This window comes from Brienomyrus brachyistius, chromosome 21 (assembly GCF_023856365.1).
Source record: "Brienomyrus brachyistius isolate T26 chromosome 21, BBRACH_0.4, whole genome shotgun sequence".
NCBI classification, from domain to species: domain Eukaryota; kingdom Metazoa; phylum Chordata; class Actinopteri; order Osteoglossiformes; family Mormyridae; genus Brienomyrus; species Brienomyrus brachyistius.
In genome coordinates this window covers 8776246-9000585 of record NC_064553.1, presented here as the reverse complement: position 1 = coordinate 9000585, position 224340 = coordinate 8776246, and the positions used below count along the sequence as shown (strand labels likewise).

At 46.8% G+C, this 224340-nt stretch overlaps 3 protein-coding genes across 21 annotated transcripts; all 3 read right to left on the bottom strand.

Moving 5' to 3' along the window:
• Nucleotides 1–25134: 25134 nt before the first annotated feature.
• LOC125716488 (GRAM domain-containing protein 2B-like) lies at nt 25135–42236 on the bottom strand. 4 transcript variants are annotated; one of them, XM_048988815.1, is made up of 13 exons: nt 41967–42236; nt 31487–31624; nt 30983–31043; nt 30722–30794; nt 30386–30489; nt 30159–30257; nt 29893–29964; nt 29199–29267; nt 28998–29088; nt 27959–28024; nt 27002–27101; nt 26431–26538; nt 25135–25487 (listed from the first exon to the last, which is right to left on the bottom strand). In XM_048988815.1, exons 1-13 carry the CDS (start codon nt 42221–42223, stop codon nt 25472–25474), a joined length of 1254 nt encoding a protein of 417 aa, XP_048844772.1. In that variant the 5' UTR covers nt 42224–42236; the 3' UTR covers nt 25135–25471. The 4 variants fall into 4 exon arrangements, with proteins under 4 accessions (XP_048844772.1, XP_048844774.1, XP_048844773.1 ...); XM_048988817.1 differs by lacking the exon at nt 41967–42236 and adding an exon at nt 39578–39672; XM_048988816.1 differs by lacking the exon at nt 41967–42236 and adding an exon at nt 35814–36246.
• Nucleotides 42237–47165: 4929 nt separating this feature from the next.
• Nucleotides 47166–66915, bottom strand: LOC125716398 (thromboxane A2 receptor-like). Of its 4 annotated transcripts, none has more exons than XM_048988650.1 (4): nt 66347–66915; nt 65669–66005; nt 53720–54211; nt 47166–48758 (listed from the first exon to the last, which is right to left on the bottom strand). In XM_048988650.1, exons 2-4 carry the CDS (start codon nt 65969–65971, stop codon nt 48447–48449), a joined length of 1107 nt encoding a protein of 368 aa, XP_048844607.1. In that variant the 5' UTR covers nt 65972–66005; nt 66347–66915; the 3' UTR covers nt 47166–48446. The 4 variants fall into 4 exon arrangements, 3 of the variants coding, with proteins under 3 accessions (XP_048844607.1, XP_048844606.1, XP_048844605.1); XR_007384325.1 differs by lacking the exons at nt 47166–48758; nt 53720–54211 and adding exons at nt 60959–61956; nt 63626–64228 and having other exon boundaries at nt 65177–66005; nt 66347–66904; XM_048988649.1 differs by lacking the exons at nt 65669–66005; nt 66347–66915 and adding an exon at nt 56793–57775 and having other exon boundaries at nt 53720–54583.
• A 10243-nt stretch (nt 66916–77158) lies between these two features.
• LOC125716397 (receptor-type tyrosine-protein phosphatase S-like) lies at nt 77159–212220 on the bottom strand. 13 transcript variants are annotated; one of them, XM_048988644.1, is made up of 36 exons: nt 211924–212220; nt 189401–189475; nt 156081–156246; nt 150761–150906; nt 149636–149777; nt 139794–139982; nt 128757–128867; nt 119670–119939; nt 118050–118631; nt 117747–117883; nt 117363–117507; nt 110643–110951; nt 108381–108586; nt 107113–107139; nt 106047–106164; nt 103083–103676; nt 102095–102189; nt 101591–101862; nt 101245–101332; nt 100561–100782; nt 100284–100441; nt 99685–99699; nt 99276–99391; nt 95781–95828; nt 92131–92228; nt 91009–91132; nt 89346–89521; nt 87985–88104; nt 85651–85805; nt 83821–84106; nt 81641–81819; nt 81179–81305; nt 80790–80915; nt 79135–79289; nt 77734–77869; nt 77159–77300 (listed from the first exon to the last, which is right to left on the bottom strand). In XM_048988644.1, exons 3-36 carry the CDS (start codon nt 156154–156156, stop codon nt 77232–77234), a joined length of 5817 nt encoding a protein of 1938 aa, XP_048844601.1. In that variant the 5' UTR covers nt 156157–156246; nt 189401–189475; nt 211924–212220; the 3' UTR covers nt 77159–77231. The 13 variants fall into 13 exon arrangements, with proteins under 13 accessions (XP_048844601.1, XP_048844590.1, XP_048844596.1 ...); XM_048988633.1 differs by lacking the exon at nt 95781–95828 and having other exon boundaries at nt 211924–212219; XM_048988639.1 differs by lacking the exon at nt 95781–95828 and having other exon boundaries at nt 99685–99696; nt 211924–212219.
• Between the last annotated feature and the right edge of the window lie 12120 nt (nt 212221–224340).

Sequence of the window (224340 nt, the reverse complement as noted above, 5' to 3'; positions counted from 1 at the left end):
CACCCAGCGTCTGGGGAATCGCCACCAGGCTGGCCAGGGAGTGCTGCAGACCCCCGCTAACGGAGATCCTGAACCCGGCTCCGTGCCCCACAGCCCCACTGAGCTGGGCCTGCAGAGCTCCGCCTCCTTGCACCGCTCTGCATGCCGCTGACAGACTATACAGGGGGTTGTTCCACAAAGCCGGATTTCTGATTTAGCTGGGTTAACGTAAGCTTGAGGTCAGGTTCGTCCAATATGAGTTTAGGTTTACGAGCATACCTACTGACAATCATGACATCTAGCATAAGTTAACCTAGCTAACTAATAAATCCTGCTTTGTGTAACACCCCCAGGCCAGGATGTGGCCAACTGGAGCAGAGCAAGAGAGAAATAAGCCAATGAACTATGAACAGCATTAGCCTGAGTTCCCACCCTGGGTGCTACCCAGGACAGATGAAGTCACTGACCTGTCCTCAGAGACATTGGCTAACAGCTGCAGCTGGAGGTCCTGAAGGATGGGCAGCAGCTTCTGGTGCAGGACAGCTTGGCCTCCCAGGAACCTGGTGTCTCCTTCCAGGGTGTGGAGCAGATCGGCTTCCAGCTTGACTCTCTCCTCCTCATCCGTCTTCACGTACACGGAGCTGGTCATGTGACCTTCTGCCGACCGCTCCGCCCTGGCGTGGGCCTGGGTGCAGATCGACGGTGAAGTCAACGAGGTGCGAAGAAGGTGCTTCTCCGCAGCTCAGGTGGGCAAGCGTCAGGGAGGCACCCTTTGCTCAGAGCACTGTTAATAAGATCAGCTAATGACTGCATCAACAGGACACTGTGGAAGAGAAGGCGGCGTTCACCTGAACTTTCCGCGGAATCCTGGATGTATATGGGAGACTGAGTGATGAATACAGTCCTAATTCACTGGATGATCCATTCAGCTGCACAGAAAGCTGTAGAGTAATAACAGGCTGATACTAAAGTCTTCTGTTCCCCACCCCATGGGCTGTGAAAGAGTTTAACTTTCAGTGATGCGCTAAGCAGTGCCTGACTTACCTGGCATTCTTCCAGGGGGCTGATTATGGTCCTTCCTGTTGCCAGGTAATCAAATGTGTCATCATCGGCAGGCTTCCAGTACAGACCTCCCTCCAGACTAATAGATGGAGGGATCCGTAGCTAAAACAGACAATCAACATCCATTGCAGAAGTGCTTTGCTTATCATTTTGTGCCTTTTAAGTGACAGCTGCTATTAACATAACTTGAATGGGTTTGGCTGTACCTGGAACGCGTGAGTGAGGTTGACCTGAAGGCCATAGCCTTGCTGTAGTGAGTCTGACACATTCCAGATGCGTCCTAGAACAAGCAGCCGCTCCTTCTTATTAACCCGCATTGTTCCATGCACTTCCTGCTGAGTCTGTAATGAGAATAGACTGTTTAGACACGACATTGAATAACAACGCACTGTGTGGCGCCGTGCCTGTGATCTGAAACATATGCCATTCTAGACCCTAATTATGGGGGGGGGGGGGGGGTTCAGCCACCGTATTTATTTTCTCAGCCGCCCCCCCCGGAAAATTATTATTCTAAATCAATTTAGTAATTTTGCGTCACATTTTTTTGGTAGCTAAACCCCCTAAGAGTATAAAATCCTAATATCACCCCTGATCAGAAGGTCATCAGTTCAAATCTCAGGGTCGGCAGAATGATGTCATTATTGGGCCCCTGAGCAAGGCTCTTAGCTGTTAGTTGCTTCAGCAACGGTTTGACCCTTTTCTCTTAAATGTGCATAATTTGGTTAAAAGCATCTGTTAAGTAACTATAAATGCAGTCAGCAACAAGAGGTAAATAGATCGTAGAGTTGGATTGTTGGATGTTGATGAAGGTGATCCTGGGATTTGTGTCTGTATAATCATGAGCTCTCTAATCCCATAACATCAAAGCGTCATCAACGCAGACTTTCACAACGCTTGTGACCCCACTAGATGGTGCTCTTGGGTTACAGCAACCGGTTCCTAAGTTTCATTTAGCCATCGCTACTTAATGATGCAGAGAATCGCCGCACAACGTTTTATGGGGTCCAGGTACGCGGCACATTTCCTGACCAAGCAAACGTGTGTGTCAGAGGCAGGCTGAGGTTTGGCTCTCACCTCATTGCGGTGCAGAGCCACGCACAGCTCGGAGTCGTGGGGGATGACCTCAGAGCTGAAGGGGTGAGAGAGGGCGGAGCACACCTGGACCAGACACACGTACCCAGACACACAAGAACACACACTCAGTTAAAACATGGAACAGATCACCAGTCCACGTCCAGTTCTAAACTCCCCTGTTGTAACTTTGAGAGTAAGAATGCTTGGACGTCTTGCTGTGACTGAATGAAAGCGTCTTCACATAAGAACACTTGCGATTGCAGGGCTGCGAAGCCCCGTGTAGCCAGAACCTGCCCCCCCCCCCCCCGGCGCGTGACTCACAAACGGTCTGGTAGCCTGGTAGCCCAGGGTGAGGACGTGGACGCACTCTTTACTCCGTCCGAGGACGGCTCGGGACTCCAGGACGTAACGGGCCCGTTGTAGGTCCACGGTGAAGACCTCCTGCAGGAGCAGACTCGGCGGGAGGTGCAGGAAAGGCTGCCTGAGTGGGGGGGGTGGGGGGGGAGGAGAGAGGAGGTGTCAGGAATAGGGGTGACGCCTGGAGCTCAGGTGATGGTGGCTCTGGAGCTTCTGACAATGCCGACGTCACCTGACGCATTATCAATGTCAGAATCCCAGCTGGAATAAAAATGAGAATCGGCCAGTGATGGAAAGACAGTAATAATCACATAAGGCCGTTCCAGAAATATACAGCTTTTATTGAACTGAGCAATAAAAAAGCTATTGCAGAGCGACAAACTCACATTGCTGTATTGCCCCCCTCCAACCTGCTGATGGGCTCAGTATCAGTGCAGATCTATATTGATCTATATTGATACGCTATTCAGAAAGTCACATCCTTTTTTTGCTGCAATAATAGTAAACACTTTATACCGTACCATATATACCGTACCATATATACCATACCATATATACCGTACCATATATACCGTACCATATATACTACTGTACACATGTGCATTTTTCTTACTATTCATCACACATGTATACACTGTCCAGCTATTTCTAGCACTTTTGTGCTATTTTACACTTTCAGATTAGATGTCAAATTACCTTTTTTGTTGTCTTTCAGTACTTTAATGCCAATAAAGTTAAATCTAATCTAATCTAATGATCTGGGTTTTCGGGGGGGTTGAGGGGTGACAAAGCTTAACCAGACCTGAGTCGCAGAGTTCCTTGTTTCTGAAACAACTCCCTGCTCCGCTTCAGTTCCTCCACACCCCCCTCCAACTCAAACTCCACTGGTGCACCTTGGGGCTCGATCAGAACCATCTTTATCGCCACCAGCCTCTTCCTCAGCCTCTGTAGCAGGGATAGAAGAAGATAAGCCCATTTTGTAGCTCATATGCTTTGTTTATTACTGTTTATGTTAGTGCTGTCACAGTAGAAAATTCACATAAAAATCCACTTGGGGATATTCCTAGTTATTCCTTCCTTGGGTAAATATTCATCATTATAAAATAACGCAAACCTAGGAGAACAGGGTGTACAAATCCATAATTAAGAATGTCCCAAGTCCAAGCAATAGTTCCAGCATTCTGAGCTGTGTTTACCTTATCCAGGGTGTTAAGGCTGGCAGAGAAGCTGACATTGTGTCTGCCGTAGCTGGAGGCTAGCTGGAGTGCCTTTCTCTGCTTAGTACCCTCCAGGGAGAGATCCCCCCTCAGCACTGGGGTCCAAGCTGAGCTCAGGGTGCCAGAGGCCTTCAGGCCCTGCTTTCCCAAGAGGCCCCAACCGCTTGCCTGAAACACACCAGCAAAGGGAAGCCATGCTGAAGGCTAAATCACAATGCTAGCCTGTTTCCTGCACCCCAATCAACAGCCCTGGTGCCTCAGCGACTGATCCTTGACTCTGTTCACTTTGGCGCTGGGCATTTGCTCGGAACGTACCTTGAGGTAGGTATCCGTGGGCGTGTGGAGATGCAGCCGGCCCTCCCGCTCCCGGCCTTTCTCCCGGTAGAAGCCCTCCAACACCAGGCTCCGTAGCGTCACCCACTTCCGCGCCGTGACTTCGGTGCTGAACTGCAGAGCACGGCGCTGAGGCTGGTTCAGCTTGTGCGCCATGTAGACGTACAGCCAGGGCGTGTCCATGTTGAAAGTGCCTATTGGTCAAACGAGAAGTCACATGACAAGTCACATGACCTCATTAGAGGCAGCAAAGACTATTATATACTCTGCCCAGAGTTTTTAAAGAAAAGACTGTTGTTCAAGTCTGCCATATCCTGTCTGGAGTTTCAAAATGGCAGGAGGCAAAATTTAATTTGTCTAGGTTGTCTTGCAGTTTGCGGGGTAAACACATTTTATGTATTTCAAAACACGTGACCACTGAGAAGGTTGATATATTGTTGGAAACATTATTTTATACAGCTGTGCATAAGAAACCTTGTTTGAAAGCAGAAAGCAATCATTAAAAAATATTTAATGGGAAAGAAAACAATCAAGCAGACTTTGCAATGCCAATTTATAGAAATATGTCTAATTATAGAAGTACAGTTAAGGTCCGGAACTTGCAGGGCCTTGCATCAGTACAGTATCTGAGGGCTCATCTCATTACCTTCCCATTTCCACAAACGGTTCCTGGAGTGGTCCCGCCAGTGGAGGCCGGCCACCAGGGGGAGCTGGTCGTTGTAGTTGACTTTCAGGTGGGTGCTGCTCTCTACTCCGTTCTGCCGTAGGTGCGAATGCAACAGCTGTGTCCTGTACTGTATGTGCTTCTCCAGAACCTGCAGGCTGAACTGGAAGTCGGGGGGGGGGGGGGGGGGGGTCCACACCCGTTATGTGTACAAAAAACCACGATTGTGCATTCACATTACTATCAACAGACAAGGAACGTGAGTTTAAGCCTTGATCAGGCCAACATCCTTGCTAACAATTTTTTTTACTTATTCTAGGAACACTTACCGCATGTTATGATTAAGGTACGGAAATGTTAGTGTCTAGTTTGTTGATGTTTCCAGAACATTATCACACTACTACAAGTACAACCAATAACACAAACACTCATACGGGATGATAGAACAGCGACAAATACCATCGCTTTACACCTCAAAGGTCATGGGCTCAAGGCTGGATGGCACATTGGCAATGTACACATATAACACTTTTGTACATTTTTCATCATTAATTGCATTAAATTAATCATACCATGCTGACACTGACAGTACCTTTGTCAAAATGTAAATAACATTCCATTAATGTTACATTAAGGACATTCTCTACTGACTTCAAGAAGATATAATATAACATTGGCTAAAGTTCTGGGAATGTTCCCAGTGGTGCCACCAGTGTAGATTCTGGGAAAGGCTGTACCTCCAGTAGGTAACTGGTGAGTGTGTGCCGGGACTCGTTCTTAAAGGACTGGTTAAGGAGGATACGGCGTTTGTTGTTGATCTCGTCCCAGTGCTTGCCATAGCTAAGGTCCAGTGATGACCGGATCTGACCAGAGGCCTCCTCATGCTTCAGCAGGACCTGTGGGAGAGCAGCAGAAGGGGAAGGAATCCATCACAGGGCTCCTCAAGGCGTTTCTTAGTTCCTGTTTTCCAACATTTATCGGGTTCATTGCGCTCCACGATCTGATGAGGCTGACCGTGAAATCCTTAATCTACTGCGGCGGAATCTTAATTAAACCAGTAGTATTGGAGAGAAATTATTTCAATGAGACTTCAATCCACTGTAAGGTAAAGTTGGTAGAACCATCTGAGTGTGTACAACATAGCATAGCCGTGCACGTGCATTACTGTCTGCAGGATAACCTGCAGATTGATGGTTTTGCAGACTGACGCTGCCAGACAAACAATGCTAATTTTCCTAAAACTGGTGACTGGTTCATATTAATTGGGATCAAAACAAAACTTTGGAATGGGCTCCCCAAGTCCATTGTCTTTCTAAGGTATATCCTAAGAATCAGCTCCTGTAAATATGTATTTCTACCAAAAACAAAATGGAAGCTATCCTGAGTGTCCATGACAAAACCCGAATGCCTCTGGGAAAGCAGCCGGGATGTGAATGTCTTGCGAACCGGAGCCGTTTTGAAGCTGTCACCTTGTGGTTGAAAAATGTAGAGTGAGAGCAGTGAAACTCATGCTCCGCCATTAGATGGTAGGCCTGCTTCACCTCCCCCTTGTTCCTCACGGTCTGGGCCATGTGACACTCTTTTTGTAGGCTTCGTGCATCTCCTGCTGAAGGGTTTGGACACCATTGCACTGGCTTCCATTGCATCTCATTATAAATCTTACAGTCATGTGACCCATCGGCCAACACAAAAAGCTCTGTATAAGCAATTGGACGCAGCTTCAATATGGAGCTCTGCCCAAGAGCTTATATAACTGCCATTCATTCACCCATTCTTACCTCTTAGACCATATCTGAGCTTCAAAGCAGAGCTCCATAGTGAGGCGCTGTTCTGTATTAGCAGAAATATTTGGGTCCCCACCAAGCCAGGCAGGAAGAGTTCCGCATCCACAGAGTACTGCTTCTGCCCCAGATCCATCTTCCACTCTACTAGCGCTGTCAACAAAATCAGATTACATAGTGCCAAAACCAACATGCCGCAGGGCTGCATTGCTAAGGGAAACTATCTCAACTTTGGCCTGTTTGATACCAGAGAGCGAAGCCGTTTCCCGGAACACATTCTTCAGCATGGCTGCCAGGGTTATCTTCCTACCCAACCCACGGGTGAGGTTAGCAGAGAGGATGATGGGATGCCCGTCGGCCATCACTTTGGCTTCCAGGTGGGATAGCAGTCTCAGCTCTGTGGGTAGGGCCTGTACTTCTGTCAAGCCCTGCAACAAAAAGTTGCACTATGGGTAATGCAGGCATGATGGTGAGTGATCTGAACTAGAAACTTTAACAAACACCTACAAAAGTGACAAAAGCATTTTTATTCTAGCATCAATAAATTCCTCTTTTCCTTCATTGCATTTTCTGTGTTATAGATGCAAAGTGCTTCTCGCCAATGTTTACCTTGATATAGTAATGGTGAACATCGTCGACCAAAAGTTCCACTTTCACAACACGCATACTTTTCACTCGGTCAATTTTCCCTGCAGAAACATTGCAAGAGACAGGTGTTGATGCACAATCAGTCAGTCAAAAGGTACACGAGGAAGGGGCGGTCGGCGTGGCTGACCTTGAATGTGGATGGTCTTCAGGGGGTGGCTGACTTTCAGGGCCAGCTGCCGGTTAATGGAGCTGAAGGTGAGGTCCAGGGACAGGTCTCTTGGGACAGTAGACTGTGGAGTTCCCAAGAAAACATGCAGAGAAGCCTCCTTGGGAAACCAGGCACCCCTCTATGAGAAAACACAGGTTGCTTGACCATTGTACTTCTACGCAATACTCAAGTGTAGGTATATGGAGTCAACAAAACCATAATGATATTATAGAACAGAGAGACTATATTAATACTTGTTGGGAAATTGTCTTTGGCTCATCTTGTGCTCCATACAGGTGAGAAGAAGCTTGGAGGGGGGGGAGGGGGGTCACAGTGAGGGGTCAGAAATTTTGTGGTACTATGGGAGCTGGGGGGTCAAGGGCTTTGGCCTTAGACCATTTGAGTGAGGCTGGGCTTGAGCTGGTGACTTTTCCATCACATGCACAAAGCCTACTGAGCACCCGCCCCCCCCCCCCCCCCCCACAAAAAAAAATACCACATAATTATATCAATCATGTCACTGTTATACCAGATCTTTCCGCGCTTTCCCATGCTGTACATTAAGAACAGGAACGATCCAGTGCACCTGCTGCAGCAGAGAGTAAGCAGCCTCCAACAGGTACTGGTGCAGACCTTTGTCCCGCTTCACAAGCCTGAGGGACAGCTGAACCGGACCAGCAGGGGGCAGCACTAGCCCACTTGGGGATGAGGGGTAGGAGACCTGGGAGCAAAGCTGCCATCCCAGTAGCTTCCACCCTGGCAGGAGAAACCAGTCAAATTAACAAATAAAATCAAAAACTATTAAACTATTAAAACAGCCCCCTTTCCAGGATTACACTTTTATGATAAAAAAAAAAAAAACGTATTACTTGCCAACAGAGTTTTTTAGAGTGATAGTATTCTACTGAACCAGAATCAGATTCTATTCACTGATGTATTATGTAAGTTGCTGTGGTTAGGGGTGTTTGCAAAACGCTGTATATATAAATGTAAATGTTTTTGGAGTGTGGGGGGAAACCAGTGGTACCCAGAGGAAACCCCACGACCCTGCACAGGACAAGTGGGTGCAGAAAATGGATGGATGGATGGATGGATCTATTTATGTATTTATCCATTATATTGACATATTTAATGGCACATTTGTAGAAGATTGTGCTTGATCACGTGAAATTAAGAAGTAGGATAATTAACAGGACCCACATCTTCTACATGTGTACTCACAGTCTTGTGGGGTGCAGGAACTCTTCTCTGTGTGGTCACGGGACCCTTTTACCTCCTCCCTGCTCTCACCACTTATACTGTATGTCCTGGAGCTGTGTAAAGAGCCAAAGGCATCTTTGACGGAGTAAAAACAGACATAAAAAGACCTTTCAAACGTTAAATGAGTTGGGAAGAGTAGGGAGGTAGCAAAAATGTGGACTGTTTGGCAGGGATCTGGGAAGGAGCAAAACATGGACCAACTGTGGGTCCCTGAGGACCTTATTGGGAATCTCTGGCATAGAGGCGTGTAGATAATGGGATAGTTTTTGAATATTCGGTAGCTTGTGAATATTGGGCAGACTGGGTAGGTTTTATGTTGTTGCCACATAAATACAGCTCCACTCACCTGAAGTGGATGATGTCCATCACCTCTTCAGGCGTGTTAAGTGACACCTTTAGGTCTTGGCCTCTTTGGAGCTGAACACCACCATCCAAGCTGGTGGAGGTCCGGAGGCCCATGGACCATTCCACCCCTGCCCGGCCACAAACGCCCTCCAGCCCCATCCGGGCTGAAATCCCTACATAGGCACTGAGAGAAATGGGGAGAGATGAGTTAAGCTCAGACCCTTAGAACAGATCAAAAGCACTTGGTGATAACCATGTAGGACACACCTTGGCTTGATGTAGCCAGCGATGGAGAAGTGGGACCAGCTTTTAAGACTGGCACTCCCCTTGAGCCGGAGGCTAAGTGATGCGGACATGTTGAGTGCCACCTTGATGGGCCACCCGGAGAGTGAGGGCAAAACCAGTTCCGCTGTGGCCAAAACAACCTTGCGGTGATACTGCAGCTCCTGGCCCTACGTGGAGCATCAGCGAGAGAGGTGTGTCATATTTTATGCAGAGAGAGAGAATGGAGTGGTATAGTTTTGAATTTATGCAGTTAGATAATTTTATTCAAGAAATTCATTCAGATGTTTTGCCCAAGGGCAACAATAGCCAATGAAGCAGGAAGGGTTACTACATTTTGAAGCCAGAGAGCTGGTTCAGTTGAGGAGTACCATTAGTGATAATGGCTCCAACCCACTTGGGGGCACATTCATAGACCATTCAGACCTATGAACGATTCGGTACCTCCAACCTTAGCACCCAGTGAAGACTCCACAACAACACGGGGAGAACATGCAAACTGCACGCACATGGAGCCATGATGGTGTCTCAGAGGTGTGAGGCGACAGTGCTAAGTAACTTAACTCAACACAAGAATACTGAAACACATGCCAGTGTCTTATAGATCTTATTATTATTAATTGTGCATATCAACTAACAGGTTCATCCCATTTACATTCTACTTCCAGCTCAGTGATGCCAATGAACCTCCTACCTTCATCAGCCTGACAGCCACTTCTGCGAGGTTGAGGGACATTTGCTTCACCTGAGCGTGGATGTCGTCACAGGTGACGAAAGCCAGCTCATTTCCGAACACCTTGGCACTCAACCCGCAGCGCAACTCACCCTTGCTCGACTGACGTCCTGTGAACTGAAACATACAAGGATCTTATACATCCTCCCATTAATAACTCTGCATACATTGTACACTACAGTTCCACTGTTGTAACAAAATACATTAAGATGCAGTTTTTATTACTGATAACTTGTACATCAATAAATACCAACCATACATTTGTTATCATTATTAAAATGTCATATACTTAAGTGCATTATTACTTGCCCCAATCTTTAGGAACCTGCAGCAGTCCACATTTTTGCTCCCTCCCAGCTCCCAATACACAGTGTCCTTGATTGCTGAATACTTGGTATATGTGTACTGGGAGCTAGGAGGGAGCAAAAATGTGGACTGTCTACGGGTTCCCAAGAACCCAGTTGAGAAACACTGCGTTGGTGTATAGTTTATACACAGAATACCTGCACTGAGTATTTCTACTTGAAGTGGATTCCAACGTATACACTGGATGATTAAATAAGTACATGTTACTGGATTCTTCTGTCCAAGTATATGATTTTCATTGTCGATTGGAGCCTAAGCCTTCATGAACTCACCATTACTTTAGCCTGTCTAAGGCGACTTGAACCAGCACTCTCACAGCGTCCATCTTCCCCCTCCTCCTTGGGTCGGCCAGCATCCTCCGCCAGCCCGCTGCTCCTCTTTTTCCTCATTGAGGCTTCCGTTGAGGTTTGAGGGCCAGAGTCTCCATCCGATGGGGGTGATTTGTGGCCAAACAACTCTTTAAGAATTGGTTCCATGTTTTCTACACGAACGTCAATCTGAAAATGGAGAACACTAACCATCAAGACTTCCAAAAAGTCGATGACCATCCTGAACCAGAAAACTAATCACATTTCCAAATGCAACTGAACATCGAGTTTTCCATGTTGATCAATAGCAAATTTCTTTTATTTTTTCATTGGACAGTTACCTCCAACAGGTTTAAGGCTCTCCCCAGGATGTGTATGGTCAGGTTGGCCATAGCAGAGCGAGGAATGAAGGAACTGGGTGAGAACACCAGTGCCCCCTCGACATTGCTAGCCCCAAACCCTGGGACACAGGAAAAGTTACATCAGTCTCCACATGTCAGGCTGCACCTATCAGGTTTAGCTTGCTATCAACGACCATTTTGCTGAAGCACAGATTCATTAGAGTAGTGTTTCTGCCTGCAAAATAGGCTGATGTGTAAAGTCCTACAACTAAGTTAATCCAGAAATGAGGATGACCTGATAGTCTTGCCTAAACTATAAAGCTTCTAGAATACATGGAGAGACTACAAGCCTTTATTGTGCACATGTATTTACAAGAATTAGACTACACATCTCCGATGTCATGGCTGTGCATGCTCTATGGTGCAATGCGTTGCATGTGTATGTCAATTATTTTCACCTGTGTCCATGGTGGCATCCATGTAGGAGGAGTATTTCCAAGACTCCCCTTCAAATTCCTTACTGATGATATCATCAGGCAATGCTTCCATGAGGTCCTGCTTCAGAGGGTCGTCCGTTTTCTGTATCTGAGTCAGGTGGCTCCACACATAGGAACCCACTGGGAAAAACATTTAGCCCTTATTGATAGTTGCGTAATTATTTGCGGTGATGTTTCCTAAAAAGGACTCATGTTGGGGTTGTGTAGTGGAGGTTCCTTCCAGTGTTAGTGGTCCCCTACAGTTGGCACAAACCTTGGCTAGACCTCTCATCCCTTAGTGTTGCTCTCACTTTGCGAAGCACATCCCTCTCTGGACACCTCATCAGCTGCTGGTACGCTGCGATCCGGACCTCCACGTCTTCCTGGGGCGAGCGATATAGCTGCAGGAGTGCCTGCCTCTGAATGGAGAGGAGCCGTCAATGGCCACGTAGACCAAAGCTTCAGCTCTTAATTAACATCGGCTCTGACTGGTGGATATCTGAGAGCATTTAAACTGACCTCGGCACTGCAGGGGATGCGGCGATAGGCCTGGATGGCAGCGAGTCGCAGTTCTATGGGGACGGACTGGTTTTGGGCACATGCAGCCAGCTCAGGGACAAGGGTGGCAGCAGCTAAGCCTGCATTTCCCACTGCTTTTAGCACGCGGAGCTTCTGCTCATGTAGGAGATATCATGGAGGAGACACAATCGAAATGCTCATTATCATCAACTTTACGGATATCATCACTGTTACTACCATCACTTTTACCTTCACCATCATCATGGTCATTAATCTGACCATTAATGTGATCGTCATCACACCACGAAATATAACTCTATGGATATTATCACCATAACCACCTCCATCATCATCATCATCATACCATTATCATCAGCTCTATGGATATCATGACGATAATTATCTCCACCTCCATGAACATTATCATCATCATCACCAGTTTAACCATCAACATGGTCATCATCACACCACTATCACCATCATTACTGAAATTAAATGTAGGGAATGAACTGTATGTCACGCTTCCCAAGGTACCCCTGCGAGCTGTGGCTGTCCTTCCTCCCTGGGGTGGTCCTCCAGCATCTCTTTCAGGATCTCCATCAGCTGCTGGACCTGAGGCATCTGGCTACAGGGCGACGCCACCCTCTGGCACAGCGTATTGACCAGCGCAGAAACAGCGAGCAGTGCCCCTGAACGGGTCTCCGGGGACTGCAGCAGGGCCTGGGGGCAGAGCACAGTGGCAGGCACAGCACAATGGCAGGCACAGCACGATACCAGGCACAGCACAATGGCAGGCACAGCACAATGCCAGGCACAGCACGATATCAGGCACAGCACAATGTCAGGCACAGCACAATGGCAGGCACAGCACAATGCCAGGCACAGCACGATACCAGGCACAGCACAATGGCAGGCACAGCACGATACCAGGCACAGCACAATGTCAGGCACAGCACAATGGCAGGCACAGCACAATGCCAGGCACAGCACGATACCAGGCACAGCACAATGCCAGGCACAGCACGATATCAGGCACAGCACAATGCCAGGCACAGCACGATACCAGGCACAGCACAATGGCAGGCACAGCACGATACCAGGCACAGCACAATGCCAGGCACAGCACAATGCCAGGCACAGCACAATACTAGGTACAGCCCCCGCCTGCCCACTTAGATTTGGTTAAGCTGTTAGCATGCGTGGGATTAGCTAACCTAGCTAAATTCGGCAGGGACACTTCAAAGAATAGTTTGTTGACAGAAACTTCATAGCGGATGTACTGATAAGGCTCTCAATATATTCACAGCTACGACAAACATTCATTTCAGCTTTTTATACTGCTGACAAACTTCTATACTTTTACATTGTAAAAAAAAACAGTTTCCTGGAAAGTTAAATACTTAATTTTATTTTCAGATTTCTAGCGGCTGTACTCACGCTGGTTGCGGTAAGCATGTTGGGGGTGGGGCAGGGGATGAGGGCAAAAGAGGACAGGAAAGTGGACACCCGCTCGGGCTCCAGCTCGCCTCCCTGAAGGAGCTCTGTCATTAGGGAGACGCACGCCTCCGAGCCACAGGCCGGCAAGGAGTCCGCCAGGGGCTGCCTGAGGTCAAGAGGTCAAGTGATGGCGTGTTGGTGGGCAGACAGGAAGAGGGCAAAACTGCTGGTACAACAACAATCCGAGAACAAATGACTAAAACTCCAAGCTCAGTGACAGATAGCTTAAAGGGAGTTAGTGATAAAGAACCTTTCAGAAATGTTAGTGCAGATCCATTACCATAACCACTTATCCAGAACAGGGTCACATTCAGTACCAGGCAAGACAGGAGAAACCTTTAAGTTATGTAGTATGTAGTATTATCTTGTGAACAAAGAAAGAGATGGAGTGCTGTGACAGATGACCTGGCCCCCGCATACCCCGCCCCCCCCCCGACCTAAACCCTACAGAGCTGGTTTTGGGAGAAGCTGATCGAAGTGTAAGAGCAAGGACAGCCAATGTGTTCCCATATCCTGTGGAAGGTGCAATACAGGTGGCTACATCTGGAAGCTGGTTGGGAGAATTCCAAGAGTCCGTAATGCTGTCATTGAAGCGACAGGGTGCTATTTTGAAGAGTCCAAAATTCGAGATAATTCTGAGATGTTGAACGCCTCTGTTGGTCGTTGCAATATTTGATATCTATTACGTCATTGTATCAAGGGCTATTACAATAAGGTCAATAATGTAGCTAAAATAGAGACACATGCATTTCAAGCAGGTGTGTCCAGACTTTCTCCCCGCGACCCAGGAGGATAAGCGGTTTGGAAAATGGATGGATGGATGGATGGATGTCCAGACTTTTGTTTGACACTATAGCAGTAATGTACCGAAATCCTGCAGCTAGGAATCGCAGGAAGCACAAGGCAGAGAGCATGCTGCATTGGGCCCTCAGGGTGCACATGCACAAAATCACATTGTGTAGGTAAAGCATAAACGCCATCATGATAAGAGGAATCTCCGAAGGGTCACTTCAGATGGACAGTGACAGAGCCAGGGACAGGAATCAGGCCCTCAGGACTGGGGTCAAACAGTCACACTGCCACCCACTGTGACACCCATTAGCACAGATGCATGACCTAATTATACAAATTACAAATTGACAACCATTTAAACTGACCTTTGACCCCGGAAGTGCACTTTTAGCTCTATTTCTGCTCTGGAGGGTCATTTCTGGTTGGATATGAAAGCACCAGGGAACAGGGACATCCTGTTTATGCCCCCTCTGCTAGAGCGAGGCCTGTGCTTTGCCCAGTGCTGGGGGATGGGAGAGGGGTGGGCTGCATCAACCCCATAACAGACCCTCTCTGTCCTCCTGTCGCATGCAGAGAGGGGGCGGCTGCTGCATGCACACACGCTAACACTGAGCGTTTTCCTGCACTCGCTGGCCACAGCCATGAATTTCCCTTTAAGGCTGCGCTTAGGAGTGGGGCCCTCAAGCACCCTCAAGCATTAGGACCATGGCTATTTATTCACTAAATTGCAGTCATACGTTACGCTGATGTACGGCTTGTTTTTCCCTAATGCGCCGTTTTGCTATTGTCCACTGTTATTAAGAAACACACCCGTGGGCACATAATCGATCATAATCATTATTAAAATTAAAAAAATATCTTTTTATGGCATTTACCACTTTGTTAAGGATTAATATGGATTACAAGTTCTTTATTAGGTTTGTATTAAGATGAGTAATTCATCTATATTAACATAGTCTACTATTATTATTACTATCATCAATAGTGAATCCTTAAGCGATGTAATGCTTTTCTTGTGTGAGCTCGATGTGAGTATCCTAAGGTAGAATACCCCCCCCCCACCACCAAAAAAGAACGGGTATTTCTACAGATGGGTGGGAGTGCCTTGCCCAGTACGACTGACCAGTCATCGCGACACTTGAAGGACGCCTCTTGCCAGAGGTCCTGCAGTTGCTGGTGGGAGAGGAGTCTCAACTGGAACACCAGATGTAGGAACTGGTTCACCTGCTGGAAGGGGTGTGGTTGGTGTGGCGGTAAGGCGTGTCAGCAAAGACCAACATTATGCAAGCATCAGCAAGACCCCCAAGTAGCATACCTATATAGATTTAAGAGTAATAATAATTACTATTAAAGAAGTAATGAAGCTTCTGGGCTGGATTAGTACAATACGTTTGAGTCCTCAAAATGAGCTCACCTTGGCAACAATCCCTACTATACTGTCAGATGTCAAAGTCTCCACCACCTCTGGTCTTTGAATGAGGTTCTCAAGAACTTTAATGCATAACTAAAGCAGCCAATCTGGACTAATACTCTTTAAGCAGGCTCCAGGTGGTGTGTTTGCTCAGGAGGAAGAGGCCCTCGGCCAGCCAAGCCTACACACACAAGAGCTGGTCTCAACTACGGCACCCCCCACAGCTATAATGTCAACACGGCGCGGGCCCTGACAGGCCCTGAGCTACTCGTGGGGAAGGCCACACTCGAGGAATGGGCTGAGCTTCTCCTCTGCTTCCAGGCGAGGCCTGCGAGATCTAAGGGAGGCCGTGCGAGTTGAAGGTTACACTGACTAAACATTCGCTTTGTGTGCATAGGGCTTATATTTCACACACAAACACACTTTTCTCTTCAGTCCAGATCAAAGGCAGAAGATTTGAGAACAAACTTGAGTTTGTCCATATTTAATATGTGTACTTGTCTAATTGGAAAGCATCTAATATCATATGAGTTAAACAGGTGGGTGACGTCTTTCCTGCAAAATTACGATATTTGGTGGTTATTTAATCTATTTGAAAACTGACTAGCCATTATACATTTTGTTTCTGTGAGTCAAAGTTACTATTTACCTGCTGCTGGTCCAGTTTGGTAGTGCAGAGCCTCCTCACTGTGTCTGCAATGTCTTGCAGTTCGGGAGGCTTGGCTTGCCCTGGTCCACTTGTCTCCTCTTCGAACCATAGGTCACTGGTATATACCTGTGTGTCTAGGTGGGTGAGGGTAGGAGTAGATGGTAAGGGGTCTATGGTTACAGTCCTCAATCCCCATGGAAACGGGACACAAATGGGTATGTGATTAAAGACCTCAGTCCCCATGGAAACCTCAATTCCCATGGAAATGGGACATAAACGGATATGGGGTTAAAGACCTCAATCACCATTTGCTTCAACCCCCATGGAAATGGGACGCAAGCACTCCCAGTGGAAGAAGTCTTCACCTGGACTCATCGATGCCACCTCCTGGACTCTCAGCAGGCTGAGGGTGGCCGTGGACTGTACCAACGCGGCAGCTGGGCGCCCGGCCAGCGGGGTCAAACGCATGGTCTCCGTGCAATTAACCTCCTCCATTGCTGCGTTGCCATGGCGCTGCACACACTGCACCTTGGAGTCCATGGCCTGCTCCTGCCATGGGACGTGCACGGCATCGTTCAGGAGACATCTAGCCCAGCGTCAACAACCAAGCGTTGAGTGACTCTACACCACTTCCTGCTTTCTCATAGCATTTTTAAGGCCATTCAGCATACAGTGATTACATAACTAAGCAGCACATTGTTAAACTACGCATTATAATCAGGTAGCCTATAATAACAATAAGTAAGACAATACATACCACACAATAAAGGAAACAGCCCATAATAAGCAGGAACTATCTGCTTCTATTATTTAGTCAGTCTAACAGCCAACTACAAACAGATACAGCACATCCAATACCACACTACTACACACTATAGTGAAAACAAATCACTACACAAACTTTTATTCTACTTTAGGTGACACAAATCCCCAGAACCCAAACGGGCCACCTAGAGGCAGTACTGACCCTGTCCAGAGACAGGGGGACAGAGTGGGGCCAGAACCCGGCCAGTCTGTGGCGGAGGCAGCGCTGAAGGTCTCGCGTCTTCACCAGCGCGGGGCCCCTCCTCTCGTATCGGCTGCCGCAGGTGCCGTAAACGTCCGTCTGACCAACGAGCAAAGCAGGCGAGCACAACATCAGCTATTTATTCGACATCATGAGTTTATAGAAACATCAGCGGGAGGTGAAGGAAACAAACACAGCGGTAATTAATACCTTTTTGTCTAACAACGGAGAATAAAGAAAAACTGTATTAAATTCATTTTTACATATAAAAACCGTCCAACTACAAGTACCACAAAATCCTTCAGAAGGAAACAACAATCATAGATTTACATAATAAAAGTATATATATGCAGTAAAAATCTGACTAAAATAAACAAGATAATAACATGAACCATGAAGGAAGAGTCATGGTTAAAATGGTTAAAAATTACAATAAGGCTACCCATATAAAGGGTTTATGAATGGTTTATAACCTGGTTATTAATTAGGTTGTAACACTGTAAATTATTAATAGACAATTGTGTTTAGACAAAAATGTTTTTAAACACAATTTTCTTTTTGTAAATGGTAGTAATTCATTATTTTGTGGCAAAAGGGAGCCTTATTGTAAAGTGGTACCAAATGACTATAGAAATGGCAAACTATAGGGGGGTGTATCGGCTTTTAAAGCTCTTGACCTTACCTCCGTGACGGTTTCCTGGGGTTCTCCAGTATGGGAGGTCTGGAGCATGCTCAGTATGGCCCTCTTGATGTTAAGCGCCCAGGTCGCCTCCCCCTCCCGGGGGCAGACGTGAGCGATCTTCCCGTCCTGGAGGGAGAACATCAGGGGGCTCCTCTCCAGCGCCTCCCTGGGAACACAAACAACAGATGGGCCTTGGCCTCTGGGCGGGCCGGCGCGGCCCACTGCCCCATCCAGGGTGTCCCAAATGTCAGCCATGTCACTTGTATAATTATTTTTCAGGAGGCCTTTTTCTGTGTTTTACTCTCATCACAGCGTGGTACAAGGTTCAGGATAGATCACATGTTCTTTCATCCATCTTTTTCATTCTGTTTTGGTTTTTCGAAACAGTGCATTACAGCTGCCTTATAAAAAGGGTCAATTTGACATGACTTCTGGTGCATTTTGTAATTGCTGCTTTGGCCATTTACCTCTCTGACAGCGTTAACCCCCCCCACCCCCCGCCCCCCGTGACAATACGTCCTTCCCAATGAAGGCGAAACTGAGGCATTCTGACAAAAGACATAATATGGGCCTCTTCACTACACCACTGGATAAACAATTCTGCATTAACTTTACCTCAAATTTTTCATGCGCTGTGCTGAGTTGTCCCTCTGCAGAGAAACCTTCTTCATCTGTGAGTTCCTCAGCTACAGATAAAGCAGAAGCAGAAATAAGTCCCTAGCTTGAAATTTAAGGTGCGATCACCAGCTTTCAACACTGCGATCAGACGCCTTTCTGGTAGGCAGAGAATGTGACAGTAAATCCTAACGACACTGAGCGCTTAATGTTATAGCCACAAACTTCTGTGGAAACAAACTGCTAACATTGCTTTTTTTTGTGAGGAGGGGATCACAGACTGTGTCTGTGATCAGATGGTTGCTGGTTCAAATCCTGTCCTGCGCAGATGCCTTCATTTGGGCCTTGATCAAAGCCCTTAAACTCCAGGGGAACGAGACCCTGCACTGTAACCCTAAACTTCGCTCTCAATTGTATACATGTATGTGTGTGAAAGCATGATGGGTTTTGTCAAAAGAAGCATTCTAATCCACCTGTACTTGTGCTAAGGGACAATATAGCCGAATCGGAATTCTTGTATTTGGATGCAGAGAAGGAAGAATGTAAAGTCAGGACGGGTCTGACCTTCATGACAAACAGGCACTGGGGAAGCACGTCGATATCGAGGAGGCAGTCGAGGGCCAGCCCACTGCCTTCCGAGGCCGAGCTCTGCAGAGAGCTGGTCGTCACGGCGCTGTACCGGTAGGTGTACCTCATGCCTCGCTGGTAGCGCAGCTCAGAAGACACTGTAAGCAGGAACACACTGTGCAGTCAGGTGCTGTATTTTAAAATCACGTTGGAGTTTAGCATCACTGTCGTGTCATGCACAGAATGGGCATTTGATAGACATGGAGTGGATCTGTACACTGGGTCTGATATACTGGATCCTTGCTGGAACTGACAGTGCCAATCATGAAAGACCTTACATTAACATTACTTCAGAGTAGGGAAAAAAATAATACTTAATAAAAAAAATATTAAAAGTCTAGAAGGCCAAATAATAATATTATGATTTGGACCGATATAGTACAGTATATATGTAGAATGTAATGCATATTCATATATGTGCGTTATATATCTGTGCATAGATGTGTGCATAATTTTTAATATGTATTTGGTAAAGCTTCACATTACCTGCACTTTCAAAATGCCTTCATAGAACATTCAGTGCACCTTAATAACGCATTCATAAGCAACATGGAAGTCAACCTTAACAACCTAGCATACATAACATATCCTTAACATGTTAACGGCTTTCATATGTATTAACAACAACCATTATACTAATAGAATGTTTGTTGTTATCATTAAGTGTTTGTTCTTAATGTAATTTAAAGCTGTTATAGTATGTTATAATGTACAGGTACACTTACATGCTACTTATGAATTATGAAGGTGCAATGAATGTTCTATGAATGAGTAATATTCTACAGTTTATAGTAAATTAAATTTAGAAAAATAGCCTCCGGTAGAAACTTGATTTCCCCAGTACAGGTAAGACTGCTAAGCAAAATGAAGACTGACATGACCATTTAAACTATGGCATTAATTTCTGTTTAACTTTAATTATGCTCACACAGTATAGTCACGATACAACAGTCACGCACAGTCCCACCAAAAGCCCCATGCACTGCAGTTACTAATAAGTCAGCTTATCATTTATGTGCGATGAGTCTTATAATTTAAACATTTCTAGATGCTATGAATGAATAACGGACAGCTATAGGGGCAAACTGGGCAGGTCATATATCTCATTTCCACCCTAAATTGCAGGGCATACATTTAAATCATGCAGACAAATTTTGTACTCGGTAATCCTGCAGAGGCAAATATCCTCATACATTTTTGAAAGAATACGTGTATAACATGTACATGTGTAACAAGGAGCACGGAATTTAAACTGAATAAAACAAAATATAAGCAGAAGAGGAGTCTCCTCTCACCAGAGCAGCCGGCGTTACAGGACCGGCCGGCATCCCCAGGACTGCAGGCACCTGACAAAACACAACATCACAGCGGGGCAGCCGATGCGGACAGCAATAACAAACCATCGGAACCTTAATGAGAGTCAGCGACTCGCCTTCTGTCTATTTCTCTCTCTGTGTTTGCATAATGTGGGGAATTAATACCTATGGATCTTTATTAGGGACAGCAAAATTATTATTATTATTGTTCTGTAATTTACATTTTGTGACCTGGAACAGGACATATGGTTACAGAAGATAAATGGATGGACAGATTATTATTATTAATTTTGGATTTGTTAGTCTTTGTAGATGTTATATATTTTCATTGCTTGCTTTGGGTAATATATCTAAAAATATAAATATTCACAATCACTTTCCTAGGAAAATACCTAAGCAGCAAATGGTAAATGGTAATCTGACATACTGTAGAATTGCTCCACTGTACTTGCACTGGTTTGTAAGCAATGTGGTGCCAAACGTGCCTGTTTAGTCAGGTTTTTTTTAAGCAAGACACATAAGTGATCTGCAGAGACACAGCAAACACAAGTTACTCACAAGTTACTCACAAGTCACTGACAGTTACTCACCACTGAGAATATGGCTCAAGAAAGAGAGAATCAGAAGTCCCATCGGTGACATGGCTATGGGAGTGTGGAAACAGCTGTACCCTTGGTCCGCAACTCCACATGAAAGGAGCTCGGGAAACGAGCACCAACAGAAGGAGTGACTTGTGAATGGACCTGCCTGTCTGCCACGCTGACCTGAATCCAGCATGCTGCATGGGCCTCACCGGCCAATCAGGGGGCTCAGGAGCCCCTGGGGCAGTGGGTCACCTGACCACACAGTGAAGCTTCATCTGTGCCAATCAGGAGGCCCCTTAACCAGCCTGAAACTGATTCTCAGTGTACTTTAAAGTCTAAAGTTTAAAGGGGATCTGGTTGATTCTTTCATGTGATGAAGAGACCCCAAATGTACAAATCCCATAGCTTTGTATACAGATCATAAGGGAAATGTTTAATTTGAAGCATTTAATTAATTCTTAATGTTATAATCATCATGTCAGGACAGATAATGGCAATGCTGACTGTCCCAACCCAGAATAAAATAAAACTGAGGTCACGCTCTTTATAATAATTTGCTTTTGGTTGCAGGTTATGTGTTGAAATGGGCGATTCAGATGAAGTGCAGCCTCACACACAGAGAGTTGCCGAATTTGTCAGCCGACTGGAGTGAGATTTTCTATTTGAGACCAGACTGCACACGCATTTGCATGTATGTAATAGTTTTATTACCTTATAAATAACTTATAGTGTTTGCAAACTACTCTTGTATGAATATTTTTTATGTAGCTAATTTTTAAGTTAATAATGGAAAAATGTAGATTTGCTGTAAGATTTCTTGAGAGAGAGTCTGAAAGCGTGAGTGAAATTCCAGATGCATGAAAGTTGGCAGCCCAGCAGACAGCAGTCAGTACCCGCCGTTACTCTCATTTGGGTGCCATGCTTATCTGATATGGCTTTTGGTCAAATGCACTTGGATGAATGAGCGAAATTTTCTGCTTCTGCCTCATAAACAAGCATCATACTGACTTGAAATGAGAGAAGTGATTCGAGGCAGTGCTGCCACACTCTGTTGGCAAATTTACTGGCAGGGAAAAATAATCTTCAGCCAACTCTTGCTGCACAACAAAAGATACATCGCATAAAATTGTCACATAAAATTCAGCATGACATTTAGGCAGAAATGAATTTTTATTGTTCCGTGTGTTTGTGTATATATGTATATAGCTTAAATGTATTACGTATAAAACGTAAATACTCCACTTGCTTTTAGCGATGAAATAACCTCATACCCCTTACATGTAAATGAAGCAGTACCACTTTATCAGTAACCAGTAATGGTTACCTGAAATCTGCTGATGAAGTTATGATCAGTAGCAGCTGGGCCAAATATGAATGCTGTTAGCAAAAGCAAATATTTATGTGAACGTTACCTTATAAAGTGAAGAATCAGAGTGGTACGGTGATTATGAGCTGTAGAAAAAGGTCTATATGCGTCATGCACTAACTACCTGCCAGAAAGTCAGGATTAACAGAGGGAAAATGCATGATTTTAACCACTCTTGATGGTGACTTAAGGACTCTATTAGTTTGTGTTACAGATTAATCAAAGGTAAAATTAGCCTGAATCAATAAAGATGTATTAATATCGGTCACTTGGTGGGGGTGGGGTGGGGGTGGAGTATGTTCTGTTTTGTTCCATTTTGTTCTTTGTTAAAAAAAAATCTCTAATAAAAAATTTGGTCACAAAAAAAAAATATCGGTTACTTGGGGGGATAACAAGATCTTTGTGGATGGCGCATTGGTGTTACAGGAAAGGATGCTGGACGCTTCAAAGACAAGATGGTGGTTCTTTATGTTGTATTTACATACATTGGACTCAACTGACATATATATTCTGCATATATATATATATATATATATATATATATATATATATGAAACCCACTTCACTCATGGAGAACATATCAACTCCATACACAAGTTGCGGAGATAGGATTCAAACCCCCAAAGCTGAAATTGTGAGGAGACAGTGCTACACACTGAATTACCCTGCCAGTACATCTCATCACTTTCTTCATATATACACACTTATATATATATATATATATATATATATATATATATATATATATATATATATATATATATATATATATATATATATACACACACACACATATACACTGTTGTGTAGAGTGGGACAAAGGACTTCAGGGCAGGTGTGGTCGCAAAACAACAACGGGTTTTATTAAACTCACAAAACATAACCCATAAATAAACCAGACTGCAAAGGATCAAAACGAGAGGAATGGAGGAAGGCAGGGCACAGGCAACATGAGGGTACGACGTCAGTGGCTGGACTAGCGAGGACGAGACGAACAGGTACTTAAATACACAGATTAACATGGGGCAACAAGCATCAGGTGTAGCCCATTAGGGCCACGTGAGGGAGGAGACAGGATGGTCAGACAGATGTGGCGGGCAGCACGTGATCATTACTTTCTACTAGCCAGGAATATCAATTAAGAAGATTTGACCAAGAGACTAGATTCAATTGCTCTCTCCTCAGTTTGAAATCTGACTGGTATAAAATGCACCTTTGGTCACAAAGAAAATAAATTAAAAAATTCTTCATATTTTATTTTTTTCGCCTGACTACAGACAACTACAGAGAGTTGGCTTCCAGGACCAGGAAAAGCAACTGAATAGATATTTATTCAAGCACAGTTACAGGAAACATTTCTGGTCACAGAAAAAAAACCATAAGGGAAAAAGTGCATGTAACTTAAACAAAAAAAATGTATTTGAGTGCCGAGTGCAAAGGGACTCAGAGTAAGTCTGCACAGGGGTGCAAGGACCAAAATTGCGGGCACCTCTCTGGAGTCATGGGCCCCAGTCACAAAACTGCCACCCAGCTACACCCACATAAGCAAAGCCAGTGGGAAAGGGATGACATCAATAACTACCACTCAGTATAACACAGGAGTGAGAATCAAAGGAATGGACGCAAAAAGGTTCAAACGAGGAAAACGCAGAATGTTGGCATGGAGTAATGAACATTCATAACTTCACCTGACCACATCGGTGTGAAAAAGGTTGCAGCAGCCTCTTCTTCTAAAAGATCTCTTATAGTTGCACCTGACTGAAAGAAATTCTTGCATTTACCTTATTTTGCCAACAACTGTAGACATCTTCAAGACGCCACTAAATCAAAAGAAATTTCTAATAATAACAGTCAGATGGCGCTGTCGGCTGCATTAATCCTCAACTTTCATGGTCCTCGAATATATATTGCATTACGTTCAAGAACACCCAGCTGTACGATCATATAAATCTGCATGCGTTCACATATTAATATAATGTAATGTTGAATCAGATAATACTATTCCTATATTGTTATTAATAATGTTATAGCTATCATTGTTTTAGTAAATCACATTCTTTTGGATCAATTTGAAAAGAGTATCTGCAGTGGAACCTAGCAGTTAAATTTGAAGGAAATAAACCTCGGGAGACTTTTGGTTTTACATTCTAATTGTTAATATATTAGTTAAAAAAATAATAGCAACTGCCAAATTAAACGTGGGATTAGTGCAGTTCTTGTAGTACTGTAATAATCGTCTGAAGCAAAATGTGCTCCATTTCTCCGGCTTGAAAAGGTGGAGATTCCTGTCGAAACCACGCTTTACGCGTGTTACAGAAAAACGGTAAACACAAAGCAAAGACCTGTTTAACGACGTTTTGCATACGTGTTCGGCCTTATCTGTACATTACCGAGTCCAGAACATTCTGAAATATCTGCGTGTATTTTATCTTTTCGGGGAATGGCATGTGACCAGCCTCGTCTCTCCGTGTTTTCGTCCCCCCTCCCCGGGTAAAGTCTCCAGGGCGTGCCTCCACCTGCTCGGTCACGCCACGTAACACGAGACGGCAGCGGCGCGAGCGTGATGGCGTGAGACACCGCACACGTTAGCCATTAATCACCCTGGAGAGACGCTCGGGGAGAAGGGCTGCTTACCTGTCTTTTGGCTTTCTCTAAAGAAATGGAGAACTTAACAGAAAAGGACCACAACGCTCGGGTTGGTTTAAAAATATATGTATATTTGAGGAACCCGTTTTGGCAACAGAATACCCACAGGTACTGAGGCTGGTGCTGACGTCAGGTTCGCCAAAAGGGGGCAGACAGACCAGCTGTCTGCCAGTGCTGGCCTCTGTCACCCCCACCTCAGCCCAGGTAGGGTGGGGGTCAGTTCCTGCTGAAGTGCTTTCAAATACCATTGAAATTACTAAGCTGGTGAACAGGTCCTGCAGATGTGGACCTGAGCCCAGTGATCGTCCACAAGGGGAAAAAAAAAGCCTTTGTGAAGACACGTTTGGTCTTCCCTGGGATGTTCTCTGGAGTCTGTAGCCCAAACCCTTACGTGTCCTTGTACCTGGAAATAAGGAAGAGGTGGCCAGGTTACAGGGGATGCCCCACACATACTGTAATTCGCAGAAATACAATAGGATTGAATGTAGGAAAAATGCTAAATATGAATTTTACTGATGGCGATAAAGATACCAGAGAAGGGTTCGTGTCGGTTCACGTTACACACATGACAGATGAAATTAACACCGCTGCCGCATGCAAATATGCGCCGTGTTGAATAACCCCCCAGGGCGTAGTGCGTCACCACATCCTCTAACTGTTTTCTTGTCGGTGGCATTTTAAAACTTGTTCAGGTGACGGGACCATTATGTGTACGTTTGGGGAAAGGAGGCGTAAGGAGCAGGAGGAGGTCACGTGACGATAGGCAGCCGTTAAGGAGCACGCCCTAGTGCATGCTTTTCGCTAAATGATTTTCAACAATCGGTGGGAGGAATGAACTGCTCGCTACGGAAGAGTGGTGTGTTGACATTCAAGCATTTCTTGGGGGTAGAGGCAGTGTTGTATTATATACAAGCTAGTTTCCAAAAAAGTTATGACGTTGCGTAAAATGTAAACAAAAATGGAATGCAATGATTTGCAAATCATGTAAACCCATGTTTAATTGAAAATATAAGAAAGACTACATATCGAATGTTGAAACTGGGAAGTGTTATTTTACGACAAATATATGTTCAGTTTGAGTATTGTTTTTGTTAACATTCTATGCAGAATCCCTGCAGAATCGGAGTTGTACATTGGACTCAACTGACTTGTATCTGCAGAGTGATTTTAATAATGCATCTTACCATGCATGCAACTTCTAACCACGTCCACAGGTCAAGCATTGAACTTATTGTTACTGAAGTTACTGAGCTAGCCCAATCTAGCTGACCAAAGTGTATAATTTGACAAAAACCAAAGCAAAGTCTGATTCCCGTAAGGTTTCAACTGGTTTCAGGGGCACTTACTCCTCTGACAGGGAGAAATGGGGCAAGGCCCCCATGGAGGTGAGCTGCTCCTCCAGGGCCACGATGCGCAGCCCGATGTACCCCGAAGACAGCAGGAGTAGCACCACCCTGTGGGCGTGAACAGAAGTGCTCCAGTCAGGCCACACACCCTGCATGTTCGGTTTTCAGGTAACCAAACCCATCGGAAAACCACAAACAATCCTCCCTGCCACAATCCAACTCCTCCCGCTTCAGCACAATCCGGAAAATCAACATACTTATATGGACCATCTAGAAAGAAATCATCTCTTGAACTGTTTCCAAGAACATACAAAAAAGTATGTACAATATCATTCAACACATCTGTCTTTAGGGTTTAACCCTAGGTTTTTTTAATTTCATGTACGTTGAATTGAGTTTATTAAATTTATAATAACTGTATAACAGGATCACGTGTGGTAATATCTGGTAATACCTGCATATAACTGATAACCGTTTTTGGGCAGCATCATTAAAAGTCATGAGTGTTGCATTTTTCTTTGTGGGACCTTGCTGTTGGGGTTGACCAATTAAAGTTGATAATGACACTCACAGAATGAGGTAGATGAAGAGGAGGAGGTTGAAGTTATTGGACTCTCTCCGAACTAGGGCAGATTTTACCCTCTCAGTCATGGTCCAAACCCAGGAAGTACCTATCCAGGAAGGAATGTTAGAATCTATTAGTACCTTATTACACTGGTTTCTCTAAGTAACCTCACAAGACAGGTATTTACTTGGTGGTTTTGTAAAACAATTGTAGCCGTCATTCTTAACAAACAATTTGCAGTTCTGAACCAAAGCAGCTACCCAAGTTTCAGTTTGCTTCCTGCATTGCCAATCATATAGCCTTCGCGAAGTATTTTGTTTTCATAAACAGCTGCTTTGGTGTAGACAATAGGTTTACTCAGAAATGATTTGCAAGAGCTTTATTTACGCAACTGACAAAACTGGACTAAAAGTCAGTGTTTTATAATTTGGTGTCACAGATTCGCACCATCCCTCATGACTCAGACATTAATATTAAATGTGAAATCTGATACTTAGTTTTGTTTATATTCTGTGTGTATCTGGTGTTTCCATCTCTATAGTATAGCAAAGTATAGCGACACATTTGCTATAGCAACATCACTACAGGCACATTGCATTGGGCATTGGACTTCAGGGTGCATATTTCCTGTGTTGTTAGTGTACTATATTCTTTGCCTGAATGTTAGAGTAGTATAAGTTGTGTGCATGTGAGTGTTGTATGTCGTTTTTCTTCTACTCCTGAAAGCCTGAGCTTGAAGGTGCATTTGAAGACACCTTCACTGCTCTTGTCTCTTTTCAAAGCTTCTGCATGTTGTCACCATTTTTACAGAAAATATTCCAGAACTTAGCCTTTCTTACCAAATTATGCCCTGTTTTTTTGGGGTTCAGCTGGAGAGGATAGACTAATTTCACAGAATAACCATGGGAAATTCCTACAAGCAGAGCAGAACAGTGTCTACATGCATGTATGCATGCTATGTACCTCGGCTGTCATCTGAAGAGCTGACTTCCTGCTCCCGGCTGCTTTCGCTCCCATCTGACCCTGTGTCTGAGGATGCAACCAAAACCATTACATCACAACAGTGTCGTGTGATTGGCTCCACAGAACGCCTAACAGTGGAGACCAAGAAGGGAACATGGTCACTTATATATTTGCATGCAGACCCACAGATTAACTACACAACAAATGCAAAGTTGTGCTTTTTTAAAGAAATCTAACATCTCTCACCATAGATTCTAGGGTACTGTTTAAACATAAATAAAAATATAATTGTTCTCAAATTCATCCAGCAAGCACTGAAAATGTATATTATACATGAAACATAATTGTACATAGGAGCACTTTCTTTTTATTCGTTTTATTATTTTTTTGACATTATTTTTAGTTTTGAAATTTATGCTAAAATAATGGTAAATGCTATTCATCCAATTTTGCAAATGTGGGATTCCTTGAAAGTAGATCAAAATTACATTAAAAAAACCATCAAATCTAAATTTTAATCAATCAAATTTTAATCATTATTATTATCATTGCAGTTCCCCACAACCCTGTACTGTATAAGCTGTTAGGAAATGGATTGATGGATACTCTTGCTTCAAGGCGTGAGAAGAACACCATTGCAAAGTATGTGTACACGCGTGTTCCATGTGTGTTGGAATAACTGAACTATAAGGGCCTGTGATTGTCTGTATGTATGATTGTCTGTATGTATGATTGTCTGTATGTATCGTCTCTACTTGTGTGTGTTTACATGTTGACTAGCAACTATCACATCCCTGAACTTCACCCAGGGATACCAAATTTGATCAGCTGGCTGGAGTCTGAGGCAAGTCTGCACACACATGTATATGTATGTAACATTTTTATTACCTTGTAAATAGTCCGGAGGGTGGGCAAATGGCAATACTTTTGCAATGGTATAATATAGATTTGGTGCACGATTTTGTGCGTGAGAGTCTGAAAATGTGAGTGTCATGTCAGGTGTGTGTGAGCTGGCATCTCTGCTTTACCACTGACTCACCTCTGTCTAATCTGGTCAAGCCCTGTTGGAAACCAGAGTTTCCCTCCTCCACAGGGAAAACATTGTCTTCTACTCCAGATAGAATGAGGGGCTGTGGAACATGTAGTGGGAGCCCATTAGTAGGTGAAATATCATTCATCTTCAATTGCTACTAAAGTGCTATAAAAAAAAAAAAACACTGATGGACACGGGCTGGCTTACCTCGTCCCGGATGCTGTCAATGCTGTTCTCTGCAGACGACACCTGTGGGCTGTTGTTGTTACTCCCAGTCTACAGACCAAAAGAGACAAGGATGCTAGTGACCCATGATCAGAACAACCCAATGCTAAGTCACAGAGACTGGTATGCTAATGACCCGTGACAGTAACAGCCTGTTGCTAGGTCACAGAGACTGAGATAATAATGACCCGTGACAGTAATAGCCTGTTGCTAACTCATAAAGACCAAAGACTGGATGCTAGTAACCTGTGATTAGTAGCCTGTTGCTAACTCGAGGTGAGCAGAGTGGAATACTTGTAACCTGTCATTATTAGCCCGTTGCTAAGTCACAGAGAACAAAGAGTGGGATTCTAGAATCGGCAGGGTGGCAAACTTTGGTCAGCTTGCTGGAGTGCATTTACATTTATATGTATATAAGAGTTTTATTACCTTGTAAATAGTCTGTAGTGTTTGTAAACTACCCCGACGCTTTCAGTGTAGCTAATTTTAGGTTCATAATGGAATAACATTTGCTCTAAGATTTCTCTCATGAGCATGAGAGTCTAAAAGTGCGAATGTTTTGTCAGACGCATGAGAGCTGGCAACCCTGAACCTGTAATTATTAGCCTGTTGTGAGAGTAGAGCCCGAGATGCTAGTGATTTTGGTGGGTTCATGCTCTGGCAAAGCGGTACACACCTCCAAATGAGGACACACAGAGCAGACCAGCTTGTAGCAGGATTCCCGGTTCCGCAGAGACACAAACAAATACTGAAAATTATACAGAAAACAGGATTCAGTCAGCTATCAGTCTGTAGCATATCTCTAACATGAGTTCTGTAACTGTTACTCTGTAACTGTTGCTTATGTTAGCACTCAATCTATTGTGAGTCATCAGAACGGCCACAAAGATGGTCATTTCTGCTGTATCGTTCAGAGGGATTTGCTGTCGTATAAACAGAGACCTTCTCGCCATCCATGGTTCGAATGGACAAAGCGTTCGGCAACAGCAGAGCCGTGTTCTGCTTCTTCACGCTCCCCACTGCAGCCACCGGGACCACCACCTTCGATTAATTAACGTGAAAGACAATTCAGGAATTTAGGTGACTGGCTGTCAAGGCTGGATATCTGGATCGTGCTCTGTCCATGATCAGTTGACTGGATTACAACCAGTCAGAGTTCAAGGCTCTACCTTGGTGTCCTTGAGCAGCACTGATGAGTGGAAACACACATGGTTCTCAGACACATAGAGCTTGCCGTGGTAGAGCACCTCCTTCTGTAGGGCACAGGTGAAGGCTGAACAGAATAAAAAGGGGGTGGAGTCACTTGAGGTTCCCTTGACATTTAATTGAACCTTGATAACAAGGTGTCAGTTCACAACAACCTGCCAGCATTTTGTTTGCCATCAGAAAGCACATCGCAACCGCTGCCCTTTGCACCTGACTATCACAGTCTAGGTTTAAGCTGTTCTATTTTAAGCCTTTGCGCAGTGGATGGAAAAACAGTTGCTAGTCGGTGGTCAGCTCACCATGAATCAGGTTTTCATTTTCGGGGATGTCTCGAAACAGCTTGTGGAATGTTTTGCTGTGCTTTGTGATACTCTGTGAACAGAAAACGAAACACCAAGATATGGAATGAAGTTTGCACCAGAACAGGATTTTCAGAGGTTTTTAGAGGTACCACCTTCCCTTGAGAAACAGCAGTGATAAGCAGGTGGTAACATGTCAAAATTGTGACAATATTGTTCTTTACGAAGAACCGGCTGTTAACCACTGTTAACCCGACGTACATTGCGAGTGGAAGAATCCTCTGGCTTCTCATTGTGTGAGTTTGACTCCACTGTCTGGGACCTGTAGTAAGACAACACAGGTGTACACCGTAAAGAATACACATCATTTGGACCATTTTTTATTCAATATAAAAGAAAATAGAAGGAAAAGGAATAGACGTAGAGGGGGAAATTTCAGGTCCAGAGAACAAAAATCCAGTCCAAGATTTTGTTTCAACCTAGCAATTGAGTTCTGTGTGATTGTGACTCTTTCTACCTCTATACCCTATGTATAACTGTTTGGTTGAAACAAAATCTTGATTTTTATTTTCTGAACCTGAAATTTGCAACTCCGAATAAACAAGACATCAGGCGTCTGCAGTTCATTGGCTTCATCATAAGTGAGCCAGAAGCACCAACATGAAGGAAGAATGATAGTATCCCCCAGAAAAGCATAGGCAAGGCAAGATATAGACAAAGTCTGTGAAGGTGACCCATGAGTGGAGCCCCTGAAAGATCACTGACCTGCTGGGAAAAAACTTGGAAGAATTCTTGCTAAGGTCCTGAACACCCAGCTGGGATTCTTCTATGCTATATGTCTTCCTGGGCTCAAACAGCTTCTTACTTTTGCTCTTCTTCAGCTTCCCACCATCCACAGTGGAGCTGTAAAGATATAAACACATGTTCATCTTGTCATCGTACACAGGATGACCGGTTAATCCATGTCAGGGAGGACACTTTGAGCTAGGACAGGATTTCTAAACTAGCTTTTCAAAAAAAAAGCACCTGCATTTCACTTAAGGACTGAATTCTTGCTGTTGCTGATTGGTTAGTCTCCTGTGTTCATGCATGTATTACTTGATGAGTCTTTCGAACAAGGAAACAAATCAGTCAAAGCACAAGAAAAACTGAAATATTTATCCAAGCACAGTAGGCTTTCAGTTTTAAACAGAGCTGGAAGTTCAGCCAGAAGGTATAAATCCAGACCAAAGATTTTGTTTCAGCTAACCAGTTGAGTTACTCTGTGAATGTGACTCTTTATACTCCACTGGTTGGTTGAAACAAAAAACTTGGTGTAGATTTGTACATTCTGGACCTGAACTTTCCACCACTATTAAAGTAGTTTGTAAACCCTGAAGCAACAAGTGACCTCCTGGACATGGATTATCTGGTGATCCTAATCGTACACCTTGTCATGACTTCTGTGCCCTTTGCAACGCATCAGGTACTGTATTTTTGGTACAGTACTTTCAATGCCAGACCAGGTGTACTTTTTTGGTACTTCAATACTTTGGCTTGGGACATGCAAAACTTTCATTGATGATTCAATGAAATATTATTACGATTATGCAAGTATCCTGCCTCAGAAACACAATACAACCTCTGCATTGGGAAAAAAAGTTACATATGCAAAAAACAATAAGAAACAAAGTTAAAAAAAAAATTAAATGCGATTTGGTCTGAAGAAAAGATGTAAGATCAAGATGGCATGACAAGAAATTTAAGAAGTAATATATTGAATATCCTAGGACAGCATGGTATTGGAAAATTTCCAAATATCGATTGTGATTTTGTTGTAATAAGTATTGTTGTTTTTTTTTTTTAAGCAAAAAGGAGTTTAACATAAATTTCTCACAAACTCATCTAGTGGTGATTTAAACAGCAAGGATGAAAGTCATATTGTGATTGTCTCAGAGAACGCATGCAGCGATCACGCAAATGCAGCAGAGATGAACTTTCAACTAGATTTTTTTTAAACGTACTGGATAATCTACAAAAGGAATAATCCTTAAAATTGTAAAACTAGCTAAATTTCTCCCTTATGACGGAGCAAAAATGTTTTAGCGAAACTTTAACACCATGCGCTATAATGCTCCTACAGTCTCAAGGTACGAAGAAACCTGATCTCAGTTGACTTGTAGCTCAAGAATTATACGCGCACAACACGCGATGTTTTGACATTGCACATCGTCCAGCCATATAATACACTACAGCAATTGTTTTAATTCAATACCTCGCCTTGCATTGTGACGTTATTCAGCGCTGGTACCAGTTCTTATGGGGTGGAAAACCAATACTTTGAAGTACTAAAAGTATGGGACTTGGTGTGATGCAAAAGAGATCTGGGCCCCTGTACAGGTGATAGGGGCTTTAGAGCAGCACCGTACATCAGCCATCTCATGCTAAATGAACCAATAAGACTGCTGGCTTATCAGTAAGTGCAGCCAATCAAAGTGAAAGACCGGCTGACCCCTTCATCCTTCTTCATTGTCCGTTATTATTGATGCCGCTGCAACCCGTGATCTTCGATTGCACATCATCTCGCCATCCTCTTGAGGACCAGGCGAGTCCTCAAGTAGGTACTGAGGTCAGAGTGGCACTTCAGCATGGACAACCTACCACTTCGAGCTGATGTTTCCCCTCATATGTTTTCATATTAGCACTGTGCCCAGAATCAGGACTCTTGAGACATTAGGTTAAGGCCGTAAGCGGTTTTCTAACGTCATCACATTCAGATCATAGTAGATGCATGCTTCTTAGGGCTGTGTAATGAATGAGAGGGGTATAGAAGGCAGCTAGGTTTACACAAGAACTGAACAAGCGATCAGCCAGAAACCAAAAAGAGATCATTAGAAGAGGCTGTAATGTGAGTGTATCGTAAAGCTGCCCCCTTTCCGACAACAGGAAAGAACACATTAGAGAATTCTTTAAATAGCTAAAACGCCACATTTATCTTTAGTCCTTGTTTACAAGGGAATATTTATAGACTCTTATCATCCCAAATAGTCATATTATCGTTAGTAATTATATATTAAAATTGTGTTGTTGGTGAAGCCACATAATCACTTCAAAATCGAACAGACAGCTTTAAATTTTTCTTTTACACTTTTTCTAAACTGAAATAAAAAATACTAATCAGACCATGCCAAAATAAATGTTTTCGCATATATTTCTCTCACCAGAAAGAAAAACCATCACATGTGTTCGCACACGCATGTTAGGAATTTGGCTGGCGCACCTCGTAGGCCCACCTCCACCTCGCTCACCTGAAGACACGCTGTCCTTTACCCGACCAAAAACTTCCTACGGCAGCAGACATCCTCATTTCACATCGGACCAGAGAAACCCGTGTATTTTCCTCTTCAGCTACACGCCTTCAACTTCATGTTCAGAAGCGGCCACACTGGGGACTACCGTTTGGTCCTGACCCGAGTCAAGTAAGAATCAAGATCCTGCAGGACTGCCAGGGTGGATCAGAACCAAGAAGCTTGACCAGATGACAAAGTCTTTCTGGACTCCCCCCCCCCCCAAAAAAAAAACAAAACAAAAATCAGTTTCCAGGTATCGGTCTCTGCAGGGAGTGAGCGTGAGGTGAGATGGAACAGGCTTTCACATCACCTACCGCTGTGACATCACACCACCCTCCCAGCAGGAGTGGTTGGCTCTGCACCTTTTGTATTCATTGTGAAACTTTCGAGTGTTGACATGCACAACAGGCTCCTCCCTGCTTTCCACTGTGAGCCAAACAGTGAGAGTCATTTCTGACACACTGCAAGGACGCCTGTGACCACTCAGCAACGCTGCAGTGGGTGATGGTAAGTGTAGTCCGATGTCACCAGTTTCTGCTTCCGTTTGCTGAGCGCTGAAATACATTTCCCATCATGCCTCTTGATTTCCAGCTTCTCCAGGGCCCATTCACTTTGAAGGGAGAGGTGATGGGGGGGAAGTTACCTGAGCTCAGCATAGCTAAACTAAAGGATCCTGACTGACTGGATCTACCAGCCTGCTTCTGGCTGGTGGGCGGAGCTGAAGCGCCTCACATGTAAACGGTTGACAGAACAGAAACAAAAATTGATGCTGCATGGGGCCATGTACCGTCATATGCTACTTCCTAGTCACTTAAAAACTGAAGGCACCTGATTGATTTAATCTTTTCCTGTAAAGTGGCAGCAAACAAAGCATACTTAGCGTGCAAGCAATCTGCTTTTGTTCTTTATTCTGGACTTAGTAACAAAAATACGTCTAATCCCTTCATACATCTAAAAAATGTTATGTAAGCCTACCAGGTGTGAGACTACGATTAAATATTTTGAAACTCCCCTTTGCCCTAAAAATGAAAGGAATTATTTTCCAGGAGAGGAAAAGAGGGAGGGAAAATGTGACCACAGTTCCAAATGGTGGATCCCCGAATGCTTTGAAAGTGTGATCTCAACCTGCTGGTGACACTTTCTATGGAACATATGCAAACTAACCTGCTCTCTTTCCTACTAAAGCAAATCAGTGATTCGGACTGGGTGAGAAAGGGTAGCAAGAGGCATGACCTTTCCTCTCTACGAATAACCTCTCTTTTAACTGAAGAGCAAATCTCCAAAACAAACACGGTTCACAGGATACATTTTCAAGAAGATTTCTGTGGATGTAGTGAGCTTTGGAAACTTAACAGAAGTTCTTCTTTGCATTACATGAGAACTGGGTGAATTTTGATTCCCAGTATACCGTAGTAACATGATGAGGAAGTTTGACTAGGTCATTGGTGGTCTCATCTCAAAAACAACAAAAAAAAATGGAGTGAGTGAGTTTTGGCAATTTGCTATTGGCGTGTCAGTCTGTCATTGCTGAACGGTGACAAATTGGATTGAATTTAATTCTAAGCAGTAAAAACCGGTCAAATATATCATGATATATAACAAACGAAGCACATTTTATCGCACTGATATTGTTGTTTTATTAAAATCGTTAAAAATGCAAAAGACGCTAATTTAGATAATGTGACTAAACTGGAGAGGTGACCCCGGATTTGTCCGGGTTGTCAGTTGGTCATGGCTTGGTGAAGCCGTTCGGAGCTACTTACAAATTACTGTCCAAGGAGAATTTCCTGCAGATGACCCTCTGCTGACTCATGGCGCTGTTCCGTAACCGAGCGAAGTTTCCCTCTCCTCTCAATTCCTGTGTGTCTGTGCACTTCATTCCTTAAGAACTTTGAGGTTGTTGGCTGGGGGTAACAGAGGTGGAGACCCGCCCACAGTCACACCCGGTCACCAAGATGGCGCCAGTGTCCAGCCGAATATGGCGCAAAGGCTCGATCCGCTTACACAGCTCTTCAGTCCACACAAACGTGCGTAGAATGTTCCATCAGTTGTCCATCAGCTTGTCACGTCGAGTTCCACCCTGGACCTCCACCCTGTGTTAGCAGGCTCCCAGCCCAGTGATGGAACTCCTTGGTGCGCTAACTCCGGATAAATGCTTTATCAGACGTGTGCGCATTGCAAGATCTTCATCTGAAGAATGATATGGCGTTCAAAGTGCTCACTCATCTCGTGTCGTGTGATGTGCCTGGCAGTAAGCCCAAAGAACACAGTACTAAGGAGAACATGACAGGCTATGGTGAACATGGGAAGTGCCATATGGTAACGTTGAAGGGCATTATTAGGGGTATGACTGGTAACCGGAGCAGGTGATTGGCTGCTGCTGCAACCTTCCTGTTGCATGTAACAATTGATCTTTCATTTGAAAGGGAAAAGAAAAATAAATGAAGAAAAAGAGAACATTCAACACGAAAAAATTGCAATGACTGAGGCATTAGGTGTTGTCACGCAGTATATATGTGTAGACTGTGAGGGCACATAGAGAATTTTACCAAATAAGAGAGGGCATGTTTTTGTGTATGTTGGGGTAGGTATTGGTGTAATGGAAAAGAAAACGATATAGCGAATGTATGTAGATGTGTTATCTGCGATATGCTTGCATTCGAAACTTTAACCTTGACCGACTCCCCCAGACACATCAAGGCACACATCTCGAGTATGCTGGCTTGGCATCACTTTCTCTTGAGGTGAACATTTCTCTGAAGAAACACTGGTCCGTATTCCTGCCCCATTCCCTGTCTGCTTAACGAAAAGCTGCCCACCACCCTTCAGTGGTCCGGTTTGTTCTTCTGAACGTCTTGCTCCTACAGTTAGCTTGTGGTTGACTGTCACCTGAAACCACAGCATACCAGCCCAGTCAACGCAAGAAAACACCTTCCCTGCCATAATTAACACCTTTAATGTTTCATCTGGGCTCATAATTCCAGGAACCTGCAGATGGGTGTTCTGGTTAATTTTAGCGTTAGGTTCTTCAGTGAGGACCCCTCATGTTGTTCACTGTCATTTTCCAATGAAAAAAAAAAACATCTGATATGTCATTGCAGACAGCTGAAGTGGGTTCAGTATGGCACCAGGTCGTTATCAGGTCACACCCCAAATTTCTTGAAAGATGGAAAGCGACGTGTATCGTGGCTGAAAACTGGTCTCTCCATGTCTCCTAGCAGGTCTATCGGGTTCATTTCTGCCCCGTCGCCTCTCTTCATGGCTGATTTGGAACATTGGCCCTGCCTCTCCGAGTTCGGCCATCTTGGTTCTCATGCTTTTTTCGCATATAAGCCACACGGGACTGGATGTCCTGCAGAAATGCTGTCTGCCTCTGGAAGAGCTCCCGAAAGGGGGTGGGGAAGGGGGGGGGTGGGTTGGGTGATAACGATAAAAGTTGTTGACATGGCAGGGTGGGGGTTCCTGGATCCCAGAAACATCATCTGCTCCGGCCCCTTTAGTATCATAAATAAACTGAGAAATTTGCTTAAGTTATCACAGTGCCCACTTTTGTTGGGAGTGCAAAACCACCACTGTTGACCCCAGTGAAACCACTAATGTGAGATACTGGTCCAGCTTATTTTTCTCCAGTTCTTGAATGTACGGTCATTCCGAGTGGATGTTAACACTTGGGTGAATTATGACAAACATTGTGAACAAAATGCTATTTTTAAGAACGGACGTGGTATTTAAAAACATAACCTGCACAGTTTCCCCCCCCCCCACGGACACAGATGAGCTTGGCAATTCCTCATTTTCCGGACTCCCCCACTGTGGAGGGTTTTTAGACCAGCACGTGTCACCCACCCACTTCTAGTCACTCTGCGTTCTGAGTGATGTGACACACTTAAACGATGGTGTTAGTCTGACGTTCGCTCGTGATGAAACACTCAGCACGTGCCCCACAGCTCACACAGGGGTGATGCGTGGTTAGTGTTAGAGATTTGCCAGTTCAAATCTAGCAGTTATTAAATTGATTTCACCAGTAGGCCCTGAAGTAAAGCCCTTAATGCCCGATTGCTCCAGTGTCTAACCCTGCCTTTTCAAATGAGTGTCACTTTGGATAAACAACCAAATAAATAATGCAAAATTAACAACCAGCTGATGTAATAAAGGATCTGCTTCATTTTTAATAGTAGGATCCCAGGACTTAAAGTCATTCAAAGGCAAGCTGTGCTATAACCATGAAGCCCAGAAGGTTACAGGATCACGTTACAGTGCCAGTGGGCTGCTGGTTCGAATTCCGCCTCCACTATTCCTGCACCGTTTGTTCATGGCATCACGGGAAAACCGAGTGTGTGTCATGAAATCAGGTGGATATTTTTTTTCAGGGGAAAAATGATGATAATAGTAGTGTACTTAATAAAGATACGACTGCTGACAGCGTTTAGAGAGAGAGAGCGGGAAGATACGACACCTCACAGAGTGAGCAAAAGTGGTGAGCAGGACACTCAAATCGCAGCCGCTTCTCAGAGACAGGAGCCGCCCACTACAGTTGCTGCTCTTTCAGATGGACACCAGCCCCACCTCATACCTGAGGGCACAAGGTGTGTGCTGCCTCGCTCACCGCAGTTGTGTGACCTGATTATCAGTGTTTCCATATGTATTCTCACAAACTATATCTTCGAGTCCCATGCAGTACGACCCATGTCACTGACAGGCACACCTTACAACAGAGTGTATGTAGGTGCACTCCTGTAAATTGCTTGTAGTTAATACAATGTATGTGGGACAGGACTATCGCATGTGCCTGGTTGTCATTCCCCCCGCGAACCACTTACAGTCATCCTTACTTCTCTGAAGGCTGATTCTAAGTGAAAATTCACACACTGTAATAGTCAGTTATATGCGTGACAGTAACCCGATCGTCTATTGAACGATCTGTGACGGCGACTGTGAAAATGCCAGCAAGGTACGGTGTCACAGTAATGGACGACAAAGGGATCACCCAACCGAATTCATATCCATTAAACCTCGAGTAATAAAACTCTCCGTACCTCATGGATTTCACTTGAGTTCATTTTCCAAATTAAGAGGATGACTCCATTCCAGGTACTTAAAAATCACCTGTGACTTCATACCCGGCAATGACTAACAGGACAATTCACTGCACCTGTTTCACAGGATCCATTTGAGCCACTTCTGCTTTCAGCGCGACACACTCCTTCCTGCTGGGAAGGACTGCAGTTACCCCTGCATGACCTGCTCTGCCCTTTACTCTGCTCTGCACTTATGGGTCATTTCTTGCACGGTCACTATTTTCATCAATCTGACTAATAGTCTCCTTTTTAGAAAAAGGAAGCAAAAGCTGAATCTTTCCACATTTAGACCACAGGTGCTCGTACTGGTTTCACAGAGACAGCATGTCTTGAAGCAGAGAGGGAACATTCACTATCGCAGAAGATTCCCCTGTTCATGAATCTCTAGCATCACGCTCCTAAATAGTAACCGTGGAGATGCAGCGATGGCAAAGCCACCTCGATCCTACCTCGGGCAGTCCAGCGTAAGAGGCAGCTCCAGCGCATCCGCGGAGGCCTGCCGATGCCACGTGGCCCGAACCCTCTGCATGATCGCCGAGGATGGAACATGCGGCCCCTCCTGGTCCTCGCCGGTCAGGGGAGGGGAGGAAGGAGGAGGTTGGGGGGCGTGTTAAGTCAGTCTACGAGGACAGCTCTCCCAACTGGCACGGCATACAGGCGGGGCCTTGTAAGACTACAGTCGTGCTCCGTGCCCACGCGATCAGCCCCGTCAAACCATGTTACCGTGGAAACAGCACCGCATACTGCATTGAGTGGGAGAAGGGAAGGATTAAAATGCGACCCCCCTTGTTAAAACGTGCAGAAGGATAGGATTGGGGCAATGTCTCTGAACCCGTAATTCGGAAGATCATCAGTTTGTGCCTCAGCCTCGGTGGAATGGTGACATGTCTGAGCCCTTGAGCAAGACCCTTAACACCCCGCGCCAGGGGCACTGCATGCTGGCTGACCCTGTGCAGTGACCCCAAGAATTTCAGTGTACTTGTGCAAATGGCAAATGAAGGACTCATCATGATTTTTATCAGCAGCAGTCATCTTTCCCAGTTGGCGGGCAAGATTTCGGAAAGAACTATCACGTCAAAGACCAAAGACTGCTCTTCAGGCCTTGTGGTTAATCGACTGTAATATAATGTTCCTCAGTCCGGTCTGCGGTGACCCCAAGATCCACGTTTTTGCTCCCACCCGGCTCCCGTCGGGGGGAAGTAAGAAATGGGGCAAAGAGTAGGTCAGAGCTCAGAGGAAGATTTACTATACAACCATCACAAAGTCAATTCCAATTTAATAAACATAATACATGTCAACGTAATCGTTCATACAATCAAATATATGATAGAGGCCTTTTAACTCCCACTATCCGTGAATCTTCATTTCATAAATTGAAATCAATGTGGTAATACTGCTTTGACCTGGACAAGCATAATGGGAAGCGGTTGGACGGACGGATGCGATGCAGTAGAGCGTTGCCATTTCTCGCATTTCATGTAACAGCTGTGACTACCACCTAGAGGCCAAAAGAAGAACTACAGCCAAAGAAGAGCCTCACGTCTTCCTGGAGAATTATTTAATACTGAATTTTACAGCGTTGTACCCTGCACCAGGACCGACAATATTAAACCATTTAAATACTATACTTCTAATCAATGGGAACATACAGACCAACTAACCCTACTGAGTCAATACCAATTTAATAAGACTCTTACGTACGCCATATGTAGTACTTTTCTTTGAGATGTTCTAGAAATCAATGGCAGAAACGCTTTGCCATTTCATCCAGGCTTGCTGAACTCCCCTGCTGTATAAGCAACTTTGGAAGATGGGTTGGTGGATGGGTGTGGGAGAAAGGTGTGGATTGTAATATGGACGGCAATCGTTACCACCATCCAGAGGATGGAGCAAGCCAGCCCCCAATACCAAATGCCCCCGCCACTCTGAACCGATAACGCTGTTTACGCCAAACTACTCAGCTCATTAGGAACTGTTTCCATAACCCAGCACTTACAGCATATGAGGACTTCAGCAATTACAGTAGCAGTTTCCATCAAGAGTCAAAATGGATGAAATCCACTCATACGTCCAGTTTGGCTTAGAGGCCACTGCCGAAGGACCTGCAGCCCCTGTCTAAATTGCCAGTTGTTCTGAATAGGTTAAATATGAAGCCATCCTTTCTTCACTTAGCTGATACGAATGCGTCTCTGATAAACACTCCAAAGATGCAGACATATCCGCAATGACTTATGATTGTTTTTGAGGAGTTCAACATAAAATGATGTAGGCTCCTCAATAAAATCCAGCTCAACAATGTTACTTATGCAGGAATTTTTTATATTAGTGGATTCAGACTCTAAATGCCATTCGCATTTTGTTCCTTTGTGGATACAGATAGTTACAGTAGTTTAATAAAAAAAAAAAACATAGACGCTTACACATAACATCTACAGTCAGTTGTATCACTACTGAATTGAAAGCGTTTTCTTGAAATTAGCACATAAAGACTTTGGTTGGCTTTCAAACCAAATTATCCCACCAACCACATTTCTGGCATAATAATCCAATGACAAGGATGCAGCACCCCCCCCACCCCCACCCCCCCCACCCCCCCCCCCCCCCGAGATGACTAACTGTACAGGCATTCGCACTTCGACAGGCCTTCACGGAAAGGACATCATTTGCAAGCACAGGCAGACAATATGACATCTACATATACTATGCAATTGTCCACTACATTTCTGTATTGTTCCCTCTGACCCATATTTCACCAGCTTGTGTTTATTAGCTGCAACAGCATTTTAGTTTGCGAGTGAATGTCAGGAACTTTGTGTTTGATGGAGAGTCTATCAGTACCTGTCCTTCCCGAAGATCTTTATGGTTCTGGCTGCTCTGTCGTCTATTTTCCGCAGGATGGTCCTCACTCGCATGCTGCTGTTTGCCAGCATCCTCGCTGGAGTTCCTTTTCCCCCACCTCTGCCACACACAACCTCGCCATTCAGGCGCTGCATCGCGTGTCTCTCAGCTGGTGCATGACGTTCCCCGTCTCTGTATATTAAATGAGCCTGAGGTCGCTGACCAGTGGCAGGTGCCGTATAGCTGGACCCAGACATTAACTTGCGTCAACTGGCACCGTGCTCTTTTCCGGAGTTATAGCCTCTTTTACGTCACAAGTCAACCACATTGGTCGCTTTCGGGGCAGTTACAAAACCTTGGTTTTGACAGCTGGATCTTCTGAAGAAACCATTTTAGGGGTCGGAGGTTTGAAAGATATCCTCAAGCTTTGCTGTTTCAAACTACTGTGCATCTCTTCTGAACATCACCGAAACAGCTGCATTTACCATCAATGCTGCCCTCCAAAGGTCATTCTAAAAGGCTGACAAAATAATAACCAATAACTGGTACATAAATCCATCGGAGGAGCAGGTTGTATTTCCGAGCTATCAGCCAAAGGAGAGATCGTTTAAATACAAGAGTCTGATTATTTGTGGATGAATGAACCCAAACTAAATTTTGGAGTAGGACTTGTCTCCACCAAACCCCCGCCGCCCCACCCAGTTCGCATATAAGAAATACTGAAATTTTATATTTTAATTGTTTCTTTATTTTGACTGGGTTCAGTGCGATATGGTGTACTGGAGACCTTCTGTAACTTTCCTTTAGGCTTGTCCTGTATCCCACTGCATGGCCAAATGAAAGATTCATCCAACAGACAGACAGGCCATCCCAGGCCACAGGTGCCCAGGAAGGCCGACGAATGGCAAAGCAGTTGGGATTAATGGTGAATATTTAGAAATTTTAACACTTGAGCATCCATGTAGGCAAGACAGCTGAGCACAGTATGCAGGTCAACGTTCTCCCACGATCCCTTATGCTTATCCGACACACGTGCTTTTTTCTGCATGTCTGCCACCAGATGTTAGCAGCATGGAAGAGCTCTGTAACAGGACAGACTGTACGTCAGTTAGGACAGAACATGCTAAAATTACAGATATTTATTTCACTGTACATAATTAAGGTTATTAGGTACCTGAAAATATGTTTCCCAAAATATGTGATTAGAATGTATAATCAATATTAAATAATTCACAATATAATTAATCTTTAAGGAGTTTACTTTTCATTTTGGTCGTTCGGCTGTTTCAAGAATAAAGGACTGACATTTTGTTTGTTTTAAATAAATTATCACTGTTCAATTGCTATTTTTAAGTTTAGCTGTCTGGGTGCCTGCATTCTCTCTCTGTGTCCTTTCTGCTTGCTTGCATCTGCTCACGATTGCATGACCGTGTGTGTCTGTGGTTTAACTGACAAAATGGAGAAATGAGGAGTTTCTAGTTTCCTGTTGCAAACCTGGAAGCACGCCGTGTCTCTTGACTGTGGCTTCAACCGCCATTCGCAACGCAATCCCTCGGATATTTCTGCTTCTGGTGTAACGTGTGTTTAGCGCACAGCACAAGGTTCGGCGCAGACGCTCCCCAGGTTACAATGGCCCGTGCTACGATATTTCGGCTTTACGATGGGTAAATGTTTTTCACTTTCAGTACATTATTCAATATAGTAAGCTTGAGAACTTTCTGAAGAAGAGAAGAGGGAATATAGGGAGAGGATTCAATGTGGCCTGGATAGTAGGAGCATGAAGGCGATATGGATTCTGGTGAGAAGGTTCAAATGGTGGCGGCAGGGGGCTTGGTCCTGGTGAAGTCAGGAACCGGCAGAGGACACATCAATGTGACACCCAACTAACGATTTTAGGTTAGCAGAACGTTTTCAGGTCGTTAAGCGTCCTGGTTCCTAAAACGTTCAAAATGTCGATTTTTCTGGAAGTTCTAGGAATGTTGTTGGATTATGTGTCTGCAAAGTGTCTACAAGACTTGTACAATGTTTATGCAAGGTTCCTACGTTCCAAGACCCATGAACTAAATCTGTAGTCACTTACAGGATGGTATGAGGCTTTGTAGGTTAGGAACTGTACTTGCGATCAGAAAGTTGCTGGTTCAAATCCCAGAGCTGTCAGACTTTAATGATTGGGCCCTTGACCAAGGTCTTTAACCTCGAATCACTCCAGGGACTGTTGGACTGTGGATGAATGCAGATGAAGGTCACCACGTTTGCCTGGGTAACAATTACCATGCAGAACCACAGAACTCGTTCGGTTCAGTTAATGTTCATGTTAAGATTTCTTTACAAAACTGTAGAAAATCACTGCCATCTAGTGGACATTTTTCAGACAACACGTTTCATGGTCAAGTCCACGCTATTCAAAAGGAGCTCATGCTAAGAAATAAGCTAGCAGATAAAAACATTCTGACTGGTCTGCGTGCATAACACAAAAAAACAGCCAGTGCTTTTGTTCGTATGAATACATGTTCCTACCGGGAGGAAATTTAATGTAAATAATGGAATGCAAGGAAGGAAGGAATTTAAATAATTCCCCCAGGAGTAACCCTTACCCAATTACGGGAACTGCGGAGCATTTTCTAACACCTGACCTTGTAAATGGCCCTTAAGGTATTTTCCATTATCAAGATGAGCAATTACAGTTGTCTTTTTTTTAAAATAAAGTCATGCACAGGAAGCGTGCCTCGCTTCCTAAAACGCTTCCTGTTTTCTCAAAATATTGCGCCAGTCAACTAGGAATACTTCTGTACGAGGCTAGGAAAAGACACTAGCAATGGTCTAATTTAGTAGCAATGATAATAATACACAGACTAAGTCAGTCATCCATCCTCCGAGCAGGTCCCCTGGGCGGAGATAACTGGGGTTTTGTGGCATACAGCTGGGTGACACTGTCTGGCTGCACTTCTGCCTAAATGTACACAGGGTCACTGAATTTAGTGCAAAAGAGGAAATGGATAATAATAAGGATAATGACAAGAAGAAAGGGAAGAAGAAGAAGACAGAGATGGCTCCCAGAAATCTCTGTAGTTTCAGCACTACTAACACCCAAGAACAGTCACATGGGGCAGAAACCCAAGTCATGTGGGCCCCTAAACGACATCACCAAATAGTACATTCCACAGAGCATGTCTATTGAGACCACCCTGCCCCCCCCCCCCCCCAGGTCTAAATCCAGAGCATTCTATTCCAGTCCAGATAAGGAGAAGTATTGAGCAACCAGACGGTCCCATGAGGCACTTCCCCCCCGACCCCCGACACACACAGAACAGGCCTCCCAAGCAACATAACACCGAATCAGACCCCCTAATTTGTCAGTTTTGTTTTAGGTTATGACTTCCTCTCCAAATGGCCACCATCCCTTTCCGTTTTGACCAGTAGAGCTGGTTTACCGGCACAGCCTACTCCCCGGTGGAACTGATGGACGTGAACGATGGCAGATCAGGCCAAGATGGCCGACCGAGCCAAAACGGCGGCATTCCGCGTCCGACCTCGCCAGGTCACTCCTGCCCCCGTGGGCCCCCGCTGGTTCCCATTCATTGTACCTCCATACTGACGGTGCCAATTTTACAAAAGCGCTTTTCTCTACAGTACAGTACTGCCAGTCCTGGGAGTTGAACTTGATAGAGCGCTAACATGGTTATGAAGCACAGGGTCTGAGTTATGCAGATTAGCATTCTGTTTTGGATGCGAAAAAAAAACAAAGTGACCTTCCCACGGGTTAGTAGAGTCACATGCCATATAAGGAGAAGCACTGAGCTGATGTTAAGGCCCTAGACCTCGATCCCTCGCCCCAAAATCCACTGAAGTTGTATCATGTTCTATGGGTGGTAACACAGAGCACCAGGCCATCACTTTACACATTTATCTTTTACGCAACGCATTCAGTGAAACGGAACCACCCACGAGTATTCCATTTAATTAATCATTTCTACAAAATGTAACACACTGGACTGCTTTGTGACATCACAATGATTTGTCACAGACGGCGTGGCAAAACATATTTTCGCCAAACTGAAAGCATGGAGGAGGCATAGACCAAACTATCAAAGATTAAAGGAGAGGCTGGCTGCCAGACATATCTTGCAACCTCTCATTTATCTTTGGATACAGATCTCTCGTTTTTTTTCCCCCTGTGGTTAGTAACCGTGGCAGTCCGTATATTTTTAGAAGAAAAAGTGCCACGTTTCGAACAGCGATAAAGGGAGTAGTTTACACACAGCTGTCACCTGAGGTATACAGTAAAGTTTGTGTTATTTGGACACATGAGAGAACTAATTTAATACTGGGAGTGTTAATATAACCCTACAACAGATAAATAAATACAGGACTCTATAAACACCCTCAGTGTTAAATTAATAGTTCCAGTTGTGCAGTATCATTGCAGTACTGGTGATTTTTATCAGGAGAGAAGCTAGGGTATGGTGACCTGGGGGATTGGTGCTATTAGCATTGTTTAGCTGCATAAAAAATATTATTCACATCGTTATTACTTGTTTATTTTGTGTACTTATTGCTGCAGCACACTGTCTAGTCCTGTATTGCACCCAGGGGCACTGTAAAAGGGGGATATTTAGGATGATTCCAAAGTTCTGAACATAATTGTGTTGGTGTAGGTTGGAGGCCTAAAATGTCTAGCAGCACCCCACCCCACCCTGACAACGATATTGGAAGAATTTTTCTGTATTTTCCGAAGAAATTGCAGGAACTTTGCTACCCGTTCCAGAGCCGGCAACTTTGGTCAGCTGGCTGGTGTGAGATTGTCAACTGGATTCACAGTCTGCACACTTATTTGCATGTATGTTTGCGGTTTTATTACCTTGGAAATAGTCTGTATGGTTTGCAGTCGACTCCAGTGCTTTTTATGTAGCCAATTTTAGGTTTATAATGGAACTCATCACGCCGGATGAGTGACGGCTGGCACTGCCGCCATTCCAGTGCGCATGGCAGTGAAACCGTCTGCTCACGAGCTACCTGCTGGCTTTTGAAATGCTCAGTGTTAGTGTGATTATGTGGCTACTTACAAACTCCTACAAATGTTTACACTCTATTCACTTACAGTGCAGCCTTTCTCTGGTTTTGTCGCAGCAATAATGCACAGAAATGCTTTAAAAACAAAGGAGTGTGTCGTTCAAACCCTGCAAATAAACAGACTGAGCATTAATGTGAGATCAGACATTTATCTCCTAAACACCATCACCCCTCCCACTTAAATACCCCCCGTTGCATAACCCTTCCACCACCGGGTTTCTCCCATATGGTTTTTTTAGCGTTAGACTGGTCATTATACAGATACATTTAAAAACAATAACAAATACTCATGACTATGAATAAAATAATAAAACTATAAATAAATGGAATCTCTCGGGTCCTTCAGTTTTGACCACTCTCACCATTAATCACTTGGTCCAAATACCCATAGAGTCTAGCTGATCACTGTTTGTTCTAAAGCTATACATGGAATGACCACATACAGTAACTCTGGTTCTGCAGATACTTCAACCTGGAAGCACTGAGGAGCGACACTATCGCCAGAAGGGATACAGCCTGAGGATGGCTTGCTCACAGTCAACAGAGCATTAAGAGATAAAGTCCAGAATGGGGAGCATATCTCAGCAGCCTTCCGAGAAAAATTAGTAAAATTCCGGGCAACTGGTCCAAATATGGAACATCTAAGATTCAGATTTAAAGCTCCTGTGGTGGGAGACGGCCGGGACCTGAGCGTTTCCTGGAATCCACAAAGATATGTGACGCCCAGCATCTGCTTCTCATCTGCTGCTCAGCCGTGGCCCAGAATTCAGCCCCAGCTGTGCAGCCTCTGCAGGCCCCGCCCCTCACGCACTCCCCAGACCAATCAGAAGAAGCCTTTCTCAGGAAGGCTTGACTACCTGTGGCCATCACATGCCCCGGTGCAATCCAGTATGGTGCTACACCCAGGCAGGGGCCACTGTCAGCTGTGTGCACTCACCCTCTGTATGAATGTATCTGAATAAGAGGGGGCAAAGTTACTTGTGTATTTGCTGAAAAACTGCTCTAAAATCTTTTTGTTTTAAAACACATGGCAGCGCCAGTCAAACTTCTGGACACCCCTGCTGACAATGCATTCGTCTCTGATTAAGCTATGTTAGTCACCTTTTCGTAAAAGGCCTCGAGGCAGTGAAATAATACATATCAAATATGGCCACAACCAAGAAAAGTCTTCAACATCTCAACATTTTCTCAGATTTTGGACTCTTCAAAATAGCCCCCTTTTGCTTTGATGACAGCTTTGCAGACTCTTGACATTCTTTCAACCAGCTTCCGGATGTAGCCACCTGGGATGCTTCTCCAACAGTCCTGGAGGACTTTCCACAAGTTCTTGCCACAAGTTTGGGTACCTTGCTCTTATTCATTGAACCAATTTCAATTTTTGCTAATAATGTTTTTTGGGCTCACAATAAATCATTTGGGGTCCATGGATGCATGTGGCAGTGAGTCTAAGAGAAGGGACGTTTTAGCTAAGTTGTCTGGATTGGATGTCCCAGTGCCGTCCACGGCATTGGCATGGAGAGGGCGGGAGAGGGTGACAAAGCTGGGGTACATGTCAAACTGGAGCCCTCCGGAACAGCAGTGGACCTTCTTCAGCACAGCCTGCCGGACCAGGATGTAGACCCAGGGGTCCAGGATCTGGTTGCAGGTGGCAAAGCGGATCCAGAGCAGCAGGTGTTTATCCTGGACGGGCCCACCGGACAGGGCTGTGTGTGTAGTGAACACCTGAGGGGAGTGGGGGGGGGGTCAACCACCAGCAAACAAAGGTGCAAATATACAAACACACACATGCATGCGCACATGTTGAAACATGGACATACACGCACACAGACAAACCCATGGTGTAATGGTTAGCACTGTGGTTACCAATCGCAACTGGTTCTGGACCAAATCCACCTGCATCTCCTTAAATCTGGGCACCAGTATACCCACACACATGCGACCAAGATGAGTCTGAACCGGATCCGGGCCAAATGTGCAGAAATCTCCGCAGATCTGTAAACCGGATCTGGCCCGGTATCTTTTTGCAAAATGGACCAATACTGGCCTGAAACCGCTTTCTAGATTTGAAACAGAAAAGATTTACATTGAATATTTACCGAATCTGGCCCCTATTTGCACCAGAGTCAACAATTAAATTCAGATGCAGTTCAAAAGGGGGCAGTGAGTGGCTCTGTGGGTTTGTGTCTTTGTGCTTATAAACAGAAGCCCCCCCCCCCCACCAACAGAACAAGCTACGGAGAGCAAGATGTGGTGTGAAGAAAAGCATCATTGTACCAGTACTTTGGCAAATAAAGCATATTTTTTTGTTAAGTGTGGCTCAGACTAATTTTTTCCAGACTGACTGCTGACCAGCTCTGCTCCAGAACCCTCCCTGACCCTAAGTGGCCAGTGATTGGCTCAGCGGGCTCAGCTGATGGAGAGCTAGATGGGGTAGTTGAAGAGATGTGTAGCTGTGCTTGTGGGCATAAAAGCATTTATTAAGGTGCGTGCTACAGCATCATAAGCTAGGATTCTGGGGCAGAATGTAAGTTATTTGAACAGCTGGACTGGATTGCTTCGTTTCACCTGCCACATCTTGCTTCCCATAGCTTAGAGATCAGACAACAGGCAGCACCCCCAGAGCTGGGAGTTAAAGGCCTAACACAAGAGCCCGCAGACATGCAGCCATTCTGTCAAGACCAGGACTCAAACCAACAACCTTCTGCTCACCATTCCCGTATGTTAAGGTAAGATCCTGGAGCAGAACTGGTCGGCAGTCAGTCTGGGGCCACATTAAACAAACATGCTTTATTTGCACAAGTACAGATGCACCGGAATTCTTCTCTTCACTAAACCCATGTTTCTCTCTGTAGCCTGGAGGCCGCAGTGCAGGCTCAGCTAACATGCAGTGCTTTCTGTTGAGGCCAGGACTTGAACCAGTAGTCTTCTGCTCATAGGCACAAAAACTTCGCCCACTGCACCTCTCATTGCCGCCATTTAAGCCAGATCTGATTTTAACTTTAGACTCTAGTGCAGATCCAGCACAGATTCAGCATAAATCTGGCACATACGTATACGGCCCTTATCTGTTTCAAATCCAGGCAGCAGATTCAGACCAGCTTTGGCCTGTTGTGCAAGAAGTCACTGGACCACATTTGTTTTATGGATCTGTGGCAATTTCTGAACATTTGGTTTGGATCCGGATCAGACTCATCTTGCTACGAGGAAAAGTCCCTTAAGCCCCAGTTGCTCTTTCGTGAAAATATATGTTGCTCTGAATATTTAGCTCTTGCTAAATTTATGAAGTATAGAAATGGAATGTACAAATATAAAAGCACATGGTCCCGGTCTCTTCACACATGCAGGCAAAGAAACACTTGCAGAAACTTATGTGGCAAATGCACTGTTTTTGATTACACCTTTGTGGGGACTTTTTATGCTGACACGATATCGTGCAGCAAGAAGCCAAAGACACCTGAAATAAATGACCATGTAATGGACATCAGACACTCCGATTAGCCACAAGTGCTTCTCTGAGCTATGACTTCCTGTTACTGACTAAGCCGCATAGAATCTGAAGGTTCAGTTGCCGCCAGATTTATTTTATTTATTTAGCGGAAGCTTTTATCTGAAGTGACACACAATTGAGATAGCAGAGTCGGCCACTTCTTGGAGCAGATGAGGGTTAAGGGCCTCCCTCAATGGCCCAACAGTAAAATCACTCTGCCGACCGCAGACTCTGAACCACTGACCTACCAATTACTGGCAGAAAGTCAAATCTCAAAATATAGCATGCAAAAAAAAGAAAAACCCTTAAACTTTCCATGTACTGTAACTCCTGATTTTTTAGGTTCTTGGGTATGAACCATAAAGCACCATATAGAAACACCAGTTAGCTGAACTGCCTATTATTGAACTGGAGGAGTAAAGTGGAGTAACAGCAAGAACGTGCAACCTCTGCACACAGGATTCGAACCTCCGCACACACAGTAAGCAGGAGTGGGATTCAAACCTCTCCACACACATAGAGAAGGGGTGGGATTAGAACCTCTCCACACACATAGAGAAGGGGTGGGATTAGAACCTCCACACACACACAGAGCAAGGGTGGGATTCGAATCTCCACATACACAGAGCAGGGGTGGGATTCAAACCTCCGCACACACAGAGAGCAGGGGTGGGATTCGAACCTCCGCATGCACAGAGAGCAAGGACGGGATTTGAATCTCCGCACGCACAGAAAGCAAGGCCAGGATTCGAATCTCGACATGCACAAAGCGGGGGTGGGATTCGAACCACCGCACACACAGAGAGCAGGGGTGGGATTCGAACCTCAGCACACACAGAGAGCAGGGGCGGGATTTGAACCTCCGCACACACAGAGAGCAGGAGTGGGATTCGAACGTCCGCACACACAGAGAGCAGGAGTGGGATTCGAACGTCCGCACGCACATAGAGCAGGGGCGGGATTTGAACCTCCACATGCACAGAGCAGTGTTGGGATCCGAACCTCCACACACACAGAAAGCAGGGGCGGGATTTTAACCTCTAACTTTACATTCCATTCATTGCATATAACAAGAATCTGGTGTTTAAAACAAATTCCAGTACTGACAGAATTATTGTAACAGCACAGTTTAGTTCTAAGAGGTCTGTTTAAAATTGGCTTAAGAACTGCGAACAGCCAGTCCATTGAAGATCTCCATTCCTGTTTTGTGTATCTGCCTGTAGCTGTGAGACCATCAGTCTTCTTGTTTGATTTCCACTGACTCCAGGTAGGAGGCCAGCAGAGCCTAAACATCTGGATTATCTATGAGAAGATGACAGCTCTTTGACACCAAGGTCGGCCGGCACAAGTCCTACCCTCCTCCCCCAAATACTGTAAACAAACTCGGACACTATGTTACAGCTCTCCGTCAGAAAGCGTGTGAAGGTGGAAGCCCAGTGCAATAACCCAAGAACTGTTTACCCAAAGCAAGGCCATGTTTCTCCTGTGGATGTATAATAGATGAGCAATGACAGAATTGTGTCATGACATGGAGCTAAGGTTAAATTGCCCGTAGGTGTGAATGGTGTTTGTCCTCTGCGATGGGTTGATGCCCCATCCTGGGTTATTCTCTGCCTTGTGCCAGTAGCTTCCAGCATAGGCTACAGACCCCCATGATACTTTATAGGACAAGCAGGTATGGAAAATGGATGCAAAACTTTATATAGTGAGCATATGTGAAGACTGCATGCCTCAGTTACTCAAACAAAACCAGTTACTAGGGGAATGTTTTATTCTGGCCAAAACCGGCCGCAAAATAGTTGTGTTGTTTGGTAAATATTTTATTAACAACAACATATGAGCCATAACGTTCTGTGGAAAAAATACAACCTTGACTCTAACTGCTAATTGTCCCCTTTAGCGGAAGCAACCATACAGTAAGCAGGCGTCTCTTATAACTGTGTACCAGTGTCTGACATGAGCTGGGAGAAAGCTTCTTCCCACTGCTTCATGCAGAATTCTTTCGGCTGAGTGCTGTTTGGGGGATTCGTGCATGCACATCCCATTTCGAATCCCCCATGCCATCTCAAAGACATCCATATCTGGGCTTTGACTTAAGAACCCTGCATTCTGTTATTTTCTTTGGTGAATTTACTGGAATGTTTTGGGTCATTTTCAAGTCGTAAGGTCCACTATTGGTTGAGCTTCAATCTTCTGACAGATTGTGTCACAGTTTCTCCAGGGGCCCCTTGGCACATGAAGAGTTGATAGTGGATTCTGTGATGGTCGTCTGCTCAGGCTCAGGTGCAGCAGAGCAGCCCCAAATCATAACATTACCACCACCATGTTTTTCAGTTGGTATCAGGATCTTCTGGTCAAATGATGTGCTTGGAAATGTAGCCAAATATCTCTATCTTTGCCTCTTCAGTCTAAAGCACATTGTTCCAGAAGTCCAGGTCTTGTCATGTTCATGTGCAAACTTCAGTCTTGCCATAATGTCCTTAACAAGCCACACCTGCCACGTAGCTATAATACAGGGGTAGGGAACCTAATCCATGAAGAGGCGGTGCGGGTTTTTCAATCAGCCAATAATAACGCAGCGGTCCCAGGGACCCACTGTTATTGGCTGATTGAGAGATCATCCCGAAAACCCTCCCCCACACCGGCCCCTCATGGATTAGGTTCCCCAGCCCTGCTCTAATGGTGGCCACCTGCACCAGAGAATTTCCCCCACATGGGACCAATAAGGTGTCATTATTATAAACTCACACACTTACAGATCTGTCGTTTACTTTTTCCCTTTTGCTTTAGCATAGGTGTCATGATGTCAGATGTAGGTAAATCATACATAATTCCTTGAATCAAAATCATATGCTGTCTTTCTTTCTGTCCTCTATGCAGCTGGTTACTAATAGTGTGAATTTCCAGTTCCGAAACCAAATTTGCAGTTATCGTCGTTTCGTTTAATCTGCCAAGTATCTGACCAAGTCATGAATGCCTATGAATCCAATAAGCCATGTTGACTCTGGGTAAATATGAATTAGAAGGAGCCTGTAACATTGTATAATAGAATAATCTCATAAATAATAGAAGTTAAGTTCTGTGATAGAAGTGGTTGATATTATTTCCATAATGTTAGTTATTGTGGTTTCTAGTCTCTGTGGATTATTCCAATCTCTAATGATTTCTTAAGAAATAATGTCTTTTATGTACTCACCAGTAGGGGGCACCAGGAGACGGTTGCAATGATCATGATCCAGATAAGCTGAATCATCATCTCCACCTCATGGTTTCGCCAGCGACGATTGGCATCCCGTCCACAGCAGTTGTGCAACAGCGTCGTGACACTGACCGTGTTCAGGATGAAGGATGTGGTCAGAGATAAGAGTCCCACCAGGGAGAAACCCAAGGAGAACATCAGGTCTGGGGTTTGGGAGCTCATGTTGAAGAAACACCAGGATCCTGGGCTTTGCAGGTGGTAACTGCCCAGTCCGATCACGGGCAGCAGGCTGACGGCGCCAGCAAACATCCACACCAGCAGCACGGTGAGCAGAACCCGGCCTTTGGACATGTGGGTGGAGCGGGAGAAGGGCTTCCGGATGCCCATGAAGCGCTCCACCGCCATGGCCGCCCCCAGGAGCAGCGGGCACAGGCCGTAGAAGACCATGGACATGCCCATGAAATTGCAGAGGTGGCAGTGCGGGTCCACCTCACTCCAGTTGAAGTGCTTGGTGTGGTAGGAGATAACGATGGAACCGGTCACCAGTAGACCTGAGAAGTCTGTCACCACCAGGCAAGAGAGGAAGATGAGAAAGGAAGAGCGGGATCGACTGTGGGTCCTTCGGTACGCCCCGATCAGGACGATTAGGGCGATGAGGTTGGAGCTGAGGCCCACAGCAGTGAAGGTGGCAGAGAAGTAAGGTGAGGCGATAGGATGGTTGTATTGGATAGGTGGTTTATTTATAGAGAAGCAAATAGGAGTCGACTCATTGCCATAAGAAGTCAACTCAACCATGATGTCAGCTGATGGGCTTTTATAGTTCTCCAGATGATAAGAGCAGGATGTAGGACATGTATCACCCTATAAAAGACAAATATCGAAAGCTCTGTAGTTCTGCAGCCATACTACTAGACTTTCCTCAATGACGGCATGCAGCTACCTCAATTGTAAATGAGAAGATATTCCTGAGGAGGGTCAAAACATAAAAACACCCGGAAGTGTAGAAGCCTGCCCCCACTTTAAGAAACATACGACTTTCCTGGGGGGCACCATGTGGCTCAGTGGGCCTTTAACCAGAAGGTCATGGGTTTACGCCTAACCGCAGCACATTTGCAGGTCCTTGAGCGAGGCCCTTAACCCCCAGCTCCCTGGGCGCTGCTACGGGCTGCCCTTCATGACCAGCTTGCTCTCATCTACAGTGAGCAAGTTGGGGGGAGGCGCAAAGAGAACTTCCCCACAAAAAGAAATAAAGTATCTATTATTATTATTTTTGTGGGTAGCGAGATCTGCCTTCAGTTGCAAATGCAGCAGCTAATTTTTAAGTCATCGGATGGTTACATGTCAGTACTCCGCTGACAGAGCTGTCAGCCGCTGCCCCATGTCAGTAAATAACGCTAAGGTTTCTTTAGCACAGTTCCATAAAGCCAAAAGAATTCAGCACGCTACTCTGCAAAAGTCTTACGCAGTCAAAGGAAATGTTTAAGGCAATTTATCTAGATGGTGAATGTAGATTTGCTCAGGGAAAAAAAGCACAATTTGACATTACGACATCTGCAAATTAACAGTAACACAATAAAAAGTAAAAAAAAACAAAAAAAACAAGAATTTCTGCTGCTCTCCAAAAACTTACTGACATCTTGTTGGATTAGATAAGTGAACATTGCTTTGGTTCCCAAACCAAACCCTGTATTTGTTAAGTTCCTCAACCAGCTCAATTAAATAATGAATTTATTAACTTATTTTTAAACACCTCAATGAAGTATCAATTACCCAAATGAATTATATTTATGCCGGAGTCAAAAAACATGCTTGGGTGTATCGGACGGTCGCTGCAAATACTGGGGCGACTTCAGAAGAGGCTTTGAAATGGCTGAGCAGATACACTCAGCTTAGACACAATATCATAGTTTCACACCAACATGAAGACCATTTAACATCATTTTCATTGACTGCACTGTACTGTATGTTTGAAAACTGAACCATAAACCAAAAAAGTCCAGGGTTTCTTTTTGTAGTTGTTATTAAAACACTTTGTATAAAGTCATTTAATAATGAAAGTTTGTTAAATGATGTAGCATCTGGATAGATGGTTTCTGTGTTTATTTAGCGACATTTTTAAACAGTTTATATTTGCTTATGATGTTATTTCAATGTTGCGTAACCATTATTGTGTCCACATGTATGTTGCAATGAGATACCACTGTTAGCCTCCTAAAAGGTTGGGAGAAATACATCAGTGGCATTAAAAAATGTCTTGTCTGATAGATAATGATGCTTAACTCATGCGCTATTATTTGTAAACAATAACAATCTCTCCAGTATCGCCGCACAGCAGATTCCCACTGTGAAAGATACGTATTTTCAGAGTAAAATGGTGACACATGAACATTTGATTTCAAAATCTCATCCTCTAGGAGAAACAAGCAAAACAAAGTTCATATGCCAGAAAAAAATTAATTAAATGGGGGAAAAAGTCATTTACCACCCAGAGAAAAAATAAACGGGAAGCCGTAGAGGCAGGGAAGAAAAATCTTTAGGATTTTCGCTAATTTTGTGGTCTGTCATCAAAATAAACAAGCTTCCTCCTAAACGTCTTGTGAAAATCCACTCTTACTGTATGTTCCTCAGATTTCCACACACAGCTCATCTCCTAATGAATCTGTGCCCCAACACTGCATGGTATCTTTTGCATAAGTCACATCTGTATGTTTACCTAGCCGAGAGTTTAAAGGGGAAGCTACTAAGAGGACCAGAACTTAATTACATTCTCCGAGATGCTATCGAGCCACAAGGGCTAAGAAAAGCAGCCTTTGAAGTATCGCTTTAGGAACAGCATGAACATGACGACTCAACTTCCATGGTGCTCAGCAGCACCTTCAGAACTTCACCTCAAAGTGAAACAGAGATTATACCACTTTGCAGCTTTCAGCAGTAATCTTATATTGAAAATGTTTTGTTTGTGTATTGATCTGGTGGCATTTGAAAGAAAACCATTTTAATAAAAAAAATCAGATTTAGAAGAAATGGAGAGTATGATGGCAGCAGAAGAGTAAACAGAGGAGAAGATTACCTTAGATTGCTCCCGTCTTAGGTTGGAGAGTACGCTTTAGCCTTGGCAGCGTCTTCTAAAATGGCTTCAGCCAAAATTTCACCCCCCCTCCTGTTTAGCGACAGAAACCAGCTGTATCTCCAGTGGCACAGCAACACAAGCGGAAAACAAATTACCGCTCCAGAATCCAATCCGTTTATTCACCATGTCCAAAGGGGCGGAGGAACACAACATGTATTGTGGGCTTGTGCACGGCGCTAAACACGGAAGGTGACCAGCTGGTCCTGCAGACTTGACTCAACTGTGACTAATCATCTTCTTGCTGCATGCGTGCTTTATTTTGAGGTATCATTTCGTGATACCCTGTTCTGTCCTGACTTGCTTGTGCCTTCGATTTCTGCACGTTAAATTTACGCCAGAAATGCTGAAATTGAATGCACATGCTGAATTGGTTCAAACTGTTTCCAGGCTTATGGAAACTGTTGCATCTCGGCCATCCAATATCCAATGAGCTGGGAGGAGACCATCCCGTCAGACGGTTTTAAATGGGCTGAAAAGTGTGACCTCAGAGTTTTTGGGTTTAATTAATGATATGTGTCAGCATTCTGACTGAGTCTACAGGTCTGAATCGATAACATTAACATTAGTGTTAGCATTAACAGATCACAGGTTTGTACCCATTGAGTCTATGACTGATAACCCAACACACTTTGCTATTTTATCTACTTTGTCTCGCTCCAAGCTGTTCCTAGTAATCTGCCACGTTCATAGTTGGCTTTTGATCTCCACAGCTATTGTGCAACAGGATGGCTTACTCTACAATCACTTTGGAGTCATAAATGAACTATGTTGGGAGTGTCAGCTCCTGACGAATGTCAAGCGTTGGAGTTGAAGTAAGTCACCTCGATAGAAAGCAGACATTGATTAGTACCACATCACAGCCAGATCTCGGAGCCATTTCTCATAATACCCCATCGCTTCAAATCGCCTTCTTGGCACAAACCAATAAATATTGATATGAAATAAACAGATCTAAAGAGAGGTGGTAGAGTGTTTTGTCAGCTTTCATCGATTCTGGACTGACATCAGATGTCTCAAGTCAAGCTCAGTATCTGGGAGGCAGAGTCTGAATTCTCTAGTTACGCATCAAATTGACTTCCAACTTTGAGTCTCGGGCCAAGTCTGAAGTTGGAGGACCGGCGCTTCAGGGACTCTCAAGGCCAAAAGAACCCCGAGGAGGCCAATGGAAGCTGAAAGACATTTTTTTTTTTACAGCTGTAGTTATTTATCATTGTCCTCAGTATGTTACTGAGTGAGAATGTATAACTCAACTCTAAGGAAATTAATTCAGTAAATAGTCATAATATTGTATCCTGAGGTTATAAAATACTATATATATGCATAAATATATTGTCATAAGTGCAAACAAAAAATTGTGTTGTGTTTAACGTGTAAGATAAATGTTTTTGTACAGAAAAGACAGTCCAATTTAATTCACCAAAAAATAAGTCTTCCAAAAAAGGCATTAGACTCAATAAAAAGACAATCTGAACTGGCCCAACCAATTAAATAAACTTTTACAAATTCCCCAACAACCCAAAACTATTGGGTCCTGACATACCCAGATTTGGCTGAACTATTAAAAGACTCATCTGGGATATAAACTTCATAAAGACAGGCTTTTATTTTATTTTTCCTTATGCGAAGTCAACGCATAACCTTATGTTACTCTACCGCATTTATGTCCAATAAGGAAGTAACAACAGACGACATGTAGATCTTTACCAATACTCATTTAACTACTTATATAAACTTTACAGACTACTCATATATTCATGCAGCGTGTTTTGATTAATGTGTTATTAGCTCAGTTTTACAGAACTATTCTATTGTATAAGTAAGGTTAATTTAATTCAATGAATTTCTAGATAGGCGAGTGACTGAAATTTAAAAGGTGTTTAATTCCTTTGGTTAAATTTAGGGGAATGATTAGTATTTTTGCAGCCCCCCGCAAAAAAAATAAATAAATGCAGCCAGTGTGTGATGCCCGGCCCGTCCGCTCCTCGTGTGTGCCACGCCCCCTTACTACCCACGTGTTCTTCCCTGATTGTTTCCACCTGTGTCTGATTACTTTGATTAGTCTTGTCCTGTTTTAAGTCCTGGTCTTGCCTGTTACCCTGGTCCGTCATTGCGTGACTAGTGTGCGTAGTGTGGATCGTCTGTGGCTTCCATGTTTCCCATGTTCCAGTGCCAGAATAAACCCCCGTTTTCCCCGATCCTGCCTCGTCTGCCTGGTCTCTGGCCAACTACCCGCACGTTCGCCTGTCCGTCCCTCCCCGAACGTGACAGAATGACGGACCAAAAGAAGAAGAGGAAGCGAGGGAGGAAGAGGACTCCCAATGAGTCCATCAGTCTGGGTGCCTGCTCTCTCTCAAGCCCTTGGCTCCCTAGCGAAGAGAGGGAACCCGTCCTAAGCCCGGAGTCAGAACCACTCCGTTTTGGAGCCCGTTTCCTGACCCGGCTCTGGGATCGTAGCGACGACGAGGAGGAAGAGCTCGTCCTAATCCCGGGCGTTGCACCGTTCCCCGGGGACCAGCGGCCACCCCTCGAAAGGCACCAGTACCGCCCCGAAAGACTGGATAATTGGGGAGGTGTCCGCGCAGGTAGAGACGCGATCCCGCGTGTGCCCCGCTTCCCAAAGGGGGCCGTGTCCGTCTCTCCCTCGTCAGACTTGCCAGTCCCGCCGTTAGAGGCAAAAGCCCCTGCGGCGCCCCCCTCGCCTCTGTTAGAGGAAAGAGAGCGGCTGGCTCACAAGTTCTTCGCCCTCCAGGGGTTATACTGGAGGGTGTCGGACAGCTTCCCGACTCCAAGAGACACAGAGGTAGAGCAACACCTGGCCCAGCTCCAGAAGGACTTCGAGGCGTTTAACCCCGCCTCTGAGCCGGCGGCCCTCGAAGCCCTCGGGGAGGGCTTACAGAGGCCTCTCCAGCTCCGGACACCGGAGGACCCCGTACCGGACCATCCGCCTCTACCCCTGGAGCTTGAACCGGAGCAGCCACCTCTGCACGCGGGTCCTGCACCGGCGCACCCGCCTTTGCCGACGGATCCCGTGCCAGGACCATCGCCGCCGCCTGCACTGTTCGCAACGCCCACACCCTTGCAATCTGCGCAGCCGGAGCAGCCCCCACAACTGCCCGTGAGAACTGCGCAGCTTCCTCTGCTAGCGACACCTGCACCGGCGCAGCCGCCAGCTCCCGTGGCTCCCGTGTTGGAGCAGTCGCCAGTGTCCGCGGTTCCCACGCCGGGGCAGCCGCCTCCACTGCCTGCGTGACCACCTGGAACCACCCGCCTGTACTTGAGACTCCCGCTGTCGAGTCATCCTGCCTGCCTGCAACCTCCGTGCAGGCGTCCTGTCTGCCTGCAGTTCCATCACCCACGTCTGGGGCGCCCTCGCTATCTGCAGCCCCTGTGCCTACGCCCGAGTCCTCTGTCCTGCCTGCAGCTCCCGCGCCCACGCTTGGGGCGCACTTCCTGCCTGCAGCGCCCTCGCCCGAGGTGCCCCCTGTCACTCCCCTTGTGACTCTGATCCCTGGCCCCGTTCCTGATCCCACTCCCTTTGTGACTCCAGTCCCTGACCCCACTCCAGTCCCTTCTGCCTTAGTCCCCGAGGAGGTCCCAGAGGACTCCATCTTGGCTCCTCCATCTCTGGAGGTGGAGGAGCTTGAATGGGACCCCTTGGGGACCCTACTTGTGACTCCTTCGCCCTCACCCCGGCGACATCGACTCCGACCAGGGGTCGGTATGTCTGTGTCCCGCAAGGGGAAGGGGCACAGACGTAGGACTGGGGTCCTTCCCGCCCGACCCCCTGGCTTGTCCTCGCTCACCGGCGCTGTAGCTAGGTCGGCGCCTGCGGGTCCTGGTCTGCCTGGTCAGCGATCACCTGCGGGTCCCCCATCGTGACCTCGTCGCCCTGCCTCGCTCCCTGCGCCGGTTCCTCGGTGGTCGCCTGCGGGTTCCCTGAGGGCGGCTCCTCAGTCGCCTCCGGATCCTCCCGCTCCGGTGCGGCGGACGACGTCGCCGCCTGCAGCGGCTCCCCCCCTCTCCTTGCCTTCGCCAGGGTCCCTTCCCGCTCCCTCGTCCCCTTCCCTGGTCCTCCCTCCGGCTCCCTTCTCAGCCCCTACGTCTGTTCCTCGCCCTGTCTCCTCGGCCACTCCGAGGTCCCCTCCGGCTCCGGCCTCCCGGCCGCCTGCAGCCCCTCCGGCTGCCTCCCGTCACCCGCAAGGGTTCACTCGGCCGACCCTTTATTCCCCCTCCTTCTCGCCCTGTACTCCTGCCTTTGTCCCTGCCTTCTCTCCTCCTGTCTTTATTCTGCCTGCTTTTGCTCCTCGCCCCGTTGTTCCGCCCTTTCCGGCTCCTGGTTTCCCGATGTTCCCTCCTTGCACTCCCGTTCCTAGTGTCCCGCATGTCCCTCCTGTTTCTCCCTTCCTGGTTTGTCTCTCCGCTTTCCCGGTCCTGTGTCAAGTCCTGTCGTACGTCCTGTCTCTCGCCGTGTTCTGTTCTTCTGTCCTGTTCCCAGTCCTGCGTTAATCCCTGTGTTTTATTGTCCGGGTCCAGTTTTTCCTCTCGTCCCGTCCTGCGCCCCTCCGAGGCACGCCCGGTGAAGCGTGCCTTTAGAGGGGGGTTCTGTGGTGCCCGGCCCGTCCGTTCCTCATGTGTGCCACGCCCCCTGACTACCCGATCCTGCCTCGTCTGCCTGGTCTCTGGCCAACTACCCGCATGTTCTCCTGTCCGTCCCTCCCCGAACGTGACACAGTGTGTGGCTGCTGAGAATGCACAGTTAGCTTTGATGGGAACGGCAATCCCAAAAGCATCATTATGACCTTCTGGCCTTTTGATGATGTGGGTGTGGTCTCTGCCCATGGTTTGGGAGATCAAAGCTTAAGCCATGGCCACCCGCAGCGAAGACACGATTGGATAAGAGCTTACATTAGGGAGTCACTATACCATGATGTAATCATATAAGGCCTGGCACATGCCAGACTCGTGGGGGGCACTCACACCAAAGGTGGCAACCACGGCACCACACAGATCTCACAATTCTTCCGATCATCTTCCGACTCCTTATCCTGTACGAGGCGGCGACAAGCCCACAAGTCATCCCAGGAAGCTCAGGGTTGGGGGAACCCTAGACAGGGTGCCAGGGATTAGTTTACTCAGTAGCTTGAAGGTAAGCATTAATCAGAGGCGATTTTATACACAGGCTCACCCAGGCTGAAGCACAGGGGCTTTTTATTGTCACCAATATCCCGAATGGCAGCTACATCATCATGGAAAATAGTAGTGGGACCCCTGACCATGTTAAAGTGGCTCTGGCATTAATGTATTAATTCTCACAACACGTGCCTGCTTGCCACTTTTAATCCTGTCTCTGTCTTTGCTCAACATCACAAGCAGCCACTTTAGCATGCGATGCCAATCGACAAACCATAATTCCCCCAACAGTGCTTAAATGCACTTCACTAAAAATCCATTATTAAAATGCAATTTCAAATTAGTCATTTTTGTATACACTTGATTGAATGTAATTCATACATTTTACGAATAATTATGATTATTAGTGTGACACACAGTCATTTACAATTTGTATAAAAACCATTAACAACCAGGTATAGATTTATCACAGAAAAGCACATTGTATGCAAATGAGGGATTCTGTTGTTTATGCAGCTGGTTCATGGAATTTATATAATATACAATTTAGTGACTTATTAAGCTGCAAAGCTGCTAGACTGGTACAGACATATGTTTAGCTATTTTATGTGAGTTGCCATCAAAAAAGCAAGTTTTCAAATTATAGTGAATTATAAGCGAGTTATTATTGGTTGAACCAAAGAACTATTTCCTGAATTAATTCAGTACATATGGTTCAAAAAAAAATTTAAGTCAATAAAATTCAAATAACCTGTCTGCTATGTCTTTAGTAATAAAGGATGCACGTTCAGATTTGCAGACACATACTCCTGCAAGTCGACAAAGTCCAGTAAAATCAGACTTTTAGATCATAATGTATATTTATTTAAACTGTAATGGTCAAACTACAGACATCTCTGGTTTCATGGCTACAGGGTTTCTACAGCGCTTGATACAATGTAATACTTCTGCATGTAGCATTTTGCCCCTTAAAGTAATATCTACATTTTTGTGTGTGTGTGTTTTTAAGAAGAATCAGAAACCCTGTTGTGCATTTCCTATGATATACCAGAGAATACGGTAGGTGACACCACATTCTATAGGATTCTTGCCTATACATATTTAATTAAAATAGCTTCTACTCGTACCCACACATTTTGCGCTGCTGCAGCCTGTACTGCACTACTTTCTTTTTAAATTGTCTTATATCTCACAGCTTTGCAAATACGACTGCCGTGTTTTACAGGTCTGACTCTTCATGGCTGCGTAATGGTGACACAGGCACTGCTAAAATGCTCAGAGTGAGTTATAACTCTCATTGTCACATGCTGGCGCAGTAGGAGACCCATACTGTATAAGCCCAGTCAGGGACCAGATGTCCGGTCCCCTTGTTTCTGCAAACGGCTGCATGTAGCTGGAATAATTTCTGTAAGATAAACTGCACTTTGGTTTTCCCCCTCAGTGGTGCTCAGGGCTTCTCGTGCCTGTTTTGTCTTTGGTTGAAGGTCAAAGTTCAGATGCAGAAGTTATACATTAAATAATGCAAAGGCAATATTTACAAAACGTGGCGAAATTCATTTACTGTTATACGATGGATGTGGGGGGACAATGAACGTTTGATTAACTAGTGAGAAAAGAAAAGGTAAGAGTTAGGCATAATTTACTTGGATGCTTGTACGGGAACTCCACAGTCCAGCTCACAGCAAGCGTTCTTCCTCTTTGGTACAGGATCCATCCATCTGTCCCCCATTACTCAGCTCCTTGACCAGACACTGGATATCTTCTGTGTAGACCCCAGTGACACTCTTCAGGATGGCCTCCAGGTGCTACAAGGTCCATCCAAACCACAGCTCTCCAGCTAGTTTTCAGATAACTCTGAGAACTGATGAGTCACACCTGATCTCATCTCCTTTTGTAGGTTGTAGCTTATGGGTTAAATTAATTTTGGACCTGGTGCTTAATGTGACTGGTCCATCTGCAGAAGAACGTACTGAGCCTGCAGGAGAGGTGGCTCCTGAGCAGGACGGCGGTGTCTTTCTCTGAGGGACGACTATCAGACGGAAAGAGTTTGACCCGTTCCGAAACACAGAGCTTGCCACAGAGGGGCGCCTCTTTGCATTAGAACTTACTCTCCATTTTAAGGCCAACTGACACAGAATGTAGATCCAGGGATCAAAGATCTGGTTGAGGCAGGCCAGGCGCAAGCAGAAAAGCATCAGGTTCTGGTCCCTGGCTTCCCCAAACACCGTGCTTTGCAGGATGAGTATCTGCACAGGGAAGGGAGATGTTTATCAGACAGATTGACTCCCTCGTTCTTCCCTTGGAGGACCAGTTATGGTAAATCATAAAACCAAATACCTGCTTTCAAACCTTTTGAGATGCAACCGAAATACGAAACATAAATTTCTGGCCTGTTCATAGATTGATGTTCATAGATTCATTTTCCTGTGTGCACAGGAGTATAGTTACAAAATCTGGGCCCCCAGACCAAATGTCCCCCGACCCCTTGGGCTACTGATACCACATAGATTCACAACTCTTAACAAAAAACATTTTGTTGATAAGGTCCTTTTCAAATGCACCACAGGCTAAAGGTATTTAGCTGAGAACCATTTTACATTTACAATGCAGTCGTATAATAATTACTTATACTTGCAATAGTGTTACATTTCTGTGAATTACATCATATTCATTATAACAGTTTAATTGACTGACAGTATATACGCGTGTACAGGTAGCTGTGGCTGTTGCAAATTTTAAATAAATGTAGGTATCTTTGTCTCAGAAAAGACTGGTTAACGCCTGGTCGTTTGTACAGATATTTAATAAAAAAAGACTTTTTGTTTTTTGAGACTTTTCACCAATAATGATTTGGGAAGTCTTTGCAATAGACTATCAACTTAATACATGGGTTCCCAAAGTGGGGGTCACCTCAGGACCCTCAAAATAACATATCTTTATCAATATATCAACATAACATATCAACATAACATATCAAATATCTTTTTTTTGCGGGGGCGGGGGTGTTGGTAGATGTAACTAATCTGAGGGCGGGGGGGGGGGGGCTTAGCAAATTTATTGTAAACGACTGGTTACGATGGAGTTTTATTCACGTTTTTTCACTTACATTGACAAACTCACAATTCTTACCCCCCTCCCATACCTCCACTTTGGAAACCCCTGAAGTAATTGTCATTGAAGTGTATCACACTCACCAGAAAGGGGCACCAACAGACAGAGGTGATGACCATAATCCAGATGAGCTGCATCATCATCTCTACCTCATGGTTCCGCTGCCGTCGAGAAGTGTTCCGTCCACAGCAGATGCGTAGCAGCGTCATCACACTGACCGTGTTCAGGATGAAGGATGTAGCCAGAGATAAGAGTCCCACCAGGGAGTAACACAAGGAGAACATCAGGTCTGTGGTTTGGGAGCTCATGTTGAAGAAACACCAGGATCCTGGGCTTTGCAGGTGGTAACTGCCCAGCCCAATCATGGGCAGCAGGCTGACGGCGCCAGCAAACATCCACACCAGCAGCACGGTGAGCAGAACCCGGCCTTTGGACATGCGGGTGGAGCGGGAGAAGGGCCTCCGGATGCCCATGAAGCGCTCCACCGCCATGGCCGCCCCCAGGAGCAGCGGGCACAGGCCGTAGAAGACCATGGACATGCCCATGAAGTTGCAGAGGTGGCAGTGCGGGTCCACCTCACTCCAGTTGAAGCGCTTGGTGTGGTAGGAGATAACGACGGGACCGGTCACCAGTAGACCCATGAAGTCTGTCACCACCAGGCAAGACAGGAAGATGAGAAAGGAAGAGCGGGATCGACTGTGGGTCCTCCGGTATGCCCTGATCAGGACGATTAGGGCGATGAGGTTGGAGCTGAGGCCCACAGCAGTGAATGTGGCAGCAAAGTAAGGTGAGGCGATAGGGTGGTTATAATGGAGAGATCTGTTTACGGAAAAGCACATTGGAGGGGTCTCATTGCCGTAAAGGGAGGATCCGGCCATGATGCCAGAAGATGGATCCCTCTGGACGATGACTCTAGAGATATATATACTGGTCACCATTTCATAGTAACTGTGCAGAAACACTTTCTTCCTTACGGATGAGCAAAATACCGCATATGGAAAGATTTCACATCATACCTAAAATCAGCTGCGAAAGTCCTGTTTTTTCCTGACGTTCTTGATTAAGATTAGTTAACATAAACATAATTACTGAGGAAGAAACTCCAGCTGTTATCATCGCAAACCAAGTACAGTTTTAAAACAATTAAATTAAACAGAAGTCCAGCTAAATGGCGATAGCAGGAAGCTACAGATTGAACCTAAACACATTCGTTAGCTTGCCGGGCACGTTAGAAGCAACTTTTTGGTACTTACTGTCCTCTTTCACAAGGTTCTTGTGTTTTCCAAATGTCGATAGATGACAAATCGGATAAAAGGAGGACCGTTGTGATGGGTTAATTGTCTATTTCTCTCCCTCCCAGCCAATGAACGCCCAGCAGCATAACCCAACAGCAGCGGAGACAGGGTCTGCAGTGATCTCTGCCTTTCCCCTGAAGCAACCAGTGAACGTCTCTGGCTGTCTGAGAGAAGCACCGCCTGTAGGAAGAGACCTTAAAAAAAAGTGATCCGTCTCCTGGCGTAGGTTTGGAATGCCGTAATATCCAGAAAATAAACAGGAAGTTGGATTAAACTACAAAGAGTACTTTCATTTTTTTTTTAAGCTAATGACCTCCTTTACAAAGAGATAATAAAAGATTGGCTTCGGAGGCAATACATATGCCATCTAAAAGACAATAATTGGTCCTCAATGAGTGTGCCGTCCCGCGCTGTCCCTGAGAGGCATAGAATGTATTTTCCAACGGCACATGCATTTTATCGTGTTCCAATCACTCGATTCTTTAACTCAGATAAATAAGGGAGACGTCGAGAATAAAGCCAAAGCAGATGTTGACGCCACATTGTTATTGCGTGGGCTGAGCCGGTAGAGCACATGCTAAAGTGGAGCTCAGTAACCGTGGTTACACTGTTCACGTGAGTCTTAACTGAGAATGAACATATATGTCCACTCTTGCCAGGTTGCTGGTCATCATGAAGTATTGCTTCACACAAATATACACAGAGCGTGACTTTGTTCTGTGGATCAATAAAATATGAGGCCTTCCAGCATGATATCCAGCCAGAGATGAAACAAATACATAAATACATAATAAAGGCTGGCTTTTCTGTTGCAGTTCCAAGGGTTTATTCTCCAAAATTGTGTGAATATTTAGAAAAAAAGGGTCTGTTCATCTATTTTCTGAGCACAACTCTTCTTTTGGGTGTTATTTTAGATGCAGACCTATTTGCCATTGTCTCCACACACAAACCCCAAATGAAAAAGGAATGGAGCGATGGTATGTTGGGACTAAACTGGGATTTAGGCCAACTGGTCAGCCAACACACAGGAAGTTCATCAACAGATTGTTTTGGGGGGGAAAAAACGCATGTGCTATTAGCAAATGAGCTGCTGCCTTGATAACATTGAAAGATTAAAATTAGCCTCAGTACCCCAGCCGATGGCTTTGCTAAGCAAATGAAGCCTTAGTAGAATTTTCAGCCTTGAAATTTTAAGTTGGGTTCATAGCCAAATATGGGAACTACTCCCGTAGGATCAAAACCTTGCAGCTTTTTTCCATGACAAGGATTATTCTGAAAACTTTGAGAATAAATGTTAAAGGAGTACATTCTTGCTTAGGTAGGACATCTAACAGACGTCTGAGGGCCCTTAACCCCAAATGCTCCGAGGATAGAAGCTCACCCTGGTCTCAGACCCCAATTTTTCCTTAAAAAGGTTTTTGCCAAACAAATGAAGAAAAATAGTTATTAAAGTGTAAAATAGGAAGATGGGTGAGCCATTCTGTGTATATATATATATATAATATTTCAGGACCATATTCATCACCCTTCCTCCAAATAAGCCACAATAACCGCACCAGATAGGTGTCACTAGCGATGATCAAATGAAGCTTCATGAACCACTTACTGTATTTTCTCTCCCCACTCTATGGTGCCATCTGTTCAAAAAAAGAGCTCAAAGCATGCCTCAAAGCAAGCCAAGAGCACCATCTAGTGGGGTCAAAAAACACAGCAGATGGTTCATGAAGCATCATTTGGCCACCACTAGGTGTCACCAGGGGGCACCCAGGGTCGACACAAACTTGACTCTTATGTACAACAGAAGAACTGAAGGTTTCAGACTTGCAAGACACTCAACCATCATCTTGTCAAGAGCACGCTAAATAAAGATCCCTCAAAAAGCATTATTAAGCTGTAGTAAACAAAAATTCCTTAAAACACATTTTTACAAGCAAATTGTTGCAAGGCGGCTTGGTGTACGTTTACATTTCCTAGCTGATATGAAAAATTTGCTCTCCTTCTCATGAGAGGCAATTGAATAAAAAACTTGGAAAATGACGCTAAATGTACAAGCCACACAACATGATACACTTTTAAGAACCATATGAAAGCCTTTGGGCAGAGCATTGAGGGAAATGAGATAATCCTGCCTTCTGGTCCTTCGTATAATATTGGTAACAAAAGCTCAACAGGGGCCTGTATCTTGAAACAAGATTTGATGTTTAGCCAGATAATTTGTTGGATTTAAGGTAGCCCAGCAAGAAATCCTCATAAGGATGTTTTACTTGTGGAAATTTCACTTACACAGAAATGTACTCAAGGCCGAAAAAGTGATTTGTTCAGTGAGGTAACCAATCAGACTGTAGAGGAGGTGGGTCCATGCAACTGGAGCAAGGGAGACCAACCAATCAGATGTCTTGGTCCCACCTCCTCTAGTTGCTTAGATCCACCTCCTCATACAGTCCCATGAGCTTCATGACACCCCCAAACTACAACTCAAAAATTGCATTTATTTAGCAGAGTGAACCGTTTTTATAAGGGGAGCTACTTCTACAAAGACCCGGGAGTGGTAGGATCTCCGGAATATTTTGCCAATTGATGGAAATTGGACGTTAAACTAGAGCTAGAACTATCAACTAGAACAGTTTTTGTGATCAACCTGTCAGTGATGACAGCCACGGGATTCAAACCCAAAGCCAAAGAACACACACACAGTCCCACTGCTCCAACATCCTTGCTGTTAGGGTCTTTAAGGTGCTCAGCAAAAAACCCAGCTGACGTCAGCAACAGCCATCACCAAGCCTTGGTGTCCATAAAAGGAAAGCGAGCATTTCCTCAGTCTTCACAAAACACCCTCTTCTTGGCAACATGTCTTCCATGTTATTTTTACTGCCTAATCCAGTCTTTTGAGCAAAGTGTGCAAGCAGTTTATATACCTGAGACAGACGACTGCTTCGAGAATGCAGACAGCTATTCGGCAAAGATAAACAGAGCAAAGAGAAATGCATTTTTGACATACAGGGTCAAAGATTGTATCTTTTTTTATTACAAGAGTCTAAAATAGAGAGAGATGCTGTTTGACGGCTGGACCCTGACACAGTCTGGTTCGCATCCAGGCAATCGGTCAATGCCAGCTCCCACTACCCGCCAAGAGAAACAAGGCGTTAACGCTGGTCATAGTATGTGGGATTGGCAGATGACACGATCAGAGATTTCAACATGTTGGACCTCTTACAGGAAACAATGAGGAAAACCAACTACAAACAAAATGTGTAACCAAAAACGTCCAGGCAAATGGCAATGTTGCACGCAAATAATCAGGCTTACAGGAAAATCTGCAACCGCAAACATATGAGCGGATGGAATTATAAGACTAAATAAAAACCATCAATAATTCAGGAATTGGGAAACCTGCCGTCGGCTGAGATCCCCCTTTCAACTGCAAAGATTTTGTATTTATAATAATATTAGTGTATTATTAAGATATGGCTGAACAGTGACCTCTACTGTGCGCACTGACATCTTGCAGGCAGAACGGGGCGCTTTCCTCTAAACACTGCATGCTTCTAGATGAAGACACAGGCATGCGGAAGTGAAAGAAAATACAATTTTATGTGCTACACAGGGGTTCGGGTGTTGTGGGCAAGGAGACCCTTACGGTCACCATTCAGTCTCAGCTTGAAATGTTCTGGTGAAACTCAGGGTGCCGTAATTGTTATGAACAAATTCATATAAATTGTAAGTTTACCCGGCAAGCGTGCCATATAAATCTTGCAACATTCCAAAGACTGGCATATGCACAAATTATGTGTAAAACAGTGCAAACGAGGCCACTTTTGCACGATAGCCAATACTGTGCACTCTCGGGTGAAATATTGATCACTAAACGTTGTGTATGATGACTGGAGACATGCTGAAATTTCCTAAACTAGTGTTTTCTTTTTTACATTATCACTGCTGCGTACCCCTCTTATCATTCAACGATATAAGAGGAGAGGCTTGTCTAATAATGTATATTTATCTATTTGTACAAAATGGATCGTAAATATCCTGGAAATCGCATCGTCAGTTCTTGGGTGTTTATGGCGCTAGTGTAGTTTACGCCATCTGAGTCATAAAATACTGTAATTTCTTTGTGATCACAGGCGCTAAAAGAAATATCGCAGATACTGTTGATCAATATTTCTGTTACTGATGGTTGTTTTAATGTAGGTTGCTGCTGTAACATAAATTATCGCTTGCATTTGTCTAATTTGCATTACTAAAACCTGAACGCTCACATATTTATTTAGGCGAGTCTCTGGTACGATTCCCTTTAATACCAAACCTTAGGATTAGCTTAAAGAAAGAAAAAAAACCTTTTTGCGCAGAAGAGTATTTAGACATGAAAAGAAATGACGACACATCATTATTCCCACTTTTACACTTTAAGACAAAATTGCGGACTATTGTCAATCACCACAAGGTGGCAGAATAGTAATAAGACAACGTACAATCAATGGCTCTAGTGTTGTACTGTAATCAGATAAACAGGATCCCAAAAGTGAATATATGCTTTATAAATTATATATTAAATAACACATTAAGAGTGTGTGGAAGTCTTTAATGATATCTTAAATTCTGCTTCCAGTCACATTTCAGTTGAGTAACTTGCTACTTCTCCTTTGGATTCAACACGAATGTTTCTTTTGTATAGCATTACAACAGAAAAAGGATTATTAATTAATGTTATTTGAAGTTACACATATCTTAGTTTTCCCTCCTTGAATTTCAGAACATGATTCTTGACTTCTTGAACTTGGAATGGTAAACATGTACAGGTCTTCAAAAGTCAGAGTGTGTCGATGGCAGCTAAAGAACAAAGAGAAACTTCAGTCGGAAGAAATCCTCTTGAACTCACTGAAAATTTCCTCGGGTAAAAAGGTCACATGGTGGTAGAAAGGCAGCATTGCTTCCCCGGAAGGCATGCCCGATAATATCATTATGGGATGGCTCTTTGATGCATCATCGCCCCTTCAAGCCAATAGCTGCCCTGTCCTCCATGCTGAGACTTAGCCTAAGCGATAAGCACTCCGGTCAATACTAAAAGAAAAAAAAGTGATTTTTAAAAGCAGCGAACAGGCTCTATTTAATCGCCATATCTACAGTGAACAGGCACTATCCTCATCCTCTTGCTCTCCAGAGATAGAGAAAGTGGTCCCGTTCTCTTAGTAATGGACATATTCGATCTCCGTCTAAATATGATCAATTTGCAATAAAAACCTTTCGGCAAGAGAGTTTTTGGAGAGGACGGCACATTCGTGTTAGCGGTTTAGTATCTATTCCGTGATGCCATCTTCCACATCAAAAAGTCTAAAACCAAGTGAGAAAATCTGTTCTCGGAAACGGGCAGAAATGCCGCCCAAACGGCGGAGCGCGTCTCTTTAACAAGTAGAATCGGATTTACATTCCAAAACAAAAATAGACTTCAAACTTGGACAGCAAACCCACGGACGATATTTCTACCCTACAGGCTATAGATTTAGCTGAGAAGCCTGCCAGTCTGTTTTTAAAACATGCAACAACAACAAAAAAAAATCCCTAATTTTCAGGGACATGACTTTGGGTATTGCAAAGGAAATGCATATTTATGAAAGGAAGTATTACGCAAAAAATGTACAACCAGTTCTCTTAAATTACATCCAATAAAATAATCATTCGTTCATGTAACAGACACAGGTATTTTCTTATTCTTATACCAATAATACATCCTTAAACAATGGCCACTATTTCCCCCTTAATAATGTCCTGGCATTTTTACAGTGTGGATTTCAACAGGCTGGACATTTTGCTCTCAGTGACTGTTCTCCATTTAGGTGCAATTATTCCTAAGTTCCATGGATATTTTCTTATTTCTTGGCTTTCCATCTCAACTACCTGGAGAGAAGTTACACCATAGTGCAGACCATCAGATATCACTGGATGGTATTCAGTCACTAGTTCTGCCTGTGCAATACCACCACCTACTGATGAAAGTAGATGCTGCATTTATCATCCCTGACAAGTGAACAAACAAGAGGCTATGATGGTATGCAGCTTAAATTCTCGCCAGCAAATTGTCCATGCTTCACTGCACCTTCTGTTCAAACTGTATATACCAGATGTCACAAAAAGTTGTGTACAGATATTTCTAATTGCGTAGTTAGCAGAACTTGAATTTGTTAGTGTGTAATCGACATGGTTTGTAGAGACACGACAGGGTAGTTGTTAGTTTGCGATCTGTTCACAGCAGATAAAATTGCCTGAGGTTTATAATTAGCTTATTGCCTAAAATGTACCCGTGTTTGCGGGAATCCTGTATACACAGATATAAACAAATGTTACATTAAATCAACCACGAGAATCTTTTACACTGTTGTTTACACAGAGTCAGCAAAAGAAGGCAAATGAGAGACATTGCTCAAGTTTTCAGACAACCTTTTCTTTAATATACAAAGTCAACATATCTACAGAGAGGTTTGTGACCAGCTATTTGCTGCAGTTAGACCTCACATGTGGAACCTGTGTCTCTTGGCCTGCTCATGGGGTCAAATTTCGACATCGTATCTTGTTTTTTCCTGTTATGGTAATTGCTGTTGATATATTACACCCCTCCAGCCCACCCCCCCCCCCCAAAAAAAAGCTTAATTCAATGGACCACACTGCTACTTGTACAGGCAAAATATACTCATAGTGCAACAAGTCCCCTCTCTCCCTCCCCACTCCCAGGATTCTTTCGTATACCAAACCCAGTAGTCTGCAAACCACACCCAGCTACAAGGCAGTGAGAATTTACAACCTTTCACTGGCCCTCTGGGTCGCTGTTTTTCAAAAGGGTTTATTTTATGATGTTTTTCTTCCATTTTTTTACTCGCCGTCTCATATTGATCTGTCCCCTTTAAGAAATAAAAGAAAATTGTGTTTTTATGTATGTATTTTATTGAGACTATGTATTGATGCCATATAACAGAGTTGGCTACAGCGGGGCACTGCTGTTGGACAGAGGACCTGTCGAGGAGCCTTTTCTATGCTCGAAGTCACTCACTGGGATTCGCAGAAGCAGCTCTTCGGCCGCAGCGAGCTGCAGGCGGGGTGATCTGTTGTGTTTACCTTGGGAAATGTGTTATTTGTTGAGAGTGAGAGAGTTGAGAGGGTTGAGAGGGGTCCAGGTCCCTCTCTGTGCTTCTGGGGCCTGGAAACAGCCAGACTGGATAAGAGAGCAGTCCGGAAGTGACCACATTTTTTAAAATTTACTTGCGTGAGGTTGCTCGACTTGGTTTGAGCTTGTTTCTCAACCCGGTCCTCGGGGCCCCCCAGCCGGTCCATATTTTGAACTCTACTGGGCCTTTAATGGATGCTTGCTTGGGGGTACAACCTGGTTATGGGGCTGTGGTTTGTAGGGGAGTGACTGGGTGCAAGGTGTCTGCTTCCCATTCCGGCATGGGCCAGATATAAAAATGAGTCATGAAACCATCTCAGCATTTATGTTGCCGTGACGTGATAAGAAATGGGAGGAGGTCCAGAGAGAACTTCCAGAGGTTTCCTCGGGCACACAGCCAGGCCGCGGCAGGACAGCAGGTGCGTCTGATCAGTAACTATGGTAGCGCAAACAAACAGCCCAGGGGCGGATTACACCAAAAGTGCGGCCGGGGGATAAGTGGCCTGCGGGGAACGTCAGACGGCAAACAGAGATGCCAACGTTTCGTAAAACATACGGGTGAAACCATACAGAAAGCAGGCACGAATCGTTCATTTACAGACGTTTGAATCTGGGCCGGTTATTTGGCTTCTTGATACATTAGTTCTGCTAAAACTAAAAGTAGAAATAAGGACAGTATAAAAACCACTTGAATGAGAAATAGAAAAAAACTGCCGTGTACATATTCACCATGTACAGCAGAATTAGTCAAGTACAGCAAGAATTTACTGGTTATACTCTAGTGTCTTATATTCAAAGTTTAGTAGATCAGTCCATCTACCGCTTTAAAAAAAACGCTCCCACTACCATGAATATAAATAATTACAACTTCACCTCCAGCTGGCACTGCTCTACCAGGCGGTAGATACCTCAGTGTCGCTGGCGGCTTCTCGCCAGATCAACCTCCCTTCAATGTTTCCAAGGAAACACAATATTTTCCAAGGATATGAAAACAATAAACAAAACAAACAAATAAAAAAACAAACCCATCGTATCGTCTGTACATGAGCCGCTCGCGGTCTAAGAAGTATCAAAAACAAAAGAAGGAAAGGCAAAATGTGCAGTAACATTCGGGTTGATATATATCGTCTATGATCTACGTTTATTTATATATGTTATGGGTGTGGGAGTGTGTATATATGCATATCTGCGTGCACAGATATCATATACACACAGAGAGAAATATATGCACGCAAATGTACATTACACATCTCTAAAGTGAAAAAATAGAATGCCTTCTAACATAATATGATCAAATAAGCATTTATTTATTTTTCCCACTAACGTAAAAAAATGCAACATTCCTGTTAAGAAAAAAAGTAAAATAAAAGTTTGCAAGGTAAAACGACAATAATAAAAAATAATACATAATCAACGTTTCATAATGTTAACAATAAGGCTTTTTTTTGTTTTTTTTTCTTTTGGAAATAAGAAATTGACCCCTCTTGGCTCCCCCCGCGACTGCTACTGAGTACACCTATCAATTGGGAAGAGGGGAGAAGGTCAGGGGGTGAAGGTCAGAGGTCGTGGGTGCTGTGGGGTTCACGTTATCATACTGGTATACATCACAGAGTGGATAGTAACTTTTCTGACACCAGGTAAAGAAGCGTTTTTTTTTTTTTCTTTGTCAATTTTCTCGTCTTTTCCTGGGGCACGTAAATCAGCGGTCCTGGCGAGACCGCAAACGCCACTGTCTCCCAGAAGACCTGAACTCCACAGAGAGCAGTCTGGCCCGAAGCTGGAAACACAGAAACGAAGAAGAAAGCGAATACAGGCTGTCTGACCGGTGTGGGGGCACTCTCCTCGCTCCTCCGGCTCCGCTGCTCCCCCCGTCATGTCATAAATGTCTCACTGCTGGGACAGAAGTGTCTGAGGATCTGAGGACGGGTGCTTGTTACTTTCCAGTCACGCTGACAGTGAGGACGTAAGCCAACAGCGCCCCCCGGAGGAGAGCCCTCTTCCATAGCACCCTAAAAGCCAGTCCTCTGGCTAACCCTCCCCTCCCCCCACCCACCCACCCGACGTTTCATACTGCAGTGGCCCAGTTTGACACAGGCTTGGTGTGAAGATCTCCCAGTTCATATGGAAGATATGAGAGGAGGCTACCAGGATTTTTTATATATTTTTTTTGGGTTGGGAGGGGGGGGGGCATGGACCACCGGATACCAGCCTTCACATTTCACATGGCGCTAATGCTGTGCCCCACTACAGTATAAAGAAAAATATGAGCAGCATGTTTGGTTGAGACAGAAACTAGCGAAATAATACAGGTCTACCACTACTAATATCACCATGACATCTTTGCGAAAGAACGTTGGCCACCGGAACACAGTATGGGGCACCGGGGGGTGCAGACATCCTCGGGATGGTCGCCCGTCCAGAGGACAAGTCCCAGTCCTTCTCTCTTTGTCACTTTTGTCCAACTAGGGGACAAGCAGTTCTCACTTATGCTCCACTGCACACAGCACGACACACCAGCAGCACGACGTGTAAAAAATACTAATTATATCGTAAAACGTAAAAAAAAAAAATAAAAAAAAAAAAAAAAAAAAAAACATGATTGCGATTTCTCCGACCTTTTCTTTTCTCCCTCCAACCATGGAATGGTGTCACGGCCCTTTCGGAAAGACCGCGTACGGTGTACCTTCTCGGAATGAGACAGTGCAGGTTGCTCAGTTGAGTTTGTTGACAGCCCCGAAACGTCTCAGCTCCATCTGTGCCCTTGAAACGGACACCTAACTGGTTCAATTGGCATGGAATATCTAATAAAAATAATTCGGATTTCATACTTCAGTCCTTCTCTCAGACAGGAGACAATTTCCCCTGCGGATCCTGACCTACGGTACAGTCGCTGATCTTGGCACTGAAGATAGGCCCGCTGATTCAGAAATCGGAAGGTCCTTGATAATTACTTGATGAGCATCTTAGATTTGCTAGGCAGAACTTTAAACCACAATCACATATTCCTCCGGAACTTTCTCAACTAGATCCACCTTCTCCGAGACCTTTGGGACACAGCTGTTACCTTCGAGGCCAGAATCTTGAGTAACCGTGGAGTATAACTTGTAATCCCTTATCTTAAATGTATACATATAAAAATCAGAAAATTCTTCATATTGACTAATTGAAATTCCCGATAGATTTTAGTTCCTTTAGAAATCTCGACTCTGATTTTGGATGAATTACAAATGATTTCATTCACCTTTTAAGAAAGCACTATTGTCTTTCTCTTTACTGTTGGTTTGTAGTCGGCTTTTAAGCTGAATCATTCTTGCAGCGTCACAAGACATTTCAAGTCGTCCAGATCGGATCACTTGAGGTAAAGTTGGGAGTCGGACGCTTAAATCTCTCCCACCTCCCCCATTGAGCCTCGGCCGGGTTCTTCTTTCAGGTACGTTTCTGAGAAGGTGAAAAGGTTTGTACTTCCTTTCAAAAAGCCTACCTCCCTGCCTGCCATCGCTCCCGTTCGACTCCAAATAGTACGCGTTCTTGTCTGCTTTTTTGTTGTTTCGTTTTTAATCAGAACAGTTAAAGTTTGGGTTTGTTTTCTGTTGTCATCAAAAATTTCAAGCAAGTTTCTATGGCTCAGAAGACTGTAGAGGGGGACGGTGGAATTAGTGATGACTTTTTTTTCTTTTTTTTTTTCTTTTACGTTGCATAGTGATCAAAGCTTCCTAGGTACTCCAGAGCTGCCTGGTAGCAAAACTGGTATTCATCCTGTTTAGGGGAGATTAAGAAACACACAGAATGCACAGTGTCAGCACTAGTCCATATCACATCACAGTGAAGACTCGGCTCTAAAACGCTTTCTTTAGCAGATGACAGCAGAACTATTCATTAAAAGAATGAGGCCAAAACGTTTTCATTCAAAATCTAGCTGGCGTACGGAAGCTAGATAATTTTTGCTTCCTGTACACTAGTGGCTAAAATTGTGGAAACACTTCCAGGTTTTAGAAATTGCAGAACTTTATTCAACTGTTGCTCCAGTTGCTTATTTAATCATCCAGTGTACGATATTTGTAAGACTCTTTGATTGCTTCTAAACATTACTGCCAATATTCGTGTCGTTAACCTTAAAGCGCCATGCTACACACGCCAGCCGTTTCCGTAATTCGGACCAGTAGCGCACAGAAGGACCTTGGAGCCCCACCTCTGTCTGGACCATAGCTGGCCGCTGTGTCCGCAGCATCTTCACCGTCTGGAATATGTCCACCACACCTTCGTAGCGCATCCTCTCCAGCACGATGCTGAGCGTGATGAAGACGCCGGTCCGGCCAACACCCGCACTGCGAAAACACACGGAAGGTTCCGGGTGAAACATGGGTGTCTGGCACAGCCCCGATAGCACTAGGGGTGGTCGGAGGGGCCATAAGGGCCAACCTTATCATTAACCAATCATTTGTTTTGAATCGGTAAATGACAGAAGGGGAGACACTCTGGAGCCAATCAGCTTTCAGCTGGGACCAGTGCCGCTGATACACCCTAACTGTACTAGCAGCCAACTGTACTAGGGCGGATACAGTGAAGTCACGGTTTGGTATCAGTGGGCAACTTCTACTGCGATTACAGTGATCAGGTCGGCTCACCAAACTGCTGGCCCACATACGAAGACAAACGGCCACACACATCCCCCTACACATACTCAGACGGACATGTGCATAAAATTCTGCCTGTGTAAACATTCGGCACTATGAGGAAACAGCTGCATATTTCATGCTCGCAAATCTCTGCACCCAGACAGTATCTGGAATAGGAGGCATGACACGGGTCCTGGGGGGGGGGGGGGATATATCACGTCTGCCAGAGTGTGAAATCACCTCAACCTCGCTTTAGGTTTCTGAGGTTAAGGGGAGAAGTTCTGTCTTTTTTAAAGAAGTGATCCATTCCGGGAGAAAAATAAGTCAGAAAAATACATGGTACTTCTATCGAGTTTTCTGGTGCTAAAAGAAAGCCAGAAGGACCCAGGAAAGGTGGGGGGGTGGGGGGGGGGCACCCGCCGCCACAGCATGGCTAAAGGCAGGTCACATGACCTCCAGAAAGTGACCGACTCAATGATTTTTATACAACGAGCAGGCGTGCCTGGAGTCAATCTCCCCCCCCCCCAATAAAAGAAAATCTCTACACACCATCCTAAACAAATTCAAAAGCTAATCAGCAAGCAGATATGAGAGAGATTAAAGTGTGTCTTGGCTTTAATATGATGCTTTCACAGTTGGAAGAGCAGCAGCATTTCAATTATGATATGAATTACATGACTGTAGGCTGGGTTCAGGAGTGATTGTACAATTTCTAAGGAAGGGGGGGTGCCATCAGTGGGGCCATAATTCCTACTGAGGGGCCAACATTATCATTAGCCAATGACATGCTTTAAATCGATGAATGACAGGCGGAGAGGGCTCTCTGAGGGCCAATCAGCTTTCAGTAGGGCCCAGTGCAATTGTGGCCCCGCCCTCATATATACCCTGGGCTTGGTTTAACATTGTGCATTGTGACAATATACGTGGTGAGTGGCCCCTGGTGGCCTGTGTCCCTCCCAGACAGAGACCCTCACCTGCAGTGGACGCTAATGGGGCCATCCTGCCCGAACTGCTCCTTGGTTTTGTGCACCTGGCCGATGAAGTCAATGAAGCCCTCCCCGGATTTGGGCACGCCCTGCTCCGGCCAATCAGTGAACTGGAACTGCCGCACCGTCCTGGACTGGCCGTCCTGGAGAGCAAGGAGCGGGAGAAAGAAGCACAGGGAAATTAGGGAAAGTTTCATTTCAGAGTCAAAAGTTCTTGCCGAGAGCCAGTGAGCTGACCCTTCCTGACCCTTCCTGACCCTTCCTGACCCTTCCCCTTGACCGTCCGCTCCGTTCTCATCCTCGTTTGCATAGCTGAGCAAGCAGGAGTGACAAATCCACCTCCCATCTCTCCCTGTCCTTCCCGCCCACTTAAACCTGTTGTTTCAAATAACTCTCTGCTACGGGAAATCAATAGGGCGCCTTGCGTGACAGGCATCTTCATTTACGGGGCCGACTTAAACGAAATAATCAGGAGTAGGTCGATGTCTCCCTCCCCTCCCCATCCGACCGCACAGCCCAAAGCTGGCCGGTCTCGCCTGGAGTCGGCGCCCGGCCTCAGCTTTCGTGTGTGAGAGGGCTCCCCCTGCTGGTTGTGTCTAGCAGTGTCGCAATTGCTCTTGCCGAACCGGGGAAGGCAAAGTCCCATTGGCAGAGGGGATTTTGGGGCCACCTCATTTTCCTCCTGACAAGCAATTAAAAAAAAAAAATGAGACGGGAAAAATCCGGCAAACAAACCGGGGGAAGGAGAGGGATGGGAGGCGAAGGGCAGCTGCCAACGCTGGGCGCCGTAATTGAATTTGTGAGTGATCCTGCTGGAGGGAGAATTCCATCGGGGGGGGAGGGGAGCACGGCGGCTCTCGATCATGACGCGGCCCTCAGGCGCATCTCAATCCTCATCCCCCCTTATCTCTGCCGCCCCCGGGCACCTCCCCCTGTCCCTCCCCGGCCATTATCCGCGAGACGATGCTGTTCCCAGCACAGACGGTTAATCTCGATTAGTGCTGCCTCGCTAAAGCACTCGACCCTTCTTGTCCCCCCACCTGGAGCATAACAACACCCCCCCCCTCCCCCCCCCCACTCCACTATGGATACAAGCTAAATAACTGACATATCATAGCCTGCTGTGACGTGCCTGAATTTTCCCAGGTAACAACCTTTACAATTATTGCAGTATTTCTCTCTTGAATGACCCCAGTTTGCAGCTGCTCCCTCTACAGGTGATACTGAGAACAGCGGTGCCACCAGCAAGAAACACGCCCTCCGCTCCTCTCACAATATTTTGAGCTCCTTCCCATTTCCTCTGCATTAATGACCCCATATGGGGGGGGGCAGGGTACTGGGATGTGGATATTTCCTACCATACATCATGGTAATTAAACACTGCATTTAGCATTAAAACACCACTAGCTTCCAGCAGAATACATACTCCCATCTGTACTTTAAGTACTACATTAATTACCTCTGTCTATCACGTAATACAACACTGCAGAATTAAATTACATTTCATTCTACACCAATATAAATCATACATGTCCAAATTAAACACTGGTGCACAGTGTATCACACGCTGCCTCTGCGTTAACTGCAGCCCCACGGCCTTAATCGGGGCGGCGAAACATCACGGGAAATGCAGGGAGACTCACCCTAGCGTCGGTGACCTTGAACTCCCGTAGGATGTACTGGGGCATGTTGTACTCGGCCATGGGATCCACCACAAAGTACTGGTACCTGGCAGAACGCTCCGCGGGCCAATACTGGTGGCACTTCTCCTGGAGGGGGGACAGACCCACACACAGAAGAAATACGTAAGATACAGGAAATGTGGCTAAATTATTAACGCGTAATATATGACCATTTATGTGTGTGATACATGACCACTTACAGACTGAATACATTAGCCATGATGCATTAGCATTGCAACATGTAGAATTAGCAGTTATGCATGTAACACATTAGCGCGTTTGACATGCAATATATTAGCACTAAGACATGCGGCATTAGCGGGGGTGCAGGTAGCGCATTATGCACTCACGCGGCCCATCTCTCGCAGCTTGGTCAGCATCACCACGATGGTGGAGTTGTTCTCCCACAGCATCCTCCAGAAGTCCTCGGTGGTCTCTGCCAGGGGGCCCTGTGTGGCGATGTAGGCCTTCTGCTGCCTGAGGGAGGGGCCCACACACACGCGCACATGAAAAACCAGGCAGGGTGGGGTCCAAACCAAGCAGATGGGTCAGATCAGTAGGACTTGGAAAAATTAAGTTATACAAACAGCAGGAATGAACATGAAGGGGATAATGGAATTCTTAACCTAACCTAAGAAGGAAACAGCCCTTATAACAATGAGTAAGTACTTAATCTGAAACGCGCCAGTATATCGATGTTCCCAGCTGTGTAAATGGGTGGCATTAGCTTTCAGGGGAGGGGCTGTTTCTGATTTAAGTCATGATCCCTTACTTCTATGGATAAACGCCCCCCAGCCCCCCAGAAAGCGCACCTGTATCCGTCTATGAAGCTGCCGTTGATGTAGTCGGAGCCCTCCAGACCGCGGATGGGCTGCAGGCACACGCGCGTCGTCTCGTAGGGCATGATGTTCACCAGCCGGTTCTTGAACTTGTTGCAGGGGAGGTTGGCGCTAACGAATCTGGATGTGTGGGCTTTGGAGTTGGCCAGGCGCTGCAGGACAACGGGGGGGGGGGGGGGGGGTACAAGGATGGACGTGAGAAATTCAGCAGCATCTCAGCTTGGCAAGAAGTCTGACCCCTTTATGTCACCAGTGCAGGCGATTGCTTGGGCTGTGTGTGTGTGTGACATGGGAGGGGGAGGGGCTGAATGACATGGGAGGGGCTGAATGACATGGGAGGGGCTGAATGACATGGGAGGGGGAGGGGCTGAATGACATGGGAGGGGCTGAATGACATGGGAGGGGCTGAATGACATGGGAGGGGCTGAATGACATGGGAGGGGGAGGGGCTGAATGACATGGGAGGGGCTGAATGACATGGGAGGGGCTGAATGACATGGGAGGGGGAGGGGCTGAATGACATGGGAGGGGCTGAATGACATGGGAGGGGCTGAATGACATGGGAGGGGGAGGGGCTGAATGACATGGGAGGGGCTGAATGACATGGGAGGGGGAGGGGCTGAATGACATGGGAGGGGCTGAATGACATGGGAGGGGCTGAATGACATGGGAGGGGCTGAATGACATGGGAGGGGGAGGGGCTGAATGACATGGGAGGGGCTGAATGACATGGGAGGGGCTGAATGACATGGGAGGGGCTGAATGACATGGGAGGGGGAGGGGCTGAATGACATGGGAGGGGCTGAATGACATGGGAGGGGGAGGGGCTGAATGACATGGGAGGGGGAGGGGCTGAATGACACACCTGGCAAAATAAATGCATTTATATACTAATGCCACGTTACCGAAACCCTTGAGAGCAGTGGATGGATTTCCAAGTGCTCTCTATATATACATTTTCATCATTATAACTTAAATAATGCTGAAAAACAATTAAAGCAAGCAATGCCCCTTCAGGAAGATGATCCACATTTTTCCATGTCATTTTCCTACATTTTCTACATAAAAGAAACATTTCGGATGCTTTTCGAGGCGGAATGAAACGGACAGTGTGGGTGTTCTTCTTGGGAAGACGACAGCTCATATTTCACAGCACCTTTCGCATGCTCTGCCTGAGCAAATCGCCTCAACCTTAATTCTCTATAGCGTCGGGCCCCCGGTTCCTGCGTAACCCTCGCTGCATTGGCCCATCCTCAGATTATCTCAGGAAGAGGGTGAGGGGCTTCCTTCCCAGGCTGGTGGATAGAAGATATCCCAGTCCCATCCTCATCCCCCAATAGTGTTCACGCACGCAGATGCACGTGCATACAACAACAACCCCCCCACATTGTGCTTGACGTGCTGAAGGTGGGGGCACTGGAATAAGGGAGGAGCCTAGAAAGAAATGGAGGGCGGGGGTGGATAAGAAGCCACATGCTGGAGAGGGCCTCTCAGTACACACTGAGGAGAGAGGGGATCAGCAGTGTGTGTGTGTGTGTGTGTGTGTGTGTGTGGGTCCAGTCCTACTGGAGCCATCATTATAGGCAATATGAGATTCTCCACATCAGTATCTGTTCAGGGAAAAATGCAATAAAAGATCCCTTCTGTTCCCTCACCAGACCACAAAACGCTGCGACATTTAACCCGAACACAATACATACATCGGGAGGCTGACTGATTATCACTTCCCGTTTCGGTTTAATTACTTTAATTTAATTACTAAGGAGTTTAGTTCCCAAACCATGGGCAACAATGCACCCCAACGCTAAGCTTGCTAACAGGTGGAAAGTTCAGGTCCAGAAAGTGCAAATGCAAAGATTTTGTTTCAACTTACTTAGTTCAATACTCCTTGACTGTGACTCTTTATACTCAACTGGTCTAAAAAAAGTGTTGGTCTGGATTCGTACTTTCCGAACCTGAACTTTCCACCTCTGCTTGCTAGTGTTGCCAGGGGCCAGAAGACTAGCTGATTAGCTTAAAAGACCAATGTGGTGTGAAAATCACTATATAAAAATAAACCGAGTATGACAACTATACAGACTAGCTGAAGGTACTTAATTATAAGTGCGATCACCATGGAGACAGGACGTGGAGGATTACCCAGCAGGCCTTACCTTGAACTCCAGCTCCATCCCGGTGACGTGCTCTCCGCTCTCCACCTGCGCCAGCTTCTGGATGTAGGAGTAGAGGCTGCGGGCGGGCACCTCGGTGTTGCCGCAGGCGACCGCCTCCAGCAGCGCGTCGTGGATGAAGCTGTACTGGTCCTCTGTCTGCACCATGTAGTTACGCTGCGAGCGCATCAGCGTCACGTGCCCGTACACGTCCACCGTCTTCTCGTGCTTGATGCGCTCCAGCATGGCGTCGATGACGATGAAGCAGCCTGTGCGACCCACGCCGGCGCTGGGGGGGGGGGGTGACGCAGCCAGGAGTTAGACAGACCCGGGGGGGGGGGGGTCATGGCTAGGTAACCATGGTAACCTTTCATCCATGTACCACACTCACTACACCAACCATCAGGGGATCTTTAATGAAATGATGTGTAGCATTACGGCCACGTTCAGAAATGCTGCTCCTGGATTTGAAGTAGTTTGAGGATTAATTCCAGATTTTCTTATGCTGAAGGAAAATTCATATGGCACTAACACTAGCCAATGACACATTTTCAATTGGTGAGTGACAGGGGAGTGAGAACTCCAGGGGCCAATCAGCTTTTACAAGGGGCCAGTGCCCACGTGGCCCCGCCCCTGTATATACCCCTGAGTGGTTTGATGTGATGTGGTTCGCTGTAAGTGGTTTGACGGGAAAGCATTTAAAGGTTAGGGTCAGAACTGAGAAAGCTGATATTGTACTGTGCTAGCACCCTATGACACCAACCAGGATAAATGAGTGGATAAAAATCTTTAGTACTGCTCCCAGATTAACAAAGACATGTTTTGATTAGTTTTTTTTACTTTCTATGTGTGATTTGGGCCCTAAATTCATTCAAATTCCAGTTAATGAAATGAGTTCCATCAGCTACATTGTTTTCAGTTTAAGATCAAATTGAAATGTTGAATTGTTTAAAGTTTAAACAATTAGTTTAACAGTATCTGACGATTAGCATTAGTGTAATGTCGGATAAGCACAAGTGTGAGATTGCCGGTGTCTGGGTTTGTTGGGCTCCTTTTGTTTGCTCCTGCACTTGTTTCCGGATTCCTCACAAACAAAAGTCATACACACACATTTCAAATTTTTATAAAGCAAGGGGAGCAGAGCTTGGCCCTCAGCCACAACATTCGCAGCATGCCAATTGATGCAAGAGGCCTCGAGGTCTGTGGGAGACCGAAGAGAAGAGGGCTTGCACTTCAACTCCTCTTGCCCATTTTGAGAGCCACTGGTGCACACATGTGACCGAATTATCCGACACTAAGTACACTAAGTGTGGAAGGTCAGTTCCTGGAGGACCACGGAGTATTGCTGTATGTGGTTCCTAGAAAAAAAACATCCATCCTTGACACAATTTTGTTTTACTCTCTATGAGGTAGAGGCTCATGGGAATTTTACTTACACAAAAAAAGTTCTGAGGGCAGAACGAAAAATGATTGCGTCAGAGAGATAACCAATCAGATTGCAGAGGAGGTGGGTCCAAGCAACTAGAAGAGGCAGGACCAAGACATCTGATTGGTTTGTCCCACCTCCTCTAGTTGCTTTCACCCACCTCCTCTACAATCTGATTGGTTATCTCTCTGAACCAATCATTTTTCGTTCTGCACCAGAACATTTTTGTGTACATAAAACTCCCATAAGCGAGGTAGATGTTTAGAAGGTTTGTAATCAAGTAATTTGTACATGGCTGATTAATCTCTAATGAGGATTGGTTACTAATGAGGTTATCTGCTGTGACCCAGAGCCCGAGTACTTCAGAGGTGTAAATTGGTGAAGGCCAGGTCGTTGCGGTGCCTGACCTGCAGTGGGCGATTATGGGTCCGGCGTCTGGCGGGTTGCAGGTCTTCACCCTCCGCAAGAAGGCCAGAAATGGGGTGGGGTACTCAGGCACTCCGTGGTCAGGCCACGCCGTGAACTGGAATTGCCGCACTTCCCGCTTCTCACTCGAGCCATTCTGGGGGTGGGACAAGATAGACAGATCGCCTCATTGGTCAGCTGGCCTGTCATTAACTATTCATCATTTACAAACTGCAATATACCACCAATGCACCGATACTTTCCAAAACCATGGGTCAATATGTTATACCAATTTCAATATTACATACAGTGTATCAATATTGCTCTAATTACTAGAATTACATTGGCAATTTGTTTGACCTGTCCAAACTGCAGATCTGTTTACTAAAGACTAGCGTAACCTGGCCGCGGCTGATTATTCCCAAGCTTATCTGATACAAACCAGGAAGAAATTAATCAAACAAAATGCCAGCTATTTCTACCAAAGTTAATTTGATCATACAACACCGCATTAATGAATTTGATCCAACATAAATCAGAACTAGGAAATTAGTCATTATCATGAAAGAAAGGAAAAAAATGGCATCGATAGTGGCTGCTGGAGGCCAGCTCCTCCGGAAAACAGCAAACTGATCGATAGTGAAAGCAACGAACAATGGGGGGAAAATGGTTAGCATAACCAAACAGAGAAACACGTGGATAAGCTTTTTCTATAGACTAGCATTTATGACTTTATAATGTGAAAAGAGGTGTAATATCCTGCTATTATTATATATAAATTGTATATGGAGAAGGGTATGAAGGCATCACTGGGATTACTCTTCAGTGCTGGGAGCGCATTTAAAAATAGGCACCAAGGGAGCTATGTGAGAAGTGTTACCAACACCTGGTGTTAAGGAGCAGAACGGGAAAAGGCTTGGAGGCTGACAAGGGAACTTTAACAACAAACACATACAGTTCCTGCTTTCTGGATGCTAACTGCTGTCGCCACTGGGAACTCAGCCGCGTCCCCAGTCACACATGCAGGGGGAGCAGAGCACACGAGTTGGAACCCTGGAGCCAGCAGACGATGTGCTCTCTACTGCCCCCAAGTGGCCGGATGGGATATTTTGCCGGCCATAGGCCTTCAGAATAAATTAATAAATAAACCCTGTAATTAAAATCAGACTGGCCTCGTTTCCTTAATTATTTTGGACGCTTGCCGCCTGTCATCTGTGTGCATTGGATTTTCATTTCATTAGCGGGCTGGCTGATTTACTTGAGCACTTTGTTCGTACTACCTGATGCCAGTGCTGGGAGGAGGGGTGGTGAAACAATTTGTGGGATCCTAACTGATTTATGCTGCAGCCCGCGCCCACTGCGACTGGTCCTGGGGAAGCGGCTGTTTATTGCATACAGACCAGAGAAACTCGACTCCGTAGTCCAGCAGAGCCCCGCGGCTGAGAGCGGCCGCCAGTTGAGAGAGTGCGAGCGGCAATCAGAGCCGGAGCGTGAAGGAGCGAGGGAAGAAGCGAGAAAAACGAGGGGGAAAGAGCATGAAGGGAGGAGAGCAAGAGAAGAAGAGAGATGTGCAAAGTCAGGTAGAAAGTAAAGGCTGAGGCGAAAGCTGTCAGTGTGAGTGTCACAGAGAGCCAGTAGGACATTAGCATGGGGCTAGTCACCACTCGCCCTTGCTGATGGACGAGACACTAATGTTCTCTCCTCGAATGCTTCGCTCGGGGCACTAGCAGACCCTGCCACAGTTTCTCTTTACCGCTAGTCTGCTAGATGTGATGTTCTTACTCAAGTTATGCATGAAGCCTTGTCTTCCGCTTACTTAGCTAAGCGATTCTAGTTGAAAGTGAAATATTAAAAGATGATGGGCTGAGTATGACGGTATGATGGAGGGGGATTAAGGAACAAGGCCCATATAAGGAAAGAATGGTGCTTTCGTAAATGGCTAAGCGGGGGCCACATGTTACCAGTTGGGGTTGGGGTCCGTTTCATATAATTTTAGCTCTGGATTATTAACCTTTGCTGTGCAACCACTAGAGGGAGCCCTTCTTCAACATATGCGGTACCAATATGAACGAGTTGGGATGTCTCAACGAAGGTCAGTTGAGACAGTAAGAATGTTACACACAAGGTTGGACACCAAATGTCACCAGCCAAGGACACCCCATACTTCGCCTCTAATGGCTTCTGTGGAGTGTTCCTAGATTGCCCCTTTTACAAGGTATCGATGTTCATAAATCCAGTTACGCTGCCTATAAATTCTTGGTTCTTTCCTTCATGGTCCTGGCCCTCCGAGATCTCTCAGCACTCCAGAGTTCTCCCTGCACCTCGGCATCGCCTACCTTGTGTAGAGAGAAGGTGCGCAGGCAGAAAGTGGCCAGTTCAATGGTGTCCAACAGCGTCACCTGGATCATCCCGTAGGTCTCGGTGCCACGACCGGGCCAGTACTGGTCACACTTGACCTGCGGGTGGATTGAGAGGTTGAGATCAAGGTAACCCCCCCCCACCTCAAGGGAACACCACACTCTACATGCAGACCTGAGCAGGACCACAGTAAATGTCAGGAAACTACACAGAGCCCCACTGCAGAGATCAATCAATCGACCAGTTTTAACTTTAAATGCCCTTATTGCGCCCCTCCCCCCCCCCCCCTTATGGGTGTGGCTGTGGAGGAGTGCAGCTACTGAGGTCCTTCTCGACTTGCCAGCTGTCATCTCCAGGTGGCGCTGATGCGGCGTGATACATGCCGCTGGAGAACCACAGGTCTGCCGCACCCCCTCCTCACTCTGCCTTCATCGTGACCAGCCAATCAGAATGAAGCTGACAGGGGCTTAATGCACCGCCAGGGCTGGATTACGCCACCGGGAACCGTGGCACAAGTGCGGGGAAGCAGGAGAGGAGGCACAGGAAGTGTCCCAGCACCTGAGAGGGCCTCCCCGGCAGGGCTGACTCACGGCAGCATCTCGCTGGCGCGTCTGTCTCCTGTCACAAACTGTCGGCTAAATATACTCCTCACCGCAGGCCGCCGGATTTGCAGTCAGTCCCGCTACCTCCCTCTCCTCCCTCGGCACCCCTCCCCTACCCTCGCACGGCGCATTCAAGCTCTGCGCGCCTCCGTTTGTTCTTTCTTCCACATGAGAGCGGTGGTTCTCAAAAATTCCGCTACGGGCTACGTCTGCTACATTGGCTGCCCTTCCAGCGCCAAAGTAAAGGTTCGGCGAATGCGGATAAACACGGACTCGCGAGGGGGGGGGGACCGGTCACACGCGCAAGATCATAGCCAGGCTGTCGATTTTTCCCCAATCCGACTAGGACGGATGAGGAGGTGCGGCTGCGATGGTCCCTCCGCCATCTGTCACCGTGGCTATATTAGAACCACACTGCATTGTGGGAGGCTGCCGGGAGATCACAGTAACTCCAAGATCAATATACTGAGACTCCCAACTCCTTTGAAGCCCAATAGTATCTTGCTGCAGCATGGAAGACCTCATAAATTTGTGAAGATCTCACACAAGCTGAAAAACACACTATGCACTGCAGAAGCAGGTTCATTAAAATTATAACGAGAAAAAATATATTTACATTTGGTTCAGTTGCTAAACGTGGATGCTTTGCTTCACAGTTACTGTAGAAAACGTGCGTGCACTATATTTGACTGCAAGTGAGGGCAGAGCCCAATGGCCATGAGCTTAGGGCCCCTTACCCTCGACTTCTCCTCCAACCGCGTCATCATGACCACGGTGGCCGCCCGCTGTTCCCACACCATCCTCCAGAAGTCACCAAAGGTCTCGGGCAGCGGGCCCTGCGTGGCGATGTAGGCATTCTGCTTGCGGTAGCCGTCAATGTAGTTGGCATTGATGTAGTCGCTTCCCATGATGCCTGAGGTGGGAACAGAGAGGGTGCATTCTGTGGTGGCCGTTACACTGCCCCTGCTACGGTACCGTCTGCCAGGACCCGATCGCTACTGCGAGACAAAATGCCGAACGCGACCAAAAACATATAAACTCTTCATGTGGTAAATTCTCCTCTTCAAGAACAGTCCTATGACATCAGCTAAGCTTCCTGCATGCTCGCGTCTTCTTAATTCACGGCAAGTCTATATAACGCCCAGTCTGCAATGACGCTTTTTTGCAAATTCACAAATATGCCGTTCATTAGCATTAGTTACCATGAAATCTAGAAACATGAAATTAAGAGCCAAAGGCGGCTGAATGGCATTTCAGGGCAGAGTCTGCTATTATACTCTTGTGAAAAGTACTCAATCTCATGAGCTCATTGACTCCAAGCGCTGACAAACAGTATTATCTAGGGCAGCGTGTAAGAATTTGTTGTCTGTTAACGCCGGTTTAGACTCCGCGGTCGCTGGGAGTAACAATTATGTCTGACACTGAGCACACAGAGACTTTAAGTATGACAGAGTTAGACGAGAGTTGATATTGTTTTTGAAAATGTTAACTCCTCTACCGAAGACACTGAAATTCCATCTTAAACTGTGTGGATATGCCTGCCCATAGTACTCTGGGGAAACGGAGGGCAAAAAAATGCAAACAGCGCCTCCATTTTTGCCGTGAAACAGCGTATTTGGGATCGGCACTTCCACTGTAAGCTGGTGAAAATAAATCACAAGGATGTGAATTTCCCGTCACGTTCACCAGATTTCTATAAAACCTAGTATTCAGGACGTACACAGGCTAATATTAAATCACTGATTGGGAGAGGGCGAATATATGATGTTTTTAGGTGTGGGGGGCATAAGAGGGGGTCAAGCTTATCTTTAACCAATTGTATGTTTTGAAATGGTGAATGACAGGGGAGCCGACACTCCTGGGCCAATCAGTTTTTCAGTGCAACTATAACCCCACCCCCTGTATATACCCCTGATTGGAGGAATACCAGCAGAACAGGAGGAAAAATCATAATTTTTCCTTAACATAAGAGGTGTTATATGACTTAGACACTCAGGAAGTATGACTGCTGTGCCACCGATATAGCTGAACCTAACACTGCCTGCTGTGAAACCATCCCCGTTTCAAATGACAGTTTCAGGCTGAATAGTTTATGATATTCTAGCCACATTAGTGTCTTTGAAGTGGCCCTCGTTCTGCCTTTCTGCAGAGAGCCGTGTCACCGTGAATTAATATGGGCAACAAAGTTATTCGATTGTCCTACTTCTATTACATGCCACGTCATTAAAGCGGTTCACATATCTCTGCGTTGCCGTTCGGAAACATCCGGAGACAAACCTTAGCATCAGTCACCTTCGCTAATCATTTCATTCATAATTAATATTTCCACACCTATAGGAGAATTTGCAGAGAAAGATCTAGAAAACCCATAGCAAGCCGGAGTGGGGTGGGGGGGCTCACCTTCGATGGGCAGAAGGACGACGCGGGAGTGGTCGTAGGCGATTACGTTGGCGTAGCGATTCTTGGGCTTGTTCACCTCCAGGTTGGAGTGTTCCCAGGTGAACTGTTGCCCAGGATCGATGGACTGCGGGGACAGGACACACGGGTGGTGAGCACGTTGGTGCGCATCCATGTGGGGAAGAGAGAGCAACAGCACAGCGGGGGCGGACTCGCGAGGGTGTAATTAAAAGCCCGTCGGTTCCTATTTAAAGAATTCCCCGGCACTCGCCGGCTGGCTTATTGCGATCATTGATGCGGGTAGCGAATAACGTCGATAAAAACATGAGTACAGGTGGCAGCTCTTCCCCGGAGGGGGGGTTGGGGAGGCAAATATAGCTGATTGCACATACGCTCGCATGACAAATGCGAGTGCTTTCGGAATATGAGAACGGCAGATAAAGCCGCAATCTCTTTTCCTGAGGAAACGTGGCTTCGCATTACTGTCGTGCCCCCCGAGGGTCATGGACGCCAGGGACGCATCTGCCGTGTGCATGGCACAAAGGACCATGCCGAAAGGTGAAACCGAACGCGGGCGGGGGAATTAAAAAGAAGCGGTTAAGCTGCCAGCTATTAGCTAGACGCAGAAGACATAATATTTATCCACCCTATGGCCCGCTTACCCTGTGCACCTCTTAACTGGCCAGACACTTTAACCTGCTTTCAAAGCACCTGCAGACACCCGTACGAAGATACGCGTATGGTCAGGGATCACGAGTCCCACGCTGTCTCCCCTGTTGATCTGTATACGAGTAGCTTTTCGGTCTCCTCACCTCGACAAAGTTCTTCTGAAGGTACGGTTAGACTACATTATAACGCGAGGGACTCTGGGAACAGAACACCACCCTCCCCCACTGAACTACTTCTGACAGAAACAGCTGTATATTTGCGTGAGATAATCTGCCATATAATTAAAATAAATTAAAAAACAGAGAAACAAGTTGTCCAACTCCTGTCTTACGAAGCACCACTTCTGGCTTTCATTTTTGCGTTCTCCATCAAAGCATGGGTGGAGAGGAACAGGCCTCAGGGAGCTTCTCCACTCCCGGAGGGCCGGGGTGCCCCCTGGCTCCCTCCCAGGCTCACCTCGTATTCCTGCGACAGCTTCAGGTTGTCATTGGCCTTCAGCATCTCCGTGTGCTCCCCTAGGTCGGCGATGGGGATGGGGGGGTGGCTCATCATGCCTGCTCGCCGGGCAGGTGGATGTGGCAGAAACGAACGAAAAAAAGCGATAGTTAGGGGAAGCTGGCAAGAAGCAAAAGAGAGAGAGAGAGAGAGAGAGAGAGAGAGAGAGAGACAGAATGCTTTTAAAAGACAGACGTGAGAAGTGAAAACACAAACAGGGAAGAGTGAGGAAAGTTTAGCAGCTGGGGTTGTGTCCATCAAACAGGGTACGTGGGTGGTGACAGAAAATGACAGTTCACAAGGCTGTGGGGAGCGAAGCCGGATTCAGCGACCAGGCCAAGGCTCAAAATCCCCCCTCTATAACCCTCCTACACCCACACACAGCTGACTGCCTGAGGGACATAGCCTACAGGCGCCAAAAAAATAAAATAAATAATACAAACAGACACTAAGGTGTGATGCAAAAGCCCCAGCACAATTACCGTCAAATTGTTTAGGGAGCAGCAGCACTTCGTCGCTTTCCAGAAACACAACAGGCCCCAAGAACCTGTCATTGCATTTTTTTTTTGCTGGCAAGCTGTGATACAAACTCTGAAAGTATTTCCCTCTTTGAAAACAGAAATCATAACTCTTTTAAAAAATAAACATGTTCAATCATTTTAACACCAACCTGACAAAAAAAATATACTAAAAGCAAATCTTGAAAAATGATTCTTTCAGAAATTAGAATTAAACTTCTTTCAACACGAAATAAGTCTAACAGCTACCAATATATATAAAAAAAACCCTTGACTTTCCGGAACGATTCAGTATAACATCGTCTTTTAGTAGCTGGAAAATGATAAAGCTGGAGCCTCTCGGAAGTAAACCACCACCCATAAAGAGACAGCCTTCTCTACACAACCTACGCTTCGCTCCTTGAGACTGTTTCAACGGAATTACCTACAGGAATTCTCCCACTGCACAAAAGGAACCCAAGTCCTGTCATTTTAATCTGCCTAAGCGGCATTCTACTTCGCCCTGGCATTATAATAATCAATACTCACTCTCGTGAGTGAAAATCAGCACTTCCCAGCAAGGGTGCCATTATGAAAGATTCTGAACGAGGCCCGAAATTACAAAGCATCCCAGCCTCATTACGTCTGATTTCTCCAGCCGCGGCGTGGGCTACGCAATTGTGAGGGGTGGGACCCAAAATCACTAGGTGGAAGGGAGGGGTGGGAGAGCAGAGATGGAGAGCCCTGGCTTGGGGGGCAGGTCAGTAAAGGGGTTTGGGGGGGGGGGGGGGGGGGGAATTACCACCACCGCTACAGTTTCACGTCAGTTCATGGGACACGGGAAACTAAACACCATTTCACCGACCGACTTGGACACCCCGTCCACAGTGAATGACTGTACTGACAGCACGCCGTGGCGGGGGGTCCCAGCGGTCCACGTCAAACCCCCACCATGAAGAGGAAGGAGCACAACATCTGGTAATACCTGGCCAAAATCCTACTGCTAAATCCCACTCGTCTCTTATGGAGGCGACCATTGCTTTCAATCAACATTTTCCATGTGAATCAAGGAAAGCTTAACGAAAAGTACCAGCAAAATCATAAAGATTCATCATATATATATATATATATATATATATATATATATATATATATATATACACACACACACACACACACACACACACACACACACAGAGCATATTTCAGCATAAAGTATATAGATCTGAAATAAAAGGCAAACAACACCGTATTTAACCGTTTTCAAAATACACCGAGCAACAGCGCTTTGCCAGAGCTGTAGATGTGAACCTGGCCTAGACTGGCCGTCTCCTGTGTTCTGTCAAGCGGGATTAACATTAAAAAACGATTTAAAAAGTACACGTTAGCAGCCAGATATAAAAGCGACAAAGTATACCAAAAAAAAAAGCAAATATAGACAAAAAACACACGACACCTTCTAAATAACTGCCTTTCCCAGGGTCCAGGAATACAGAGCGGTTGGCTGATGAAGCAAAACACTGCAGTAGCTGAGATATTTTAACCTGTAACTGATAATCTTTGCAAATAAAAAAAGCCATTTTTGAGTATTTTCCAAGTTCCAAAAAAAAAGAAAAAAAAGAAATATATATTACCACTTGCAAAGACACTTTGGGAATCTGGGAATAATACAATTAAAAGAAATATTTTCATTCCTTCTTAAAGCTACAGTCATTGTTATCCGCCCACCTTCCATATGATAATCCAAGTTCCAACTACTGGACAAGGGCGCAGGGGGCAGCCTGGACGAGAGGCTACTCCATGCTATGGCACACGCACAGTCACACACAATACAGGCGTTTCAGAGTCACTAACTGGCGTGACTTTGCCTGTGTGACATGCGAACTGCACACAGCTGCCCCCTGGAGGTGTGAAGCAGCAGTGCTGCCGACAATGATAATTCTGAAAACACATTATAATTTGAGGAAAGTGCTGTATATTATCTATTGAATATCATCTATTGCAATATAATATCACTGGAAGGTCTGTTCCTGTAATCCAGTAACATTCACATCAGCCAATCTCTGAACTCGGAAAAGGCAGTTGGGCCAGGAGGCGGCGAGCCATTGAACAGGCTCCCTCATCTCCCTCTACATGACCAGCGGTAATTCACACCCACGGCGTGAAATTCAAGACATAAGAGGAGTCAGCGTCCTCTCCTTGGGATGACCTGGGGACGCCGCTGCAGACGGCCCCATCCTGGGGTGTGTCCCCTCCCTCGGGTCCCTCGGAATGCCACCATCACAGGGCCACTGGCCAGAGCGCTGATCCGTTGTTCATTCTTTCACCTCCAAGGCCACCCGGCACCCTGATGTCCGACACGTCACCCGTTTAGCTCGTCCCTTTCGTCTCCCCACAGCCCAGTCTGGTTACCCCTGAGCGCCGCATCGCCTGACCGATTTTATGAATCATTATTACAGAGCCACCGTGGGTCTCCATACAGAGTTCGCGTGCAATCTCGGGGGTTGGTTTTGCCAGCTTCCCGTTTAATTCTCGCCACTCGTGTCGAAGAGCAACAGGAAACCGAAACCGAACAGGAATCAAAGAACTCTCATAATCAAAGCAGGGTCACCTAGGAAACTCTGACCTCTCCCAATGGCCCTGCGACTTTCTGTGTCTCTTGCACATTTATTCACAGAACTGCTCTTTCGCAGTCCTGAGATGACAGAAGCAGTCTATTTTTAATTGGTTTTGCTCATCAACTCTGCATTCAGATAAAAAAATACTTCATCAATTTGTGTTGCGCAGGAGACGGGACGAAGCAGGGGGCGGGGGGGGCGGGGTGTGTCTTGGGTTCATGGGGGGTGCGTTTGGGGAGGGGCATTCCCCAGGACGTCAGTGACCACACAGGCTACACGGTGCAATTAGGGGCAGCTAGAAGCTGGTGAAAGCACAAATACCAAACAAAAAAGCTTTACTTAAAATGAAATTAGTATTGCTCTGACAATACATTAAATAATTCAATGTATCAGAGGGTTATTCAGAACAGAGAGATGCTCAGCCCTAATGCAGAGGAATATATATATAAATATATATATATAAAAAATGCAGGCAGTTAAGCACAAAGGGACTAACTTTCATAGTCAAAACCGCCTTCGTTAAATGGGCTGCTGAGACCAAAATCTGTAAAACAATAATAAAAAAAAAACAGCTGACTTAAAAAGGGAAAAAAAGTGTTTATAAGCACACAGGTAACATACCCAAAAATAGACATAAGAATTAAAGAAAAGCTAGTAAAAAAAAATAGCCCGAGTACCTGACATATATTCTGATTTTCAAAGCGTCAGACCTCTGATAGCAGGGAGCATTAAGTGATTCACAGCTTAAGTTACTCTGGCCCTCCGCTGGGGAATGAATAGAAGTGGGGGCGCTTACGTACAGGCTCGGGCCGTCCCACCTGGCGGACGACACCCCCATGCCAGCATCGTCAACCAGGAGCATCCATCGTTTGCACATAATTGAAACCTCTTCCCTCAAATGTGGGGCCTGACAGAGGTAATTGGACATGAGGGTCAGAAATCGATTGAGGCCGTCCGGAGGAAAAGGAGGAGGGCGACGATTCACCTTTAATAAATCTAGAAAAATGGACGCAGTGATTCGCTGCTGTCCATCACCGGGGGCCACAACGAAAAGGCTCTCCTGCATTATGTACAGCAATCCCGTCTCTGTACTGATGGTCCTGCTTTTCCCTGTAGTGGAAGGTTCCAGAAAGTCCCCTCATCAGGCTATGGACTGTGGTTCTTTTAGACTGCATATGAGATTCTCTAGGGTAGGGTTTCCCAATCTGGTCCTCAGAGATCCACAGTCGGTCTATTTTTTTGCTTCCTTCCCAGCTCCCTGTCAGACAGTCCACATTTCTGCTCCCCCCCCCCCCCCAAGCTCAAAACACTGCTCTAGGGAAAGGACACCGTAATCTCCAATTGATTCAGCAGAGCCTGCTGCTTCACACGCCCCCTGAGACCTGGGTGTCAGGATGTCATACAGCACAGGGGACTCGCTGCCTGGGAGTTTAAAGTACAGCCTGTGACTGCCTGGTTCGTGTAGCTACGTTTATTATTGTACAAATGCAATTTATACGCAAACACAAGAATACTGATTTTCTAAATCCAGCACCTTGAAGAAGGACAAAAAAACCTATTAAAATATCTGAACTAGGAGTTACACCAAAACAATGAAAAAAAACAAAAGCCAAAAACATAAAGAGCACTGGCCGGAAGGCTGTATTTTTGTTTCAGAATAAATAACATAAACTTTGCAATATCAGAGATTTTATTATGCATTTTTTTAATGGAGCTGCAGAAAATGGTGGTCGATAAAGAGAAGAGCAGTAATGAAGGATATGCTCATCCTCGTCCTTCCCTAAACAGTCTCTGCTCTTAGCTTGAGAAGAAGCTTCTTCCTGTTCTGTCTGACGGAAGTGGCATTGGGGAGGCTCCCCGCAGTCATTAACCGGCACTTGGCTAATTCGCTCCATTTCTGTAATTGCTCGTTCCATTGGAGACATGAAGGTCTGGGCGGCCCCCCAACACGGTCACGCCTGCCTGATGGCACGAGGCAGGAAACGGGCTTGATTTCACGACAGAAGGACATGCTCCCGTGTTTGTCAATGCAGAGCATCCTCCCTTTCCTCACGGTTTTCCTGTTACCTGTGTTGTCTTCTGTTTCAAACCTCCTCGGGTGGATGGATGTGTGTCGGGGCGGGGGGTGCTCGGTCGTGTGGGACCGTCTGCACGGGCTCTGCTTCCTGCATCCCTAGCAGCGACATCTCATCCTGCCACGAACTACACAAATCACACTTAACCGTCTGTCGCCCAGGACGACCACATCCTCATCGCGGTTACCCGGAGACTGGCCCGCGAGCGGCAAATGAGCATCTCATTCCCGGGCCGTGTAGTCTGGGCTGTCATAGCCTGAAATCCTCGTAAATAGGAAATTACGTTAAAACGGCCCATTCTTAATTAAAAAGGACGGGCGGATCAAATCCCAACAAGCCGACAGTGTAAACGGAGAAGCGCGGAATGCCTCCCTGTTTCACTCTGACAATAACTAATTAAGGACAGGGAGGCGCAGAAATCCTCATTCTAAGAGAGGCATTCGACACGGATGGGGCAAAGAGGCGGAGCTGGCACGGGCGGCACTAGCGATCGGGAAGGCTGGTAAACTCAGAAATGAGAGGTTCCGTGACGATTCCGGCCTCCGTGGAAGACTGACAGCCAGGACCGGGGCTGAGGGACACAGCCATCACGACCCAGGAGCCTCTGAACGATGGAATCGGAGGGGGAAGCAAAAACAACACGAGGAGGACAAAAGACCCAGGAAGCCCGGGAGAGAAGAGACGTCGCTCAGCCTTACTTCATTAGCCAGCTAGACTGAAGTTGAACCTGCGGCATGACAGAAACAATAGTCAAGGCGTGAGCCAGATCCCTCATGGGGGCCGGGGAAGGAAGGGGCGCTGGGAGGGTGAGGAGCTGGAGGCGGGCCAGCGGACACAGCGACAGCGCTGGGATTTTTAATGCGCATTTACAGCACGTGCTGTAATTGGACGGCTGCTCCTCCAAGTGCACGGAAACATGGTGGCCTGAAGTAATGACTGCCATTAGCTAATGGAGATGTTACAAACGCTCAGTGCCCTGTTTAATTGCACCGAAATGTCCCTTTGAATCAAATTCTCCAAGTGAACAGATAATGGCATTGCGTGATTCAATGGGGTTATAGGAAATAAATGTTTTTTTTTTTTTTTTTTTTTTAAAAAAAAAAAAAGGGGGGGGGGGGAGTTGCAGGTAATTAATATGCAGGATGAGCGTGGGGTCTGAGCGCGGTTCCTCTCGGCTGCTGGAGAAGGATCCATGGGACAAGGAGAGGCAAAGAAGATGAAAGTGTCATGCTCGTTTTCTCGCAAACAAGACCTTGCTGCTGACAGCGTGGTCACATGATCTCACAGGCGATTTGCTAGATCGCTGCTCGTCTCCTGGGGCTGGCCGAGCTCTGATGCCCCCCACCCCCCCACCCCCACCCCTACCCGCACTGTCAAGGGAAAGGAGAGCCTTTGATGGGATGGGGCAGTGGGGCGCCATGGAGACCGATCGGCAAGACTAGGGAGCGTAACGTGGCCGGAACCATTGGGGCCAGACGAACGGGCGCCGGGGACGGATGGGTGTGACGAAAGGATGTCAGCCAGGGTGGACAAATAAGGGGGGGAGGGGCATGAAGACAGAATTACAGGCTTGATTGGGGGTGGCCTGTCAGGGCTGCGAGACCGAGGACCACAGTGAGCGCTCAGCGGCCAGCATGGAAGCAGGCACTCTCTGGGAATACGCACAAAAGGCGAAGGGTGACATCTGCACTGATTTATGAAAATGGTTTGCTAATGAAATGCTGGTAAATGGTGGAAAACCCATGATGGGCAGATAATTGCATCCCGCACGTGGGTCTCGCTCACAGTCATGGAAGCGTCGTCCGGCTGTTCACCCGAGGCAACACAGGACTCCCCATCACTCAACGACAGAGCAGAAGAGTGCCCCCCCCCAGCACGAGGGCGAGTGGCAAACGGCAAGCAGAGGCGACACGTACCTGGGGTTTGGAAGTTGATGCGCCTCATCTCCACGGGGTCAGTAGGATGGTGTGCCACGATTTCGGCGTTGTTCAGCAGACATTTGGTCCGTGGTTCTGAGTCCTTCCGTTTGCTGCTTGGTGGCCAGGAAAAAAAAAACATTAAGTGTTAACCTTTAAATGTCACAAACATGACAACGGAGAAGGTTCCGGTGATGGGAATCAAACACGGCGGGCTCTCGAAAACACGCACAAAGCGCGAGAGAAGGCGAGGCTACACAGGGCCAGGCGTTCACACCGCTCTGACATTTCTCAATGAGCTTTCTTCAAAAACAGAAAGCAAGAAAAAAATAAAAAATAAAACATTCCCCTGACCGCCGGATTCCGCTGTCTCACGTGGGCAAACGTGATAAAATATATTGAGCCTTACCTGTCAGGTTTGCTGCTTCCAAAGAAAGCAGTGGAATAAATACAGAAATGGAGGAAAAAGGACAAAGAGGGAAACGGAAATCAATACGGAGCGTTTAAATTCAAAAGGGAAGCAGATAAACAATGTGGATAGATGATATGGTGGTGGTTGTGGGGGGGGCGCTTTTGTGTTGGTCCATAGGGACATCGAATGATCTAGGCAGAGCTAGACTGGCAGCAGGGGAGCAGAAGCAAGGGCAGGTCAAGGAAACCTGATCTGCTATGGAGATGCCTGGCGTCAGAGATGTGAGGGGGGGGAGGTTCCTCCTCCCAGCTGCCCGATGCAAGCGGTCTGCTTACGCCAAGGTCACATGGTCAAGGGGACAGCAAGAGGCTAGGGAGTGGCTACCCAAACGGTACACATTATCCCGTCAATGGTAACCCGTCACGTGGCGTTTACACCCACAGCTCCTCACTCGAAATGCATGTCACGCTGTACCTATTAATACGCCGCACCCCTGATTAACTCATTGGACACTAGATTCATAAACTGCCTATCAACAGTTCAATGCAGAACATTAGGATCCCCCCCCCCCCCCCAGGAATAAATTATGCACTCACTTCTTATATAGCAGGATGGCGATGACGATGCAGATGATGAAGACTACGGCCAGCACAGGTCCCACCACCCAAATAAGGCCGTCTCCGCCCTCGATGGGCTGTGGGTCTATGTCCGGTGCGACTGCTGATTCCGTGAAGGGGCTGGCCACGAACATCTTCTGCAAGGCCAAACAAATGCTCCCGGTGAGCCGGAGCGAACATTGGGACGAAAGGAGAGTATGGCGTGCGCATCGTCAGCGGGAGCCAACAGCGGGCAGCTGACTGCCGAATCACTAACCCCAGATGTCGCGTTTAGCTCCGCCAGCAGGAAGAAGACGTACTCCTGCCCGGGCTCCAGGGGCCGGTTCTCATAGCCACTGTACTCCATCTGGTCGCCCAAGGTGAAGAAGGAGGGCAGGCTGGCAGGCCTGAAGCAGGCGGCGATGTATGGTTTGTTGGGGTCCGCGTGCCGACGCTGCCGCGTGACCCGCGTGCTGCGTTTCTGACCATCCCTGAACAGCTGGGGGGATGAGATGGAAGCAGAATGAAAATGTGGTTTTTACTTTGACTGCCTATCACAAGCCTCGCCTACCCTGTCAAAAGTTTGGCCCTCCTCAGGAAAAACGGAATGGTACAACTTAATATATCTGGCCGATTTTCTGGCATCCCCTCCGAGCCCCTGCTTGGCAAATACACTGCTGATCCTTCCAGATAATCCTGTGGCCCAACAATTCAAAACTGGAGCCAGGCCTCGTGTATAGCCATCTATAGCCAGGCTTTCTCTTCCAGAGTGAGAAAATGGAGAATATCCATGGAAGACAAATACCCACCTACTGTATAATGACAATGAAAGTAAAACCTCATTGCATAAGTGTCCAGAGCTTAACACAGAAACGGCCCTTTCTAAAAGCCCACCACTCCGCTCTAGAAGAAGCTGCGAGTTGCTCTAAAGAGCGAGGATGACACATCTCCAGATGCATACCTCGTCTAGGTCCATCTCTTCAGGGCTCTTCATGTGTGGAGTATGCCCCCTAAACTTCTTCAGAGGCACCACCACCACGTAGATGTACCTGTAAGCACAGCACATGGTCTCGAAGGAGCCTCCATGCCATTCCCTCATTTCATGAAGACTAATACCCCTGTTTGACTGTCTTGGCCAATATTGACCGATCACAATTTTCCTGGCTTGCCTTGGGCAAACACGTGACGGTTACGACCATCGATTAGAAACCAGTGAAGAGGACCGTTGGCCTGTAAAGCCACTGTGATGAAGGTGGAGGTCTGAGCACGTGTTGATGTGGGCGCATTGGATGGAGGCCTTCGCTCACCTGATCGAGTCACGTATCTCGAGTGGGGGAAAGATAATGGTGAGGCTGGCATCGGTGTCGCGGTTGTGGTCGAGCTCTGGCTTGCGGACCGATATGGAGGGGGCAGTCTTGGCATGGATGCGGTGTCGCAGGCCGCCCATGTTGCCCTCCGGGCTGGTGATCTTGAAGTCGTAGGTCGTGTTGGGCCGCAGGCCGGTGATCTGCGCCTTCCTCAGCCGGGCGTCCACTTCCAGCTTCCTTGTCTTGGCGTCAGCGTCCATCTTGTATTCCACCTAGAAAGGATGGTACAAACGAGCCAGACACAGGCAACTAAGCAAGCTGCAAAGAAGATGGAAGATGGCTCCTTCATGCTGAGAAGCTTGCCAGGTGAGAAGAAAACATGAAGCAGGAAAACAAAAACAAGATAATTCTTTGTGGTGTCTTTAAATCTTAGTATCAAACCCCCTAACATACGAACATGATGCACTGAGGTACACAGAGTCCTTCCTGCACCTTGGCACTCACCGTGAAGCGGTACAAGCTGCGTGTCTCCGGAAATTCCCAGGTCAGCAGCACCGTTGTCTTAGTCACCATCTTCACCGAGAAATTTTTTGGGACGCCTGTCAGGAGAAAAGAAGGTAGAGAAAAAAAGAAAGCAGCTCGATAAATCCCGCCGGGAAAGAGAGGCAGCTGGGAAAGAGGAGAGAGGGGCTGTTAGCGTCGAGTGGCGGGGGGGGGCCCGATCCCTGGGGGTCCCTCTGCAGTGAGCTGGGAGTGGTGGTTGCTGTGAGGGGGGCAACTGCAGCCAGTTAAGACACAGAGGACGTCACCGCCGGACATGGACTGATGGAGCACACAGCTGCCCACCACCCCACCCTTTCTGGCAGTGCCCACCTTCTCTGTCATTCTGTCTTACTGCATTGTTCTTGTCTGAATCCAAACTGGACACACAGGTTTCACCAGAGCTTAGGTAGGGGTGCACTAGCCTGAGCTTGGATGGGCACTACCATCAGGGATGGCGCAGGGGGCGTGCACAGACAGGGAACGAGCATGCCTATAGTCGTCAGGAGTGCTTGTCGGGGAATGCCATGCCGTCATGAGGTAGGTAGTGGGGGTGAGCAGGGGTGGGACATATTTAAATTAAATCCAAAATAAAATAAATAAAATCAACTGAACTGAGAAGTAGGTTGTGACAAATCCAGAGCGCCTACCTTGGCATTCGGGGGTGTATGAGGCTGCATTAAGTGAGTGTGCTGCCGGGGACTGGACCACGTGTGTCTGACACCTGAACACTTACCTCCCGACGTGACCAAGGGCCGCCCGTGTTAACGAGCTTTTACTGACTGAGGTCTGACTGACTGTTACCTTTAGGTTAGTGCAGTTAGTGTCTCCAGCATACAGTGCTGCTGCTGTTTGTTGTTGCATTTTTCGTGGAGGTTTTGGTGGCGGTTTAGTTCGGTTTGGTTTCATATTTTTTTTTCTCCCCCTAGGGAAAGAAACAAGGAATCCCTACCTGTCTCGAAGGCCACCGTACGATACTGGACCGTGGGGCTGTAGGGCCCTGGACCTACACTGGTGTGCGCACGGATTTTCACGTCGTACGCTGTGTTGGGCTGGAGGCCACTGAGCGTGTAGCTAGACTCGCTGGCTGGGAGAGTCAGTTCACGGGGGACACTGGAGGTGCCCGCCTCCTTGAAGGCCGCGGTGTACTCAGTGATCACGCCGTTGCGCTCCGCCAGCACTGGGGGAAGCCAGAAGAACTGCACCGAGCAGCAGGTGACGTTGGAGCCCTCTGAGATCTGGGGGTAGCCTTTGGGAACCTCCTCCGGGACGGTCAGTTCCCTCAAGGCCTCCTCGCCAAAGCCGGAACGACCCTTAGCGGACAGCCGGAAGACGTAAGTGGCACCCCGGTGCACGTTATCCATGATGTACTCCTGCTCCTGAGACGTGAACTCCAGTGTAGCCAGAGGGCTCACATCCTTGCGTCCAAACTGTAGCCGGTAGCCCTGTACCTCTGAGCCGGGGGTGCCCACTTTTGGTGGCTGCCATCGCACCACCGCCATATTCCCCATCCCTTGACTGACTGACAGGGAGGGTTGGCCGGGGACTGCATCCATGGAGGGGGGGCGGGAAAAAGACAAGAAAGAACAGAAGAAAAACCAGTTACGAAGGGATTTTTTTTTTTACTGCACACAGGTCAGTTTTTAGCAGCTGTCGGACACCATGTGGCTAGATGGGGGCCTTTTGCTTGACAGCTCGGGCTGTTCCAGGACCTCCGCCGATACTCCATTGCAGTGTGTGAACCTTGCCATAGCAAGACATCTCTAAGACATGGTCAGTGTTCAGAGGGGTGCTGCACTTCACACCTGCGCTGCACGTTTGATGGATGGAGCCCCAGAAACGGCGCCTGCCCGTAGCTCACTCTCACCCCCCTTGAAGCCATGGCGCCCATTCCGCCGCACATCCAAGCCCAGCTTCCTCGGTTACTCGTTTGATCCCCTCCGTCCAAACAAGCTGTAGTCAGTTGCATAGACTGGCCCCAGCAGTGATGGCACAAAAGTTGGTGAGGCGTGTGGACTGTTTGGAGGACAGCAGCTCCTGTTATCCTTAGCGTCGATAACAGGACTTCGAACATCTGCACACAGTCTACACCCCTCTACTAAAAAGATTTGAGCGGCGGCAACAAAGCCTAGAAGAGGTAAAGACAAAAAAGGGAGGCTGCCTAATATGCGCCGACGATGCTTTGTGGTACTGCTTAAAAAAATATTACCACCAGGGAGAGCGCGGACAGCAGAGGACAGCGCTTACCTTGCCTGAAGGCAAAAAGACCGATCAAGGTGACAGGGAGAAGAATCCGCCATCTCCCAAAACACGCTAACAGAACAACCTTTCCCAGTTATTCCCACACCAGTTGTCTCTACCACTAATTACAGGGCCAGAGGCATGTTAAGCACCAGATGTGGAATAAAGGACTGGTGCTGAATGCACGGTTACAGGCTGAGGGATGGTCTGGGACTCTTGGCCGGACGTCGGCCATTTTCCCAGTTGCTTGATAATTATCTTCATGCATCCGCCCAGTCCGGTGCAGCAAAGGTGATAACACCATAGTGTCACAAATAACCTAGCACTTACGCAGCACTACATCCACCCACATGGATCACGTTCTTATATATAAACAGGAGCAGGGTGGCTCTCTGCTCTTTATAACCACTCCCAAAAATGCTCCACAGCACTTTCTACTGGACTAATATACAGCCGATCAAGAGAAGGCACTGGCTGACATTGGAGGACAAATTTAATTGAAATGGCTCCCCACACACCTAATTTAGCTGCATGGAAAAAAAATCCCTGGTTTCAAAAACTTTCCAGTACACTCATATGGAATGGACTAATCTGAACCAATTGAGGGAGTTGAAGGCAAATTTGCAGAACAACTGGGTAAGGAAGGAACTGTCAGTTTTTTACATCATCATTTTTTTAACTCTTTTTTTTTTGTGCTCTGTTGCTGTGTATTGCACAGTGACCCTTCCAGTAGGCGTGTGAGACAATATTGAACCTAGTGGGCTTCTTCATAAAAGATGTATGAAACATCCCCGCATACATTGCATACATTCTTATTTCCTGAGCTCAAGTTATATCAGAGCAATTTACTAGGAAGAGGGCTGTAGCAGAGATGCTTCCTATCACGCTCATCACTCACTGTTCCTGCTCCAGTGAGTGTGATAGTCAGCCTCTTCTCCGCTGAAGCCCTGACACCTGTGATAGGCACACCTGTCACACTGCAGCCTTGTTACAGGCACTTTGAAATCCGGAGTGGCACAGAAACCGAACGGCCTCGCATTATATTCGCTGGACCCGTTCTCAGATTAGGAGGCAGAAGTCCTGAGCTTTCCAAGAACTCAAAGGCGGATTACAAGAGCCCCATCAAAACAGCTCGAGGCCTGCAATTTATTCGGGACAGATAAAGCTCTTGTGCGGCTGCTATGGGCCATCCGCTTTGAGCTTACTTCACCAGCCCTGCTTCTAAGGTGGTGCGCGGTGGCTTGTGAAGTCGCCCCGCATGTCTCAGTGTCCTGTACTTGGTGTGCCTTTGCGCTAATCAGCGACACCTCATCCCACTGCGAGTGATTTATGGGTGCGGGCTTGTGGTAACGCTTGATTACATAGGCATGGAGGTGCCACGGACTTATTTAAAGCTATGCTCTGCAATTTGCAGAAATGACAGAGCCTGTGTATAGTTCTACCAGTATTTGTCATACACGTCTGCATTACTATTTGCTTAGAGACTTATTTCACAATCCAAAAAGAAAAAACTTTTGTTTTTAAAAATGGTCTTCACATGTTATATAAATAAGCACTAAATAATGTGTTATGTAACAATACACTACTGCTTTAACACACCTGACATAGATATCCACGGAGATAACCTCACTAAAGCTTAGTAATAATGATAACACCAGTGGCTTTTGGTACAAACCTGCTCCTTTGGTCACCACGACTTTGGGCTTGCTGCGTGCGCCATCCCCTTTGGTGGTGTAGGCTGCCACGGTGATGGAGTAGGAGGTGTTGGGTTGCAGACCCCCAATGATCATCTCCTAGGCAGCACAAAGAAAGAAGCTGTAACATTAAGGTTTAAATACATCACACATCCCAGCATCCTATCAGACCTACCACCAAGCCTTTCATTTACCCCCCGTATTACACCATGGTTATACTGACAGTTCTCTGATGAGTTTATACAGACCATAAACAGTAGTTTAAGCTTATTATGAAAGGTTTCAATCAAAGATGAATCACTAATTGCATATGTACATCTGCACATATATTGGATGTCAAGAGTATCAGAAGTTACAGCATTTCAGAGCAGTTTGGATCGAGCATGTTTCACTGGTGTGGCACTGCCCAGTGATAGGAGAAACAGCATGCCAGTAAGCTTCACGGCATGCCGAGTGTGAGCCCGTGAGGACACGTGGGTTCAGCGTGACAGCTCCGCTGGGTGGTGTCTCCTAGCATAACCCGAATGCTGCCCCCCCCCTGAGCATGCATGTAACCGTGGAGAGCCAAGGAGGTCTCCCAGCATGCCGTGGGGGAGGCGGTCACAGTGCAATTCACATGCTCCCCCCTTCAGACCTCCCGAAGTGGAATGAGCCATCCTGTCACACTGTGAGGGACACGGCAAGCATACACACAAACACACCATACACACGGCACCACAACACATAACACACGGCAGTTGCTAGGCACACGGACCAGGTACTACATCCCCTACCGGTGCATGTCTTTCTCTCCTTTAAGTACCCAGTAGTGCACAAGTCAGGGTAGCCTATTTCCACTATGGGGGTTCCCTTTAGCAAAACTCACTAACTGAACATACCCATGTTGAATACACAGTGTGCAGCTTGGCCATGACCTAGTTCAATAAAATACAGAAGAATACCTCCACACCCAGAACAAGCGGGACTATAATGACTCGGGTGAAATTAACTGGGCTGATGCAATATCTGGTCCACATGCCAGCTGCTCTGAGCACGCTCCATACTCACATATTCAGCCGTTTCGTCCGTCTCCCACTTAACCCCCGCAACGAAGCATAGGGGAGCGATGGAAAAAGAAAGGGAAGAGCACAGCATGAGAGGAACTGCTGGGTGGAGGGGGTGGCAGGGGCACTATGAAAGTCAGAGACTGGGGGGAAGAGGAGGAGGAAACAGGAGCAGGTCAACTGATTCTGACAGAACAGGAAAAGGACACGGCGGTCACTAGGGACTCGTTTGCAGACAGAAAAAGTTTTCCATTGGTTAATCAAACATTCGAGCAGGCGGCAGAAATTGGAACGGAACAGGTGTCGCATCTCGGGAGACTCCCCTTAATTCTGTCTTGTTTGTTTTTCTCTCTCAGCTTAGTCATAAACCAAGAAACGCCAGAGCAAAACTTTGCTCGATAAAAAGGGCTTCGCAGAGTGCTGGTGTGTCTTAGCATGAGGAACTGGAAAAAGGGGAGTGCATGAAGGAATCGTGTCTGAGAAAAGGCACTGTTTGTATCCCAGGAAGTTCCACTCTTTCCCTTTTTGTTTTGACTTTCGTTTGTTCAAGTTCGTTCAATGGAGGTAGCACGCAGTGGTGCAATTACAGCCTTGAGAGAAAACTTTATGTTAACAGCGCTTCTCCTTTGGTTCTGTTGATATAAGCTTTGCTAACAGAACGCTGGAATCTTAATGCATCCATTATTCATTTTGGCAGGAAGTTTGGTGAATCGCTTCATGAAATTAGCCCTCCTTGTGACTCTACATTCTGTGCACTTATCCATTGTGCCGCTCATAGTTCATTACATGAAAATGATCTTTTACAAGGTCATCAGAGACAAGAATTTACACACTGGAATTTCAAGCTTTCAAGTGGTGTCATGGTTTTGATGTCACATACTGTTGGTTGAAGTTGGAGATCCTCCTAATCAAAAGCTAACAGGAATGGGGTGAATCCCAACATGAATACTTAACTGTACTTGTGTTCTAGGGTACCCATTTTATGTCATCTTCCAATACTGAAGACCAGTTTCAATATTAAGAACACAAGAGGACGGTAAAAATTCCCGGATGTTGGTCTTGCTCCATCCAAGATATCAAGGATAAATTGGTTGCAACCTCATCGAACGAGACCAATCCCATGATTCATTGCGCCCCAAGTTTGCTCATGGAAGGCAAGCTAGTAAGACCGGTCTTGCCAAGACTACAAGTACGATCTTTGCGTTCTTGGTATTGAGAGTCATTTATGGATTCAGGTGGGGCAGAATCAACCTTTGACCCGGAAGAGCTCACCTGGGCGTCAGCCAGCATGACGTCCTTGATGCGCGGGAGGCTACGCGGCAGGCTGCGCGAGTCGTCATTTTCCACACGGACATAGTGCACCTGGTAGCCCCGGATCTGGCCGTGTTGCCGTCCTGGCAGTAGGGAGCGCCACATCACCTTCACTGCTGTGGAGTTGAGCACTTCCACCTCAACACGGCGTGGGGGCGCCCCGGGAACTGCAGACACGGGAGGGGGCTGTTATTCATTTACATAATGCAGACACTGAGGACAGGCATGTATCTGAACATGAACACGACACATGAAAACCAGACGTAGCCTTACTTCAGACCTTACTCTTAGCTCTTGGAGCTAACCAACCCAGCATCAACTTCTGGTGCCAAAATAGTTTGGATAAACACAGAATTCCTCACTTACAAGACATTTTCCAAGGAAAAAAAGTGTGGAGGAACTCGAAATATTTAGTTAAAAGACCTTCCCTAACCCAAACACAAGGCCCGACCCAGGTGCTACAAGAACATCAGCTCTCTTTGCATGCAGTTTTTTCTATAGTTTTTCCTAACAGAACAGCATCCTGATACTCATATTTAGACCCTGTACCGATGAACCAGTTCCCAAAAATTTGGATGATCTCTTTTACCTCCCTAACAGGTCTGATTCTAGGCCCATAATTCATACAGAGGAGCCAACTTCACCGTTAACCAATAGGTACTTTCACGAAAACGTTTCGGAACCTGGTCTCTGGTTACGAGCCTCAACTTTGAAGCTCTATTACTGCTTCCACACCATACAGCAGAACTGAGACCTTTATGTTAGATCAGCATGGGAGACACAATAAGCTGGTATGTTAAACTTCACACGTAATTTGAAACTACGCTGCCACCCCCAAAAACAATAGAGAATGAACGAGTTGTTTTGTTAAGCGATTTGTTAGTTATTAGGGGGGAGCGGGCAGAATCAAAATGGGACACAGCCTTTAATTTACATTTTATTCATACAACCCGCAACATATATTTCATTAGTAAATCTGGCTGGCAGATCGATCTTTGGGTTTCACAGAATTAAAAAACGGTATAACGTATTCCACTAATAAGCGCTGCCAAGTTTCACCAGTACCAGCGATATTAAACAAAAGTAAATTAGCTATCGATTGAATTTTCTGATGCCTCCTGAGAACTATAATTGAGTTCCTACAGTGGAAACGCAATGATAGTTTCTGGTTTGGTTCCTGAAAAAAGTTCCTCTGGTGTAAAATATCCATCCATCCATTTTCCAAACCGCTTATCCTACTGGCTCGCGGGGGGTCCAGAGCCTATCCCGGAAGCAATGGGCACGAGGCAAGGAACAACCCAGGATGGGGGGCCAGCCCATCACAGGGCACACTCACACACCATTCACTCACACATGCACACCTACGGGCAATCATGCAACTCCAATTAGCCTCAGCATATTTTTGGACTGTGGGGGGAAACCGGAGTACCCGGAGGAAACCCCACGACGACATGGGGAGAACATGCAAACTCCACACACGTGACCCAGGCGGAGACTCGAACCCGGGTCCCAGAGGTGTGAGGCAACAGTGCTAACCACTGCACCACCATGCCGCCCCGGTGTAAAATATAAATATAAGAATATATATGAAAGGCTGTGCTGCATTTTGATCACAATCGATCCCCCCAGTAACTAACAAAAGGAGTTATTGATTTGTTGTTTTGGTGTAGTTTCGTATGAAATTGTATGTTCAGTTTAACAGTTTTTGTGTCTCCCATGGTTACTTAGCATAATGTTTCCACTTCCTGTTTTGCAGTGTGAAAGCGACAAGAGCGGCCAGGACCTACAAAAGTTCTAGGTCAAGACAGCCCAGGGACTTGTAAACTGGGACCATGTTCTGGAACTTCGGTGTGAAAGTGCCTATTAACCAATGACATGTTTTGAATTAGTAAGTGACAGGGGAGGCGGTACTCTGGGGACCAATCAGCTTTTTACCTGGTAAAAGTGTCACTGTGGCCCAGACCCTATATACACCCCTGCTCCCTAATTGCCACTACTGTATGTAATGTATCATTGGTTGTTATTGACTGAAATATGCAGATTATTATTTATTATTTTTATGTATTATTATTATTTATTATTTTTATATAATTTATAGAAAATGATATATTAAAAAACCATGCACGTTTCCCAGGTACAGAGACGTCTTTGACACTTGTTTGGTGTTAATACCACCCAGTGATTCGCCTTCTCAAATGGGAGGAGCCACAGGGTGGGACATACCATCCTCATCGGTGCGACACAGCAGGGGTGGGCTCTCCGGTCCAGGTCCCTTGTTGGTGAATGCGGCCACAGTGACTTCGTACTGGGTCCACTTCTCCAAGCCCTGTAGCAGGAGTTGTCCCTCGGCGGGGGGCACTGGGGGCTCCTCGGTGGGCTCGCCGCCAGCTTCGGCCCCCGCCACCCGGTGGCGGACTGTGTACCCGGCCAGGGCGCCATTCTGGCTCTCCTTGGGGGGAGGCCGCCAACTTACCAGCAAAGTGGTGGAGCTGGAACTGCTGCACTTAATGTCTTGGGGGGGGGCGGAGGGCTCTGGTCAGATTTGGGGGGGGGGGGGGGCGGGGAGGAAGGGAAAGGAGGGGGGAAGGGTGAAAACAAAAAACAAAAAGATGGGAGAGATAAAGAAAATGATAAACGCAAACAAAACAAAAAACGAAAAAAAAAACGAAAAGACAAAAAAAACAAAGCTGGACTTAAAGAACAAATGCATGAGGAACTCGGAAAATAATTGAAAAACAAACAATAGTGATATAGCACTCATAATAATGATAATGAAAAGGCTGCCTCGAGTTTTTCGCTCCTTACCCAGGTGCACGTCACCACGCCGTATTAACATTACTGGGAGACAAAACAGCAAAGGTGGCTATTGACCCAGAATGGACAACCTAATTAAAGCCAAGCAGGCTGTGAAATCAATATTAAGCGCTTGGCTCTCACCTGTCTGGTCTTGCCCACCAAGGCCTGATAATTGATTTATGGAAAAGCACCCAGAAATGGATTCAGTCATCCACCTCTGGCTAGGGTGGAGATCCATCTCAGCCAGCATCGCTAGCTTTCCCCAGTCCTTTCATTACGAGGCAAAGCACGGTGGGCCCACTTATTTGTAATTGTTTAAAAGTCATTGGGCATGGTTTGCTGAGTTTTTACTGGAGAGTGCTTTTCCAAAAAACACATTACCAGCTAAGCGCCCGTGAAGCCTGGAGTCCGAACGGGTTCTTGTACAGCCTAGGTTTTAACCATGGGGCTGCCCGTGGATGGAGTTGACTTTGCGATTTAGTCAGATTCTTAAATTCAAAAGATATGCTTATTTGCCTGTGAAACTGCTAATTTACCGATCCTAGCTATCTACAAAGGAAAAGTAACTTTCGTATGACTTTTTTTTCCCCCCATATGAGCCTCATATCTAAGCAAAAAATTGTTTGTTCTATGCGCCATTTGCAAATATTAACCATTGCTGACTGCCACTTATTTTCAATTCATTATTATGACGTTTAATCTTTGATGCGAATACGAGAATGCAAAATAAATCAAATGAGTACTGGAGGCATTCCGTCGGGAAACATCAGACTGCAGCTTCAAATAAACTGAAAAAAATTAAGTATTGAAAACTGTATCTTCAAAACAAATGATTAAATACACATAACTTAAAACATGGGCTGGTTAAAGAAAATTTGTTTGCTGGCCCAAAAAAAATAATAATAAAAATCAGAGAAAGATCAGATACCATGAGAAATCATAAAACATGGGAATAACTTCTGCAATAAACGATAAATAAAATGCAATAAGAAAGCAACCGAGCAAACAACACCGTCATCGTCTGCGTCGATACGTACCTGTCCACCTTCTTATACATATACATAAGACTTTCTTACCAACAGCAGCCAAGATCACAGGGAGAACACACTCCCTGAGTCAGGGGGGCAAAACCCTCGCCCCCACCTCAATTAAACTGTCAACCATGCCATGTCTGGACCTTGAATGGGACGGGCCATGCCAGATTAAAGAACAGATGAGTATGTTTTTGCGTCTTGCTTTTGTAGGGGGGGTGGCGTGGGAGAGGGTTGGCCCACTGCTTCTGTTCAGGACTAAGAGCCACACTGGTCATTTGGGCCCAGGGTGTCCACCCCCACGGAGGGTAGACGCTCGGATCGCGCTGGGAGACAGACCCCCCCCCACCCTGTCTGGGACCATCAAAAGGCTGCCAAGAATCCCATTCAGCTGCTCATTCTGTTACATTTTTAAGCACGACTGCCGGTGATATTATCTTTCCCTGTCTGCCTTTCATTTGGGGCATTTCAGTGTTTCACTGAAAGAGTTTATTCTCTTGTTTCGTTCTCCAGCGAACACAGAGCTCCAGGACGGAGCAGGTGTGTTTTTTTTTTGTGACCACTGCCGCCTGCTTTTTGGGCCCGGACGGCTGCTTCGTGTCTGTGTGATTCTGTGTGTCTGCATGTCGGAGCAAGAAGCACTGGGCCACCAGCAGCAGACAGCCCTGGAGTCCAGTCTTGACCATCTACGGTCAGCCGTCTCCAGTTAAGGCCCCTCCTCACACGTCTCGCCATACCCTGATAAGACGAAGGAGCTGTCTGCGGGCGTTTTGAGAAAACGTAAAACTATAGGGTGTCATCGCTGGAATTACAAGGAGGGCTCCTTAAAGTATAGTCTTTTCTTCTAATGACTACTTCTGGCTGGCGCTCATCAAATATAATCACTCCAACTAAGAGTCGGCTCCACAATGGGGTCCTACCCAGCACCGACACGCAGAAACTCCGTCTGCGTCTTACTTACGAAGGCCGCGTCGGCTGGCGATTTGCATTTAGCTGGCGCTAGCCAATTACATCCAAAATGCCTCCGAATGTAAATAAATGAAAATAAGAGGGCACCATGTAAGGAGTATGATTGGACCTCTGCTCCTTTAAATTGAGGGCTTTGGCTCCTTGTGCCCAAGACGCAGATTCTGTGTACTTCTACCGCCGAGGGAACCTTGGTGACGGAGGAAACCCCGACCGGCTCATCGGCAAAGCGTGAAATGAATTTAGTGCCACGGAATGGGATTCTTATCTGCGACTTCCACCCACATACCTCCCCTCCCCACCCCCTTCATCTCCAGGCCTCCTGATCCGTCCAAGCATCTCCCCTCCCCCTGCTGTTTAGGGGGTCTCTGGTGCGCGTGGACGCCCTGGGCCGCCTGGGGAACCCACAAACAAACGCTGCTGCTCGCCTCAGACGGGTGGCACGCGTCTGCCGGCATGCTGCTGTCATGTGGGGCCACTGCCGTTAAAGGACTGAATCCGGGCAGTGACTGGTCATAACCTATGAGGTCATGTACAGGGGGTGTGCAGCACAAAAGGTGATCCACCAATCAAAATGGACACTGGGGATGCGGAACCAATCAAACACTGTGTCTACTCCAGTAATTCCCCTCATGGATTTTCTACGGCCCCCATGACAGCAGTCCCACCCAGGCTCAGTCTCGTCATCTTGGCTTTCTATACAAGCTCATCATCAACATATCTTGGGCCAATAAACAGATGAAACATCACAGCTCCAAAATTCACAACAGGAGTAAAAGTCCAGAGTGCTGAGTAGGACAATCAGGGCTAAAATCCATTTCACTCCCACTCCTAATGGCCGTTATCTTTTTTAAACCTCCATTTCAGTTCAAATACATCGGAGTGAGCAGGAAACAGATACTCTCTCGCTGGCACTTAACGCGTCCTTGTTAACAGCATCCTGAGCTCAGCGAGGGATCCGTCACACGGGCCGTGGTCGTATCTGCATGAGGCACGGGACGACAGCCGCCTCGCCACGTTGAAAGACAAAGCTAACTAACTTCTGTCATGTTCTAGGCCTGCATTTCATATCTGCCAGTCGGGCTTTAATTACCGCCGAACCGGCACCGTTCTCCCTTGCAGCCAGTGCAGTCTTCACGGGATGGAAATACACTCGCGTCACGTGACGCGCTCAGACCGCAGCGACTCGCTGCTAGCCTCTTGTCGGCTCTGCGGGGCAACTGCTGTTCACGCACAGCAGAATCCCCACTCCACCCCCCAAAAAAAAGCTGCTCTATTCCAAAACAAGGATGTCTCAGTCAGCGTGAGCAAGCGCATTTCTTGCCATTCAAAATATCTCAGACATGATAGCAGTAAATTATACGGGAAATCAGAGACCGCAATCGGGTCGAGATCAGCCTCAGCAGACTGGACTTTCTGCACACAGATTGTAAGCACTTACCTCCCAGGCATCCACACTAATTTTTTTACATTTTTTTGCAGTGTATTTTGACTTTCCAAGAGCGGGTGACTTTCCCGACCTCGTTAACGGAGGTAAACTCCTGACATATGAACTCCCCACAAGCTGGAGGAGGGACTCTGAAACTACCTCATGCAATGGGCCGTGCCTCCATGAACGGCTGGCTTCGGAGGGGTTGCTCGCTCTTTGCAAGAGAGGACTATAACTGGTCTCCATTGATACTTACTTTTACCTTTAGTTTAATGGATTTTTTTTTTCCTGCAATGTTTTTGCTGAGTTCAGAGATGCTGCTGACTGTCACGTCAGAACCGGCGGAGCCCAGAAAACATCGGAGTCTGTGTCCTTGTGAGATCTAAGCAGTGTGTGACTCATAAACCAAAGGAAGGAAGGAAAAATCAATAAAAAAATATATATTTAAATATAGATAAAATAAGAAATTAACTGAAAGCAACTGTGACGGCAAGCCATTCCGGGGAAAGTGGTTGTTTTTGTTGCGGTTTAGGGGGTGAAAGAGTGAAAGAGTGAGGTCAAACAAAGAAGGACTTTGGGTTGAGTCAACCCCATTCCTTGTCCGAATGGTCTGCAGCTACCGCAACAAGGGGGAGACACAGGGACGCGAGTATGGGAGGACACGGACACACAGGCAGCGGACACACATGGAGACAGCACGCATGGGAAGTAGCAGGCTGGCTGGTGACGGGCCACAGAGCTCCACAGGCCCGCAGCCGATTGGTGGGTCATGCAGCCGAGGTGATCTCATTGGCTCTCTGTGTGCGCCTGATTGCAAGTAGGATGATCATGAACCAGAGTGCAAACAAAAAAAAATGTGATAAAAGTGAGTTCCTGCGCTGCCTTCCGGAATAGTGTCCAGTCGCGTTGGCAGGATCAGGAACATGTTAGAGCACCAACTCCCCCAGCCCCAAACCCCTCTAACTGCCATGAATTTCCTTTTGACATCTGATTCAGATTTAACAGGGGTTTCTTCCTCCACTGAGAAACCCCTCCCGCCTAACTGCCAAAAAAATAACTGACAGACATCAAGCCTCTGTAACTGGCTGGCCAACCAATTGCTGCCGTGACTGATGGTCATATTTCAGTAGGCCATCATCTGCACCCAATTTACTTCATTAGTCTCCTGATTAGACGTGTTGATGATGACTGGCCCTCACAATGATGATCATCTTTTTTTTGTTGTCTGCCAGACATGTCAATCAAGTGGCGTCAAATTCTCTCTCTGTAATTTGTGTCTCGATCGACGGGAGTCTTTTTTTTTTTTTTTTTAAATGTGAAAATATTTCAATCTCAATAACATTTGATATTTTATGCTAATATGTTGAAAAACAAAACAAACAAAAAAATCAGGCCCAGATTTCAGGGACATCGTTACAGTCCCAGAGGAGGTTAGGACTGGCTCTGATGGTTTTGTTCTGACCTACCAGTAAAATTGTTTCTAAATCTCCTTCTAATGCCTACTTCTGGCTAGCTCTCATCAAGTATAATCACACCAACGAGGAGACTATTCAGAAGGTCTGTCTTCGTTTGACATTTTTTGTGGACAAGTCTAAACCAGGGGTGTCAAACTCCAGTCCTGGGGGGGCGGAGTCCTGTGTAGCTTAGTTCTCTCCCTGTTCCACCACAAATGGTTCAGCTCAAGAGCTGTGCGGTAATTAACACAAGGAGTTGAATCAGGTGTGTTAAATGAGGGGAAACCCAAAAATGTGCAGGACTCCGGCCCCCCAGGACTGGAGTTTGACACCTGTGGCCTAACCCGTTCAGGGCTTTTCAGCTCAGCTCCTGGCCATAAATTGCCCTGTCCCCCCCGCCCCAACTTTTCACCTGTCGCCATAACCCCCCCCCACCACCACCTGCCACCAGGATGAGGAAACTCATGGCAGTCGCTGGAGTTTATGACATTTCATTATGTCTTTACAATAAGGCAGAAAATGGTCTTGCTGTTAAAAAGACACCAACATAAAAACAGACCCAAACCAAAAGCCGGTGTTTGGATGCAACCTTGACATAATCTTAAAAATACTGTTACATTACCCACTCAAGACACAAAAAGGTCGACAGGAATAAGCTTATGGAAGAATCACCAGGGTTATAAGACACCTTAAACCTCTCTATTCACAAAGAAACGTGGAGCTATAATCCATTAAACTAAACAATACACTCGGCTTACTCTAATTCATCATCTGAACCTCCGTCTTGCAAAAAACGACATCATCAGTTGAGTCAGTATGCAGGCTATAGCTGCTTCGCCATCGTGTCTGACATGCATCGGTAATAGCTGTTAACGTGAAAATTATGTTATTAAGTATGAAATCAAGGAAACATGAAATGCAATCTTTCTTCAGGAGCAGAGGTGTTGGAAAGACAATTAACATACTTAAAAAGGCCCGCGTGCATGATCGATCTGCTTTACTCTTCCTATACGGGTGTCACGGACAATTTGAGTAACTGCACAAAACCTTGATCGTAGAATTCAATCAGGTAGCTGGTCAAGAACGAAGCCACTTACTGGAGACAGAGCAGCATTGGGACGTTTCATTTTCATGTTGAGTAGGATGTTTACTCTAAGCAAATTACAGGCACCACCGTATAATACGAAAGCCAGCCCCTTTACTCTTGATCACCCCGCTCACGCCATTACCCAGCTAAAGAAGCAGAGAAATACAGAAAAGTACATACTGGCTTGAGACGTCTTCTGGACAATTTCGTTGGTGAAGGCGCCGATGCCTTTGCTGGAGACGGCGGCGAGGGAGAAGGAGTACTCCGTGTTTGCACGTAGACCCTCCACTACATACGAGGAGGTGGGAGCAAATTGCTTTTTCATCTGCAATGCAAGGCGACGTCACTGGACAGGGTTCCTAATTACTGCTAACCACCCAAATCTAATACGGGCACCTGCATGGTACAGCAAGGTCCAGGGACTAGTACAGAATAAGAGGTAACATCTGCGTTTAGACATCACAAGGACATCAGGGCAAAATATGCAGCAATGCAATAGTCAAAAGTCAACAGTCACTTAGGAGTGCAATTACAACAAGGAGGACTGGTAATGCGGCAGGGTACCTGGGTGCCAGACTTGCCCTCTTTGTAAACCAGCTCATGGCTGATGATGCCCTCCTTATCGTAGGCAGGCTCCCAGGTCAGCTCGACGCTCGTCTCCGTCACCTTGCCCACTTGAAACTTGGTGGGCTGACCGGGAACTGTAGTGGGCCACAAGAGCAGCAACTGGATTGTCGCTTGGACTTCGATAATTAATACGTAAAGCGGAAAAGCTGACAGGCTTGGCAGATTAGCAGGGCTTCTAAAGAGGCAGACTGACGGAGAAGGCGAAGCATTGGATCGTCACGGGTTCAGGTGGACTCTTACCTCCCTGCAGCACCTTGACGTGTATGGGCTCAGAGAAAGGACCGTCGCCCACGGAGGTAAAGGCCAGGACGCGGATGGTGTATGTTTCGGATGGGGTGAGGCTCTGCACAGTCGTCATAAAGCTCTGCTGCACGTTGTGGATATGCCACTGGCTCATAGGTAGAGATGGGTCCATAGTATAGTAGACCCGGTACCCCTTGATTTGTCCGTTGGGCTCCTCTGGGTCGTCCCAGCGCACCATCATAGTATTCTGGGAAATGATACGGGCATGCACGTTCCGGGGTGGGCTAGCGGGGGCTTGTTCTCCTGTCCGAGCCTCCACTGGATTGCTGGGTGGGCCCTGTCCAATGGCGTTGAAGGCCGACACCCGGATCTCGTACTCAGTGTTGGGGTACAGTCCCCCGATGCTGTAGCGAGTGGTGGTGATGCCATCCTTAGTCTCGAATTTGCTGTCGGGGGCCTTGGCGCGGTACTGGATGATGTAGTAAGAGACGGGATCGGGGTTCCCCGAGTCCCAGGTGATGGTGATGCTGGTTGCTGTGGTTTCTGTGACCACTGGGGTGCCTGGGGGCTTTGGCAGTGCTGTCGTCGAGGAGAGAGGAAAGTAGTAAACGGGAAGTAAACAGCATTCAAGACTTTCCACAATTCCTCGGAATGGACACACGTGGCAATATCCCACGTGTGTGTGGAGCTCGCATGTTTTTCCAATGTTTCTGGAAGTTTCTTTTAAGTATAATGGGTATATGTACATATCCAACCATTCCGCATTTAGCGACTCCCCCAGTTGGCCACCATTTGCAAGTACGACGGTAATAAAAAATGTATTTTCTGATCGATGCCTGTATTTACGACCAAATTTTGCTGAATTAGAGATCTTTTTAATAAAATGTACAGTTAAAATGTTGTAAGACGTTGTTAAAATGTGAATCCTTCATGAAGGATTAAAGAAACTGAATGTGGAATGCTGAAGCAAAGTTAGGGTCACGCCTAGACTACTGTGATTTTCACTTACTGACCATTTCACTTAACAACCTGGGTAATACTAAGGCATCCATAACCACAACCCATAACAGTCTGCCAGCCTCAGTAAACAAAAAGGCTCTTTATCACCATTTTCTAAACAAACGGTACTGTACTATACGTTTTGCATGTTAAATTGCCTTGATATTTCTTATCTAGATCTTTTTATATAACATACACACCATCTAAGCTATGCCCCTGTATGTACGAAGTTATGGCACGGAAAAGTTTAGAAGTCATCGCGTGAAACGCGAGATTCCACCGTCATTCCATGCAGATATAACATGCATTTGCATGTTACACTAACAAATATCATGTATGACTAATATTGATATTTAATGATGGGTTTTTTTTGCAGTCTGAATCATTTTCAGTATTGTTTTTCGCTTACAAGCTATGTGCGAGTTTCTGCAATCCTTCAGTAAGCTCCAAAAATATTCCCATTTAATTGTTCACAGCCGACTCACGAATAACCAAAACTGCGAATGTAAAGGGATATATATATATAGACACACACACACCACTGAGATGTGCTAAAAGACTACATCAGCCTTCACAAACTCGCCAGGGACTTGTCCCCGTTATCCCCGGTGTCCTTACACTTGACAATGATCTGGGCCACAGCCTCGATGATGCCCAAACTGCTCATGGCCACGCAGGTGTAGTTGGCCGACTCGCGCACGCTGTTGAGCTCCAGCACGTTGCGGCCCACAGGCATCTCGTCCTCCGGGGTGAGATCCTCATCGTTGAGCATCCACTTCACGTAGGGCATCGGGGAGCCCACCGCCACGCAGGTGATGTTGACGCTGCCGCCCGGCATGATCTCATGATTAGTGGGCAGGATTGAGAAACGAGGGGGCACACGCCGGACTGCAGAGGGCGACAGAGAGCAGAACAGAGAGAGGTAACAAAACAAGCGGATAAAAATGCGACCTTTGTTAAATGTTGAATCACCCAACAGCATCTGGTAAATGATAGCAATATAAAGCAAGTATGTGTAGTATAAATTAAATCATGGTACAGGGCTGAACTAAAAGAGCTGCTTCACCAATAATAGAGATAAACAATGAAGCAACACTTCATAGCAACAAGGTTCCATTGACCAGTATTGGACTCATCACATCACAACTGAGAACACAAAAATCTATTAGCAGTTTCTCATCTTTTAAAATGTAACTGTTCACTCCTGTATATGACTTAACCTCATCCCAACCCTCATTAGACTATATATCATAAACAGAACACTAGAGACAGACACCTAAAAAACAGACCCACCCAAAAACTGACCCTACATCGAAACCAATAGAGGGGCTAAATAAAGAGAAAGCAGAGGAATGCAAACAAAAACAAAACCTTGTAACAAACCTTTTGTCAAAAAATATCCTTTTGTGAGCTATATGTAAGTATATAACCTTCAGAGGTGGAAGCTTTGCTGTTTGACTATGGCCACACTGGACTGTCAACCTACGGCTAAAGATGAGAAACTTTAATCGGATTTTTGTGGTTCAGGGTAGATCGAGTGGACGAAGCCTGTTTAGGATCTGACACGGTTCCACCGAGAGATGCAGCTATCATTTTCACAGACACCATGCAGAGGAGATCAAAAAAATAGAGGAATGTGAACGACGAAAGAAAAGGTAAGTTCGAGACAGCGATGCACTGTGGAATATAAGAGAGGGGTCGCTGGCATGCTCGAACGAAGATGGTTAGAAATAGAATGAAAGAAAGGAACAGAAGAAAAACGAGAAATAAAAAAAATATGTGGGGAAATGAAGGAAAATGATGAGTTTGATTTTTATTGATTTATCGTTCATCCGATCAATGTGACCCAATGTGATGTGAGCACATTGCCACATTGTAGCCCTGGCAGACGTACGACTACATACATATATAGAGAATTATAAATGTCAAGCAAAAGAAGCGAATTGTCAAAATGGCTAGAGATATAACGCGATGACTGAAAATATCAAAATAATAATAATAAAAAACAGACTAAAATGACAGAAAAGGAACAGTTTCGTGGGAGTAAAATGCTAGGTTTACAAAAGGTTTTGCATCTCCATGTCCCAAAGACGTGGATGCAGCTGCCAACCCTACACACAAGAGTAAAGGAGGGGATGCAATGGATGGAGCAGTGGCGGGGTGATGTAATTCATTGGCTTAGAGTTTGTCAATCTTACTCTGAAGAGATCTTAGCTTCACCAGCAGACATACTTACGTTATGCGTAATTAGGCGATAGTTAAGTCCTATTTTGAAATAAAACTCCATTATTCCCAATTAAATGTGCTATTTAGAAAGGTGCTTAAAGCATGTAGATGTCAGCAAGCTGGTTAATGTTTGAACAACTCAATTGGCCTCTGTGGGTTTACTGTGGGGTTGCTTTGGACAACTGAAGTGGAAGTGGCGAGGGAGGGGAGGAAATGTCACAGAAATTTGGAATATCGGTCTTTTCGGTATGGGGGGAGGCATCCTAGAGGCATGATGACCTCATGGAATACTGCAGGAAGAGGAAAGGATGGAGTCGGCCTACAGACAGACGGAATGCGTGGACAGACCAAAGACGAGAGACCAGATGGTGGAGGAGGTGGGGGGGTGTTTTACAAGACCTAGGCAGCAAGACAGCACACTGATGCACTGGGGACAGACAGACAGACTCGGAGTAGAGGACCTCGTGGACATGAGGAGGGAGGGAGGGCAGGAAGAGGAGGATATAAGATAAGAAAGAAGAAAGCAAAGTGGGACTCCAATTGGGAAAGCATGGTTCTCTGTGGGCTACAGGTCTCACACATCGAGGCTTGAAATCCAGGATCCACTGTCCCCCTCTCTTGGGGAAAAGGAAAGATAAGAAAAACTCATCGTACGGGTGCGTCGACCCAAATGGGACTCGCTACTTAATAACCCAGCGAAAAATGAAAAGGAATGCTTCGCTAAAAATGGCAGCAGACGCGTTAACAGCGCATGCATGTCCAAGAACCTCCTGCGCTTACGGTCGGCCGTCTACGGAAGCCAGTGCCCGGGCTGTGAGGGGACTCAGGAAATCCAGAAAATAAATAAAACGAAAATCTAGAACGTGTCAGAATAGGCTGATATTCTGACCGGCAAAGGTGAAAAGGGGGGCCGCCCATTCGCCACAAAGACATGCATGAGTGTTTCTGTCCTGCCTTATGAAGTGACATAGAGATCGAAGGGCACCTCGGACATGTCGAGAGAAACGTCTAGAACAAGTCACCTGAGCCCATACACGTATGCAATTCCCGGGTGCAAGACGCAGAGAAAAACAAAAAGTCAAATGGAACTTAAGACTAATAGCCCGATTTGTACCACGCTGCCTGCATTTTTGCTGGACCATTTATTTTGGAGATCATTTGAAATATATATTCCGGTACACTTGCTCTGCCACGCAAATCACACCGGCGCAACCTTTCGTTCCTCAGAACAGCTGGAGTAAACAGATTATTCTAACGATCATATAAATGATGGCCAATCGGATTGCAGCTGGAGCTGCGAATGCGACGTAAGCATTTCCAGTTATAGACTGGTCAGGGCTGGTGGGCGGGGCTGTAAGGGCCGACGTCTTCCTCTAGTGAATGCTCGTGATAAAGGAGGTAATCTGAACGGGTACGGCTCACACCTCAAACCACTAAAAACGACAATAAATATGGTGCTTCACAGGAATTATGAAGGCTATTATCATTGTACTGTGTATCAGGGACACATAATTCTGCCCTTACTAATCATGTTGAATTATTATACCTGTGGATATGCGTATTGGCTTGCCCTATTATTCCTGCGTGGGTCACTAAAATATTGCCGCTGAAATGATGATGTGCTAATTTCCAGCGCGGAGCAAAGAGACTGAAAATGGACCCACGCTAGGACAGCAGTGGGGACCATCACAACGGGCCAGAATATCTGCAATATCTTACTGAAACCAAGGAAGCAGTTACAGGTAAATGTTCTGCGATTTTGCCCACGTTTTGCATTAACAGTGAAAGCTTTGCTTTCCCCCCCCCCCCCCCCCCCCAAAATGTAATAAAACTGGTAACTCCGGCTTTCGCAGTAAATACTGATATAAATGAAGTCCAAATCTGGACAGTGAAGGACAGCTGAACCCAGATGACCTAGCATTATTCGAAATCATGTCGACCAAAATAATCAGCAGGTATGTCTGGTGAGAAAATAATAATAATAATAATAATAATAATAATAATGAATAAATGCCAGCCCAGCCTCCCTGTGGTCCACCCCACCCACAAAAAAGAACCTTTGGGTGGCAGTAAATACCATTTCAAGCCCCGGTGTGAAGACAGGCGACTCAGCGGTCTTAACTGGCGTGGTGGAGCGCAGCGCCCCCACTAAGTCTACATGTCGTAAAGGTGTGCCAAAACGGAGGGTAGAGGGCGGACATTATCGGCCATTTTGGAGAGGCAGCCAGAATGAGCCTGCACTGCCACAAAATGAAGGGGAAAGCCAGAATAATGTGCAGCCTTTAGTGTCATTGTGAAGCTGAGGTTACACTCGCCACCTCCCGAGAAACAGCCACCGTGTGGTACAGACCAGAACACCTTCACTTTGTAACGGTGGTGATAATTATATTGCCAGAAATTTAAATTGTACAATATCTCCAGGTCTTTTTACTAGGTCTGACTTCATTTACAGTCATTGAAGTAAATTCGTCACGGTCTTATTTAAACACGATGAGGCTGTCATAAAGCCTTATCATAGATATTATCGTATTTTCTATTTGTCGTTCAGCTCGCAACAAAATTACCCCGACTGAAAGGATCGCCTGGGGTTATATTACACACAAAGGCGGATAGTTCAGGTTCAGAAAGCACAAATCCAGACCAAGATTTTGTTTCAACCAAACAGTTGAACATAAACAGTCATAGGCACAAAGTACTCAACTGGTTGGTTGCAACAAGATCTTGGTCTGGATTTGCACTTTCTGAACCTGAACTTTCCGCCTCTGATCACCAGTAAGGTGTTACCATGAGTCAAACTAGCTTTATAGTTCACGGAATGCGAATCCACATCAGCTTTGTCAGGGAAGGCGGGCTGGGTGTAACCTAGCTTTAGTTTGTCAACTTCACAAACGGACGCAACACAAGTCATGCATGCGGACACCAAGGGGATCAGACCAAACATCACACAGACGAGCACAGCGCAGACCTCCTGTACAGCAGCAGACATTAGGGTTCCCGCGAAGTTGACTCACAAAAAATACGCGTGTGTGTTCAGTAAGAAGCATCTTTGGCCAATGGGTGGGATGCTGCATTACTTTAAGAGGAAAATAAAGACCATGATTCTGCTGGCCCTCCGGCTCTGCTTTCAAAGGTAGAGAGATATTCTGCCATTTGGTCGCACAGCAGATTTTTATAAGCAGATGCCTTTTCCGAATATATCCTATATATAGTTTCGTCAGGGGAAAAAAGCCAACGTATGTTCTTGTCAGAATAATAATGATAACCTTCACTGGGGAAAAGATGCAACAGGGCATTTTGCTGGTTAGTATAATGATATGTTATATATGCATATAAAGTACGTTTAGTCCAGCAGTTTATGTTTACCTTTTCTATGTGTTTTTGTCGGTTGTTTGCACTGTGGCTATTGTCCTCATAATTTATGCTCCTCTGCTGATGTATGCAAATCTCCCCCTGGGATCAATATGCATACAAGTATCTGTCCATTTGATGGCACTGGATTGGCAGGGTCCAGTTAGCTCTGAGAAGACTATTCCAGCTTGGAGGGTTCTGTAGCCATTCAGAAATGCTGTTCTGGTTCTGTTTTAATGGCAGGAATGAGACTGACTGTTGTCTAACCCAACAATAAGGCACTTGTTTAAAGTTCTGGGGCCACACAAAATGCTCCGGTTTGGTAAAACGGACTGATTGTGCTTCAAGTTCCTACGACGAACAAAGACTTGCCTGCATTCCTTAGACCTCGGCCCCGGAAAGCGAAGGCAGAGGTGATGTAGCAGGCCAAACCGAAGCCCTGCCAATCAGCTCGAGGTCCTTAGAAAGAGGCTGGGGGTGTCAACTTATCCATCACCCCCAGATCACATGACTCTCAGACTCCGCCCCCTTGGAGCTCTCCTCAGCTATCCAGTCTTGGCTGGAATCACATTGCCACGCTGTGCCTCACATAGCATTGAGGACAATTCTACAGACACAGGAAACGTCCTGGCATTCTGGAATCACCCTCTGCAGACTGACATTTAACAGCAGTGCTGGAGGGATGCGTGTCAGCACAAAGCCATGCCATAACAGACTAAATGACACATCAGATTAGAACCTGTCTTAGGTCAGAATCCTGGCCCCTCCCTCAATGATCAATGGCAGGCATTTATTATACAGACAAATCTAGACTACGTTGCGACATACAATTTCACGGCAATATAATCCTCGTGTTAATGTCCCGTGCACAAAGCTGAACAACTACAGACTATAAAATTTAATGTAGAAGCACTTATGAAATAAATGAAAAACGCAATTCGGGGGCTTAATGGATTTGCCATTTGACTAAAACCTTGATTTGGGTTTCACTTAATTTGGCATTTTCATTTATAAAAAAAAAAGGGGTATTATCGTAAAGAAATTTCAAATAAAGTAGTTTCTTTTGGTCAATTTGACAGAGGTTATTACTTGCTTCGCATAAATGTCAAAATCTATTCAGATGCACACGGCCCTAATGGAACTGAATGAATAATACAGGAGTGACTGGGACCACTGTCTGGGAGAAACCGTAAAGCAGACATGGAGCAGAGCAATCCCATTTAAGCCAGCGCTGGCTGGACCAAACGTCCAGGCCCTTGGTGCTGCATAAAAAATTAGCTCTGTGTCATGCTGTCAACAGCTCTGACGGTCACAAGCAAGCCCGGCAGATCCTTATTCGCCAAGATGGATCAATTTTTTAAAAGGATGACAAGAACAAGAACACTGAAATAAGGACATGTGTGGTTAGTATAATTTGTTTTTAGTGTTTTCAGCTTGTTTTGTGAGTCAAGAAGCATCGCAAAAGTCAGGGGAAAAGGAAGACAAGCACAGCCAATGAGCAAGCCAGCCAATCACAGAGCGACATACTGGATATTTTATATATGAGTGTGTGTGTGTGTGTGTGTGTGTATAGACATAACACTGAAAATAAATGTGCAGATGCGTGTGTGTGTGTGTGTGATACACAGAAAATAAACACACAGATAATCATAACCACATGTACACACTCAAAATAAGTGACTAAAGAGAATCCAGCCAATCACTAATTTCAGAGACGGTGATAAATCGACGCAAGGACAGTGAACAGGAGGAATCGAACAAATTGGGGAAACACAGGGACAACACCCAAAGGAATTCTCTATCAGGCATGCAGGCACAGTGACATTCTCCCATCATGCATCAAGCCTGTTATTTCCAAGTGCAGGGTTTCCATGGCAACGAGTGCAGAGAAGCCTTTAGAGCCAGGCAATACGAGAGGATGCAGACCAGAAAAGGCCCCACAATGCAAACTCAAACGCAAACAAATCCCCAGTAGAACAGCTTCTTTCATCAATTTTTTTCCCCCAAATCAAAATAAATTTGTAAATGAGTATTATTTCTATATTCATCCTGTTTATTGTTTAGTAAAAAGTATATCTATGTATATATATATATTTTCAATGTTCTCTTTTGTCATATATAATTATTCAGCTTTTTTTTCCCCCAGTTATTTGATTTTTTTTTGTTTCTTATGTGGGTAAAAAAAGTGGAAAAGAAAAAACACACCAACCTTCTCGAAGCTCTGAGGGATGTAAAGGGGTTGATGCAGAACACAATGACATGAGGAAAAGAGAAAATAGGGGAAACACAGAGAGAGTAAAAAAGGCCACCTCAAGGCTGCTAACTGCTACATTTCTTGTTGGACATTTGTTGGTCCTTTGCTCTTTGCAACCAATAACATCTGGTTTTCAGAGATGCGCCTGTCCCAGTTACTCAGCTTGGGAGCAGGGAAAGTCTGACCCCATCCCACCCCCCCCCCACCCCACCCCAACACCACCCCACCCGCCCCCTCCTGCCGTGGCCATTATTCTTGATAAGTGTCGGCCACCTTGTTCCAAAACAAATTATCATGTCTTTGCCACCTAAAAGAACTCCCATGGTGGCCAATTTGCTTTCACAACAGAGAAATAAATAAAATATAAAGTAAACAATAAACTGAAAGACCTCAAAAAAAAAAAAGAGAGAGACAACAACCAACAGGCAATAAAACAGCACAGGTTTTGTTAAAATTAGCAGCTAAGGTTGCATAAAAGAACGCGGCCTGTTTGGATTAATTCCAATCGATTCCAGTTTCATCATCGTGTACCTTTGCTTCTTGCGTTGTATTGTTGTTTTTTGCTGTAGCTACTAATTTCAACTCAGTCCCAAATAAAACACATCTGGTTAAAAGACACTTAAATTGATTTCAGGACAAAAAAATAAAATAAAAAAACGAGAGGTAACACAGATCCTTTGTCTAAACGCAAGGCTACGCCACAGATTTGCTGTCAGCGATGCTGAACTTCACACTCGCCATAGACCTCAGTGTTTTCTTCAGAGGACTGCGAAAGGGCTCCCTTCCATTAGCCAGGCACTGTGAGAGGCTGAGGGGCTGCCAGGAGGTTGCTTGTTAACCTGGGAAACAAGCGACCCTTTTATAGGTGTGGGATTCGGCTCCCCTGTGGATCTTGCTTCGGAAGCTTCCTGGATCACTGTCACGTCGGGCTCATACCGAATGTTCCTGAAGCGGATCCGACTTCACATTTCCCAGTTGGCTACATTTAAATTCAAAGCCAAGCCTCTTGCACGGTCCGCATACTAATACGAGGACACAAACGGTAAAGAAATCTCTGACCTATTGTCCAATAATGTGCCTGTTAATAATTAATTAGACGCAGATATGAAGCATACAAAGAGTGCATTTTTTGGACAGTTTTCCAGTTGTGGATAATTGCATTCTTTTGCATACCATTCTCCCAGCCAATCGAAATCTGCCTTACTTTCATCGAACTGTCGAACCAATCCAAGTAGCCCAAACAGCGGGGCTCCTGTTTCTCCATGAATTACGAATGCCAGTCTGGTTTCTCCTGAGCTACGACTTCAGCCACGGGGAATGAACGGCAGAAAGCAACGTGGGACCTCGTTAGAAGGTGTTACATTTAGGTTGTTGGTCAAACATGCTATAAGTGACTGCTGGACAAACAACAGTTATATAATTAGTAGTGTTGAGTGGTTTAATTTTGTAGTGGGAGAGATGAGGCATCCCAGCGGCTGGTCGGTGTGCATTAGCGAGCGTTCACATTTATCACATTTATCGCCAATTTTCCCTCCAAAAGTTTAGTGGCATGGTGACTAACAGCACACAGCCTTGCTGCCTCATGTCTCCCGTCACCAGGCTGAACGGACGACCGGGGCGTGATGCAGCACAAACAGCATAAGATTGCATGGAGACAAAGAGGTACGTAATACAGCAGGCAATGCACTGAGCTTTTGGGTACATTTATACTTAAGGTTACTGGAAACCCAGACAATCGTCCTTAAATGCGAACAGAAGAGAGCATATACACAGAATATGAGAAACCGTCTTTAGAGATCTTTGCGTCTTTTAGCCGCGTGGGGAGGGTCCCGGAGGGGGGGGGGCTCAGTACCCGTGAGCTCCGTGTAGCTCCCTACCTCTCACGTATAGGTTGGCGGGGGAGGAGTAGCGAACGCCTTCTTTGTTGGATGCCACGCACTCGTACTTCCCCTGGTCGGTCTCCTCGCTGTTTTCTATCTGGAGGGCACCTGAGAGAGGGACAGAAATGTTGGGGGGGGGGGGGCAGAATTTGGTATTAGAGCCCTCGGAGTGACAGGAATCTAATAGGTGCAGGGGCCATGCCCGCGATGACGACGTGACTACTGTACGATATCAGATGAGGGGTTCCCCACGCTCTTCTGCAGGGGCCAGATGGATGTGAATGGCAGCCTCTAGCAAGGCATTCTCACGGCACATGGCAGAAACATGGCTGGATGGTTTATGGTTAAATGCACTCGCTTAACCTGATGTCTGATGGGGAAAGACCTGGTGCAGCTAACGCTGGTGGTGCTCAGTGGATTAGGATGGTGTGCCTGTGACCGGAAGGTTGCCGGTTCCAATCCCAAGGTTGGCCGAGTGATTCCACCACCGAGCCCTCTTCAGAGATGGTCTGGCCCTACTTTCAATTGGATGCCGTCTTGGATAAAAACGGCTACTAAATAAATACACTATATAGTAAAGGAGAGGTGTTTTGTCTAAGTATATGCCCAGTCCACTAAAGGCGCACTTTACACAACACAGAATCTTGTTTATGTATACTTGCTCACACCCCAAGACAATCAATTCCCGCTAACAAAACAAAAAAAAAAAACCCTCAAGTTGTCAGATAATTTCTCATTAGCGAGCCACGGGCATGGTAAGGTAATTAGGGGGATCCGGATTGTTTGGACCGTTGACAGATTGCTACCTTCCCCTCGCGTACAGAGAGACTGCTGGCACTCATTACGGCTCAGGCGGGGCGTGTCGACACGCCGTCGTCTGGCGGACCTTCTGGCTTATCGCGTCCTTCCCCGCATCCTTGGCTAACAAGGCACGTTGAGCCGCTCGCTGAGCATGCAGGTTGAGAGGGGACACCGATGGGCATCTTCTAGGGGAAGGAAGGGGGGGGGGCGGTCATCCAGCAAAGCGCTGAGCTGCACGTACACACAGGCGTGCACCCACAGGCCCACACACATACACACGCTAAGCAGAAACAGAGACCTTTTGAAGTACTCCTTTGGCACAGGATAATCGTGTGCTTCATCAGTAAGATACCCAGGAATGCAGGTTGACTTGTCATAGACCAAAGACCTTATCACCCAGCTCCCATCAACAGACATGCACTTAGCGCAGACTAAATAAGCATACTGTTCCTTACTGCCGATCTTTAGCATCCTACTTCCTCTGTGTAAATCTATTACCTTCCCCCACTCACTTGAAGTATCTCCTAACCCAATCTTATCGGAGACAACGTGTAACAGTGATAATTACACGCAGCCGCTGTGAACACTCTGCCTTGGATGGGGCACCAGGCATGACTCACGTCTGATCCTCACACCCCTGCCCCGGGACCCAGCGGGGAAGGGAAACATTTGCCCGACAGATGTGGGCAGCTCAAGGTTTTATGCTGGGAGACGTGGGAGATCCTTTGATGTGCAGGCAGGTATGGGGGCGACTGAGAAGGGGGCCATGTGCTCTTAGATGCCCCCCCTCCGGGTCAAGTCAGGGGGGGCCCAAGTTTGTGGGCTAGTGACGTCACCCCCACAAACTGGCAGGCCGTGTCTTTAAACTCGATGAGGAGCTGGACCGCTACATACTCTGGATTAGTATAAGTATCCCTCACTGGCCGAATGTTAACGCCGTCGAGTGGAAAATTCACGAGAGATACCGCAAGGGCACATAGCCCAGTCTGAGCCAGCTTCTGCACCTCCGTGGTGATCAGTCACCTGCGCCCACGCACACAATTAGCCCCATTAATGAGGGTCAGTTTGGTGCATTTAAGGGGTATATTAGAGAAGATCAGCAATAACACCAGAAGAGGCCTCTTGGACATTTGTAACATTTTCATTGTTCATGTGTTCAGTCTTTTTTCGCGAAGAAAGTTATTCCTTTCATTAAATCGTGCTGTCCGAGACCTCCGTTCTGCCCCTGTGACAGCACCTCCACCCCCAAACGGCCTAATCAATATACCAATCAAAACCCTACTGCAGCCACTGAATAATAGCCAGGCGCCCAGTGAATAGGAACTAATTTTGTCAGTTGATAGACTATTCTCTGCTGACTTCATTACACCCCGGTAGCCACGAGCTACAAAAGTATGCAGAAAATGTTTAAGCTATGGGATGGTGTCTGTTTCAAACTCCACTTTCCCTTCAGTTTATCAGTCCACACGGTGCCAGCCAGGATGGAAGACATGCAGCGCGCTACCAGGAACCTTCTTAGTTACGCAGTGCAGGCTCCCCAGTCTTTTTTGCTTGTGCATTGTTTAATTCTGCTAAGCTTGTGTAGCAAATATTCCAGTCTCTGTGTTCCTTCTGTCGCCTTTTTGCTTTGAGTTTCACGGTCTGGTTTCAGTCAGCTTCAGGAAGTGTCAGACTGTTTCTCCATGTTTCTTTAATCCTCCTCTCTCTTACACATCGTTTATTTATTTATTTTCCCTTTGAAGTGGGGAGGGACGTACATCAGCCCTTTCATCGCTGGACCATACCATCACTGCCCTTTAAGGCATTTATAATCCCCAGAGTGCAATAGTATGGGGGAATTCATACTAAATAAATGCTTGCCTTATCCCAGCAATTGTTCCGTCAACCCTGACCCCCCCCCCCCACCCATCCCCCCCACATATAAATTACAATTAGCTGTGTGTTTTTACTACCCCATCTGGCCCCCATCTTGCCGAAACCTGCACGCTGTCGGGGAGGGCTGCTGGCCCCATTTATTGGCTGCCCCAGGACATTTCCAGTTCCCTAACAGACCTTTCTCCTGACTCCCAGTGTTCCCTATGCTGCTTTCCCATCGCACTTAAATATGCAGTCCCTAGAACCGACTATGTCAAAAAATCTACTGAATGGGGGGGGGGGGGAGTACATATTTGACCGGATGCGCTCACAATGGCCAGCGGTGGTGTTACACTATAACTCACAGAGCAACAGTGGCCTGGGGCAATGTTTAAAATAAGCAGGGGGAGCCGACCGGCTGCTCAGACACTGAGGCCTTGCAGCGGAAAAACCTGCGGTAATGAACAGACTCACACGCGTTATGAAGATACGTGGCCCAGTCCATTACACATCAGCGGGGGGTGGGGTGGGGAGACGATTCCCCTCTGTTGGCAACAATCAAATCCAGGGCAGCAGGAAGCTTCTCCACCACTTAATCAGCTGAATGACAAGAGATGACTCTGGTAATGGCACTGGTGGGAGAAGATTGGCTGGGCGCTTTGCCTTATGGGAAATTTTAATGTTTCTTTATGGCAGTGTTTCTCAGCCCGTTCCCCAGGGACTCCCATGTGGTCCACACTCCCCCTTCCATCTTCCTTGCCAGACAGTCCACATTTTTGCTTACTGGGAGCTGGCAGGGAGCAAAAATGCGGACCGCCTGGGGTCCCCGAGGACCCGTTTGAGTTACTGCTTCAGAAGAGCCGTCTGAGTTGACTGCTCTTGTTTCACTTCCTTGGCTCAGAGACGAGAGAGAATGAGGAGAGACAAACACTTTGTACCTGGTTAGAAATCAATCGTCATATGAGATGGGGGGGGGGGGGGCTGGGGGGGGAACTGAAGCTGCTTGATTTCCAAATCCAGGGAAACTTCACTAGCCAAATATAAATCAGCGGAGGTTTATTATTTATTTTTTTTTTTTTTGTGAATCCTGAGGCTAATGTCTCTCAAAAGTAGAAAAACACCAGTGCAAAAAATCCTCTTTCCTCTTTCAGGTGAACAAACCTAGCGCACCCGGGCCTTTTAGCGTGAGCGAATCGGAGTGCGGGATGAGCGCTGTGTGATCCATTATAACCTTATGATCTGCTGCTATGTAGCAAAGCACTTTGAGGAGAATCCACTGCTTTCTCTCATTCATGTTGGGAGCATCATTCGTTCTATTCAGTGGTACACACACATGCACGCCTGTGGGCCACACACACACACACACACACACACACAGCTTATTACGCTGGATGGCATAAATGCTGTCAGTCATGGGGTTGGCGATGAGCAACAGCATTCCGCTAAACCCATGACCTCCTCAGTAGAATACAAAGGGGAGATGCTGGATTCCTTTCCTGCCAGAAAAGTCCCTGATGTAAGATCTTTTTAGATCTCAGTGCCACAAAAACCAGTTTAGCTTTGGGAGAAACGCTGGAACGATTCTACAAACGGAGCCCTCTTTAATTTCTTTTTGCTGTCGCCAGTACCAGGATATTTACTGACGTGGACTAAGTTTTAAACAGGCAGATTTTCAGACGCCCCACAGTTCTTTCTCATGCACCAAACCATCAGCTCTCTTCTGACCCTTTAAAACATCATAACAGGGGATGGCAGTCAAGCTGAAGACTAGTGTGCCCCTCCCCCAGACACGCCACGTCAAAGTGCCACCAGGAACCCCCCTCCCCCCTTTATCTACCCACATCCTCATTTTTCATTCTGCAGTAAATCTGACACACCACCTCTTCTGTCATCATGGCCCCTGCCTGCCATTTGCGGTAAGTGACTATTCACGTGCCATTTTAATGCAATATTAAAATTCGCCCCCTTCAGATGTGCCATTCAAAAACTCAGCTGGGGTAAAGCCCAATGAAGTTCACGTCAGTCTCTCCGGTATTCTGAAGGTATCCCTGGCTTGGGGAACAAAAAACCTCGGCGAAGCACGTGACCGTGTGTGATGGCACTCGCTGCCCGTAGCGCATCAGAGAAAGATCACACCCTGCAGTGGGGGCCTGGGGGCAAGCAGGCTGGAAGAACGTTTCACCCAGCAGTTCACGGGCGCCATGATCAGGCACTCCGAGATCTCTGGTTTCAAATCCCTCGAAAAATGCCCTAAATGATGATAATAACCAAAGACCCGACCTCCAAATCCCTGTTCATGATAACCAATCAGATTGTAAAGGAGGTCCAAGCCAGTAGAGGAGGCAGGTCCAACCGATCAGATGTCACTTGCTTGGACCCACCTCCTTTACAATCTGATTGGTTATCTCTCTGAATCTTTATTGGTTCTGCCCTCAGAACATTTACGTGTAAATAAAATTCCCACAAGCCAAATCCCCCGGCCCAGTGGACACCTTGGCAACTCAGTCGCTGTAAGGGAAGACAAACACTGGACACGGCACACATCTCACAATGACACAAAAAAGGACGAAATACAATCAGATGAAATTACACAGGGAGGAGGTGAAGGAGGTGAAGCTGGGAGGAGGCACACAGGTGACAGAAACTGAAAAACACACTGACAAAAAAACACAAGACACACATCAGACGCAGAAATGAAAGTACAGAGGCAGCTGATCTGTTAAAAACATGAGTTATTTCCATTGTACTGCTGGTTAACTGTTAGGGTTTAGCATTTCTTACTGGTTAGTGCTCTGGTTATGATCTTACCTCGTATAGGAGTACCCTCTGGAAAAAACAAATAAAAAAGTGAGTTTAGTTGAAGATTTATGTTAGTATTATTTGTTTGCTTAGGGATGGGTTGCTTTGTAAATCACTGCTATCAGTGATTAGGGTTAATTATCATTGACGAAGTGGTTAATTTGACTGGAAACTGCTGCTTACCCTCAAAGGAATGCAGATGTCGCAAGTGAAGCCTCCCATACCTTTCGTATATGATGCAGGAAATGCATGACTGAAGCCTCTATTCACGCCGATAAGTCAGTCTAAAGATGGGTCAATAACGTTTTTTTCCCCGCTCGATTAATCGGCACTGAAGAGTCACAGGGTGGCTGCACCCTTCGGCTGATGGTCTGGTGGTCTCATTATGGGGTTGTTAGGTCAGAAGACCATAAACAGCTTAACCCATCGTCCTCAGGTGTACGATAAGGATTCCGAAGATATTTATCATAAATGTCTAGAACACTGATAGCATCACGTCGAAGAAAAAAGCTTCCAGAAACCATGGACCGCATATCAGTTGATGTCAGGGGATCTTTGCCGGTTCTCAGTAATCCGCAGAGTAATGTCAGGGCTCTCTGAGACCTATGTACCCAGAAGCCTTAGGGGCAATGGGCAGCCATGTTTGTAGGATATAACGGCAGGACATCTCTGTTTTGCCCCAACATTTCATTCCATGGCTGGTGACCTTCAGCGGCTTTACTTTCATTTTCACCTCCCGGAGGTGACTGTTGCCAAAGACTTGCGTTTCTAAACAGCAGGTCAGAACAAGATAGCTGAGCGTTTTAAAGCAACCTTTTCCTTGTGTTACATAAGAGATAACTGTAAAATCAGGGTAGGTAGTTTGTAAACATGCGAAGCACCAGACAAGTGCAGAAAAAAAGCGTGACGGTCAGTAGGGAAAGAGATCCGATCACTAACGGCTTTCAAGACATCTACTCTGAGCTTCAATGCAATAAGTGCCTCAATGCAGAGCACTTCTGAACCAGACAAGACACACAATATATATATATATTTTTTTCCTGTTTTTGATTGCAAAAAAATCAAAAAAAAAAATAAGGCAATAGTTAATTGGTGAGGGTAGAGGCAGCAGTACGTTAATTTAGTCATAGTTAATGTTAGAGTTAGGGTTAGGAATTATTTGTGGTTAAGAGAGGTTAGACTTGATTAGGTACTGGTTAGAGGTAAACTAAAAATGGAGGTTTATGGGGTGAGGACTGTCACCTAGGGTTGGTAATGGGAATCTGGACTGTGGAAGGTTAAGGGATGCAAAACAAGAAGCGGGGGGGGGGGGGTAGCTTCTAGTAAGAGGGGTAATAATGGTTCATTTTGGTAAAATGAATCAAAGTGTCAGTCCCGTCAGTGCAGTGTAATGGCGGCAGATCTTCAAGGGACCTGGTCTCAATGCAAACACCGTTAAAGATAAATCACTCAACCGGATTCCAAAAGAAACAAGCTCTACAGCATATGAGCTGCTTCATGGCGTCCGTCGTTACGTGAAAAATGGGAGTCCCGTCGCCAAGCAGGAATATCTCTTCGGATCTATCGGAAAGGTCGGCGCCGGCGCGGACGTCCATTACTCCTGCTGCCAATGTCCAGTCTCTCTCACTCCCGGCCCTGGATCCTGAGGTGAACATTGGAGTGTGAGCCGATTTGGGCTCTTTCGTCTTCTGCCGACTGGTGATGACTCACCCATGGAGTCAATACTGAAATGCAGAGACCGTTTGGGTGAGTCTGAGACCTCAGCACGGCCACAGGGGGTCAATGCCCTCTCCTCATTTGCGGGGCTCGGCAGACAGTCCCGCACTGCTGTCTCACCAAAACAGATCTCTCCTGTTCTCTCCCGCTCACTTAAAATCGGTCTGTCATCCGTCGCTGGATTCTCTTCTGGAGCCACACATGTGTGCACTTGTGTAAGTGTGTGTCACAAATTGTCTGCCCCCCCCCTCCCCCTCCCCGCCCCGAGAGCACTCTTCTGGCCAAATGCACTTTTTGCATTAAGGATTCATGAACGTGTGGTGGCAGCAAAAAAAAGCCAGCAAAGTGCCTCAGTTAATCTCTTGCATCCCCCCCCCACACACATAGACACACAGTGGCCATGAAGTTGCGGCTGGAGCCGTTCCAAGGCGTTAATGTGAGCCGTAGCGAGCACCTGGACAGTGTAAAGCAGCGCCATCTTCTGCTGTTTACCGATGGATCCTGTGCGGTGACGGGCCGGGCGCCCGTGGACCAAAATAACCAGCTGAAATCTGTCCCCTGCTCAGCTTCTTCCACACCCCAGCAGAGAACCTGTCAATCATTGCATCAGTGCCCCCCCCCCGTCACCACAAAATAAAACCTAAAAAATACCCAAAAATAAAGAAACGAGAAACCAAAGTCCACATCAGCTCGCACCTGGGGATCTTCGCCGGTGTTCCGCTCCATTCCCTTTCCCATGCCAGCTCTTCCTGGGGGGAGTTAGGGCACACGCTGACCTGCGCGCTCTCCCCACCCCTCCCTGCTGAAATACGTGATGTTCTGGCCTGGGAAATGTACCGTCTCGGTCGATTGGAAAAGTGAAGCTTATTCAAAAACCGCCAAAATCACATAATGATAATTAAAAAAAACGAAAAGCCCGTTCCCCTATAGAGAAACTCTTTTAGAGCATTTCTTCTACCTGACCTGGCTCTCGAACTGCGTGGTCGCTCCAGCGGAACGAGGATTAAAGCCTCTGGATCTACTGCCAGCCTCAGATCGTCAGGAGAGCAGCTATTCTTCCTGAAACGGGCCTTATCCTCTCTGGCGTAAAATGGCGCGGGGTGATGTGGGACCCCAGCCTCTGCAGGCATGGGTCCCCGGACAGATCCGTCCCAATATGCTACACCGTGGAACCCCACCCTCTCCAGCACTGACCTGCTCCCGCCAAGGACGCCTGTACATCTCAGGATATTTTTAGGCCCCCTTGTCTCTGGAACGTTGAGGGGAATAAGAAACAAAAGGTGTGTTGCCAGTGTCGTGGAAACCGGAGAGAAATCCCCAGCGGATGGAGGCTGGCGCTTGGAATGGAGAGTCGAGTGAAAAACAGCTTTTGAATTTCCTTCTCGCTGGCGCGTGTGAGCGAGGCAGAGAGCGACAGGACTTGGAAGACGGAGTATTTTCTGAAATAACACTGCGCGTCAGGGGCCGAGTTGGGGGGTGGGTTGTTGGGGGTAGGGATGTGGGGGAGGAGGGCTCTGTCAACCCGATAGCTCCCGCTCATTCACAGGCCTCTGGAGATGCAGAGGCACTTCAGGAGAAACCCAGCCTCTTCCAACGGCAAGCTCCCCGAGCCAGGGAAGGTCACGCTGGCCTGGCTTTCTGTTCGGGACATGGGCACCGCTGTCGTCGCTCTAGGTGTCGGCATGACCTCGTGGGGAATTTGGTCGCCGGTCTCACGGCCTGGGCTGTCCTACAAAATGGGCGCTGGGCAGAGGCAGAGGATGGAGGTGCAACTGCCCCCTCGGAAAGAGACGAGGGAGGAGGTGGCGAATCGGACGGGAGCTGCGGGTCGCAGTCACGGGTCGTCGTGATCCGCGAGTCTCCGATGACGTACATTTGTACAGAAAACGTGATGTGCAGGTCCTCTCTCGATTTGAATTGGAAGGGGTAAAGAAGGCGGGCAAAGGAGGTTCCAAAATAAAGGGAGGTGGGACCAACATGCATTTTAAAGCTGGTAAAATGCCATCTGCATCGGGAAGGGGGTTATACTTTTGTGGGCACTTACCAAAGGCTTCTGGAAATTATAAGGAAAAAGGGGAAAAACAAAAACGATATATTTTAGGGGAGAAGTGAGACCGCGGTCTTTCCCCTGTCAACAGTCTGGTGGGTTTCCCCGATTATGGCCACGACTTTATCTGCTCATTCATTCGAATAATGCCTATTACCAGGTGATGATTCAACCTAGTACACAGCCTTCAGATTTTAGTGAGAACATTAGATACTTATTATCACACAAGTACCTTTCTGGATGTTTCTTTAGTTTTCTGATTTGAGAGATGCTCTAGCAAAATAAAACCTACCGTCTATCTTATATTTATGGTTAGACGCCAGAAGGTCAAAATCAATTGCATGAACTATGAAGCAGAGGAAACGCATTCAAATTACAAAACCAATAATCTTCATAGACCTGAATGAAATATTATTATTGGCAACATATAACCTTAATGGAAAACTATAAATGCCTCAACAGATTTTGCATAGTCGCTATTTGACTTTGACCTTCGGCCAGAAAAATTAGACGTGCATCTGGTTAAAATTAGTAATCAACTGCAGTTCTTCAAAAGCGGTGAGAAAGACATTAACAGAAGCAGGACAATACACAAGACAGGAGGACCCAACCGGGACTGCTGGACACAGAGAGACAGAAAAACAGTAAGGTACAGCCAAATACAGACTGGGGGGGTGAGGGCGGTGGCGGGGATGGTCCGGACTCACATACTCCACCTGCTGAAAGGGCTGCTGAAAGTTATCTAAACCACCAAAAACACATCGGCATCATCCCAGAATACATAGAGCTCTTTAAACGGGCTGGTTCCAAAAAAACGAGCTTCCATTCCTGCAGACCTGCTATGACGTCAGAACACGCTACGTCTATCCTGCTTCCAACGTTCACGGTGCTGTTGGGGGGCTGAGGTTGTTCAATCAGGCCCCAACGACCGAACGTCCTGAGTCCTACTGATAGCAGCTTATGGCGCGGGTAAGGGGACTGGGTCCAAAGCAGAACCGGGCTTGAAACAAGCTCGTGATGTTAGTGCAGGTGTAAACTCTCAACTTCCTGAGCCCAGAGGTCTGACTGAACTCCAATACAGATGTGGTTGGCGGTTCCACATTAAAGTAACGTTGCAGAACTGGGCAGGTTTGGGAGTAAGCTCCGTGCTCGCTACGAAGAACCTGCCTGCTGTGCTGCTCAACTTGGACTAAAAGGAACCCCTTCTCCTACCCAAACAGGAAGCTTTTACTTTTCGCTCTTTATTTACTCCCAGTATGTTTATCTCTTGCAGTGTTACCATCAGATTTCCAAAAGTACAGCACACAGGCGTCTTTTACGCTGCGCTTTTTCTACCTTTGTTATGTCTACCAAGTAGAACAGAAAGCAGGACGGATAGCGCCTGTTTTGGAGTCGACAGCAGCAGCACCGTGCGGGACGCATGCTATCGGTTTTTCATTGTTCCATCCTGTACTTTGCCATCATACAGGGGTGACCTGCGGCCAACCAGAATTCAACAAGGAGTTTTACTAGCCATAGGCCATCGACGCTAACCCTGAACTGCGAGGTATATAATCAGGCCGCATGAGGAAGCACTTTGTTGCGGATATCGATTGGCCGAGCAACTGTCAGTCAGGAGAGCCCGAATTAGAGTTGAATGCCGGCACTTACTGGGGATTTATCGCTGGTCCCGTTTGGATCAAAGTGAACGAGGGCTGAAACTGGACTTCCCAAAACGCCCACCTACCCGCCCCAGCGGATTAGGGGCTACCGTCGCCACGGCGCACCGCGCGCATACATGTGAGCCTGGGTGTCACGCTCGGGAGGGCGGGGCTTACCTGACCGCAGCTGTTTGATTCGCCCGTTACTTGAGCCGGGGTCGACAGGTAGGAAGTCCTTGAACCAGGTGATCTCGGGGTCGGGGTTACCGCTGGCAGCACACAGCATGGTGGCGGTGCGTGTGCGTTCCACCACCTTCAGCTGGGGGCCCATGTCGATGTTGGGGAAGCCGGGCGGCAGCAGGTCCTCTGCGAAGACAAAAGTGCCACTGTGAGACTTGGAAGCGTAACTGACAATCGCTCATCAACGTGTTGTTCGCTTGTGGCAGACGAACATGTGCCATCTTCTACTTCCTCATTTCTCAACCCAGTCTTTGGCGACCCCCAGACAATCCGTGTTTTTTCTCCCTCCCTGCTCCCCACACACCTGTGCCGAAGTATTTGTCCTTGATTGACCAGGAGCTGGGAGAGATGAAAAATGTGGACTGTCTGAGGGGCCCCGACGACTGGGTTGAGAAACACCGTACTCCATGTGAGTAGCAAAATTCCTCTTCCATTACAAAGAGATCTCTCACGCAGCTTGGCGTTTTCTGTTGCCTTTTCAGCCACTTCAACACCAGTGCTCAACCCATTTTCCAAAACAACTCCTTGAAAACGAACTTGGCAGCAAGTCCACCTGCTTGAGAAGGACTTCCCCGACGAGAACCTCACCCCCGGACAAGAAAGCTGGACATCTGACCCCGCCTAAAAGCTCTAATGCTTTGGCCGCTGTTGTTGTTTTTTTTTTCACCCGCCATTGGTAATGCGGCTTATTATGTCCATTACATTCGCTGACATCACTCCTGGTGGTGGTTCACCAGGGTGTGATTCATCCCCGACCCGCAGTACCGATTCTCTTGTCGGGCCAAATTGCTCTCGGCAGAAATCCGCACCATCCAGTTAGATGTTCGGATTTAACAGTGCCAGTACCGTAACACCACATCTGTTAGGGCTGTCCACTGCTCCATGTGGCCATTTAATCATCGTTCTCTTAGTGCTGGTCTGTTTGCTGCTTTATGGCCTCTGAGCTCAAGGTTTCCAAACCAGAATTATCTAGTTCTAACGTAAGCCTCCACAATTCTGCGGAAAAAAAAGAGAAAAACTCATCGCGAACTCTCAGTAACCACCGTCCCTGACATCATGAGCAAAAGCTGTCGTGTCTGTTTCAAGTGGGCTCCTTCCGGTGCCTTCTGAAGAAACTTAGCGTATCCAGTCATTTTTGTATCGCCGCATGCGACAAGAACATTGGGGCTCTCTTCCGTGTTCTTTGAATATTTATTGCGCTAAACACGACATGCAACAAAGTATGTGATACACGATCTGCAACATTATACAGCATAAAAATGAAGGACTGTACAATACAGTAGCATTTCTGCAAGACAAAGTGGTATGTTGGGAAATGTATTTTTGTCGTTTTGTTTCCTGTGCATTTTGGCGGTTCATCTCATTTCTGTGAAAATCACCACTGCTGCAGTGTACAAATGAAAAATATGCTCGAGATTTTTGTACCTTTACAATCACCCACACAAAAAATATAAGGCCTTACTTAGAAACATGAGACATGACACGTAATAAATGCAGCAGAAACCAAACTAGAACCAGCTTCTACACACAGTCGTCGAAAGATATAGTTCTGGTTTTCCATACAAAGTCACGCACCTGGGGTGAGTCTGAGGTGAAATCTAGCCTATTTTTAATAATGTGGTGAAAATAAGACAAGCTCTCAATGGTTAACAATCGCCAATAAGAAATATCAGTATCACTTTACTTAAAGCAGGCATGTATCGTGCATTAGATACCTTCGTAATGCATTATAATGCATTCATAAAGCATTGTAAATAAGGCTATAACTATCTATTTAAAAATGCATGCCAGATACCATAAAGCTTTAAAAAAATCCTGAAAATGTTTACATGATTATAAAGCTAACCCTTTCGCCGTGTGGCTAGTTCCTGGCCAATGTTTATCCGCCGCAACGAATACGGCCCCCTTCCAGCATGCGTTTCCCGTTGGGCTGGCAGCTATGCTTGCCTGTTTTTTTTTTTAACCGTCCGTCTTTACGGCTTTCACAGGCCGCTTTTACGACGCGAGGCACTCCGCGGGCTCCTGTCTGGCTGGGATTAAGCAGTGACCTCTATCCCCAGTTGCCCGCTAGATCAAAACATTAATTATCCCTAATTGCGATTCTCTGCGTAATGGCTCTGCGCGAGCGACAGGTGTGGACCTTCTAATCAGATCGGCACTGGAGACGCCATGGGCTACTGGATCCCACTGCAAGGTCACAGGTGCGGCGGTAAGTGGGCGCAGCAGAGGGTGATGCCCGTCCGTATGAGGTTATACCACTCACAGATTCTGGTATAAACAGAGTGGTATAAACACGGGTACACTGAGGTAATAGTTAGGTAATTGTCTCATCTGGTTATGGGCTCACGACCCACTGACATCGTGGCACTGCTGTAATTAATGTTCTGCCACTGGCTAAACGGATCCCGTCATGACGTCGTCCCTCTGCCAAAGCGATTACCCCGTAGCCTCCCTTCCGTGTTGGTGGTCCACCAGGGGCGGGGTCAAAGGGGACCCTGAATGCTGATTGGCCCTCGCAGTGTCCCCTCCATTGTCACTCACCGATTGAAGACATATCATTAGCAAATATGCTTGGCCCCTTGGTATGTACTATGGCTCCCCTCACACCCCCTACTTTAAAAAAAAATCCTAGAATTGTCCAATAGTTATTCCTCAGATGTTGCTGCTTACAGTCCATGCTGGATAATCTGAGACGAGGTGAACCTCTACTGTCACAGGCAGTCACAGGCAGACCCTGTACTGGAGACACGAAATGATAAAGGCAAGGGGGAGGACCAGGGGCAATTCCAAGATGTGGCCCTTGGGGGGCTCAGTCCCCTGAGGAAATAAGGGATGCCACCCCCCTATAATTAAATATGATGAGAGGAGGGGGCACGTTTAATTACCGTAGCAAAATTTTCTGCTGGCGCCCACTGCCCACCACTAGTGGGCACTGTGCTCAAAATCTGCAGTGTGAGACCTTACGGAGCCCGGGGGTGGCGCCAAACTGGTGTTTTGTTGGCCTTTACGTGGAAAATCAGTCGGATTTCATGCAAGAATAGGATCAAATGTAGTAAACGATGACGCTTGAGTCAAGTGCGATTATCTCAGTGCAATTACGCTGCCCGCAAAAGATAAGCAGCTCAGGACCCTGGGGTAATCTTGGGGCCCATACCCCTCCCTTTGGACAGAGATCGCAGGGCGGGAGGCAGGGAAGGGGCTGGAGCGGGGGGCTCTGCAACTGCAGCGTTCCTATGGAGGAAGATGGGGTGACTGAGTTGTCACGGAAACAGCAGGAGATCTCCACCTTACCGGGCCTGAGTGCGTGCCCATCCTGGCACAAGGTGGCACTCAGATGGAAAATACGAGGAATCAACAAAGATGCGGAAACCCTCCTGGGGGGTTGGGGCTGCTCCGAGTGTCACTCGCCCCTCGTTCTCTCCAGCCCCAGCATCTCTCACTTCACACCTCCGCGCCACCTCCTCTGCTTCCTGTCGCCATCTGTGTATAGGTTGGGTCTGCTGCCCTCGAGCACACACACCATAAACAGGATGGGCGGGCGGCCTCCAGAATCTCCTGTAACCGGGGCTCTTTCCGTAACCCGTCCCCCACGGCAACAATTAGCATAATAAATCAGCCTCCCTGGGCAGTGGCAAGTAAAGTGACAGCCCCCCGTTCCTGTCCTGGAGTCGAAGACGCCGCTGTTCGGCCACCGTCATCCACCGTCATCCACCGATCACTTTTTGTGTGCCGCCGTGGCCGGCCATGGCGAGTGGTTCGGGTTTTTATTGCCCCAAGGGCGCATGTTTACCAAACATCAGTCAGCCACACGTTTCAATCTACACGTTATTCTGCTGAGTTACCTAAAGACGAGCGCACTCAGGCAGATGGCGAACGCGTTCCGGAAAGCCGCCCGCTTAGCTCCGCGTGGCCGAGGAGCAGGGACGTGGGTGGCGGGTGTGAACGAGGCGGACTGCGTAATTCGCCTGGAACCGATCCCATGCCGTCAGCGTGGAAACGAGCTCTGCGTTCCTCCTGCCGGCGCCGCCGGAGGCCTGGCCGCTCGCCAGGGCCTGATTTATCACCGTCGGAAGCGTCCACCTTCCCCCGTAGGGGGGCGCTGCGCGGACGGGGAGGGAGGTCTTCTCCTCCATGGAGGCCTCGGCGGACGGGGAACGTTTAAGCAGAGAAAACAAACAGCCGCCCGCAGGCATTATGGAACAGAACAACACCTCAGCCCGGCATGTCACCCGGGTAATTACGCTTTTCGTGAGCACGCTGTCAGATCACGGGCACTTCGCGGAGAGGGAGTGGCAATGCTGCAGTGCTGTCAAGGGGGTAGAGAGATGGGGGGGGGGTGGGGGGTGCACAGGTATGGGACAGCTGGCAGATGGACGTGGTAAGAGTGGGCTGTCACTGTATGACTAAGATATTACCATCAGTGCCTGGGGGGCATCACACATTTTAGGCCCCATGAAAGTAATAAATAAGAATAATAATAATAATAATAGATACTTTATTAATCTTTGTGGGGAAATTCTCTTTACTCCTCCCCCCAATGCTGGTCATGAAGGGCAGCCACCCGTAGCGGCGCCCAGGGGGCCCTCGCTCAAGGACCCGCAGTTGTGCCGAAGCTGAGCTCGAACCGGCGACCGGGCTGAATCGGCCAGCCCAGACGCCCATGCAGGTCCCACATCAGGTCACGCCTGCAGCAAAACCTCAGACGCCTTCACTCCCGTGTTGAATTTGACCCATCCCTTCCTCCCTGTCTCACCGACATGCCCCCCTCCCGCAAACCTCAAGGCGCCGGCTCCCAGTAAGACCAAATGCTTAGTGAGCCGCGTCGAATAGAAGTCATGAGCGAAGCGGCTAAACAGCGTCGCGGGGGAGCCCTTTACGAGAGCCGGTCGCGGCTCCCACGCGAGGCGTCGTCCGTCACGCCTCTCCCCACGTGTCTGACTGTGGGTCAGAGCCGTCACACGCTGTCACTCTGCACGTCCCACACATTTCTGCCAGATTTACAGAATGCAGCACAATGAATGTGCAACATTCACTTAACAGGATTTATTACTTTAATTACAAGTATAAGAACAATGTGCCTTTTTCTTCATCCGCAATTAAATAGTGGAGCATAATTGCATAGATGCAGAAATTCCGTTAGAGGGCCCATTAAAAACAATAGAGAGAGAGCTGGTGGTGCAGCGTTCGGCTCTGCCTTCCTTACATTTACACGGGCAGGTCAGGAGACGCCAGGGAAACTCTCATACCCAACATAAGACAGGATCACCTCTAAGGCACCGCGCCAGCGCATCGATCCGCTCAGACGATACAGCAACGTGCATTACAGGAGTGAGGAGCTGGGTCTGTGAGGCTGTGACGGGTGCAGTAAGCTTCTGGGGGGGGCGGGGGTGGGGGGAAGACGTATATATGGCACTCCTCCCCGGCTGAGCCGAAGGATCCAGAAGGTGTGGAGAGAGAAGGAGGGGATGTGGGATTAGCAGGTGAAATTACTTATCACTTGACTACACTCCACCATCACCAGAGATTTAAATTCCCATTAGGTCTGACCCTGGCCCCACCCCTGTGTAAATGTCACCAAGGCTGTGTGGGGCCCATTTACCCGGCTGTTGGGGTCGCCCCTAATCCGAATGCTAGGCTGCGGCGACCTTCCGCCGGGCCTGGCGTTAGCCGTGGCTACCAGCGCCGGCCCCGTCACGGCTCACAGAGCACGTGATCCCGTTGCCGGCCCCCGCGGCCAATGGTGTGCCTGGGTTACGGGTCACCCCCCCCTCCCCCCGCCGCTAAGTCGCCAGCCCTCCCTGCGTCGATGCTAATTTTCCAGCTAATTACCACCCGGCATCGACAGACTGCTGGTCGGCCACGGCCTGGGGTTACGCGGGGTGAAGTCAAGGGGCAGCTGTGTGTCAAAAAAGGTCATGCGCAGCCCCCCCCTTCCCTCCCTCCCCTGGACTGGCAATGGTCACTTTAACTTATTATTATAATGTTATAAACCTGGCTATTGTTACTTTTTATCCACCATATTTATTATGTTCCATCATGCTGCTACTGTATTATTTCATGCTTACATACATACACATTCCATTCAGTGCCAGAACTACTGTACACTGGGCCCTGGGGCAAAAATGGACCATCCCCCCACACCCCCCCATTTACAAATTCACACCTAGGGTTTGCCTACGCCAGCTGCAACAAATGCAGATTATGAAACTGAAGTAGTCTTCAAACAGCGTACCCATCAGGCACTGCAGTAGTTTGAAAATTCCACAAGCGTGCTTTTTCTTCATGAAATACACGCCTGGACAACATAGTTTGACTACAAAACATCACAAACTATTGCATTTCAAAGTTGTTTAAGCACCAAATATTTTTTTTGCGTTTTGGCTCCCACCACAATGAGACTTATGTCATACGTGAATTTGGCACCTTAATCCTTCCAAATGCTTTGCATACATGTGAGAGTTGGAAGGTGCCTCTTGACGGGGCTGGGGGCGGCCAGGCCCCGCCCATCAGTCACATTTTTGCACTGTCCCGCGTGTTTCGCTTTAAGCCCTGAGAATTCCCACCCCCTGCTGTTATATGTGGTCCTGCTAAAACGTTGTTTTGTGCCCCCGTATATATGAAAGGCATGACAATAAAGCTCACTTGACTTGACTTGACAGGGTCTCAGTACAAAACCCAAGAACATCAGAAATATCCCATGGAAGCAGCATAGACCACATTAATCGCATTCCCACTAAAACTCTGTGCATTGGAAGGGGGGGTATTAGGAGTGAGACTTAATCCCAGCCACCAAGGCTGGGTCTAGGCCTAGCACCAGCTGCCACTGGCCTCGCTACATGATAAAGTGCTTTCTTACACCACCGCTCAACTGTCCGGAAGAGTTGCAATTGCAATGCTAATCAGCCATACTCCGTTAATCCTCGTCTGTCACTGCTAACGCCCCAAACCTTCAGTGGCAGACAGCCCGCATCACTCTCTAAGCTCCTGAAGCAGAAAAATGCAACTTCAGGGTGTTTCTGTGCTACTTTACCCATAATTCTCCTCTCCGTGTTTTCCTGGGGTCATAGGCAGTTGAGTTACAACACGAGGCCAACATTTAATGGACGGCGAGAAAAATCGCCGCGTTTTTAATCTCGGCCGGCTCATTAGGACGCGCGGCGTAATGGAGTCGGGAAAAATGAAGGCTGTTGCCCCAACTAAATGCAGGTCAAGAAAAATAAACAGAGGAGGGGGGAAAAAAAACAGGTTTGTGCAGTGGGAAGGGATAACGAATGCGTTGGTGCCGGCATCCGGAGAGCGGCGTGTCCGTCCCCCTCGGAGGTGCGACAGAAGCACAGCGAGGATAATGAGAGAAGGATCGCACCCCGGATAGCTCCCCGAAGCTGCTGGCGAGATAATAAAACGATTCTGAGTGAGGGAAAGGGTCAGCCCGGCCCAATTAAAGCCACAGAAGGCGATCCAGCCCAAGCGCACGGGGAAGGAAGCCAATTAACGGCCTGTCTGACCGAAGCGCCGATCCTGCCGGGCGCACAGAACCCCCCCCCAACACACACGACCCCGACGCGGTGGCTTGGTGACACGGTGACTTGGAACTGCTACCGTGCTCCCCCCACATCTTATAATTAAAACACTTGCTTCTTTCTATATGTCCTATTACATCTGGGGGTCCCCTAATCCCAGCTTGGGCAGCCAAACTTCTGAATTTATATGTGTGAGTTTATAGTTGGTTACCTTCGACTTCCAAACCAGCCCAGCACTGCAGGCCAGGAACCCAAGAGGGAGCTTCTGGTTACCAAAAACATACCGTGCATTTATGTGATTTACCTGATTAGAGTGAAATCATTTAGCTGAACCACTGGACTTTTATTTGCATTAAGGGCAAATTGGGTTTGAATCTGAACCTGATGAACAAAGGGGAGTAGCCATGTGCAGACCCGCCCGGGGAATGGGGGGCGCTAGGGGGCAGGCAGGGGATGGCCGCATCTCGGCTCGGACCGGGGACAGGCCTAGGTGGCACCCCTACTCGGTGGGCGTTAAGGACACGCAGTGCACACTGCTGAGGGGCTGTTCGGATCTTTCAGCCCTCAAGATGGAAGGAAATAGATGGTCCCTATCTGCACATATATACACACGCACACACACACACACACACACCTAAACTCATCTTTGTGGGGACCATCCATTAATTTCTATGGGCAAAACCCTAATTCCAACAATGACAACCTTAACCCCTACCCAGCCCTAAACTTAACCATAAGCAACTAAACATTTTTAAGCAACTTGGCATTTTTAGATTTTTGACTGCAGTCACAGATTTTTATAAAATTTTATTTCCCCTTGTGGGGACTGAAAAAAATGGTCCCCACAATGTAATATATACATGTATACACACATACACCCATTACTACAAACAGACGTATACATAACAACACACACAAGCACACACACTGCAGAAGAGGATTGCTCGCACCCGGGCCTCTGCAGGCCACACCGATGCCGCAGTGACGGCGGGCTAGGAGCAGATGGACAGGAGGCGATCCCGCAGGCACCGGACTTGCGTGAACAGCGCAGCCGGCCGCGCCCTGCCAACCATCCCCCACGCTGTGTAGAACAGGCCTTCTGCGAGTGCCCTCATCCTGGGAGGAGACCAAGGCGAGGGGGCACTCACCGGCTGCCAAGCCCACCACTCAGGTGGAACCGGGCAGATGGCAGGAACGAGCTAAATGCTAACGTACAAATAAAGCACAAACGCGTAGTGTGCCGCACTTCCCGCTCGCAGCATAGCTTCACGGTCCTGCCGAAGCGTAACTGTTTCAGAGTAAGGCATGCCGGTCCGAAACAAACAAGCAGATAAGCGTTAAGGAAAGCTTACGGCATCGGTAATGTATACATACAAACGCACTTAGCAAACGACCGGTATGCCGGGTCTCCATGGAGACCGGCTGCTAAGCGCCGTAACGCCGGGCTTCAGCTGAGTCTGCATCAGACATGTGATTGCTGTTTAAACCTTCCACCTCGCGCAGTTTTTTCCCCCCCATTTTGGACGTATGACAGGTTTCTCCTTCCTGTCCTCCTGTTCAGCCTCTGGTGCCAAGATGTCAGTGAATTCCTAAAAGCGGCTTTTCACTTTCGGGAAAAAAAAGGCGAAAATTCGGAGGACGAGCAGAAACTTGGGAGTCTGTCGCTGTCCAGCGGCTCCTTCTCCCAATACCAGCCAATCAAAATTTGTCTCTCAGGGGCACAGACATGTTTCTCTGAGGGATCATGGGAGAGTTTATTGCCCCGGAATCGCCACGTTTCTGCCCATCCATTGGAAGAAGAGATCCCATACTGCTGGGGACACTGATGGCAGGGGTGGGGCCACAGGAGCACTGACCCCAGCTGAAAGCTGATTGGCCCTCACAGTGCCTCCTCTCCTGTCACTGGTATGCTGAGGCAATTGTCTCATCTGGTTATAGGCTCACGACCCACTGACATCGCAGCTCAGCCGTAATTAACGTGCTGCCACTGGCTGCGTGGATCCCGTCGCGACCTTGTCCTTCTGCCAAAGCGATTACCCAGGAGCCTCCCTTCCGTGTTGACGGTCCACCAGGGGCGGGGCCACAAGGGCACTGGCCGCAGTTGAAAGTTGACTGGCCCCCACAGTGCCCCCTCCCCTGTCACTCACTGATTCAAAGCATATCATTGGCTACTGGTAAGGTTGGCCGATCTGCATGAATTATGGCCCCGCCTACGTCCACCTCCTAGAATGGGCACTGACTGACGGAGGCCTGGCTTACCTCGGATGATGGAGAGCTTGGCGGTGATGGTGACGTCGCCCTCGCTGTTCTCCGCCTTGCACTCGTAGGTGTTCTCGTCCCGCGGGGCACGCAGTGGCTGGATTCGCAGCACTGCCCCGGCGCCCTCGTCGAACTCGATGGTCTGTCAGGGACACATGGGCATTTTTACACCGCGTGCTGACTGACCATCAAAAGTCTTTCCAAGCAGGTTAGCTAAATGGCCACATTTATTTGAACGAATATTTGAACTAATTATAACTACAGTAGTAGGATAATAGTAGTAATAATAACGTAATAATGATAATAATCATAATAAGAATAAGTAGAATTCTTTACTTGAAGTCAAGGTTGGTCTTTTTAGCTTGACCAAGACAGGAAATTATAAATAGCTTAATTTAAGTAACTGAATGCAATAAAGTACAGTTATAAAACCATCCATCCTACATAACCGCTTATCCTGGTGAGGGTTATGGGGGGGGGTGGGGGGTGGTACCATTACAGTCCGTCACAGGGTACATACACTGTCACACACCATAGGCGATTTGAAGATACCAATTAGCCTCACTGCAGGTCTGCAGGGCTGCAGGTGGAATATGGAGGGCCAGCAGGACACCCACACAGCCCAGGGAGATTGTACAGACTCCACACACACACACAGCATTCACGCCCCCCAACCCTAGGAATGTGAGGCAAGAGCACTACACTCTCGAGCCACCACAGTGCCCCCTTGGGGAACGACTGTGAAACACACAATCTTTCTTTGTCCAAAATATGGCCACAGTGATAATGTCAGGCACGCAGAACCGGACGTCAAAGATGGACGTCCATGTCCATCGCAAATAATGCGGCTTTTTTATTTGTTTGTTCCATCCTGCGCCTGGAAGTAAGTTTTAGTGAAGGAGCAGAGTGTGTCAGGCAGGGTGTGGCAGTGGTGGCAGCCATCTGCGCCTCGGCACCGCGAGGCGGGAAGCGGCCATGGAGGACAGAGCAGCTGCTTGTTTGTTTGGGAGGCGCAGAGGAGGACAGACGCGACCTGGCTGCAGACGCTGCAGGTGTGCAGACCGGCAACCGGGCTGAGATGAAGCTCCCCGCCTGCGGCCGGAAAACGTGCGTGTGGTTCCTCACCTCGATACGCTGGGAGTTGACCTTCTTCCCTTTCTTTATCCAGTTCACGCGGGGTTTGGGGTCCCCTGTGGCCTGGCAGACGAAGGAGACGACGCCCCCGGACACGCCGATCTGGTCAACGGGCAGCTTCGTGAACCGCGGGGCGGCTGGAAGAATGAAAAGAGAGAGAGAGAGAGAGAGAGAGAGACAGAGAAGGAATAAATAAAAACGTGACACTCGTGAGTAAAAATGGCACATGGGGGCACTTTGCCACGTGCAGCTGTGTCATCAGCTTGCACGGGTGGGGGGGACGAGTATCCATTAATCACACCCGCTAAGCGGTAAACAACGGGATACTGTAAACGGCAGGACGTAGTTATAAGCGTGGGCTTGGGGGGGGAGGGGGGCTGATGTATCAGCACGGACAACGTGCGCTGGCACTCCGATGCTGCAGTCAATAATTTAACCCCCCAGCGTAAATAATGAAAGACAGGAGCTCCTGACCCCACTTTAGGGCACAGGCTGATGCCGCCTGCTGGTGTGGAAGGTGGGGGGAGCGACAGGTGACGAAAAGCACTAATGGGTCAGAAGCATGCAAACCAGCGAGTCCTGCTCTTCACGATGCCGCCTGCGGACGACGCTTAAACTCCTACCTGCTTTACATCTGATGACAAATACTGTTTGAGTTAGGAGAGATAGTCAGATTTTCCTGTCTAGATGGGGTTAGGGTTGCCTTTGTTTTGTTTTAATTTTAAGGGTGAAAGGTCAGCGAGCAGCCCAAGGCAAGCTCACAGCGGGGGCCCAGAGCATGGCCAGGACGCGCGGGTATGTATAAATGATCAAACGGGAGGTGAAAACGGAGCAGATTAATTATTAACGGTCTGCAGGCAGCACCGGCTCTGGCAGCAATGGTGAACGTGCAGAGTGCCTTTTGGGGGAGGGGGGGGGGTCTCGCACATAAATAAAAATAAATAAAAATAAACACCGCATACAGCAAGAAGCAGAGATCCTGTCTGATTTCCTGCGGGCATTTATGGTTTTTTCCTACTGTTTCTAAAAAAACACCTGTAACTGAGCCAGGCATTTAACCCTCTGCTGGAATCCTCCCTGGAGGCCGAGAGGACAAGCAACCTCTTTGACCCTCGCGCCATCCCTGGCCTGGGGGAGCAAGCCCTGGGCCACCTCCCCGGCTGATGGTACAAGTTTCAGAGCTGGCGGGGGTCCCCGTTTGGGGGCCGGACCAGGAACCAGGACTCCCGCCAAGTCTGGAAATAAAGTCAACATGTCTGGGTTTGGGGGGGGTGAGGGCAGGGTCCACTGTGCAATATGAAAGACAGACATTGACTCTTGTGGGGGGAGCACAAGTCTGTCTTTTTACTACTTGTCAGGCCGTCCATCAGAGGAGGGCCCGCCTTGGTACTCCTGTGAGGGGGACCAGCCCAAAACCACCGACTCCCAGTGCTTACTGAGAAAAAAATGATTTGGCCACCAGTGCAGCTGTCAGACGGCTGGGGATCGTCAGCAGGCCGGAGACCGTCAGCAGGCCGGAGACCGTCAGCAGGCAGGCCTCCCATGGCTCCTGCCTTTGTGCAGACGCGCTGCCATGTTCATTCTCGCCAGATGCCCGGAAAGGGGGCACCGGCATCATCGGGGCTCCAGCTTATAGCACTCGGAACTGAGGGAGCTCGGTGTATGAAATCAGCACAAAGCAACAGAAATGCCGGTGAAAAGGGCCATTTCATGGAATTCTAGGTTCTCTCAATTATATTTTTTTAATCCCTCAACCCAGATTTCATAGAGAACCATCCTCATGCACCTTGAATTAGATGAATTTTTATTCAGTAGGGATTTTACAGCCGTCTGAAGCCCCAAAATGGGGAATCTGGACCAATGTAGAGTTAGAGGAAAAACACATCACAGGAGCGGCAGATGAATGATGATGAAAAGATTGTCTTCATATTCATGCTACAAAAGCTACAAAAGGCTGCAGCCTATTGTGCCCCCCCTCAGTTAGCAGCCCAGATCCAAGCACAGTCCCTGACACACACACACACACACACACACACACACACACACGCACACACCCCTCTGAGCATGGCACTCTGCCATCACATCCGGACTGGGCTTTTTGCCCTCATATCCCACAGGAATACATGGGGGCTCGCCCAGCCCGACCTGTCGCTATGGAAACGCCCCCCCCCCCCCCCCCCCACATACACACACACCTTCCCCTCCTGCTCACATGTTCTCCCCTCAGGCTCTAGATAATCTGCTGCTGGGGGGACTTAAGGGAGACAAAGAGAAAGCAGAGAATTTGGGTCCGGGGACTATAGTAAAAACATGGGGGGGCGCAGTAGCCTTGCCCCGTGAGGATTCACCCTGGCCCCCTCTCTGGTGAAGCGAGGCCCTGCTGAAAGGGCATCAGGCCTGTCCTGCTCTCACTGAGGCTCCGCCCTTAGTCGCATGCTCCCTCCCCCTCACCGCCGCATTTGTTTTCAGTGGCTGTTCAGCCAATCAGAGCCATGGGGGCCTGCTGCTTTTCCTAGCAGACAGAAGGAACATTCCGGGCTGTGGCAGGTTAGGGGTTGAGGAGAGAGTGGGGTATGCCCCAGTCTACAGCCAAACAATGGTAGACTTGGCGGAAAATCCTTCCCAAAGTTCATATCAAGCTGAAAAGTCAAATTAGCTGTAAGCGGGTACCACTGTACAGGCATCGCTCGACTGACCCACGTCATCCATTCTGCTGCAAGACAAATTTTAAGCAGATCAGACCATTCAAGACAGACAGCCGGTAATACGTGCGGAAAAAAAAAAACGAATTAACTGAAAAGAATGGGTTAACACTCATGTAAATTTTTCTGTTTATGATAGTCAGTTTTACGCAAGTTGGGGGCTCCCTGCATTCACGGAACTGAGCAGAATTTGACACTTACGTTTGTATTCGGATTTTGGGAATGGAGACAGTACATTTGTTGCGGGGGGGACACAGCACTGACTATGTGCCGACCACCATCGGTACTGTGCGCTTGCAGAGTACTTTGAAAAACAAATTATAGATTTTATTATATAAAAGAAGGAAAATGTCTTGAATGCAAAACTGTAAGGGTACGTTTTTCAGAACTGTGCCCTTTGAGAAGCGGAATAAAAGGCAGAAATTGCACAGGCAAGTGCAATAATACAGATCGTCATGGAACCCCCACGGCTGGGGATTTCCACGGCTCGCCCTTTCTCATTAGTGCCGACCGGGCTGCAGTCGCACACGGGCAATGTCTAACCCATGTGTCTTGGATGAATATCCACATCTCAATGAAGCCCAAAGCGCAGCGTAGATTTGAGGACGCGTGCGTGTATTTGGGTGGTTTTCCTCCAATATTACTAGGAACAAAACTGCACTGCAGAATTACAGTCTCGGTGAAACGGCAGCTCGCGCACAGTAAACAGCACAGGCAGAAGAAATATAATCATGTCATTCATCTATAAATAAGAGGACTATACCCTGCAGCATCGAGACTAACAGCACAAATCAGTGCAGCAGCCAGGTTAATAAACAGTGGATGGCGTATTGCGAAACCGGCAGCGATTCCTGTAAAGTGATTGTACAGATAACATTGAATCATGACTGTGCTATTAACATAATGTGTGTAAGAAGAGCTGCATCTCACTGGGAAAGGAGGGCTGGTCTCGTTGACGTTTGCCAGTTGCCTTATTTTGAGATGCAGCTGACCTTGACATTGTTAAAATGAAAAAGGTGATTTAAAACAGGCCCTTTAGCTACCTCTGGTTTGGAAGGACAACCTAAGCCAGCCTCTCTAACCTGAGCCGAAGAGTAAGCCAGGTTATTCAATCTTTTAAAGTGACTAGAGAAGGACAGAGAGAGAGAGAGAGAGAGAGAGAGAGAGAGAAAGAGCTCAGAAATGTTAACGTTCCTGACTCAGAGTGAAATAAATTATTGAGGTTCAGCCTCAATAAATGAGTCCACCATTTCAAGCTTTAGTCAATTACAATTAAGGGAACCTCGCAGGACACTCTTCCGATACGCACTTTTTAAGCATGTGGGGGGGGCATAAATCATAAATAAGTGAGTAAATAAATATTAAAATATTTCATTGTGCTTCATTAAAATGGAAATCTCATGCATCAGCACGCATGAGGGGAAGAGAGCAGCCCTGGATGTAGTACCTTATGATGTCTGACGAAGGGTGCGAACGCATTGCAGGTCCTTGCAACGCGAAAGCCCGCTGCGCGCATTTATTTATGCATGCCCGAATGGGCACATTTATGTAATTATGCATGTACGGTGCGTGTACTCGCAAATTTATCTGTATTATTTACGAGCATTTTCATCGCAGGGTAAACGGTGAAGGATTCGGTGCTGCCTGGGGTGGAGGGGGTGACTGCATAGATGAGGGAGATGCAGGGTTGCGCGGGACACGGAATGCGGATTGGAATGTCTGCGGCTGCAGGTAGAGCGGTCTCCAACGGCGATGGAGGAACACTCCCCTGAGATCACGAACCTGGGGAGTGAGCCCTGTCCAAGCCCACCTAGCAGGAGACGCAGCGAGGACAGATTGTCCGTGGGAGGAGTGTGGGGGGGGGGTGGGGGGGGGGGGGAGGAGGGGGGTGCCATAATCCCATAAAAAAATAAAATAAACCTAAACTCTCTAAGGTACCTCATCCTGTACACAGCAGGACATCAGTAACACCTCCAACGATATGCGACACACTGACAACAAGGCCCACTGTCGGGTGGCTTATCCTCCGAGTGAGATTGGGGGGGGGGAGGCTGGGGGTGGGGGAGAGGCACAGACCACTTTCAACCAGAAATGGCAGAAAGGTCAGTAACATACAAGCTGTAAGTAGGCAGCGATGATAAGCCCAGCCATCGTGTCCGAGGTAGTCTGACGAAGTGTGAGGCTTTTGCCCGATAGCGGCCTGCAGGTGAAGGAGGCGAGATGAAGCAAAAGGGGGGGGGGGGGGGGGGGTGACTGAAGGTGCCAGGCCATCTAAGCTCAGTCGATAACAGGATGTGGCTTCAGTTGACTATACGCCGTCCTCCAGGTCAGCGAGGAGAAACGACTGGACCTCCGGATGCCAGGAAGCCCCGGAAACCGAAACGGAATGGGGGCTCGGTCCCAGCTTTACTCGCTTCACATGGCAAACTCTGCTTTCATTCTGAAGGCTTTTTTTTAAGCCCAGTTTCAAGGAGGAAAGGAACAGAGAATGAACCCACATTCCCAGGATTTCGGAAAAATATACGGCCTGAATGGGGGTGGGGTGACGGCTGGCAGGCAAATCCGTGAAGGAGGCAGGGAGCGGCCGGGAGGCCGGAAGGCAGGCTTACATAAGGCATGGCAGCTGGACAGGAGCAGGATCGCCGGGGGCAGCAGCAAGCAGGCTAGACGGCAGGGAGACCACATGATCTCGGGCAACCTTCGGCCCCGGCTGGAGAGCCGAGCCCCCCACGACGAGGATGGCGAAGGACGCTTCACACAGGACGTCTCGGCACTCTGCAGGGGGACAAGAAGAAAAAACATCAGCTGTTAAAAGCGTCGCCCTGTGATTAGCATCCAGGAGCACTAGCTGGCGGCATAATCCTGACAGCCCGGCGCCCAGATAGGTGTCAGAGACGCGCCGCGGCAACCGTGCAGCAAGCCGCTACCGAAACCTCACGCTGTCTCGCAGGCGCTGCTAATCGGGCGGGAATGATCGCTCGCAAGCCGGGAATATTAGAGGATGCGGCTCGGCATGTCCGCGGAATTAACCATTAATCTCTGGGATCAGGCAGTCCTTTGCATAACCTCTGCTGGCCTGAGGGGCATTTGAAGGGGGGGGGGGGGGGGGGGGGGGTGAGAGAGACACAAAATAGCAAGATTAATAAAAATGTAACATGAACTTAAAAATCACTTCGTAGATGGGCTGGAGCAACAAAATTTGATTGGGTGAGGCTAAACCAACAAGGGAGGATGATGTTGGGAGGACAAATCGGAACTTTTCTTGTGTCTGTCACCTGGCAACAGCCCATGTCAGGACAATGACCTGGGGTCAGTCAGGTGATACTCATTGTAGCCAATGAGGCTCCTGCTGGCTACCTACCTCCCGAGCCAATTCTAGGATATTTTTAAGGCAGGGGGCATAAAAGAGGGGCCATAATTCATACAAAGGGACCAGCCTAATCACTAGCCAATGAATGTTTTATATTGGTGAATGACATAGTAAGGGTAATCCGAAGGCCAATCAGCTTTCAGCTGGGGCCAGTGTCTTTGTGGCCCCGCCCTTGTATATATCCCCTATGTACCTCCACAATGAAGGGATGCTTAAAAGGCAAAGGACCTTCATGCCATCTCTGCTGAGATATTCTCTGCGTGACTCCGGCCTCAATACGGAAAAAAATACATCTTCGTGTTAATACCAGCACGTCCGCGACAGTCGGAATCGCGTGGGTCTGCTGCTACCACTAGCCTGGTTAGCACAGCTGAGGACCTGGCTCCGGATGGGGATGGGGAGGGACGGGTGCAGGTGACACGTGTGACAGAGATGGCCACCTTGCTGAGGCAGCTCCTGAATTAAAAGATTCGCTCCATACCGCCTCTCTGTCACCATTACTGACTGCCATCTGTACACCTGCTCGGCACTGTATTCGTTCTAACTCAAATCGGGGAAAAAAACACAACATACATGAGTCAGAACACAGGTGTCTGTTACGTGTGCCTGCACACGCACAGTGCGGGAACAGAGTCACGGCTTTCACGCAGATAAGCAGGTGTAACGGGTCAGGCCCTTCTGTGGACCACGGGGCCACATATTTACTGTGCGGGAGCCCGGCTGAACGTGGGCGAATTCAGTCCAGGCAGACATCTTGATGAAATAACCATCTGATTCCCGCTGACAGGTTCGCTCGCTCAAAAAACAGCAAGGGGGAAGGTGGGGGGGCGTGCGGAGGGGGGGGGCAGGAAACCAGCGAGGCACCCTGAGGTGGCGTGTTTAGCTTTCCATATTGTGGTGTATTTTCAGAAGCAGGTGGCCACAGGGGAGGGACAAAAGGCTGTGGAAACAGCCCTGAAAAGACAGTGGTTTGAATGCGCTGAAGTCGGAGTGGAGGAACCCGGGGCAGAGCCCGAAAGGGGTGTAACGGAAAACGCGTCCCCCTCTGCAATCACTCACCCGCACTTCCAGCCAGCTGACTTTTAGAGGCAGTGCAATCGCCGATAAAAGCCAGCTGGTCATCGTTAACTGGGGGCCACGTGCCTCAGTCATGCTGACGGGCTCATCGTCGTCAATGACTGTCTGTCAGCCCTCATCCCAGGAGGACAGGGAGGGTGGAGCTGTCTATAGCTGTGTGGCTGGTATGCAAAAAATGGGGGGGGGGGGGGGGGGGGGGGGGGGCACTGTCAAAAGACGGAAGGCAGTGGAAGCTCTGAGCATGCCTACGGCGCTTAGCTCGCAGAGAGAGAGAGAGAGAGAGAGAGAGAGAGAGAGAGAGAGGAAGGGAGGGAGAAAGAAGAGGGGGAAAGAGTGGGAGGAAGAGAAAGTGAGAGAGAGAGACAGGGAGAGATAAAGGCTCCGCCCCCCGTGACCCCACCCCTACACATCTTCTGTGTTTAGATATACCCCTTTATGCCCTGACTGCAAAAAAAGAAAAAATTTAAAGGAGAGGTGAGGCTGGAGTAAGGACAAGCTATAGGTCTGTCAAGCAGCTCGGCAGAGGGTGGTCCGATTGTTCTTCAGAACCCAGAGCCAGCCCCTTTGCCTCGATGAGGCTCCGAGTGACACCCGAGCACAGAGCACACAGTCGGCTTTCTGACACAGCATCGGACTGTCATCCGGCGCTACGCGCGGCCTTAAACGCCACGGGGATTAGCGTTCAGCCGCCAGATCAAAACTAATTACTTATGAATTAACGACCGCGCACCCGAGAACAAATCAATTAACTGCAACTTTTTTTACATTGTGCTACACAAACAGCGGAAAAAGACGGCAGACACGAGGTTGTCTGCCTCAGACGGAAACGACCATACGCTGCGAAAAACACGCCTTCGCCTAGATCGGTGCCTCACATGCAGATCAGCATGCAGTGAACAGCTGGAGCAGAGCTAATTAATTAGGAGCACAGCTGGAGGCGAGCGCTTTGGCGCCCCCTACAGGCGACGGGGCTGGGGTGCACCTGGGAGGGCGGTCGGTGGGAGAAGCCGCGTGGACCGGGGGACGCAAGACGGGAGTGTGTGTGGCGGTGGTAAGGGCCGACCCAATGGCACTGAAATAATGATACCGTCAAAGCATCTGCAGCACCTGCACTTTGCAGAGCTAAACAAACGGGACACCCCTCACAGTATAAGCCCCCAGGCAGGGAGGGGTGTGATTACCGGCATATTTATTATGCATATACATCAGCTGGAGGCACAGTGGGTCACACTGCCACCTCACACCTCCGGGGCGGCGTGTCTGAAATCCACCCCCGCACCCCTTGTGTGTGCAGGCAAATTGATGCCCTTAAACTGCCCACAAACGTCTGACTGTGTGTCTTGTGACAAACTTGTTTCCCTGCCTCATCCCTGCTCTGGACGGATGGATTTTTCTAAAGCCCATCCAGTCAACACACCATTTTTGTCCAAGCGTGCTACCCGTGCATTCGCCATCTGCTAATTTGCCGAGGAGAGGCGTACGACAATTAAGCAAGGTGATGGCAGCGTGGTCAGCGATGCGTGAACGCTCTGCCGAGGCGCCGCACGCGGGGGGGCGTGGCCAGCCACAATCAGAAAACAGCGCCTCTATACTTAGCTCCCAGCATGCATCAGCGCCCGTTTCAATCAGGCCCGCCCCTCATGCTGAGCATGGGAAAACAGATTAGAGAAAACTATCGGCTTGACGAAGCCCCCCCCCCCCCCATCTCACCCGCACCGGCTGTGCCCGCCAGTCATTTGACGCCTTTTAAAAATATAATCGGAAAACAGCAAAACATCAATTATACATCATTTATACAGCCGCGGCACGGATGCAGGAAGCTGGGCGTCCCAATTCAGGAAGGTACCTCCACAGGCAAAGGGAGCACAGGCACATTTACTTTAATGAAGCATGCTAGACTCATAAAGGGCTGTACTCCTGAAATCAAGGTCAGTCCCTGTGCCGCCGAGGTAGCAAACGGGATCAAACAAATCAAGAAAACATTAGAATTCAAAAATCCCACATCAGTCGCGCACAGAGATAATCAGTGTGCTGCGGTGAGGAGACCCTAAAAAAAAACTGCCCCTCTACACCAACAATTATGGCACGTGGCGATGCCTGTAATGTCGGCTAATAAGAGGTAGCCCTGAAGCGTCAGGGGGGTGCACTTTCTGTACCTGGATTTTCTGTAAAACCCCAGAGCACGCTGGCGATCACTTCACTTCATCCCAGGCTCCTAGGCACCAGGCGTTTGGGACCTCACATATCGTCTCTGGCCTATGGACATCTTACCCATAAATGAAAAGAAATTCAGCCAATCAGAGCACCTGTCAGGTGCGTGTCTGTTTGCACGCCACGCTGCTATTATTTATCCCACAATGGGGTCAATGTTCCAGTGACATCCACAGAATTTGTACCAGCCTGCAGGAAAATTACACAAAATGTGTTTCCCTTGACCAGGCGGACCAGAGAAAGATCTAAATCAGGTGATGGATTGCAAAGAAGAATATAATGAAAGTGGAAGCCAGTATTTCATCACACAGCAACGCATAAGTAATAAGAAGTGAGAGCGAATGAAACGGGGCTACAAATTTAAACCTGGCAGCCCAGAATGTTCTAGCGAGTTCTAGAAGATCTTAACGAGGCTTCTGAAACGTACTCACTGTTCTGTAAAGTAGGAAATACTGTAGTAGTTTTTGAATGATGCAGCATTCAGCTCATTGGAAGACGGTTGAATAGTCAAGCCAATACAAAGCAGCGGCTGCCTAGAAGCCACGCCCCTTTCAATCCCCCCCCCTGGTCTCCCCCCCGCCATCAAAGCACAGAAAAGGGAAAAGCAAAGGCAATGCTGGGATGTTATGGAAACTGCAGCCTGGCAGCTACCACATGCCCTCAAAATATCCTGAAAAGGCAGCTAGCAGCGTTTGCTGGCAGACGGAGCAGGACAGCGGCCTGGCATTTACACCTCAGTCAACGGGCCCTCAGCGGCCCCAAAATGCCACGGCTAGCAGCGACCCTTTGGCGGGCAAAATGTCAACGGAATAAATCGGTGCCGTCCCCGGGAGCTGTGTCAGGCTGCAGCCACGCTATTGAGCGCCATCCCAGGCTGAGCTGGAGGTGCAGCGCCATCAACATCTCTGTCTGCCCACCGCCCCCCCCGCTTTTGCTCACTGCACCAACGCACACATATGTATTTTGGTACGGCCCGTCAATCCAATCAGGGGGCGCGGACACCTGAACTTCCGTGGATGTAGAGGCATGTATCTTCAAGTGGGTGTCAAAGCCTCCGTCTGCATTGATAGTCAGCAAGGCGACTGCTCGTGCAACAGGAATAAATAAAACGCGCACACATACACACAAGAAAAACATCCACAGAAGATTGTGTGGGCTGGCATCCAGGGGGGAAACAAAACAGGCAGCCACAAAGAAACTACGATAAACATATCTCTAAAGCTAGACACGGTGGATTTCGTGAAAATCCCACTGCCTGGAAACATGAAAAGATCAACGATAAATAAAGTCAGTCTCGGTCTTCTCAGTCTGTGTGTGACTTCCACGAAGTGCGCCCCCTTCAGGCCAAATCCCACCCTTTCAGAGCAGCGGGATTAAACTGCAGGCCCTCCAACAATAGGCCTGAAAGGCCTTCATTAACATTCCATTCCCCCCGGCGGGCAGCGGCCGGCTAAGTAGGGCCTCCCCGTGTTTGTGCCGAGCCGTACATTTGTGTGGGTTCCAGCCCAGCGGACTCCTTTGCAACAAGGTGGGGAGGGGGGGGGAGGGGGGGGGTTTGAGAGGAAGGGACAGCGGAGATTTCCGAGGGGCTCCTCCGGTGACGGCCTTCTTGTGTCGGCGTAGACGACGGCAACGACGCCCCAGTGAGCCCCGCCCCACCTCGAAAGCACCAATTTCTTTGCCCAACTAATGAAAGATCCAAGCAGCGCGCCCCCCCCACTCGTGTGAGCTGCTGTGTGCCGAACTTCACTGGCAGGCAGACGCTATTACAGCCAAACAGCTGTGTCTGCGTACAGCCGGGGCAGCCAGAGCAGAACAATTTACGCGATAAATGCAAAATAAAAATCCGCAGCGTCTTTGATGGAACACAACGGACAGGCTCCATATTTTCAGCCCCTCGCCTTTTTGGATCCGGCGTCTTTGAGGGGCTGAAGTACTGCCGTCTCACTACCACAATAACTCCATATTCAAAGGCACCATTTTAGGAAGTCCAGGCTTGAGCGCTCAGGTATTCAGGGGAGAACTGCGCTCTGCCTCTGATGTGGGTGCCCGCTGAAAGGAAGCTGAGCTTCCCAAACAGGCAGCATCTCCTTGAGGAGTCATGCCCCCCCCGCATGTTCTATACCATCATTTACAGGCACCCATGTGAATCCTGAAATGAGAAAGCCCCGTGAATCTGTCCCTCACACTCCAGCCCTCACGTACTTCCATGTTTTCAGTGTTTTTTTTTTTTCTTGTGCAAGTGGGGGAGGGAAGGGAGGTAAGAAGATTAAAAGAAAAAAAAAAAGATCAGGTGATATATCTGGCAGATGTTTCTACCGCTCTCATCCTTACTACTGCTCTCATCCTTACTACTGCTCTCATCCTTACTACCGCTATCATCCTTACTACCGCTCTCATCCTTACTACCGCTCTCATCCTTACTACCGCTCTCATCCTTACTACCGCTCTCATCCTTACTACTGCTCTCATCATTTTCCATACTGGAAAAGTAACTCTGTGTGGCAATTCGAAGCTGTAGTACAGCAGGGGTAGGCCCATAGTCTGGGATTAAAGAGCAGAAGGTTGCAGGTTCAAGTCCCAGTATTCAACAGGCTGATCTATTTATCTAAGCAAAATATGTCGTCTTTGGTAAGAAGCATTGTAAAAGTCAGCTCTATTCTTGCAGAGACGCTGCTCTTCGGTCAGCCATATTTCTGGAAGCTTGTTTTTCCCGACAAAGGCTTCCGAAGGAGCAGGAATTGGAGCGGGTGGCCGGGGCGGTTCCTTGGCACTTGCAAGTCGGATGACTTAACTGGGGGGTGCTACAGGGTTACACAGTGCCCTTTTCAAGGACTCCCCCACAGACAAACGGGAGCCTGGGAGACACAGACCGTGTTGTGCCTTTCTAACGCGGCCCCATAATAAGGGGCTATTGTGAGTGTGCTCTGCAGAGGACAGAGAACAAGGTCACCGTTGTGGCCTGTCACCACTGTGGCCGGTCGAGAACCGTGTGACCGCCCACCCCACTCCCCCCCACCCATGGACAATCCCCCCCCAAACTGCTCCCGACTGCTGAACTTGGACAGTCACATAGCACGACGCTGGCCGCTCCCCTCTGTCCCCACTTATCCCCTTGGCACAGCCACCCACAGAATGACTTCAGAAACAGGGGTCAGAGGTCAGAGGTCAAGCAGCTGCTAAAGCTTTTTACGCACCTCCCCCCCTCCATTTTTCACTAGGTGGCATTCCAGAGCCGACTAAGGCCCAGCCTGTTCCATTTTATTTTTATCACACAGTCTTCACGAGTCGCAACATGCCGGCGTTCTTCCTTCTGTTCTGGACCACGCTGTTGCAGCTTGTCGGTAATGTCCAGGTGTCCAAACGTCATGCGACTGTCTTTCCCTTGCGAGTATCATGCTGTGGGGGTGGTGTGTGGCTTGGTATTTTAGGCATCTGTGCCCTTGATCATTGCTTCGAATCCCATCCTCGCCGGAATAGTTATGTGTGCATTGGGCCATTCTCCCCACAAAATGCTCCAGCGGTGCCGAATAGCTGGCTGACCCTGCACTCAGACCCCAAGCTTCACTCTCACTGGTGTGTGTCAGCACAAGGGTTGTGGGTTCGAGTCCCAGGGAGTCCACATAAATGGAAAGCCTTTCCTTTACTGTAAATCGCTTAGGATACAAACATCAGGTAAATGTATGTAATATGTGAACAGCAGCTTTCCATACTAATGCAAATGGAAAAGCAAAATTTCAGTTTCAACCACAATGTGAAAAGTCACCCAGTGCCAGAGGTCATCAAAACCTTTCCAAGACACAAGAAACGTGACGCCGGGCGGCTTATGAGGCTGGTGACGAGCAGAGACCCTCGCTGGCTGGGCGGCCGGGCTCTCGGCATGCGGCCCCCAGAGCTCAGTCCGAACAAAGCCGTGGGTTTTATTAGCCGAATAAAAGTGCCGTATCCAGAGAACATTCTGGGGAAGGCGGGGGCAGATTTACGAAAAGGAATGCAAATCGTTTTCTCCGGTCCACCTAGAACTTATGGGATCCATTGCAGTGCATTTCAGGAATAATAAGAAGCAGAATACCATGTGACGGTGGTGGGGGGCGGGGGGGCATTCCCGTCTTTCAGAAAAAAACATGGAACTCTGATGGAAAACAGGTTATTGATTCCTATAGCGGTAACTGAGCCTCGTTCAGGCACATGCGTGCGTGTGCAGTTTGGAGTGATTCCGGACAGCTCCCAGACACCTACAGAGCTTCAGCAACATACCTCTACCTCGCTTGGCACTTTTCAACGTGTTTGACTATATAAAAAGAAACTGGCTTGCCAATAAGCATCAGGGCTAAGATTGTACCACCACACAGGGTAAAGGTAAGAGGCAAAAAAAGAAATGGAAATGCCCTGAATGCTACCTGAGAGGCCACTCCCAAGCGGCTCCTGACTGCCCCCAAGTATCCATGACAAACGGGACAGTCCCCAAGGTATAATCGCAGCTTTGAGATGGCCCCCTCAGCAATGCCGGCGTACAACCATGGGGGGGTGCTCTCAGTTCAGCCTGCTGGTGGTCAGTGTTGGCTCTGTGGCCAAAATAAAGCAAAGCCCGTTGTCCCGGGGGTGTCTCTTGTTTGCTAAACCGGGCATCCATAAAAAGGCGAGGGCAGTCTGCTCCACCCAGGATGGGGGCGGAGAGCTCGTGGCCCAAGTGCTGTCAGGAAGGCCCAGCAGGAACTGCTCGGGTCCATATGGCTCAGCGTGGTCCTGTGTGCCGTGGATCTGTGTGTGTGTGCGCGAGAGCACATGTGTGTGGGCCTGTGTGTGGTTATAAATGGAGGCGGGGCCTATAAATAGCCAGTGCAACCCACCCTACTTGCCCCGCCCACTTCCCAGGCTATTTCCATCCCCGGAAGGACAGGCTCACTCTGTCAGGCCTGCACCATGACAGGAGGTGAAGGTAAAGGACCTCCTGCTTTTTGGGTCCTGGTGCTCCCCTTCCTGAAGCTCATGATTACTGTCACCCTCCTTATTTAGCCTGGCATGCTGCTCAGATTGAGGCTGAGAACCTTCACAGCCACGACGGCTGGGAAGTGTCCTCTCTGCTCCAGTCAAAAACTTCCAAGGAGTTGGGGCATGCCTTGTGGAATGTGGGAGACCCTGTCCAGACAGCCAAAGGGGCTTACCTCAAAGTACCTCCTAAATCCCCACCCCCCTGAGCTCTGTCAACATCTGGTGCCGGGAACAGCGTGTGCTCTGACCAGCGTCTGAACTCGCCAAGCCATGAGCCCTCGCTGGGCTCTCTCTGCACCGTTTTCTGTTCACGCCAATTAAACTTCTACAAACTCTCTCCCAGAATGGACACTACAAAGTCCTTAAGATAAACATCAAGCAACAACATGATGCAACACTAAGGTAGAAAACAGCTGTAATGAATACCTACAGCCATGAAAGACGCTTATACTAAATGTGAAAGAAAAAAAAATGGATGAAAACTGAAGGGCATAAAAAAAAACAAAAATGTTCTGATACACCCAGAGGAGGTGAAAGGGAAAAAAACGGCCAAGAACCTCTCCACTTTCTGGCAGAGAAGTGGCACAGAATTTGAGGAATTTCAGTGTTTACGTGGCAAAGGCAATGTTCGGGGTGGGGGTGGGCTGGAGCAAGGTGGGGGTCTGGCCAGTCTTCAGCTGAATCGGTTGATGATATAGCTGCTGGGTCAGACAGTTTCCCAAACTGCAAATGGGCGGGACCGACAAGGTCAAGCCTTCCCGCTCTCTCCATCTATCACTGCACGTCACGCAAACGGCTCAAAGACCAACAAGCAGGAACATGGGGATTGGGGTAGTCACATGTGTGTGGGGGGCGGGGATGGAGGTATGGTGTGCGTGGAATGCTAACAAACATGGATTTGGATGTAATCCAGCCTGTCAAGCGATCAACACACATTTCAGAAGACACCCAAATGAGTAAGTAAACACCTCAGGAAGTGTGGCATCTACCAACCACAGCCAATCGCCAAATCTAGGCTGAGAGAGGTGTTGGGATTCATGTCAATGCCAGCAGCTGGGGGGGGGGGGGGGCGTCGACACAAGGCGGCAACACTCCTGCAAATACTCACTTTCAACCTGCTAGGCCTCCAACCTGGCACCCACCTACTCAACCAGCAGGTTGTGTTTATAAAAAGACATCGTGCAGACACGCAGGAATCAGCAGAGCGAGAAAGCTGGAGGTGCAGTGGGTCGGCCCGTTAAGGGTACGACTGTAATGTCCCATCCACCCTCCCAACACTGCCCAAGGTAATGCAAAGCAGCTGTGGCTCTCACAGGCCCAACCTGCCCTGACCACTAACACTGCCCCCTTTGTGTGCTGGCTCCCACCCTGCCTCTTCATCTCCCCCTACCTGAACCCCTCTCCCTCACTTCTGAACACATTTGGCAGCTCTTCACCTCAAAGGGGAACTATTAAAATGAATGTTCACATTACGCTGATGTTCTGATAAATTACGGATCAACTTCATTGTAGGCAAACGAATCCTATGTCAATCATTTACAAGAAGTATGTCGGAGATATGATGGAAATTTAATCATGCCGAAGAATATACATGGGTGACTGCAGGTTAGCAGCAAGTGAGGCATGGATAGAACAGCAGTAATTACAGGTTAGTGTTGCATGTGACAGCCATGCTTGATTAGCTGGTCCAATAACCACGTCCAAACTCCTAAAGACACCAAAGGACGTGCTCACACGCACCAGATTTCCTCACAAGGCCAGATGCAAATAATAAGTAACATCAAGGCTGGACAATCCTGATGTGGTGCCCATATGTGTTAATAATGGGAGTATTAGATTAGAACCAGCCAGGCATTTGTCTATTTCCATAAGGTTTCTTGCAGGCAAATTATTCCATAATGTGCCTTACAGATCCTTCTGTAACGTTCCTTACAGAACCATAATGTTTCTTTCAGACGGATCCTTCCATAACTTTTCTTTCAGATCTTTCTGTAACATTTCTTGCAGATCCCTCCACAAGGTTCCTTAGCGAAAAGGTTCTTCCATAACGCTTCTTACAGGTACTTACATAACATTTCTTGAGGACAGCTTCTTCTTTAACATTTCCCGCAGACTACAGAAGTCGGCGGCCACCTGCTGCAGGCCCCTTCCTGAGGCCTAATTGCACCCTGCCGCTTGGTCTAGCCTACTGAAGGTGGACAGCTCTGCGGCAGAGAAGGGAAGCTGGGAGATTTGCGATATCATTAACCCAAGCAAGTGTCTCCTGTGCACCCCCCCCCTCCTCAAAACACCCAAAAGAGGCACAGAGCCCCCCACAGTGGGACATGGCTTATGTGGTTGGGGTGCTGCAGCAAGCACCGAGTGTCTCAATCTCTCAATTAATTTCAACCCCCGGTGGCTGCGAGTTAGTGGGGGGGCCTGCAATTTGGCTCAAAAGGGAGGGAGGAAGGAAGGTTAACTCCCCTGTATGAAATTACCTCCCCCCTTCGAAAAGCATCTTCGCTTACACGCCAGAAACATGCCAGAAAAGACAAAAGTGGCAATATATAAACAATGGTAATGCATAATTAGATGCATGTCATATAAACCTCTCGACACAATGGATTTTGTAGTAAACAGCTACATCACGGGCAAAAATGCAAAGCGCACAAGAAAGTACAAGCATGTCGCAATACATTGAAATTAGCAAAAACATGCGGATTTACTCCATTACGTGTCAGGATAACATGCCGCATGTACACCTCCGACACCCTTGGTTTTGTTATTGCCAACGCACAGCTGAGACTCGCCAGAATGATTAAACCACTAGGCCAGGTTCCTGTGGAGGATAAGTTTATTCAGGCTCTACCCAGTATATTTCAGTTTATTCAACGGGCGACCAGATAAAACAGAAAAAAACCAGGAAAGTAACAACAGAGCGAGAGAGAAAGAGAGAGACAGAGAGAGAGAGTCCAAACAAAATCAAATGATGGGTTCTACAAAAACCAAAGTCCTCCAGTATGGTGTCACCCGACGCCCTTCCTAAAAATAGAGGGACTAGCAAAGACGCCCAGGACTCCAGCAGAGCATGAAAACCTCGCAGGCTGCCACCTGCACCGCAAGCACGGAGCCCTGAATCAAATATAAATCAGAAGTCCGTTTTAATTCTCCTTTTCGCTGAAGCTGTAAAGGTGAACGGTTCTTCTTCTTCGAGCAGCAGGTCACATTTTAATGGCTGGGGGGGGGAGTCTGGCCCTCGAGAGCCGGGGCTCTGAGCAAAACAGGCACCGTCACTAGGGAAGGCTGAGGATGCTGAGGGCACCCTGGGCTCCACCACGTTTCTGGGAGAGATAAGTGATGTGTAGCAGCCCCAATCCGAGACCTGACCCCCCCCCCCCACAGGGTCCACAGCATAAACAGTGTGCAGCAACGCCCGGAAGCAGCGGCCTACCAGCCTCCCCCAGGAGTGCTGGACCTCCCACCAGCCCGCAAAGTTCCATCCCAGAATCCCTGCAACCTAACACCCAAATTGCCCTACCACGGGGACCCGAGAGACTTCTTGTCTGCCTCCGGCTCTCCGACGCTAGGCTGCTAGCACGATGATGCTAACGTGGCTCATGAGCCGGATTCCGGGAGAGATGCAGGAATTTCAGCGCAGGAGTAGGGGATTTTATGGGCGTGCATCGAGTGCGTGCTACCTGCGTACCGTCAGATCTAAAGATCAGTCACGCCTCTGACAGACAACTCAGAGAAGAAAACAGCGACGACAACAATAGAATCTGTCGCTGGAGGAAATAACCTTCGGAACAGGCAGAAGAGGGGAGACGTACAAAGACACGGTGTTTGCAAATGCCACGTTATCACCTTCAGCACATGTGTGGGTGTGTGCACGTGTCTCATCGTGTACCAAACACCTGGGTCCAGGTACAGGCCTGTCACCCCCTCTGCAAGAGAAACCTTGACATGTGGGAAGTTTGGAATAATCTACACAGAGGCGGTGACATAAATCGTCCCCCGACATTCAGACATGGACGTCAGAGCGCCACGGCAGCTCCGAGGTCATTGGTGTGCTGGCCTCGACTTTCCAAGTGACAGTGATCCGGACTAACCAGCCCTAACTAAGTCTCCGGGGACACTCAGGTTAGCGGATAAAATGCAGCTGGCTGACTTGTTGGGCTCATTTTACATTACACTGATTTCTGGAAACACAAGGTTACAGAGCCAGTCGATTTCAGCCCTCCTATAATCACCGAAGGCATAACGAGGATCTAAGAGCAGCCTTCGAGCAAAACCTTTCAAAATCTTTTTTTGAAACAAAGTACAGAAAGTATATAACCTTCTTCTCCAATCCCCAGACCTTTCCAACCTTTTTTTCTTATATTAATAAAAAATAAACTGGCACATAGGTCCTGCCTGGAATCTTCTATTAATTAACAGCAAGGCTACTGGATTATTCACTGAGAATTTAACAAATAATCTGGAACTCGTCCAGGAGGATTCTGGGAGTCCATAAATATTCAGCGACTGAAGGCGGCCACTTTTGCCCTTTCAGATAAAAAGGAAAGCGTTATGAGCAGAGGAAGCAGCAGAGCCCTGTGGCCAGTGGAATGTGGAGGGGGGATGGGGGGTGAGGAGAGTCACGGGACGCTGCATCAGTAGGTGTGTGTGAGTATGTGTGTGTGGCGGAGACAGAGGAAGCGGCAAAGTTCCCGAACGTTCTGCGGAAGCCGGAACCCAAAACCAACCATCTCCTCAGCGAATTTACCTCCCTTTGTGAGCCAACCCCTAATCAGACCTGGAGTCGATAGGTATGTGGGTGAGCGACGGAAAGCGCTGTATCGCGGGGCCACTTGCCTGAGACACACGAGGGCTCGTAAACACGCCGTGCGATAAACATGCCCGCCTACGTGCCCGGCTCCCGTTAGCTTTGCGATGCCGGCTGCTGAAGCAGACATGGCCGACAGTAGCCGGGCCGCGTTTCAGCCAGCTAGCGGAGCGCCGTTCCAGGTGCGTTTCCGACATTAAAGCGGCGGTCAGGAGGAGCGGTGCCAACGGGCCTGTCTTCTTCATTAGCGATACTGCATATACTTTCAAGTCAGCCCCTGCACTTAAACAAGACCCGACATGCAGGAATTCAAGAAATAATGGTGACCACGGGCGAGGTATTGGAGCAACACGAGAGTCGGAGAATATAAAAAGAAAAATAAATATCGAGGGTGGGGACGGGGGCGCGGGGGGGGGGGAATCAATAGGGCTCCCTGAAAAGATGCACAAAAGGTGCAATTAAGCTAAATGTGTTTTGTTTACGCAGCAGCTACAGCACTGTAATTTACAGCTCACTCCCGGGACCATGGGAAAGTAAAGCGCTTCAACTCTGGAGCTGAAAAACTCCACACACTGAGTACCAGGAATTTGCCATCCCACACCCTTGTCTTTTTTTGACCATCCAGCAACATCCCTGGCTGGGCAGCTGAACCAGGGGCTTATGCTGCTTAAAAAGGGGTGAAAAAAAGAGCATTTGCACTTGATCCACATAGTCCATTTTCTATGGTTACCATCAAGAATTTGGCTCTTCGGTTTTCATCTCCTTCCACTCGGACTCGGCGGTGCACCGATGCAGATTTCTGGAACAATGGAGCTTGCAAGCTGCCCTTCTATCGCAGCACTTACTCCACTTCAATCGGGAAATCAATCTCTGCCAGCTGTTCCAGTTTAAACTCCATGGCTGGATTTGGAGGACAAACAAAAACAACAGAACCACAAGAAGGATGGACTGGAAGTGGTTTGGACATTCTTGCAAGGCACTTAAATGTCCTGCAAGCTGTTGCCAGTTGCGGAACTGAACAGGCTAGTTTGTTGCAGGACATAAAAACACGCTATCTTAACCCTTTCGGAGTCTAATTGGATTTATCTGCAGCCCGAATCTCAATAGCTACAGACAAAGAAGTGAACGTGACATAAATAAGAACACATTGTAAGTCAAAAGCTCAAATGAAATTTAATGATACTGATTCAGTACAAAATGCTTCCACAAAACTCAACTGACATGTCGATTCAATGGCCATAAAACAATTTAGTGTGAACCACCTGCTGCTAATGGCCGGTTATTCATTTTTTAAAACATGCCCGGGCAGCCTGATGTCAACAGGACATTTCCACAACTGTACATCAGGCCAACCACTGTTAAATATTCACATATAAACATACTTAAACACACAATGCAGAGTGATAGACTGCAGGTGTCCTGGGCATATGGCTGCCACTGGAAATCTGAAGCAACTGGGTTAACACAGCAATGAATTCAGCATGAAAAATAAGGAGAATTTAAGCAGCAATGCTGCTGCTCAAACTGGCTTTGAGCGACATATAGAGGTCCAGAGAGAAACTTCCCCTCATCCATGTCTTCCGCTAACCTATAAGCTGATAATCTGTGACCATATCAAGTGGATGGACAACACAAGACCAGAGACATCTGAAGAGCCACCTCTCTCTACACCCGGCTTTCTTCCTCCCCCAGGCCCCACCAGCAGCTCCCCCACGTCTCGGCTGTCCATAGTCCATGCCAGAGAGAGCACAGACCCAACCAGGGAAAGCTATGACACCCATGAGTTGACAGGTCAAGCGAGAACGGTGATGTAAGCAGACGATCTGGGGCAAACCTTGACCGTGCGAGAACTCGCACCTCAGATTCAACATTCAGAGTCACGCTTCGGTTTGCGCCACACGTCCATCAAAGACAGCCAGGCCGCAAGTCATTCAGAGACACGCAGTCTGAATGATTTAACCATCTAGCTGGTATGACAAGAAGAATAGTGAATGTGACTTGCTCTTGTAATGCCCCTGATTGAAGCTGTCCTGGTTGCCAGAGCTCCTGTCACCTACATAACGGGACGCTTTTCGTCACGCACGGCTGTCAGCCCATAAGTGCTCGATCACACAAGTGGAGGGACACCCAGCTCGATACGAACTAGCAGCGTGTTTTTCGCCACAGAGCTTTGTGCTTCCCCAAACCATGGCGGTTTAGGCCCTGATCCACACCGTGAACCATATGAGACTGGTTAAAACACCGTGTTATCATACAGTCAACAGATCCTAGAGAATAATGTTTTGCTTGACAAAGTTCATAAATTTAAAAAACTTTTTTTTTTTTTTTTTTTTAAAGTAGTTTTAAACCGTGAAAGGCTAAATAATAGAGTACTGGTTAAAGATGGCCAAGTTTTTCAGAACTAAAATGTATTTCGTGTTTGCAGCCAACAGGCATTAATAAACCCTTAATAAGCCCTTAAATAAAGATACAACGTGATTCGATTGAGGAAAGCCCAGAGAATATGCTAGCCAGGCTACGCCAAATTTAGGTAATACTTCTAAATCGACCTGGCGTCTGAGTGTTTTCTTATGTCACGGTTGCGTAGTGCTGCTTTCATCTCATGAAATTTGAATGCTACGCTTAGAAATTAGCTGGTGCTACTGCAACCAATCATTTTAACAAGGCTAGGATTGTCGCCATTACTTATTACGACATCACCATCTTACGGTCTGGCACCGTCTCGCTGGTTCGACCTGAAACACAGATCCACACTCATTCGCTCTTGTCTGTGCCCAGCTAATCTCCGGCCTGTTTAGCACAATAGCGCAGAACCAACATTGCTGGAGGGATATCATGGTCTGCGATAGACACACGGATATAGGCACAGGCAAAGGAAGTTAGTGAACCACTCCAATGGCCTACGGACAACAAAGCAAACCCCTCCGATATCCCCCACTGCCACATGCACACTGGGAGGCCGCAAAATGCTAACCACAAGAGGGGCTTCCCATTCATCCATGTTCCATAACAAACGGCAAGAGTTCAAGCAACCAAACTAAATATCCTGCCACTCCGCAGCAGGTCTTCTTAGATCCCATCCAATTAAAACAACACAAGCAAGCCAAACACTTACCCTTAAATCCAATTCAAACTGCTGGTCAGAGTGTACATAAACAAAGAAATACTTTAAGATCTAAGGTTACCACTGGCACCGACACGAACCGCTGGCAAAATCTTATAGCCTAAACGTCACTCGATAGTTGCCACAAATCCAAATTTCCTACAAGGCCCTGAAACAGAATCTCTCTTCGCCGTTGATTGATTACAAAAGAAAACAGTTGACTTTATAACAGTTGCACTCCCTCCGGGTTTCCATTGAGAACGCGAGCACTCCCGGCTCTTGAGTAGAAGAGCGGTGCTTAAAAGAGAAAAACACAGCAGTAATGTAACACAAATCACCAGGCAAGAATCCTATTAAAAGAAGAAAGTGATGAAAAACAATGAATTGTCATTCGTACACCTTTTAAAGTATCACAGGGGTCTTTGATATCTAGAAAGGTGCTACAATCCGTATGTTAATAGTAATAATGATAATACTAATAATAATAACAGGTACATGTATGTGACATTCAGTGTGGTCCAGTAGACAGCAGGGGTGATTCTGGGATTTTATTTTGAAGGGGAGGGCACAACAGTGGCTATGATTCATACAGGAAGGCCAACCTCATCATTAGCCAATGATATGTTTAGAATGCGTGAATGGTCTGCGGTCCAATCAGCTTTCATCTGGAGCCCCTGTAGCCTCGCCCCTATGTATGCCCCTGGTGAACTAATAGAACAGGATACCTCTGACCGATGGCTTTCAGCTTAAGGGGTTGTTCAACAGACAATGGGAAGGGCAGTTCCTGGTTCCCAGTTACTTCAAGGGCACCCCCCCCACCCTTACCAAGAGGACATGATGCAAGGGGGCTACCTGCTCCAAATTTGTTTACGCGCTGCTTGGTGCAAGACAGTGCAGTCATTTATAATGGTTGGCTTTTCTTTATCGCCAAGCCCACCCACTTTGCTTAAAGAGACGTCACTGGCACCTCCGCAGGAGCCGAAGGGCACAGCAGAGTGGCCACGTCTACGTGCCTGCAAAGCTAAGAGGAGTGGTGTGGGCGTGGCCAAAGTGGACACCTCCCACTCTGCTTTTCTGGAGTGCCAACGCCGGTCAGCAGGAGCGGCACATTTTAGGGGAGGAATCTGAAATATTTGTGCACAAAATCCAAAACACAAAGCAGCCTCTTGATATGCAACAACAAATTTACATTTTTGTTTAAAGAGTCGGCACAAAGGGGCCTCCAGTCTCACTGGCTCTCATTACTGTAACACAAGGGTACAATGACTCCCAGTGCCCCTTTCTGCTCACGGCTCTGCAATTAAAACCCCAGGACAGAGGCTCATTACCGCACCTTTGTCTGCCATGCAAATCACCTCAGTGGGCCCCATCACCTTCCCCTCCCCCTGTACCCCCCCCCCCCTCCTCTGGCCAGTTTTTGGGTTCACCCCTCCCCCAAAGGTCAGAGGTGCCTGGGACTACAGATCTCGCACCATCTCTTCCCCCCCCCCACAAAAGTGGCTGCATGCTGGAATACCTTCCCAGCATGCCTTTGTGATGACAGGCATAAACACATGCAAAAGAATGACATCACCACAACAACTAAGAAGAAAAAGAAGAAAAAGAAAAGCATCTGTCTCCAATGGTGGTCTTTTGCTGCTGGGGGGCACTGACAGTTATTAAATTTAAGTGAGAAGAAATCTCCAAAGGAGCTCTCTGATAAAAGGGGCCAGGCTGTCCAAAAGCTGTGCAGAGTGTTTGTCCCATAGGCCCAGGTGCACGCCACATCTCGTAGAAACACACGGCATTGGGCGACACACTTTCTCATTAATGGCATCACTTGGCCATGGGACTCCACCCACCTTCTACTCAAACCACAAGGGCTTGGAAATAAGGGGGCCAATGGGAGGGGCGGTCCCTCCCCGTCTAACCCGTTTGTTTTGCTAGAAAGGGCTAGCCAGTAGCTAAAGCCAAGTCAGACATGTACATTGTGCTCAGTCTCCCAGAAAACGCCAGCAGAAATCCAGCTCGCTCATTCAGAGGCACAAATGCATGTTAAGAAGATAATCTTTCATTCGCACTGTCACACTGATTATTTCATGCTATGCGCCCAGGAAGTTTCGCTGCTTTATTTCCTTGTGCAAGATTATTTCCCTTCCCAAGTGCACCCAGAGCTCGATAAAAGGCCGAATGTGGCAGCTTGGAGCCCGTGCTGATCCAGCCACGGCCAACGAATCAGAGTCACAGCGGTCAGGCCAAGAAAGCAGGGTGAAGGGAGAGATGGCGGGAAAGGGGACCAGAGCTGAACCTGAGACAAGCCACGGACTACACCTGACACGAAGGACAACTAAGAACGCAAACACCTACTTCCTAATGGCCCAAATTGGCTTCATAAGGCTAAAATAATCACTCCACATGCGTATGAATAATCTGTTTAAAAATCTGGAGCGGCCACATGGAAGCAGGGTTGGGGGGAGGGTCTTCAATTTGTCCTCACAATCCAGAAACATGTCACCAGGTGAAATGGAATCTCTAAAATATCCATAGCAGGTTAGCGTACCCCCGCCGTAGACTGGCATCCCGTCGGTGGTGCCCCCCTGCCCTCCGCCGCCTTGAGACTGCCTCCAGTCCCCGTGTCCCTACACTTCATAAATCGATGCTGAAGATGGAAGGATATATGGGTATTTAAGAAGCCTTGTAAAGGCCTTTCAGCCTCCTTTTCTTCCTGCCTGAAAGGATGAGCGCGACGTTTTCCTCTTTTACATTCCCGCCGTACCATGCTTCCGCGAAACTCGGGAGACTCCTAATAATAATGACCCTTCCCTGTGACTCAATTTTCAAGGGGACGGATAAGGAGATCCGGGACGCTTCTTCTGCTGTTGCTACTCAACAAGGGGCCCAGAAAGACGCACAGTGACACACAGGCTGCATTAGACCCAGATTTTTTAAAACATACTCCAAACTGATGAATCACTGTAACGTTTCAGACACGTGACTGTCGACTGATGGTTGAATCGACAGCGTGCAGCTTATGAAACTGCTTCGGCAGCCTTGCACATGGGTACCAGAGGAACGACGTGTGCTGGCATCGTCGACCCCGTAAGGAAAACTTATCTTTTGGTTATTCGTTAACCACCAGACTTGATGAAGCCCCATGCAATCCATTTTCAATCCATCAGCATGACCGGGGTATTTTCACAGAGAACACACCCTTTGTCACACGAGACACAAAAGGCAAGGAAGAGATGCGTGGCATTCAGATCAGATGCGCACGTCAGAGGCATGCCATTCTGTAATGTCGAGGGGAAAACAGAGGGGGCGCCAGAGAGGGAAAATGAGGAGCCAGGTGCCGCTTACCTAATACAAAATTTTCCATTCAAAGAACACATAACCTGATGTGTGTTTTTGCTCAAATAAAGATATATGTTGTTTAGGAGGGGTTTGTAGTCTGGCTTTCAAAGCAGTTGGCAACTGGGCGGAGGGGGGGGGAGTTTGATGCCTATCTGCCCTCCCCCATCCCAGAGAGTAATGTTTTCAATCTCGCATTACACACAATTACTCAGAGCCATCAATTATGCCCCTTCCACTATACCATCCCCCACTGCCACATCCCCCCGCCTCCCCCTTACCAGATGTTCACTGATTCGCGGAAGATAACAAAGGGGTGGTGTGTGTGCGTGTGGGGGGGGTTCAAATTAAGGGTCAGACGGACTCCCCTCACCCCTGAGCACTCTATCCTGACACAAAAGCTGTGGGATTAAGCGCATTTTGCACATGAAAACCAAACAGCCCGGCCCAGCCGCACCACAAACCTCCATGTCACCGACTGCCGGGAATGACGAATGAGGAGCTTCTCCTGCACCTGAGCCCCCGTAACCCCCGTGTCCCGGGGCGCCTCCCCCCCACCCCACTGACACACGTCGTTGGCCTTCCCTCCATGGTTTCATGGGACTTCCTGCTGTTCACAGGGTGGGTCACTTTTAAAGGCACACAATCACAGATCATCTATGCGACTGACAGCGATTGTCCAGTTTCTCCAATTTACAGATTAATTTTGCAGATTTTTACAGATTATCCACTCGATTCATGGCCCAGCGACCCAAACGAAGCCAAATTGGATCAAATTTTTCAAGTGTCCAATAAGACGCACTAAGATTCTATATAATGCAACATGTAAAGTTTAGGGGTTAAATCACCTTTAATTTACGTTCTATTTACCCCCTTTAACTCTCACAAGCTATACCAGTATAAGATGTACTAGTATAACAATCCATGTCACAAAAAAAAACTATCTTGAATCGTAGCTTTTTTTCCCCTCATATCAAGCCCTACAATTTTAAATGCACAGCCTTTACTTAACATTAATAAAAATCAAAGCTGGAAAGGATGAAACCATTAGTCCAGTTAAGGGATTCAATGTTTTGCATCTCTGGACTTTTTGAAAATCGAAAGCTGATTTCACTGTAGGGTTGTAATCTTTTTTTAATCTCCCCGACCCTGAGCCGCTAAGGCCCCTGTTCTGAGTGCAAAAGACGAATTAACTCAAAGATCAAATGAATTAGTGCAGCACCGGATAACGCGATGCACTTACGGCGCAAAAACAGCCACATCAGGTTGCGACTGCAGATTTAAAATGCGGGAATGGTCGTTTTTCCGGTCGCAGTTATATCTTTATGTTCCCCTTCGGAAAAAAAAAAAAATAATAATAAATAAATAAATATTGTCCCTCAAGTACGTGATTTGTCCTGTCGTATAAACCTGCTGTCTGAGCCAAATGCCAAAAGCAATGGGCCAATCACAGATGGCAAGCATGACCCCGCGCGACATAAAAGGGGCTGTAGCCTGGTCTCGAACGCCAAACGGTCATAATTCAGGGGATGGGCGGGTTCTTCACTTGACAAACTTACGTTTGCAAGCTGCCCTTAAGTGTCTTTATTTCTGGACTTGCCACCTGGTAATTACCACCGATGAACCATGGATTATTGGCAGAAGGGAAGGGGGGGGCATTGTAAAAGAAAAATAAATCGACTGGTTTGGTTTTAATCACGATTCACAAAGACGCCATTCTGCGCGAGCTGTTGGATGCACAGCTGTGGTGATAAGCATCGCTGAATGTGCCTCTGTCCTTAAAGCAGGCTTTCATATTGTTTGTTTGCCTTTGAGAAACAACCTGAAGCGTATCTTTGGTTTAAAAGCTCACTTATCATATGGAACAGTCAAGTCACACGCCTGGAAAGAAGCCCGGAGAGGAGGGATGAGGTTGTCCAGGGCTAACGGTTCACTTTTGGTCGCTCATGCATTTTATAAAGGAAAAGCCTGGGTGGTAAAATACAAAACTAGATCAATCCTGTTTAAATTCTGCAACCTTGGCTTTACCGTCTTCCTTATTCGTATCCCGGAAGATCCATGGAACAGGTCTGTCCTAGGTTTTTGTGAGCTAACAATTTATGATTTTAACTAAAATAAGCTTATTACTCTTCTCCCACCCTCAACATATGTCTCCGTTATCATTTCAAGCCAGGGATCGTGACCACAGCAATCCAGAGAAAATAATAAATTTACACCGGGCACATCACCGGCTCAAAGATACAGGACAGGCCATGGGATCCTGTATAATTCTGTATAATAATCAAACATATACACTGCCAGTGAAAGGTTTTTACACACTGCAAAGTCTTTAACCACAATTTATTTAAAAAACTACAGATTTTTGATTCTTGTTAAGCAAGTTGAGCGAAAAATTATGAAAATATGAGTCAAATAAAACATTTACTTTATAACTTATGACCTGGAAAGCGTATGTGTGTCTGACTGGTGTATTATCTGGTTGTACGGTGATGGCAGTGTCAGATTCTACAGTAGGCTGTCCATTAACTTTAAACGCACTAGTTAACTGTTTCATCCCGTGAAACACAGCAGCATTTAATGTCCCTTGTGAAAATAATGTTTTTTTTTTCTGCTAGAAGAGGTTACTTTGATTTATCAAAAATATGACATTTTTTTCCTAATCAGGGTACTCAAATACTGTATACTGTAATACTGTAAAAATACTGTAAAATGATGGCAAAAAATTATTGAGTGTATTTTTAGTAGAAGCTAAGTGATTAACATGCAAAAGTAGAAAATCTCAGTGTATGGAAAAGCTTTTGACTGGTAGTGTATATATACATTAAAATGTGATTGGTTGGCAGCTGGCCAGCATTTATATTAGGCCAAGTTCATGAATATATTTGCCAGGCCCATCTTGGCTCCCCTGCAGGGCTGGGCCAGATTTACACCCTCCAGGGTTGTGCAAGGTGGAGATCCTGCACCCTCAATTCTGCTGCGCCACACTAATCGCAACGATGGGACGCGCCAACTGCCGTTGCAGTCCATGACAGCGCCAACGACAAACATGTGACGGGCCTCTGACCTGCGTGACAGAGAACCGGTGAGCGTAAAAACCGTAAGCGACTGGGTTACCTCTCCTTGGGTGCTTGTGTCCTTATTTCACCAGCGGAGAAATCGCAGCCGCTGAGAGCCCTGATTTAGTAGTTGGGATAAATGAAGAGGAACAAACACAATTAGCCCAGTAGAGAGATCCTGTGGCAGACCGACGCTTGGCGAAATGGGCGCCGAGGATGCCGGCGGGACTGTCGCCATGGCACCGCCAGGGTCGCAAGACACCCCCCCTCCCCCGAATGTAACGTTGCATCCATTGTTTCAACAGTAAATCAAATGTCACGGAGAAAGAGACCTGCTTCGATGGTGGAATGATTCCACCCGGGATTCAGTTTCAGCCGGCTTGCTTTCTGACATTTACCGACGATTGATTAATCACTCCAGCCGCACTTGAGCCTTGTTTGTGTTTCCTCGTTAACAAGCTAGCCCCCCCCCCCCAACACCACCCACACACAAATACATGGTAGCAATTAACAGACAATATATGGCTGGCATGCAGGAGACCTGGGTCTGGCCCCCGCCTCCCTAACTCCCGCAAACATGCTACTCCAAGGTCACCGCATCGCAAGACCCGGCTCAGGTGTTCTGCATTCCCACCGCCTCCCAAAACCACGCCTGTCCATAAGATGCATGACATGCGTCTCACATAGCTTCCTGCAGCTCTGCGGGGAAAAGAGGGGGCAGGATGAAGTCCCTCGCTGATCCCCACCATTCACCGGCATGAATGCGAGTCAACCCTCAGCTCTCGTCAGCGGCCTTCCACCATTTGCTGCCAGGTTCGGTATAAAGATGCAGAATGGGGTAAGCTCTAGAGGCAATGGATCTAAACAGTGTATCACATTAGATCTAACCTTGACACTCAAAAACCACAGAGTCACAAGAGGAAATCCCATTTCCTGACATACTGAGATGCACAGCACCAGATACACATAAGGGCTCGACCTCACGGCAACAAAACAAAGCATTCAAAGCATTCAAAAATCTTTTTTGCATAATGACCTCCTTTTCATGCTCAACCCTCCAACTCTCCCCTGTCACAGGGGTAATACTCAGTTGTTCTAAAGTGATTGGTCCATTGCCATGTCCATCATATTTTTCTGGTTTAGCCAGTAAGGCACTTAAGCACGAGGAAATAAATGACTCTTGACGATGATTAAGTTATAAAAACACAATTTTTGGGGAAAGCACTTAGTGAAGTTACATAATTAGCCTTCCTGCACTTTGCCCCAAACAGCAAAATACACCACGTCCCAGAAGTCTAGTATATGTACTGCTAATTTATGGAAAGAGGCAAGGTATCAGCCCTATCTATCAGTCCCACTCAGGCAGAACGGACTGCGAATGACACCGACCCTGCTAAACATTAAACATGGCTGTAAAACGTCACGGGTTCGGCACGACCGAAAGAACCAGCTACTTCGCAAAACACAACACATAAGCTTAACAACACGGTGGCCATTTAATGTTGAGTGAACATTCAGTGGCAGGCCCTAGTGCGAGAGGCGGGGGGAGGGGGGGATTGTCTACAATGCAGAGGACCAAAAGCTGGACTCCGCGTGGGGGCTGTTGTCAGCTGGACGACTGCGGTCTTTGGTTTGAAAATTTGCATCGGTCTGGCCAGTCGAAGCACGGCCGTGAGAAAACATAATGGCAGTTTTCTCCTGAGTAACGCAAAACTCCATGCTGTGATGTGTACCCGCACCAAGCAATTATTTTATTTTCTAAAGCTCTTCCTCAAATACCGTTCAGTTACCCTTTGATATCGAAAAGCCTGGCCAAACCAAACTCGCTTCTGCTACATCTCTCTCAGTGTGGAGCAAGTTTGTACTCTAATGGAATCTCCCAAAAGAGTTCTGAAATCCTGTCCTTTGCTGAAGCAGCCAGAGGGGACAGTGGAGAAGCACACACACACACACACACACACAAAGAGAGAGAGCGAGAGAGAGAGAGCGAGAGATCTGCAATAGCTGTTAGAAATGGCTTTTTTCCCCAAACTCAAGACGCCAACAAAGACCCCTACTTTCCTTCTCATTTGCTTTTGATGTAAAAATCTGTCGAAAGCGGGTCCAGTGTTTCTGTATGCATACCAAGTGTGTCTTACCTTCTACTTGGCAATTGATTTAGCTGGAACCTCGATGAAACTAAGAAGAGCTTTTCAAGGACATATTTGCATTAGGCGTCACCCATCCCAAATACCTCAGTATCAATCAATAAATATCTATTTTCAGAAACTGATGCAGTCGCTTAAAAAAATGACAAATAGAAAGTCTTTTATAAGTAGTCTGATTTAAGAGAATGGTACTTTTAACCATTTAAAGAGAAATATTATCGGCATGGTTTTTTACTAATAAAGCACGGACTCTGATCCCCTGGATTTTTACTCCAGGGTCCATCGGAGATTTCCCTGTCCGAATATTAACATTTGTTCGCCGTTCACATACATTATGTGCCGTAAACTTTTTTTTTTTTTGACCAGCAACCGATCTGGCATGCTTCGAGTTAAAGATCCCATTGATTAATTGGTTTCCATTCAGCGTGTTTAAATGGAGCCCCCCAAAACAGTCGCACATCGCTTTCTGTTGCCTTGGAGAGCGCTGTACTGGCGCCCACAACGCTGCCAAAAATGGGAAGGGGTGTTCAACACAAGAATGCATGTTTTACTTGGGATCCAAAAACAGCCAAAAAAAAACACTATTATCCCAAGGCGTGTGTGCGGCAGACAACAAAGCTCGTTGAAGCCGTTGCTTACTAAAAATCCAGGTGGTATTTATATAAAGCGATGTGAACTCCGACTGCCCTCTGGGCTGCACAAACAGGCGTCTGATGTCAAACCGCAGTTATATTTAACAGCATAGTTAGGTACGACCTGGGCATATAATCCCAGGACACTTTTATTCGTGCAAAATCAACAAATTAAGCACGATTGTAACAACGATAAGTATTTTGAGGCATCATCGGTCAAACTTTGAAAGCAGTATTTTTAGCAGACCAGCCAACTAACGATCCTGTGTCTCCGGGGTACAACCTTCAACGCTTTGGTTTTCATTGCAGGGGCAAGTTTTCAAAGAAAAGGTGCGACTGAAGTTCAACAGCCTGCAACAACCGATTTCAGATCCGCTGAAATGTCAGCAATGTGTATAATGCAAGTATGCAGTCCTAACTTCGTTCATTCGATACTCTTAAAAAAAACTAGGCTAATTAAAATAAGACACGGGATACAGGGGACGCAGATACCCCGGAACAAGAGAAATGGGACTGCTCTTTTAAATTGCTTTTAGACTTAAATTAATGTGTAAACCGGACCGGTTTCTCAATTTATTACACTGAATTCGGATATAATACACAGATACACCAAGTTAGCAATGTTTGGTTTAAATAACGGTACTAGGAGGAATGATGTTACATATAGAGGTGTTTACCGCTTGTAATATTTTATAGAACAGCGCTGGGTATACAAAATAGAAATTACACGGCTCACAATATGTCTTCGTTATCAAATTACTGACAATGAATTAATTACCTCGCATCGATTACACAAAAATGTCTATCTGGGTTACCTGAGATTTTTTTTCTTCCTGTCGTTGGGTTTTCTATTCTAAATAATTCATCTCTCCTTATTGGAGTCAGAACAAAACAGTAGGAAAAATGAACTTACGCAGTCGAGTAGTTTGTACTCTCTCTTTTAACGGGGCCACATGAAGGAAATTAATTCTCAATTACGCTGCATCCATGATATGAAAAAGCAAAAAAAAAAAAAAAAAGGAGGGAGGATATCCGAGGCTCGGCACCTATATGTCGAGGAGAAAGATTCGCTGCATAAGGAGAGTCTTTGTTTTAAGTGCCTTTAGTCCCACATGCGCGCCGGCTCCCCGGTCCGAACTCCGTCCGTCCACAAACCACCTTCCTTTCTTTTTCCCTTTTACCCCCCCCCCCTGCACTGAGGGGTGGAGAAAACGTGTGTGAAATGGCCCCCTTCGCTCCCCCGCCGGGGATGCCGGAGCGCGAGGCGCAGCCTCCGTGGTCACGTGGTGCCTCGCTTGAATGACACTCCAGAGTACAAACAGATGAGGGTCTGGGGGCCCGGACCGTTATTTGAAACCATGGAGATTATTATGGGACTGGGAACCTGGGGTTCCAGCATCAGCACTGCCCCCCAGCCCCACCCGCACCTAATACAAATGCATACACGCCACCTTATTTGCTATTCAGCCATGAATATGTGCCCCCCCGCACTACTGTCACCACTCCGTCACTTAGCACACTGACCAATAGGAGGACGCCAATGCTTATTTCGTACGGACAGCAATTCGCTCCAGCGTAACCAGCGGAGGCAGCAGATCCTGAGGTTCTTGATTCACAAATACAGATTAAAAAAAAAAAAAAAAAAAAAAAAAAAACTTTAAACATCTTACACTACGCATGCTCAGCAGAAAACCAAACGTTACTAAAGAATGTTTTTTTTATTAATTGCTTTTTATTATTTAGTACTAAAATATTGTAACAGTATTGTAATGTGATGTCTTATCTTAAAGAATGTTCTGTTAATGTTATGACAGAGAAAAGAGATCACTTTTGCTCCACTAGAGGTGTCAAAGTTGCATTCTGGGTACAAACAGTCCCTGACAGACGTGGACACCGGGGGCTGACTGTCTCCTCCCACCGTGCTGCAGTAAGGCACAGTAAATTCGATTATGCTTAGCCAATTACAGCACCACACAAACTGAAGTAAAATTAAAATCACAGAGACTGATTGTGCTGTCGGTTTGTTTACTGTTTACTGTAGATTGGACTGAACAAGATGAGGAGATAAAAAAAAAATAAAAAATCTTATGATAGCCTGAGAAAAAGGCAGATGTTGTAGAGGTCTATCTGACCTATCCTGAGAGTGTTAAAACTTGCGTAATTCAGAAATAATTGTGTTAGTGAAGGAGTAAACTTTGAAGCCGAATAGTGGTCCTCTGTTCAGCCACGGCATGGCGGCAAGTAACTTGGAAATGAATAGTGCAGCCACAAGTCCCCAGTGTGCACAGGGCTCCACCAGCGTCTCCACACACAAACGTGAAAATTTCCACTTGCCTGGGCACTCATGTGCCACATCCGATTCAGCTCCTCCCCTTTTGTTTAAACCCCTACCCTAGACAGCAGAGTGACACTTTAAACAGAAACGGGTGAGGTGGGGGGGCGACCCGGGGGGGAGGTCGTCCGTTTAACTGTCAATTAAAAAAAAGGCCCACTCTGCTTTATGTTTGTTTTGACCAAGCCCCTTCTTCTTGGGTGCCTAATTTAATCAGCCCAATAAATCTGGAGCAGGGAACTGGTTTTCTCTAGTGACAGTAGGCTTTAAAAGGTAAATTTCGCTTGGGGAAGAAATCACAGTTCGTGGGCCGCCCTATTAAGAGATGTGATTAAGGGGTGCTTTCAGTTTGACGTGCGCGATCCATAAGAGCGTAAGGAATGAGCTGATTCAGCTGGGGGGGGGGGGGGGCTCCTCGGTACCCCTCTGTTTTTGCGGCACGTGTGCACATCTGTAAGTAGCGCAGAGCGAGTGCACATAAAGAATACGGATGGCAGCACCTGCCTTTCCAAAAATGATGGGGAGTAAAATCGAAGTCTGAGAATGAGGAGGGGTTTCACACAGTTTGTTTGTCTTGCACAGAGCGGTGCTGGTGCGATACACTCGCTGAGGAATGAGCTATTTCATGTTTTTGTTTCGGAACACATCCCGACCCATTCATGTATGGTATACCTTCACACACACCCCCACGACAGTTAATCCTGCTGCATGTTCCCTCTGTACTCGGGATAGAGTCATTCTCTGAGCCTCTGAAGGCTGCACGTGCTCCCGTCGACTGGGTGTCACGCTCTCGAAATACGTCTGGCACCCCAGTCTCAGCTATATATTACGGAAGCGTAAATGGGCCCAATGCTTGAGCAGGGCCCCAGCGAGACCAACTCTGATAGGGTTCAGACAGGAGGTTCTCGGCCCCCCCACTCCACTAAGGGCTGTGATTTTTCTTTATTCCCTGTGACAGACAAGCCCTGGAAGGTGTGCTGGTAAAATTCTCTCCACCTGGAGCCTGCCTGTTACCAATGCCCCCCCCCAGTGTGATGGAGTGCTTGTCACATGGTGGGTAAGGCCCACTCCACAGGCTTATGTCGAAACCACACTGACTCCATGAGACGGCAGATCTCCAGCGGCTACACTCTGCACTTACCAATGAGCTGCACCCCACCCCCCCAGACGAGTAAATTACCAGCTTTTTCTCCCCCCCCGCCTTTCTGTTCTCTTTTAAACTGGTGAACAAACAGGCTTGATATCAGCTGTGACAGGAGCCTCAGCGTGTAAACAGTGATTTTTTTCAAGCCATCCTGGTTAAGGGGGTAAGGGCGGGGGGGGGGGGGGGGGGGACAGAGTGGATAAGGACAGAGTGCAAAGATTGGTCAATAAGCAACTTAATTTGACATTCCACTGAACTTATGCATCGTAACGTCCCGCAAATAACCCGGTCACTACCCACCAACCAATGTTAGCCCAAGACCCCCGCAGGCCCCTACTAATGGAACGTTCCCCATCAGGAGGCGGCGTCTGTGGTTGTCATGGAAACAGGATCTGACACAGCCCCGCCAACGAAGACATGTGGTACACGTTCATTCATTCTACTTTCCCTTCATCCCTCTCTCCATCCGTCCTCCTGCTTGTTCTCGTTCTGTCCATCCACTAGACGCCGCCTGACCCGTATCAGTGAATTGGACTAAAACGCACGTCATGGAACGTGCGAGAACATCACCGCTAACGAGCTCGTGCACGCCGTGCTTCCACCTACAGCATCATTCCCCTTCTGTTTCCTCCCCCTCCGATGTTCAAGGGAAATTTTAACTCAAAGATTTAAAAGCTTACCCACTCCGCCCCACCCCCTTTGAGCCAGAAGCTGGGGGGGGCCTCTGGCAGATTCTCCCTTCTTTGGTCAGAAAGCCGTCGGCCGAAAAGCTCAGTGCCGTGTTTAGTCAAACGCTCCCTGGCTGAGCTGTCGCCTGGAGCTCAGAAGCGAGAACGGGAGCACGACGGTACAGGAGTATGGGGGTACGGGCTTATCCTACCTCCCACCCCAGCACCCCCCGAGGCTGGCTTGACGCAGGAAGCCGTGAATGTTCCACATTTTAATGCATAATACTCCATTTAAGTTTAATTGAATCACATCCATGTTTGGAATTCTGCAGTGCAACAGTAGCTTTGTGCAAATGGCCCCAAACCGATCATTCTTGCCAGCAGTCGTCTAGCCTCACTGCCATTTTCCCAGCTGAATGCATTAAAGGGTGAATCCTTCCGGACGAATAATTAACGGGTGCACCGTCTGTGTGAGAAGACGCAGGCGTGGGAGACTCAGTAACTCCCCACATGTGTCGTCTGGCTTTACGTGTCCTGTTCAGTAAATAAGAGGGAAGGAGCTGTGGATGCGGTGGCTCCGCCTCCCCCGAGCAACCAATCACAGCAAACGCCATCTCAGACACTTTAATTAAACAGAGCCCTGGCCCACCCATTACCCCCCTCACCCGCCATGTCCCCCCCCCCCCCCAGAAAATCTGCCCACACAGCACCAATCCTGTATTCAGATGTAAACTGTCCCCTTCAGGCGGGGGCTGGGCATCGATAGCCAGGGGGCGGGATTAGACAGACCCCCCAGAGCTGGTTATGCGCCAATCAGTCTCCAAATCGCTTCAGAGTGGCTCCTACGCTTCCGATTGATTTTTATTATTCCGATCACAGCTTCATGATGCCAGGGAAGAGCTGAGAGCTGCCTCCATAATTCAGAGCAACAAACAAACAAACAAATAAATAGATAAAAGCAGAGTGATGAGTCTGCATTACTACACCACTAGATGCACATTTTAGGATGTTTCCATCATAATAAATATGCATGTTTTAATGCCTTTGGTGGTAGAAGATTGATTCCCTGGGACCAGTTGCACTGACTGTGTCTCGGTCAGCCGTGCCCCTTGAGCAACATTACTGGCTGCTGGTGGGATCTTCGCTGACATGGAAAGGGGCAGCCACTGTAATGTTGGCATAAAGGCCAAAAAAAGGACATTTACTGGGACATAAAAGACACATTTTTGATTCTCAGCCACTATGAAATTATTTATGAGAGGACAGTAAAATTAAATTCATTCGCTAATTTCTCTCTCCCAAGCAGAGTTGGATAATTCAGGTCCAGAAAGTACAAATCCAGACCAATATTTCAAACCAAGCAGTTTAGTACTTTGTGACTAACTCTTTATATGCAATTGGTTGGTTGAAACAAAATCTTGGTCCGGACTTGTGCTCTCTGGATCTGAATTACCCACCTCTGCTCATAAGTCAGGTGGAAACTGCCGGAAGAATTTTAAAATGAGCTCTAAGGCGGAGAAAATGCACAAGGCGAAACTGCAGAGACATTATGGTGGCCAGACAGTGTCAACGAAGACACTCTGATCTATAAGGTGAGGTGATTTCTTGTCCGGCCTGCTAAAGGCTCAGCAGACTCGATCTTACCTGAATGCTGGTAGGTCATGGCCTGGAGAAACCCTGTAACTCACTCCTAACCCAAAAGCTCCTGGATTTTATTCTCCATACGTAGACAGATGCTCTCATGGCAGAAGAATCATCGTGTCCAGGACAAAATAGAGGTGAGGTGACCTCTGACACTGAATGCACAGCCCCGGCCGGCTCTGGCCACACACAGGGGAGTGAAACAAATGTAAATACTGTCACTGTTTCAATAATTCACCAGGCCAAAGCTGGATAGCACTCCCTCGCATGATGTTCGCCTCGACCCTGCATAACCCCTCCATACCAAACCTGAGATGTTGCGCTTACATACGGAGTGAGCACTCTCTCGCCGGGGCGGATGGTGCCCGTAAATCTCCACTTTCGTCGTCGTCGATGTCAAGGTAGGAAAGCTCAGAGGTGAAGATTTCAGATCCAGAGGGTACACATCCAGACCAAGATTTTGTTTCAACCAAGCAGTTGCGTATAAAGAGTCATAGTCACGGAGTTCAGCTGGTTGGTTGAAACAAGATCTTGGTCTGGATTTGTACTCTCTGGACCTGAAATCTCTACCTCTGGGAAGACTAACATAACGTGCAGGTCAGCTGGGAAAACGCTCCTCTGATCTTTGGGGAATTTTTCTCTGAACTGACTCCCGTCGTGTTTCGCCAGATCGTGCTTCTGACCAGGCCTTCCAGTTATGGCCCTGGCTCCTTAACCACATCACTCCTCCTCATTGGACCTTAAATGACTCCACTGGAAACATTTATAAACAGTCCCTGTCCTTGTTGGTATACCAAGAGCACCACAACTGAGTGTTGCCAACTTCGATACTGGTTTATGTCTCCTTTGTACGGCCCAACTTCTAGTTCATTGGCCAGTTCTGTTTTCTTCTCAAGACTACAGGCCCTGGCCAACTCCCTTCTGACAGCTCAGTGGCAAAAATAGCAGAAAAAGAACAGTTATTGAGTGATTGATATTTTCTTCCTCATCAGTGTCTTTGGGGGACGGAATCTAAAACTGGATCCTGCAGAAATCTATCAAGTTAACCTGCTTTGACACATAGGTGATAGAGTATTTCCTCCTCAGACTCGACAACGGCAAGCTGCTCTTAGCGAACCCGGGACAAATATCAGCATGCGTTTACAAACCGATAGTGAAGTCTCACTCTACCGTGGAGCATCTAAAAGCTTCAGGTGGCCCTCTGCTCAGTACGTTAAAGAAACCAGACATGTGGGAAGTGGTTTTGAATCGGTAATAGCCTTGTGTCGTCACGCAGACTCGGCGCATCGGTGTATTTTATTCTACAAAAGGCCCCAAATTGGATTTGATCATGCAGCTATCCCGAGAATATCGTGGAATGAGACCTGGGGGTTCACGTCTACGACTCAAACGTGAGGAAATCAATGCCAGAGAGACACCACTTACCCCTCTGTTGTTCTTAGAAACACTTGAGCTTCATGTCTTCTTCTTTGGCCTCTTTTTCAGTAAGATCACGTTCACCTTAAATCAGAGAGTAAAGATGCACCCGTTAGGAAAAAAAACAAAGGACTTTAGCACAGATTTCCTGAAGTTTGAGCCAGTTGACGAGACAACATCCCAGAGGACGCCTCAGTTCCATGCAGTGTTGCCTTGCAGATGCCCAGCTTGGTAACAGACCCAACTGATTGATGCACAAAAGAGGATGTAAATGCACAGTCACCTGTCCGGGGACCAGTGGGTCACATGAAGAGTCTGATTTTACTCTTTATGTTGGTGATCTACATACTTTCCACATCACCTTTAATGAAAGATTTCCATTTTTCTTTGTGTCATTGTGTGCATTTTCTAGGTTATTCAAAACAAAGGGAAAAAAAGAGGCAAACTTACAAAAACCTGAGAAATGAAAGTAATAATTCTAACTGCATGGGTCAGCCCGATACACAAAGAGCAGGGGCGGAGCATTTTTGGTCACATGTGCGCCTTTGTGTCAGCCGCCGCCTTCGGTGTCTGGCCTGATCTCTCCGCACCGGCAGCAGACAGGGCCCGGAGAATTCTGGGGGCATCGTTTCCAGGACAACCAGCCAGCAGGTGTACATCAATTCTTCATTGTGACGGGTCAACTTCGCCACAGGGTCCAACCAATAGGAGAAGAGAGCCTCGTGGGAGGCATGTTGGGTTGTTTTTTTTTTTTTTCCTCGGGGGGGAGGTTCACGGGTGGTACCGTTAATCTGTCTGGGCCGGCCTGAACTGCCGTACCCTGGAAACCCAGTGAAGACCTGGGGTGTAAATGTCAGCCCTACTCCCCAGACAAGAGCACGCATTCCTGACTACAGGGATGTGCACTGCATTGTTTAGCCAAGACACTACTGGACAACAGGAATGAACTTTGAACCAGCACACCTGCAAAACCTGCTAAAATTAGCGGCTGCTGGTCCGTACGGGCTTGTGGTGCTGGGCTGGCGAGTCACGCAGCTGAAACTGCACATTCCCTGGGAGGTACACTGCGGCATTCTACACTGCACAGCTGTACATCACTATGGGGTGTGTGTGTGTGTGTATTTCTGTGCACCTGAAATCTGCTTTAGCATTAATCTGAGAGAGAAAAATGCTAGTATCCCAAGAGTTGGAAGCGCATGAATGATCCCCCCCCCCCCCCCCCCGACGCCTACTCCCTTAAGTTGGAGTATTTCCTACGTAGAAATATTAGCTTTCCAGAATAAAGGATGAGATCAGTGGTTGGTTTATGACTCCAAAGTAAATGTTTCCTCCAAATAACGTGACAATAATATTAATAATAATGAAAATATTTCGTGCATGCTCTAAGTTAATTTTAAAACGGGTCTTAAAATAGACTGTTACCTCACGCCCCCTCCCCCCTTTCCTGGGCTTTCAGTTTCCTGTCACTGTCTCCCCGTAGGGCACAGGAAAAGGTAGAAAATGAGCATCAGTTATCCCTAACAATCACCCTTTTCCATATCAATTCCGACCGCGGATGATGGCAGCCCGCCAGGCAGCCGAAACAAGCGCGGCGGCGGCAGCCTGCGTCTCAAACCCCTCCCGGTTTGCGGAGCAGCTCCCCCCCCCCCCCCATTCTGACTACCACTTCAGCGCCAGCCCTCTCTGTCTCGAGTTTCATTAGCGGCCCGCTTTGTGCCGATAAGTGCGGCAGCCGCCATTATTTCGGGCGAGCTCTGCGAAGCACAATAATAATTACGGGCGCGTCTGGCAGCCTGCGTTGCTGGGGCGGGGCGGGGGGAGCCGGGGTATTCATTCAGCTTCTCCCCCCACATCGGGACCTCATACTCAGCCAGCCACGGGGCAGGTGCCTGGCACTTTCATTGGTACATAACGATAGATCAAATAATAATTTCAATAATGATGATTTAACTATTCCCTGCAACCCTGTCCGGAATCAGTTACAAGACTGATGGATGGAAATACGGTCTATTTTTTTTCCTGGACGTCCTTCACTTGCCTCTTGGTATGGGAACAATACTGGTGTGATTATTTAAAAACAGAATGGGGGGGAGGCTTTCTCTGAGCAAATTTCATCGTCTCATTGGCCTTTGGCGGCAATATAGTGTTGGAAGTCAGTCACAGATGTGCCCTGGCCAACAGTGGGGGACAAAGTAGATTAATTAATCATCAATGGTTACATGTCATCCCATATCGGGTGCACCCCAGCCTCGTGCCCTTTTGGACAGAAACCAGGGCTTGCCCAAGACAACTGGTTAGAGGATGAATGGATGGAGGGATGGATGGATGGTCACACGCTTTTCTAAGCGACCCTCGGATGTCTGGCATTTCATTTTGCATGGAGTACATTCAAGGCCGGTCCATGTAAGCTGAGCCTCTTCCTCTGTGTTTTTCCCCAGATGAAATGAGATGGGAGATTCATGCTAGTTTGAGGAACGATGGAATTAAGCGGAGACGTGAAATCATTAATCAACATGACCAATCAACCTTTTCCCCTATTTGAACTGAATGGTAAACCAACTCCCCTTTAAAAATGAGACTAAAAATAAATGATCAGGAAATGCAGAAACAACCAGCTATTAAAGGTCCACTGCAGGCGGGGGCCAGCTGAGGAGGCGTCTGGCAAGATAAAGGGGAAGCCATTTGGTTTATTACTGCTATCATCGAGATGAGGATCCCGGACTGCGCCTGACCTGGTCAGCCTCGGAAGGGAGCCCGCAAAGCCAGGATCATCCGCTTTAATCCGCGCTCATTAGGATGGGTCCGGAGATAGCCCTCCGCCAATCCGCCGTCACGGACACGCCGGGCGGGGGGCGATTTTATTAAAACTGGTTTATTGGATCATTACTCAGCCCCGCTCGGTAAATGAGACTTCAGACTCATACGCGAGTGATACCAGTGGCGATCATCAAAATAGCAACAGTAAGTATTAAAAAGCACTGAAACCGCTCATCCAACTCTGTATATTAAATAAAATGCAAGGTTTTATTTTCTGTCATTTTTTAAATTATTTTTTGACATGCTACTACTATTTTGCAATAGCGCTCTAAAGGTTTTTTCATTACAGTAATTTTTATGATTGCCTTAAATCTGATGGGCAAAATGTATATTTCTGTGACCTTCCTAGTGTCAGTTACAGCCATGGCTACGTGCTGTGAGCCTGGATTTATGGCAACTCTTACTACATTCTAGGTTCTAACTTGGAATTAATACAGTATTACGCCTTAATAAGAGGATATTAAGGGTCATGTATGATGGTAGCATCGCATCATCTTTATGATCTGATCCAGCGATGCAATTTTTCACCAGACAGGAGAGTGCATGCATGCGTGTGCACGCGCGTGAGCGTGCAGAACACGCACACGCCAGTGCGCGTTCCAGTCAGTCGGCGGGGGAGGGCAGTCGGTTTGCGTACAGGGCCCCCTCTGTTCATTTCTCATTTCGACCAAAATAACTCCCGGCAGGGTTTTGTAATAAATGACAGCCGTTGCCGCGCGCCGCGGATATCATCTTTACTCCTGCGCAAATTAAAAATTAAAACTCATTCGGCGAGGTGCCCGGTGCGACTCGCCAGCTCGTGCGACTGGGGCTGCTGGGAGATGCGGTTCTACATCACGCCCGTATCTCCGGCTCCGGTGAATAATGGTGCCGGTCCGGCACTGCTCACCCAAGGAAGAAGATGTCAACTTGAAATTCCAGCTGTAATTGATATATGTGTCATTGTGTTTTAGCGTCTTTCCACTTCCATTCTGAAAACTCCCAGTCATTTCCCATTAGATCCACAGCCTAGCTTCGCAGCCCAGTCCTAATTGCTCTCTCCCGTTACACGCTCTGTAAGACCCGTCGCTAGATGCACATGAGCTCCGGTCACTGCGTTTCAATTTAAAGACACTTTCATTTGCTAGCACCCCTAAGTATCCTTTCACCGAATCATACATCAGACAAACGTATACAAAGCCGACCTCGTCGATACCGAAGATCGTTCATGGCGAAACATAAATGTAAACAGGTAATTGGTTTATCCGTAATGTATTTACGTTGCCTCCGTGCAGGCAGCACTGTCTTGCTACAGATTGCACGTAGGCTTCTCAGTTACCCGGCCAATCAAATTTGAAGCAGGAGCACTGAAATAGGAAGATAGTAGGAAATGAGTCGACCAATTAGCTGGGGCCCTAAAAGACCCAATGAGACTTGGGTTTCTGCGTTGGCCTGGTGCCCATCTGACTCATTCAGGCCAGGGATCACAGAGAAAGGAAGGGGAGAGACAACTGTGGAAAGGGAGGGAGCGAGTGGAAAGCCAAGTGAAGAATTTAGGTTCATTCATCATACTCTGCGCGGCCTTGTGTTCAAGTCAATGCCTGTCTAGCCCTAAACTTTTTAATTCACATATGCACAAGCTGATATATGGATAATTAAATACTGGGAATATTATATTAGAGGACTAAATTATACATGTACACAATCTTAGTGACTTGCTTTGCAACAATCCAGAATAGCACCATAAAAGGAAGGGATGTGTTTATGCAAACTGAGCTACTGTCCAACTCTTACTATATATGGGCGTAGATATTTAACTTTGCTCAAGGGTAGAATAGCAAGACTCCCCTGCATCGTCAGCCACCGTCCTTCGGTAAAAGCACCACCTTTCACAGACAAAGACACGGACAGCCACAGTTTGCCAACATACAGCCTCTCCTCTCCAAGTGGGCCAGAGCACCCACTTGGTGCCACATAGTGGCAGGCACAGGAATTGCATGGCATGACCACCACTCCCCCCCCCCCCCCCCAGGCCCCCACCCCGCCAGATTCCCACAAGAAAGCAGATTCGTCAGAGGGAGAGGAATGTCGGCCTTGTGTTCGCCATGGTGACGCTCTGTGTTTAACCTCGCCATATATAGGTTCTGGGCGGTGAATTTTCCAGCAGTACGCAAACAAAGCAAGTATTACAGCTACCAATTAAACCTCACTCATACCCCCCCCCCCTTCCCAGACACTAATCGTAAATTAACTGGTTTCTACCACAAAGCAGGATAATAACGCAAATGTGAAACAAAGCTGTATTTCCTCATAGCCACTATGCTAAACGGAACAGCAAGCGAGGCACAATATATTTTTATAATTAGAATTAGGTATTGGCTGTTTTTTTCCCCCCCCCTCGCAGCCGTTTTCTGCACTGCAGGGTTTTTTGGTATTGTTAATCAACAAAAAAAAAAAAGAAATCTTTAATTAACCTTCCTGCTAACTAAATGAGAGCTGGAGGATGCTATTTAATACCGCTTTGTGCATTAATCCGGAAAGAAAGCGTCTATTATTCGGCCCTCATTAGCATTTTTGTTCTTTGCGCCTGCCTTTCAGTTTAATGGGTTGCGTGTGGCGTTGCAGCGATGAACGCCGTACGGCGAGATGTAAGCTATGCATTCGGCTACTGGGTGCGGCCCTATTGTGATACTGTTCGGTAATGTATTTAGTCTAAAATCCGTCCATTAGTCTGCTCCTCCAAACCTGCTTACTCAGTGCAGGGTCATAGTGAGTCTGTCCTAGAAAGGACAGTGTTGATGGGATGCTTATCTGTCAGAGGACGAAGACCCCCCCCCCCACACACATACACACACACAATCATAAGCTAAAGGCAATTTGAGACACAGATTCATCTAACCACATGTCGGTGGAGTGCTGAATGAAACTGGGTGAGCAGAACCTCTCGCACGCTGGGACGACCAGGGACAGGAATCGAAGCGCACGATACTAAGCACTAATGCTAACCCTCAGCTTAAAATACTCCACCATGAAATAATAAATTATCGTAATACATTTGGTGCGTACGTCTCCCTAGCTACATAAAAAAGCATGTTAAGGTACATAGAAAAAAGCACGTTAAGGTACATAGAAAAAAGCATTTTAAGGTACATAAAAAAGCACGTAAGACCTTGAGTATCAGCTAAGGCTGAAAAAATGCTAGCGCTTTTATTCTTTAAATCGCAGCATTGCTGGATTAATTTTATCAAAAAAACCGAATGCACTCAAAACACCAAAGGCGTTCCAGGGGGTTGGCGGCTGGCGAATTAGGAGAGGGAGCAGGGAAAGGATCTTGAACACATCCTTTAGATCCTGAGCTGCAGGAGAACTGGGTGGAGGCAGCACCAGCATCACAGCTGAGAATGTGAGAGATGCGAGATCACTTTGTACCTAGATCCCATTCAGAGCATGGACACTAAATACATATCCCATCCTTGACCTAAATGATATTGAGTTAAGGGTTCGCAGTTAGCTTGTTAGAGACAGTACTGGTAAACAAACTTTGAAAGAAAAGTATTTTAAAGCAGAATACATAAGCCACAAAACTCACTCTTGGCTTGAACCACCTCCATACTTACTGCAGGAGCCACCAATTGTGAAATACTTGTCTTTTTTTTTTCCTTGTTTAATCAACTGGCCACAAACTTCCGGACAGCTGACGTCCCTTAAGTGCTGGCAGGGGAACGGTGGTAAAAATAAGCCAAGCCTGGGACTGTACTGCGCTCAAAGCAGGTCAGGAGCAGAGCTGCTGTGATGTATCCAACCATGGTACAGTGGTGTGAGAGTCTGGCGTGGGTCACCTGTCCCCATTTCAGGTGAAAGCATGAGGCTTCCTTTGTCTAGGTGAAGATGCCTCATTTGCCCTGCTAGAGCCCCCCAGCGACTGTTGAAGTTCAGCAGTATACCCCCCCCCCCAAAGTTTCCAAGCTTTAACACATGGCCTGACCTTGCAGACTCCCAAAATGGTGCACCATTAGTGGCATTGTGACACTTGGCACACCGTTAAGTGAAATCCCCCCCCCCCCCCCCCACCCCGCACCCCAACCAAGGATTTAAAGGCACAATGATCCGATTGCTTGAAAGCCATTGGAAATTAGCTTTTATATGCCACTTTTTCTGGGCTCCTTAATAAGTCTTAAACCCATAAGTAACATTGTTCTGAACTGGGCTCTGTAAGCCACCGAGACCGCATGAAAAACGGCAGCGTGGCAAATTTTACAGAACGTCCAAAAGACTTATTTTTAATCTGTGTGAAATAAGCAAAATCTTTTTTTAAGAGTTAAGCAGAATTTGTTTTCCATCTGTGAGCTGATGCGCACACCATCTATTCCCAGAGGCCAAGAAATATCTAAAGGCTGAATCCATTGCAGGGGGAACAAAAAAACCTTTATTTGGCCCCATCATCTGTTCCCAAGCATTCGTTACGCATGTCACTGTCACAGATCATTTTAACCTCTCACCTGACCAACAGATCAAGTGATACATAAGGTCTTGTGTCACTCCTGTTCTACTGAAAAGCAAGATTATGATGCGTTTCGCTCACACTGATGGGGAAATCGCACTGGTCCACCTGCAGGAGGGGGGTCCCTTCCTCAGTCGCCCCACTCAGACAGCTCTCGTTTTCCAACACAGAGGGCTTAGTGACATGCATGTTCAGCAGGAGTCCACCGCAGACGCGAAGGGAAAAGGAGTAAGCAGCCCGCTTTGAAAATGCCTTTTTCTGTAGAGATTTATTGATCCCAGGATCTCATCTCAAAAAAAGAGGGCTGGCGAAATCAAATCCAGGAACCTGCAGTTTTTGTTATGTGTGCGAGTGTTTTTCGTAAGCGGTTTTATTCCGAAGATCCATAAGTCGGCGGGTTTCGGCAAAAACAGGCCCGAACGGAGAATCGGCAGACAAATTAACGCAGTCAGCAGATCGCGTCGACGCGGCATGACCGTGCCTCTCTTCGATCCGACCGGACTGTCTCCTAAAATGAAATGCGTAACTTTACCGATAGCATCCGTGCTCAGACGCGTCACCCTGGCTGGTCCACCTCCGCACCCTGGCAGAGTAATGAAATACAATAATGAAATATGTAGCTTCCCAGCCTCGCTGGCGGCGGGCGGGAAAAATATGGCCACACTATATGTTGCAGGCTTGTCCGTCATCGTAAGAGTTTTGTTTGTGACTTGAACAAATTTGTGAGTGCCACAGATAACAGCTTGATAAATGGTACATTCCACCTCCTGCAATAACCAGCACATCCTTATCGGCAGTAGTGCCTCCCGGACACGTTAGATTGTATTATGCGATATTATATCACAACACAGCTGAGCCTATTAACACTGGGCCATGTGACGAGCAGGCAGGGTTGACAGCGCACTTCAACAAGAGAACAGGACAAATGGGTCTCCGTAATCCCATCCCCCTCCCCCCAAATTTATTATCGCATATCAAGTGGTTCCCTACAATAGCGGGGAATACGCAGATAGAACGATGTCCATTCGAAACATGGTTATTCTCTGAAATTTACATTAAATGTCTTATCTCAGCCGCTAAATGCCATTACCGATCTTCACAGTTTAAAATGTGCAACTCAGGAATGCATGCACATTAGGACAGCCTGGCATGATGTTTTTTGGCTGGAGTAGGCGACACCCACATCACAGAGATTTTGGCGTAGCGGGGAAATTCCTCTTATTGGATATCAGACCACCCACGAGGGGCCTCCGAGAGAAAATTTTATGGAAACATTTGTGGTTGATGAACCTGCTCTTGTACTTTTGAACAATGCCTTCTCGCCGGTGTTCTTGTCACTGTTCGGTCGGATAGTTTCCCTTGTAAAAAGCCAGATTTATTCTGCTAAATGAGTCGGGTAGCAGCGCCCGACAGTGATCTATGTTGAGATGAAGACATTTAATAGCACAAGTCTGTGTTTTAGCTTATGTGGCTACAAAATACAGAAAACATTATGGAAATGGCTCTGCTTATCTCTCGGCTCTTAAGCCCGGATATCGACAAAGTCTCAATGATCTCTTTGGTCATGTTTGGTTTCACTGACGCTCCCGCTGTGTTTAAAACTGACAATGGGCTTTTTGGGGAATCGGTCAGATCTTGTGTAATACTGACCTGAAACTATCAGTCATAAGGTCTGGAATGGTGGTATAGGGCCAGGAACATAGTAAAATAGTCTAGACCCTGAGAATCAAGAAGATATATATATTTTTTTAGTTAACAGGAGACTACAACCCTCACCCCCCCACCAATAAAACCGGAGCTTGAACAACTGGCCAAAGCGCACAGATAAGTAAAGCAAGCTGTCGTTGTCAGTCCCCGCCACATTTCACGGTCCGAATAAAACATCCCCCCCCCCCCCCTTCCACGTGGCCCTAACCTAGAATGGCAGGCGTTTGCTATCACTTGCTAAGGACATATTGCAATTTATGAGTTGCCAGGATTCCTTTATTAACCAAATGAACAGGAACGGAAGAGCAATCACAGACAGACTGGACATGGACACAGTGGACTCGCTGTCAGACAGTGGATATTTTCTAAGGGGGGGGGGTCAGGCGTGCAGTCACGGGCACCACAAGTCGACATCATCACAGCTTAGACTTGCATAGATGCAACACATCCAAAGAAACCACTAGAAGCAAATTAATCAGCCAAAAATATTTCGCTCGATATTGAATATTTGACGTCTATGCATTGATATAGTCAGCCGAAAGCTCCAATAAGGCAACAGATAACGGGGTAACATATCTTTACTGGGCTTTAAAGAAACTCACTTGATTCATGTCCACTCCTCTGCGCCTTGTTCCATAAAAGGGGGGATCTTCGCCATATGAATCACAGCAGATCCATACTTAGAAACCAATGTCATGGTTGCATCAAGGATAAAAGATCTTTATTTGACGTTGTACAACTGGGTTTCACACGTACGATGAAATTTATCGGCAACTTCCGCAACATAAATAACATAGATACCTTAATATATGTATTTACATATGTCACACAACATAATCTGTATGGAGGTCGCAGTGCCTTCGAAGGTCTGATTTCCTCGTTGGACGACTGATGTATCTTTGTTCTGTGCCATGTTTACATATGCTCACATGGACTAAAGATTAATACTAGCAGACCATCTGCCATGGACCCCCCCCCCCCCCCCCCCACAGACCCTCTTCATAAAGAGACTGCAGTCAATTGAAGCATTGACCAATGTGGTTCCATTATAAATTTCTACTGGGAATTACCTCACTCCTCAATATATAAGGCTGCAAGTAAAAGCCTGATTCATACTGCTGCAGCCAACAACTCCCCCACACACCCTGCGCTTCCACCCCCAGCTCTGTGCGCATTTCAGTTCCATGCAATGCAGTATATAACCTGCAAAAAAAAACTCAAAAAATCATAGCCCATATGACTGCAGGTAACCCTAAACTGCATCACTGCTTTCAAAACAAACAGTGTGCACTGACTCGAAGGTTCAGTAAAAGACGGTCAACGCCATCAACTGAAAAATATCACAGGCATTCAGAGAGGATGCTTTGGGGAGACCGCGAGCAAAGCAGGACAAAGAAATACAGGTCACGGAGACTCAGGTGAGCACCTTCCCGGAGAAAGATTCCCTTCTAAGCACAATGGAGATAAGCCCGTCTTTGAATAATTAATTACCAGACCGACAAAGAGTCAGGATAACCTGCAGTTATCTGAAAGAACATCAAACCGGGGCTTCGGGCTGGAAGACAAATCCGTACCACTTCATTCGCTCACAGGCTCCCTCTCTGCCTCTGCCGGCAAAAAAACTCAGGGAACATCCTGCTCGGCCGAGTTATTTCCAAGCTGGGGCAGTGTGTGGTTGAGCAGGCTAAGCCGCTGTGCCTGTGATCAGAAGCTTGCTGGTTCAAGCCCTAGCAGAACAGTCACATGTCCATGGGCTCCTAAGCAAGGCCCTTAGCCCCTCCCCCCCAGCTCCAGGGGCACTGCATGCTGGCTGACCCTGTGCCATGTCCCCTCTACTCCCCCCGCCCCTGCAATCTTGCTCTCAACCGCATGTGTCATTGAGGACTAATATCTTATAGCAGAGATTCTCAATCCGGTCCTTGAGGACCCCCCACGCAAACGCACCTGTCCCCACTGGAAGGGAGCAAAAACGTGGACTGTCTGGGGAGCAGTCTGAGAAACAATGGTTTATAGCAGTGAAAAGCCGTGAATGGGGGTTGTATAAAAGCAGTGTGCCACACGCAGTGCAGCGACGTACATAATCATTATGGGCAACAAGCCATTCTATAAGACACCTGCATGCAGAAACATCAGAAACCATCACATGCTCAACCACAGGAAACTCTACAGACCCCTTAGGGCCACTTCCATAAAGGTCAATACTGCTATAATTTGGTTTCCCATTGCACAGGCTTTTACATCAAATTTTAGGTTCTTTCGATTCACTGCGAAACAGCTTAGAGATGCGCGGCTCCTATTGATCGGGAAAGAGCAGTAGTGCTGAAAACGGCATACAAAGCAGATGAACATGGCTGTGAATGGTCCATTATGTTTGTATGCTTCATCTGAGCGTTACCCTTTCTGCTCAAATCAAGAGATACGACTCTGTGTCACCAACACATCAGACCCGACATGGCTGCTGAAACCTGATGTGCCAAGCACACCCTGGGTTCCCAAGTCAACTTCTGACAGTCTGCCGTGGTACTGGATCCTGAGCTAGTCTTAGTCAGAAGGTTCCCATCGCGACTGAAAGCTGGGATCTGACTGGAAACACATTAGCCAAGGCAGAAGACCCCCGAGGAGGGGAAGGAATGTAGCAGTGGAATAAAATCAACATATTAGTGATCTACAGTAGCGCAGATCAACCCAAGAGGTCTTTAATGCAAGTCCAGTTAGTCCGGATAATATGCAGGCGGAACCAGTATACTGAGTCTGCTTTTCTATTGTTAACAATCTCTATGTTCATTACCGAGAAAAATTGAATTCTGTTTGCTGCTGGCTTGTTTAAAATCCAACAATGGACACCAACCTGAGAAACTAGAATTTAGGGCATATTTAAAGTCAATATTACAGATAAAATATAATGAGCTCTGTAGTTTAGCTTTTTAGCTGCAACACTTTTCCGTCATTCATTTATCCGAAAGCCATCTGAGACCGAGACAATTCTTTAGGTCCCTTTAACCCAAACAGGAAAACCTGCAATGTCTGGAAAGCACTTACTGAGTAAATGGCAAGAGACTGACACTAAATCTGGCTGGCAAGACTGAAAGATCCCTCATTTCAGAGAGTCTACCTTAAAATAGAAACAAATCCCATAATATCAGAAGGACCAAGGACAGATACATTGGCTTGTCGGTATGGTCTCCATTTGCCACCAATGCCCGTAAGAGCAGCTCCATCATTCTGTAGCAGAAGCAGAACCAATGGGATCTTAAGGGAGACACATTTACGATCGATCACACTTTAACGGAACAAGGTCACTCTCAGGTACGTCAGAATGGTTCTTCAGTCTCAGTAGCCATTACTGGCAAATCCAGTCCATCCTTCCATTTGATGTATGGTTACAAAACGACGAAATTAAACCTGTCAAAACAAGGGTAATGATGCCATACTTTGGGTACGGGGATAGGTCTCAGAGTTATGCCGGCAGTTAGGGGACAACATGGAATGGTACCGTGAAATTCTGACCTTGGGGAAGAGGGTGCAGTGGTTAAACGGGGTAAAATGGGGCTGCGGGGGTTTGGTAATGTAACACCAGCGGTGGCACACAGAGGTGACTGTCAGAGGACGTCCACGGGTACAATCAGAGCCTTTATGTAGCATGGTATCTCAGAGCCATACCCATTATGAGCCGCTTTGTCTCCCATCCCATTCTCTATTCTCCATCCCGCTCACTCTCTGAGAGTGTATTCTTCCTGCTAATGGACAGCAAAGTCTGAGGGAGAACCCACAGTCATTTAAACATTAATGCTCTTCCTGTTTTTTTTGTTTTTTTTGTTTTCCTGAAGGCCAGACTGCAGGAAGACACAAAGACAGGGGATACTGTAGAAGCTGGTGCTGCCTTTTTCACTCAGGAAGATTTAAGCGGTTGCGAAAACTGAACTGACACTCAAAATGTGAAAATATTATATAATATTATAATATTCATAAAGCATTATAAACGTGGCTATAAATATATATAAAAAGCCATAAACACATTATAGCTGTGCTTATTATGCATTATGAATGCATTATGAATACTTTATGAAGCTCTCACCTGTAATGCTTGATAGATACCTTCGTAACTCAGCACAAAGAATGCTTAACTCTTATACCCACCATGATAATGCATTATAAAGGTATCTGCAGTGCATTATAGACGAAAGCTTCACTGGAGAAGATGCTGTAATGCCTTATTAATTCTTAATAAATAATAATGCATTATGAAGGTATTCATAGTGCATTATAGATGAGAGCTTTTCTTTTTAAAGAGTTTTTTAGAGTCAAGTTCTGGTTTTTTGTAAATAAGCCTATAGATGGCAGTGTGTTTACGGTTCAGGTCTAACATGCATGCTTCGCATGACATTAAGGACCGCCAGTACACCCAGATAAAGTCTAGAACAAAGCACAGACATCACTCTAGGAACCCCCACGGACCAACCAGATGCTCGCCCTTCAGGTTACCTTGCCAGGAATCTGCTCCCTCTGAGCCGTCCGCCCGGGTTACACTATTTGGCCGTCTTGCATTACTGTGTGTCTGAAATCCAATTCCAGTGAGCCGTCGAGCCTTCATGGGAAAATGTGATGCATACGACTCGAAACAGTTAAAGACAAACAAGCACGTTTGATCTATGTGGTTATATTTCACTGCGCTGAGAGTGGATCTTGACTCTATCGCCTGGGAGCTTTTACACGCTACCATAAATTACGCCAGAATGAGAAACAGGGAGCAGGAAGTCACGGCTGCAGGACCTACAAATTAGACTATCGAAACATCACACCCACCACACCTCCCCAAAACTGATATAAGGTGAGACCGTTGGGTTTAATGCAGTCTGTCAGGTGCAAGACGCCAATCGGCCTACAATTAAACTTTTGTCCATTATCAATCCACCCTTGCATCCGTTTTCCAGACCCGCTTGTCCTATGCCAGGCTGCGGGGGGTCTGGAACCTATCCCAGAAGCGTTTAGCCATTACTGTACATGTGATTCGAGTTTTTTTTTTTCTCCATCAGCCTTAAAAATTAAAGGCATTGCATCTTTGGAAAACTTACAAATAACCTGGATTCTGAGTGTCGTGTGCTATTTGGAAAAAAGAGTGGAGACAAGAAGGCGGAGCTATTAGCCGTTATACGTGTGTGCATACAACTGCAGCAGGGTCTCTTACATATCAAATATAAACAACTGACTTCAAGGTAAGCTAGGCATGAATATTTAGCAGCATTAGGAACTTGCACATATGACAGATGGCCCAGATTATACAGACTTCTTCCCTGTCTGCCAGTAGCCACAAAGCCGGAACTTGAACATGAGTTCATATTAGGCAGATGGGTGAAAAATCTAAGCCAACTTAAAGTCAATCATTCCTTCCTGTCTGTGGAATTAATGGGCCAACACACATCTTTTCTTTTCTGAACAATACTCCTTAGTCACTGTTTTGGGAAAAAAAATCATTATGTCACCCCTTACACTTTGTTTTGGGGCTTTATCTAGGAACCTAATAGGAGTGAAAGGTATCCCAAGGCAACTGAAAGATAGCCAAAGTCGCAATAACCAGTGTACTCAGCTTCCTAATAACACCAGCAGGCGAGAGCAGTGTTTCCATAGCAGCCCCGGGATCCCTGCTGCCCATCACCAAGGTGTGCCTCTGCGTGATCTTTCACTACAGCATCCAGTCCCCAACAATGGAGAAATAAATTCTGTGGCAGCCATCGCCTTACAGCAAAGCCGGATCCTGCTTGCGGGCATCCTAGCAAATGCACGACACGAGCGAAAGAAGAGAGTCCGCTGTGGCTGTGAAGGGGTCCCGAGGACTCCTAACAAATTCGGTCACTACACCCTCAAGGACACGCACTGGCTGGTTTTGGAAGCCAGCCGGGGAACACTTAGCTGGGTGGTAATAAACACCTGACTGTTTGTCATGTCCTCTTCACCCAAAGAAGTGACAGGAGACATAAACAACCTTCTAACTAGATGCCACGCGACTCTCCATTTATGACCCCGACTGCTCAGGTGAACAAACCAGGAGGTGGAATCCAGGAAAGCAGCTCAGGAGATAGAACCAAGCACTCCAGCATGCTTAAGGCATATATAAAGCCGCGAGTGCACTGCTCCTGGTATGAAAACCCAAGTTACAACGCATCAAAGTCTCAGTATATTATTAATTGCATTCTTCATACTGAATTCGATTCAGTTGCAGCTCAGACGGATCTGGTGATGCAGCTTACACCATTTTCACAAACCTACTTAAAACCCCTGCCCTTTGCTTATCGTTGGCTTCTCCTCTCTCTTTTGGAATTCCTTTCATCCACAGCTAAACAAAGAGCTTTTATTTATCGGTCCCCAGAAGGAAAAAACATACCTGTTTTGCCTCACAATGCTTTATAGACAACGATGCCCCCCTTAAACTCTCCACTGCGAAACCGAACCTTTACTCATCATTTTATTACAGCATAAGTCCCAGCAAGTACGTTCCTTTTTATTCATCATTCTGCAATTCCCCTTTTCACTTCTACTCTGTGCCGTCTTCCATTTTAAAATTACACCTTCACTCAGTTCTGCCCTACACCTAGGGCTGGGCGATATGCCCTAAAAATGATATCATGATTTTTCGGAGATTTTCACAGAATCAATATTTATGTTGATATTCTAAAATTCATATATAGCACAGAGTAAAACACGGCAGGTGGTTTTGAGGTTTCCTGATTGCGACGACCAAATTGTTTTACTAATAGTTATGGAGTGTGTGACAGGTATAATGATAAATGATGCCAAGAACAGACTCGTGCCTTGACAGAAAGTAGTGCATTATAAACAATAATTATGCAAAACTAGCAAGTCTTTCAGCTGTACCTACTCACGACATTCAAACTGATGATAATCACAATATGATATTTTATCGACGTATCGCCCAGCCCCACCTACACCTAGAACCATCATTTCACTACACACTTACTTCTTTTTACACTACACCCTCACACACATCCACTCTGCACCCTAATCCACGAATACGCTACACCCACACAGACCCTGCACCCTCTTCATTACACTGCACTTTCATTCACTAGCACCATACGCTCATATAATCTGCTAGCCTGCACTCTTTCCCAGAACATCCCTATAAAGCTAAGTACCGTAACATGCATCTCCACCAAAATGCGTGGCATGTGGTTGACTCAGTGATTTGCTCGGTAATTCAGTCTAACAAAGCCTTCTACTTCCCCATAATTATAAACTCTCATTGTTCCGAACAAAAAAGCAGTTTTTTTCAGTCTCTTTCTCCTAAATTCCAATCCACCCCCCTCCCCCAAATAGGGATGTTCAAGTCCGCTATAAGCACCTATTACTGCGAAGCCATTAGCTTGTTAATCAAGCAGAAGCAGGATAATTGCGACAATCCGAGAATCGATGTCACTGTACATACACAACAAATCCTACAAGCCAGGGCAAGGTGGGAGAAAACTGTTCAGCAATAATTAATTCGCGCGTCGCGTTCCTGTCTGTTATCATTCATAAACTGCCTGTTAATGTTGATGTTTAACATAAAGTGAGCTGGATTGGTGCCCTTGGCTGAAAAAATAAAAACTAAAAATGCGACAAAACCAAATACTTCCATGGTTTAGGGCTCTCCATGTACACATTATTTCTGTTAATCCATCATTACTTCCTGTAAAGTATTAGTCCGATACCGATTCCCAGTAGAGAGATCTCATACAACTGGCATTGCATTTTCTGCTACATCATTACCCAGAGTTGTCCTCCACTCCCCCTCCCCCATCCATTTCTGCCCATAATCTTTTTATTGTCCTGCTCTTTCACATCCGTTATCCATCACCTAGCTACCAATTATAATACAAGCTTCCATTTAGCTCCTATCTACAAATGTATGTATCACATGACCCCCATTCATACATCTCAATGTTATCATTACCCGCCTCTAAACACACGAGCAGTACCCACCTGCTGTTGGATATATATGCATGCATTTGACTTTTAATATACTTGCAAACATGAATGGCTATGTCAACTGTAACACTTTAGCCTTGATCTAGACTGAATATTTCAATACATCACATAACATCCCTGTTTATCAATTATCCAAATTATCATTCACTACCAGTAAATCTACCATTTAAACACGAAATATGTGTCTATATATCAATAATCTGAAATCTGAAAAATATTTAACAATCACCTATATATATCTAGACAGCATGTAGGTCTATCCATCATTTATATATTTATACAATTTCCATATATTTCCCATTTATACATACATGATGCATCTACCATATATTTATCCATAAACTCATGTTGTTCTGCCAATCGCATCCATCTTTCACGCATCCCTTATATCAGGCCTCATGTCAACTCAGACAGACTGCTGAGCGCCTGTAATTTTTGCCTTGAAACTTCTGATTACCGTTTTTGAGATGGGCTTCCCCCCAGTTAGCAAATTCCCAATTAGCTAAGTACCTGTCTCAGACATTAAGCTCCATTCATCAGCAATCTCATCAAGCGGCTGATGGCGACACTCTGCGCAATCTAATTCCAGGAACGAAAACAGACAGGCTTTCATCTCGACCACAAACAAGACTCGGCGACAAACAGCATCATTAGCGGAAGACGTGTGAACCAGAGTAGGGGGACTTCGGTTGAATAATACTGTTAACAATGAACGAGATGCAACAGATTCCTCCAAAAGTTAAAAACTCATTCCTAGGTTCCCTTGCCCTAACAGAAGTCAGTCTGCAAAACGGTCCCCCTTCAGAGATCTCCGCTAGGAAACGTTTCTGTTTTAATGTTTGGTAGAGCTGAACTTCAGTATTACGGCACGATGTGTTTTGGTCGTATTATCAACTGGAGCAGTTTGCTGGCCCTCTGCTTATCGATTGGGCTGCTGAGCCGTACTAAGCAAGACCTTTCACCCTCTCCTTTCCATTACGTCTTTCCTGTCCGCGTTGGCTTCAACTGACAGCTTATGAGATTTTCAGTGAAAAATATTGCCTTTGCCATCTACTGTCCGGTTCCATTTTTTTTCCCCAAAGAAAGGCTTCTGGGAAATCTAATTCCTTAGATAAGACAATGTGCTTGACTCCCCTGTCTGGATGCACGGAAGCCTTAACCAATCCTGCCAGTCAATATAACCATCCATCTCTGTACATCCACTGCGTAACCGTGGAACATGTCAAACCCATTAAATCGTGAGACCTCTTGGCACTGGGACCTATGGTCCATCACTCTACAGACTCTGCCCAGTGGAGCAAATCGAGGTTGAAACTATTCTAGGGATGTAGCTGACAGAAGAAAATAAATAATGCATAAATACACACAAAAACACACACATTGCGGCATAAAATTCTTAAGAAGATTTCTTATCACCGTTTCCCAGCCCAGTTCTCAGGAACCCCGAGACAGGCCACATTTTTGCTCCCTCCCAGCTTCCAGCACACCTGCACCAAGTATTCTGTGTTCTTGATTGCTTGATGGTCCGGTTCAGGCAGCTGGGAGGGAGCAAAAATGTGGCCTGACTCGGGGTCCCTGAGGACTGGGATGGGAGACTCTGATGCATAGCACAAACTACGTTAGATTGACAGACAAGAACACTTTTAGTGTGCTGATTTTTTCTCACTTTACTTTGTAAACTAATTTGGACAGTACCATTATCTTTAACAAATGTCCTCTACGAGCAAATACATACTTACTTGTACTTCCTTATGCTCTGCGTAAAAGGCGAGGGAGCCATATCTACCAGAACTCATGTGATAGGGTGTAATTTAACATCACTGTGTAAATTACATGCTGCACGGCAATATACAAAATGACTGCATATAGATTCTCGCCTGTAGACATTTACATGTATTCATGTGGCAGACGTGTTTGTCCAACATGTGTCATACGAGCGAAGAATGTCTACATGGGCAAGACTGTTCAATACATCTGGTAAACATAAAATTGAATTGAAATTTAAAGAACAAAAAGGACATGGATCGCGTAATCAGAAAGTGACAAGGGATAAACTGTTAAAACTAAAATTGTTAAATTCTTAAAACTAAAATTGTTAAATTAAACTAAAAGTTTATTTTTTTTTCCTTTAATACACAGCAGAGTAGCTCACACTTCTGCAGGTGACTCACTGCCTGTAGGAGCACCCTGGGAAATGGTGGGATAGTATGCAGTGCCCAGGGTCTAACACAGACAATGCCAGCAGTGGGAGCCAGCTGATACCCCTCCGGGGGCAGTGGGGTTACCCACCGAGTCACGTGGGCGGGGTGCAATTCCGGACGTCAGAGTGATAGATTTGCGGAGGCTATTGAATCCAACCGCAAAAGTGGTGTGGGATTAACTTTCAGCAACAAATTTCGAGAGGTGTAACCTTTTAATCACTTATGCAGCATATTGCGTTTCATTTATTTCAGCTTGCGGCAGAAAACGGTGCATTGGTTTTGACAAAAAGTGCTTCCTCATACCTGATACCAAAAGGTCAGACCTTTTGAGGTTGGATTGAATAGCCAGTTGTGACTTAAAAAAGGGGGATAAAAGTTACCTGTCAGTGCCACCATCAGCAGAGCTGCCATGATTTTATACTGAAGGAAAGGCTAGATTTCTGGATGAATAATTTTAATAAGGAGAGACACTGCTGTGACTTTGCAACGCATATAGGTGATATGAACGGGATCTCCCAAATGACTCGGCGTGTTGTGTTAACAGACCCAAGCGATTATTAACATGTCCGTCATCCGTCAGACACCCGTGTCTTTGAATGAAACGCAAATCGGTGCCCAATTTCCGAATCGATCAGCGTCTCCAGAATCCGCACTGGAAGCCGCGCAGCGCCTCCACTGACAACTACTGCAAATGTATCGCTACAGGAGATATAGTTTAATATATTGTTGTTCGTATCCCATTCAGGCGTCGCCTAATCCTTTGCTCAGCTTGGATGGATGGATAGATAGATAGATAGATAGATAGATAGATAGATAGATAGATAGATAGATAGATAGATAGATAGATAGATAGATAGATAGATAGATAGATAGATAGGCATGAAAGCAAGCAAATGGACATTTCTCGTTGTGCGTCTTTTGCAGTTACAGCGCGTTAAACAAACCACTGGTATAGACTCTGATCCGGCTTCTAAGGAAAACCTCTGTGTCAGTAACCCCGCTACTGTCGGATAATGACAGAATTTTATGTAACAGTCCAAGATCCGCACTTTGACCGGCGCCTTACTCACACCGCGCTTCCCCCCTCATTTTCAAGCTTCCTTCTCGGGGTGAAACATGACAAAAATACTTCTTTTGATATTATCTTTGCATTGAGGATGCACTGAGTTAACCGCCCATTGAATACAGCGCGCGTTCCCTCGCTTTTTTGCCTGCCACACGCCCAAGAATATAATATAGGCCTATTTTCCACACACACGCACACACACACACACACACACACACACATATATATATATATATATATATATATATATATATATATATATATATACACACACACACACAGGAAACGTATATGATTTAATAACCAGGACTTGCACACACCATATGGACTGAAGCACAGGCTGCCACACCTGTAACCAAGCCAAAGTCAATGCGTTACCTGCAGTCCTACATATTCCCACTCGATTTCATTGCGCGATGACGCATTCTGTGAGATTATTACATAAAGTAACGGTGAAGTATTACATTAACACTAACCTTGCTTCGCTATCGGCGAAACAAAATGTCAACTTAGTTAAATTTTCCCGGATGAAAGCAACAAAACTGTAGAAAGCTGAGTAGCCTAAACGTGACTTAATTTTAATGTCCATAAAACAGGTACTTGAGTATCTAGTAGTAATCTTCTCCATCACTCCCCTTTTCACTTTAGTAATATTGCATTATTTCATTTCAAGCATTACAAACGTGCCTTTCTTGAGTCGGTGATTTGCATGCTGAAATACTGCGCATTGTAAGATTCATTTAAAGCGCAACGGCAATGTGGCCAAACGCGATGCTCACGATGCTCTGGACATAATCGGATCTTTCCTCGCAAAGTACACCACGCTATGAGAGTGTATTAAAAAACTGGTCAAATACTTCTATGTAATATGTTTACTCCTGCTTTCATGTAAGGTCTGTCCCAGGATGGGTGCCGACCAAACCAAATCACGTAATTCATCTTGATTATTATACGACTGAAAATCGTGAAATTACGTCCGACCACATGAAATCGATAAAATGATACTGGCTAGAATAAAATGATTAAGTCCAGCTGTAACTGCAGGCAGACGGGAGCGTCAGGTTCGCCCTGCAGGCACAGGAGAGTCAACCAGCTGCCAAAGTATCCAGCGGTACCCTGGTTCTTCTTTAAATTACTGACAATTTTTACGATTTCATCATCTCCGGCATGGTAAAAAAACAGTAGGTTTATCCAAAGCAAAACAAGAAATACAATATCTTACCAAAAAAGCTTGCTTGAGATTGGACAATTACATCTGACCGTCACCAGCGTTATATCTATTAAGGACTTGACGATGCTACTGATTTTACCAAAAAGTGATTTTAATGTCTCAAAATACAATTAAATAATTAAATATCAATTAAACTGAGCAAGAGAGGGGAAATGAATTCTTTAATTGTCCAGCTAAAAGTAATGAAAATGGAAAGCGCATTTAGTAGCTTACTACAGCTAAAGCAGGGATCATTCTTCATTACATTTGAAAAGTTAAGACTAGTAACCATCGAAATATTGCGCATGCAGTTGAAGACTGATCAACCACGATAATCAAAAACTCCATTTACGAAACAGCAGGATTGATAGCCGGAAAATCACGTTTAAATCACTTTTCAAACGATGTTATCATATAACCACCTGGCAGAATGACAGAGGAATAACCGACCTTATTTATCCAATCAATGGTCTGTAAGACATTTAACTCTACGACCAGTTAAAGCAGCTACACGGTGCTTAGGTGCTGGCAAGCGGAAAACCGTGTATTTCCCCAGTGCTACGAGACAGGTTTCTGAGTATGAATCCAAAACTAACAATGAGAGCAGAATCATCTCCCGCACCGATACGGCGGTGGGCAGCCACATTCAACGCAGCGCTCCGTCTATTTCCCAGCCAGCAATAACACAGCGAAATACAAACAACGATTAACCGGAGGCATTAGTCCGATCTGCAGCTGAGTGCGATCCTCATCTTTACCTCACGGCAACATTAACTCGATGCCATTGATTTAACGCCAGCGTTGGATGCACCCGATCATAGGACGGACTTTTCACAGAGATCGCACCGGCTGCAAGCGGATGCCCAGGCTTTGTTAACCTATACTGCTCTCTTGTTTCTCGTGCTTAAGCATGGAGGTAGGTTTACCACTCACCCATAAACTGAGGGTTGCGCCCCGCATCCCGAGAAGCGCGGCACCGAGTTGCAGCGGGTGCGGTTCTCCAAAGAAGAAGCATATCAGATATAACCCTGCGCGCGTGTAATTCGCACCTACGAGGGTGTTCCTTACCTTGGGGTTAAGGATGCTCCTTATTAATTATCGTTGTGCATATACACATCGCTAGTCACGTCGTCCTATGAAAAAAAATCATTTATCACGTATAATAATCCCGCATATATCGGTTCTGCCGAAAATCCAGGCTGCCGGCTTCGCCTCGCAGAGAATACGGTTTAAAATCCCCCCCACAATATTGGTGGTTGCTGTGTGTGTGATACCACAGGACCGCTTCTCAGTTCCGCTTCTAGAAACCACAGCTGGCTGTGCTGGAAGCTGAAGGGTGATGTCATCGATACCCCCCACCCTTCTGTCCTTCCCCCTCTCTTTTTTCACACACACACACGCCCGCCCGCCACTCCGTGCTGACCCCTCCCTTACATCCCTTGACGTGATGCAGTCAGGTCTCTCGCAGCGTCTCCGGCAGCATCCGCAAGCGCATGTATTTCTTAAATGGACACTCAACGCTGGAAACGCTAAATAAATCAGACACGTCACAAATATAATTTGGACTAATCGCTCTAAAATGCGTCGAGCTTCTGTTGCAAGATTAATTCAGCCATCCGTGAGATGGAAGAAGGCAGGAAACACTTAAATGAGCCAATTACAGGACAAAAACATATATTTGTCTTATAAACTTACTTGAATATATAGTGTTGTAAAAATAGGTAAACATAAAACGACGTTAGAAAAGAAGAAATGTGGTCAAAACAAGTTAAAATGAGGATAGTCTGGCTGTCGTTGAGGTTTATTTCAAAAGCTACAACAGGGTAAGCACAGGTAAGACCGAGAGGAGTTAGAGCATCAGACTCCAGTCCTGGGGGGCCAGAGTCCTGCACATTTTTGGATTTTCCCCTCATTTAACACAACTGATCAAACCCCTTGTGCTAAATGCCACACAGCTCTTGAGCTGAATCATTTGAGGTGGAACAGGGAAATAACTAAAGCTACACAGGGCTCCGGCCCCCCTGGACTGGAGTTTGACACCCCTGGGTTAGAGGATATCTGTCAGGACAAGAGTCAGTAGGGGGCGATAGTGTGTCCTCCTCTCAATCAGTGAGTTTAAAACCATTTCAACATAATTTCACTTAATATGTACAATCAGGTGCATGGACTAAAATGCTAATTTAAGTATAACATTATATATATATAAATGAAATAAGGTGTTAATGACAAGCCAAAATAGCGGTAAAGTAGGTATTTAGCACAAAGATACTTGACTTTTTTTTGTTCCTGTCAAACACAGGAACACAACCTAGAATGACAACCAAATCAACACAGAGCTGCCTAGCAATCGAGCTTTGTCATGGCAGGTAGGAGTGAAAGGTCGATCTGCTCATTAGTTATCTCTCGTCGACAAAGGCAGCACCGTGTCCTGTAATGGAGAAGGGGGTTATTTGACTTTAAACGAGCAAAATGAGAGGTGGCTGGATGATTCTGAGTATATGGAGACAAGACATTGATCCTACTTACACCCAAAATTCCCTTCCTCAAAAGATCTTCATATTGAGTAATATTGACCCTAATTCTGCGTATGAAAACCACTTTGTACAAATATGATAGGCTGGTACCGTATGGTCTGCAGCTGGGTTCAGCCAGTCACTTCTACTCCAGAGCCAGCAAACGGCTATTCATTTGGTGTTCTGGCTTCTTTGCACCATAAATGTAGGGCGAGTCTGTTTGTCCAGCGTCTGTAGTTCGCCACTTGTAACGCAATCCTGAGTACTACCGTTGGCTGTAAAAGCGCGATCCGAAAACAAACACGTTCAACGGAAAGTCAGTCAGCGTACGTGACGCCGATTCTCAGAGCGCCTGACCCTTAAATCGCCGTCGTGCTGCCTAATGTTTGTTTGCTAACTGGGCACTCAGAACCCTTCCAGCTGTTTAGGAAGGAAGACATTAGACATTGGAACAGCCGGTAGCCAAAAGCAAAGCCAGGAGGAGCTGCAGATGCCAAATCGACTGTGTCAGTCGCACTGCCGAGGAGCCATAGAATGGGACAGTTGCCTCATTAGGTTGAGAGGGTTTCTTTCTAGAAATTTCTTCCTTGAGTCAGAGGCAGTGGATTGAATGATAGACTCATGAAACATATTTGTTCGTCTCTACATGCTGCAAGGGTGACGGCTCCAAACGCCCAGATGGCCCAGATTATCCTCCTATAAGGGGCAGAGAGGAACTCTTTAAGTCAGCCCCTCTATGAAGATGACACACACCGCAGACGACATTAGCAGCTAATTAGCCCACAGGCTAATCTTAAGAGCTTTGGACATGGGCCTGGTCATTTTGTATGCCCCTGAGGCACTGTAGCATATGGAGAACTTTTAGTCATAAAACATCGAAAATAGACAACCATCCACTCACTTATCACACGCCGTAAATCCGGCCCATGGCCAGAAATACATTTGGGGGAGGCACCCCTCCGAAGAGGGGGCAAGCTCGTAATTTTATTCAGAAGCGAACTCATAATTTTATTAACGGGCTATGTGACATATCAGTACCTAAGCATTTTTTTTTGGGGGGAGGGGCATTAAAACCTGTTATTTTACTACAAGGATAACTGCGTTCCATAGCTACTTCCAGGAGGACAGAAAATTCATCTTACCACACAGCCCAGTGCTTTAGGGTCACATGCACAGTAGTGGCTGCGTTGGGATGTGGACGTCACACCGACATCGACAGCCAGATATAGGGGAACTGAGCTGTTCTCACGTAGCCGCCTTTGCATACATGCGTAAGCGCGAAGAAAACTGAAGATACCCAATGTATTTATGCTGTAAAGATACTTTTAAAAAAGACCACAAATATGAATAGAAAATGAACAGAAGGAAAGAAGGATGTATTATGTGTATAGTGGTCCTACTCATTTGCGTGACACTCACGTGCAGCATCAAGGTATATTCATGGAAAATTCTTCCAGTCACGTGAGAACCTCTGTGGAGATACCTTCGGCAATGTGAACACAACCTTCAGGACCGCATGGGCCTTTGGGGAGCGCCATGGAGAAGCCCCCCCCCCCTTCCTGCAGCTTCCGCACTGCATGCAGATTCATCCGAACACCCCGCTTCCGCACGGCGTTTTCCCATTGGTGACTTGGCTGTATCTATTTCCCAATCTCTCTATCTCTCAATTTTCTAATTTCTCCGTCCTGCCAGTGTCAGACGTCTCAGCGCTGTCTGCTCGCCCCAAGGGCGCTCGGCTGAATTTAGAAGCTGACGAGGAAGCGCTTAATGAGGACCGTTGCTATGAAACAAAGCTGGAGCTGGTTGATTAATTGCTAATTCAAGCCTGATGCTAAAACCCAATGTCCTTCCACGTTGGTATGTACATGAGGTAATGGCAAACATTTTTCCACCCGCTGCATTGTTGAATGGCACACCAACCCCCCCCCCCCCCCCCCCGCCCTGCCCCTCCCCAGACTGTACAATTATGCTCTAAAGCCCTATATCCACTGTTGTTGTTTTTTTTATTTTCAAGGAATCAAACTGAGAAGCTAACCGGGGCTGCTTCTGGAATGCGCTGAAACCGGGGGGGGGGGCATCTACAGCTATCCATCATATCACAGTGCACCAGGGGCAGTTTCATGCATGGGTTTACACAGACTGAAGTCCAGGGGTCTCTGGTAAAAAGGGGCCTACCCCCCCCTTCATCATTATCACCTAACCCCCCCCCCCCACAACCCCAGTCAACAACTTTTACTGTCCCGTCCCTCCCCCCACCCCTCCGGTCAATAACTACACCATCGCCTGAAATAGAAGAGCTTCTGACATCTCAAATAGCCCCAGACCATGTTAACGTGTCTCTTCAGTGCACAAATTCTGAAAGAACCATATGTCTCTAATCGTTCAAGAAAATCGGTACACGCATAATTGAAAATATAATATTCATAGAATTTTTCCATACCTGCCTATGCAGGACCCCAAAAATCTTGGAGCCATTCCTGGAGAAGGAACACAGGGTTGACAGTAAAAGGATACCCCCCCCACCCCCCGCAATGAGACGCCATTCTGTTTCACACTCAGACACCATGGTCGACTTTGAGAGGCCAATTCGCCTAACTGCATGTTTTTGACTGTAGGAGGAAATTGTACCCAGAGGAAATGCAGTGAAATACAGGAAAACACAGGTAAGGAAAAAAAAACGTACAACTGTGGAGCCATGTGACCACAGTGCTAGTGAGTGAACCCCCACACCACCTCATGTTATATGTCATAATTCATCTATAATTTACACGCCTAAGAAAGGTCCCCTGAAGTTACGGGTTACAGACAAACAAAAGCAAAGCTTCACAATAAGACATTAAGATCCTGTTCCTGGATGTTTTGCACCAGAAAGGTCACTGACAGCTTGAACCCATAAGTGATGGTTCACATATTGTAAGTAACTCTTTGTTTTTTTTCCCCTGGAATTATCAGGTGTGAAATAACTTTGGACTATCAGGCAACAAGAGCTGACTGCGTGTCTCTACGCACCAACTTGTTGTTGTAAGTAGACAAGGTGCTTTGTGGGGTTTGCTATTCAAAAAATCCCACCCTACATGAAAATGTCGTCTACTCTTGAAGACCATTGGCTAAGCCCTGCAAAAACAGAATAACTCCGCTACTGAACCCATATATCTACGTGTTACAACGGTCACCTCCATTGCTGTCCACAAGAAGCACGGCGGACAAAATATTAACCAATCCTCTGTTCTTCGGGCTGAACTTTCGGAGCCCCTGTTATATATGCGACTGCCATCTTGCACTAATTAAACACGATTGTGCTCGTCCGGGGATCACGCCTGCGTTGATCAGTAGGCCGTTCGTGGGATTTGCGTGAAGAAGTTGTGCTTCTAGTCTCGACCAGCTCATCACATGCTCGGGCGCCTGGACCCAGCGATACGCCCACAACTTCTGTCACTTTCACCTGCCGTACGAGCAGGGGCAGCGTGTTAGCCGCGCTGCAGCTCCTGAGAGGGACAGGATCCCGCTCTGTTATTTGACACCTAGGTTGCATTTAAAGGTTCCCATTTCTTGCGGTAATATTCAAATAGAGCTATTCATTACATTTGCCACCGCCCTGCTGTTTGGTCAATCCTTTATATACGGCATTAACTGTTCACTTATTTTGAGCAGGAAATCAATGCATTAACCGGAAGGCCTTACCCGGTTACAGAGTGCTGGACAGGTCAGGACCCTCTACAGGGAATTGGTGACATGATGTGTAATTACTTTATGGCTCACTTTATGGCACCGGACATTGAATCAAAGCAATTTAGCTTTGGTCGGTAGGCGCCGTCTGGTCCCTGTACCCAGCTACAAAAACATCTAGCATCATGTCGCGTCAGCACCCATATCCAGACCCGAAAGGCACCGTGCCTGCACCTAACGTCCAGATCTCACCCGCCTTCCTTCCCCGTTCTGTCATTCTATCTTCTGCGGAAGTCGGCGTTCGCCGGAAAAGGGTTGGGGGAGGCGTTTGTCTCTCCCCTTGGGCACCCCCTAGGGGAGTGAGGATGTCAGCCCACGTGTAAAGCGATGGGGATAGGTCACGATGCAATCCATCCTGATAGTTCTCGGGGAATTTGAATAATGGGAGACATTGACCTTAAGTCATTGCTGCTCAAAGCACAACACTTTTAATGGCGTTTCCCCCTCAGTGGAGAATACTACCCCTACTGTGCATGGTGCTACATGTGTAAGTGGCACCATATTTCACAGCACAAGTATGTAATGGTTGGTTATTTCCGTTGATTCATTAGCCTAATTGCCAGCCTTGAATGTTGTGCAGCAGGTAGCATTGTTCTCTCACAGCTCCTGGGCTGTACGGTTGAATCAGCCCCAGATTCAGTATGCAAAGTCCGTATGCTCGCGGTTTCCGTGTTTTCAATGGGCGCTCAATCTTCTACAATATAATGCAGGGCTCTCCAACTCCAGTCCTGAAGAGCTACTATCCAGTAGGTTTTCTATCCTACCTGGCTTCTGATGAGCCACACCTCATCTCAGGTAAATACCAGGAGCAGGTGAGGGCTCATCAGAAGCCAGGTAGGATAGAAAATCTACTGGATAGTAGCTCTCCAGGACCAGAGTTGGAGACCCCTGATTTAAAGCTTTCCGTTTCAGGCGAATCAGTGACTCGAAATCGCCCTTAGTGTGTGAGAGTACACTCAGTGGTCAGTGTCTTATGCACATCTGCTTATTAATGCGAACAGCATGCCCCGCCAAACAGTGAGTCATGTCGCCGAATGCATGCAGCACACTGGCTCCAGAGGTTCAGTTACTATTTGGCTAAGCATTAGGAATTTCTAAGACTCACGATCTCGAACGTGGTGTGATCGCCGGTACCTGACGTGATGCTTTCGGCATCCCGGACACCGTCACCTTCCTAGGATTTTCGCACGCTACAGTGAGCTTGCAGAGGATGGTGCAATAAACGAGGTCGGCAACAACAACAAGACATCTAGTTTTGTTTGTAAAAAACTCCTTGCTAATGAGAGAGGTCAGAGGAGAATCGCCAGATTCATTATAGCTATCAAGAAGGTCACAAGTACGAAAATAACAGTTCAGACACACAACCCATCCACCCTTTAAGCGGTTCCGGAGGCAAAAGTCAGTCCCAGATTAGTTTGCCTATTAATGTGGTCATCGAGAGTATGTGTTAGTGCTCTGTGATGGACACGCATATCCTGCCTTGCATCCTTCTGAAATTCTATTCAGTGGGGTAGATTGTTTAATAACAATATTTTGGGGTCTCACTTGCTGCCTAGGTGGTACACAGATTAACATAAGCACTCAAATAACAAACACAATGAATAAACACAATTATCCCTGCAGCGTGCATTTAGTACTGGGAATGTGACTGGGGCTGATCTGCTGCATGTGTGCTGCATTTTCCTGTGGCTTTACCTCACAGCCACTGGGCTTGTATCTAAAGGTGCTTATACGATTTGTTAGATTGTGGAGTCCTCTTCCATTTCATGTATCACTGTCACATTGACAGGAAAGCATCCATCGATGACATTACTGTATGTTGCATTCTGAAGGGCACATTTAACATCACAGCGCCCTTCCTGGTATATAACAATTCTGCATTGCATTGTGTACAATAGAATTATGATTGAGATTATTCATGTATTATATATCATCATCCCATCCAAGGTATACCTTGCCTTGCACCCTGTCTTTTTTTGGTCGGGCTCCACTCTCACTGCAGCCCTGTACTGCATAAGTGTTATAGACTTTTCATAGGTATGTTATATTCAGAGGTGGACAGTTCAGGTCCAGAAAGTAAAAATCCAGACCAAGGTTTGTTTCAACCAACCAGTTGAGTACTCCGTGACTCTGGATTTTTGCTATCTGGACCTAAACCATCCGCCTCTTGTTACACTCTTTTAAAGTTCATTTTTGAAGTACTAGCATAGGTGTTGGTTGATTTTTGTTGTTCCTGTCGATATAGGTGGAGAAGTGTTGTGATGTGGTATTGAGGTATCGTCACTACATGCCATTGGTTTCAAAATTTCTGCCATAAATATGTGTGGTGTGAAAGCACGGGTATTACCGCGGTTTGCAAAATTCTAACAACCGCCATGCCACGTTACTCCCTCCTGCCTCTTTGACCTTGAAGGTGGTTTTTGGGTCATAAACATGTCCTTCAAACAACTTAACTCGTTAATGCGCTTAAGAACTTAAAATAAAAACCCATAATCCCTTTCAATAAGCCACATCTGTCGATTCTTCTGGAAATCCGTAGGTTTCTGCCCTGGCACGGCGGCACCTGATTACCCTTTTGGATCCACATTGGGACACAGTGCTGTTCTCCCTATGTCATCTCAGCTGGTTTTACACCAATCGCTTTTGCTGAATGCAGAGGCACTGTACACTTTCCAGACATACCTACCATCCACTTTCTTTAAGCTGTTTGATGCCTTTTCCATAGGTCTGCCTTTCCCTAGTCACCCACTTCTTCCTTTATCCACCGAACACACGGCGAAAACGCCGATTATATCTCCGCGTTCAGGGCAGTAGACTTCCGCGGTAAAATTCACTATTCAGATGCGAGGTTTGGAGTCACAAGAGAAAAGAAAAACAGCCTGACATTTCCCTCAAGGAAGGTCTAACTGCAGCATGACGAAAAAGCCAGCCCGTGATATGGGTCCTCATTATGCATCCACTTATTCCTGCAGAAGTGAGGTGTCAGCAGAAGTTACCCTGGACTGCATCTCCCAGAAGCACCAAAGAAGCAGGAGAGTCCATAGAGAGCATAAAAGGAGTGATAAATGCAGGAACTGCTCATTGTGAAAAGCCCATCCAGTGTGAGAGGGAGGAGGAATCCACCCAGCTATGGAACTAAATAAATTAGACTTAGACTTCTGGGCCTGCTTTGTTCAGAAGAGATCTCTGATATTATCTTTGTCTAGTTCAGATCATTTTTAAAAATCAGATTCAGGGAGAGTATATTTTTGTGTACCAGCCATTTTCAGTCTGATACCGTGATTCCTATTAAGTTGCTCTTGCAGATGATGAGTTTTATTTATATGCTTTTTAAGTGTACGGTAAGGTCGAGCAGCAAGAATATATGCAAAAGTGATATTTATCGAGGAATCGGTCGTTCATGTTGTCCCATGCATCCATCTTCTAAGCATTTTCCCTGGTCAGCAGGTATCCCAGTTGTTTGTGGTTTAAACAGCGTGATGTGTACATTAAAGAATAAGTGTTTTGCTGTTTGCGCAGCACTGTGGAGAAATGGTTTTAGGATTATTTATTTTTTTTACTGTAATTTTTTGGTATTGTGTTTGCATTGCATGAAGTATATTTATGAATCTAGAAAGAATAGTATGGGCTTCTAATATACAGTTAATGCTGTTCGTATGAAAAGCTTGGGAAATTGGCTTCAAATAGCTTTTCTGGGGAAGTTAATAGGGTTCAGCAAGGTATCTCGCTATCTCGAAATCGGTTTTTCAGTGAAGAACTAAGAAATATAATGTGTTATACAACAACTGAAATACTGAAAAAATGTGTAGGTTGGTGTACAAGAAGCACATTCATTTGAATGCTTAATTATCTTAAAACATTTACATTTAACTTATTTAGCAGGCAATGCACAGTGGCGAGAGCAGGGTCAGATAGTCCCTGTAGCAAACAGGGGTTAGGGGTCTTGCTTAAGGGCTCAACTGTGATTTGAACTGCTGACCCTGGGATTTCAACCAGCAACCATCCAATGGCCAGCACGGCACCCCAATCCAATGATCCAAACCCTGGCTAAAGACACACTTTGGAATATTGTGGATGTGGACCTGTCTTCTTCCATACAGGGTCATGAGGAGCCAGCCCCATCCAGGCTAGATCGCAAGGAGGAGGAGCTCGTGTGAATTTTACTTACACAAAAATGTTCTGAAGGCAGAATGAAAAATAGAGGAGGCGGGACCAAGACATCTAATTCGCTGGCCCCGCCTGCTCTAGTGGCTTGGGCCCACCTCCTCTACAGTCTGATTGGTTAGCTCTCTGAACCAATCATTTATCTTTCTGCCCTCAGAGCATTTTTTTTGTGTATGTAAAACTCCCACATGCCGTTGAGGAACACCCAGGAGAGGAAGCCAGGCCATTACAGGGTGTTAATAAACACACATACACGCACAACACACACTAACCTGCTATAGACAATTTAGAAATATCAGTTCACTTCATGGTCTTGGAAGAAATGGGTGCCCCAGAGAACCCAGTGGAATACTATGCAAAACCAAGAGAACATGTGCACTTCACACACAGAGAATCAGGATTCAAAACCTCAAAGCCTAGAGATGTGATACACTCTTTCTATATATACACTCAATATGTCTTTGAGTTCACTGTTCAGACCTCTGTCATTTTGGCCCAGCCCTCAACTATTCCTTAAAAGGAAGAATGTCCTGATAAACTCCATCAACCATGTAACATTTCTCTTACCCACTCCAAAACAAGACACCCCTACACATGTCACAATGCATACATCACTTTGTTAACGATTCCTTTTGGAACGTGTTGTTGAAAAAATGGAAACATTCCAGAATTTCTTTGGGATTATCAATACAGGTGGTTAAAAATCAAAGTGATGTTTGTATTTATAGGCTACCGCTGTCACTTTGTCATTATTTGTCTGAAAAAGAGGAACTGCGATGAAAGACTCTACTGTGGGGAAGGAGAACAGTGCCAATAAAGGACTGGCAAGGGTTTGTCCTCGAGGTCTCCTCCAAGCCCAAGAGCATGTTTAATGCTTAATGCTGAAGCCACTCTCGGTTTCTGCCAGACATCGTGCTGAACAGATGTTTCAAGAGGGAATAGGAACCGACTCCACCATTATATGAAATGAAATTAAAGAATCTCCAGCTATTTAGCTGCATCCATGCCTGCAAATTGCTTGATTAAAGGTTCCTATAAATGTCAGACGGCAGAGTTATGGAGAATGCTATTTTTCGTATGTTGCCCATGGGGTTACTCGGGTTCAAAGTGATACACTGAAATAATGAGTAGCTAGTTTACAGCAAGCACTACAGTGGCTCTAGTCTACACTAAGTATATTTAGAAACACATTACAAATATGCACTTAATAGTACTGGATTTCTTAATGACGACAGAAATCAAGGTCGATTGAGTAATCTACTGGAATCAAGCCTAAAAAGAGAGACTGCAAAAAATAGCCAAATGCTATGTTAAGTAAAAAGTACAGGTCTTATGTGGGTGATTTTTTACGATAATGACCACTCTGGTTGAGGTAAGGACCTTGGAGGATGGAGAAGAATCTCTGAATAGGGGATGAGACACTGGATACATGAATACATACAGCCTGAAAGCTGAGGAGAAGCACAGCACTGACAGTCAAGTTAAAGGCTCTTTGGGTCCATAGGATAGACTCAGGAATAAATCTCTATCCTTCTGGTGGTTTAGGGACCTGGTAGGAGACCAGGGGACGCCAAAAATGGCACCTTTATGATTTTAACGGAGCCCCAGTCTGGTCCTTAAAGATGCACATTATGTAAAAATAGCTGGGGAAATCCAGCACAATTTCTGTGGACTGTCTATGATCCCAAAACCATTAATAGGGGCAGGGCCAGAGTCGGCCTCTCCTATGCCCGCTACCTTAAAAAAATGCTAGAATCGCCCCCTACCCTAGACTTTACATCTGAAACTTCTATAACCTTATAATCAACTGCCATGACAACTGAATTCTTGAGCTACACAAGATTACTATCTGCTATTGCTACAAAAAATTATGTCAGGAGTCAAGAGACTTTCAAAAAAATGAGCCGCTGTCAGCATTTAAATATGGGTCATTTTTAAAAGGCACTCAGTGTGGACGACGGTCTAATCTACAAAGAGATCTGCAGATAGGCAATGCCAATGTATTTGTACACATCAGATACTGTGATACCAAAATGGTATTTTCATGAAGGTTAAAGACATTGTTATCCAATCAGATCCTGAACAGGGGTCACATGGGTCCTGGGTGTCCCTGGTAGCAGAGGGCACAAAGCAGAACATTCTGGTGAGGATTTCAGCATCACAAAGCACAGGCAGAAACACCACAAGCACTTTAGACACCAGTAACCCTAACATGCCTTTGGGCTGCGGGAGAAAGTGACTGAGGCGTATGAAGAACATCACAGGTGTTTTGTTTATGTTCACTTTTCAGCTACGTCTAAAAAATTATGACTCCTGACTTTCCCCTGACTTAAATCCACCTGCATCACAAATGTAAACTTTGCCGAAATCTGTTTTCCTTCCCTCCTGGTTGCTGCAGCATTATAAGACCCAAGCTCTCATCCTGTCTTGCCTCGGGTCATGTTTGTGCTCGGTAAAATGAAGAGAGAGTGACATGAAAAGATCATAAAAGCACCAAATGTCTGCAAAATCCCCCTCACCTGCTGCTTCTCATGAGGGTATCGGCGCCTTGTCATTTTAACTTGGTCTCCTTTGTTCTGTGTGTGCAGAGCCCTAAAACTGAGACTCAAGGCCCATTACGTGTTCTGCTGCCCCGGGTGACCACCTGCATCCCACAATGCACCCTGATTTCCCAGCCCGCATGCTGCACCATTGAAAAGTCAAACTGACATCATAAGTCGACTCGTGCTGATACAATTAGGGCCGAAATTGACCACCTCCTTCAGCCTTTCCGTGAAAGATAAACTTCAACAGGCTTTGTTAAAGGGAAACAAAAATGAACGTCTTCCAAGGTAATAGATTTTATCGACCGGAGCATGACATGGTGAAATTTCAAATCGTGTTAATAAGCCAGTGCTGATAACTTCTTCATAATAGTGTTACAGTACTGGAGTTTAAATTAAAAAGCAAGATTAATAGTTTTAGGGGGATTTGACTCAGTCGTTTGAAAGAGGCACAGGAAGTAGCACAGAAAAGGGGCAATATGTGTGGAGATTAAAGAAACAGGCGGGAGTTTGCACACTAATGGGGCAGGGGTGACATT

Excerpts from the sequence above, each read along its gene's own strand:
- LOC125716398 (XM_048988648.1), bottom strand. The coding sequence starts at position 65,971 with ATGGCCGGATCCTCCCTTTACGGCAATGAGACCCCTCCAATGTGCTTT. Across the intron at positions 64,229-65,176 it reads TCTGTTGGTGCCCCTTTCTG|ATACTCATCCTGCAAAGCAC; the intron begins GTGAGTGTGATA and ends TTCCCTGTGCAG.
- LOC125716397 (XM_048988644.1), bottom strand. The coding sequence starts at position 156,156 with ATGTGGTCTCCCTGCCGTCTAGCCTGCTTGCTGCTGCCCCCGGCGATC. Across the intron at positions 150,907-156,080 it reads GTCCAGCTGCCATGCCTTAT|CCGCCCCGCGGTTCACGAAG; the intron begins GTAAGCCTGCCT and ends TCATTCTTCCAG. Across the intron at positions 119,940-128,756 it reads CGCCAACCTATACGTGAGAG|TCCGGCGTGTGCCCCCTCGT; the intron begins GTAGGGAGCTAC and ends CGCCCTCTGCAG.
- LOC125716488 (XM_048988815.1), bottom strand. The coding sequence starts at position 42,223 with ATGTCTGGGTCCAGCTATACGGCACCTGCCACTGGTCAGCGACCTCAG. Across the intron at positions 30,490-30,721 it reads AAATGAAAACCTGATTCATG|CCTTCACCTGTGCCCTACAG; the intron begins GTGAGCTGACCA and ends TATTCTGTTCAG. Across the intron at positions 29,089-29,198 it reads TTGACAGCATCCGGGACGAG|CCCCTCATTCTATCTGGAGT; the intron begins GTAAGCCAGCCC and ends CATGTTCCACAG.